The sequence below is a fragment of the Lonchura striata genome, chromosome 5 (assembly GCF_046129695.1).
Source record: "Lonchura striata isolate bLonStr1 chromosome 5, bLonStr1.mat, whole genome shotgun sequence".
In the NCBI taxonomy this organism is placed as follows: domain Eukaryota; kingdom Metazoa; phylum Chordata; class Aves; order Passeriformes; family Estrildidae; genus Lonchura; species Lonchura striata.
The window spans coordinates 56132778-56345800 of NC_134607.1; the positions used below are offsets into that span (position 1 = coordinate 56132778).

Below are 213023 nucleotides of genomic sequence, written 5' to 3' on the forward strand. Positions count from 1 at the left end.
TGCTACGGGTTAATTTTTGTTTACACTCTTTAGTGGCCTTTCTTGTTTTATTTATGGAGACCTCTTTCCTGGCTCTCCTCTATCACTCTCTGGAGATGAGAAGTAGTTTCCCAAAGAGGAATATAGTCTGCATTTGCCTTTAAACGTGTTAAAGTGCCAGAAAGCTATACACTGTTTACAGTGCACTGTTTACATCCAGCTCCTGAAGTCTTTCAGTGGGTTCAACATCTATGATGCTCGACACCTTTATCCTTGAGAAATGAGCTTCATGGTAGATTGAAAACTGCTGTCTTTAGGAGTAGTGCTGTTTAGTTATTTTGGGGTTAATGAACAGTTGTCCCTCCAGACACTGAGGAACTCTGAAGGTCTTTGAAGACACACTGGTGGTTTCCATAGACCATCACTTCTGCCCTCCATTCCCAGTCTATTTATGGGCAGGAGTGGATGTCACTGCCATAGAGGCTCCTGGATGGTGGAACAGGGAAGTCTTTTTAAAAGGAGAAGAGTTCCATGGAATATGTAGCTTCTGGTGTTAAGGGATTTTATTTTTGGGGCTTTTTTGTTTATTTTTTTTTTCCCCTGGAACTAGACTAAGCAAACATTGTAAACTGAGTTCTCATGCGATGTGGCAGAGTCATAGAGCTGCTTTTCTGGGCACCTTGTTAGCTTATTTTATTTAATTTATGATTTTATTTATGCATATCTACTGTACAATACTGCTCACAACCTGCTGGGAGTAAGCAGTAGATGCCAGTATCCAAACTGTAGGAGGAAAACAGATGTGTTTTGATAATGTGGACATAAGTCCCACAAGATCCCATACAGAGTTGTATGTCTGGGGAAGGCCTTGGGCTTGCTTGTTTTATATGTACGCTGGTCAAAGCCACTGCTACAATGTTAGGCAGGGTATTGACTACAGTGCTTTCCTGTCTGGTTTGATAAATCTGGCACATGATTTCATATGCTGAAAGCATTTTACAGTAGATGATTTGCTTTTTATTTTTGGGCTTCCAAATGGTGAGATATATATGATGTATCTCATGCAGGTTAATAGCTGACTTCTTGGGATTTTCTTTCTGTAATGGGTCTGGAAGAGACGGAGTTAACTTTCTTCATAGTACCCCATATGGGGCAGTGTCTTAGATTTAAAATCTAAACCCACGTTGATAACACGGTGTTGTTTGGGCTGTTGCTGAACAACCCTTCCATGGTCAAATCTTTCTTTTTCTCTGCCCCCACAGTGAGTAGGCAGGAGATTGGGAGTGACATGGCTGGGAACTGGCCAACTTGAATTGGCCAAAGGGTTGTTCCATATCATAAGGCATCACCTCAACAATAAAAATAAGGAAGAGGTAGAGAAAGAAGGGCGTGCAGGTTGTGTGGCTTTTAAGGTGGTTGTTTGCCAGCTGGCTGGGCATCAGTCTCTCTGTGGGGGTAGTGAAGGACTGCCTTTGCATCACTTGCTGGTTTACTTTTCATATCTTTCTTCATTCATTAAACTTTTTATCCAGCCAGTGAGTTTTGCTTTTGTTGCTCCTCTCTCCTTATCTTGCTGGGGGTGGAGGAGAGGTAAGGGGAGTGAGCAGCTGCACAGGCACTTGGTTGCTGATTGGGGTCAGCCCACAGCACCTTTTAAACCATTTACAAGGTTTTTAGCATCAGTTTAAACACTGAGGCTCTTAGATCTCGGTGTAAAGAAACTTCAATAATCTACTTTTCTGACCTACAGAGAAAATGAGGCAAATGGCTTCATCTTTGGTATATACGATGTCATGTAATAAACTGAATTTTAAAGTTCAAAATTGAAATAAAAATGCATAAGCTGTTACAGTTAAAACCTAATCAGCTAATCCAAAATTACACATGGGTAGACTTGGTTTGGTTTTATTGTAAAAATAGTGTATTTAAGCATGATCCAACTTCTGTGGAAACTGTACTTGCCAACTGCATAGTCGTGTAACATGAGGTGAGCCAAGAAGGTGTAACAAAGTACATCCTAATGGAAATGCATACTATTTTTGCAATGTTTGCTGCCAAATAGCAAGTCTAATCTTCAGTTTATATTACCTTTTGTGAGGGAAAGATAATTTAGAGCAAGAATCAGACTGAATTCTCCATGTGATATTGATGTCCTCTGTATGAGTACTTATTTAAAATAAACATACACTGCACCTTTTTATGTGCATCTTTATGTTTCTTCTCCTGATATCTTTTTCCAGGGAGGGAAAGAGGATGCATTTCAGAAGGCTCATGTTTTCCCTCTGCCACCACATAAATAGTAGATTCCATCTCTGGCATAAATAGCTGCAATAGTCTAATCCATTGCTTGGTTTGGAGTTCAAGACATTTTTACTCTGATCCTGTTGTCAGTGTAATTGTGTGGAAGGGACATCTTACCCTTTTCTAGGCTCCTCTAGGAATGAGGCTAAGTAGTTTCAGATATACCAGAAAGTTGTGTTTGCAGCTCTACTTGAAATATAAAGCACCTGTGTGCCATGTTTTGCCTGCTTATATCTTGTCAACAAAAGATCTCTGTGTCTGTTGCCATTAATGACAGAAATTTAATTAGTTTTGCTGAGTGGAGAATTGGATGTTCTCACTGGACCCACCTAATGAACTGTTTTTTTCACCTTTACTATTGGATGTTTTTAGAACTCTTTTAAAGCCTGCCTCTTCCAAAGTGTCTTCAGTTCCTGGCAGTCTGGTGCTGGTGCCCAATCACATAGACTTACCTTTCCACTTCAGCTGTGTCTAGTAACCACATGCAAGTGGCATCTACCATCCTTGTTCCTACAGGACCAAGCTGTGCATAGGGGTTAGTTGCAGCTTTTTTTTTTTTTTTTTTTTTTTTAAGAGATGCTGTTACATCAGGCCAATAAAATGCAAAAGGAGTCCAAGATTTTCTCATGTAAGTATCCTAATCCTATTTTATATATCCTATTCATATCTCTCTATCTATCTGGTAAATTTCAGGGCAGTTTTCCTTTTAAAGCTTCTAAAAACTTCTAAAAAACTTCTAAAACACCCATAACTTTAAACATCAAACTATGCCGCTCCTTTTCTTTTTCCCTACAGGGAAGCTGAAATCTGTTTGTTAGGTGAGTGAGTTCTATGGGTTCATCTGGTGTCTTAATTTTACAGAGACTACTCTGACAATGTAAACCCCTTAACTTCTCTAGAAATACATGGGCAAAACTTTTTGATTCAAATAAAACTTTTAGCTAGTAAAATCCATACTTGGCATGAAATAAGTAATGCAAGAGACATTTAATGCTATAAGACCCTTTCATTTCACGCAAGCACATTATTTAAAACCTCCTTTTCATTATTTTCTTTAAAAGCCAAGACTGAAGATCACTTTCCTAGTAGAAGTTTTGAAAAACAAATTGTCTGAAATGTAAAAAAGTTCAACACTTATACTTTTCAGACATTTTAAGAAAAAATAAAACATTAAAGTATTTGAGAGGTGAAATCTACTCACAGTTCAGATCTAGCTAGCCAGTAATCCCCATTAACTGAGAAATGAACTTTCAGGTGTTGCACCTGGTGGGAGTGCCAGCAGTGAATGGCTTTCTACTTGGGGGGGCTACTGATATCTAAAGCAATGCTATCATGGCATTTTGTGTGAAGTATTTTGTTCCAGATGGAAGAAAAACATTACAGGATGGGAGCAGCTGGCCATTTCTCCAAAGAATGTAGCTAGGCAGAAAGTATTGACAGATTTGTTGTGCTAAGAGGTTTTAGAAGGTAAGATTGCAGCATAGAACTTTGATGTAAAATTGGCCTTTAGTGCTGAGTCAGATAGTACTGTGCAAAGCTGACGTCCTACTAAACAAAGCCAAACTTGCATGCTTCCTCAAACACCCTGTTAGGATATTCACTCAGGAAAAGTGGAATACATTAGTGTTCGTCAAAATACTCAGGGCACCTCGTAAGAACCTCATGTTAAAGTCAGTTACATGCATCTTTACAGTAAAAGTATATACTTTACCTCTTGCGTTTTAAAATAAAAGTAATTGTTGAAATTCAGGTTGAGAATCTTCTAATTTACTGAACTTTTATATAAGCATTATTATTATTATTTACTTTTCTGGAGCACTGCTGCTGTAACAAAAAATGCCTTGTAGCAGAACCTATATTCCCAGAAGAACAGAAATAATTACTGTGATGTGTCATCCTGATGAACAATATGCTGCTTCACAGCTTTTTTTTTCTTTTTGCTGAATACGCTGCTGTATAGACACCTGTGAAATAAAACTATAATAAATTGCTTTTATTGTGTACACATTGCAGCATTGACCCTTGAAGTACCATTAAATTGCTGCATCCAAAAAAAAAAAGAGCAGCAGAACGAGTTTATTTAAAAATCAAACTAAATATCTGTGTCTGGTATCTATATCTATAGCCCTGGAATTAAGCTTCTGTATAATACATTAGATTTGGGAGGTTTTTCTGATTGCACAGTTGTATAGTCAGGATTTTAAAACACTCTTAGCTGTAGTAGGATATTTTGCTAGGTCAAATTATTTACAAATATATTGCTGAAGAAGCATTTTTAGTGATTTACATGACAATGGCCATAAGAATGTCTGCTAGATTATGGATGGGTTTAATTGTTTAATGAAAAATATTGAGACATTTCTTTGTGATTTTCTTCTTAAAACCCTATGAGTTTCCCCAAGACTTGGGTCCTCATGTCACAGTCCATTTACACTGGTGTGTAAAAGTAACATATTAGGTCTGTGAAGTCAAACATTCACAGTTTAGAGAAAGCTGTAATTCAGGTGGGTAAGTGCAACTGTTTGACTGGCATACTTGGAGTCCTGTGCAGCTCTGGGGCCTCAGCATAGGAAGGACATGGACCTGCTGGAACAAGTCCAAAGGAGGGCCACAAAGATAATCAGAGGGCTTGAGCGCCTCTCCTGTGAAGATGTACTCAGACAGGTGGGGTAATGATCTTGAACTGGAAGAAGGTAGGTTTAGACTGGATGTTAGGAAGGAACTCTTCACTATGAGAGTGGTGAGGTATGGGTTGCTCAGAGAAGTTGTAGTTACCTCATATTTGGAAGTGTTCTTGCCAGGCTGGATGGAGCTTTGAGCTACCTGGTCTAATGGGAGTTGTCCCTGCCTGTGACAGGGACATTGGAGCTAGATGGTCTTTAAGGTGCCTTCTAACCCAAACCCTTCTATGAGTCTATCATTTTGACACACATGTCCATTATCAATTATGATTCTATCAAAATGCTGTTTCGCTCAGCCTGTAGAAGACAGCTTTGCCTGCATAAGCAGTTGTTCAGTATTGGGGATTCTCTCTGTACATGTGTGTGGCCCCTTGCCTTATTTCCTAGCCTGTGCTGAAGACAGTGAATCATTGTCGTATGGGTATTTGCACGATCTCATCCCAACACCTGAATGTTTCTCGAGGCCTATCTCCTTAAAACTAAGCAAAGTCAGGACTGAAAGTCACTGAGATTAAAATTTTCATTCAGTTGAGTCAATTAATTTGCACTTCAAAGTAGTGTGATAGTGTGATGATACTGGACTGAATAATTTTGAAATTTCAGGTGACTTGGCTTTATATCTTGGGAGTACTTAGCAGCATTGCAAATTTGGGTAATGGGCTTAAGTCAGGCACTTATAACAAGAAAGTAAAGTAGCTCTTTGTGAAACAGTGAGCTTATCTCAGTTGTCTAATATCATGCAGGGAGGTAGAAAGAAAAAAGATTACATATAAATCTTGTTCCCAGAGAGAGAAATTTTTTATCTGAAGCAAGAGAAAATCATGCAGCCTTCCTGTATTCCTTCAACATGTTCCCCATCTCCCAAGGATGCAGAACCAATCTTCAGAAATTTACAGCTCATGTCGTCTTAGACACATGCAAGGGATCTGAGTTCAGGAGCTACAAGAAATGCTGACCAATTTATTTCTCTAATTCCCTAAACTTATAATATCTGCCTCTAAATTTTTTTTACAATTTTGTATGTTGTTCTGTAGAATGAAACCAAAAGTCTCTTCTGTTCCACAAGTTCTGGACCACACTGTATCATTGGATCCTAATGGCATAGGTACATTCCTATTTAGCTATTCTACTCCATGTCACTGCCACAACTGCTCCTGTTCAAATCAAGCAAAAATAGGTGCTTGATTTGAAAGATACAGCTAGGTTCAAACAGTGTTTGAGTCATTCAGCTGGGTTTGGGCTATAAACTAACAGTATAATGCCAAAGGTGAAGGGAAGAAATCAATGAAGAAAGACTAGCTGCATACAACATACAGCTGATGCTTCACCATTTATCATTTTTTAATATTTATTTTCTTAGCCAGTCACTCCCACTTTGGTCAACAAACTTCTTGTGAACATTCTAATGGAAACAGGTGCCTGGAGAACTGTAATTTGTGAGAGAGTATCACTCTTGCTGTGACTGCACAAAAAGGCATTGTGTGATTGATTTTCCAAGAATTGGGTTAAGAGGATTTTATAAAGCTTAACAAAAAAATCACATAAGCTTAATTTAGGTATTTTACTGCTTCCCCCTCCTTCAATAAGGAAATTATATTAAGCAGTCATGAAGTCATACCTATGGTCTCAAAAACCTTTGCTGAATTTCCTACAACAGCATTGTTCAGGCCTTGCCTTCTCCCTCTTCACCCCCAAATCTCCAGTTACAACCTACAACAACTGCATAATGGGACAGGCAGCATTGCCACACTGGGAAGATTAATAAGCTGTATCTATCTCCCAAAAATAAAGAAATTTTGACCAAGAACAGCCTGGTGCCTAGGTGCCTGCCAGTGGGTTGGATGACAGGGACATTGCCTTTGGAGTATGATCTCTCTGAAGCAAGGTTTGCAGGTGAGCTCACTCTTGTTCTCAGCTCAGCTTTTTACTTCTCTGTGAATGCTCTTCTTGGGAAATTCTCACCACCAAATGTTCTAGTAGATAATGAATTATGGTAGTGTTTGTCTTAGTTTGCCTTTCCCTTGACACACAGATAACCACAAAGGAATTTTTTAAAACCAAATTAGAAATGTGTGTTTTGGAAAATACCGCAGTGTCTGTAAAAACACTGAAGTGGTATTGTGACAATAAAGCATTTGGTTTTAGCTGAACAAGTACTGCTCTCTATAAAATCTGATTCTGCATAGATTAATAAAAATTCAAGGGCATGTGCTGTTACATTGCCTGAATCTTCACAGATTTCTGCAGTTCATAAAGTATAAGACATAAAGAGATGTAATGATGTCTCTCAAAGCAAAATGAGCTCAGTGTTTTAAGAGGACCAGATATGTAGTGGTGTTTTGAGAGGCTTTTTGGAAGGAAACAAAGCTCAGGCTCTCTGTCTACATGCTTTATTCCTATACAGCAGAAATTCTAAAGCTGTACTCAAGCTAATGGGATCCTTAAGCTAAGCTCAAGCCCAAGAAGTTGCAAAAATGTACCTTAATGAGCAACCTCATAAAATGCAGTAAAAACTTATGCTTTCCATTCAATTCAACAAGTGAAATTCAGTAACAACAAATGAGAGTTTGTTAAATTGAAAGCAGCTATTTTTGTACTTGTTCTTTTGCTCATAATCCTATGAAAACTAAAAAACAATCATTTTTTTTAACAATGATAACTACTTATGATTCAGTTATTAAGGGCTAAATAATGAAATAACAGGACAGAAGTATGTGTTTTGAAACAGAAATAAAAACATTAGGAGTCTTTGTGTGGCTACATGCTGTGAAGTCAGAAGTGAGTTCAGGAAAGGAGCATAACCATTCAAATGTCTATGAAGTTTTCAGTAAGATTGCATTGCCAATGACAATGAAAACTAAGTTTTTCCATTTGCTGCCTATTTGTTCGTTTTATTCTGACAATCCTGGGTGGCACCTGATGGAGCCCACTGCTTTCAGAGTATATTCCTCTTGCAGAGGAGCAAGGTTACCCTACATTCCAATGCCAGCATCTGCAAAGGTGGGGCAGATATACCTCAGCCTTCTGGGCCTTTGGAGGCAACAGAGACTGGAGCTTGTGGAGGTCTGTGTGGAGCCTGTGTAAGACAGGAAATTGGTAAAAGTTACAGAGCTGAGGAGAAGATTTGTTCCACTCTCTGCTTTACTCAGTCTGCTTTTCTTGCAGAGCAGAGGTCTCTCTTTAAAAGGCTCAACTTGTACTTCCGTCTCTTGTGTCTTGTATGAGGAAACCCTGCTGTGGAATTCAAAGCCCCTCTGTGTCTCTGAGCATGCACACTTTCAGAAAGGTGAGACCTATGGTGCCAAGGCTCCTGGGACAGGACCTGTTTGGTGAATGATGATGTTAGGTTACATATTTCAGGCAGCTGCCACTCTGCAACTCGGTCTTCACCCCTGTTGACTGAATGTTTGAGTTAGGAAGAGACATTTGTAACTTGCATCTAATACACAGTGAGGTTTTCCAAATAGACTGTGATTGATGCTCTCAATTATTTTTTGTCAAGGTCTATAGCAAACCCTGTGTTATCCATTTGTTAGCACTTGCAACAAAGCTGTTTTCTGAGCAGAATTCTCCTTATCAGATATGAACACTTGGTTAAATGGAGAGGACTGGGTGAACTTCATGCTGCTGTGAAGTCTGATCTTTCATTCTCCACTTCCATAGTAAAAATTAAAGTTTTAGGATTTATTTATGTTTTTTTCAGCTGGAATATCACAGTTATTGATATGAAGAGAAGTTGTTAAGCTAAAAAGACTTCTTTCTGTGTAGGCTGTAGAATGCAGCAAGCTAATCTCTTCTTGAGCTACTTGTCTTTTCATTAAAATGCCAATACATGTCACCAGTATGTATTTTTTAAAAATTAAATTAATATTCACTTACAATTTTATAGTGCACTACTGGGACAACTCATAACTCCTCATCTTGAGTTACCTAGGTTCCACACTCTGAATACCTTCTGCTAGAGTTTGGCCTTCAGTGCCTTGCATCAAGCTTTTTCAGGAAAGATGTTTATAGTTGTTGTTCTCCTGGGCTTTTATTGCAGTGGGGATTTTTAATGGTGTTGCAGTCCCTAGTATAAACATAAATTATTGTTGTGAATTAGATCTGTTTCCTATGCAGTATGCTCCAACTCTCTCCAGTCCATCTGCTATGGTGTGGTGATTTACAGTGCTCCTACCTCATCTTGTGTAGCTAAAGAGATGACCAAAAAAAAAAAAAAAAAAAAAAATCCATCCTGTCAACCACACCACTGATGAAGTGGACATCCATAGCAGTGTATTTTATTGCACTAACATGAAAAGTCACAGCAAGGGCTCTCAATCAAATTGAAGTTATCTGACAGATAAGTAGCCTGAGGTGATTAGCTGAAGATCAAGGCTTTTGTTAGTGACATAGATCCTTCTGTGTGTAAGCAGAGCAGAAGTAATTCTTGTTTTCTTTTAGGTATTTCCAAAACTGCTATTCCACAGGAAGCAGTCTCAAAATCCTTAGGTAAGAAGACAAGGAAACTCCTTGTGGCTTTTAGCACTTTGTGTGTTCTTGTTCCGCCAGGAGTTCTACCCACTGCTCTGCAGTGAGACAGGTGGAAGCAACACCTTGTCCTTAATAATTTATTACTTTTGCCTTGACCTGTAGAGAGCCAGTGTGATCTCCATCATCTGCCTATGATTTGCAATCTGTCCTGATCTTGATGCATCCCCTGTGTAGGGGAAGACAATTGGTGGTAGTAGGGGCTGGTACTGCTCTTTCCCACAGAAGTAGACAAGGCACTTGTGGAATTGCCTTCCCAGAAAAAACTCTTAAGTGCTTATTTAATCCAGAAAAAAAATGGAAGGAGACTGGATGAAAAAATGGATACAGTGGGTCATGGTTTACACTTCCTATTTCAGGAAATTAATTTAGCCAGCTAAATTAGGTATCTGGTTTCCTTGTCCTGTATCATTACTTAATGGTAAATAAGAGTAAAGCTCTTATCAAGAATTATTCACAGACTAGACTTTTGACCTTGCAACAGATTACTCCAGTTTGTCCTTCTCCATTTATGGGAGAAACTTAAGGAGGCTCACCTCCTAAAGCAGCTAAGTGAAGCTAAGCAGTGAGAATATGCCCTTCTGCTGTACGACACGGTCTGCTGTGCATCTTTTCTGTGGTTGAGTGCAAATTTCTGTCCTTGGATCTGTATCTATAGTCTTGACATGAACCAAAGGAAATTACTCATATGTCAGCAGATGCAACATGAGAACACATTGCACATAATACTTTCATATATATGTGTTTTTATTTTCTACTAAAAGTTTATATAAATATCAGCTCTTGTCAAATCCAGATATGAATTAATAACAGCCATGGAAAGATTTGGCTCACCCTTGGCAGCGTATCTTCTCCAAGGAGAGGCAGCTAAAGGATAATTCCCTTTCTACAAAGGGGAAAGAACAGAGTGATTGCTAAGATGTAAAATAATTAAATCACATCAAATCCCTGTTAATATAAGATGCTCTTTGTATCTGGTTATGTGTTAGCCAGTCTACCAGCTAACACCAGTATTTGAAACCTGGACAAGGAGTGGTTAAACTGGAAAGTTTGAATCGGGGCACATGTAGATAATAAAAAGCAAAAAGCTGTTTTTCTGCTTAACTTAAACTTTGAAAAAATCCCTCGTATGCATTTTCAGTTTTATGCTGTGTGTGAATGTCAAATATGCTTAGCTGGAACAGAATTTCTTGAAAGCAATTATGGTCATCCCATTTGGCTGAATATACCTATAAACATACCAGAAGTATGCAAGACTAGGAAATGCTGATATAGACTTAATAGTTTGGGGGGGTGGGGTTATTTGGTAACAACTACTCTGAGTCTGTGAATTTTTTTGCCATGTTAGCTATACGTCATCTGTTCCCAATATATATATATTTTAAGTGGAAAGACATTAATAAAGTGGTCTATTCAGAACAGATTATTTCAAAAAAAAGAAGCAAAATTTGGGAATGAGGTATCTCAATCCTTTAACTTCTTTGAAGGATCAGAGAATTTGGAGAGCCTTTTCCAGAGCAGATAACCCTATGCAGTATTTCAGGTCAGATTAGCAAGCCAAGAGGTGACAAGGCAAGCTCTGATGCCAGGATTGGTCCTGGCTCTCTTCTGCCCTCCTTCCCTGCACTGCAGAGCTGATTAAAATCAGATCCCTGGGCTAAAAAGAGCAGTTAATACAACTAGGGGGGTTTTACCCTGGGAGAAAAGGGGTGTCCTGCTTTGCCTCCCTAGCATGTTGAGGCATTTCATGTTACTGTTACAGGGGTTAAGTGGGATAGTCTGGGACCTTCAGGAGTTTCCAGCAAGTTGCATGCTGGCCACTCACAGCTTAAGCTTTTAGAGGAAAGTGTCAGAGTGTGTGACTCAGGTGGTCACAGTCTGCCTCCCAAGGCATCGGTGAAGGAGAGGAGCTGTCTGGCTGCTGACCTGCAGTAAAACCTCAGGCCCGGATAATTCTGCCTCCTGCTCTGAGCAGGAGCAGGTGAGGTGGGACAGGATCTCAGGTGCAAAAAGTGTAGCAGCAAAACTTACCACTGAAGTTGCTTGGACTTGGATTTGTTTTGTTATAATGTGTATATTTCTCCCCATATAAACACTTCCTTTTAATGTCCAATCTTTTGTGTAGATGTATTTGGCCCACCCTACAGTAGCCTCATTTCTCTATGCAAGGGCTGTGTCTGGTTTTACCACCACAGCTCAGGGAGGGTTTAGCAACAAGAAGGAGTTAAGTGAATAAATATATGTGTGGTTTTGTAAATGTGTTAGTGCCTTTTTCTGTTCCAAATTCCCTGAGGGAGACTGTCTCCCTATGGAGCAGCCTGACTGGAGCAGCAGCCATGTGAAAGAACAGCAGCTCCTGCTCCACTTCAGCTGCAGGGGAGGAAAGGTTTGTCTGATTGTAAAGATCAGGCTTAGCTGGAGGAGTGGGAGAAGAGAGAAGAGGAGGGAGGGGAAATGAAAAGAAAAAAAATCCAAGCCTTTGAATGGCAAGCCTGCACTTCTAACATGTGGCCAGCATGTGCCATACAGGCTTCAGAAGGCAGCAGGAGCGCAGGTGAGAGGCACTGGCTGGGCAGCAGCAGAAAGAAGCATCCAAGCAGGATGGGGGATTCCAGGAGCCTAGGAAACAGAGGAGGTCTGGAGGTGCACAGGTCACAACATGCAGTCTGCTGGCACTCTGCAGCAAGGGCAAATGCATGGACTGTGCAAGGTATGTAATTTTTTCACCTCTCTCAGTTTTGGCTTGTTACGTTATAAGGCAGGAGCAGGAGTTTACCGAGTTACGTGCTTGCTGTATAGCATTACTGCATTTATGGGGTAAGAAGACATTAGGGGATTGTTTTTGAGTATTACTGCTTCAAGAGGATATATAAAAGTTTAGGTTTTTGGGGAGAATTTTTGAGTGTGGTGTTGTCTGTGAGAGAACAAAGCTGGGAGCAATCCAGCAGAGAGAAAACTCGGAGATGCAAACCCACCACTTCAGAGAAAACTGCAGAAAGGGAAACCTTCCTATCAGTGGAACAAGTGCATAAAAAATGTGGATGCCTGACAGGAAAACCTGGGGGACTAGTGTAGCCAGATTTAAGCTTTAAGATTTACTCTTTACTCTTCAGGCCATTGCCTCTGCAATGTTCTGAGGGACTATCAAGCCTCTTACAGTCCTCTTCACTTGGAAAAATTGTTCCAATGTATACAATTTAATTTCTATATTGCTAAGAGAGGGTACATGTGTTTGTTTCTCTGCAAAGTATATCCAAACACCTGGGAATGGCATTAAACTTGTGTCTGGAAAATTGTCTATGAATTCATAGTTGTCCTCTTGTTTCCAGCTTCAATTCTATTAGGCTGCTAGAGTCTCCTGCAGCACATCTCAGGCAACCCTTTCCCTGCCTTGATGTTGTGAAGTTCTGTTGAGAACTATATACTGCTTTCCTTTGCTGTTATAAGATTGAAATTTTGGTACAACTTAAAAGGTATGGAACCACAGCAAAAGTCTCTTTTTTGGATTCTTCTGGTTCAGCTGCTGGTTTGCTGTCTGTTGAAAAAACAGGCAGAAACAACCTGTACATGGATCATGCTGTCAAACACATTGTTGTACTGCTGCAGGGTTAGTGAACATTCCTTGCATTTTGCAATGATCCCTGGTGTTGCACTTACCTTGAAAGACATGTCTTTGAACTCTGGCAGCTTTTTCAAGCAGCTTTTTTTGGTTTGAGTGGAAAATTTTCAAGGAGTTTTTTCCCCCCTTCCAAAAAAAAGAAAAACCCAGTTGAAACCAAAATTTTCTTCAAACAGAAGTTATGGCTTTGCAATTCAAGAATTTAAAACTACATTCACTTCTCATACATACACCTTCATGCCTTCATGGGTATGTGTGTGTTTATATGCATTTTCATATCTAGGTACATATATATATGTCATTGATATATACACATACATGTGTTTTTATGTGTTGCTTTTATTAGACATTTAATATGGCAACTAGAAGTGGTTACAGTGAAAGCTGTTCCTAACTGATGTGACTAATGAGATTAAACAAAATCAAAAACTTGGATAGCTTCTATTCACTCAAGAGTGCTGAGTTACTCTATTTATGAACTTTTTACAGTCTAGCTTAGTTTTTCAGCATCAGATTCTGTGTGTATTATGCTTACAGCTGCAGCATATGCTCTCTTACAGATAAAAATGAAAATTAGGCTGGTGGTTTTAGTATAGGCAAAAAATGCAGTGGTGAACAGATAAATAGGACAACCAGAAGTCTCTTTGATGTGATATATCTGTGTTGTTTGTGTTTTGGTTTTTTCCCCTCAGGAATTATCAATTCCATGTACTTGCAAATGAGTTTGTGGAATGATTTTTTATTGGTAAAAGTGAAAATCAATGTTTATAAGAAATTAAACTGTACAAAGGAGTGACTGCAAGGGTATTTAAAAAATCTGAACATAAATCTTTATGAATATTTTAATTAATTTATTGACAGTTAAAAGCAGCCATAAGTTTCATATCCTGTGTACACAGATATATTTTAATGCTCCCATTTTCCTGAACCTTCATGATAAAGCAGTCAAGCACTATGGGTTAATCACAGTCTTTAGTCTGTGGATATCTGTATTAAAGCACATCCAAATTACAAGTAGGAAAGCTGAATAAAACCGGTGTCCTTTTAAGTTAGCCAAGCAAAGCTCCATATTCAGTAAAATTGATGGTCTCAAATGTGCTGAATTATTGCAAGAGAAATAGAACAATATATTGGCAGCTAACTCCTTAGAAAATCCATCAATTTATGTTTAAAAAAGCCATGAGCCAAAATTTTATATAAAAGAAAATATGAAAATAGGGAGAATGGAGCTTTTTTTAAAAAATGTGATGTCTACTGCAATGCTGTCTAGTATTGAACATTATTTTACTACAGTTCACTGAACATTTTGCAGTGACATTGAGCTCCTTCTCTGGAGTGGACACACTTGAAGGTCCTTGATGTATGGGTCTGTCTGCCTAGTGGGAAACTCAAATAACTCTGAGGGCACACACACTTATTTAAGAGGGATTATTTCCTAACTCCTAGAGGCTCCTCTTCTGAGACAACTAATGAAAAATCTCTGTTCTTTTGTTCCCTTTTAAGGGATTTACCATTAGAAAACTGCTGCTCTTCAGGTACTTAGTTTGATGCTTAATTACAATAAGTGACGGAAATGTAGTTAGAGCAACTGGATTGACTCTTGCATTAGATACTCTCATATTGCTCTTGCAGAACTTAAGAGCCACTTCTGAGTCACCAGCTCCATTCAGGCCTGCTCTGCTGTTACTCACTTGGTTTTCTGCAGGTGAATTCAGGGATTCATTGCATAATCATGACCAAGGTCTTGGTTTCTGTGTTGTATTTCAGTCCTGGCTTGATGCAGCAGCCAAGACTACATCAGACTTGTAGTCTTGTTGTGAGTGTTGCCATAATGGCCTGTGGGTGCTTGTGTGACCATCACAGGTTTGATTTGCCTGTATTTGAAAGTCCAGTTTTGTGGATGGGACATTTTGTATTCAGATGGTCCTAGTCTTGCAAGTATCACAAACATGAGGGTTAAAAAATAAGAAACTACTTGTAGGAGAGACATATAGAAGTCCCCTTATTTTGCAGTTAGAGGTAATATTTTTTCTTTTTCTGTATTTTAGGATAGGATGTAGGTGAAGCAGCAGAGGTAATATCATGTGCAGCAGACTTATCTCTTCAGGGTATCTCTCCTCCACAGTCTTGTGGTACGACGTCATAATAAGGCCTATGGTTTTATGTCACAATGTGATATACAGTCATACCCATCTTCTAGTAAGATTAAATATGAATCTTCATAAAGTACAAAAAGGAAATCTGAAATAGACAGAAGAAATCCTAAACCACTGATTGATGGATAAGAGAATTGCTGAGGACCATAGCATAAGAACAGAGACGTGCATTGTTACAGTGGGATGGCTGCTTCCCACTTCCTATTTTCCACTGAGGTCTGAACCTTACAGAGGTCCAAAAAAAAAAAAAAAAAATCACAGCAAGTAGGTGATTTAAAAAAAAAAAAAAATAAAATTCAACGTGATTTCCACTTTTACTTGAGAAACCTACAGATTGTAATATATGAGTTCCTGCAGAATTCCAGGTATGAGCAAGACGACCACAATCTGTGAATTCATACAGAAATTAGAAGGTTTATTTCATGTTAAATATATCTTGTCAGTACAAGGAGGCCACATAGTGAAAGTATTCTTTCAGCATTACACCAGCATTTAAGAACATTGCTGATAGTGGACCAGAACAAAATATGATATTCTTTTCCAGGGGACAGAAAAACTTAATGGTCAAAACAGGAACCAGTATTGCCTTACTATAGCTTCCTTGTCCAAAATTACAAGCTGTACAATACAAGGACAGGGGTTTTAACTCCAGGTGTTTGTTGTCAGGTTCTGAAGCTGTTGGCCCTCTTGCAATAGGACTGCTTCGCTGGAAAAATCTGTGCGTGTATGGGAACCCTCGCCTCGGTCTCACTGTCTCTGAAGATGCCTGTGTTTCCATGTGTCAATGTTTTGCTACACAGAATGACTTCTCATGTCCATTGTCCTGTCCAGCATCACTTTCAATCACTCCAGTACCTTCTTACAACAGTAGTAGTCAAGAAACTTTGAGTCAAGACTCCACAGGTAGGTGATTCTTTGTTTTTCATGTGTCCAAGCTTAGTTTGGTCAGCAATTTTCATGGTCAATATACACAGCTGTTTCTGCTGCCAGAGTGCTTTGATTGCTCCTAAATAAGGATCAGATCACAGAAACATCATGAAAGGGTTTATGCACAATAAGGGTTTATTAAGCAATAATACCATTAGTGCATGTTTTCTTTAAAACTGGTAGGCCAGCTGTTTGATGAGGGTGCACCCATGTTAGCATATGGAGGCATTTGAGGACAGTCTCTTCTGTGCCTGTCATAAAACTTTGCATGATGGAGGATGCCCTCATATGTCTGTTGTGTTCAAAATGCTGCTACCACCCGGCTAATCACAAAATAGGCTGTACAAGGTGCATTCAGTTAGATCCATAGGAATGCACTTCTGCTCCCACCCTGTTAAAGGGCTATCAGAAGCTGTCTGAGGCAACAGCACCATGCTGATCATTGGTGGTGTTCTTTCCTACTGAGATTTGGAGGTCTCAGGGTCTGATCGAAAGATGACAGTTGGTAAAGAGTTGTTATGTTAGGACAAGTCACTTGACCCACAGTCTGATTGCATTTGTCTCTGGGAGTTCTTAATGACAATGATGATAGGAAGTGGGTCATGAGCTCAGTGAAATTTTCTGGCTATCAATGAGTCTCTCATCTATATGCTTCCTAACTGAACCCCTGTAAAAGGATTTTTATTCCTGCTGCCTAAGTTGTGTTACTGCGTGAAGAATTAGAAGATTCTTCCTAGGTGCCAGGTAAAAGAATGTCATATATGGAGAGTGAGGTATTAGTAGATCCAGTATTGAAAGGCATAATGCTGGAAAAGTCTAAATATTCAGAAAAGTCTGAATATTCTATTCATACTTAGAGCTGGTATGAATAGCTAGCGCCAATCTAGTTCTTAAAATTGTAATAATTGCTGGCAACAGTGGCTGAATATAATCTGTAGTAAAAATGATAGTAAAACATGTATATTACTGTGGTTTGTATTACTGCTCTTTTAATTTTAAGTATTGCAGTACATTAATGTAATTTAGTGTGACTGATGAAGACATTACTGAATGTTACCAAAGAACAATGGGCCTGAAACTCTGTGGTGGTGCTGAAATCAAATCAAAACCCATTTGTCCCTTTTCAGAACTTTTGGATCTAATGGCTCATCTTCTGAACCTGTCTGGATACTCATGGCAGCTGGAATCCCAGGTTCCAGCACTTCAAGTACCATTCCTAATATCTGCTTTGATGGTGACACTTGCTAAGCAGGAGCAATAGGACAAATCCTGAACAGCTTCAGGAAGGTTAAATGTTATGGCTTTCATTTATTTACCTTTTTTCCGCTTCCAGTTAAGAGCTGTGTAAATATGCACCTCCTTCTTCAGTGGAAGTTTGATTGTATTAACTCTGTGACTATATTCTGTAGGCTTAATTTGCATCTTGGTTTACATCACCATCTGTTTTACTGATACAAATACTGTGAGACACTTAATTTTTTTCCCACATGATGAGTGAAAACTCTGGTTTTAATTTGAAGTGGTTTTGGGACAGTGAGGTGACAAGTGAGGAGGCACTTGACACCTAGAGGTTATGTGGAGAAGGGAAGAAATTTTAATTTTAAATAAAAGAAAATAGTAGTAGTATAATAAAACAGTAGTAAAACTTGATAAGAACCTGTTGGCATTGCAGAACAATTTCCCAGTTCTAAAGTATGGATTCATATAGCCAAAGATGGCATTAGGATATTATATTAGCAAGCCAAGTACAAATGCCCTAATTTTCACCCTAATTTAAGAAGCTACGAGGTCCTTAAAGAGGTCACACTGAGATGCTTATGAAAATGTCATGCTGAAAAGCAGCATGGCAGCATGGTGCCACTCAGGTGGCAGTACATGTTGGCACTCAAATAATGTCCATTTTCAGCAGGGCAGGTGGTGTTGCTGCTTCAAAGTACAACTTCTAGCACAAGAAGGTACACTTTTCATCTTGATAATCAATATCTTAATTTCTTTATCCAATGAAACAATTTATAATCTGTAGGATTTTTAAAATCTAATTTTTAAATCTAATCCTGCAGCAGAGTAGAGGGTACTGCATGTAACCAGGTTGTTCTACCATTGCTGCTCAGGGGTAGAATGGTGTTGTGTCAGCAGCTACTCTTAAGGCTGGATGTCACATCTGTAACTCCAGTGTTAAACCCTATCCCTTGGCTTCATTAAAACACTACTAATGCAAAGATTCCTCAAGTGTTTTAAACTACATCAGTTTTCAGGGACTGTCTTGCCATTGATGAAAAGCTTGTTTGCAGCATACAGCACTTCTATGGAAGCTCAGGCAAGAGTACAATGTCACCTGAAATGGGGGAGTTATTGAAAAGACAGAGGGTATCTTAGAGACAGATTAATGAGGCAGGGTAAATCTTAAAGTTATATCCACACTCATTTATTTCCAAGACTACTTGATCAGATTATTTACAATAACTTGAAATGCAGAAGAATGCCACAGGCTTACTGTGCTTCTTCTTGTCTGTGCATTTACAATTAAATTCTCTATAACATTTTAGCAGCAAATTCTTTAAAAAACAAACTATGCTAAACCACCAGTATATAATGCACTCAACACACACATTATAGTTCAAAAGAATTCTTTTTTAACTACTGATGGTGGAAAAATTCTCTCTGCTTCCATTTGAACAGGGCATGTTTGGGATCTTGTAATAAACTGTGCATGACGATGTCTGAGCTGGATTTCAATGTTCAAAATAAGATGATAAAGTAGAAAACCTCCGTGTATTCTGATACACAGTATGAAAGAGATAAATCTGCAGCTGGTTTTAGTGGATGCTTTGCCTCCTACTTGAAACATTAGTCTCAATTTACTGCTTGTACTGCACTAGATAATTTACAGAGTAGTGTCAAATTTTGTCCTTGGATATAGGAGTATAATAGACGCTAGAATTAATCAATTTCATGGACTGTGGAACGGAGTTTTAAAATTTCTAGTATTAGTTGTGATTTGAAATAATGGGGTTTTGAGAGGATTGCTCTGGTGAATAAAAGCCAGGCTTCTGTTTAGAATGAGACAAAGCATGAGTTATTCTTTGCTCATTTTCTAACCAGAAAACTTTGTGAGGGAGTACCAGAGAGGAAGATCATTATTGTAAATATTTCATAACTGCATATTGGTTTTTAGCTGAGTCAAGAAGAGTTCCTGTTGATTAACTTTGTCTCTCCTTATGAAGAGTTCCTGTTGATTAACTTTGTCTCTTCTTATGATCATTATTCAATGCTTAATTACATTGAACACTATATTCCAGAATATTCAGAAGATTTGCTAGACAACACCAGCTGGATTGAGATGAATAGATTTGCACTGGGTAGAAATGAGTCAGGAGCTGAACAATACCCATCAAATTTGTGTCAGCTACAAATTTTAAAGAAATACAAAATACCATAATTCATTAAAATACTGGATATAACAAGAAATCTGTGCCTTTTTGAAATGTATTCCCATTTTTCCAATAATAATCTGAATAGTTTCATTCAACTGCTTTGACCTGAAATTAGTGCACCGTCATCTGAACTGTATTTCTCTTGTTTGCTCATTGCAGGGACCTGTCCTCTTGTATGCTAGATCAGCTGTTTTGAAAGCAATTATATTGATTTGCCATGAATTGTTCCTGACAAATACGTCAACTTTGTTATAACCTTGTTTTCTTTGAGGTGTGGTTAAAGACAGCTTAATTTGTTGCTTACTTACTAATTTGTCACTATCTCTTTTCAAATATTGGTGTTTGGTGGATTGGACTGTAATTACCTGAACTACTTTACTTGCCCTTCTTCACTGTTACGGGACCTTACTCCATCCTTACTTCAATGGAATAATCCCAAAAATGCATTTAGGCTGCTAAATCCCAGCAAAGCAACTGAAAGGTAAAGTAGGAAGTTATATTATTTTCCTTAGTCTGGGCCTGGGCCCTTGTGTGTGAATGTCCAGAACAGAGCTATTTCAGGAGAGCTTGTATTTCACAGCAGAGACAGAGAAAATGCAGAGGACTCAAGATGGACCCTCCTCAGGGATGCATTTGAGCCTGTCTTACAGTTAGACAGAAACACACACTTTGGAAAAAAATAATATGATGGTCATAATACACAACTTTTGCAACCATAAGGTAGACCTGAAATAATCTTCCAGGTTTATTCCTCAAATCAATTGGAAGTCTGACTGCAGCTCATGTCCCCTCTTTTATTTATGTTAATTCCTGTGACCACTTCATTTTATTTTGCATGTGCAATCATGGCATGAAACCTTTGCCTTTTGTTACTACATTGCAAGATATTGCAGCTGCTGTGAATGCTGTATTTGACATAGGCAAAAATAAAAATATTTTATATGTATTTATTGATTTGTAGGCAAGGGCATACTTATATGTATTCTTTGATTCTGCAGTTGTCTTGTGCAACTTTTAAATAGTGTGATGACAGTGAAAACCTATACAAAGACATAATTTGTGATGTTGCCTGCTCTCTAGTGTGGTACAGGATTCCAGTTAAATCTATTTGATAAGGTAGATGCAAAGGAAGTAGATCCAGTGTTAACTGGATTCTGTAAAAGGAGTTATATTGGCCTGCCTAGGAATTTATTTGTTCCCCTGAAGAAAAACTATACTTAGAAGAATTATAATGTGAGAAGGCAATGATTGAGGGGGACATGACAACAGTCTTGGGAGGGGGAGTGCTAAACAGGAGGAACATGAATAGTGGTTCATCTGTACTGGTTTGGAAACAAGGTTAATACTTTTATGAAGGATTTTTGCCTGGAAAGGAGGACTGCACTGATGACATGCTGATGAGTCTAAGGTAGGAGACATCACTGCAAAAGGATATTCAGAATGTCAGGCAGGAAGAAATGGGTGGCTTTTGGGAACAGAATAAGGGAAAAGTTATGGAAAATAATGGTGCAGGTTTTGCTACTGTGCATGGCAGGATTTTTTCTTTTTCTCCAGTAAGCTGTGAATCCTCAGCAAGAAAGAGTAGAGGAAGATAAATTCAGCTACTAATTGGAAGTGGGCTGCAGCTATGAAAAAAACAAATGGAGGCTTGGGATGTTTCATGCGAAGTATTTGCTACAGAGGGAGAGAGAAGATTTTTACCTAAACTGACTGCTTGTTTTCAATGAGAGTAGAGATTTACTGGAGCTTAAGCAGAGGAAAAACTACCAGAACAATATGGGAGAAGAGAGTAAAAAAATTTTACTATGTTTAGACTCTCAAAACAAAAGCTATTTAAAGACAGAAAAATCAAGCAGTAGGTTTCTGTTTACTTAATAATCCAATATTTGTAAAGTTGGGGAAATAGCTGAGTCTTAAGGACAGGCATCTGATCCATCCATTTACCCTGAACAGCGGCCTTCAGAGTCTGAGGAATCTGCAAAGTGACCCTAGAGATTCAACTCCTCATTTTAACTCTTACAGTATGTGTTCCAGTTGCAAGTCTTGATATGGAGAGGTCATAAACTGACCAACTCCTGGGGATTCTGTACAAAAGTTGAAAGCCACAAGATGGTGCTGACACTCCTTACTGTGGTTGAAGGCATTGTGAGAAATTTGGCAGAATATGCAGCGGCCTGGATGCAACCAGACAAAATTTCCATGGAGTTTGGTGTGTATTAAACTGCAAGCAAGTTAAAGCAATAAAGTCAGTGGATCACTTCAGGTTGCAGTTTGTTGTTAAGCATTGATTTTTGGTAAAAAGTTCTAATGCATTCTTAGTATATTGGAGGGAAAGAGGGAATGGAAAGAATTAGAAGGATGATGGTTATTTCTGAGGTTGTAACCTGTTTTGCTTGGCTTTCAGTTGCAGAGTGATTGATGAAATGATGAAATTGAGAAGTAGAAAGAAAACATATTTGTTATCTCTGATTAGAATCCTCACTTGCATTTCAGTGCTTTTTAAATGCCCAGGACAAAATCTGCCATGCCCACAGTGTTGCTGACTACTTGTGGTTTTCTGCCTGTTTTCCTTTTGTGCTTGTATCAAGGAATGGACCGTTTTTGGAGATTGGCTTGGTGTTCTCTGTACAGCATCTTGAAAGGAGTGAAAGAGAGGGAGGTTTCTGCACTTCATTGCAGTCTAATAGAGAGCTCCTGGTGGGGTTTATAAAGAGGAAAAACACTGTTAGCAAAAAATGCTCCTTGGAAAATTTGTAGTCAGCTGTACCTGAGAAACAATGTTGACAACTACATAAACTTGTGTCACTTCCCTGAGAACAGCCTGCCTTTCCTACCCTTCTCTCCTGTCTGCCAGCAAAAGCATCATGCCTCAGTTCATGAATTATTGTGGCCATGAAGAGAGGGGGCTTATCCTTCTTAATTGTTTCATTCAGCCACCAGCAGAATCTTTCACTGTTAAGAAAGGCAATGATTCACTACTTTTTTCAAAAATGAGGGCAGTGCACTTTTGGAAGTGCTAAGCACTACGGAATGCCTTTCTTCCAGTGCTATGTCATCTTTATGCAGCATATGCATTTTTCCTTTAAATAAAATGAGACTAAATGTGTTTAAGTTTATATCTGAAATGGCTGAAATGCATACGACATTCAATAAATATGATAAGTTAGGATCTTACAAAGAATGTCCTTGCTGACTCTTGGGACAGAGTGCCATTAAGTCTATACTTCCAAATATTTAAGTGCATGCACTTAATCAGTTTCAAAACTTCAGCTACCAGTAGAATTGTTTTTATGATTCAAAGTGTGATACTGTTTACTCAAAATTCCGACTGATGTTAAATGCACAGACCATTCTAAAATAGTCATGTTTAAAAGGAAGACAATAAAATCTGTGAAACCTCTGTACTTTTCTGACATTATTGTAGGCTCAAGTCTAGAAGCTGCTGAACTTACTGATTCTGATCCAACAAAGCAATGAAGTGGATGCTTAATGAACCTGAGAGTTGTGCCATGGAGATAAATTTATCTGCTTCTCTAATTATTCTTACCACTTATGAATGAGAAACCAAAATCTGCCTGAATAAAATGAGCTGGTAGTTCCTGTAAAAATGTATTTGGAAATGCCAGCCAGCACTGATCATGCTATTGGTTCAAGGCATTTAAAACTGGCAATGCTAGCATTGAACTGCCTCCTGAACTGTTGTACCAGTGTGCTTCAAACTTGGCTTCAGAGAGCATCCTTAGAGCTGGAAGTGCATTTACTCTCCTGTGTTCTCTTTGTGCTGATTTTGAAACTAGCTGCAAGATCTGGCCTTCCTATTTATTTACAATGTGGATATTTGCCCTTTTTGCTGATCTGAGGTTGGCACATCATTGCACAAGTTCAAGCAGGAATCTGATATTATCCCTGTTTGCTTACAGCTGGTGCTTTGTGTGAGCCTAAACTCAGACCCTTGACTGTAATACACGATTTCCTCCTCACATCACTGCTTAGCTAACACAGACTTAGATTTATAAGCTCAATTCTTTTTGATTGCCTTATCTTTTTTTTCTTGAATATATTTCTGCACTGTCCATTGAGAACTGTTGGGGCAATAAGAATTATTTTGAATATCAGATTTCATGGGGACTCTTTCTCTGGGCAATATTTTGGTTTTGTAAGCTAGTCAGTTAATGAAGAAAAGGGTGAGGATGGAGTTTGAATCAGTAATCGAAGAGCTGCATTTTACCTGAGGATGTGTCTTCATACCACTCTTCCAATTGCAGCCTTCTAGTGCTGGAGGATCTTCAAGGCTTAGTGCAAGAAGGAAATGTTTAGTTAGTTCTTTAAATCAAAGAAGGGTTTGTGAACAGCAATCTGTTTCATTCTCCTGTCAATGACATGCCTTTCCCTGTGAGCTTATCTTGCATATTTTATAACCAAAACACTACTAAAAGATAAACAAAAAATTATTTTTAAGTATCTGCTTGTTAACTTTACAGAATCAAAATAGGACTTTTCCAACTTTACTTCCAGAGAAATTAAGGGTCTAACAATAGAATGCTTTTTATTTTATTTCTCATTCGGAATATAACACAGTTAAACCTTGAAGTGTTTATATGTAAGTAACTGATATATCCTTGAGCAAGAAAACTATGAAAAACCCCCAGCCATATAATAAATCCACTTTTGATAGTCACATCAAAGAGCATGAACCAAAGAAAAAAAAACCAAAAACAAAACAACCCCAAAACCCCCACCAGATATTGAATGTGTTTTCTTTATTTTTTCCATTTTTTTAAAATGAGCTGTTTCATTTTTCTGTGGATAATGAAGCCTTGATCTTTTAAAAGAGAAAGGATGTGTCAAGAGTTTCAGATGTCAAGTGTGAAGCGTTCATGTGTAGCACTGCAGTACAAGACTGAGCCAGAGAGCAGGAGCTGTATAACTGAAATGGAATGAACTAAGTAAAATAGCTTCAGTAAAGCCCTTGTTTCGTTTTCCCCTCTGTCTTTAAAGCTTGGTTTAAGGTAACCAAGCTTTGTGTCCCATCATTCCCCTCATTGAAAGACGAGTAATCAAGTTCAAGAAAAAATCTGGAGTTATCAATTTGAAAAATGCCATCCTGTCTACCCTTTCAACTACTGTATTTCCATCTTTTTGCCATTTTTTAACATTTGTTTTTATATTTCTTCCTCTTCAGTCATTCCCCTAATTGTATACCTCTGAAAATCTCTTCCTAATTTCCTTCTCCTTCCAGCCCACCTACTTGTTCTGTGAGTTTGCTCCTCATTTTCTACCTATTTTTCATTCTTCATTTATAGCATTTCCAGGGAAAAGGAGCTTCCAGCTATGCATCTCTGCTAGCCCTCAGCCTGGTTCTGCTCAGCTCTGAGGAGGTGATGGCTGGAGGAAGCTCCCTGTATGCAGCTTTTCCTCTCACGCTGCCTGCGGTTTCCCATGCCTGCTCAGAGGTGAGGTGCTTTGCTTCCCTTGTGCCTTTAGGAAACAGAAAGGTTCAAACTGAGACAAAAGCACAGAGAGCCAGTGCTGCCTGTACCTCTCAGTCTGGATGGAAGATGCTCATGGAGGTGGCAGGCTGCTGCTGAGGGCCAAGGGAAGAGTGGATCACCTTACTCCAGAGAGCTGGTCCATGGCCAGCTTCTAGCTGGGAGTCTATTCCTATAACAGATAAGCAGAGGGGTCATTTGGCAGGTGTTGATCTGCTGTCCAGTAAAATATTTGCTCCTTAGTGCTTATGTCTGATTACTTTCAGTTCTGCCATGGAATTTATACCTAAGCCATGTCTTTTGGTCGAGAAGACCAAGTAGCATTCATTGCAAAGGGCAAAAAACCTCTTGGACAGAATTCCTAAGTCTACTGACTTCCTTCTAGTTGAATCCTGATTACCAGGCTGCTGGAGCCCCCTTAATGCTGAGTTTTATCTTGCAAGTCAGAACTTTGTTTAAACTCTGTTGAAATCAATGGAAAGACTCACTTGCACTGCAGCATATGGTAATTGAACCTATGATAAACAAAGTTGCTATTCAAATATATGACTACTCTCTCTCTTCTCTGTCTATGCTTCCTTTTGTCCATTGTTTCCTACATCATTTTCCCCTTCTATCTTGGAAATAAAACTGCAGTAATCTGAAATGGGTACTTGACTATCTGCATAGAAAAAAAAATGAGGTGCATGTCAGACATCACTCTGGGGTTACAGAAGTAATTGCTGCTTTTCAAATGACAACTTCTCAAAGCCCAGTAATCTTTTCCACATCAGGACTAAAACTTGCAAACACACCTCATGCAGAAATACCTACATACTTCTTTGTCATTTTTCTAAGTGCTTCCCCTGGGTGCCTTTTTCTCTCTTGCCAAAAATACTGTCATTCATATCCTTGAAGCACTTCAGCTTTTAAGATGAAAATATTGAAGAGTGAAAATAAATTTTTGAAGATTAATTTTGTGGGAGAAGGGAGAGTGTTCATGCAGGTCTATGCATAAAGATAAGAGCATGCTGTACCTCAGGCTTGCTGAAAACAGGTTTTTATTATTATTTTTTTCCTTAGGCAGATATTGAGCTATACTGTTCTGTGTATAGTAGGCAAGGGAGAAAGAAACAGAAAGGTGGAGCCATTATTCAAATATTCTGCATGATCACAAGGGTAGTGTTTATCATGTCAAAGCAGAACTCAGATGTCTCTAGGTGATTTTCGAGTTAGCAGGTTAAACAAAGTATTATCTCTCGTTATCAGTACAGCTGGTTGTTGAGAACCTGTATTAGTAAACATCCAATGTTTCATTAAAATAAAAGGCATCTTTGGCAGAAATTATAAGCAATTAAGCTGCAACTGTAAAAAAATATAGCTGTATATTTTACTGGTTTGAGTTATATAATAGTCTTGAACTAAGACTGCAAGAGGGTGAGGATGAAATTAAATGAGTCATTGTTAAAAATAGGATGTGGGATTGAATTAAATGTTGAATGTGCTGGGCAGCTGAATAGAGGATGAAATTTGCAGTGAGAAATAGACAGTGTCTATTCTATATTAATGTTGATTACTACATAAATACATAGTGACTAGGGACAAGAAAGGGACAAGACCATCTGACCGGTCCAGTGATAGGCATTTCCTCCCAGGCAGGGAAATGAGGCACAAGGCTTTTTAGTCTTTCTTTATATTGAATACCATGAGTAGCAAGTGGGGAACTGACTGTATAAGCCAAGTAGAAATAGCAAAAGTAAAAATCAGCTATTTTGATATATATATATAAAATCATGAACTCAATTTTGTTTTGTTATGTCTGGTTAGAATGGGATTTCTCTCATGGCTAAGGGGATGCAGTAGTTCAGTTCATAGGGTGAGGAAAGAAGTGGTCACTTTTAATTATAAAGGTGGTAGAAATTATGACCTCTGGCTGTTATTGCTTCAGCCAGTAGACTAGAAGGCTTCTAGCCTGATCCAGCTCACCAAATTTTAGGTTAAAGGCATTGAGCTTGAGCAGTGGTTCACCTACTTGTCACTGTCATTCATATGGCTTAAAAAATTCCTTGATGAGCATTTTTGCCAGGGTAGAGTAGCTGCTAGTACCTGGGTTGGATGAGTGAGCTTTAGATAAAAAGAATGATGCATTATGCTGCTACTGTGTGGGCAGCTAAGTCCTCAGTTTGGTTTAGATACTGTAGGGGGAAAAAAATTACATTTCTCTAAGCTTATTTGCTATCCTAATTTTGGGGATGGGTGACATTAAAAAGCAACTTTTTTTAAAAAACTAAAACGAACCAGCAGATGATGTGCTTGGTCACCGTGGAAACCAGGCTTTTGATGAAGAGGTTGTATATCTGGTAATACTTTGTACTGAGTTCTGATTACAACAAAAATCTACATTTTAAAAAATTCTTTCACATCCTCTTCTGCTCCACAATTTACTTTTTAGAAGATAGAAAGGAAGAAGCTTGAAAATATTTGCTTTTAAAGTACAGAAGAAATACTTATTTCAGCAAAATAGGAATCCATTTTGCTGAAACAAGGTTTTTATGTAAGGCTAGAACATGCAAATGGAAGTGATGGCAAAGGAATTCAAGACTCTTTGGACATGCATCAAGCTTAAAGGCCAATTGCTTCAAAGAATATGTCCAAAATTCTGTGAATAAGGCAGCACCTAAAAGCAGGCATTTGCAGAAATAATGCCTCTGCATTTGTAAACATCCAGACATCCGGCACAGTTTCAGGATCTCACTGAAGTTATTGATGCACATATCCAGAATGACCATCCTGTATAACTCAGCAACCCTGAATTTTGTGCTGTGTTAAAACTTTTATTAAAAATATATTATTGAAATTTTTCAGTTGAGCTCAAATGTATGAATCAGGCAGTGAATATTGGAAAGCTGAACTAGAAGAACCTGTAATGACTGAATAAAAATGATTTTACACAAAAATCTGGGGATTGACCGATGAAAGCTTCAGTAAAACAGCTTCTGAGACACTTCAGAATAACATCATAAGGTCATCTTCAGAGGAGTGGTAAATTCTCATTTAATGGACTTATCTATATAGGAGACCTGATCCAGGTCTCAGGTAGTTTCAGTGCATCTTTTCAGATGCAGTTATTATATTGTCTTAAGACTCACAAGCAAGTGATAATGTTCTTGCATCATGAACACTGTTCATTTTTATTTTGAGAAACTTAATACTAAAATAATAGTAAAACTAACTGTGAAAAAAATTAAATCTAAATGTTCATACACATAAATGTGATTGATAATACATTTTTCTTTAAATAAGGAATTTTTATTATCAACTATTATTCCTTTACCAAAGTTTATTTAATTTCTATCTTAACTATTTATACTATAGTTTTAATACTATGCTTTACTACTTTTAATATAAGGTTTTTTTAGTGTATTATTTCCTGGTCAGGTGGAAATATTTCTGATCAGAACTGCATCTACATTCACTATATCTTGTGAACGTTCAAAGTCTCATCTTCCTTCTTTAGCTGTGGAAAGTACTCTAAGATTTTGCCACGTTACTGTTTTGAAGTTGACAGGGTCTGTTGAGGTTTTGTAGAATGCCTTGCCCTAATGACCTCTATCTCAAGAGTAATCAGACATGTTTTTACTTTTATTGATAGAACCTTTTTTTAGTGGAAGACTGTAGAACCTTGTTTCCTAATTCCTCAAAATACAGCATATACGGAGGAGAGTCTGGCTCAGAGAAAAAAAAGCTTTATTTTTTCTTTCAGACATACTGTTTAAATTTTTCTTTGGCAACTGAGGAGACTTGGCATAGACCTGAAGGTCTTAGTAGAAGTATTTTTTCTTAATATTGTTTTACATTGATTTAGATTTTTAAGAAATTTAGCAATGCATAACACTCCAAGCATGTCAGTGTCTAGAAATTGTTTGCATAGTTGCAGTTAGTTGACTGCAATTAGTTGCAGTTTTGATATTTTGGTATTTCATTTAAAAATATGATTATTTTTGTTTCAACATTTATATGACATAAATATTTGACTCTGCAGATCCTTGGCATGGCTGTCTTTAAAAAATGAAAAAACCCCTCCAGCTCTATATGCAATAGTATTTGTTTTGTTACATATAAAACACTGATTTTTGTTAAATTCATACATTTTTTGCAATCTATTCTTTGCTTTTTCAAGGTAAAATAGTGCCTGCTTAATAAATCTAGAATTTTCTATGATAGTGACAAATACATTAGTTTAGTAAGCTGGGCTAGTTTTTTATATTAATGTATCTTTATGCAGAGCACTTCTGGAAAAAGTAAATGGTTAATCAGTGTAAATGTGTTAGTAAACCAGTCTGAAAAGATTAATATCTGATTATTCATATTTACATTACTTTAAGTTCTTTAAATATTTGTTTTTACTTTGGTAACTGAATTAAAACATAGGCATATTTTTAAGGTCTAGACCTTTTTGTCAGTCCTCTGTAAAGGCCCTGAATTTTCCAAGTGGAATAAGCTAATTAATCATAAATACTGCTGGTACCATGATGGATGACCTAGCAAAATATTTTCGCTAATGTGTATTTTTTAGCATACAAGCAATCTTTTTGCTTTAGTGGTGCTTTCATGAGCCTTAGGTTTGACATTCAAATGTTTTGATCAATTAAGTCTCAAATGCTCAGGGTGGTTGATGCCACTCCAGGGACAGGATTTGGTTGTCTGTGCAGATGACCTAGGAGTGCACCTTTGCTAGTTGTAAGGAAACTTGTTAGTTGGAGTCTTCTGGAAGGTTTTCTTTATAAAAACTGCTTTGGCAGCTGAAGTAATGGGAGAATTTAGTCTTCATTGAAATAGAAACAAAGTCCTTTTACTAATTCAACAACTTTTTTGCCAAGAGGTTGGACTTAACAGTCTCTTATTCTTGAGAAACACTGACATTGTGCAATGCTGCTGCAGAAGCACATGTATTTAAAAATCCTCAAGTCTTCTGATGATTGACATCCTCTTTGAAGCTTCAGAAGGTTTTTGCCTCTTCATTTATTTTATAACAATTTTCAGCTGAGAAACTCTGTGGTTGACTCCACTGTGTGGGAAGGTAGGTCTGCTGAGAAAGTCTCTACTACGAGTACAAATTTCTCTGAACTTGGAGTCGAAGGGACACCTGGAAGGCTTCCTCTACAGGCTAGATCTGTCTCCTATGGGATTTTTTCTGCAGTGTGGTTGATTCTATGGAGGGGTGAAAGTAGACTGAAAATGGAAAGATTTGTAAGGTAAGCATGCAACAAATATTCCAGATGGTTTGCTATTTATAAAAAGTGAGATAGTCCTGAGGGGACTGAAAAACCTCAAAAGCTTGGAGAAATGTATTAGAGAGCATGATGGCACTCTGTGATCAGAGGGCCTGGAGGGCCAAGAGAGACATCACTCCTGCACTTTGATATTCTAGAGTCTGGGGATAAAACTTGGGAAATGGCAGCTCTACTTATTAAGGAAAAAGCAGCCAGGAGTGGCTTTGCTGCTTGTTGAAAAGCAGAGAACAACAACAGAAGGTCAGGAAGCTGCCGCTGAAGGTAGATATGGGAGCTGGGAGGCTCTTCTTGGGCAGAAGGAAAGTGGTTTGATGCAGCAGCCCCTGGAATGCCCACAGGGCTTAGCTCTAGGGGAATGCACTGTCCCATTTCTTTCCCCCTACAGCAAAAAAGGTGTTTCAGGAGTTTCAAGTGATAGCTCTGGGAAGGTTCTGTCATCTTATAAAATAGGGTTTGGTCCTTTTGTCCTCCTCTGCAACTTTGTCATCAGAAACAAGCTTTTGGCTCTGATTGAATAAAATTGTGCTGCTTTCACCTTTTCAATCTTGTTATTAACAATGAATCCCAGTGAAGCTGGCAAACTTAATGTCTATTACCCCTCCAATTACTTTCTGCCAAGCTGCAAGGACAGCTTAAGGACTGGTGTCATGAGAGGCCAAGTTACAGGGATAAATCTTCCTGTCTGGAAGACATTAGTGTGTCCTCATAGGCAGAGGTTGTGGAAACCAGCTCAATCCTTTCTTGGGTGCCTCATGTCGTGAAGAGGGTGGTGTGGAAGCTGTAATTGCTTTGCTTCCATGCTGGTCTGTTGAGAGGATTTGATTTTTGCACTGAGGATTCACTTATGCTGTTCTGGCACAGCCACTGGGATCTCGTCAGTGGGGTTTGCGGCTTGCAGCCCCTTTCCCCTCGGGAATGTGCTGCTGCCTCAGCAGAGCAGCCATGGGGGCAGGCATGGCAAGAGGGCCTGTGCAGGAAAAGGAGCAGCAGTGCTTCTTCAGGTGGCCTGAGCCTGGCATTGCTGTGATGAAAGCTGCAGGCTGACCCATGGCAGTCTCCTTCAGCTCACTCCCCCACCTGCTCAGACAGAGATGACAAAAGCACGCTGTTTGACACAGGCACATGCAAGGGGCAGAAAGCCCAGCTCAGCCAAAGAGCAGAGCATGGTGCTGCTCATGGTGGCAGTCTCCCAGCCACCTTCCTCACCAACCTGACTTGACGATGGCGAGTTGTTCTGTCATTGCTTTGGTCAGATCCCTGCTGGGACAAGAAAACTGAGGTGCTTCATCTAGTCAGGAATTTATCACCTGATCTAGCTCTCCAAAGGGAAACCAAGGGTAAATTGGAAGATACAGGGGAGCAAAACCCATCTCACTTTCTTGCAGTCCATTCTATAGTGGCAGCAGTCAGGACAGCCTGACCCCCACATTGTCCTGGGGACATATGAAATCATAAATGTAAGCTGTTTTTCGATTTTAACTGTACACTGAATTTTACTCCCTGTAAACTTACCAATTTTTTTTTCTGAGGCTATGGCTATGAGATTAATGGTTCTGCTGCATTATGGAAATTTAACAAAATCTTCCTTTCTGAGCCCCAGGCAACACAAAGTGACAGAAATGTGAGGATGGAAGGTGAAAGGAAAGAAAAAAAGAGCTTTTTAGCAAAAGTTGATATTAATAATTTATTTTTCTCATGTCATAGATTATTTCAGCCAGTTGATGAGCCTCGTTTGGAGTTCCATATGCGTAGGTGAAAAATTATCTTTTTTCTGCCTTGTCATTACCTCTTGCTCTACAGCTACTTCTGGTGATCATATTTTCTTAAGTCACTTTCTTCCTGATGGTCTTTGCTTAGTGTGGAAATGGTGATTAATCTGAATAACAAAACCATTCCTTCTTTCAGGGCCACAATAGCACTCAAATAGCTCTTGTATAGAAAAATGAGAGGTGAAACAAAGGAACATTTGAAAATTGCTGTTCTGAATCTCTCTCTAGGAAGCATGGAACATGTCAAAAAGTCAATATGGAGAATTTTTTTATTTTAAAGAGCCTTTCTCAGGTGATGACAGGGAATCAGAGTGTGGCTGCCCACAAAACCTACTGCTGCTTTCAGGAGTGTCTTCAAATAGTGTTTTACTTCAGATGATAGTAATATTTAAATTGAAAAAACATAATAATAAATGGAAATTAATATTTCCATGTTCACTGGTCATTCATCATTCTTTGGTAGTATTGGGGAGGCTGGGAGTGTACCACAATAAGCAAGTAGTGTTTGTTTGGTTTGTCTTTCTAGCTTCTCTTGCCTATTTGCCTCTTGTACTTTGCACAGGACATTCCCCCCACAGCGTGCATGGGGAGCTGCAGATGGAGTGTTGTGATGTATCATTAGTGCCAGCTGGACACTGCTGCTTGCATGATGCTTTAGCAGCAGAGTAATCAGCACCTAAGTCAGCAGTCTTTCCATCCAGTCATAGTTTCATGTCATAGCAGCAGTTGCCAAATCTCTAAGTAACACAACAGCTTTTCCCACCAGATATATTCAAGTCCCTTGAATCTTCTTTCCTTGCATATCATTTATGGGGGTCCCAGGCAACTCTTGCTTAAGACTTAAGCAATGTTAATTCCAGATATCAATAGAAATTCTTTGTAGGCCCTTACAGGAAAGGTCCTGTTGGGTTACATGTGGATTTTCTTCATGAATCTTTCTGTTGAACTGTGTAGGACTTGGTGCTTTTTCTGTCTTCCAGGGCTGGCACATCAATGTGTAAGTGTCTTCCATTTTGCCAGCAAGCACTTTTTCCTTTTCTTCACTACAAAGGAGAAAGCACTCCAGAGTGGGTGAAATATTTTTACATTAAATATAACAGCAGTTATAATGAAAATAATAAGAAAATAGTAAATTATAAGTTCTCCACTAGAAGGGATTTGGATATGTGTGTATGTAGAAGAGAAATGGGAACTAAAACAGTGAATACAGATCAAACCTAGTGAATGATATTATTCAAGCAAAACTGTTGCAATGTCAGTGCCTTTTTTCTTTTTTGCTCCTCATGCTTTCAGACTGGGGTGTTCCACTTGGGAAATACTGATATTTCCCAGAGTTTTGGTATTTTGGGTGCTTTTCCCCCCTAGATTAAAATTTAGGCACGTGATAGATCTCCCAAAACTTGCTAGACTAGTCCTGTGTGTCAAGCAGCAGATCTGTGGTTATATGCAGGAGTTATTGTACTGTACTTCTAGGTGTCCTGAGGTTACTAATTTCCCACTGAGCTTCCAGTATAGGTGTTAAAATTGGATGGCAGAGCACAATGTTACACTACAGAGAGACCACTAGTGTCTCATACAAAAATATATTTTGAAAATTTGAAAAACAGTTTTGAAATTGAATTGTTTTAATTTTTTTCACAATTAAAAAAAAAAGGAAATGCATCTAAATTAACAAGTAAGAGAGGAAATCAATACAAGGGTTTAGTAAGGCAAGAATTAAATAAAGCACTTCTGTTTGCTCCAGTCAAAATAGCTTACACTGTCCCATAAAGATTGTTCACTTAACTAAACCAGAAGAATCTGTAAACACATTGCAGAAAACCTTTGTCTTGTCCTCACTATAACTCACTCTATAATAAACTCTATTCAGTTTACCAGCCAAGCTGAAGAAACCGTTGTGCTGACATTTTTAGGCTCATTCTACACTGGAGAATCAACAGGGGTCTAAAAATATTGTATATATTAGTTCACAGGTTTTATGTATCATCACAGTATAGGCATAGTAATCAGTAAATACACACAAAACACAAAATTTGTCACAAGTAGATACTAATTTTATTGTGTTTTGTCCATTGCATTAGGTCCTAAGTGCCATGTGGTAAGATTAACTCCTTGGTGGGAGCCCAGTTCTTTTGAACTCCTTTCATAAGGGATTTTACAGGGGGATGCAAGCTGTTATTAAAAGGTTGTTTTGAATTACTGTTGCCAGTGACTGGCAGTATTTATGAATATGTCCTGAAGAGATTAATTTGCAAGTATAGTTTCAGTTATGTACACTACTTAAGGATTTCTATTTTCATTTCCTTTTGCTTTTGGTATTGTAGCGATCCAACAGGATTATTAATGGTGACATTTCTAGAATTTCTTTTTCTTACATTAAAAATCCATGAAAACCTGGAAAGCTCAAATAAATAATCAATTTTATATAGGTTATTTTGTTTTTTGTTTCATACCCAACATTTTAATGGTTGAATGCCTGAAAATGGTCTTTGCTTCTGAATGAGCTGAAATACTGAACCAGCTAATTAGGTAGAAAGTTAATTTAAAAAATAACTTTCTGAAAGATCACTTAATAATCCCATTATTATTTGTAAGATGCACTTAAAATTTTTCTATAGAAGAAAAACTTCTTTAAACTTCAATAAAGGAGACTAAGATATGGGGAACTCACCCCAGCCTTGGTAGGTGTGGGGGTATTTAAAAGGTTAGCATCACATGGAGTCACTTTCAGAGTCTGCTCAGCCAACTTTTGAAACTTCTCTCTGTGCTGGGAGAAAGAACCCAGTATAAAAATCTTTTCTTGACTCTATCTGAAACACTTGTCAAAGGAATCCGGGCTCTTTGACTATGATGTCCATATGTGTGTATATTCACCAGTGGATATTATTTGGTGGTTATCACTAACAGTTTTGCTGCTGTTTGTTTCTACTTGAGAAATTCTCTTGGTTGATTTTTCTTGAAGTTTGGTGGGGTGTTTTAGAGTTGTAGAGTAATTTAGGTTAGAAGGCATCTTGAAATCATCTTGTCCAGTTCCTATATCAGGAACAGTTTAATTCAGTTTAGATTTTTATTGTTTCAAAAGATATTCATTCCTACTCTTTAATAAGGGAATGGTAAACCTCAAATCAGAAGTTAATAAAACTCTTTGTCTCTTCACAGAGATCATGTATTTTTAATTATTATGTTTTATTTTAAATTATTCTTTATTTAAACCTCTTAAAGGTCAGCAGTGAACATGTCAAGTGTTTAAATGCTCAGCAACACTCTCTACTATTGTAAGCTCTCAAATGTTTGTCACATGCATGTGTCACTTTGGGGTGTCTGACCCTAAAGGCCTTTCAAATCTCAGTGGCCTATTCATGACATCTAATGCTCTCCCCCATATCCCTGTGCTACATTCTTAATGCTTTGTTTGTAAATACTCTCACCACCTAGTTTACAAGTTGTATTAGAAGTACGTCTGGATGCAGCTATGAAACCGTGTCACTGAACCAGCAGTACACCTGGGTACAGGGCACAAATTACCAGGGATGCTCTGCTGGGGCTGCTCTAATCATTCACCTGTGCTGGGTCCTCCCTCTCTGCTTCAGCATTAACTTCAGGTCATGTTTTACTTCCAAGAAGTTGAAGGATTAGTATATAGTTACCTGCAATTTGACTAAAGGTCTGACACAGCTCTAGGACACCTGCTTTAAGAGTGGGTGGAAAGTCCTTACAGGGGTCTGGGGGCTGTCTGTTCCTGCAAGGTGGCCCCCTGCTTTCCAGATGTCATCTTTCCCCTTATTCCTCTCAGGACCTCAGTATTGCAGCCCCTCCATCCTGTGTGACCTGATGTAACCTGCCTGTCTCCTTGCAGGCTAGAAAACTCCTACCAACCCCTCTCTAGTCTACGGTCTGAAAGGGATCTGCGTGATCTGTATGTGAAGAATATACATACATACATACATATATATATATATAACTTTTCTTACTTGCTTTGTTAAAGGCTTGCTGTTATCTCTGTATCTCCACCAACTTTTTTATCTGCTTTGTTAAAGGCTTGTTGTTATTTCTGAATCTTCACCAACTTTTATCACTACTACTGCTGGTAGTTCAGTGCTTAAAAACTTTCACAAAGGTAGTATTCTTTGGGCTATCATAAAATTTGTTTAGCTGTTATTAGTTTAATATATTTACTTAAGGGAATAGCTAGAAATAAAAGTAATATTTTGTAGCATTAAATTACAATCTTTTAAGAGTGCTTTAACTGCTTCATATGTTATGACACTTGTTTCTTGTTAGGGTGCATGGTACAAAATATAGTTAATATGGAGTTATGAATTTAATAATTGAATAGTATTTTTTTCCTTTTTTGAAGAACAATTTAAAATAAAAACTTCCATTTGTTGGTCTATGTGTGCTTACAACTTATACCTACAGGCTTGGGCTGCAAACAGCAATTGATTTCTTAGAGCCCCCTTGAAGTTGCTTTAACAAAAACTGTTCTTTATGCTTTAAGAAATACTACCTGTCTATAATTTTCTTAATTTATGGAAAGTCTTATTCTGAGGTCCTGAGTTGAAGACAAATGATATTGTAGATATTGGTACTAGTAATGGTGCTCTTGGTATGATTTGTGTCACTCAGCTACCTCTGTATGGCATTGATTTTTCTGTCCCTTTATGAAGGAGGAGAAAAGGTGGAGAGAATATTTTCATTGTCTCTTTGTTCTTAAATTGTAGAATATTGAGGTGTTTTGATGTGGATCTTTTTGGTTTTTAGGGTTTTTTTGTTTGACAAATGTGGGTACATAAGTCACATGTGGGTACATAAGTCACATGTGGGTACATGGATAACCACAATGAAGCTATTTCTCTTATATAAGACATTCAGGAAAATTCTCCATAAGTGAAACAATCCCTAAATAGCATCTTGCTACTATTTCCTAGATAAATTCCTTTTAGACAAAGTCTTTGGAATGCAGACAGGGCCATTACTGATTTTTCAGCCAAAAGATGGCTAAGAGACATTGGTTTGGGGAGTTTTTTAGAGGTTTTGGAGATTTCTTATGAACAGCTTTTCTGCCAGGGGGTTTGACTTTATCACTGTAAACCTTGTCTGTTGTTTGGGTTTTGGTTTTTTCCATTTGTAAAAAACTTGTTGCAGCAAAGGTCTTGGAAGCTCTCTTACCAGAATGCCTCAGTGAGCAGCAGCCGTTTCTCTCCACGCAGTCTTGTCAGTTCTGTACTGATTCCCACCTGCATTAGATTTTAAACTTACACTGCTGAAATGGACGTCTCTCTAGATGATTACTTATTCTCTTTTCCTCTATCTTGATATTTTTAGTACTTCAGAAATGGCTGTATGGATTTTTTTTATTATTGGTTATTTTGATTTTGCTGAACTATTATATTTTTATTGAAGTCCATCATACTTTTTAGCTTCCTTTCCATATGTATGTGTTGTTCAGAACCTCGCATATGCAATTGCAAATGATTCAGCAGCAACATGAGCAAAAGCTTGTGGACCACCCACTTTTCTTGAAAAAGAGTGATAAAATTTCTACTTGAATTGACATTGATAATTCCTGTTTCATGGCTAAGAGATTTGAAAAATGAAGTCAGGTTTTTGTAATTATGATTTTTTTATTTATCTGGAAGTCATTTAAGAAAATGATATATTTTCCAAGGAAATGATATTTTAAATAATGAAGTCTTAACAATAAAATGATATTAATTTCATAACTGTAAGATAAAAAGGATAAAATAGAAAAACAAATTGGTGTATTGACAGCCATGAATATTACTGCATGTTTAATTCACTAGAAAATAAATAAGGTTTCTCTTATAACAGGAAATAACAGTATATTAGGAGTTGGTCTTTAACTCAAAATGTGTTGGTCTGTTAGGGTTCTGATGGAGTTCTGATGACAATCTTAAAAGCAGAAATATTCAGTAAATATTTCTGTTCTGTATTTAAAGGGAAAACTGATATCATAACCTGAAACACTTAATTCCAATGCTCACTCAATAGTTTCTAATTAGAAACCACCAATTATTTTAGAATAAGTAGAAAGATAACTTCTTTCATAGTATTTTAAAATAATTGTTTAAATTTCTAATTGAGCTAAAAAAAAGGTCCTGAAAAATTGCAAAGGAGCCACGTGACAGAGGAAAAGATCAGAAAACATCTACATTTACCAATATGACAACTAAGCAGAGATTTTTGGCAATTCTTAATAAATCAATATAGAGGTTAAAAAGCTGATAACTGAAAGCACTTCAATTTAATGCATAATAAAAATAGAAAATTCAGAAAGTTGAAAGATGTTCAAGTTGAGCAGTACTAAGAGCTGATTTTCCTAAGTTACTTTCAGGCAAGATTAAGTTAGCAGAAAGTTGTTGCTCTCATAACCCTCCTCAACACCAGGCACGGGATCTGGGCTTGGGAACACTCACAGGTGCCAAGTAGTAATCTTTGTGTTAGCATTGCAGTCTGTTTTGAAAGCTTACTGTAGAGTTTAAATGTGTTTCTTCTGCTGCTTCCTTCTTTTCTCATGTCCGCTCCTATATTGGCTATATTTTTAATTTTGGTTACCTATATATATGTTATTATCTGTATATATCTTAGTACATTAGTTGGAAATGGTAATTGCCTTCCTTTGTAATTTACTCTTTTTATCTGCCTTCACCTGTACTTACTCCCTCTTGAGCAGATCTCATGTTTTTTTGGCTAATTATGTTTATGAAAAGGGAGGAATAAATATCATGCATGTCATGTCGACAGTATGAAATCAGCTAATTAAAACCTAAATAAAATGTAAGAAAGTAATGGGCCTTCCAATGTCCTGTCACTGGAGGGGGAAAGATTTTTATTAAAAAAAAATCTAAAACCAAAAAAAAAAAAAAGGAAAGAAAAGAAAACATACACAAATACACAAAGATAATATCTTCTGACCAATATGGGATGACAGCCTAGTGTTCTGCTGTTATTGCTACTGGAATTTGTATGCTCTTGCACTGTATTTATACTTTCAAATATTTTGGAACAGATTAGCTGTATTAAATTGACCTTTAGATTTTTAGTCTACTTCAAGATGTAGAAGCTGTGATTTACTTTTTTTTTTTAATATTGTTATTTTCTCCCTGATGGGCTTATGTTGTTACCTGGTGTGATCTACAAGTACCTGATACTGATCAAGTAATATGGGTGCCACTGCTGTGAATGCTTTGATGTCTGTTTTCCCCATGCTCCCTCCCTTACCACATGGCCTTTTCATCTTTTGAAATGTGAATATCAGATGTATGATATTCATGATTACTTTTGATACAGCAAAAATTCAGGACTGACTGTTCTAAAAATGTTTTGAAAAGGTAAGCATCTAACTTTTTCTACTGGCAGAGCGTCAACTTTAAGTAAACACAAATTTCCATGCTGTATTTAGGTTTCCTCCACTATGGACTGCATTGTGAGCTGGATCAAAATAATTTCTTCCCCATAGTCAAATGCAGTCACTTGTATATTAGAATCAGGAATATCCCTTGAAAATTACAATGCTTAGCAGCTTTACATCTGACTGCATCACTTTACTGTTGTCTTGGTTCAATGGTTTAAATACTATAGGAATATTTCTCCCCAGATCCTGGATATCATTACTGAAAATTAAGTAGAGGTCAGTCTTCTCCCTCTCTCTCTCCCTCTCTCTCTCTCTCTCTCTCTCTTTTAATTTTTTTTGCATCAAATAGTATGGTAGAAAGTAGAAAAACATTTAATCTAGTTTTCATTTCGACAGGCACAGGGAGAAGAACTTTGCTCGTGTATTTTCTGTGGATTTGATGCTGTATGGGGTCTGTGATGTCATGTTAAAACCAGCACTGGCTCGGACCAGGCCATTCACAATCTCTTACAGACTTATTTTTCCTTCAAAAATATACCTTTGAGGAGGAAGCAACGATTAATATGTTTTTTTATATAGGCATGGTACCGGGTAATAAAATTACAAGGTAAATGACGCTGATGCTCAAACCTCCAAACTTTTCCTGCCTCTGTAGGACTGCAGAGGCGTGCGAGCAGCCTGCCAGAGCAGCAGGCAGGGAAGGCTGCGCCTTTCCGGGCGCTGCAGCCCAGAGAGCAGCGCAGCGCTGAAGGCGCTCGGTCCGCCCGTGGGTGCGGACATCCCCGCGGGGCTGCGGGGCCCCGCAGCGCTCCCGGGCGGGCGGGACCGCGCCGGCGGCCGCCGCGTCGGGCTGCCCTGCCTTGGGCAGCCGCCACGCTGCCACCCCGCAGCTCCTCCGATTGGGTGCTCCCAGCGACCGGTTACAAATGCTGATGCCGCTTCTGTGAGCCTTTCCACTCGGAGGAGAAATCTCTTATCCCCACCCCCAAGCCCACCTCTAGGATGTAAGTAATGGTGAGAAGATGAGGATGGAAACAGCGCGGTGTGAGTGACTGGAAATCCAGCAGCCTGGTTTAGCTGCAGTGTTATGTAGGAGTCGTCTTCAGACTTCTTACCTTTGGTTTTTCGGCACAAACTGCTTGCAGGTTTACGAAGGCTGTGAAAGGACTTACCGTTTGTGTGATAGTGTTTTCTGTGTATCGTCATATTACCTTGCTTTTTCCCTGGACAGCTGTGTTCAGAGCTACATGTGGGAATCTTTCTACTGAAGAGAGATAAAAAGGATCCTTATTCTACTTCTCTTTCGATCTTTCTATTTTTATGGTAAGTGCCAGCATATATTGGCTGAGCGTAGCTTCTTTGCTGCAGTGCTCGTGCTCTCTCTCCTTCTCCCTCCCCCTTCCCCATCTGTTTTTCTCCCCCTATAGTCTTAGATAAGCCTCGTGACCTTCACTTAATATCTCGTTAATAATCACTTAATAATTTTCAGCATCTTCTAGCAGATACCGGCTAAGTCAAATACAAGTTTTCTCTTTATTTTGCTCTTTCCCTCCTCTGACCCGGAGCTCTGAAGTATTGACTGCAAGCCGAGTACTGCCTCTTTGTCCTTGAGACGGGAGGCTTGAGCATTGCTCCCGATTGCCTGTGGCACCAACGGGATACGCTTCTGGGGAACTGCAATAGAGACTGGGTAAAGGGGACTGGCTCGTTTCTCTAGGTGTGTACCCTTGCACTGAGGGCACAGATAGCCCCTGCTTGAGCAGCCACCTGGAAAACTCTGAAGCCCCTCAGTGTTCAAGTGTGAGCATGTGGTTTGAGCCGGTGTGTGCTGTTGTTGGCATGGGACAGATGGGCTCTGTCACTGTTTTCTGTATAAGCCTCTGTCATCAGGTGTTTTAAAGTTGGACCTTTTGCATTTTACAAGTCCACACTAGCTGGGACAAGTTACAGACTAGGTAACCTAATTACCATCATCCCTCTCTAGTTGCAAATTTTTAGCTTTTTGAAGTACTTTTACATCTCTGCAGTAGAAAAAAAGTGCTTTTAAATGTCTGAAAATCTGTTCTGGCTCTAAGCTATTTTAACAGCTCTGATTTTATAAATAGTAAAGGTTGTTATTAGACCATAGTAAACTGTGCCCTTAGTTTTGGTTGTTTTGGTTTTTTTTTTTTTTTTTTCTTTTCTAGTTTGTTTCATGAGATTTAAAATAAAGCAAATATGCACTTTCTGGTAGATAGATGTTTTTCTTTGCTTTTGGTATGAGAGAACTACGAAAGTATTTCTTTTCACTTAAATGTGTTTCATGCTGTGGATTCATTATGTGGATTGACTATGCATAGCCCTTACAGACTGCAGGAATAATAAAGACTGCTACATCTTCAAAGGTCCACTGAAGGGGTAGATATAACACTGGCTCAAACTTGTCACAGGGTGGTCTGACTTCAAGCAGAGCAAAGAGGAGATGTGTTCTTTTGTTTTACTGAGGTAGGATAAGAAAAAAGCTTTTATTCTGTCTCTTCATTGCTTTTCTGGGTTTAACAAGAGATATGCTGGAGTCTGGGATTTTTTTCTTGGTTTAATGTAGCTTACATTGTGACTTAATAAAACAATTTTGTTCCTGATTTATCCTGTATTTCAGAGAGTTTTGCTTCACATGAGCTGATTAGTTGAACTGAGTCTGTGTGCCTCCTTTTCCCTCCCCAATGAGTAAAAACTTTAGAACACTGCTGTTGTTTTCAATACTCTTAATTTCTTTTCTGTGCTTGGGTGTAATGTCCCGTTGTATTGATAAGCATGTATGTGTGTGGTGGGGGAGGGGGAAGCCCAGGTTAGGCAAGAGGTACTGGGAGAAGGGGGAGGCTTACCCAGATCTGCAGGTAGAGGACTTCATGGTGCAGCAAGGTACCTGCTGCATTGCCCTCAGAACAAGCAATGACCAGCACATAACCCAGATCTCAGTGCTCTGAGTCATCTCCCCCACCAGATCTTGTGTTTTGGCATCATGTAAAACCCACTGGTGCAGTTGATCCTGAGCTTGGTTTCCCTTCTCACTGATGCAGTGAGGGCATGCTACAAACCTCCTACTCTGGTAGGGAACAGGCCAGTTTTGGCAATTGTGCAGCTCAAGGAACTGCCTAAAAACATTTACCTCTAGAGCAGCCTTCCCCACTGTCTACTACAGAAAGACTTTGGCAGTATGACTGGTCTATGTGTTACTTAACTCTTCTATATCAATAATGAAGGTGCCCGAGTTTGTTCTCTCCCAGTTTCAGAGAGTGCTGGCACTATGACAGCAGCAAGGAAACTTTTTGCTGTGGAAGATATGCAGGTCTCCTGGTAACACACACACAGAAGCAGTCCTGAGACACTGCACAACCTGCAGGTTGTGATATTGCCTTGGAGGAATTAGGCTTAGGCTTTTCCTGATTAAATGTAAAAAGTAATTTTGTGCTTCCATTTTAACTTGGAGTTTTTTATCATTTTCTCCATATGAAATTATTGTAAACCTATAAACAAGAGGTTTTGCAAAATACATGCAGCACTTAAAATATCCTGAAGACCTCACAGTTAATTACAGTGAGTTATTATGTTTTAAAATATTATTGTAAATTCAGATATTCCTATGCCCTAAAATAATCTACATTCCTACCCAACAATTTATCAAAAGTGTGGTTGTCTCTCAAAAATTAATAATGTTTAAGTAAAATAATCTTGTAAAATCTAATTTTGAACATAAGTGCATAATCATATCTGTTTTTTCCAATAAACATTTAAAAGCTAAAGCACATAATGTAATGTGATTTTCAATAACCTTGAGGGAAAAGGAAGAGAGGAAAATGATCCTGAAGTATTTTTTCCAGTTTAAGCTATATAAACTTGCAATGGGATGTTTGCATTTGGAACCTAACATCTGTGTACTGCAACAGAGAAGTCTGTGCATCTAAAATCCTTGCCAGCACATCTTGTTGCAGGCTAAAGGCTTGAAAAATAAAGATGCAATCCTCTGTAACAGTCTTGAGAGGTATAGAGAAGAGTGAAATTCCCCAAATTACATGAAATTCAAGTAGGTAGATGTGTTGTTCATTTCTTGGGAATTCTGTGAATGCTCTAATAGGGAATGCATGCATAGTACTTCCTTGTTTCACAGCATGGTGTCATGTTAATTCCTTTGCAGGGTGGCTGAAGACTGCATAGAAAACAACTGCAGGGAAAGAAAAAAAAAGCTCTGTTCCTTAGCCAGACAAAATCACCCAATGGTCTGATGAAGTCATTGCATTTTTTTTTTTCTTGTATTATGATCAATATGCAGTCTTCATCCACTTGTCTGTAGAAGCAAGTTTTTTAAAGCTTTTTACTCCACAAATATTCAAAAATATATATTTATATTGGGAATATGAATTGGTATATTTTTTACAGAAAGCTCACTCATTTATCCATCCTGCTTCAGTAATTTTATGCTTTCTATCTGCTCATATCCTTTCTGACAAAACTTATGCAGACAGCTATAGATTATCACTGGCTGAAGAATTCAGGCAGTGAATTAGCCATGCTCCAACTTCCCTCTCTGCCCCAGAATGGAAAGTAATACTGAGATATGCATGCTGCAGAGCTGAAGTCATCCAGGCAGCATTCTGGCTGGTGATTTTTTTCATGCTGTATCAGTTATGATTTAACCTGGCTATTTCTTCATCCATCCTTATCCACGAATGACCCACATGAAAAATCAAAAGCTGACTGCACCTTCTAGGCTTTCTCCCTTTTTCATAGAGCTAACTTTAAAGGTGTTCCTGAACATATTATCCCACTTAGTCTGCAGATTTTGTCCAGGATGATTTCAAGGACTTTGTAGCTTTAATGTTGCAGGTATTACAAACCTGTCTCTATATGTTTTGCAGCTTTAACGGGTGAGTTCTCTTCAGTGCAGTTGCTACTTTTGCAGTTTATGAATGTCTGGAAATCCTGTGTGTGAACACTGCTGCATAATCTGTCAGAAGTTTAGTGCTTTGGGGAAGTACTAGGCAGGGTGTGTGTGTGTGCTACGTGCTTTCTCTGTGTCAGTGGGGAAGGATTAGTTTTCAGACATTGTTACGTGTGTTCTGTGGCTCCTGTGCACATCCTGCCTTCTTAATAAGTGCTTGCATCCTGTGCCTGTCATATCTCAGGAGGGGATTGCATTTTCTGCTTTTGTACAAGTGCAAAGTGCTTTGTGTAGATCTGTCTGATGCTTCATGGAAACAATGGTCTTTCACTTCATGTTCTGCAGGTTTGCTCTTCTGTAACTTCTGCATAGGAAACACTGGACCATAAAGTGAGAGGTGCTCAGTGTGTTACAGAACTTTCTCCTGCATAGCAGAAGTCACAATTATGTTAATCCAGTCTCAATGTGGTAACAATGGAGCCTAGGCCTCTTTGACTTGACCAATATTAGGTGTTTGCATTCTGGTAATGTGAGATTGGTTTAGAAACGAGAACTTCTCATTGTTAAAAGGACAAATAACAGTTTTGTTAGGAGTTATGGGTTAGTTCTTCAGTATTCTAGTAGATGGGATCTTGGCACTGGAGCAGGCAATGCAAGTGTTTTAATCTTCATGAAAAACACCCTGAGTAGGATGAATATCACTAAAGCTGCAATTAGATCCCCAAATAATGGTGTGCAGCTCTTCACATTTGCATGGATTTTACTCTAGGAAAGCACAGATCTGAGAGAATGTCTTCAGAAAAGCCTCACATTTCTAAGACCTGTATATAGATACCAATAATGCTACAAGACCAATCCTTCAAAACAGTTTCCCTTTATGACTTCAGGAAGAGTGACAGCAGTCTGGCCTCCAAATTCAGCTCTGAGAGAACACTAGCTCCCACCAAATGGTGAACTTTGAACATAAATCCAGAGATTTCCAGACTCAGCATTTGCAATCTGATTGTCCAAAGGGAGGCTTGGTGTCTGTGAATCTTGGACTATTTGGTCCCTCAAAAGCCCATACTACCATAGAAAAGTATTTTTTAAAAGATAAACAAATAAATCATCTGAATGCATTCTATGGCCATAAGTGAGTTCTAAAATTCCAGGATTATGTAGGTATTGATGATGATCATGGGAGATGAGTTTCTTGTGCTCTCTACAGAGGTAGAATACCAAAAGTTTGCACTTCCAGAGGGTGGTTGGAAATATGTCTAAAAGAGATGTCCTAATCTTCTTTAGAAAATTATTGTTGTTTAATATGCAGCTAGGAAGAGTAGACTTTTGTATAATTTATCTATAGACTTTATGTCACTAGTGCTGGGAGGTTATTAAAATAGAGCCTGCATCAAAACAGCTTTTCTACCTTTGTCCTTTTGTTCTTGTTGGAACCCCCTGCAGTATTGACATTAATTTCCTATTTTATATAGTGCTTATGGCCTTCAAATATAGAAAATTTTTTCTGCATCTCTTCATTTTTGGATGATGAAGTTAATTAACAAAATCACTTGAGATGAGAAAGACAGAATCTCCTCTGAGCCAGTTTGCTGTATGGAAAAGCTGGTGATTAACTGGCTTGGTGATTAGCTGTTTTGGATCAGCAGGAGATATATTCCCATTTTTGATAATTTTCTTTGAAGAAACTGGTTTTCATGAAAATTAAGCATAATATTTTATACATGATGTATTAGACCACTGGAGACTTTTTCTAAATGGGCTTAATACTTCTTGGGAAACCACTCCCTGTAAAATGCCTGTTAAAATCCAGAGCTTTGTGAAGTCCATTGGTATTTACCTATGTATCCTGGTAGACATACAACCTCTGTACATATTGTTCATCTATCCCCCAGCCTCAATTCAATTATTTTCTTGTTTGTTCTCTGTGTCACTCTCTCTCCACTATTTTCCCCTGGTATGTACTTTTTTGCCTTTTTACATATCGATTTGCCATCATATTTTCCTTAGTTTTGGCTTTCTTTTGTATTGGGGGGCTGGGGAGGGTTATAATCATGCTAGTTACCACCCTGTACTGAGTTTCATCTAGGCAGAGCACTGCTCTGAATCAGTGCCTAGAGACTGCAGTCCCAATATATTGTGAAGAATGCATAAAAAAATGGACAACAAAAGGCAACAACAGACAGGTTTGGCCGGACAAAAGGGCTGGAACTTAAGAGTCAAGTAAAATGTCAGCCTTGTTATCATGAATACTCTTTTCCTTAATCTGGCAGGAAAATAATACATGTTGTAGCTGTGGAATCTGAGATCAAAGAACCACAGCAAAGAAGAATTAAGCAGGTGATACTGGTCTGAGTTATTTCAACCTCTTGGCAGTTTCATGCAGATATTGCTGCTTTGGTTTATGTTTAGTGTTTTTGAGGTTATTGCCATAAAAATTATTTATTTTAGATGAGGAGGAGAAAATGAATTAAGTTAAATGCTCCTCTGCCCTCAAGGGAAGGAAAAGTATTACCTCTTCTAATTTCTTGTTGTCCTTTGTTCCCAGAGAAACATCTGCAGCATCTGATTTTCTAGCCTATGCCATTTAAATGAACTCTTCCAGACTGGTGAAAATTCCTGATCTCATTTAAATTAAATACAGGGTAGTCAAGTTTCTACCCACAGACTTTTGTTTTGAATGATGCTGAGTGCTGCTAATAGTCGTTCTATACTCTGTCTCTTTGTGATAAGCACGAGATGAGCCTTCGCATAAGAAATTCTTTCTAACTGATCATACTGAAATTGCTGTTGAGCCATAGACAGAATTTCCCTATTTTCCTTTATAATGTAGGATTTGTGATTTGGATTTCTGCCTTGGTAAACTATTGAATAGCCTTCTACTTCAGCATGCTTCATGAGGTTTACTTAATTTTTATTTCTAATAATAATAGATTCTGAACTATTCTAATTAATATTTTGTGGTACAATTCTGGTTATACAAACAAGTTTCCATCAGTACTCAGTGTCCTATGATGCTATTGCAGCTTCTCATTGCACTATTGTCACCTGGAATAGTTCTGCAAAAATATATGTATTCTTATGTAAGAAACATACAACTTTGTTTTCCTTTTTTACCTAAAAACTAACATGACTCAATTGTTTTATGATTAGTACATTATGTTAATATACCACAACTTTTGTGACAAAATCTAGGTCTAAATTATGCAGTTGCTTCCTGTAAAGCTCAGTAAGATCAGCATTCAGGTAGCTCTCTTCCTGCAGTTTTAATTTCGCCTCTTATATTTCAATTTCTGTGTCTGATCTTATTTCTTACAATTCTTCACTTTGTGCTTCTGCTTCTTGCTGGACCTCCTGTCCCTTGACCCTCTTCCAAGCTCTGCTCCATTCTGCCTCCAGCATTTCTCTGTCTGCCCCTTCTGTCCTTTACCTGCTCCTCCAGACTGTGTCCCACTCACATACTGGTGTTTGTTTTTTGCTTAAAGTTTTGAGCCTTATGCAAATATTAACTCAGACCACAGAATTGTGATACTTCAGCAGCACTTGTGCATGTCACCATTCTTTGCAACAGCAGCCAAAACTTTCTATGAATTTTTTGTGAAACAATGCAATGGGTATTAAGGGTGACATGCTAATGCAGAAGTGGGAGCTCAGATTTCAGTGTTATTAAGTAATTTCCTTACCTTAAGATACACTGCTTGAATTGAAATTTAATATATGTTGCAGTGAGGAGGCATAATAGGTCTGTACTTGTCCTGATTCTCCTTGTGTGATGTTGGTTGCTAGAGGGTATCACCTCTGCTTGTAAGTTGAGAAGGGAGACAGGTTCAGGACATGTATTCCCTGTCAGTTCCAGGAGGGACAAGGGAAGAAAGAAGAAAGATAGATGTGGCACATATCCACTGGGGTTTGGTGGGATTTTTGGGGTATTGGGTTTTTTTTGTTGTTGTTGTTTTTATTTGTTTATTTGTTGGTGTTTTATTTTCTTTATGACATTTTGCTTCAGAATCAGATTGTGATGAAAGAAACCATGCATTTGGGAATTTCTACTTGCTTTCAGCTATCATGTGATAGCATGGCAATTACTGCACAGGAACTTGTTCATTGTCAAAAATTTAAGTGCCTCACTCAAGATCACACAGGAATATGTCTTGGTTCAACCCAGGACTCCTGAAACCTGTGCCAGTACCCTGCCCATCCCAGGCTAGCCTGTTTTCCCAGAGTGCCAATATAGGGGAGGTGAAAATTTAAATATTAACAGGTAATTCTAAATAAGCTACATTCAAATACACAAGGTAAAGAAAAAAACTTCCAGGCTTCTAGTTTTTAAAACAAGTAAGGGACCTCAAAGAATTTTTTAAAAAATGAAAAGTTTTATTTTAAAATAAAAGTTCTTTTAAAGACAAAATTGTATTGTTACAGAGTGTGGAGAAATATTTAGGATATTTGCTAAGTAACTTTGATAACGTTGCAGCTTGTCACTGCCTGTTTAAAAATTCCAGTTGTTTGTTCCAGGGCATATCATGATGTCTGGTTAGTTTTGATGTGCTCTGATTGCAGTGCAGTCCAGGCTAAGTAACTTGCAATTGCTGTGTTTCTCTTTCACTGTTCTCAGGCATATGTCGTGTTTGTTGAATGGGGTCCAGGGGAAAACATGTTCTGAGCCCACACTGTCAGCACTTACATCTTTTGAACTGCACTTTTAGAAACATCTGTAAGCCTGTCAATCAGTTTTAAACCTTGGGTATGGCTTTGTGGGTACTTCATTGAACTCTTTGATACTAGCACTGCTAGTTTTATTTTCCTGAATACTGTGGGAGGAGGCAGTGCTGAGCATTTAAGAATTAATAATGCTGGAATATTGGTTGGCTGTATTATGCGAGATCCTGGAGACTTTAGTCATATGTTCACATACGGTGTTTTCCCTGAGTTATCTTGGTTTCTTTTTATTTTCCGTGTGAAATATTTCATTCTGTCTATGATCCAAACGAGGCTCCAAACAAAAATCAAATATTTCCTGATATTTGTATTTTTATTGCAATCACTGATTCTACTAATGTCTAAATGGCAAATAATTATCCTTCATGCAAACTATGATATAAGGAGACATTATTTCCATTCTTGGTGTCATCTGTTCTTATTACTTCATAAATATGGAGCTGAGGTTTTGGATGTGAAACGGAGAAATGCTCATTAGCTTAGGGTCCTGAATGTGAAACATCAAGGGCATGATTTTTTTCATGTCTTTATCACATTATAGCATTTTATATAATCAAAATAAGGCTTCAGTGGTCACTGACTGCAGCTATGAGTGCCATAACTTTAGTGTTGCCTGCTGGGTGCTTGGACAGTGAAACATTCCCTCTGAAGTCCCTTCCTTAGCAGCATAGAAAGCAGAGGAGGGTATGCAGCTGAGTGCCCCAAATTAAAACCCAAATTCTTTGATCCTGAGACAAACCTTTGTCTTCAAGAAGTTTCAGTGTGTGTTTCTGTATGGCTTTTCCTGTGCACAGAGACTGGACAGAGGCCAGGTGGAGCTGATTCTTATCATAGAAATGTCCATCCTAAGTGCACACTGAGGATAAAATTTTCTGTGTGGTCTGAAATTAAGACTCCTATCATGTTGCATAAGCACAGAAGTGCTGAGTGTATTTCACAGATGCGGCCTTATTCCTGGCACTTTTTAGGCACTTGACACTGCAAACTCAACAACCTTCTGATATAGTTGCATTACATGTCAACACCTAAATATTTTAAATGACTTCATAAAATCCAGTATTTTCATCCTCTGATATTAAGAAAAATGTTGGCTATATATGTAAGGTATTTGAGAGTTTCAATTTTCATCTTCCTTGTCTTGAGCATAGTGAGGGGTCAGCTTGGTAGCTGTGGTTGACATTCCAGGGCTGGTAGACCTGTCAGGAGAGGGAAGTACATATTTTGCTACAAAACTTCCTGTTGATGGCATTTTAATGAAACTAAGGGTTCCATACTTTCACAGACCTTTTTATCTTGACATTCCTCCTCCTTCATGATGTGATGCCTGCTAGCTGTGAGATCCTGGGAGAGAAGGTCTTTATTCTTCTACTATTACAGTGATGCCCTTGAGCTGTAAGAGGGGAAAAATACACCACATCTATTGCTGACAAAACAAAGGTATATAATTAGGCAGCCTGTAACTTAAGGTAATTTTATATTTTTTACAGTAATAACCATCTCTCAGAGATTAGATAGATAGATAGATAGATAGATAGATAGATAGATAGATAGGCATTCACAGAATCAATTAGGTTAGAAAAGACCTTGGAGATAATCAAGTCCAACCTGTGACCTACCACCACATTGTCAACCAGATCCCAGGACTGAGTGCCACATCCAGTCTTTTCTTAAATGCCTCCCACCGTGATGACTCCATTACTTCTCTGGGCAGCCCATTCCAATGCCCAATTACTCCTTCTGTGAAGAACTTCTTCATAATGTCCATCCTAAACCTAATGTTCTCCCTCTGAATTTCCAACAAAGATGTTTTAAATTTGCCTGAGCAGATTTCCCAAGTCAGAAATGACATTTTAAATCTTAAGGCATCTGTGTTTGTGTATGCATGATTAGTGATTTTATAGCATATTCATTGATGTGGTTAATACTTTAAAGCTGCTTTTTAAAATGAAAAATTGATGTTGATTAACTATTATGTGAGCACAAATTCTGTCTTTACAGTTTCAGTGTTATAAGTAAATCCAGTTAAATTGTGGAAGTGTTTTTATGCCTTCTCATTCAAATAATTTTAGCAAAGGACTTTACACAAGTAGTAAAATTGCAATTGATCAAGTCCAAAAAAAAAAAAAAATCTTCTGTCCTAAGTGCTGTGAGTAAAGCAACTAATACTTTGCTCATGTGCCCTTGAAACTAGCCTGGGCACTGTCCAGTTTCAGCAGCTTTGCCAGCATCTGGCCACGGGCTGGACAAGGCTACAGGAATGCAAATTTTGAATCAGCAATAGCCTACTAAATGCTGCTGGAGTGTTGTTGGCAGGAAGATGTCACAGCATGGCATCCTACAATGCCTGTGGCTTTGAGGTGGTTTGTCACCTGCATTTTGCTGTTCCAGGGCAAGAACAAGAATTCTATTTAATGCATAATCCCAGGAAAGGGCCTGAAGTGGTCTGTCTGCTGGGGTCCAGTATACACCTTACTCTGACTTCAGCTGAAGGAAGATTATGAGCTAATTTTTCATGCTTTACAATAATTTATTTTAATTACTTTAGTGATTGAGCTATATCAGGGGGAATATCATGGGCTGAATATACTCTGAAGCCAAAACCAGAGGATTGCAGAACTCAGGAAACAGTACTAAGGATGTTGCTTCAATCATTGTTTATCACTTAGAAGTGTAACTTGAATGCATCATTTAAATGTTTTTACATGTAATCATACTAACAATTGTAAGCTAAAAATACTAATGCTCAGGAGGTGGAGGGAGCTATGTGCATAAATAGAAGTATGCAGAGCAGGATGGTAGGTTTATTTACTCTATATAGCAGTTTTAAGGCACTAAGCATCCAATTCTGTGTCAAAGAAATTAGAGACTTATTGATTTCCTCTAAAGGGTATACATAAAATGCTCATTTTCCCACACAGACCATTTCCTTTCAGCATAAGCAGACATTTATTAGCTGATTTAGGACAAGCCAGGCTTGCAACCTTCAATAACTAAGCCAAGGGTCACCTCTGTGTTGAATTTCATGCTTTGTGAAAGTCTGGAGAAATTTTTTCTTACTCTTCATATGAAAAGCCTGACACACCACTAATATTCTACCCTGTTAACTGCCAGATGCTGAGCACTTTGGTGCAATGTTAATCCCCTGGGTCTAGTGCTGCCATTTTGCTGAGCAAGCTCAGACTGCAAGTGTGATAAAATAATTCAGAGACAGGTGCTTTCAAAAAATGGAGTCATGCAAGACAAATTGCAGATCTTCTGTGTGTCAGTAGGAATTGATATAATTGAAAATCTTTGAAAAAGTTAGAGATAATCCAGTGCTGTGGTTTGTGCTGTACAACTACAAGTAAAATGCTTGTCTGCCATTTTCATTCTTGCAAAAATATTGCCTGGCTGAGGCAGAAGATACTGCTAATTTGTAGTCAACAGTACTCCAGTAGTTGGAATTTACAGCATACAGTGATACCTGACTGGTTGATTTTAGAATAAATTCACAACCAAAAAAAGTTTAAAATCCAAACCCAGCTTGGTGCAATATTTTTGATTGTAGTCACATCTTCCTTAATGGATGGGTATCAGTTTCTATAAAGCACACCATATTTAAGGTTTTAGTAAATGGTCCATGCAATTAACAGTAAAGGGGAGTGAGTGAGAGCAAATGAGCTTTGTCTCATTCCTGCTTGGCACATTAAGTACCCCCTAGTTTCATTCTTTTGCTCAATTTTTCTCTTTCATACAAAGATAGTGAGCAAAAACCAAGAAAATTTTGTTTTTTTTAAAAGCATGTGATGTCTAGCACCTGAGATTGTGGGACCTTGGACCCTATTGGAAACCGAATAATTTTTGTGCCTTGTACAGATTTCTAAGATCTATCATTCTTTAGTCTGTTTTGGGTAATGTCAAAGTCCTGAGAGAGAAATCTCCATTTCTTACAGAATGTCTCATAAAATACTGAGGTCAGCACAGCAGCTGGTACAGAGGGGACAAGGATTGAGCAGCTATGTGTCTGGTTTTGACAATTAATGGTTGTCTTGAGTAGAAATCCTTTGTGGAGCTGGGACATGGAATATCTCCTCATTTCTATGCAATTTTTTGGCTAATTCTAATTTCTGCTGTTTGAAAAGGAATGATGCTGCTAATGCAAAAGAGATGAATGACAGTAACAAGTGGAAGTGTGAATGATGAGGAGCAGCAGGGTCAAGAGTTTTCTCAGCACAGTTTGCAGTTTGTGAGCAGCACAGATGTAGAGAACTTGAATCTGGATCTTTCTGTGGACATTCAAGTCAGGTATCTGGGAAACAAGCAGAGTTGTTTTTTCGAAATTTCTCTTGCCTGCAGCAGAAAGGTCACTTAGTGATGTTAATTAGCAGTTATTCATGGTGATGATTTAGTCTCACTCCATAGATCATCCAGCCTTCTGGATGCTCTGGAATCCAGAAGCAGGAGACCTGGTCCATACAAGGATAGTCTAAACAAGGAGTTACCTGATGTAGGAACAATGTATAAGGCTATAAAAATCAGTGCTGTATCATTTTGTGTTTAAATAGACTTTTATATTCCTCAGGGTTGAAAAATAAATAACAAGGTGAGAGGGGAAGTTTTTTCCCTTTCTCTTCATTTAGGAAAAAATGTGGTTTATTTTAAAAGGGAATTGAAGGTAAAGAATAATGAAATAGGGTAGGAAGTATATTTTAGATATAGAATTTGCACAGAAAAATTGAGGGATGTATGAATGAGGATAGGATATAATGTAATGAAAAATTGCATTTTTCACTGCTTTAATGCTCTAATTTTTCTTGTACATTTTTCTCTTTCAGAGCCATACTCAGCACAAAAAACATAGGTAATTAGTCAAATAAATAGTCTAAATCTTCATGTTATAATCACAGAAGACTCATGGATTTTATGGACTCTAAATTCTACATTGAGTTTGAAGGCTAAATTGATAGAACATAACAATTTCTTGCTTAAAGTCTATTGAACAATCAACTAAGAAAAGAAAAAAAAATACTTTTCTGCTTTAATAGTATTATTTCAGGATCATTGGATAGAAATAGCCCTGAATTAATCAACAGCTTAATTTGACAATTCATTTTTATTGTGAGGCATTCACTTGCAGACAGAAAGAGTACCTTTGTTCTAGCTAGGAGAATTGCTGGATATGTGTAATGGTCACTGGAGATAAATACCCTGACTATTTTGTTCACACACTGCTAACTTTATTGATGCTGTCCTCTGTGCTGTGGGCACCCTATGCTATCATTTTTGATGGGGAAGAGCAATTATTCTGTTTTCTCTGGACTAAAACCTACATTCTTCCTGATTGCTAAAGAAAACTAACCTTAAATGTTTTCATGCAATCCTAGCCTTGGGCGCTTTCCCAACTGGAAGGAACACGATTTCAGAGGGTTAAGTCAATGTGCTTCTACTGCAGAAACCTCAGGTATGACAATTTGTGTTCAGAGATGATCTCATTTAGCCCATAGTCATTCATTTTGCAGTTTCCAGTGTTAAACCATGGTCCCAATGCTTAATTCAGGATTGAAGTGGAGAGTGTTTCTTGCTATGGTTGTATCTGTGAGCTTGTAACAGTGGGGTGTCTGAGGAGCCTTTTTAAGGAAATTGAAAGGGATAAAAAGAGGTTATTCTACCACAGCATGAAACTGAGAAGAAAGATTTCCATCTCTGGACCTACTGATGCTGACCATGCTTAGCTGGGACAGTCCTAACATGTGCTGACAGTCCACAGGGGAAGATACCTTAGCACGGGCAAAAGCACCATTCAGACTAGGCAGGCTCAGTGCAGATCCTCTGCAAACCTGCACAAAACTTGCAGGTTCAATTTGCACAGAATTAATTTGAACATAATTTAAGTACTATCATAAGGAAGCTAAGCTCTTTTTAAAGTTTTTTGCCACATAGTCATTTTTTCAACATTGTCCTAAACAAGGTTTGGATTGCCTCTCAGTTTATTTTATAATGGTGTGAAAATAAATACATAGGGGCAAATCTGACACTAAAAAAGTATAGTAAAGCTAGTAAATAAAAAATGTTTTTGTCCCATAAACATGTTAAAGTATCTGGACAGAACTTATACATTTTTATAGCTCCCTTACACAGTGAATTAACTAAAATAAGGAGAAAAGTAGAAGACAATTATAGAGTTTTTAAAAATACTGCAGTTCTCACACTGTGACCTTTGCACAGTCATAACAAGACAGTATAAGAAACATGAAATATGAATGCTAGCTTCAAGATGAAGGATCTTGCAAATTTTTAAGGGAGTGTTCTTGAAAATCTAGATTGAATTGTAGTTCTCTACCTGTTCACAGAGCACTTCTGGTAGAATCTGCTTTTTTTCAGACTTATTATTGACTTAAATAATTTGGAATTATAATTTTAAAACAAAATTGTCATGTATATGATCCTGGTTTGCATTTTGAGATTTAGGCAAGGAGTTTAAGTAGTGGTAAAATAATTTTTGAACTTCATAATGCAGTTTCATGTGGGACATAATGGATGTATAGGATTTTAGAGGGAAATCCTATACCCACGAGGATTTAATATATGGAACAATAAAGGAGTCTTTCCAGGGAGATCCAACTATAGGTACAGTAAATTGTCTCTTGTTCAGAAATCCACCCCAAGTGTAGAAAAATTTTCTACTATTTGAATCAGTTTCAATGGATTTTGCAGTGTGTGTTTGCTTCTGAAAAGCTGAAGTGCAATGCAGCCAGACTCCTTACCCTGCTCTTGACACCCAGATCCAGAGGAGCTGCAGGGACACTTCACAGGTTGCAGATTAGAGGAGAAAAGCACTGGCTTGTGGATGTCTGCCCACTTTGGCTAACTTGTGTTGTGTTGAGATAATTTATTTGAGTGGTGTTTCCCAGAGGCAATGAACACAGAGACAGTCTACATTGCTGTTGGTTTCATCATCAACTTGAACAAAACTTCTTCACTAATGCCATGGTCATACTAAACAGCACAAAGCTGTGTCAGTAGCAGGATGATGACAAAATCCTCCTAATGTATCAGTAGATGCAGGAAGATAATTGTAAGTATGAGCTACCTTTTCACCAAAATGCATTGTTGGTAGATTTCTTTAGATCAATTTCTCATTACAGTATTTGATCAGTATTTGAAACTTTAGCGAATCACTGAGGTTCTCCTTAATTATTTAATGGCTCATTTATTTTAATTTTTTTCTGGAGAGATACAGAAAATGAGGTATGAGGCTGATCTCAGCATAGCATATCTGGTAGATGGGAACCTTCTGTGTGATTCTGCCAATATTTTGTTATTTGAGTTTTGGTCAAATCACTTGGGCCTTACTACAGCTTTGCTGATTAGGCTCAGTGACAACCACTGCTATAGCTGCACCAGATCCATATAGGAATGAGAAGCACAGGTGGGAGAGGTGCAGCTTTTCTTGTTCTTCTTGTGTGGAACCACCAGAAGAACACATTCACCACACATTAGTGGTGAATGCTACACTGATGACTGGAGCACAGACAAGTCTGTCCTTCATGTCTTACCTTCTTGTGTGTAAAATAAAATTTATTGTGTAGGAGAGGTTTGAAGGGTGGATCAGCCAAAGTTTGAAAATAGAAGATAAATGTCTAAATTGGGAGTTGTAAATTTCCATTGAAAAAACTTGGTTCTAAATTGTGTGGGAAATAGCACAAGTTTGCTTAATTTAATTATCTGCCTACAGGCATGTTTATCAGTAATAGCAGTACCTGATCAGAACTTAGCATCTGCAGTGGGCTATGGGAACAAGAGTCAGAAGAAGGTCACTGATGATGCAGCAATATGTAGTGTGCAGATTCAGCACTGGATGCTGCACTGAGCACAATCCTTGAATAAAACTGGAGTTGATCACCTTACTTTTAGGGCATTTTTACTTACATTTGCAAGTGAGTTAGAGAAATGCTCTGCCATGCTGTCAAACCAATGACATCCAAGACTTCCTTATAAAAAGAAATTGAAGGTCGCTTCTTAAGATCAGCAGGTTTATCTCTAATCCAGTGCAGTAAACTAAATTGTCTGTGTATTTTGCAAGAACAGCAGAAGTTTCAGAAGAGCTGCAAGTGTAGTGTCTCATCCATTACTACAATAATTCACATTTGAGAGAATCATAAGGAAAGGCCACAAGATTTTAATTATGTCTTAAAACTAATTAACTTTGAGAAAATGTGGTTTTGTTTTGACTTTCAACTTAATGTCTGAGTTGTTCTTACAAGTTCACTCAGTCAGGTGGTGCTCATGTCCATATTGCTGCTAAGACCTCCATTACTACACTATTCTTGCTGAGGAAGATATTTAAAGCTCTGTCTTCATCATACTGTTTTATTATGGAGAATATATCCAGGGCCATGTGTAAAACAAGTCTTTTACAGCTGAAGCCTATTGCTAAATTGTAAATGGATTCCTGTCTTTATAAGGGGAAATATTCAAAGTATTAGTCTCGATTTTCTCAAATGCTGTTCTTTGCTTGGAAGAAGGGTAAAAATAGTCAGAGCAACAGTTCCCAGTTCTTGTACTACCATCTTGATACCTGACTTAGCAAATGCATCTTCTTGGTCAGCAGCAGCAAAGTGCAAGCAAGGATTTCTGCCTTCTGCTTTAACCCACTGCCTCTGCCCACTCTGCAGGGCACAGCACCCACTACTTTCCTGCCTGCTCAGTGTTCCCCTCCATCACTACTGATCTCCATTTGGCAGCCAGCACCTAGTTATGTCCTATTTGTACTTTTCAGATGATGTAGTGGTGAAAGAACTGATTTATAATTAGTTTGGTCAAGACCACTGCAAAGCCTGGCATTTCTGTTAGTTGATATTTGGCATTTCTGGTTGACAGCGCCAATGACAGGGCTCTATTCCACAGGGGAGTGCTGCTACCCTAGGGGATAATTCAGAACATTTCTTATTCATTCCCAAAGTCAATTAAAAATTAAATTCAGGACTCTTATCAGTGCATGCACACACACAAAAATAAAATCGCTTAGAAAGTGGCACAGTTAGCTGCTAGCTGATTTCTCTTTATATACTTACAAGGCTAAGCAAACAAAGGAACACATCTTCAGCTTTTAGTTGAGTATAGCACATGTGATAAACATATGTTTCAGTTTTGGATAACAGTTGGTGATTTTTGTATTCATCTTTCTGAAGCCTTGCTTGCTGATCAGCAAAGAAACACTGGCAAAATTTCCAAACAAAGCATCTTCCCTGGGAAGTGATTTGTCTTGTGTCAAACACTGACAAGGCATCAAGGAAAGGGAGTTATGGGCAGTAAAGTAAGGAAGAATTTACTCAGTTATTCTTTAAATGTTTTTCCCCCCACATATAGTTGCAGCAAAAAAAAAAAAAAAAAAAACAAAAAAAACAAACCAAACAAACACCAAAAAAACCAAAACAAACAAACAAACAAAAACCTGTGCTGAAGCTCCAGGAAAAATGGTACAAGATTTTTATCCTCCTACTTTTTCTGATTTGGAGGTTTTAATGTGTTATACTATAGGAAAAGATAGTTGGAGATATTATGGCAGTATCTATGAAAGCATCCACAGGGCCAAGACCAGTTTTCTAAGCCAGTCCACAGGAGTGCATAGGCCTAACAGAATAGGTAATTTATCAGCACATGTCCACTGGGTTCAGAATTTTTTTTGGCTTTTTTTGCTGCTTGATTGTGCATTGAAGGCTACGCAAGGCTGGAGGTCACCTTTCTAGTAGTAGAAGAGAAATAAACGGAAAGTTTTTATTCTGCTGCAGCCATGTCTTAACCAAGACCTGAAGAGCTGCATGGATACTGGTATGTCTCAAGAACTTGAACATTGCTCAAGTCAAGCTTTGGTGTTTATGTTGCAGTGCTTAGTCTGTGACAAATTTGATATCACTGAAAACTCTGACAGCAAGAGGAAGCAGAAGAGTGTGAGGAAACCCCATCTATATCCATCTGGATTGTATGGCTCTTCAGAAATGCAAGTCATCTGGTTTGGATGGAGTAAGATAACAACAATCCCTTTTGCTTCACAGGGCATTTGAGCCTGCTTGTAAACTCTGGGAGTAAATTCTGCAAGCACTTGATAAGGTTTCAATTAAGTGTTCATCTTGCAGCCAAGCACTAAATTACCTGACTTTCCAGGTCACTAGCTATTTGCTGATTAAGCTCTAATCTCCATTTTGAAAGGATTGCTGTCATTGAAACAACTGCTGTATCACCCCGCAGCTGATGTAGCACTTCTCCTGTCCCTGTGCTCTGCTCAGCTCCAAGCAGGCAAGCCACAGGAGCAGGTAAAGAGAGAGCAGGAAACATTGCTGGGAAATGAGAATGCATCCTTCCAGCTTTTTAAATTACTGACTCCTCTGTGTTTGGTGAGGTGCAAGGAATTACTTCCATGTAATACAGCTTGTGTTTGCTCCTTAATTATTGCAGCATGCATAAAAACTTTACACAGGCATAAATCTTTAAAAAATCATTTTGCTAAATGAGAAGGCTGTATGCAGTTCTGTCATAGACAGGACAGCCACAGCTGTGCCAGGAAGGCAGAGCTTGTAAGATATTAATGCAGGAGAACACTTAATGAAAAAAGGAGTCAGCACCACTGGGAAACAAACCATATGTGGAGCACTGTCCAGTGCAAATAGAATAAAACTACTAATTAGACAGAAAATACCATTTTCTTCCTCTGATTCTGCACATTTTCAGTAATCCCAGGGATTGCTTAGGGTAATGATAATTTAATACACAGCAGTGCAGTTACAGAACATCTCTTTACCTTCAAAAACCGTGGTGCTGATGGAAAAATTGAGATTATCAAATCAGTACTGTAGATTAAGCAAATCTGTGAATACTACAAAGTGGAGCAGAAACTGCTAAATCAGACTATTTATTCATCTACATCATTGTGGTTGGCAATGGACTGCTCTTAACATTATAAAGAAGAGTGAAGCTTCTTCAGAATAAATTATGGTTATAAAAAGGTTGTATGATTAGCATCATACTATGGCAATACCTAAGAAAATTAGGCCTTTTTTACTCTTTGAGAGAAATAGTTTATTTCTCTGAAAGACAAGTTCTATTATCCCATGTGGCTTTCATTGTCAGAACTTGGAAAATTGCTAACACATTGATCCAGGACACATAGGAATCATTTTGTTCTGTTGCCATTGTTGGTGCTTGTTTCTCAGAATATTGTCCATGTAATGGATTTAAAATGAGCCAAAACCCTGTTATTGATCCAGTGGCTTCAGGTCAGCAGTTCTTAATGTCAGAAGGGCAGGAATCAAGACCGAGGAAGTAGGAAAATATAACAGAGCTCATATGAACTGTCCCATATTTTCATAAGCTTGAAGAACTCTCTTTTACCTGGAGTCTTAGCCCTGGGATATTTCCTTCTTGCTACCTTGCACTGAACTGCAAATGGAAACCTACAAGCTCCTGAGTGAGAGACAAAGGGGGTATTTCTTTCCCTCTGAAAATCAGCCACGAGGTGGGATGTGACCCCTCTCTCCCCATCATCCTTGCAGAGAGCCAGGAAAATGGGGAGACAGTAATTTATCAGTAGGAACTCAGAATAAGTACTTCTATGTGGGAAGTTATTTTTGAAAGAGTTGCTGTCCCTTGGTAGAAGAGCTCCCACAATGTGTGTTTGGGGAAATAAGTGATCATAAAGTCTGTGGGGGTACTTTTAGAAGTCTTCAGCTGTGAACCTTCAGACTGTGCTGTCTATTATTTTTTGTGTAGTAGCTCTTGGACCCGCAGTCAGTCTTGAATTAGGCATATTGTGGTTGATTTTTCTTGCCATTATATTTATTATGTTAACTTTATTATTTGAGCACCAAAATTGAATGTAGTGCTGTGAACAGAATAAGGTATTCTGTCGCAAGGAACTTGTAGTCTAATTCAGGCACAGTGACGCACAGACATACATAATATGCATGATAAGGATGCAAATTCAAAGTAACAGAGGTGTCTTGGGAAAAATCAGTGCTGCAGGCTAATTTACTACTTCTGAAGAGCTACTAGAGCTACTGCAGAACATAATGAAAACATCAAGCAATTCAAAATATGTCTTTTCCTTCTCTTTTCTCTTTTTTTTTTTCAAAAATGCTAATTGCTGATGCATCATCAAATGGAAGGACAATGCTGAAAAACAATAGAGAGATAAAAAAATTAGGATCCTCTCTATGTTCCTGTTTTCTGAACTGGAGCCCAGAAAAGAAAATTGAGGATTTCTTTATTTTCTCAACTGGAGTATGCCTTGTGAAATTAGAATTTCATTAAAATAGCAAAAAAAGAAGATGGGTTGAGCCTGGATTACATCCACTATTGATGTAACAAGAGTCCTGTTGGCAATGTACTGTGAGCTTCTCAGAAAATATTGAGTTTCTACTTGGCTTTATGTGCATCTGTAAGATTGAGACATTAGACATTGCTTTTCTTGCTGAGTATACATGCACACTGATAAGGAAATAATCCTAAAAGGTAGAAACCAGGGGTACCCAAAGCAAACAAATCCAAATTTTAATGGGTTTCCCAGTCAAAATGTCTATGGGGATCCACACAGTTACGTGCACAAGCAAAACTCAGGAAGCAATGATCCTATTGATTTTGCTGACAGTCTTTTACTTTGCATGTGGACTCATGTCTAAGCCTTCATTTTGTGCCATTTATGGTGGTTCTTTCTCAGGAGTGTCACCCAACATTTCTTATTGTTTGTGGGTCTAATCTCATTTCATTTTAATGTTCAGTTATGACAGGGAAGGAGCTGTCAAAAAGAAGCTTTGTATACCAAACTCATTAATATGCTGTAGCAACTTCGTCACTGATATTGATCCTTCAAACCACACCTGAATCCAGAAGTAGCTATAAGGTCAGGAGAAGCAGAAGAAACACAGCTAAAATGTGTATGGACAGAGAATTTCTCTGCAGACTTTCAAGTGATGGCTGCAAGTCCTGACACCATCCCAGACATGCAGTGTGTTCCCAAGGGAACCACCTGGTTTCCCAGGAAATATACGGGTTCCAGTTGAAGAAAAATGTGAAATACAGGACAGTTTTTGAAAGACAATGAGCAAAAATTCAAGTGGAGTTTTGCACACAGACATACAAACACACATGTACCCATGGATTATTTGAACATAGATGCAGTAATAAATTTAGTTAATTCCAGGGAATTAACCAAGTATTTCTAGCAAGATCAACTTGTTTATTAGCATTCTGCTAACACTAAAACTGAGAGTCAAGAACTGCTTTTATTCCATTGGTGGGTCTGTGACTGACTCCTGTGGTAGATGAACTATTAGCTTGGCAACGTTTAATTTTTCTACTTTTCTGAATATATTTATTTTCATTTTGCTACATCTATAGGTTGAAAATTATACATTCAACAAAGTTGCATGGAGAGGTCTTCACAGTAGATGTTTCTGGACTGCCCATATTCTTCTAGGGTGACCAAAGGGGGTTCACTGAGGTTGTGTGCATTTAGCAGTGTAAGTAAGCAAGGAACTTTTCTGTCTCTTGTTTTCTTTATAAGGGTAAACCCATTTGAGACTCTAAGATATTCAGTTCCTGTGGGGGCTGAGTCAAATACCTAAGATTGATCAATGCTAAGAACAAAAGCAGTATGTCTTTCTATGGCATCATTTAATGAGGTTGAAGTAATTCTTTGGTCTCTTTTTAAAAATGCGATTACCATAAGTTATTAGAAAGCCCACAAGGTATCTCACCTATTCATATATTCTTATGTTCACATTACATAAGTATTATGTTGTCAGTGAAATACTCCCATCTTTTCTCAGGAGTAAGAATTTTTTATGACTCTTTGGTCAAAAAATGCCAGCTGCCAAATACTGATTTGAAAGTATTCATGTTCATTTGTACTTCCAGCAAAGGGATCACCATCACATCACAGGGTTTTTCTCTCAATGCACTCTAAAATCTATAGGTCAAAGTGGATAAATGTCTATTTTGGTAAATGCCTTAGAAAACATCAGATGTGTCTTTTTTTTTGTTTGATTAAGACAACATTTTAGAAAAAGAATGCTCTCAGGTCTGTGTCTTTGGAAATTAAGTAAATTATCTTATTCCCAAAGGAGACAAGCACTAAGAGTTATCCACAGACTCCTGCAAGAGAGAGGTTAACTCTGTAATGAGGGTACCAAAAACCTAGCTTATAGTCTGAAAATAAGTACTCATGCAAATTTAGGCTGAAAAAACTGTGTCCTAAATATTAACAGTTTCTTAAGCAAAAGCAAGACAAAAAAACAACTACTGACTTTAGCAACCAAACAAATACCCATCTGGTTCTTTGCATTGTGTGGGAGCAACATGCTGCAATTTTGCAAACAAAACATCTTTATTATTTAATTAGTCTCAAAAGCTAAGCAATTCAAAGAAATAAACTGAGTCCATGGAAACTAAAAAAAAATAAAAATTAATATCAGCAGGCCTGGTGCTTAAGGGCCTTCTTCATGAGTGTAAAAATGACTGATTTTGTTACCAGCTGTGTACTTTGGTAAATAATGGGCTTGAGCTTGCAATTTCCTCTACATGTGACTATTTTCTTTGCTTTTTTGTTAGCCATGATTACTGATGTGTCTATGAGTCTGCAAGACCAAGCCTATTTAAAAGATTAATGTGATGGGAGATAATGTACAGAATCCTTGCTGCCTGCCACTGTGAATGGAAATTCTGAGTTTCTGCTTTTTGTTATGGTGCCTCTTTTGCTGTGGTCATTGGTCTGTCCTGCTCTATGTATGAAGGTAACGTTCCTGTGGCGAATTAATATGCTGGAACAGGTTACCCAGGGCCTTATCAGACTTGTAGGTTTTAAGCTGAGAGTCAGTTTCTAAGAAAGAAAAATTTGACTTATGAATGTATGTGGAAAGTCCATGAGACTAGAGGGTCATGGGGTCTTAGGGGAAATGGACCATTGTCTTCAGTGCAAATAGCAAGGTAGGGCTAATACCTACCTGTCTAGTTTGCAGCATGTATTGGGAGAGCAGCAGCAATTCCTCTCACAGATAAGGAATTATTCTGGAAGTATTTTTTCATTTGCTTTGCAACCTTGGTGTCAGTTTCAGGGGTTGGTGTAGCAGATCCATGTTCACAGAAACACAGAATATGCTAAGTTGGAAGGGACCCAAAAGGATCATTGAAGTCAACTCTTGGCCCTGCACAGGACCATCCCCTAGGTCAGGATATCATACGGTGTGCCTGAAAATATTGTTCAAACCCTTTCTGAACTCTGTCAGGCTGGTGCTGTGACCACTGCCCTGGGGAGCTGTTCCAGTGCCCAAACGCTCTCTGGGTGAAGAAACTTTATCTAATACCCAACCTAAACCTCCCCTGACACGACTTCAGGTCATTCCCTCAAGTCCTGTCACTGGTCACCATGAAGAATAGTGCCAGCCTTTTCTCTTCCGCTCTTGAGGAAGCTGCAGAGTATGCTCTCAGTCTTCTCCTCTCCAGGCTGAACAGAGCAAGTGACCTCAGCTGCTTCTCATACATCTTCCCCTCAAGGTTCACCATCTTCCTTGCCATCATTTGGATGTTCTCTTCATATTTTTTCTATTGTGACACCCAAAGCTGCACACAGCACTAGAGGTGAGGCCAACCAGAGGGAACAATCTCCTCCCTTGCCCAGCTGGTGATGCTGTGCCTGATGTCCCCAGGACAGGGCTGGCCCTCCTGGCTCCCAGGGCTCATGTTCAGCTTGCCATCAACCAGGACCCCAAGGTCTGTTTCCTTGGCACTGCTTTCCAGTGTCTCGTTCCCCAGTCTGTCTGTACAGCCAGTCTGTCTGTCCTATCCCAGTTGCAGAATACAGCACTTCCCCTTGTTGAACTTCATATAGTTGGTGATGCCCAGCCCCCTAAATTGTTGAGGTCTCTCTGCAGGGCCTCCCTGCCCTCGAGGGAGTCAGCTGCTTCTCCCAGTTTTGTATCTGTTTGCTTATAGAAATGAGCTTTGAATGTGCTGGGTTTACTCAACAAACCAGGCTGTAAATTAAGAAGCAGAAAAACCAAAAATACAAATGTTTTTTCTCTTTGGCTGTTCCTGCTGCAAGGTGCTGGAGGCCTAGGCCAGTTGGAAAATGCCTGCTGTATTTTGTACCAAATATTCATTATGTCCTTTGTCCTTGCTCGCTCATATTTGAGTGAGCTGACCTGATGCCCAAAGCAGATCTCCAGAAACTGGAGACAAAATCAGCAGTAGTTGGAACAGACAGAAAATGGAATTTCTTTGTCCCTCTGTAGCAAATGCTATTAGTACTACTTTCTGAAAGTCCTCCTATATGTTAACAACAAACTACTTTCAGGTCGTGGCTTTGAGGGTCCAAGTGTGGCAGCTGCTGTCAGCAAGTGGACTGTGACTCAAGTAGTTGTCCCGCTAGTGAAGGCAGAAACAGGGCTGTTCCCAGGTGCCACAGGACTGTTCCCAGGTGTCCCCCAGGACAAGGTCAGTGCATCAGCTGCTTCTCCTATCGATAGAACCATGGGTTGTAGATTGGGTTTCAACCCTTCCCTATGTTTTTGTTATTCTGTACTGCTCCAAAATACCTTCTCAACTCTATGGTCTTATAGCAATTTACTTTATCTGGATGTTGGACTCAGAAGAAAACCCCAAAATAATAGGAAATTTGGATAAAAAGAGAAAGGGTTGCAGTAAAAATTGCAGGCAATCTACAAATAAACACTAAGAATACTGTGCTATTGTTAATATTGAATATAATACTCAGTGCAGAAGTTCTCCCAGCTGGGAAGACATCTAGATAGCAATCATGGAGGTACTTAAAATGATGTTATTATGAGTAACTTAGCAGCAACTACTGGAAAAGATAAGTTTTTCTTAATGCGTAAGAGATTATTAGATTTTGATACTGCTTATATTCTTTTCAGTACAGTATTTTTGAATGCCAGGTGACCCTACTGTATACTCTGAGTAGATCATGTATTTGTGGCAGGATTGAGGAAAACCAGTAGCAACTTGAATCAGCTGGAAACTGAAATAAATTTTAATATTTATTTAGAGCATTATTATAGTTATTTCTTTGGAACTTAAAGCAGTGGCACCATAATTCAGCAGAGCTCCTTCTCACCTCTACTCAATAGCAAATCAAATTCTGATCCGTGAAGTATGCAAGTATGCTGAAACACAGTGGAAAGAGAGGTATTTCACCACTGTGTTGTCCCTCTGCTCCCTTAACTACAGCAGTAGGGACCTACCTCGCCTTTTTTTTTTTTTTTTTTTTTTCAGTAAGGGCTTCCTGACTGCCCTTTTGGTTTTTCCCTTCTAAAATTTACAACTTGCTTTGGTGAGTAACACAAGGGAGAACAGTGCTTGCAGACAAAGGCCAAAGGTTATAGGGGAGAGAAGCCAAGGAAAGCTTGGCACTGATGATGTTTCTCTTACACCCTCTGCTAGCTGGTCCTTCCATTTCTTTCTCTGATTGCTTAAACTTATAAAGAAAATTCAGGCACTTTTGCACATCTTTTATTTCTCTGCTTTAAAAAAACCCCAGATTTCTTTGTGCAAGTGTAACTGTTGAAAAATAGCATTATCTCTCAGAATCTCCAATTTCCATTACCATATATATCATTTTAATTCAAATCTTTATTTTTTTTTTCTTTAAAGAAATGTGAATAATTAAATGCTATATTCTTAGCCTATCACAAAGGTTAAACTGTTAAACTATCACTGCTGTTAAACTGTAAGTCTGTTGTTTCTTTCTTGTCTGGCAAATGATTCATCTACTCATTCATTCTTTTTTTCCCATTCACCTTCAGTTTGGCTCCCCCAAACTCCCACACCAAGGAGTTATCCATGATCAATATAAGGCATACAAGGTTCATAATATACTGGCTATACTGCAATTCATTCATGAAGACTTTTGACAACAGGGCTGAGTATCAGCCAAGTATACATCTCCTGAAAGAATATTTTCTGTATTATTTTCTATGAATTGACACAAAAGAGTTTGTTCTTCTATAAGCTGTTCCAAGGAAATAATTGGAAATACTCAGAAATTATTAAATTATTCATTGTGAATGGCCAAAGAAAACATTTATAGGGTTTTGACAAAGTCCTGAAACCTTGTAATTATAGTAGTAATTTTTTTTCATTACATGGGCCATGTACTGCAGGGAGCACATATATCTTCCTGGGAGGAACAAGAATTTATTCCCTCAGGCAGCTTGGCTGTAGATAAATAGAAGGTTACATATAACATTTCAGAAGGCAAGCAGAATCCAATTTAGTTAGTGAGAAGTAAAATAGATAAATAGAGAAGACCATTATCTTTTTGGCAATAGATATGTATAATTTTAAGCTAATATAAGTAATGAGGATAGAAGCTATGCAAAACCAGGCACTTTCAGATCATAGAATGAAAATGTTTGGTGGAAAAGATTAATGCAAAATATCTAAGCTAATCCAACATTAGGAAAATTCAGGTCAAACCTGGGATTAGTGCTTTTTGTTCTCTACTGATAACCCTGATGTTTCCATGTTTACCTTCCTCACTCTCATACAGTTACTTAAGCCCCCTATTCTTTATGTAAAAAAACCCAAACCGTGCCTCTTACAGCTCCTATCTCTTCTGTTAGGAGCGAAAGAACAGTGCTAGCCTGGTGCCTTGAAAAGCTTCAGATGAGTGTCAGAGATGGCACTGAACAGCTGTTTCTCTGGGCAAAACTCATCTGTGCATCTGTGAGCAGTTGGGCTTTTTGTTATTTGATATGTGAGTGGCAGCAGCAAAGTGACGGTGAAGGAAGAGGGCAGATTACATAAAAAAATCCCTCCGATTTTTTCTGACAGATATTTTTGCCTCTCTGAAGCATCTGCTAAAATGTTTAGGTTTTTTTTATACCATTTTAGAAATGTTGTTTTGCTCATATTAACAAGATCTTAAGATAAATTCTGTTGAATTCTTTTTGAGAATCTTTTCTTTGCAGCAAATTTTTGGTTTGTAACAAATGCTTTTTGACAGGTTGGTATGTCTTTGCTGCTTTGATGAAAAACTATTCATGCTTTGCTAAAACACCAAACCTTAAAAATCAGGATTAATTCATAGGCAAAGGAAAAGTTATAAAATTGTGGTTTGAGAGAGGAATAAGAGGCAAAAAGCAAACATTTCAGAATTTATTTGCCCAAAACTAAATGACAGCATATGTAGTTTTATGTTGATTTAAATAATTTGCAAATTTATGTCTAATTCAGCAGTTAGAGCCTCATGAAAAAAATAGAAAATAATTTGGGAAATTGCAGTTTTTTGAGATCTTGTTTCAACAGAAGTGAGGCCCTTCAGCCTGTCCCAATTCACCTCAGCAGCACAATGTTGCTGTATTCTCTAACAGAACAAATATAATTTCTAAACTCTTCCCTCCCCCACATACCAAATTCTGGTGCTCACAAAGTAAGGTTACATTGGAGGGCAATTCAATATTCAAAGGAAACACCTCTGTAAAATTCCAGAGTCTCAATATTCTGGCACTTCCAAGGTAAGGGCTATAGGTCAGATTTGTATGTAAATTAAGTAAAGACTGAGCAAAGCACTTCTAAGCCAGGCTAAAATGTCTTTTAGATATTTCAAACAAAGTTGTTTCCAAGCGTGGAGTCCTAGTAGAAAGTGAGTACATTTTAGGAACTCAGAGAAAGCCACTTTCAAAGGCAGAAAGAAGAGAAAGAGAGACGGGCTTAAAAAGAGCTGTTAGTGTAATGAGAGGGAAAGCACAATACTGCCAAGGAGGCTTGCTTGTTCTACTGTTCACGCTAATTTGATCGTAATATGTTAAAGAATTATTGATCCATCGATAGTGTATAGGACTGTTATAGTGGTAAAGGAAAATAAAAAAGGGAAGGGGGAAATAAATAGCACCTTTGTGAAGGAAGAAAAAGTGAACCCTGGAATTTGTTAACTAGTTAGTTTGGGATTAATCCCTGAAAAGAAAAAACAGGAAAAGTTACTGAGCAAGTAAGCTCAAGAAGGTATCAAGGAGATGAGCAGCAATCTTTAGATCATGTCAAGAAGAAATTTCATGGAAGCCATCTGATTTTCTCATGTGAGAGAACATCATGTTTACTGGATATGGGAGAAATAATAGTTGACATATTTCTTGGCTCAGTAGCAGTTTTCACAGAGTCTTTTATGACACTCATTTGCAAACTACTAAAGCCTGATGCTCATGAAACTCTTACAAAGTGTAATATTGTACTAGAATGTTCTGGAAAAGAACAGGCACAGAACAGATGTCAAGCCAGTTGTCCTGAAATGCTGTGCAGCACAGAACTTTTCACAGAGGTCACCTGGAGTTTGGTGCTATACAATTACTGATAGAACATCACAATCTATGGCATATGTAATATGATATTCCATTATAAGTTTTATATCTATTCAATTCTAAGTATATTTACACATTATACAAACATGTTATATATGCTGCAGGAATGTTGAAGGGCAGGAGTCAAACCCAAATAGCCATGATAAACTAAAAAATTTGTCTGGAAAAATATTGGATACTATTCATCTGGGATGACCACATTTAAGTACAAAAAAAAAATCAGCTGCAAGTGTGGAGGATGGGGAACAAGAAGTGGCTGCTTTCTGGAAAAAGATCTGGGGGTGGGGGAGTTACAGTGATACAAAAACTGAGTATGAGCCAATAATGTTGTACTGCTGCAAACAGGCAACATGCTGGGGTGTAGGAGGAGGAGAGCTGTGTGGAAGATACCTGGAGAAATCCTCCTTCTGTTGCTGGCACACAGAAGATCTCAGTTGTAGTATTTTGCCTAGTTTAAGGCAGTTCCCTTCTAGGAGGAGGTGGAAAAGCCAATGGAAGAAATTTTGGGAGAGAGCAGCGAGAGCAGCTGAAAAACAAGGTGTGCAGGAATTCAGCCAAGGAGCTCCATCTGGCAGAGTCGAGACTGAGAGAGAGTGTGTTTGTCCTTTCTGTAATGCTACACCAAAGGTGGTGGCAGACAGGAAAGGAGTAGTCTGATCTCTCTGTCCACAGTGAGTAGCTCGAGGAGAAGACACCTTAACCTGCAGTAAAGGAGCTTCAGACATGAAGGAAAACTTTCTAATTGTGAGGAGAGTGAGATGCTAGAGGAGAGTGCCTGGGAACAGGCAGGGGCCTGGGAGGTCTCTAGGGTGGGTTAAAGTAGCTGCATGAGTTTGGTCTCTCAATAGAGAAGGTAGAGGAGAGGCTGGGTGACCTTGCAAGCTCCTTTCCTCCCTGTTTCCTGTGCTGCTCTGGCTCTATCTGGCAAAGCAGGGTTTGTGTTTCCCTGAAAAGCTGTCACCTGCTTAACTCCACAGCAAGACAGCTCAACACAATCATCACCCACCTGGTGCTGTTGGGGCACCATTACAGCACCAGATTTTGGGCACCATTTTAATATCATTATAGGCATTACCTGCTCCTGTTAAACAAACAAGGTCTCAGAGTATCTTTTATGATGCTGCAGAGCAGCTTTACGTCAGACTAGACTCTGACCTTTTGGATCCTGGCAAGCTGTCAGGCTCTGAGCTAGGTGTGCTTTCATGCCTGTGGTCCTTGTGATGCTTTGTGTCTGCTGGGATTAGTACTCTAACACCTGCTAATGTGTCAAGTTTGCAAGGTATGAGGCTTCTTTAAGGTGCATGTGTCCAGGTAGTGCTTTAAAAGAATCCCAGTTACTATGTAACCTCATTTCACATAATGAGTTTGATCTTTCTTATGTATTACTTTTTAAACATCCCTTGCAGAACAGCTGTGGCTCAGAAATTGTGTCTTCCTGAGAGGTTACAGTGGAACATCTCTGTGAGAGTTTGGCTGCACCTGCAGTCACTCACCTGCTGTCACTACAGCACTGTACAACAATCTGCTGTCTTTTGACCAAATATCACTCAATGTTTCAAAGTGCTTGCATGGTATGGAGTGGTCACATTTTCACTGATAATTTCTAAAAGATCCAATAAAAGCTGGTGACAGTTCAGTAAAACTGAACAAATTTAAGTAAAATTATTAGCAATGCTTATGGTGCTTTAAACAAGAAAAGGGATGGATTCCCAGGGTATAAGGTGGAAAATGACATAAAACTCCTTGCAAGGAACCTCTGATGGCATTTTAATTAAGGTCTGTATTGACAACAAAAGGGTTAGTTCACTTGGAATCTTTTATCTGTCTTCAGCTTTTGTATAGGCTCAGTATCGTCTATTACCTCTGCCTTGCTATTGTGAATCTGAAGAAAAGTTTTACAACATGTGTAAAATTGGATAAGCAATGCACTGAGATTTTTAAGAACTGTATAGCAAAATCATTCTAGAGGCATCCCAGGTGGTAATTATGTAGTCAAAAATCACTCCACTCAAATTAAAATGAATCTTACTCTGTGAAGCAACTTATGAGTGAAGAAGGCTCCATTAGTTCATTGTGTTTCATAGCCTAGAGGTAACAGAATTTTTCAAAAGGAAATTTGAACTTTGTTGCAAAGGACTTGGGAATAGTAATTTTTACTCTCTTAGAAGGAAATACAATAGTGCTAGAGAAAAATATGTGTTCAAGAAAGTATGTAATGTAAAATATTCTTTTTTGTCAGATTTCTTACTACAAAATGAGTGGCTTTTTATCTGATTTCAAGTCCTACATTTGTAGGAAGGCTCCTAATTTTGGCAAGAGACCCATCTTGCACGTCTCTTAACCCTACTTCCCTACCTGATTTATCTTGGTCTATATATTTTTATTAGCTTATGTCAACTTATTTATACACTGCATAATTTTCAGCCTTGAAATTACTTTTGTTGTAGTCAGTTGCTCAAAAGTTCTATGTTGAATGAACCCATGTCATTAGAAAAGGTCTGCTTTGCCAAGGGCCATGCAAGTTAATAACCTTATGAGTAACCTTCAGCTCTGGGATGCTCTGCAGTTTTGTTTGGAAGTGTTGCTCTACCTTCCTTGTCATTATTTTTGCAACTTTGTTTTGAAACAGATTACCCTGAGGTAACTGTGCAGTGTTCTAAATTTTACTGGAGCCTGGCAGATCTTCCTTCTTGCCACAGTGTTCCCTAAATCAGGAATGTTAATTTTAATTAATTTTAATGTTAGGTGTAGAATATCATTGTGACTCTATTTTGTAGAGATAGGAAGTATGACTGCTGCTGTAGTAATACTTATGATGACTGATGACTTGGTACATAAATATATATATACATGGGTTTTTTTCAAAGGTGTGTAAGAGTATATACACAGAAGGAGAGGAGCAGAAAAATCCTTGTTCTGCAGATTCACTTTGGTTTTGTTTTCTGATTAATTTCTCATGGGTAGGACAGAGACTTTTAATAGATGAATTTTATCTCTAGGCTGGTTTATTGTTGGTTTGGCTTTGGGGTGAGTTGTTTATTTGTTGGCTGGGTTGCAGGGGAGGGGGTATTTAGCATGCTTCTTTATTTTTTTCATTTATTTTAATTTTTATTATATATATTTATATTTTTATTTTTTTCATTTAAAGAAAGGTCAGTTTTCTCTGGAAACCAAGCAGCCTGAGGTAGAAATATGTTGTGTATGGATATGTTGTGTATAAGGTAGAAATATGTTGTGTACCTAAGAATTTTCCTGCATATAAGGAGAGGAGTGAGCCACAAAGGCTTCAGAACAGATTTGTCCTCTGTTATACTCATCCCAGAAGTGCTATTTCCCAGCTGTTAAAGGAGAAGCAGGCATCTGCTTTCATTAAATATTATACCTAAATAATACTCAGCATACTGAAATATTTGCGAATAACACAAAGTTTAGCACCTACTAGAAATGTTTTTTTTCCAAATTCTGATATTAAAATGTAGTTAATAGATACTTTTACTGAGGGCAATTATATGAGGATGTTTTTGTTCTTTTTGGGAGTAAATTGCTTTTACTATGAAATTTATATTCATGTTTTGGCATTTAGGTGTTGTTTGTATCTGGATGTAAGATTTGAAACAGTGAGTTAAATCCACAGCATATTTCAGAGCTACTTTCCCAATGACAGCTTCATTTCCAGCACAATCTAAAAACCTTCCTATAATTATATGATGTCCTGTAAATAAGCTGTCTCCAGAAGGCTTTAGAGAATTAAATAACCGAGGCAATATACATCACAAAAAATAGTGCTGCAAAGACATTTTACTGCACTTGAACAAAGGCAACCAGATTAATTAAAAGATCAAAGATAGAGGAAATGGAGGAATGTACATTTTAAGGGATCTGAAATGAGACAGAGAACAAGTGAAATGAAAGACTTTTTTTGAAAGAAGGAAAATTGTTGAGTGATAGATAAGGCTGGGTGGCAAAAGGGTATCAGGCTCCCAAGAGGCAGAGCTGCCCGGGAAGCCAAAGTAGCCCCAGAGACCATGCAGTGAGTCAGAACTGAGCAAAGCCAGGGGCAGAGGGCCAGGAGGACAGGGCTGCCTCCTGGCAGAGGTACCCTGGGCAGTCACTGAGGACTGCAGGAGGGAACAGCCAGTTTTATTTTCTGTGTTTCTGCCCAAGCCCTGGACAGGCAGCCTGTGGGCAAGACAAGGGGACATGAAGCAGAACCATTTCAGGTTGAGATGGCTTCTCAGAAATAAGGTTGCACTCCACCCCTTCATCCCCTGGGCAGAGCAGCAGACTCCAGCTCTCCCCGATTTGGAGCTGATTTGGCCCTCTGTTGTCTTGGCCCAAGGTCACAACACTGATGGCATCAGCCTGAATCAGGGCTGCCCCTCCCTGTCAGCAAGGTGCTTGCTGCATGTGATGACATGATTCTTCTGGGTAGTGAGACCTCCAGGAAAACACTGGCAAGTTCACATTTTAAACATGTCATTTGATACTGAGCTGGCTAACAGGACGTGTCATTAACAAGAGCAGAGCCTCTCTGGCAAACAGGGACACTTGCTTTTGTGGGCACTTGTCAGTGATTTAATACTTTCTTTTTTCCTTGTAAAAACTACAGGTCAAGATTATTACAACATCAGCATGAGGTATGTTAGTATGAAACCATAAATGTCTGCATTCAGAGAAAATTATAGCATGTCAGCAGTGCTGCATCATCTGTTACAATGTGACATTTCTTATGGTGTGACTGCTGAGGAAAAATGATTCTTTGAGAGTGAAAAACTATTAATAGGCTCCCAAACAAGTCTCTTACTAAAACATACATAGTAATTGGCAGGGACCTTTCCTTCTTTTTCTTTGCATTTTCCCTCTGTTTCTGGGAAGGGGGTCTGCCCCTCTCAGCTTTGAAGATGGGAGATTTTCATAGGTAGATGTGTAAGACAAATCATCACCTTTACTGTTGTTTCTTCATGTGCTGTTTCCTAAGTTGCCTGGCAGTGATTTCTCATGATTACAGGTAACCTGGTGAAAAGAATCTGTGGTGAATGGATTCTACATCTGTTCTTACCTTTACTTCAATGAGTATAGTAATACTAATAATAATTTTAATATTTAATATGAAAATGTTTATTCTTGCTCTCTCTGACACTATGATTGCAGGCTCCAGAACTGGTAGATACATGACTGAATTTTAGAGGTTACATGCTTTCTATTGTCTTTGATAAATCATTAGCAAATATAAAAGCAGGAAAGGAGGATTTTTCTTTTACTAAAAACCTGGGGAGAAAAAATAAGAACCAGAGAGAACTAAGAATGACTAATTACAGAAGTAGAATACAGCAGGGGAAAAATTAAGCTCACTTTTCTTTTAATAACTTCAAAATTCCTTGTCTTGTCTATGTAGAAGTAATGTTCTCATCTTTCCCAGCAAGGAAAAGAAAATCACCATTGTTTGTGAGTCATATAACAGTGTGCCCCTGAATTAGCTGTTTGCAGAGGTGTTGGATGCATAGCTGCAGTGCCATCCACTGAGATATACATAGACTGATCAGTCTTCAATCTACTTTTTATATAAGATCTATTTCTCCCTTCTAGTGGTATGCAGGTTGCTACAGGTTTCTATTTTCATTTTTGTCTTTGCTGAATGGGTGGTTTTTTTTTTTTTTAAATGTTTACTTTTTTGAGGCCAGAGGTGGCTAATGCTTCACAGATAAACCCAGACAAAATGCTAGGTTTCAAATTCCTCTAAGTTCTTAACAATCTACCACTTCTAGTTCACTTTTCTGAGATAGTAAAATTCCGTCTATCATCTTAAAGATTCTCTGCTGCATTGCATGGAGTTGGCAGCCTCCCATTGGCCCTCCATGGGGCTGAATTAGAGAACATCCAAAGGAGGGCAACAAAGATGGTGAAAAGCATTGAGAGGAAGATGTATGTGGAATGGCTGAGGTCACTTGTTCTGTTCAGCCTGGAGGAGACTGGGGGAAAACCTCATTGAAGTAACAACTTCTTGTGATGGGAAGAGGAGGGGCAGACACTGATCTCTACTCTGCAGTGACCAGTGATAGGACACAAGGGAATGACCTGAAGGTGTGTCAGGGGAAGTTTAGGTTGGCTATTGGAAAACAGCTCTGTTTACACATGATATTTCTAGTCAAAGGATCAAAATGCATTTGCATAAGCCAGGTCTTAGACTGTGAAGAAGTCACCTGCTGTGTTACATGCCTTCTGCAAATGAAAGTGAACAGAGCCTCTCTGGTTTTCCTCAGATTGAGGAAGCCCCCCTCTGCTCTGTTCCTCAATTTGCACTGTATGATACCAGCATATCTCATGCCCTAGGGCAGGTAAACTGCTTTACTACTTTGCTTTTCCTTGTCCTTTCTCATGAGATGCTGTTCATCTCAGGATGTCATTCCATAAATCTGCTGGGGCAGTGCTCAAGTCCCCCTCAGACAAAATCCGGTCTTGAGGGGAGGCCTCATTTCTCAGCAGATGGAAGGAGATACAGGATGTAGATTTTGCCCCTTGCAATCTGCATAGGCATGCAGTGAAAATTTTTGAGCACCCATAAGAGCACTTAATTTTTGCCATTTCCCCAGATTACCTTTAGCCTTCAGCAAGGCATGATAAGTTATTGGCAGAGGCTCAGTCTTTTTCTTCTGTTCCAAGAATTAACGGTGTGGCAATGTAGAAAGTTTATGCTGCTTGGTACTTCTACTGCCATCAATGAGCAAGAAGTTTCAGTTTCTTGTATAAGGCTTTCTGTTTCATCAGGACTGCTATCATGTGTGCTGAGCTAGTGGCTTTGGGCTAAGGCTGCCATGGCTGGCCTCTGTGCCATAGTGGTTCAGTACTGGGTAGTTCATGAGTGAGCTCTCCACTAGTATAAATCATAAAGTAATATGATAGCACTACTGGTTTGCTTAGTTCTTCATTAACTCAGACAAATGTCTGGTGCCAGGTCTTGGACCAATCCCACTGTTCACTGGCATGTGCTAGCTGCCTTGAGCACCCTCAGAGTCTGCCAAGCTATGTGAAAGGTACAGAGGTATAACTGATTTTTATTTGAGCCCTTTTGCCTCATTGGTCTGAGCATTTCCTGGATGACTTGTCTGGAGTCTTTCACATGTCCTCAGATACCTGATGTTTGATGGATAGACAGACCCACCCCCTTGAGGTTCTCAAAATATCTGTAAAGAATTGAATGTAACTTAATGTCACAATCCTGGATTGTCTCTACCTCAGCTCTATTTCTCCTGCAAGTGTCCTTGCTGAAGCTTTGACACTTGGTTCAGTTTACACTTCACCTCTAGACCCTGACTGGTCTTAAAAGAGATTTAAGTCAGCAGTACTTATGAAATCTCTGTCAAATACACTGATGAGCCTCATTGCCTTTCTCAATACGATGGGACTTCTCAATGCCACAGGAAGTGATAATTTTGTCCTAGGGTAAACAGGGTGTTGTGTTTTTGATAGGTTCTAGATATAATTTTTTCATACTAAATAGGAATTTATATTCAAAACTTTGATCTCTAATTTCAGGACTGTGAAGCCTTCTAGCCAGAGGGTCTCCTCCCTGAAAATAGGCTGTTGACTCTCTCAGTAGTTGTGATTGTGTTACTGTCAGACCAGTCTTAATGACTCCTCTGTGGTTAATATAATCAAGTGTTTCAGGAAGCTTGGGCTGCACAGAGAGAAAGCAGAAGACTTATTGCTTGAGCTCTGATCACCCAGCATCTTGAGGGCACCATCTTGCTGTCATCTGCCAGAACTGCTCTCACACCTTGGCTTACCCTGCATTTCTGCCATGTGGAGGATATCCCGCATGTCTTCTTCTGCAGACACTGAAAGGCAGCCTGCTCTTTCATGGCTATCCTAGGGGCCATATTTTTGTGTAGCAGTCACAGATTGCCTCTGTGACATATTAATAATGCTTGGCCACCATTCTTCAGGCTAATTGTGCCACTTAGCAGTGCTGCAGGAAATTACATTTTAGTGATTCCCCCATCCAGCTAGAAAACTCATTGGTCATACTGGTCTAATAGCAAGTTTGCAAATTTAACAGCTGATTTGCTGGCAGCTTGTTCTGGTAGTGCTGAATACCTTGTTCTTTGCTACAGTCACACTGCAGTTCATTCCCATCTGGAAATGATGAGGTAGGTACAACTATGGTCTGGACTGGAAAGGAAGAGCTTGACCAGTCACACTGTTCTGTGCTAATGAGGAAACACTGGCAGAAGGGAATAAGCTGTATCTTTCTCCCTTGACAGGCAAATTCATTCGTCTTTTCTTATTTCTGGGCTCTCTCAGTTTAAGCCTAGTGTCAACATCCTGTGCCATTAACACAGCTCATTTTTAGTTAGTCCCAGGGTGGCCTTCCTGTCTGGAAGTATTTATGTATGTTTGGATTGTATCTCTGCAGTGGTGCCTTGTAAGCTGGAAACACCCACAAGAGTTTCGTCTTTGATTAAATTATTCCTTTATTTTTCCAAGGTTATCTATAGCATGGAACTTCCAAGTTTATAATGTAAGTATTTATTTCTTGTGCTGAGTCTTTCCCTGTTTTTTGAGAGTAGGGTATAACAATCCAGTGTCTTTTTTTAGTCCCATTCTGTGCAACAAAAATTATCCAGAACTTTTACTGTGTGTTCAAATGTTTCAGACACTGTATTCAGCCACTGTGTCCTCACTTGCTTTGTACCTTCATGTCTGAGTGGGCAAACTCCTGGGAAGATGTCAGATACATCTTAAGGAGGGGAGGAAAATCACAATATGGTGCTGAGCTGGCATATGTGTCTGCCAGTGTTGGCCCAGGGATTTCTCCAGCTGGTTCTCCAGTCATCTGCCCCCAGTTCCATTCTCTCTTCCTCTGTGTGCTGGGTTTCCTTGAATTGCTTTTTTGTACCAGCAAGGAGCTGCTACTAACATATTGATCATGTCATGAGAGAAACATCATCAGCTTGAGCAAGGGTGATGAAAGAGAAGGTTCAGCTAAACCCACTACATTTTGTTTTGGTTTATTTGGTTTATTTAGCCTTTTATTAGATGAAAACACACTTCCAACTTCAGGCTGCAAAGAAATTCTCAAACACACTATTTAAGATCCATTTACTGTTCTGCAACTTGCTCATGTTGAGTAAATGAGAAGCAAATCACGGCCTAAAGAAAATGCCAGTCACTAGAAAAGGACAGAGACACAGGAAAAGTAAAGGAAAAATACAGGTGAAAAAAAAAGGTACTAAGCACATGAACGATGCTTCACTACTCTTTGTAGCTTAACTTATTCCTGAACGCAGAATTAGCCTTAGTCTTCAAAGACACATCTTGGAATGATTGAAGTGTGGTCAATCACAGCTTTGTTCTGAGCTATAAGGTGCAACTTCTCTCCTGTGAGTACATAGGGAGGTTGAAACTCCTAAGGATGAATGCCCGGAGTGTGACTTGTCTCCATAATTCTTATAAAGACCCTTACTCAAGAGAGAGCTTTGTTCTGAGCTATAAGGTGCAACTTCTCTCATGTGAGTACATAGGGAGGTTGAAACTCCTAAGGATGAATGCCTGGAGTGTGACTTGTCTCCATAATTCTTATAAAGACCCTTACTCAAGAGAGAGTATGGAGAATAGTTGTAGTTTAACCTAACTACATTCTCTGTAAAGATTAGTGGGTAAAAGGATGAACACCTCAGTTAATGACAGAGATGACAGCCTTGAAGTGTTTGTACCAGTCTAGCTGTTTGCACATTGAACTACTGTTTTCCCCTTGCACAGAAAATTGATTTTTCATTGCTGAAACTCTGTGTGCTGAAAAACACAGTTCTCTGGGACAATAAAAACAAACTGGATTTTCTTTAGGGAGCATGCAGTTGCCAATAGGTGTGATCTGTCCCTGCAAGAGAAGGCAAAAAGGTGTGGGGATCACTAATTTAGGAGTAGTGTTGCTGCTCTGGGGTCTGAGTGATGAGATGGTGACTATTTCCTACTCTATTTGTATTGTGTTCATACCTGTAACTCTGATGCCATGCAGATAATGTTTTTTTTTTCCCTAGAAGTCATAATAGGTAATTACAAAACACATGGATTTACTAAACTTTATAATAATGGCAAAGAAGTAATAGTAATGGCTTGTTCTGCCATTTTAAAAAATGTGTTTTCTTTTATTTTCATTGTGACCAGGTGTGTTGAGTGTAAAATAATTCTATATAACTTAGACTATCTTATATTTACCATGACTAATGTGATAAGATCAAGTAAAGAGGCCTTCTTTGGTAGTCATTCAAAGTAAAATGAATAATACCCAGGCACTGCACCACATAAGTCTCAGCCTTGTTTTCCTTCCATTGATTTAAACCATAGAGCTTTAAGGTCAAGCAGGTCTCCGAAAAAAAATTGATTCTTTGTATTAAAATCAACTCTGCCTACGTCAGACATTTTAATTGTGCATGTACAGATACTTTTACCTAGAGAAATAAAATATTAAACACATAATGAATAATGCAGCTGTCTCACAGTACTGTGATCTTTATGAGAATAAAGTAGCCATAAATTGCCTGGGTATTGAACTAGCACAACATTTCCCAGTTTAATTTGCCAGTGATTTCTGCAGTGACAGCTTATGCAGAGGAAAGTTGGATGATGTAATGTTGAAAATTGTATGTTTTTTAGAGAAGAAATGGTACTTTTCCATCTCCCAGTGCAGGAACAGAGCTGTGCAGTTGTTTTTTCCCTGATAGCTAACATTGCTCTGTAGACAGCCAAGGTTTAATGTAGCTTTGCACATCACTGGGGAGAGGAGAAGTTGATAGATGGAAACTTCCATGTGAATTACATCTTGAGCCATGGACAATGCCTTAGGTAGAGCTTTTCAGTAGTGACCTTTGGTTTCTAGGCTTTTTCATTGGAGATGCATTTCACTTCTTTCTCTTGCCACACAATGTCACTATCCCAAGCTGGCTGCCAGTTTTTCTATTGAGCTTCAGCTACCCCAACCATTCTTTCCTTGCCTTTCCTCCATCCTGTCAGTAGTATAAACTAGTCTGAAGGCTGCAGTCTGACCATGGGAAAATATTGCTTTTTACCTTCAATTATTTTGCTTATGGATGTCTTTTTCTTTTATCTTTAGGTAAAAATAGATATTTCAAAAATTTTTCTGAAAACATCTCTGCCGATGAAGTTGCAGTTACAGAGAGGTTATTTCCTTAAATCTTCAAAATTAAGGTGGAGTTTTCATTTCCAAATGTCTTGCTGAGAGCTGAGCCCTAGCACAGTTTTTCTTTAAAAAAAAAACTTGAAAAAGGGAGAATTTCACTTTTAAAATTAATCACCATGGCAACCTTTACAGTGAGTTTCCAAACATAGGAAGTTGCCTTTAAGAAGCATCCTCAGCTAAGAGAAAGGTGAGTTTTTACAGCTTCTAGCAATGTTCCCATAGAATATAAGGTCTTGCAAGAATCTGTTAGAGGGACTTTCATATGAAAAAGGAAGTTAAATGATCCTGGTGGTTTTAATTTTATTTTTTATAAGGATACTGTATGCTAACTAATCTCAATGCTGGCTTAAAATAGATTTGGAGAACTATATAGAGCTTGGTGATAATGCTTGTGATATCACTAGATTTCATCTAAACAGCTATTTAGTTAAAAATTTGCCTGTATTTCTCTCACACTTAAAATATTATTTTTCTTTTTTCTACTTCTGGACTGCTTTTTCATGCATATTCAGAATCTTAGTGAGAAATGTTTTTAAAATTGGAAAGGAATGGGAGGTAACAGAATAGAGCAGGAGAAAACAAGTTATTTATGCATTAAAAGAAGAAAATCCTTCATACATTAGAGTTCAGTGAAATGTAACTTTAACAGTCATATCTGATTTCTCTCAGTACTCAGCTTGATTATCTTATATTCTATTTTTAGTATGTATTAGATCCAAGGAATATGTAATTTCTTTTCCCACATTAATTTCCCCAGTGAACATATTGTACATCAGATGGAATTCTAACATTTTCTATGAAATGGTAACTCTGGAGTGTCGTTCTGAAATAATCAAAATAAGAGCATTTTAGAATTAAACTTTCTATGTCCAAAGTAGTTGTAAGACTGGGAGAAGGAGTTTACATCCAGAGAACTTCAGTCTCTGGGCAGATTTCAGATTTTCAGGTAGGAGGCTGATGGACTGGCAAGAGAAAGCCACTTTTTATCAAATTGCAAAAATACCATGGAAAACTAAAAAAAAAAACCCACCATCCAATTGGTTCTACCAAGGTTGAATATAATGATCCAAAAGTGTACCAGGGTGTGTGGGAGTGTTCCCACACTGCATGTAGGAAGCAGGAGGGCAGGTCAGAAGAGGACTTTCTTTTCTCCTTTCATGCAATCTGTAATTGTGATGGTCTTGAACTGCCCATGGGAGGCTGTCTGGACCACATGGCCAGATTCTGGGGTGAGCATGAGATCACCACTCAGGTTTATTTATTTAGCTATATGGCCATAGTTGTATTTCACTGGTCTTGTTCCCTGCTTGAAAAAAGCAAGCTGGTTCTGCTGGGATTAGGGCTAGCTGATGTAAACACTCCCGTACTTCTCCGTGCACTACGTATCTGGAAGAAACAGATTACAAAGCACCTCTAAGCAGATGAAAGTTTTAGAAAGACTTTTAAAAATTTATTACATTAATGTAGAGAGTCATTTAAAGGTGACAGCCTTAAGTTCAATACCTGAGTAGCTCAATTAAAAATAAGCGCAGTTAAAAATAAGCTCAATTACTGCATTACTCATGTTATGTAATATCTTCAGAAAAGTTTAACTTTTAGGGCAAACTTAGCAATAAAGTTATTAACACTTATCTGAAATGCATGCTCTTTTGAGATATTCTGCCCTTATGCAGTGGTATTTTATTTCATGTGAAATGTGGGTAAGTAGAAGATTGCCTCTTGTGCTTTTGTTATATAGGATAGGATTAGTGTGATCTGAAGGGCTGTTTTTTCTTATGTGTACAGGGTCCTGTGAAGAGCTTTATATTCAATTCCAAAGTCAGCTGAAGGTTGACAAGGTGTTAGGTCAGCAAGCAGTTTAATAAGCAGTACATTTGCAAAATACCATTGCGGCATGGGATGGTGTCTGCAGAGAAAGCTGATAAGGGGTCATGCCAAGTGACTGCAAGCTGAACAAGAATTTTTCAAAAAAGTGACTGTTGTGAATTACTGTTTCTGAAAAATTGGTTGACGGCTTGACTGTATGCAGGTTGGCAGATGTTCTCCTTCCCCAGCCCTTCTGATGGATGGGTCACAATCTTTCTCATAATATCCGTCAGCACGTAGTAAAACCTAGTGCATAATCATCTTTACTGAGAAAGTCATGTTGTCCTGCATTTACAGACACTACATCTTCATTTCTATTGAAAGGATGAACAGTAGACTTTGTGCAGCATAAATAACAATTACAGTTTTAGAATAAAGGAGATGAGATGAAATAGCAAAATAAGAGAGGAGAAAAAGAATTTTCATACATTTATAGTATCTTGCACTTGTGAAAATGAGAAAGGAAACAGAGAGGGATTTATCACTTTGCATGAATTAAGAACATATATTGTCTGTTAATTCATTGAATGCAAATTTAGAGTCAGTGAAAATTATCACTGAATTCTAAATTGTAGATATTCAGAGACTGGATTGAAGTAACTGCTTTGAGATATTTTCTTTTGATTGAAGCTAATATAGAAAACACTTTGACATATACCATTAAATTCCAAGAAGGAAAAAACAGTTATGGAACTGATAGGGGCACCAAATATAGCATATTTGGATAGCAATTTTTAGGACTTGGGAATGCTTATGCATCCTCTTTGAATTTGGCCTCATGTTTTGGTTCTGATGTATTTATGTATAAAATGGATTGTTAACTGGAAGACGAAAGAAAAATAATTAAAGGCTCAGTATTATCAATGATGGAGTTGTTTTTACCTCATCTATCTTAGATTCACTTTTCAAAAAAAGTCCCATAATGGAAAAATGCATTCTGAGAGGAATACATTTTCAGAGTTGCAAAGGCAGAACCAAACCCAAAACCCAGCAGTTTTTGAAAAAGAGAATGTGTCACAATCAGTTCCTTGCCATGGCTTGACCACTGAAAGTGTTATTATCAGAAGTCATTAAATGAATACTATGCCCAGTTTTCAACAAGGAGAGGTGCCACATGAGATGAAAAATATCATGAACATTATCTGTAACTAGAGAAAATGCTAACAGATTTTATTCCTATCTAATATTAATTTTCTCACACTTTCATCTTCTTCAGTTCTAACTCAACTACATATTTGACTTCTAGACAGACAGTATGCTTTATTGATTGAAGCATTAAAATCATATATGGAAATTTATTCCCAGATTTCTGTTCATGTAATTGTAATTAAGACTGCCGTGATTCATCAAAAGCCTCTTGTTAGCTGGCTCATATTGCTCATATTGCTTTGTAAATGAAGAAAAATATTTCTGGTTGGTGGTTAACTATTCATAGAAATTTAACAAGAATATTGTTTCTAAACCAGACTTTTCAGGATTTAGAATTGTGTTCATAAAGAAATAGAAGAAAGAGATTAGTCCAGTGGGACCTGTGGTTTTCAGTGCCATTTTGATTCTGTAGAGCAGAAATAATGTGAAAAAGTACTCTTGGCTCTTTCTTTCAAGGAGTGTATAAAACATCTTTATGGAGTTCTGTCTAACTAGGCATCTCCTCTGGGAAGGAATGAGACAGGTAGATTGTTTGGGTTTTTTTATGTTGCTGGGACTTGGGTGTTTTGTTTTTTTTTAACAAAAATGCATTTTACATGTAGAAGGCTTGATGTTATACTTATTTGGGTTGTTTTTTTCCCACTGACCAGCTACCCATCAGTTTCTTTAAGTTTAATTTCCCTACTAGTAGACTATTCTCTTGGTTTCTCAGTAGACTGATGCTTGTGTATTTGAGATTTCTTTTTATGGATGTTGTATCATCATAGGAGCAGAGTGCACAACCACTTTTAATTGTTCAGATACTGTGTATTGCTCAAAGACGGACCCTATTACGACATGCTAAGATCTCAGAATCACTTCAGGATTTTATAGGTGGTTTTGGTGATGAAATTTCAGTTTAGAATTTGTTCATAAAGATTGTGTTCTACACATCTTTCAGTGAAGCTACTCAACTGTGAACAAAATAGTACATGTGAAGAGAAACTGACTCTCCACCTGAACTGTTTGCTGGTTTGCACCCTCAAAAGAGCTATGACATTCAGAACAAATTCAGCATCATTGTCAGACTGGAATGTTCTTAAAAATATAATTTTCAGTATACTTGCAATACTTGCAAGTGTAACTTAGAGATATTTGTAATATTTTTTTACATATGTAGTGAGATTTTTTTAAAACATGCTTTTTTACTTCCACTTGGTGGTTTTTAAAATGAATGACACTGAGTGTCAGGGTTATGAGCAAAGAAATGAAAAGTTTTATGAAAGAATATTAATGAATGCCCTTTCACTGAGAAGATATCAATACAGGAGCTAAATTTAGGCATTGGTTTCTTTTATTATAGGTTCATTCTATAATAAAGCTGATTTAGGTGGATTCAGAAAATTTGCATCTCTTCTGTGCCTTCTTTTAAAAAGTAGGAACAACGAATTAATATCCAGTGTTTTGTGTAGTGCATAAAACATACCTGAAATTCTGTCTTGCATGATTTGCATGTTTTTTCTGAATTCCTAACATATCAGAATATTATTTATGAAAGAACAGTAGGTCTTGCCCTTAGACAAGGCTGTTATTCAGTGAAGGAGTTAGAACATGGACTGTCTTTTAAAAACCAAAGCTGTTAGATGCTTTACACTCTACAATGCAGCTACTGCATTTTTGTAGTGTTCTACCATTTCTTGTCATTTTCATTCCATAAAGAGCTCAAGGAATTAAAATGTATTTATCAATAGAGAGCTTTTTTCCATGTCTATGGAATCTGCCAAATTCAGACAATCATTATGTAGCTACTATTGTCTTTCAGGGTTTATTAGTCTTCCATCAGAAATACAGTGTAGCTCAGAAGAATAAGCAAGACCTGTGCTTTGTTCTATCCAGATGAGCATAAACTGAGAACAATCAACTGGGTGCCTGTGAGGAACATATGTGTAAACATGGCAGATTTACATACTCTTTTCAATGGTATTTTGTTACTGTTCATGGTCTGAATTTTGCCAGAAAGATGAGATGGCAGATGAACACAGATGTTCACTGGCACCTGCTGCACACTACATCTGCACCTCTTCTGGTGATCATCTTCACTTTATGGCCATTTAGGAAAGCTTGGCACCATAGGCTTTATTACAACCAAAATCATTACTTGCCAAGAGGGAGTGTGCTGAAAACTAATGACGCACAAAGGAATGACAAGTAGCACACATGCCTCAACATTTCTGGTAAAACTGACCCTTGTTAATATGTCTGCCAGGAAAGAGTCTGATCCAGACACAGGTGCAGCAAGCAGGGCTGTGGAGGCTGGTGCTTCTTCCTTGCAGAGCAGTGCCCATCCAGGCTCTGACGGAACGTACAACAGCACATCCTTCCAGCCCATAGGAGAGCCTTCCCCAGAAGGGATGAGGAGCTCCTGGGCCTCCTCCCAGTGGGGATACAGCATCAAATCCTGCACACATGAGATGCTAAAGCCTGGCAGATGCCCAAAATGGACAGTTGTTTCAGAGGCCAAAAACCCTCTCAGGCACTGGACTTGACCCAACACATGTGACCTGTTTACTCAGATACATAGCTGTCCAGATGCGTATTTACTTTAACAACATTTTAGTAAAATTGATACTTTGCTACAACATTACCTAAGATAACTTTTCCTATTTGGTGGAGAGAGAAGTAGAAGTAAATTTTGTTTGTGCTAAGGCCTGCCCCTGAAGACATTGGCTGTGTAATTTCGATAATATATCATTGAGAGTAAATATCAATTAATGGTTGATAAAGCTAACAGTGATCATGGAGGATTTAGGCACCAAGCCTGTAAAAGGCCCCATACCCAGGGCTGTAACACAGGTTGGTGAAGGCAGGGAAGTGCACTTGATCTGCTGCTTGAGGGTGCCCAAGAGAGCATGACCAGGGCCTGACACTGGAAGAGCAAAAAGGCACTGGTGACAGACCAGTCCCCTGGAATGGGATGCAAAAAGAGAAAGTTAAATTAATCCTAATTGCTGTGCTAGGCATGTGCTAGGCTATGTGAAAATCATTACTATCTGTGCCATGGAGCAGACACATTCAGAGGTTTCCTGAGATACCTTCTTTTCCCATCTGTGAAGTCTCCTGAGGTGTTTATCCTGTTTCAGAGATGATATCTGAGATTGATTGCACTGTTGTACATTATGGAGAATATCTGATTAAATCAGATAAAATGAGACTTGTGGTATTTGCAATGTAGCAGTTGACATTCAGGCAGCAAATTAAAATGGAGGAAAAAAAGAGAATTCTCTGCTTTTAAATCTACCTACACTTAGAACATATCTGCATGGTTAGTGGTGCTTTTCATTCCTCAGCCAGTAAAAAGTATCTGGGACTTGACTTGGTGCTTTGTTTCACAGAGCACTGTGATTTGCTCCAATGTCTGTACCATGTATTTCTGCTGTGTGTGCATTTAACTTTTATTCTATAGGTAAAAAGAACAAAAGCAGCACAAGCAAGTTTAATAGAATGCTCTTGATTTTGGAGATCAGAATAATAGCTACTTGCTAAGAAATAAAATTATCTTAAATGCAGTGCTTACCACAGGTGAAAGTAAATTTTAAATCATCTCAGTATTGAATCTATTTTCAGCTAGTAAATGCTGTGCATATATATTAAAATTAATAAGACAAGATTAACTGCCTCCTATAGTTTCCAAATCAATAACAGGCACTTAAGGAGACAGAGTCAATCTTCTTTTATTTTTTTCTAGGAAAAACTGCCTCAAAGAAAGAAGTGTTGATGTGATGTTGTTTGTTGTGATAGAAACTGCAATATGAATCTATTGTTTTTTGTATGATCCTACATTCATTCTAATGCAAATCTATTCCCCTTGATTATAGAAACAGTGAATCAAAATCTAGAATATCCAATCCACAGAAATTCTCCTATTCTTGTTTACCTTTCCCCACCTTTAAATTTATTCTGAGCACATTTCTACATAATGCTTAAAATATTTCTATCAGAATTTGCTTTTGGACAGTTAAAATATTTCATCTTGGTCAGACTTCTGATATTTGTTGTATTTTGTTATATTATTTTGATTTGTTTTGCTCTCTGGTTTGAATGTTTATAGTTTTAATTATTTCTTAGTATTTGTATATTAAAGTAAAATTAATTGATGATTGGCAATACAGATGGTGTTTCAGTAATTGAAATGATAATTGTTTTTTGGCATGCTCAGAGGTAACTGATATTCTGCATTGTAATTTTTACTCTACTCCATTTGTTAGATTACATTTTCCAAAGCATCAAGTAGTTAAAAAAAAAAAAAAAAGACAATATATTCCAGTTCAGATAAGTTCAGAATAACTGAACAAAACTTTTGACAGCAATTCTTGACTTTGGGGTTTTCTTTTCCTGAAAAAAAAGGCAATTTTTTGATAGAAAATCACTTTACTAAAAATGTTTTATCGGCCTCAGTTTTTGATTTCTATTGTGTTTATCAGATTTCAAGGCACGGTGTTTTTCCTCACTGCAATTTTCATACTGGGGCCAAGAAAAGGAACTTTTTAAAATGCCTTTTATTTTTTTTAATTACTCTTCAACATGCATGTGGTTCTAATACTAGTGAAAGTCTAATAGGAGCGATAAAGTAAATCACAATAGATACTAAACGAACAGAAAGAGAAAAGACTTTAACAATAAAAATGCAGGCAATCTCCAGAAGAGTTCAGGCAGCTGGGGTAGTGACAAATGACACTGGTTTCAAGTTGCTGGGAGAAATTGAGGTACATTTTGCACACAATTTTTAGGCATTTATTCCAGTAGTCTGGTAAATATAATATATATGCTCTCTACAATGTATTTGTTTTTATACAGAGGAACTAAAGAATGAATTTTCAGACAGAAATAAATGTACAAGACCTAAAAATTAATCAAATTAGGCACCTTGGGGATGTAAAAAAGTTCCATTTATTCACCTGGGTTCATACAACTTGTATAGGCATCACCTTGTGTTCAGCACCATGACTCTGCAACATGCTTGCAAAAATCACCATTAGTTCAACAGCAACCCTAAAGAGCTTTATATTCACTTAGCTAAACTTTTCACAGCAAAGGCAGACAAGTAGTTTTTCAAGGTGTCATGTAGTCCATTATGTAGGACTATTATGACTCTCTCCAAAACATTTTCATGGCCTCAGGTTGTAATCTTGCCTCTCCTTGAGCACTATGGGAGTTTTTCAGTTATGCTAAATAATCACAGTTGAATGTTAGCTTGTTGTAATTCAATAAATCATGTTCAGGGCTATAAAAACAACCCTTTGAGAGCAGGCCTAAGGTGGGCATGATCTTTTTATTTGTCAGGCCTTTGACAGAATTAAATTAACACTGGCTCTGGATGCAGTTTTACCACAGGTAATGTAGCCACTTTTGTAAGAAAGAATAATACAGGAACCTCAAGCAAATGGTTAGAAGAGTCCTGAGTCACTGAAAAATTGCCCAATGAGCTGGCAAATATGACAGGCAGGCAGAATCCATCTACAAGTATCTTGGGACAAGTGAAATTACAAGAGAAAGAATAAAATGATAAATTTTGTTGTGTCACTGTGTAAATCCTTGGTGAAAGCACAGCCTGAGCGCCATAGGCATTTCTGATGTTGCTTCTTGAACCTTTCTTAGTGTGCATTGCAGGTCTTCATCCTTTGAAAAAGGCAAGGAACAGAAGAGTGACCAGGGATGATTGGAGACATACACCAGTCTATTAGTAAGGAGCAACAGTTTAAATTAGGTCTCCTAAGCTAAGGAAGAGAGACAGTAGAGTAGGGGCCATGATAGAGCTCTTTCAATACAATACTTCCATAGATAACATGTTTCAGACAAAAAAAAAAAAAAAAAAAGTTATTCCTCCACCACCTGTATGCTCTGTGGTTTCTTTCCATGGAAAATTATATACGCTAAAAATGGATGTAAATGCAGAAGCCAGCTGGAAAAAAAAAATTGATAAAAAATAAGAAAGAAAGTTACATTTAGGGAACATCATCTGAAACTACTACAGAATTTGGAAATCCTGTAATGTCTCAAATATTTGAGAGGAAACAAGCTGGGAGGAGCAATCATGAAAAATCTCAGAAAACTAAACACATGTAGCTTGTCAAGATGTACAGTATTAGTCCTTCTCTCCAGCCAGTGCAGTTCCTGGGAAATTCTGTAAGTAGTAGCTTTTCTCTTTGCTTACCTGAAGGCTTGCAGTTAAGAGGTGTTTTTTACATCTGATGTAGTCATAAGTATTTCAACATTTCCAAAGCTATATTTGAAGCATAACCTGATCTTAGATATTATTTCATAATCACGTTATCAGTGGCAAGGGGCTTGATGCTGCATTAAAGAGATTTTATTTAAACTTTTAAGAACTGATTTAGTCTAATATGGGAATCCTAATGATGTTGTAACTTTTTTCACCAAGTTAAGGATGCCTTCTGGATGTATTTGTTACCTAAGTAATACATAGGGCGAGAAAAAAAAGAGAAGTGCCTTTGGACTATACTTTCAGGCATGTGTACAGAGGACAGCGGAAGAATTTTTCTCTCATGCTCCTTCATTTCCACCTAGAATTCAGAGCAAGCAAAAGAATCCATCATGGCATCAAGTACATGTTTCTCTGCTGAATCTCAAATTAAAATGGGTTTGCATGAGAAAACTTTTACATTGCTTCCCTTTCTGAGATCTCCTTTATCAAAGCTATCTTTTAAATGTGAAAAAGCTGAAGCTGTCTGCAGAGCATCATTGACTTTAATGGGAAATGTGGCAATTTGCACAAGGAAAGGAAAGAATACTTAGCTTATTAAGGTGGACAAATTAGCTCACTTTCTCCTTTCCTGTGTGTAAAAGTTGAAAGGAAATAAATATCTAATTTTCCCATTTATATACTGCTCCTTAAAGCCTCATTTTCTGCTCTCTGCTCCTGCTTATGAAGTGCTTCCTTATGATCTTGCTTATCTCTGCCTTGATGACTGCAGACTTTTCAGAGTTGCTTTTCTTTTTGTGGCCATGTGTGATAGAGTAGTTGAGATTTTCTTCCTCACTTCTTTGTGCTCCCCTGTACTTGGTCTGCCGTGAAAAGGGCCTTGAAAAAAGGGCCTACCTCAATCTGCTCCTAAGGCCTCTACATAGGTCTGAAACAAAATAAAAGACACACATAGAAAAGAGAAATAGATGGAGTAATTGGTCTCCAACAGGAGCACTGTCGCTAGTGATAAAAAACTGAAAGGTCTTCCTGCACTTGCCAGAACTACTTTGTTATCCCAGGGAAGATCTATAAATCAGGTCAGGACGCTTGAGGCTAATCAAGCACTGTTAGCTAATGGATTGTTTGTACAACTTTGTAACTCTGCACTGTCATATTATTGCCTATTCATGCTCATATAATCTATGTCTAGAGACAAACACTTCAGAAAGAAACCTATAAATAAATGCCTGTAACCCAAAGTGGTACAAGAACACTGGGGCTGACAGTCACTTTAGAAATGCCTTCCCAGGTGGAGAGGTGTCTCAGTCCCTGCACACTATAATTTGGACACATGGTCTTTCTGACCCAAATTCGGGTGCAAGAGACTTCTCCTTTGGCACCAGAGCCAATGTCTCTCTGCTCAGGCACATAGGTGCACAGCCAAAGCAGAGGTGCATGGTACACAAACAAAGCAGATGTCCATCAGATGCATTGGCAGAGTGATTTTTTAGTGCAGGATGTTGTTGTTCATCTTTGTAGCATCTGATGAGCCAAAATAACAAATATCAGTCACACAAAACTTTGCATGCAGGCACACCGTTATGTTCAGAATGTTAATAATTTCTCCCTCCTTTTTCTTCTTTATGTTTGATTTTATTGCTTCATGACTTGGAAGTACTTAATCACTCCCTTTTAATGTTCGCATATGCGGGTTTTATCTGGACCATTATAAATCCCTAAGCATCATAATATTACTGCTTTATAAGAGACAAAATATGCTCAGTGTGGAAGGATTGATGATTTGAAAAATTCTATAATAAAAAGACTTGGAGCAATAAGATTTATCCAGAAGCAGGAGAGAAGCTGCTCTTCTCTGCTGGCAAACTGCACAGCTAAGATACGTTGGGAGGAAGGTAGTGAAGGTATTTGTCTTATATGAACCTGCAAGGTCAGAGTCATGGGAGAACAAAAGGTTAGTAAGAAGAGCAGCTCCTCATGGAGACTAAAAGCTTGTATAAGAAAAAAAAAGAAAATAAATACAAGTAAGGCACATGAAGATTTGAAAATACAGAGAAGGATTTTTGATGCATGCAGGAAAGGTAAAGAGCTGAGTGCTATGTAAATTCTTAGAGGCTCAAATCTCATCCAGCTTCAAAACACTAAACTACTTCCCACTCTTACTGCAGCCAGCCAGGTGCAGGTGGCTGACCCCTGTCCAGCAGCCTCCAAATTGAAAAGTCAGCTGTGTCAGTATTTGTCTTTCACTTGCATTTACACTGAAGCCCTGGCCCAAAGTGGTGCTTGTGAGCCATTATATATTAAGTCAGAGGGTAAGGCAGGAGAAATCCCTGATCTTTTTGACATCTATGCTACCTGTCAGAGCATGCCAGTGTGACTGTACCCAGCTCCTGAGCATGAATGCCAAGCTCACTTAAAAATCACCATGCTGCAGGGACAGGTACAACCAAAGGCCACACAGCCAGGCACACAATGGTAAGGGGATTTTGGTGTCAGCAGCTATATGGCCAAGCCTAAAGGCAAGAGAAAAACTCCACCAAATACATTTAGTTGAAGACCCAGACTGCAGTGTGCTGCTGGAGAACTTACCTTTCTTTCTAGATGTCATGTGTGGGTATTGTCACGCTGCAACAAGGTAATTGATGTCAAATTTAACATCTACTCTTCAGAGACCTCTCTGCTGTTTTCTCACCTCTCTGTTCCACAAACCCGAGGATTTATCAGCAGTGGGGGTTATTTGCAGGAAGACTGGGGAGAGTTTTCTCTTGAGTCTGCTTAGTGCCAGTAGTTCACCAGGTTTTCATCTTCTGATTCCCCCTCCCTGTCTGTGCTTTTCTCCATGTTATCTGGAGATGTATTTTCGACTACCAATATCTCTTTTAAAAGAACTTTCGCCCACATGAAAACAAGGTAATAGTGCAGCTTGCAGCAGTATTACTGTCTTACATCTTTTTAGACTTGTAGTTTAACAAAAGAAACGCACATAGAGAAGAAAGAAAGACCTGATCTTTCTCTGGAAAAACCTGAAATTGTAATTAAATAAGGACACTTACATCTTTGTCCTGTATCTCATTCTCAGGAAAATATTATAAATTAATTCTCCTAATAAAAGGATATATTACATGATAAAATAACTGCAGTACCAATGAGACTGGAGTGAAAAACCTCCAAATATACTCTATATATTTTTGACACTCTTTCTGTGGTTGGTTTTAGGCAATTTTAAATTTTAAATATGTCTAAAGAAAAGTGTAAATGTAAAGTTTTCAGTGATGCTGGAACATTCTTCCTCATGTAGTTTGGAGGTAAGATTTATCATCTTTCTGTGGTGGAAGAAGCAAAAGGTTGCATATAACCAGCAGCAAGTTGTTGATGGAACCTAATTTTGTATGTGATCAATCTGCAAATTTTGCAGTTCTTAGGAATGGCAATCTGACAGCAGTATCCTTTATTTTGATGTCTGAAAAAAACATGCTGCAGAAATAGTTTAGGAAGTTCAGTCACAGCTGCACAAGAGTTTATAGACCATTTTCAGAATGTAAAGAAGCAACATAACTTGAACCTCTGAGTACTGTAGCAGTCAGTTTATGTTTGGAACCAGTTCCTAAAATAGAGCTCTATTTTCATGACCAAATGAAAGCACAGCCTTACAGAGATCCAGCTAGAAAGTGTGTGTTGATGACAGGCTCAGGTTTAGTGCTGAACATTGGCTGACCACCATAAACTTCAGAGGGATGATTGTTTTAAATGCTGCAACTACCTGTGGTGATGCTTAAACAAAATGGTTGTAGTTAATTTTGTAATACCTTAGGGATAATTGCTCAATATTTTGAATATAACAATGTTCTAGTGACTGCAAGAGAAGTAAAGAGCTCATTTTACAGCTGGGGCATAGCTTCTCACCCTTTGAAGCCCATTACAGCTAGCATGGTCAAAGAAACATGTTGTCCAGGCAGGTTCCTTGTCATTCTGCTCACATGGGTTGATATGCTGCCTTTCACAAGAATAAGGTGACTGGGATTTGCTCTGTATCCTAAGGATGTGATTTCAAGTCTTTAGACGTTGGCTGTTACATTAGCCCTTAAAACCAGGAAGTAGGTGAGAAGCAGGAAACTCCTCATGCCTTCACATTTCCTGCAGGAGATCAGCTCTGGAGTCAAGAAGCAAAGGCAAGTATTGAGTGTGCAGCTTCAATTCTGAATGCACAAAGCCATCATAAAAGAAAGCAGTTTGCACAGCCTTTGCTCCTGTGTGCAAACCCACTGTTTTCACAAATTGCCTACGGAAGTGGTAGCTCTCTTCCCCTTGCTAGTATATCATGGATCAAAGTGTATTAATATTTCATAGATTCAAAACCTCTTCCATGACTTGGAGGTTCACATACATTGACTTCCAGGGGAGCTAGAAGGGCAGAGTCATTAATGCGTTCTTGGACATTTCAGTTCACAAAACAGAGCAATCTAATTGATAAAATCTAACGATTTTGAGTGACTGCACTTTACAATGTGCTTAGAATACTGACATTTTCAGGTTTTAGGGTCTGCTTTTCCATCTGCTTTTTAGTTTGCTTATTTGTATCTGGTTTGGGTGTTTCATTTGGTTTCTTTATCTAGTTTGCTGACAGAAGCAATAAGAGTCATAAGTAACTTAAGTGTAAAACAGAAATATCATTCAGCCTTCTTGCCCAAAAGAGATTGTCTGAAGGTTTTCAAACCAGAGTATGCTGAAAGCAATTCAGGTGGGGTTGGAGCAATTGCATCAATGTGAACAGGAAGAAGTCAGAAACAGCAATTAAGTGTAAGATTGCATTTCTTTCTAAGACTGTATTAGCCACATAAGAAATATTAACTTCACTTTTCTCTTTGGAAAAAATAAAAAGCTGTTTTTAAATCACAATTTCAGTATAAAAAATGTGACAAATTTGAGAATTTTGGTGTGAAAAATGTTTTCCAGTACTGATGATAAGGTTTCACAAGACAGGAGAAAGCAGAATTTTTTCCAAGCCTAAGGTCTTACTATTGTTATTTGCAGCCTTATTACTTTCCTCAAAGCAGACCTTTATTTTTTCCTTAAAAGCTAGCTAATACCTCACTTGTAGCATCTTTTCCATATGATGAGACTTCCTAGCATTAGTAAGGTCTCAGAAGAAAAGAAATAACTTCTGACAAATGCTAATCCATCAATCAGAAAACTATCATTTAATAAACTCTGTGGTAGCTACCTCATTAATATTGTCCTTTGTGACCTGTGTGGATAGTTTGAAGGAATGGAAGATATTTCCTCCTGCAGACCAGTAAATTGTTAAACCATGACTGTGTATTAATTTAAATATCTATTACTATGGCTGAATCTGATGCCTACAACGGAAAATATGTTCACATTTTTAATTTTCCAAGAAAATTAATGTTTTAGAGTTCTCATTTTGCTTTTCTTTCTTTTTTGTTTTTCCTTTATGAAGGTTCTTGCAGCTCCATTTTAAACCCTAACAACTTATATTTTAGTTATTCCATGTTGATCTCTTGTATCTAACAGTATAATTCTTATTCCTATCAGGTATAAATTTGTCTATTCATGGGGCTGAAAAGCGTGTGCAAATCTGTCAGAGGAGAACTGCATCAAGCTACCCAGTGTCACAGCATCCCCCTGTGGATGGGCATCCCTCAATCCCACAAATCAGAGGGTCAATAAAAATGGAAGCCTCATCTTCCGGATCTACGATTTCATCAGTCACTGGTGGAAAAGCAAAAACCCATCAGCCAGGTAAGAGATTTCCCCTGACACCCATTTCACACCTGACATGGTGAAGCTGGTGTTAATAGCACCAGGTCATGCCTGTGTGGAGATCAATCTATTAATTGTCAGAATTACCGACTGATGTTTTGTTCACATTTGATGTTTTTGTCAATTGTAGGTTATAGAGAGTAACAGCAGTTGGGACAGCTGAAAGTGGGCAATAAAAATATAAGTTTAATCATAAAAGCCCCTATGATGTGTAGTGGTATCCAAATTGTTAATGCAGAGAGATTTGGGATATTGCTTTTTAATACTGATTCCCTTGTATATAATTTAATTTTTATAAGCCTTGAGCTAATTGCTCTAGAGGCTACAGGCATCCCCCATGCAATTCAATAATTGACACTAAAATTGGTTTTGATCAAATACACAATCCACGGTGTAGATCAAACTCTATTGCTATAACACTAACAAAAACTTTGGATCTGCATGAGATCTTATAGCATAGATTAACTGGTTAACAAAATGAAACTTTTCAAAAGAAAGTCAAAATCTCGAGGGATCCATCAAATTCTAATTGGCATCATGAATTCATTCCTTGTTATGATAATTGCCAGTGCTATTTTAGAAATATATTTTCTTATAGCAGGGGAGTACATTTGTACTGGCCATGCTCAGTCATTCATTGCAGTGAAAATTAAACTCCAAATTTCTTTCCTGAGCAGAGCAAATTAAAGCTGCCCATGAAGTCAGTTTTGTAGCATATTTATTGGAGGGTCTCAATTATCTTCCAGTGTTGCTGCCCAGAAAAGAGCATGATATGTGATGTATTCAGCTACTTGGGTGCTGGGAGGCAGTCTGTTTGTGTGACACAGACAGTTCTGCCTGCAAACTCTTACTGCACCCCCCTTAACTTGCAGGTCTAGTAAGTGGCTTAATTTTTATAGAAGTTTAAATTTTAGATTATCTATTGTAAATTGCTATACAGGTCTACTGCCATGAGTTTCATGCACTCACAGTATTTAGTCACCATAATCTTTGTCAACACAGATTAAAGAATTTACAGTGACTCATAACCATATGTTTTGTTTATTTTAGTTCTTCTGTTCACTTGTTTGTCCTGTTTATTCAGCTTCTGTCTTTTCATTGAAGTAGAGAAATTGCTACTACTGAAATGTTGCTGTAGCTAAAGATATATAATGATGTATGCAGCATGTTAAGAAATTGACAAAAAAGTCCTGCATCACAGTTTTTTAAAAAAGTATCTTGAACGTGCACAATAACACTCATTTTGAAATGCTGCATATTCTATAGTTATATATTGATAAGTAGGTCCTGTGCTTTAATAGTAAATGATGTTCATGCAGCAAATTCAAGACTCTGATTGGGAAAAAGATCCCTTTTCAGGTAGACCCCAGATGTTTCCTAAAATGGAGCTCACTGGTGACCATTTGGTTAATTATTATCTTTCAGTATATGAGATTAGTTTTATCCGTCATATTCTCCTCTTAGGACAAGAAGAGTATCTGTCAGCTATGGAAAACATTTTTTGTATGGCAGGAATCTTCTCTTGACTATCTCACAGTGCCATTTTTTCATCTGAAATGAAGAATCATTTCTATGATTTGTGTCTGCCTTTTCAATTCTGAGACCACTCTGTTTGTGTTTGTGTCCAGGCTAAACTACAACCATTTGAGCTGTATGCAAGTAGACCTAAGAAAGATAATGGTTGGCAGCAGCAGCAATGAATAGCACTCCTAAGAGGAAATTGTAATTTAAACAAAGAATCGTATGTTCTTTACTCAAAGTGAGTCACAAATTTACAGCTGTAGCTTCATAATCAGATTAAGACATCAGCTGTCCAGTGGCAGTACCTTATCTCAGATTTCATAAGCAGCTTGATATTTTAGAAAGACAATGTTCTTATGTATATTAATTACGTAGATACCAGATCGTACAGCACTCTTTTCTAAGCTGTCATCCTGCTACTGTATACAGTAAGTTTGTAGGGGTTTGTTCCATCTAATTTTAAATTTTTCATATAATTTGGGTTTTTCCTTCTATTGAAATGCTGTTATCACAATCAGGTACCTCTCACTCCTGGAGTAGTGTATGCTATACTTACTCTGAAATTTTCTTTTTCCAGTTAGCTAATACTTCAAACATGAAGGCAGTCTAGCATAGTAGAAGGTATTTCTAGGACTTAAAATGGCATTTTAATTCTTATCAGTAAAAGATACTAGTACCATAGAAAGAAAAGATCCATTATAAAGTGCAGGTTGAGAAGATTTTTTTTATTTGATAGCACACTACTTCTGTATTCTTCACAGCACTTTTTTCCCTTTGCACTATTTCTTCTTTCAAGAATGACAACTTTTATTATCTATCATGAATTATATTTATTTGACAGTAGTTTCCTTTGAATGAAATTCATACATAGTTGTATGCTAAGGACAAGAAACAATACATACTGTTCATTGTTCCAGCATTCCTTTCTAGTTGCTTCCCTGCCAGTTTTATTTGTAACTAGTAAGGAGCCTGAGGCTCATGATTTCTATTATTAATCTGGGTGTTAGAGTGGCTAGGGAGAAGTGAGTTTTCTGTACTATACCTTATTTAAAAATTAAAAAAACCCACTTTTTTTGTGCAAACTTGCAAAGAGGTACTGCTCAGCTACGAGCAGAACTACAACTTCCATGCTTGGAGTTTAAGTAGATCTAAAGGCATGAAGTAACTGAAACAAAACAGAGAGGGAATGGAGAAACAAGTGGAAGAAAAAGGCTTTTAAGGGGAAGAGAAGACTCCTGACACCTTTGCAGGTGCACCCATACGAGGGAACTTTCTCTTAGAAAGAAGGAAAGCAAAGATGAGTATAAGCAATCAGAAGATAAATGTAGATGTAATGGCATTAAGACAAATAGGCATTTTTTTCCAAAGTCAGGGACATAATGTTTTTAGTTTTGAGAAACATTCAGTTATCATTTTCCATCTATGTGAGCAGTTGTGGTGTGTTGTGGCTAGTGGGGTACAAGGCTACTGAAGTCGAGAGTTCAAAGCCACTGGGGCAGACTGTTGGCTGCAATGAATTGGCACAACACTCCTGAAGACAATGTAGAATAGTTCTGTTGCACACAGAAGGCTCATTTTGAAAGCAACATTATCATCATTTAGATTCTCTGTAAGAGCAACAGAATGAAACATCAAACAAACGTAGAGGGGTTAAGCAGTTATCCCAGTCCATTCCCTCAATGTCATGGTTAAGCAAATCTGGGAACAGAAAAACGCCTCACCTCCCTTCTGATGGCATTGAGCCTTTGCTGTGCAAGAAGCAGTACTTTGGTTTCTGGCCTTCTGTCTGTTCTTTCCATTGTTAATCTATTCCAAGTCAGGACAATGTTATATTGCCTCATTCTCTTGGTAACAAAATCCTTTATTTTCAGATTTTGCAGAGCTTGTCAAACCTCACTTTTCTGGGAATCCCTAGATTTGCTGGCTGTGGAAAAAATGTGTTATTTAATATGTCTAAGCAGCAGTAAAGTAAATTCTTTCATTGTGACAAACTCTGGAATCTTCTTAGTTATTCTCTACTTGCAACATTTCCTAACACTTGTTATCCATTTTGTAATAACAGGAATTCAGAGGTTCCCTGGCAAGATTTTCTCTCTCTGTACTTCTGATAAAACCTTAATGCATTTTGAGGTTTAGATATATTAGTGTATATACAGTAATGTAAATTGTAATTTCTATCAGTTATTCAAATCAGTACTGCAGGCAATCTACAGAAGCAGAAGTAAGGGTTGTCTTTGAAATAATTTATTTTCAAAATTTAATGCTTCACTCTAGGAAGCACATAAAGATATTATAGAAAATTCTGCTTTCAAGAATTTACTGTTCAAAAAGATCTCTTTCAAAGCCAAAGAACTATACATTTTGGAAAGGACATTCCTTGCTACCTGAAATAATAGAGGCATATACATGATACTTGAAAGTACTTTATGTGCTGAAAGGACTCGTTTCTGGCACTATGGTGAAAGTCTACTGGGGTCATTGGAATTCACTGAGAAACTTGCACTCTCTTGCTTTTTGTGATAAGAAGTATTTGATAAATTAGAAGTTTAAAAGAAAGTATGTTTGCTTTGGACAGGTTTTTCCTTACATTTCGGTCCTCTTTTACTGCTTATCAGTCTGTAGCATTTTTATTGATAACTGTACTTACTGAGCCTGTAAATAAGAAAGAAGAACTAGAAGGCTTCGCCAACAGAAAAACTGACTTGGGAGGCTTGGGAGTAAAAAGGAATGGTTCTTCAAACTAGCAACAAAGGAAAAACGGAAACGTGTTTAATAAGTTTAGTCACAAAATAATTAACATTGAATTATCAAAATATCTAGGATGGAAGCCTTTGACAATGATAATTTACTGTGCAAAATATATCATTTTCTCATCACAAAATATGCATATGCTAGTTAGCATTCACATTTGATTGTAAATGGTCTTTAGAAGATCTGTGTTAGTTAGATGTGACTTGCTGGTTAAATCACATTTTCTTTTCTTTGCTGACTGGCAGGACATGTGGCATATATCGCTCCTAGATTAAAAGAATAAAACTCTGCAAATAATTCTGCCAGGAAGCTCTGACATGTAAGTGCTTCTTGGCAGCAAATACATGCATGGCATGGGGTTGGCTGATGTAAATTCATCTGGAAATTTGAATTCACACTGTCAGTAATGCTGTTATCTTACTTGTCTAACATTATTAAGGGAACAATCCTTTTCAATATGCCTTCTTCTGAATGCACATAGGACTTTCTCTCATGTGGAATGAAGCATAGAAAATGCAAGCAGATTTCAAAAAAATTTAGTATTCCCCTCATTAAGCTAATTTTCATATTAAAACCCCCACATGTGTACAAGAGTCATTCCTATGCACAAGGCAGACACTAATTTGGACATTAATGTCAAAGAGACCAGCCTGAATATTTAACTTTTCCCTTTATATACAGCCTGTGTTCAAAGCAATGTAAGTTCAACGCATGGAGCAGAATTTCTCCCATGTTGGTATTTCAAGTGTGATCTAGGAACACCTCCCTGCTGAACACAGACTGTTCATTCTCCTGCCTCTGGTTGATCTGCAAAGCAAAGCTCCTAATGAGTAGAACAGTTTGCCTCAATTACCATGAGGACCTTTTGTCACCAGATTGAGTGGCAGGACATCACATGGTGATTACACAGCACTTTGAAATTAAGAGCTGAACTAGCTAGCAGATGATGCAGAGCTTGAAATCTTCTATCACTTTGCTTCGTTGTTCAGCCTATTTCATTCAGCCCATTACTTTTCTATGACAAAAGTAACTTATTTGAAAATTCCTGGTCCTAAGGTATCAAGTCTCCTGGAATGTGCATTCTAGCACTTTGGAGAGCACTTTTGCAACAGCATGCTAACAAAAAAGAAATGCTAGCACATAAAGCATTGTTTTTCAATGCTGTCTTGCTTAATTTAAATGTATTTGATGCAGGCAGAAATTGCATCCCTCTGTATCAATTTGTGCTGCATGTGACACACACAAGTACTGAATCTATCTGCGAGGGACCTGTGCATGCCCTCAATAAGGGGCTTCAAAAATAATATTAATAATTTTAAGTGGTGACTTTGAGGGTGTTTTGCTTCTCTTTGAGGGTGTTTTTAAACTTAATTCTTTTCAAATACTTTTTTTTCTTTCCTGCTTTTATCACTCTCCTATTTGCTGTTATAAAACAATCTTTCATTCAGCCCTGCAATCAATTATGCATGGTTACTTTAAAATCAGTACAATTCACCCTCAGATTTCAGCTCTCCTGGCTGTTGCTAGCTTACAATATGTAGTCACCTCACAAAGGCTGTAAAATGCCTCTCTCTGTGGATGTTCCTGATTGTTCTACCATCAGAGAATTTCCTTTCAAGGGTAAAAAACAGGAAAAGGCTTAAGATTAAAGTCACTGATCCTAAAGCAAGGTTATAATGTCCCAAGGCCAGTGTAACATAGCTGTCTTAAAATAATTTGACTATTTTATTCTGAAGAAATAGACAATATATAAAATTTTGCAAAGTTTCTGTAATGTAAAAAAAGTAAAGTCCCATTTAATCTAAAAAATAACTTATAATTCAAGGAACAGTGAAAGAGACTTTGAATAATCAGTTATTATGATCCTGTAATGCTTGACTGAAAAATGGGGTTTTTTTCTTAGCTCTATATATTCTTGCTTAAAGGGGTTTAGTGTTATGTAAGACTCTATTTCTAATGTTAAATATGTTACATATATTCCAAAGAAAGATTCTTGCAGGAAGACTGTCAAAAGATGGAACAAACTAGCTTCTACTTTGGCAGAGATGCTTTTAAAGTAAGAAAAGGGTTTTGACTGAAATAGGGCTGCATAGCGTTTCTAATTTCTACAAAAGATTTGTATCATTCCAACAGATGGCAAGACCTCTTTCCTAAGACCAAGTCTGCTGGTTCATTCTGATATCTCAAAATTCAACCAGACCTTCCTGTACAATTAAAAAAAAACAAAAAAGCAAGCAAACAAAAGCAAACAAACAAAAAACCCACCAAAAAACCAAACCAAACAAATTCAAAAGCAACCCAAAACCAACCAATCTAAACCAAAACAAAACAAATCAGTTTCGTTTCCTTGGATGAGTAGACATTCTACAGGTAAGTGCTTCTAGGGTTCTAATGGACCCACCAGAAATTCCAACCAATGTAGTGTGGTACCGAGAAAGCTCAAAAGCCCTAAAGAGCTGCATAAAACTCATCACAACTTAGATCAGGTATAAGGGAAGCAGCAAAGCAAGAAAGTGATGTAATTTCTAATCTGTCTTTTGTTTCTGAGAACTTCCTTTGGGTCATACAGACCACTGACTGTTCCTGCGCCATGTATGGGTGGATATCTCAGGAAAGCAAATGTGTCCTCTGCATGTTGGGAATCTTCACAGAGACACAATATTTGCTGCTCCTGTCATTGGGAGTGCAATTCTGTACTATTTTATGCTTTAGAGGTCCAATAGAGCACAAAGCATCTGGCTTTTTGAGATATTCTTCATTACTGGTAACATTCAGGGTGGTTAAAATAGAAAAAGAGAGATGGCACTGGAGTTTGGTACTTTATTTAGACTTTGCTTTAGGAATGCACCAAACACAGAAAAATAATTCAGGATTTATTAGACTGATGGAAGATTTTTTAGGTTCATCAAAACTGCACATTTTTTCAACTGCACCTTTTGTGTTGCCAGAATGCCTGGAAATTATGACCCTTGCTATTCCAATACTCTCCTACTCCTTGTGAGGGTGACTGCTTAGTGCCAGTTGCTGAAAATAATCTCTTTTGGGTAGGCATCTTTTGTGAACAGCGCAATACTGCTCCATGCATTTTAATGTCAAAGTGTTCTATTTCTCCTTTGCAGGTTTTAGTAATTATAGTAAGTTGCAAGGCTATCTAAGAAAGGCCAACTGCACCAGTATGGTGCAGGGCATGATTCCTGCTGTTTGTAAGATTCTCTCAAAGACAAATGGAAATTTTGAGAAGGAATGTTTTTACAAAATATTTTATAAATATTGGTCCCATTCTTCCACTCCAGTTTGTAACTGAATAATTCTATTTATCATAATTATTTTATTAATAAACAATGGGAAAACCATTTAATATAAATGGTGTTGTCTGCATACTAGAAGAAGGTGTGTTTAGGTATACCAAATAGTGATAGACGATAAAGTATTGTTTTAAGGTCATTAATAAACCAATTAAGAATATCAAAAGTTATATGGAAATTCTTAAGTATTTATAGACATCTATGGCAATCTACAAGGTCAGAAGTTTTTCAAAGGTCTGTAAGTAATTCCACAGTGTACCCAGTCTTTTTAGTCTTGGAAACACATTGTGTATTAATGCTATTATTATGGAGTACTTTGTCTCAAATCAGAAGTCTCCAAATGCCTCTCAATGTGTATTCATTAAAAGTTACTTAAAATTTTTCCAAAACTGTGGATGTTTGTATCTAGATGGGGTAAATCCTGTGACATACATTGGTAAAAGTAAGTACCTTGTACTGTGAAAAACTGAGACTTTAAGATATTCCATTCTGTCGCTACATGTGCATCTGTAGATGTGGCAAACTGCTGGTCTTACTCTGATGCTGCACTGCATTAAATGTAAAAGTATGCCAGCGAGTTCTCAGAAACAGAAAATTAGCACATGAGTTTTCCTGGCCTTACCCCCACTACCACCTTCAAAAGGAGCCCAGAACTGGAAACAAGCATCAAAATGAAAGGAGAACTCACCACACACCCCATATCCTTTTTAGACAAATAAAGAAAAAAGTATGTTATTTTATGCAAAACTTTATGCATCAATGAGTAAATCAGAGGGAGTGCCATAACCTAATTTAAAATATTATTTCATTTTAACTAGGAAGTCTCAATGAGCTGAGAAAAATTTGAGACTGATCTTTACAAAAAATTATAAACATTTTAAAATCTAATATTTAATTCATTTTTATACGTGTTTATATGTGTTTATTTTTATACTTCTGTGAAAAGAAAGTCTTTACCATCCTCTCAGACAATACTGCTTAGATTTTACTCAGTGGGATATGTCATGGATAAAGCATAAATCTAAAGAAAGAAGGAAATACTAGACAGGTGAATGATCCATCAATAGCAACACTAACATCAGATACTTTGCATGCAGTATTGGAGATCTGTGGTAAGGGAAAGAAAATAAATATCTGGAATATGGATGAGGTCACTGTGGCTATTTCCAAAGAGCTACTAGTTTAAAATCTGTCTGACAACAAGTTAGAAATCATTAATTTGGGCAGTCCACAGCCCATCACATAGGTGATGTTTCTCTCAGCTAAAAAAATGCGCTAGTCCCTCCTGAAAAGTACTTGCTGACAGAGAGGGAAAATGATGGAAGCCCAAGTGCCCTAATTCAAGTCTTTATTGACATCATTAAGGTCAAGGGAGAAGAAAACATTCCTGCAACCCCTAATCTAAAAGCTATGTTGTTGGTAGATAGATTTTTTTTTTCCCCTTGTGTTGGTGAAGGCAAGTTTGTAATTAGCTATGTGTTTTATCACAAATGTTTGGTAGAATATTACCCCTACAGTCTGAAGTCAGACTGGGTGCTGGATGACTTGTGCAGTGAGGCCAGATATTAAGGTTACTGTGAATCAGACAAGCATAGAACACTGTCATTTCTGTGGATTGCTGAAAGGTCCCTATACTGCAAGAGGATCAAATACAGGAGAGGAAATTCAAAAAGTAAAATTGTCTTGACTTCATCGTCTGAAATACAGTCAGATTTAGGATGGTCATTTTCTGACCACTTCCTAAGCATTTTGGTTTTTGTTATTTAAAGAGGGGCTTTGAAGTCAGCTATGTACATTCTCCAAGAGTATAATTTTATTAACAGGTCTATGGTTAGATAGTCCATCAGATATCAGCACTTTGGGACCTCCACAGCTGACTGCCACTTCCTTTATCCCTGGCCCAATTACTTCAGATCTTCTGGAGATGCTGCATGGATCTGCTACCTTCATCTCTTCTGAGGAACAGCAACTTAAATGTAACGAGGATGGAGGGCTTGAGGGACCTAAGGGTATTTTATATTTGTCCACATTGTCTTTAATTTGCTTTAACTAGGGTTTAAATACAGAACAAAGGCTGTTGGATGTGAGGATGCAAGTATGAAATGGTTTATGTTAAAGGTGGTAGCTGAGTATTTAAGAAGAAAGTGAATTATATAATTTGCAAAGCTGCTTACCTGAATTGCTATCCATTGATTAATTTTCTATTTCCATCATAATGTTTGTATGTATTTTTCAGCAGTTGGCTTATTTTTTATTGGGCATTAGAAATCTCTTTTGGGCAAGTCTTAGCCTATCATCTCTGAGGCGATCTGCAGATTTCCTTAGGCTGCTATTGTATGAATAATCAGTTGTCTCACTTAAGAAATTCTCTTTGTTCTACATCATTAAATGCTGACTCCTGCTGCGGCTATGACAGATTGCTTTACAGGAATCTACAAGGGGAGTTGTCTCTGATGTTAACAGCAAATCTTTTCTGTGGAACAAAATAATACACTGAAGGAAGCACAAGACAATTTGAATTTATATTTTAATACTGAAAAATAATAGAAGATTAAGCTGGTCAAAGTATACCCATTTTGGGATCTGTACTTCCAAAAAGTGAAGAAGGGCATTTAAAACACTTTTGAATAATTTTGTGCTTAGGAATATTATTTGTCACTCCCATTAAGGCAGTAGTGAGATAGTAATTTGGCAAGGAGAAGGGGAAAATACAATGGGCTAGCCCAGAATTCACAATAAGAGCAGCTTGCTATAGGCAGACTGCAGATGAAAGGAAAATGCTTCTTTCTAAAGCATGAGTGATAGCTTCTAGTGAAGCACAGTAATCTAAATGACCCAAAGGTTTGTTCTTCCAACTCGGCCTTTTTGTCATGAACTCCTTTCTCAGATATCTGTCTCTCCACTGAAAGTCTCTGCTAACTCTATGCTTTAGGTCCTCAAGAGCATAATGTCTATCAGATGCCTTTGTGAAAGGTTTTCCAGCTAATCTTCAAAAACCAGAGGTATTCCCAGTAGTTCCCTCTTTGTCTGTATCCAAATATCCTGTAGCTAGCATCTTGTGCCTGTTTGGCCATTTTCTGTCTGCTCTCGATATGCAGCCACCTTTCTCTGTTTTCAAAACTTTCTGCTCTCTTTGCTCATGTTGAAAGAGCATTGAAATGGGAAAATATTGTATCTATTTTTGTTTGTAAATAGGTTTGAAACTGTGACCTGCCAGAGTAAGTTTTTATTCTGCAATGCTTTTAAACCGCAACCATTGCATACCAGTGTGAATCCATTTGAAATGGACTCCAGTGCTGGACTCCTTCCTCGACTGTGTCAGCCATCAGTTGGCATATGAGAACTTATGGTGCGCTGTGTCTGAAACACTGTCCATGTTTTTTTTTGTCCTAATGGTTGTTTTCTATCTTGCAACTTTGTGTGTGTATGTTTTATTTTAGTCTGTTTGTTCCTGTGTCATTTGTAACATCTCTTGATTGTTTTCACATCTGGGAGCTGGTTTTGTAGATAGTATAGTGAGGTGATGCTCATGGCATGGCAGTATATGGTCACCTGAACGAGGGACTTGCCAGTGGTGACTCTGCATCATTTCTGATAGCAGAGAATGTTGTTGTTTCATTCTATTTAGCTTTAAATCAGCCCATGTTCTATCTGAAGCTCCTTGGTTTGAAGAAAATTGGGTTCTGCTAAGGAGGAAAAATGGAAATACCTTCATTCAATGTGCATGTTTCCTCACCTGAAGCCCCTTGGCTGGATTTTCTACTGCACTGTCACAAACCCCATCAATCTCTTCAATTTCTTCAGAAGGAAGAGAGGATTTGCAGGTTAACCAGCTGGAAACGCAAATATGGATAAAACCAGACATACAGAAGACAGATGTGGACTTTTCAGAAATTCTTAATGCAATACAAGAAAGTAAGTTCTTCCTTGGATGCAAAATTGTGTTTACGGTAGAAGATTCAATTGAGATGTATTGGAATTATAACTGAAGGCACACACAAAGTGATGAATCGAATGATAAGTATCTATTATTAAATTCTCTTAGGAAGTTCAGTGGATTAATGAAGGCTAATAGGAATCTTTTGCTATCAGAGAAGTCATAGTAAGATTTGAATTGCTGTGTCTCAAAGGATTTCAACAGTATATCTTTTCTATGCAGACATAATCAGAAATAGTAAGATTCCTGATAGTTTATTCAATGCTTTGTACTCCTCAGTAGCTGTGTGAACTAATAATATTATTAAAATGCTGCAGTTGGGGTTTGAAGACTGGATTTGAAGTTCCAGTTCTTCCAAAGTTTTGGGCTGTATTCACATTTTTGCAGACGGTATTTTTTGACAGTCATGAGGCTGTCACAATTGAAGGTCCATGTGTCTTAGATACTGCACAAAATTATATCTTTTTATATATAATGAGATATGTACTAAGAATTAATTGGCTCACTCTTCTTAAGTCCAACTGCAGAATAATCTCAACTCTTGTGCTAGAAGTAGTGCTACTCTTGTTAATAACTCTGGAAGACACCCCCCCTACCCAAAACTGATGTTATTCTGGAATCCAATAAAATCTGAATTTCAGTGAGAATATTTCATAATAGTTTGAAATTCTTATGCAGGCTGAGAGTCAAAATGCAAGCCATGGCTTCCTGGCTTCCTTACTTTCTAGTTTGAGTTTAAACTGGATGTTTGGTATAGCAATTTCCTAGAGTGAGAAACAGCAGCTTATATTTTAGAGTGATAAAGGATGAATAAGAATGTGTAAAACCTCAGACTCTGCCTGATTTTTGCCACATGAATAAGGAACCACACAGTGGTAGAATCAGGCTGTTTAGTGGTAGTACTAATTTGGGGGTGGAAGGAAAATGCTCAGGTTAGATGATGGGGGTAATAATTTGAAATGGAATCACCTTATTACTTAAGCTACAGGTTTTGGATGAATTCCATGTTTTCTGTTTTAAAAAGCTTTTCCCATCAGAAATCTTAATATCAGAAATCTTCTCCACACCAGCACAGCCCAGATAGAGGCCTGGGGGCAGTCGGGATGCAGACTGGAGAGCCTGAAAAAGCACTGTAGAGTCTTTAGAGGTGAATAAACAAGATGGCTAAACGTGGATAAGCAATTTAATCTGGGAGTGTTTCAATATTAACATTTTGATTTATGGATTATTCACAAGCCATTTAAGAAGGATGCAGCTCTTACAGCTTTGGAGAGAGTGTTTTTGCTTTATCTAGACCAGACATAGGTGCTGTTGGGAAGTAAACCTCTATGTCCTTTAGCTACATTTCCTTCATCAAAGACAGAAGGAATTCTGAACTACCCACTTTCAAAAGCTTGTTGTTGTGTCCAGGGGGGTGTTGTCACCTGAAGTCTGTTGCAAATATCATCTAATTGGGATAAACATGTCTAAATATTCCTTCTAGGATAGTTGATCTGAACAGTCCATGTTACTTTTATTCGCAGTTGTTAGCATTGAATGATAATTTGAAACAGGCTAATGATGCTTTTAGAAACCAAATAATTTTTTCTTGCTAAGATAAGCTTGGAATATTGATCTTCAGCTAGCATTATCCAAAGTGAGAGTATGGCTTGGTGGAACTTCTGCTAATAAAATGAAAATGAACAGAAGCATAATCTCTGAGCATGTTTCCATCTTCTCACACAATAACATAGTCAAGTCCCATTTTTAAATGAAAGTTCTTATTTTTAGGCACTTCAGTTTCAGCATCCACCTTCAGAAAGTGAAAGGAGTTATCTTGTTTTTGGGTCCCACCTTACATCAGCATCTTGATCTGAAGTGACTTGTGGACCCACTGAGATTGTGTGCAGATTCCTGCTCAGAATTTATCAGCATCCAGTTTTCAGAAGATGTAGTTTTACTGTATTTGAGATAAAAACTCTTTGTATACTCACTTTTTTTCCTTTTATTCTTCAAGAGATTCTGAATTATCAAGTAATTTTGATTTTTTTTTCTGCAAAATAGAACATGAGGGGGAGAAAAGAGTTTGCATATTTAAGCTGATCTAAAACCAGAGGGAGAATTCTTAATATCTCCTGTAGCAATGCATGTGCTGCTCTGTATTCCTGTTAAATTTCACTGCTGAAAAATACATGACTGTACAGTAGCACCAGTCTGTCTCCCAAATGACATTTGTGTATTTAATAAAGCCATTATATATCATTCTGTTAAGGGCATTTGTGGGTACATTCATGTCAGGATGGGACAAGAAAGATGGAGCCCTGATTATCCTTTTAGCAACATTTGGCCATGTAGGTGTTCAGTCCATTGGAGTGGAAGGGCTGAGCTACCTACCAGCAGCAGGAGAGTTATAGTGGAAGTAGCATCACCATTACTAATGTCAACCAAACAGGAGCTGCTATCTATTATCTATTTGATTTTGTGTAACAATATTTTATTAATTTATTTTTAAGAATATAAGGAGACTTGGGGTAGAAAAATTAGCTCAGCAAATGTTGGGGGTCCATATTTTCTGTGGTGATCAACCAACATGTCAATTTTCTGTGTATTTCTGATATAAACAATTTTCCACTGCAAACAATCTGGACAAGTCCTGGTAGCTAATTTTGCTAACCAGATGAGAATTGCTTCCACAACTTCTTCACTGCTGAGATGGATTGTATTTTAAAATGATCTTAAAATAAGATTTTTTGGCTCCTCACAAGTCCTCAGGATAATCCTGTAATTCTGCGTTTTAAGGCTACTGACACATTCACTGTCTTGCACACCAAACTCTGTATCTCAAAACATCCACTTAAAAACTATTAATTTTGCAACCTAAAGCATTACCAGCACTTCAAGAAGCAGCAATTATAATATCCCTGAGGCCTCATCTTTTATACCAAAGCAGTCAGAACAAAGATAGTTTCAATTCCCTTGAGTATAGTGAACAGGCAAAACTTTCATTTTTACAGCTTTCAATGATGATGCCTGCAACAGATAAATGTGCCCTAAATAATCTTCAGAAAGCTTCCCTATTTAATTATTTTTGGGTTTTTTACACAGTTGTTTTTAGATTATATTGAGGTTTTAACCATATACACATTTAGGTGCCACTGTCATGGAGGCACTGATGGGTTTTAATTCAGTGAAATTAAAGTAATTTCAAAATATTTTCAGTTGCTCTTTCTGATGAATATTGAGATTTATTCTTCTCTCATTCATGCAAAATCTGGTCATGATCTACATCGACATTATTATCTGATAGGGTGGAATGTTTCTAGTTGTGACATTTGAAAGATAGGGACAGTGAAGGACATGAGGTTAGTCTGTGCTGTGCATTGTCATGGCAGTTCACCTCTTTTATAAGCATCTCTAGTATTATTTTTGTGGATTTAAATGAAGGAAGGTGGGAAAAAAAATTGGAATATTACTGGTGCACGTGCTACAAATTGGAATCTCTTTGTTGCCTTGTAAGTCTCCTAAAGCCTCTTTGGTTTCCCCTAGGACAAGTTCGAAGCAGCCACAGTGACACTGAGGAGCTGCAGGCTCTCATCAGATATAACTAAACACCAGAAACTCAGAAACTCTCTTACAAACTATGCTGCTTAGCTTAGCAAATTAGCCTATTTTTTAAGCAGATTAATCTGGATATGAGAATTTCTCTGTTGTTTATGAAACTTTTAGTCATTTTCCAAACAAAACTCTTGTAGGTAAAATTACAAGGTTTTTCATTAACCTTGTTCCTATTTTATTCATGAAAAGGAAGATGAAGGATTCTTGAATATTTTGAAAGGGTTTTCTTTTTTATTACCTACAGATGCAATAATAAACTTTAGATGTTCTAAAAGACGTACCAAAAGGGAGGAAGCTTTTCCCTGTTCTTATGACTGATAGGAAAAGAGTAGTATATATAAATTGCAACATATGTCTGTTTTAAGGATGAATATTATGGATAAGCCTTTCCTGCTTGTGAGAATGAAAAATAGGCCACTTGCAGAGACTGAGGATTTAATATCATCAACGATTTTTTAAAAGGGTTCTGAAACTGGGCTATGACCCCTGAATAAGGGAAAGGTGAAAAGGAGATCACAAAATGCTCATGATCACTGGGAACAGTTAGTAGCTGTTAATTTCTGGCAGCTACCCAGTCTCTCCACAGTGGGGGAATGGATTTTTACACCTGCAGCCAGTATTTAGAAATAGAACTAAGTTGCTGCCAGCAATTAGAGCGTTTTGGCTGTTACTATAGATTCTCACCAATAGGAATTACAATTGCCTGTCACTAAATTAGGGGAGCTGAGGACAAGCAAAAGCAACAGGAGTTTATTGCACAAAAGAAGAATTATTCCAAAAGTCAGTCAAGCTTGCAAGAAATGTGAGTAGGGGTAGGGGGTTGGACTAATTTCTATCAAGACTATTAGATATTTGCTACCACTGTAGTCAGTGGAAGAGCCTCGGTATCTAGGACCTTTGGGGGTCCCTTCTAACAGTTATAATTTTACTTTCATAATTTTGTATTTTGCTGATTAGGCATGAGATTGGAGAGTTGAAGTCCATCCACAGCTGAAGCATGATCCTCAGCTAAGGCATTTTTCTTCTCCTGGCACACATCTCTTCATCAGACCTGTAGTGCATGGAGTGTAGAGTGAACCTGCCTACCCTGCTCCTTGCATCTGGCAGTCACTCCAGAGCTTAATATTTATATCAGGATTGGTTTACCACAGCTTAAATCTGTAGATGTAAGCGATTGCTTCATGCAAGAGTGAGGGCTGTGTGGTAAGTGGATCTGAAAGTGTCAGATTTATACACATCAAAACATGCCAAACTGTGAAAAGAGGAATATCTGCTCAGGCTTGTTTACTCCATGCCTTTCAAGAAACAGTATTTATTTAAGGCCTTCTGCCTCTGGCTGCCTCACAGGTCTGTACAACTTCAAACTTCACACTTTGTATAGTAGGTTAAAATTCTGCCTCCTAAGAAACTTTCATAGGCAATACTAATCCAGAATGTTGACATTTAAGCCATTTGCCCCAAAAGAAGCTGAGAAGATAGATAACACTTGTTTTACTGTGACAGCCAATTGTTTATTTTTCATCAGAGGGGTGTTGTGATGTCCGAAATCTTTATGTGGCTCATTGATGAAGAAAGCATTCCAACAATGTTCATCAGATTTTAAAATTAAATGGTATATACTTATACCAGAGCTAAAAAGTGAAATTATTGATGGATTATGCTTGCTGTCTTCATTTGGTTCAGTGGTGATTTGAATGTATTTTTTTATTTTGTTTTTTAGTAGCTAAGGATGTCAACATTTTTTTTGATGAGTTAGAAGGTGTGAACAGTCCTTCCAAAGATGATGATTCCCTGCTTCACCATGGTAACTTGACCAGTACTTCTGATGATGCCAGCAGGCTGGAAGTTGTGGGAGAGGTAAGAAAACACAGAGTTATTAATACAGTATTTAGTCATGCTATTATAAAGATGTAATAAATGGAATTTTATTTAAAATCTTTATCTCTACCATCAAATTGTGTCTAATCTTTCCCATGAGAACTGGTTTCCCTTTCTAATATTATAATGCTGAAATATAAAATACCTCAAATTCAAAAGTTTTGATTTCATGCACCCTCAGTGAAACATCTATACAAATCTAAGACTGCAATGCTTCTGAAAATGCTGGAAAAGTTTCCTCTGTATTTGTCCTTTAAGGGGAAGGAGTGTGGGTGGGATTTATCTACAACTCCATGAGAAGCATTGGGTGTCAGCTATGAGACACATTCCCTTCCAATGAAGAATTATCACTTGATGGTGCACAACGGTGATTCAGAGAACATAGTGGGGAGGAAATATTCAGAACATAGTCCCTTTTAAAATCTGTCCTAAAGCAGGCAAAGCGTCGTGGACCCGTGATGAAAATTTGGGTCTTAATTTCTTCCTGTGTCTTTTGTGAAGAAAGGAACAATAATTTTGCCTCCCACTGCCCTGACACCCATGGATGTTAGGGTTGTTTCCTCAGCAAGTGAAGAGACCAGGGACTTCTCTCTTTTCTTCCACCTCAGAAATGGAGCTACATCTAGGCTACTTACTGGACTGGTCTGATGTTACCTGCAAGTTGTGCCTAAGGAATTTTTGGCAGAGAGCTGACTGGAACAGATCAGAACTGGCAGGGACCATGCCAGTAATTAAAAAAGAGTGGAAAACCACAGGACATTGCTGAAGGCCCTGCCCTGCCCCTCTTTTGTTTACTAGTTTTGATAGAGTTTAGAACAGGCAATTATCTTTTTAAGGAGCTAGAGGGTTTTGTGGTGCAAATTCTTTTGTGCAACACTGCTGAGGAGAGAGACAGAGATTTTCTTTGTTATAGAAATTCAGCCCATAGAGAGCTGCACTCCTCAAATGTTTAGACAGATAATTAAAGCAACAAAATTCAGGGCACCCTGAATATGTTTGACCTTGCTCACAGTTTCATCTTTAATCATAGCTCTTCCTTAGCTTCTCATACAACGTACAAAGGACTCTGCCTGCTTACACCATAATAGGCTAATCTGACATGATAGTCCCATGTTTCATTTTGGGACCATGTACCATATGGTCTTTAGCAAAAAGGAACAGGTGAAACATGAGTTTTGTAAGTTAAAGAGGAAAAAATAACAGAAAATGATCAGAAGGACATGTTGCTGTTAATGTAATAATATTGAAAAACCAATACCTCAAAACCTTTTTTTTCTCTTAGATGTGTTCTTTTCTTTTGGTTTTTTTAAAGGGAAAGGGAAAAATCTTTGAGGAATATGAACAGATTTAAGGGGCCTTTTTGTAATCATTACTGAGGAAAATAGCTATATAGGTCACATATAGGTGTAAGATGGGGGAAAGAAATATGGAAATTGAAAGTCTTAATGGGACTTAAGGGATGCTGCAGCCTACCAAAAAAAGTTTCAAAGTATTTAGTCCCTGCTGAACTCTAGAAGGAAAAGATACACTGTTCAGATGTAGTATGCTTTGTATGGATATGTGTTGGTAAGCCCTTTGGCCTAAAGCTCTCCTAGCATGTATATGAGTCATGTCTGAATGCTGATGGCTCCCAGCTGAGCACCTGAGAATATATAAAACTACTGTATGCCTTGGAAAACAAGTGAAAATTATACAACACGTATTACAGTACAAAGATAGACAGAAATGCTGAGCTTCTTGTTAGACTGAAGTCTTCATTGTTCTACTTTCTTCCAGCATCCTTTTTAAGATGAAACAATGGAGATTTGACATACATGATACACCACTTTTTCACAAAAACCAGCAGTCAGATCTAGTGCTATATATGTTTTCTTCATCAGTGTAGGAAAACTGAACTTTGATATTGTAACACAGGTAAGGTAGATGCAATATCTGGAGGAAGGTAGGACAAATTTCTCTCTGGCATAGCATAAACCTGTAATGCTTAGATGATGCAGAAGTCTTGCAGCTGACACTGCTGAACCAGCCCTGACTGTCTCTGTATCATGTTAGATCCTCAAGAGATCTTGCAAGTCTAGACCCAGTCTTTAAAGTTGCCTTAGAGTCTGTAACAGAGGGCCAAAGAAAGGGTTCTTTCCCAGTGGTTGTAAGAGTCCAGTAGGGTTTATCAATCTGGGTTTGACATACAGTGTTCCTAAAATGAAAACGATCCTCAAGTACAGATAAAGGTGTCCAAGCCACCTTTCTGAGTGAAAAATTACAATACTGTAGTTGGTAGTGTTTCACAAGTCCAAGAGAAGTAATTGTCCCCAGCAGTCATATTTGTAGTGGAAGAAGTCTGACAAGCCTTAGCTGAACTCATAGGTACTCGTTAATACAAGGTTCTGCATTCACTGATAAGTCAGTGCAGGGCAAACCAATTTTCTTCAAAGAAAGAAGAAACATAGGAAAGGGCAAATCAATTTTTCCAGTGGAATCACTACTGCATGCAGAGAAGGACATATATATAGTGCCCTCAGGAAGGGTCTGAGATCAGATGAGGAGTGTAGATTTGAAGTGGATCTCTCAATTGCCCCTACTTATGATGTCTTTGTGGTCCAGAGCAGTGCTGGATTTTAAACCTGTATTCCTTATGGATGTAAATCCAGAGAGTCCTTTGGTCCAGATTACAGTGGGCCCAAAGTGAGCCCTTAAGCCTACATAGCATACACAGCAGATCCTCAGCATGGATTGTTTTGCTCTACAGTTCTTTTTCTATTACACTAAAAATACATGTTGACTCTGACTACGGAACAAGAGGCTTGTCAGCAGGGTTAGAAATCACAACAGGACCACCAAGCTGACCCACAGCCTCTAAATCTCCTACTACACTCTTCCTTTATTTAAATGACCTTAAATACCCTTTAGGCTTCTGGGGCTTTTTTATGTCTTCTCCACAAAGATTTTTAATGGAAAAAGATAAAATGTGCCTCCTGAGCTGTTTTCACATTTAATGTTCTATGAAAAATACTTCTCATTTCTTGATAATATCATTTATCAGCATGATATGAAGTATAGATATAAATAGCTTGCTACTTTTTTTCCTTAGAGATTAAATCTTTTTTCTTGCCTTCTTTTTGGGCTCTAAGAATGTTCCACTGTTTCAAGTGTGCCCTAAGTTGTGTCAAAAGTTAGGCACTATAATGAAAGAATGTTAGAAAAAATCCCTTCTTCCTTTATTGAACTGGATGTACCAAGGGGATGGGACATTTGGGATGTTTTCATTGTTTTTTTCCATTTAATCAAAATGCCCACTGAGAATCAGAAAGATAGCTTATACAAAACTATTTGAATGGTAAAATGGGTTTGGGGGGATTTTCCTGTAAAAATATTTTTTCCTATTATAATGTTCACTTTGTGATTTAAATTCAGAAGCAATTATCTTATGGAGAAAGCATTTTGAAAATTCCCTCCTTCCTCCAGATGTGAAAGTCAAAATATTCTTTTTTTTTTTCAGAGACTTGATAGTATATTACAGGGCAGGGCTATTTTTGGCAAGAATAGCAGAGTGAGTTTTGGGAAAACAGAGGTAAATTATCTTAACCTTCTCTACAGCTTAGAACTGGACTGATCTTGAGGTTCCTGTAGGTCCTCACCCTTTATATTGCTCAGAGGGAGTGCTGTTTGTTCCCATGTTTCTTCACAGTGTATATTTCCTGTGTGAAATACTCCAACCAATGCAAACTGCCATAAAATTTCAGCTTGTCTGAAAGTGAAAGCCTAAACCCTGGGCAGAACTTGTATAATGTAAAAGTAGTGTTAAATTGTGAAGAGGATCTGTCAAGAGTTTAATCTCATTACTTACTGGAAAAAGACCAGTAGTTTAGCACTCTCAGAGGAGTGACCTGTTCATCCTCCTATTAACAGTGAAATCAAGTTGTGTTTTTTCTGTCAGACCAAACATTTGAACAGGCCAGGCCTTTTTTTTTTTTTTTTTTTTTTTTTTTAAGAAAAGAGACAGTATTTATTGCTTTTATTGATTTTATGTGCTGCTACACCTAACACCAGTAATTCTTTCTAAATCCATCCTCAGCTATTCCTTAAGCAAGGAATAGTCAGTAGTTAGTTTGATGAGGTATGGTGAGGTCAGTACAGAACTTTCATAATGTTGTCTGTGTCTACAGGACAAAGTAATGAAAATCTCCATGCCAGGTTTGAGTGTTTCTCACTGCAGTAAATGATAATGATAATGCTAATGTTCTCTCCTCTCACATGTACAAAGACATTCAGCCATACTAAGTTCTTAATTTCAAATTTATACTTCAGTAACAATATTCTCTGCTCTATTTTATTAGTACTCTTAACCTTATGGAGAGTGGTGGGGGTGGGAGGTTTGCTTGTGTTTTCTATTCTCTCCTATCCCACCTCCATATATTCAAGCATTTTCCTAAGACCCGATGCCCCTTAAGATCCCCTTAAGTAGGGAAGTCTGTGCTCCTCTCAGATGAAGTCAGAAGCACTGTATGTGAAGAGCCTAAAACTTGAACAGTTTGTTGTGTTTCCTTATCTTTCCAGTTGAGTATTGCAAACCAATGATGCAAACAGCAATGCAGCAATTATCAAGGAAAATTAGCATTACTGAATTGCTTGATTTTCCCTTTGCAGGAAGTACCTGATAAGAACAAAACAAACGGACTATATTTTAGAGATGGGAAATGTCGGATTGACTACATCCTTGTGTATAGAAAATCTAATCCACAGACAGAGAAGAGGGAAGTATTTGAGAGAAATATCAGAGCAGAAGGACTTCAAATGGAAAAAGAAGTAAGAGATATTCCTATAAAAACTTTTATGTTGAAGCTAAATAGAATCTGGGGGTATTATTTACTTACTCTGAAACTCCTTCACTCTGTTGTAGCAGTAGAAAAATGCTTTTAAGCATGCCTAAATATAGGCCAGAGCAGTGAAAAGTGTAGCCTAAAGGAAAATCAGACACAGGAACTGAAGGCAAAAGCAGGCCATTACAGACATCTTTTTCAAACTTATGCACAAGTAGGCCACAGAATTTCATCTGGTGTGCTGTGCAATACAGAAAAACAAGTGCTGGGTTTGAATGGCCTGAACTCTACTGAGTGCAATCCATTTTTCTGCACCTACATTTTCTTCTAGCTACATGCTCCACTATTTGCTGAGGCTCCAGGTACTCTTTCCAGAGACCTAACTAGATCCCTGCCTTCCTTTATCTGTCAACTTAGGCAAAGTGACATGAGGAGTATTTTAGTAGTTTGAAAACAGCTTAAAATTTCTCCTTCTGTCTTAACCCTAAGCATTTAAATAATTGGGTAGTACATATGAACCATTTATATCTATGTTATTTCCAACATAAAGTTCTAAATTAGTAGACCTTTTATGACAAGAGTATAGAAATTAATGCAAAGTGTCTAAAATGTATTTATATGTTATGTAGCAGGAATAAGGTTTAAAGAGACCATACTTTTGCCAAGCCTATGATCTTCCTTAAACTTTGATAATGTGCTTAAGCAGGGCTTAAGCCTCACTTCCATCCAGAACAGGTATTGCTTAGTGTTTACTTTTATTTGTGCCTGGTGGATTCACACTCATTCTAATATGCATTGTCATGCTGCCAGTCATGGAAATAGAAGAGGGATTTTCAGGATATAGGCTTTGACCAGTTATGTAGATGTTACACATTATCTCCCTCTCTTTCACTGAATTCTTGGTACATGTGTAAATATTCTGTCTGTGTTCTTGACATGCACACTCCTTTGGAGAACACTGGGGAGGAAAAAAGGGAAGCCTTTACAGAAAAATGAAATTTTTTCTAATTTTTCTTTTTTTTTTAATGTTTTTGACTGAACATAAGTACTGTATGTACCTATGTAGTGTATTACTCTGTAACGGTATTAAGAGCATTTTACTGGTTACACCAAAAGTTACCCAAACATATTCCTTCAAATAAGCTGGAAGTCATCATTTTCAGTGCTGCAGTAACTGATAGATTTTTCAATGCCAGAGATTGTTCATTATTACATTTCCTGTATACGTGCTGCTGCCTACAGGAGCTGTAACCCAACAGTCAAGAGCATGGGAGTGTTGCTGCAGCTATTCACCTTCACATCCTAGAATTCTGCCCTGCTTCCACCAGAAGAGATGCTGACAAAGTCTCTAGAATTTGGGCATTGTAAAAAAGTAATGGGGAAGGAATCTTCCCTATTAATACATATGTCCAATGGTTTCAAATAAATTTTTTCCTACTTTGTTTGTTTGCAGAATTATTACTGTGCTAAGGTCAGCAGTGGAAGCCATGAAATCACTTTACATTTTAAGTATTATGAAATTTATTGCAACATTCTGCGCTAAAAACTTTTTCAAATTGATGATTTAAGCACTTGCTATAGAGGATGTTTTTGGCTTTCAAGACCATTTATCTGGACTTTGCTGCCTAGGCTGCATGAATGATCTGCCAATTTGATTATTCATTTCAGTTTCTATTTTGCTATTGACATGCAGTTTCATTTCTTACTAATCCCATTTGCCCTTAGTGTGACTTCTTGCCAGCATCAGTAATTGTACATTTTCTAAACACAGAATGATCAAAATGAGGTTGTGCTACATGATTCGGGCTAATGTTTTTAAAATCAAGGGTATCAATATTCTTTAACACATGACTCTGACCTAAAATTAAACCCTAACATGTACATTTTATGATCATGTTAGTTTCTAAATTTAATTAGAATCCTGAAGAAAATATGTACATTCTTAGTACACTCTCTCCCTCGTTCCCAGAGATTAAGAACAGTGTTACATAACACTTAGCTTTAAACTAATCTGAGTGATCACTTAGTGTCTAGATTATTTCTCATTCTCTTTACTTCTCCTATTTTTGAGAATACACATAATTTTGAGTGTTAATTCTGGAAAATTTTAACAGCAGGGTTTTTTCCAAGTTGTTCACTTGCAATATACTGCTTTTACTGAAAAAAAGTTTGTTCCCAGATGAAAGGAGAAAACTGCCTATTGCTTTGGCCACAGAACATATTCAGAGGCAATAGGTAGTAACTGTTGGACTGAAAGAAATTTTTTACTTTCTGTGAATTTTGCATGGTTGTTGGTTCATTCGCCTTTGGCTACCAGCTGTTCATATCTTGGCATTCAATTGTGTTAGCCCTGTCCTTGTAATGTGAAACCATTGGCGGAGAGGAAAACTTGCAGATCTATCCACACTGCAATTTCAGACTCATATGCCTCACTGCAGGGAGGGAGAAGTGCACTGCAGTGGCTCACTGACCAGCACAGCACAGTGAAATTCCCAGGAAGTGGTGAATGCAGGGAGAGTGCTCACTTAGCAGCATGAAATGAGAAAGTGAATCTGAAACAAATTCACAAAAGCTGAGATAACTTCAGGCACAATGTCAAGATCATGTAACTGAGAAAGGTCTGAACAGATATATGTTTCTAACTCCAAGGAAAGGTGATAATATTTTGCAGATATTCCCCAATGAATTCACACTCACAGTCTTCAACTGTACCACACCATTCTGCCTTGAAAGTTCTGCCAGATTTGGTGCTCAGTACATACAGTAATAAAGAATTAGAAGATCCCAGACCAAGGAAAATATAATTAAAATAATGAATATTTTAACAAAAAAAAAAAAAAAAGAGAGAGAGAGAGAAAATAGTGATTAAACATTTTAAAGAGTGAAAAAGATTAAAAATAGTAAAAATAAAATTAAATAGTAAAGATTTTAAATTGAAAGCAACACTAGAGGTAAATTCTAATTGAATGGTACAGTGCAAGTCATTTTATGATGCTTCCCCCTGCTTTTCTGTGTATATTGGTTCTGGATAGGATGAGTGTGTTGACCCTGTCACAGCCAGACATTTCCAGACAACATCAACACATGTGATCACATGCAGAGATGCCCAAATAAGGTAATCAAAAATGTAGGTAATTCCTGGAAAATAGATTGTATTTTCTTTTCAGCCAGGTGAAACATTTCCTTTGTTGATTTATTCTTTTTTCCAATGTCTCACAAGTGAGATAAGTAGTTATGATATCCTGGCTCTGGGATCCTCAATGATCCTGCTGCTCTCAGTTTTCAATACTCTTTGAAAAAGACTTATGTATGGGGAAAATGGAGAGGACAGTCTCCAAGTGGAGCAAGTTCTTATGGGAGATGAGGTACCAATCACACTGTAAGTTTGTAGGCACTGATACCACCTGTAAATATAATGAGTCTCATCCCTTCCAGAACTGGTGGGCAAAAGGTAAACAGAGTGCTACTGTCCACATTCTGATGGTACGTTTCAAATTTATCTTAATACAAGATAAACCTGAGACTTAGATTGACCCACTGACATGCGGAAGAAAATTACTTGTGAACACTTTTATGTGAAGAGAAAATATGTATAGTGTCATTCCAAATTAAATGTTCCTCCCTGTGACCCAGCAATTTCTGGAAAAACTGTCTTTTCAAGAGAGAATGAAGAGTCAGAATTACTTTGAGCCCATTATATTTTCCACAAGAATAAATATTTATAAATTTTTGCCAAATCTTGGCCAAAATCTGGAGAAGTACCCTTTTCCCAAATTATTCCTGCAGCATGGATTACTGTTTACCTGTCCTAAACTACCAGGTAGAACTCAATTGCTGTCAAAAGCATCTAAGCAATTCTGGTACACAAATACAGTATTGCAGATATGTTTCAGTAAGATACTTTAAACTATGTTATTATAATGGGTTATGCACAGAGGAAGCCAGCATGCAGCAGCTAACTTGTATTACTCAGTCACTTGCAAACTTTTTAAGCTGCACTGTTTTTGTTTTTTCTATTACTCATGACTACACTAAACTATGTCATACTGAGTATTTCTACTACTAAATGTACCTGATACATTATACTTAATGAATTTGTTCAAAGTTTTAATTTATAGATTATAAGTTGATTTCCTACAGTTTATTTGAAAAAGTAGACAGACAAGTAGAAAGTGAGTGATAGAAGTATAGTAAATGGGAACTAATTACATGAGTAGTGAAAATAGCATTCAAGCTTTTTATTTTATTTATTTTGTATATTTATGGTAACAAATGTCTCAGTATAAAAACAATTAACTACTTTAAACCAATAGCATTCCTTACTGCCCTGGAAAACTGGACTCCTCACAGTTACAGCATGCAGAATGTGCTTCAGAAACTAGTTTCAGATATTTTACAAATAACAGCCAAATCATTTGGCCTTCTGCTGGCACACTGATCTTTGCATCTCCCTGATAAATGATGGCAGTGTAGCACTGGTCCAGCTTTTGGAAGAATCCAAGTTGTGTGGGTTTTTGTGTTACATGCCTGTTTAGAAATTTAAATTTTGCCACCATTAAGTGTCAAGCTGTCACCAGAGCACCTCTAATTGCATTCACTCCCTGCCTCAATCAGCGCTGACATTTCTGGTGCAACATCTGGCAGCAAAAACACAGCTGGTGTATACAACAGGCAGTAGAAATACATAATAGGTGTCCTCTGGGGAAAACCCAAAAGGACAAGAAAGAAAAGATTTAATAAGCTTTTTATAAGCTTTAGTTGTGTTGTATGAAAAAATATCTACTAGTGGGTATACTCTGAGTCTTAAGTTATGTTAACATGACCTTAGAAGTTATATTTTGAAATATTTTTCAGTAGTTGATGCCATATAATTACAGAATACTATTATTTCATGACTTTTCAAGATTGCTCCTGCAGAGCTAGTAATAGTTGTGTAAACCAGTTTCTTTTAATGTAGCTGTAACTTCATGCTAGTGGGGCAGGACATAAGAAGCTAGAAACATGTATTCAGTAAGGTACTTATATTTAGCAGCAAGTTGGAGTCTGTTTTCAAGATGATGAATGTTGAGAGAAATTATAGATGACAGAAAGAGCACGCAGAGTATCTCCGTGACTTTTAGCACATCCCTGAGTGTAAAAGGAAAATAGACCTATGACCATGTCAAAGTAAGGTAAGACTTAGAAATAAAGAACAAGAAAAAGTTAAGAACTTCAAAGACTGAAACTTCTGAGCACTAACTGTGCTTAGAAAGTGATGATGCGAAAGAGACATTGTAATCAACAGCTATGGCTTCTGAACTTAATTAAATACTATCCACTTTCTGGAAAAAAAATGACACATCTACTCCTTTTTGTTGTTATTGTTAGTACTGCAGAACCAAAACAGTTATGAGAGACTGATCTGCTTTTTACTGGTTTGTGCGTCATCCGTGCAATTGTTCATGAGATTCCTGTTACATAAACTATTCTTTTCTGATTGTGATTCATGGGTAGAAAAGAATTGAGCTGACTTCCAGACCCCAAGTGGTGCTTGCAGATCTGAGTTAGAAAAGGTGTTTTATAAATGTAGCTTATGTAATTTAGTTCTCTGAGCCACACACAATAAAATCTCAGTGCCTTTATAGTTGATTCCAAATTTGTTTTTCAGTTATGACTTCAGCTTATCCAGTTATTGAAATAACAATAACTTTTTTGTAGTTTATTGCTCCTATATATGTAATTTAATCAACCAGGCATACATTTTAAACTAGAGCCCATAGTCTATGGTCAACTGACTTTTTGCAGCTTGCCAGGAGAGTTTGTGTGGTAGCCAGGAGCAAGCTGCAGGTCAGCTGGAAAACCTTGTCCTGTACTGATAGTTTTTATTTGGTGCTCATATCCTTTCCCTGTCATGTTGAGCTTACTCTACACATATCAAAAGCATCCATTTACTAGAGAAAAGGGTGGCTAAGGAAAGCTTCTACCTCTGAAATTATATCAGCTGTCCTCTGAGCTTCTTGACAGAGAGAAAGATAGCTATGAGCACGCCTATGTGACATATGTACTGGGAAGCACTGGGTCCATGGTGAGAGTGGCGATTACTGTGCAAGCAACATGCAGGATGTCTCCTATGGCTAACAGGTTTCCTTTAGGCCAAACTGCCATTTGGACAAAACTAGGCTTTCTTGATCTTTGGAGAAGATGAGACCTTGTATTGGGTTTGCCTGGCAAGATTTCGGTGATAAGTGGGGCTACAGGGATGGCTTCTGTGAGAAGTTGTTAGGAATTTCCCTGACATCTCTCAGAGCCAGTGCCACACACTTCCAAGGTGAACCCACTGTTGGCCAAGACTGAGCCTGTCAACAACAATGAGCAACGTCAACAACAGCACCTCTGTGCTAAAGTACTTAAAAAGATGGAAAAGCCTGCTGCAGAACAGCAGCCAAAAGAGAGGAATGAAAATATGTAAGAGGAGCAACTCTGCAGATACCAAGGTCAGTGAAAAAGGAAGGGGAGGAGGTGCTTTAGCTGCTGAAGCTGAGATTCATCTGCAGCTCGTGGTGCAGGCCGTGGTGAGGCAGCTGTGTCCCTGCAACCCATGGAGGTCCACAGGAGAGCAGATATCCACCTGTAACCTGTTGAAAACCCCACACTGGAGCAGGTGGATGCCCAAAAGGAGGCTGTGAGCTTGTGGGAAGTCCACACTGGAGCAGGCTGCTGGCAGGACCTGTGGCCTCCTGGAGGGAAGAGCCCATGCCGAAGCAGATTTGTTGGTAGGACTTCTGACCCCATGCAAGAGACCCACACTGGAATAATCTGTTCCTGACAGACTGCATCCCATGAAAGAGACACATGCTGGAGAAGTTTGTGAAGAACTGCAGCTTGTGGGAAGGACCCAAGTTCAAAAAGTTGGTGGAACCCTGTCTCTTGTAGAAGGGACCCCACATTGGATCAAGGGAAGAGTGTGAGGAGTCCTCCTCCTGAGGAGGAAGGAGCAGCAGAGACAACATGTAATGACCTGACTGCAGCCCCCATTCCCTGTCCTTACATACCACTGGTAGAAGGAGGTAGATAAAAGTTGGAGTGAAACTGAGCCTGGAAAATGGAAAGGCTGGGGGAAGGTGTTTTATGGTTTGGTTTTATTTCTCATTATCCTATTCTAATTTGATTGATAATAAATTGAACTAATTTCTCCAAGACGAGTCTGTTTGGCCCATGATGGTAACAGGTGGGTGATTTCTCTTTGTCCTTATCTAGACCTGTGAGCTTCCTGTTCTATTTTCTCCCATGTCCTGATGAAAAAGGGAGTGATGGAGTGCCTTTAGTGGGTATCTGGCAAGCAGCCAGGGTCAGTCCACCACAGGTGTAATTCAATGTTACCCCACTACTGTGACTAGTATCAAAAACCCCATAGCTTTCATGGACTCTTGTAAGTTGTTTGAGTGTCCCACTTTTCTGATCCTATTATTCAATATGTAAATATCTACAGCTAATGAACTTACAGTACTAATTATGCAGCCTGCAGGCTCTGTATTTTCATGAGCAGCATAACGATAATTATTACCAGGCGCAGTTTGTTATTTAATGTTTTAAGCACTGCATCTGGTTGCATCCACAAATCAGGGACAGGGACATCAACATGACATAAACTATGCCTGCAAAAAGGGAGCCAGACTGAAATGCAAACCTTACCACAAGCATTAAAAATGGAAGTGCTTCCAGCCATTTAATTTTAAACATTGGGCTATTCATTTCATCCTAATTCAGCCAGAGCAAGTGGAAATCAAACTCGTCTTATTATCTAATACACATAGCAAAAGGATTCTCTTTTCAGCAATGTTTTACAGAAAAATGTGTTGGTACAAGCAGAACAGTGTCCATTCTCAAGGAGTGTTCTGTACAAGAAGATCATGGTCACTAAACAGTAGAGAAGTTTCCAGCTGTTTGAACTTCTGAGAGAAAAGTTTTAGATTTCAGATGCTATGTCCATTGTACAGCATAATTAATGGCAAATTAGAAAAATAAAATGAGGAGATAAATGAAAGTCTAGATAGATAGGGTCTGAATTCAAATTTCAGAATGCAGTTCTTAAAGATAAATTTCTTGATTATCTGAGGAAGACCATAAATTAATATGTTTCTGAGCTGACAATACCAGCTTTTAACAGGTTTTTATAAAACTAGTAGACTAAGCAAACGTTGATCCAAAACTTGATCCACTTTTCCAAAAAAAAAAAAACCAAAAAAAAAAGGCTTTTTCAAGGAATAGGGAGACAATACAGAAAATACATAGGTAACTGAATGGGAATTTAAATGCCCTTGACATGCTTCTTTCAGGAATGGGTAAAATTTCTTGTAAAAGAATTTACTGTCATCAACATCCACAAATCAGAGCATCAAAAATCTTTTGAAGGGTAAAAAAACCAGTCGGGCAATAGATTAAGAAAAAATTATCACAATTATGTAAGAGATATCCCCTATATGTCAGAAGTCACCTTCCCCTTTACAATAACTGGTCTTAAACAATTAACAGTTAACTGGTCTTAAACTGAAATTATTTTTCAGGTGTTGTTTCACCTGCCAGCAGCATCAGGAATAAGCATAATGCAGAAGGCTACAATCACTTAACGCACAGTGAGAGCTTTCATTGCCCAAAGGTGACATGGCTGGTTTTCTTCAACACTCCCTTACAGTAATGGCTTAATAAGCAAAAATCTAAAGTTGTCTCTAGGGAACAGAAAGAGTATATAGAAACCCAGCAATAGGCTTTGTGTTCTCATTTTATGTTGATGATTTAGGTGTTGAACTTGTTTTTAGAAGACAGCACAGTATTTACAGCATTATGTATCTAAAACAAATAGTAATGATTGGTCTCACAGACACTTTCATCTTCCCCTAAAGCCTGAGGTGGTGTGACGTTTCTCCTCTGAAAGTAGTGCCAAGAGGGAAGCATGAACCTGGGAGGGACAGTTCCCTTTGTCACTGCTCTTGGCACAAGGACTCCAGGCCCTCTCATTGTCTGATTTTCTTTGTTATACAGGGTTAAGTCCAGTCCGTGATGGAGCAAGTGGAGCATTGGTGCTCTGTGCCTTGGCTTAACTGTATCTCAGTTGTGGGGACAGAAAAAAATAGAACTAATTACATCAGGGCTCATCTTTCTTGAAAAAGACCTTTCAGTTTATGGGTCTCTGGGCCTAAATGAAATGCAGAATTATCCACTGCATATTTACATATTTGTTTCTTGCTGCTTGAGTGGTAATGAAGTGGTATTGTAAATGAAGTTTTAAAAAGCCTGACCTGAGGGAAAAATGTTTCTGAGATAGCCACACTAACCAAAACTTCTGTCAGCCAGTTAGTCATATCCTCTTGTTTAAAGTCTCATCTGGTTTACAAAACCCTCTTCTGTGCCCAAATTATATTTTCTTTTATCTGAAACCTCTTGAAAAAATGTGTAGAAGTCCATTTTAGACAAAACAGTGAAAGACCTTTTGTTTCCTCTTAGAGCTCTTCATGGTACTCTACTTACTACTCGTCTTAGGTACAGCTTGTTTTTGTTAATAGACTCAAATTGACCTTTCCATTTATAATAAGATTGACTCTCCTTTATTAAAATATAAGAACTTTGTGCTTACTTTTTTGTTTAAAAGCCATCTCCTACAGTTTTTTTAACTTCAAAATTTTTCAGAAAGAACAAAGCCTCCACAGTGAAAATGTAGATAGGAGAACAAAATGGAGATGTGTATATCTGGAAACCATGATACTTTGTCTTGCAATATGCAAAATTCATATTCTTCTCAATAAATTTGTATTTTCCTATTTAGACTTCTGCATCTTTTTGTGCCTTAAAAGTTAATCGTCTATTCATTGACCTCAGTTTCTGGGGAATCTGGAGAAGCTCCAGAGTGCTGGTGGGAAGGCATGTCTGAAGGTCAACTTTGTGAAGCAGAGCGGTCACCAAAGCTAGATCAGGATGGCCATGGCTTTTTTCTATAGAATTCTATAGTTTTTCTATAGATAACAGCCTGGCCCTTCATCACTAGAGTTCTTGAAGTTGTGCTGTGAGTACTCTTGCTATTGGAAACTGTGACTTTCTGAGACAAGATTGGATTAAACAAATGTCCTGAAACTGCAGTTGAGAGAACAGAAGCTGTGATTTTTAGAACATTCCAGGTCAATGTTCTTGTGCAAATTTATGGATTTTATCATCATTAGCTTCAGAAATTCACAGGAGAGAAGAATTTGAGAAATGAAATACAGAAAGTACTGACAAAATTCAGGAGGCCTTTTAAAGTACAGAGGACACTGATGGGAAGCTTTGTTATTTAAAGATCTGCATTTGCCTGTGTCTACTCTGAGAGAAGAATGAATAGGGTGGGATGGGGGAAATGGATGGCAGCCAAGGCCTTGTAGAATGTTCCTAATCAAATGCTGCTGCTGCGATGTGTCCCAGACAGCTGAGCAGAGCACCAGAGGCACACATAAAGGTGCACTTGTAGGCAGCAATGCATCTCTGCCACTGCAGAAGTTGATGTGGGTGGTGAGGAACAGGAGTCTAGGAAAAATAAGATGGTTTTATTGCAGAGCCCCAAGAGAAAAAAGAAAACCAACATATTGACTGTAGCTGTTGACAATGTACATAATCTGACTAGGTAGGAACAAGCCCTTAATATGCATCAGTTCATCTCATTCTGAAGAAAATAGAACAAATAAATTACACCTTGAAGGTGCCTGTTCCTCTCCATTGGAGACATCTAAACTTAGTTGCCCTGAATCACACCTGTGGTGTCTGCTCCTTGGGAGTAAGCCTTCAGGGAACTTCTCAGGATCAGTGGGCTTAGAGACATGGTAGTGCCAGTGTTTTAATACAAATATAGTGGCCTGCCAGTATCCAGCAGGGAAAACTGGGTCAGATACCTGTCACACATCATATCTATATACTACTCAAAATAAGCTTTTTTGTTTGCTCTCTGTCCAGGTGTTATCTATAGATTTATATTAATAGATCTGTGGATTGCTAGATCATCCCCAGTACTAGTATAATGTAAAGTATGCAACTAATGGAATTACGTGACAACTAAAAATTTCCATTCTAAAACCCCCAAGCTATGGAATGGATTAATGTTTCTGCAGCTTTTCCATTATTTGATATTTTTTGTTCTTTGATGTTTTGACTGGGAATTGGTGACTGCTTGCCATGCCAATTTACATTTCCATCTTGGGCTAGATTTTTGTCTGTCTTATGAAAAAAAAAAATCATGTCTCCTACTAATATATTATTTGGAAAAGGTGAGCACTTCAAAGTTTTGGGAAAGGGAAGAATTTAGAATGATGGTGAGAAAGCATAAGAGGACACTACAATCAGAATGTGGAGGCATATCCACAATAAATGATGGCAGATATGTAAGAAAAGCCCCTTCTCATTGTATAGCTCCCACTATAAAAATGTGGCTATGAAATGCCTTTGGAAATACAACACAAGCCCTTTACATCTTGAAACAATTTTTTTGTACTTATGGAGAAGGTCTTAACAGAATTCAGCAAAGGAGAAAGACAAGCAATTAATAATCACTAGTATAGATTAGACTCAGCAAAGAGTTTTAGCTGAGGAAAGCAAAACATTTTGAATATGTAAAAATATTTCATTTAAACAGATTCAGTATTAAATACCTCCTATTAAAATGTTGTACCAGTTGTTAAAAATGCTATCTTTCCAAAAGAAATAACAGATCTAATCCAGTGAAATACCAACACATGCTATTTTGTATCAACATTATTTTAAACTAAATCAAAGTGAAACTTTGTTTCAGGAAAATTTGTCAGGAAAATTTGTTTCCTGATGAATTTTTGGAAGCCTTGTCCAATTTGTTTCATTTTCATAAAATTTATTCAGTTTGGTGTCCCAGCAAAATGCTTTTCTGTCTTAAATGGCATCACAGCTGATCGCTGGAATGTTCATACAGGATTAACCATGCCTTGCTAGCAAAGTTTTTATATGCTATCTTCTTAATTCATTTAATAGATTACTTATAGAGCATGAAAGGATATTTTCCACTAGACAATATGTCACATAAAAGAAAACCTAATTTCCTAAACTCATGACTAGATTCTTGATGCAGGAACGATCTAACAGAAGCCTTTGCAATCAGGGTCTCTGGACCAGAATTTTATTTCCTGTGACTACAGAAAAGTAAAATTAGATCAACAGCTTGGGACATAGTGCTGGGCCACAATTTGCTTCAGGTTTCATCAAGATGTACTTGGACATGAATGGACAACTTGCACTTGCATTCCTTATCCTGTGTACCGAGATTATCACAATCAGTTCCTGAAACTAAAATGGGAACACCTGAAAATATGTCAGGTTTTCTTGAACACCTATAATCTGTATTTTTTAACAGCAGGTATGCACCTCTCTAAACACCTGACAAAAAATGTAACTCTACAGCAAAGTCCTGGAGTGCTGTCAACAGACTATTACCAATATCCAAAAACACTGATATCTTCCATTGTGTTACTCTTGACCTCCTCACCTCTTGTATTTTGAGTTAAGCGTATACCTCTAACAAAGGGCAGATATGTTTCTGGTGGTCTTAACAGCTAACTTTTGATCTTGAAACCTGTAAGACTGAAGATCTCAGAAAGCAATTTAAAGTAAAATAATAGCATATTCCACAGTAAGTGCAACACAGAGATACTGTTGGAACGCTGAAGGATATCAGATGTGCTTGAAGAAACTTGTACTTCTGATACCATTTTTGCCTGAGTCCTCTGCAATTTTTATCAAATAGCTCTTTATTGATTTTAGTATGGTGAAAGCAAACTATGTGTGTGTGGATGTGGATGAAGAGTTTAAGTATAGAACCATTTCTGCCTTCTTGGCAGGGTTTATTACAGTAATATCCACATGATAGCATAATATAGGGCTTCTCCTTTTATCCCAGGCTAAGCACTCTCAACCACTCATATATTCCTTACCCCCACATGCCAAGTCCTAGAAATTCTTGCCTGGTGTTAGATAGGATCTGACCTAAGCCTCCTTTGCTACAATTTAATCCAGTTATTTCTTGCCTGATTAAGAAGAAAATTTGAGTGCAGCTCATTCCCTTCTTATTAATAACTATTTGTTATTTATTCTTAAATGATACTGTGGTCTCTGCTTAGCATTTTCTTTGGTGTTTTGAATTCCATCTGTGTTTTGAACAATCTTTTTCTTCTAGGTCAAATTTCCCAAAACTCTTTATCATTCTTATTGTCCTGCTCTTTCTTAATTATTCCATCTATTTCTTACTCAGCCTGTACTTTGCACCCTGCTGAATAGCTATACAAAATAAAGGACTAGGGAATTTGAGTCCTGTATACTCTTAATTTGATTTTTTTTTTTAATCTTCAGGAATGTTACCCTATTCTGGCTTCTGTTTCTGGCTTCTCTTCTTGATTCTAACAGTGATATTTTGTGTGTTCATCTTTTCTGCATTTAACTCTCAACCACCTCTCTATCTTCTGTGCTATAAGAATATGTTTGTCAGACACTAGAATGTAACATGAGAAGTCATTTACCTAAGAACAGAGCCTGGTTTCCCCCTGCCCCATTTTCTTTTGATCTTCATTAGACATTAAAAATACTCATATATTAGATAAGTGCATCACTTTAGGCACTTGGTGACATTTCCAACATTAGACTTTCTATTTTCTTCTCAGTGTTGCTCCCACTGCACTTTCTACCAACGATGTACAGTGGTGATGATTGCTCAGTTGTTACCCAGAGCTCTTTCCTTATTACTATTTTGATATTCTCCTGTTAACCTTTCATGTTTTAAAGGGGAGATGGCATCTCTGTTAGATGAGCTGTTCACTTAAAATCTGACAGAAAAAAAATATTTTAAAGCTTTCAGTTTTCTCCCATGTGCTTAAATACCAGCTGAACAAAGCAAGAATCCCCATATTCTTGTTCCCTTGGTAGCTTGGGAAATTTAGTATATGTGTATTTTATATGAGGTTCCTCCAGTTCAAAAGTTAAGGTGACTTCTTACTTTTTCAAACTGAAGTTTAGAAAACCAGAGGTCTGTAATTTGTTGTGCCCCAGAGGCTGCTGTTGCAGAGATCTGACACTGGAGCTGCCTCCATCATACATCACAAGCAGCCAGAGTGATGGGCAGGGCTGGCTGCCCTCTGTGCTGGTGAGAGGAACCTGGTAAGAGAAATGTGGCTTTGGCTGATCGGGAGATAAGCAAGCAAGATGCAGATGGGATTCTGAGGGAGGAAACAAATATGAGGCAGAAACAAACAGTGAGAGAAGAATTTGTCAGTTGTGTTTCTGGATATGTATAAGACACAGAAAGGAGCAGGGGGAGTTGCTTTGAAATATTGTGCTGAAGAAATTAGTTATTTTTTAAAATTTTTCAATCTTCCCTTTTCTGAAGAGCAATATGGCAATTGTGGGCAGTAGGGCAATGACAGTATTTTAGAAAAGAAATTCACCAGCTGTGCTACTGTGATGATAACAATTCGGTTCAAAGCTTTCAGTCTCTAGTACCAAGAACTTAGGAGGCGTATGTGCTATACAATTTTAATATCATTTCTTCCCTAACCAATTCACCACTCTGCTCTGACATTCAAAAGAGGGTATGCATGACAGTGTATGTGTGTTTGTACTGCACAAGTAATTATAGTGACTCTGCAAAGTTGCATCAAATGATGCAAAGCACATTCCTACATTACATTTCTCTGATGTACTGGATGTTATATTTTAAATATTTGACAGGAACAACACCCTGCAGTGTATGTGAAATTATAATACTCTAAGAAGTGGTTTGTTGAGATAGTGTTTGCAATTTGCAAAATTTTCCCTGTTGTCTAGTGATGTAACACTAATAGAATTTCCCTACAATTTTAAAGTATCTTTTATAATATTCACTGGGGCCAAAATGACATGTTTTTAAGAAAATTCCTTTCAACAAAATTATTATTATTTATAGAGCTGTTGATGTATGAGCCATATTGACTTATTTCAAAAATTATCTGTTGGAATTATAATTTTCCTATCAGGAAATCTCTGTAATAGAAGAAAATGTCTATCACAGTGCATCCATACAGAGCTTGAAAAACTGGGATTATTAAGTGAAGTGAGATACCAATTTTATTTCCATGTTACATTTCTCTACTCCCCTATAAAAGAGAACAAAACAGATTGCTGTAAGCATATGCATTCCAGAGGTACAATAGATGAGAATTTCAATTCTACTCCAAAATTTTGCACTGAATAAAAGGATCTGAATAGTACCACAGAGCTAAAACCTCCTTTGTAACTTGTGTTTCTCTTCTTCAGCTCTGAGAGGTACAGCCCCTATAAAAATTGAACAAAATACTTTAAAAAAATCTAGAAATATTTATCTCTAAATAAATAAAAAAGACATTTGTACTTTCCTAAGCTCAACAAACTGCCTTTTGTAAGCTGGAGGCTTTTTAAAAACAGTAATTTATTTTTTTTATCCCTAGAGAAGAACAGTATGGTCTATTCCGTAAAGAATCTTCATTTCAGCAGTTTCCATGGTACAAGTGAATTTGGAAAGGGGGATTCTTTGCCAATGCATGTGTTACTTATGGCCTTCATTTCACATATCATAGGCATCTCAAAAACCAAAATTTTTCGGCAAACAATTTCAGGGTTAGTACCACCTCTTTGCAACATATGCAATCGTATCAAAACTAACATTATCTCATGTGATAGTGATGTTGTCTTTCAAGAAAAAGAGGACTGGTTTGTTTTCTTCAACTCCTCTCATTAAATCTGCATGTTAGAGCTCTGAATTCTGAAAGGAAATCCTCTCTGTGCTCTATCACATTTATCTGAACCATTAAGATACTGAGCTCCATCTGGTGCTGCTCTGCTCCTCTGTGTCATACAGGAGGTGTTTTCATCCAGCACCTTATGTCAGTAGGCACAGTGGGAACAGCAATAATTGATCAATAGCAGAGCTCATGTTTAGGAGTCTGCCTTGACAATTCATTGTGCCATGTATGGGCATTGCTTTATCACAACAAATTAGAACATTCTGAAGCGAATTCATAATTTGCCCTTGTCATACCTCGACCTTGTTTCATTTAAAGCATGTCTAACAAATGAAGGGATTTGTTCACAGATGCACAAAGGAGTCAGTTTTGCCTTCTTAGTTTAGAGACATTAAGTATTTCAATTTCACCTTGTCTCCAGTTAGAGTCTAATTATTCTATCTTTGCTTAAGAAAGTGGGGGTTTCCTTCTGTTTCTGATGTATGTGGTTTTAACATCAATTGACCTAGTTGCATGGAGGTCAAATTCCATTGAGCTTAGCTGAGCAGACAGGTCATAAATGTACAATCCTGTACCTCATCAATTATTAGAAATTTCCACTCTGCACTAGATTATGAGATTTCTTTTTATGATCAACATGAAATTGTGGTCCGCTGAAGACAACACATTAAGATGGATTTACCTTTGTCTCTTGTGGTTTTGTAGTTAAATTTTGTGGGAAGTCTTATACAGTTTGATCATGGTTTAGGGTTTAAAAAAAGGTCAATCTATCTAATTTTTTTTTTATATGGATTGTGAACTGAATATTGGTAATCAAGCCTATTCTCAACATTGCATTTTGCTTTAGAAAGAACTTCCCTTTCATGTGTTAATGGTGGTATATCTGAAGAGATGGCTACTCTACCATACACTTTGGCATATTTACAAGACAACTTTCCTTGTAAAATTTTGTTTGCATCCTTTTAGTGTATCAGATCTCTTGAGTACCTTAGTAAGACTATAGAATGCACTTGCTCAGAAATTAACTTTGTACATTTTATTAAAGAAATATAACAACTGTATAACAGTTTGTATAAAGTGGAAGAAGAAAGGGAAAATGTCTTGTTCATGTCTCTGCCCTTAAATGAAGAAGGCAGGAAACTTTTGCAGCAATGATTAGAACAATGTGACATAAATTATTAGAAGATGGCTCCTCAAACTCTTTCCAGTTCTGATAATCACTGCAGTAAGGTAAGTAAGGCACAGAAAACTGAGATATTAGTTGAACAAGCATTTGAGTCACTCAGACTAGCAGTTTATGGTTAAGTGTAACTGGTAGAGTTGTCAGTGATTCACATTATTCTCATGCATCTTTCCCCTTCATTTAACTGGATTTTGGTTTTTCTTTGGTGCTATTTCTTCCCTGGAAAACGAGAAGCTGTATTACGTCTGAGAAGGAGCAGTGAGAGTGCGCTCCTGTGACTTTCCTGCAGAGCAGAGGCACATGTGTGTCCTGCACAGGCAGGAATGGTGCAGAAATCCACCCAGGTGTGGCCAGTCCAAGTAGTTATCCTGCTCATACCAGCATGGGACAGCACCCAAGATAACAAGCTGTGCTAACAAGTGCATGCATTACCCCACTGCTTCCCCTATGGCATGGGCTTACACCTCTGTCTGTAGTTACTCGTTTGGAGGATGTGTAGCTGGATTGAAGAACTTGGGGCTTGTGTCATGTGAACTGAACTGAACTGAACTGAACAGTGATCTTAGGAGTAGTCTCTTCCTCAGCTGTGCTCTGGTTGAGCTCATGCGTGTCTCCCTTTAGAAAGAATTTTGAGCTGCACCATCAAATACAGAGGTGTACAGAGAGCTGCAGGGCAGTACAGTGCATCCTGGAAAGTGTGGGTGCTGAAAGGACTTTGGAGTCCAGATTGATAATCATGTATATATTTCTTGTCTTTCTTGATTGTATGAGCTGAGAAACAAAAAACAGAGGGAGTTGAACAACCAAAGAAAGAGCTTCACACTGCTGGAGCATGGGCAGGTGCTCAGAACCAGGGCTGCTGCCAACACTTCTGAATCCACATGGAAATTCAGCTGTGACCTTTCTGTCCAGAGACACTCTGGTGTCCGGAGAGGTTGCTATCTCTAGCCACAGAGATATTCAAGACCCCACAAACCACTCTAGCTGTTCCTGCTTAGAGCAGATTTGACTAGATGGTCTATATTATTCTATGATGCGATAAGAAGCTTATTCAGTTTTCTTTAGGTTATGTGCATGAAAAAGCTATCATAAGCCTGCCTGCATTTTTTGTGTGTTTTACTAATTATCATATTTGTGAAATTAACTGTTGAACAAAAAATAAACTTTTTCTTTACCAAAGCAATATTTTCCCAATAAGCCTCTAAAAACAAACATGAATATTTTACAGAAAATTCATTAAATTTAAGTATTTTCTACTTCAAAAATTATTAATGAGAAATAAATCTAGATTGGAAAAATATTTGCTTTATATTTTATACTTGGGATAAATCACAAAGGAAGCTGCCTTATAAAATATAGTTCAATTGTGTGATGCATTTTTAATGGCCTGTGATGGCAAAAGAAAAATGGTGTACTTAAGAGGCTTTTCTTTGGCCCATAAACAGTCAAAAAGATTTGATGATATCGAATATGACTGTATAAAGTACTAACTTTTTTAATCTATAATTTGAGCCTATAACTGATGTTTCATGTAAAGAGACAATGTCAAATACTATTTCCATAAGTAAAAGTGCACTATTTTGCTCAGAGAATTTAGCTATCTGCATTTTAAATCTGCAAATAATGATTTCACGTTTATAGTAATTTTCCAGTCCAAAGGAATTAAGGATATTTGTCAGATAAAAATCCATATTATTAGCTATTTTGTCACAGAGGTCTTACCCAGATGGGTCTAACCTGTATTCATTCAGTATTTGCTGATGGAATTATCAATAAATGTTTTATCATTACCTCACAGTCATATCAACCTTTTCCATTAAGATGGTCATGCTGCAGATAGTTCTAATTCCTTCCTCTCGGAAGGGCAGTCCAAGTCAGAGGATATTGTTTCCATGGTTGATTTACTACATCTAAGTTACTTTACTGTAAGACCGATTCTGCAGATTTAGATGACATTTGTTGGAATTAAATACTTCCTTCTGATGTCACTTCCTACCTTAAAGGAATTTGCATTTCTCTATTGCAGATTGTGAGTTCATCATTACACAGTAAATTTGAGCAGTGAGATAGTATTTGCATTTTACTTCTACTCAAGTAACCTACCCTGTTCTTGAAACTGTCCTCCCACTCACATATTTTTGCCTACACAGAAGGACATTGCAAGCATTTCCCCTTGTTCTGTTCCACAATTGAGACCCTGTCATATGCTGCCAGAAATTAAGCACTGTAACAATGACACCTGCTCTGAGCTGGATTAGATGACATATTGCCTGAATGCTGGCAGGAAGCAGCCACCTGCCTGCATTACTAACTCCACTGGAGCAGAACCTCTGCAAGTACTTTGCAAAGTAGAAAAAATAAGCTTTACTTCATCGTCACATTTTGTCATGAGATTTCACATAAAAAATATTCTAAATTGTAATCATGTGCCTCTGTCTCCTTAGATCAAGTTATTCTACATTTCACATGTCAGTGTCCTCAAGTCAAAATTGCTTTTATCAACAGCTTCCTATTTTTAGATAAGACTATCTTTTTTATTCTTGTTTTCATCCTTACTGCTTTTGCCCTATAGTTTCTTGCAAGTCAAAGGCTTCTTAATATCCAAATTAAAATGTGAACAATATATTCCCCCTTTTCACTAAACCCATGCTTTTGTTGAAGGTATAGGTGTGAAAAATATTGGCCCAGTTATTCACTAGGTTCCTCAGAAGCATGAACGTGGAGGCAAATGTTTGTGAGTATGCAATATTTTCTCTGAAACCAGACATATATTGATAGTATCTAAATAATTGCCCAGTAGTAACGTATGCACTGGAAAGGTATTGGCAGAATATACTTCCTGTTTTTCCAGCTCCATGGAATTGCCTACGTGAATTTACATTGACTTTGGTTTTGCAGAGGAAGAACAGTTTAATCAACGAAAATTTGCTGGGTTTTGTTTTTCCACTTAATTCATTCCACATGGCAAATCAATGTGTGCTGTTAAGTAATTCTCAAAAACAGTGAAACATGTAGTAGTGACTGTTTACTACTCTGCACTCAAACATTGTACAGAGCTAGATTACAGAGAGAATTATTACTGGAAGAAGTATGTTGATTTTGTCTCCTTTTCTGTTTTTCCCTGCATTATGGTCTTACCAGAAATTAGCTAGATTTGCCAAAATGTAAAGACCGGTTTCTGTTCTGTTTTTTTGTCTTGCCTTGTAAGATATTCCTAAAGTAGATGACATTAATTCTGGTTATTAAATCTGTTTAAAAATCTTACTTATCTCATTTTACTTTTATGGGGAAGGCTTTTAAAGGTGAAGAGAGATTCAACCTTGAGAATTTTTCTCTTAAATGATGATAGAGGAAACACCTTAATGGTAAATCCTGACTTTCTTTTTCACCCTATTGTTTTGCATAAATGAATGAAAAATTGTCTATTAGCTTCAAGGCAAATAAACAATGGCACCATTCAATTAGAACCACTGTAATTTTAACCTTCAGCAAGGTTCTATGCTATGAATAGGTTTTCTCAACTTTCTTAACTTTTAGACTCAAGAAATGCTTGTATCAAGGTGAGTACTTACAGCTTTTGGTTTAAAATGACTCGACAATATTATTGATAATGAACTAAAATTAGCAAGGAGGAGGAGAATGTTCAAGAGAATATTTGACAAAAGATACTAATCTATAGCCTTGATCCTGGAAGGCAGTCTGGAAATACAGCAAAATATGGGCTTTTCAAGAGACATTCTATGTCAGCATAACTCTGCTTCTATTCAGACTAGCAATGATAAGTGCAGAATGAGCAGAGTCAGGTCAATAACAAATACATATATATTTTAATCCTGTCATCAAAAGACATTAGAATGCTTGCAGGAATACATGGCAGTTTAGTAGCCACGACTTAACCAGCAGTTAGCACCACTCTGTGTCTGCTTTAGAAGAATGACAACCTGACCTTTTACAAGCTTTCCTTGACCTAGTTGATGACTGTAACTCACCATAGCAGGTGTTTCTGCATTTGGAGTTAACATAAATGGCCCATGCTTTAATCTCTTTCACTCCTTATATAGTGATATTGGAGAAGAAAGTGTGTCTTTGTTTTTAAATGTGTTTGCAGTTTTTTGGATTTCTTTGGGAAATAGCAATGTCTTTACAAACTTAATGGTAAAACAGAAAGGTAGCCTTGCCAGACGGGCAAGTCTGTAATATGTGGACCTATAGTACTGCCTGTATTGTAGGACTGGCAGCAATGATACGGTACTAATGATGTTTGTCAGTGAAGCCAAAATGTATACTGAATATCTGTAAGCCAGACTCTTGCACTCTGAATTCTACTGTACAAACCTATTTTGAAGATCAGGCCAACTAAACCAAATATACCTTGCTACCACTTCTCAATGAGAATAACATTTAAATACAGTTCTTGTAATAAATAAGGATGTTTGTAGAGGAAAACAAATCTAGAAAGTGGTATGTTTAATCCAACATTTCTCTGTGGAAGAGAGCACTTCTTCCACAGAAAATATTATTTTCTCCAGCCAGTTTCAGTCAGTGGATTGCCCAAAGGCTGTGAAATCTCTGCCTGTAGAGATATTCAGTACTCAGTGGGACAATCTCCTGTCTGAGCAGGCTGATCTAAGCCCTGCTTTAGCCAGGGGCTCAGACCAGATGAACCCTAGAGGTCCATTCCACCCTTGATGAGCATACAGTTGTCTGATTCTGGAAAGTCTCTTGCCACCCTGGATTTATGCTATTCTGAAGACTGCTGAGAATGTTTATTAGTGACCAGAAGAAAATCAGGTTTATAATGGATATTCCTTCTCAATAAATTCATTCAAACCAACTAATTTATTTGAACATTGGTGGCCTGAAAATTATTGGATTGTGATAATTATATCCACTGGTGCTACAAGTAAATTCCAAACATTTATTCCATTTCTGTGTTTGTTAAGTGCTTTATCTCATTGGTTTACCCCCTTAATTCCTCTGTTCTTCTTTCTTCATCATCTGGACATCACTTTATAGCAGATTGCTCATGTCAATAGTTGTCATTTAAGTTTCCAAGGGGAATAATGTTATATTGATTTTTGTTTGCATGTTCCCATAATGTGAAATTTAGTTTACTTCTCCAAATCATTTGATGAGCCAACCCTTGAAAGTCAATTACGACAGAAAAATGTTCCTCTATTCTCAGTTGGAACATTTATAAGATGAAGGATACTGAGTCTAAATACAAATCTAAACAAGACAGTTTAGGAGATTCCATTTACTAAAGTATTTTTGTAATGTAGATGGTCTTCATGCTATCTTTTTTCCAGATATTTTGGTTAGCTATTTACTCCTTAGATTAAGTGAGTGTGACATCTCATTCAATTCATCCTCCATCTGGATTTGTTTTTCTCTTTCCAGTCTTGTTTTTTCCAGCCTTGTGTTTCTCAGCCTTGCTTATTTCTTTCCTTTATGAACACTTAACATGAACAAACCCAAGAGAAATGTAGTTTTATATTAATAATTTAGCATTATTATTTCTTTTTTCTGAATATAACTTAACCTGCCAAATATATTTTGATTAGATTTTCTGTTGGTTAGATCTTCTGTTAGCAAAGCTGATTGTCATTTTGAAAACATTTTAATGCGCCAACATTGCAAGATACAGAGTAAAAAATATTCTTTAAACAGTTATATTGTGATAACCATTCGGAAGTTTTTCATGTTTCTGCATGAAAATATGTAACACATAAGATACCAAATTTAGATAGTGTTCACTTGTGAAACAGCATCTTCACAAGTCATGTTTGGCTCCCATATCTAGTACGGCTCAAACTACAATATGCTGGAAAATACCTATAAACTTCTTGTTTAACAGCCATCATTATGTTTGAAAGCTGTTTTTGACAAATTTCCCCCATTTCTCAGTTTTTATTGGTGTGTCAGTACTGTAGTTTCTTTCTGTATTTTGGGCTTCTTAGATAGTTCTTTTGAGGTTTGGTGGATTTTGTTCTGTTTTGTTTTGTTTTTTAAACCAAGCTATTTAGGACAAAATTGCCAATCCACTGTTGACTTAACCTCACCTCTGAGAGAGCAGTTTGCAGGAGATTTTTGGAGTAGCAGAACTTAGTTTTGGTTTTGTGGTATATCCTTGCTAAATTCTCATGGGAAAAGAAAAGTTAATTTGTGAAGTGTACCTATAAAGTAAAACATAATTAAAGCCTGATTTAAAATCCATAAAAGTCAGGGAAAGAGTGCAAGTGAATTCATTGTGTCAGAAGCAAGTCTCTTGGGGGCATTTTGTTGCTGTTGTGTCATTTTGCATTGAAATATTTTTCAAAAATTTATCAGCAAAGAAGAATGATTTTTTCCTGCGTTTTTTAGCACCATGAAGTCACTCATTCCTTTATATGTTAAATCCATATTTACACCCCAGTAATATTTTGAGTACAAATATCTATGTTCCTTATAGTCCACTACTGTAGTTGTTTATAGAATGTTAACTCTATAGTGATTGAGTTGGGTGGGGTTTTTTCCTTTGTTTTTGTTTTTGTTTTTGTTTGTTTATTTGGTTTTTTTGGAGTTTTTTTGGAGTTTTTATATGTGCTGAATAAAATCATATATATGTATCTTAAATGTTGGAATTTTCATTCCTATCATGTCACAAAGTAATAATAGAATTTTAGTCACTCTAAGGACATGGACATGCAAATTCAATAATATCAGCATCTATCAGGATCGTGGAGGGAGAGTGTAAAAAAGTATAAACGTCAGCCTGCCACCCATACAGTCACAGTAGTTTCCAGATAAACAATACTAGATTTAAGAACTCCTAGCAAGTTGTATTAACCAAGAATTTATGTGAGAAACATTGAATATAAGACAACATCTAAAAAACTAGGAAATCATCCCCAAAGCTAACAATTTTATTGCCTGGTTTTCTGTCATCATAGTTTCGTTTTCTCATACTATGTACATCTTTACCTATTTATTGGAATGCCATCTACTTGATTGTCTAAAATTGTATTGTATGTAACTTCATGAAAATTTAATTAATATTCATTAGAAATTGAACATTTAATCTTCCACTATTATCATGTGGCTCTCTGTGTTTTCACATCAGTTTCAGCCAAACTAGCTGTAGCTTTCTTGTAGAGCACTGTGTCTCCTCCTGAGTGCAGACAGAGCAAAATTCCTCCTCTTCTCCTCTTTGCTCTTCACACATCCTCTGGTCTTTGCCTGACAGCTTTCTGTTAGGTAGCAGCCATGCTGATGTGCACACCCTGCAGAAAGTTCTTTCATGCTGTGTACACTCAGCTAACCCATAGGTGCATCTGTCTGCCCTCCATGTCCTCTTTTCCATGTAAAGGAGGCACACATGCAGGCCAGAAGGGAGTCACAGCGTGGCTTTCAGGACAGCAGAAGAAAAACGAATTGACAAAATACCAATACAACATTTCAAGAATAAGGAATTGGGGAGCGTGACACATCACATTGACCACTGACTATGGTTTCTTTCCTTTTTACTTCAAAAATTAAGCTCTGGTGGCTGTTTTGTTTCTCTTTTGCAGTCATCCCTAACAAACAGTGACATCATGTTTGTGAAACTGCATGCCCCTTGGGAGGTCCTGGGCAAATATGCTGAACTAATGAATGTAAGAATGCCTTTCAGGTAGGTGTAGCTGTATTTTGTCTCAACCTCCAAAGCCAGACTATACTGTAAAGTTAATGTGATGCTAACACCAAAATGCCTGTAGAAAAGCTTTTCTATAAGATACCAGATACCTTTAGGAAATATAAATGGAGTTCCTTAGATACCACCTGCATTGCTGTTTCTTGTTAAAGCCTACAATTTCCATACAATACTGGTTTGAGATTAAGATGGGCTGTAGCAGTGCAGCTGTTTTCATGGGGTATTCTGTCCTTAGGCCCTTTAACCCCTTCAATGCTGGAGCCCCCTGCATACTTGTGCGCTGCTGTTTTTTAAATGGACATTTCATTGAAATCAATGGGAGGTCAAGAAGATCCAGGTACGTAAGGCAGCACAGAAAGTGCATGTCTGTTTGACGTATCTGGTATGCACCTGTAAATTGCTTGTATAGTATGTAGTTAGTATCCCATAAATAAGTATAAATAAGTATCTCTTCTAATAGGAAAACAATTTAAGCTATGAATGTTTTTTTTCTGTATAAAAAATAGAGAAATTATATTAAATGCTACTGATAACTAGATTAATTCCACCTTGAAATTCAAGTTATTTTTATAATTGATTAAATTTTATTTGCATGTTGGGCTATGAAATTTCCTATGTAAAATATTGCTTTTAATCTGCTGGTTATCTGAACTTTTAAAGTAGCATAAAGACTTCCACTGGAACTTCCACAACCCATGAACTCAGAGGCCTTGACTCTTCTTTCAATTAGCAGGGTTTGCAATATAAAGCTCCATTGATTTTAATGGAATTACTCCTGAAAATAAAAGAATTAGACACAGAATATGCAACTAGTGAGCTGGTGCCTTTGTAGGATTCCTTCTGTTTTTTCTTACCTAAGTATGAAAAATGCCTCTGGTATGAGACACCCTGTAGCAGTAGACAACTCATACGGCAAAATGGATATGTATAAAGGACAAACTTGCAGGCTTATTTGGTATTTATTTTGTTTTCATATTCACAGCAAATCTTCAACGGTTCTTCCTTATGCTTTTATTGCTAAACAGAAAAGTCTAAAAGCAATCACAAGTCATTTCAGGATAGTAATATTCATTTTAAAAAGTATTCCAGCCATAGAAACAATGAATTAGGCCAAAAGTGTGCGCCTTTGATTTCTGTGGCGTTCCTTGAGATGGACCTTCTCTGGCAGTGGAGAGAGGTCTCATGATTCAGAAATACACCAGGAACTCTGAATTTAGTAATGGAGCAGCTTGTTCTTTCCTGATCACTCAGCAGATAGCAAAGTAGGTGTCATACAGATTATATAGAAAACTTTGAAAATACTGAGGATCATGGCTTCAGGATCGTGATTCTTTCCACATCCATAGAAAGAGAATTACTACAGCATTGTTAAGAGGAAATCATGGTAATTCACTAGTGACTGCTGGGCAGGCTCTTTAATTTTTTCTTAAAAACAACAGTACAGTTTATCAATTCAAAAAGTTTTACAAAGTGTCCACAACTCTAGATGGTGTGTTCCCAGATGCCTTTGTCTAAGCCCTTGTTTTAAGAGTTACTGATTGCTTATTGCTCCTGATTATTCAGACTGGAATTGTGCAAGGTCCATGCATCACTGAATGAAATCCTTGTTGCTCCAAAGCAGGAGGGAAAAAGTGGTGGATACCTCTGAATATTGGAAGCAAAATTAAGAAGTGTATGGCATCTTCAGAAACACTTAGCTTTGACCTTTCTCTGCTGAGAAAGGTCAAGCAGAGCAAGATATTGAGTATATTGAATAGAGCAAGATAAATAACACTATCCAAAGAAGGCTGGCCAACATGAAATAGTTTAAAAAATTTTACTTCACCTGCACAATATGGACTCTAACAACAAAAATAATCAAAAGTTCTGAAAATTAACCTGGAATGCTAACAAAATTTTTAAATAATTTATAAAGAATTAGTGTTGTCTCATTTTAGAGGACTTGCTTCCAAGGCACTAACAACATTCATACACTACATCTACTACAATATTTAGAACATGTGTGGTGTAAGCCTTCATTTTCCAGAAGTGGGCAGTTCTGCATTACACAACGAAACCTCTCAGAATACACAGAAACCACCCTGATTTAGCAATTGCCTTCAGTGGATGACAAAGTCAGCCTCTGGAGGAGGAAATCAGAGTTTGGTCAGGCACCCAAATCTTCCAGTAAGGAGTATGAGTCCCAAATCCACAGTAAAGAACCCTCAGATATTCTTAACTCTCATGAAGATGCGATCTCTGTGCTGAAGGCAATGTGTCACATCCTGGCAGCTGCGGTGTGATAGGCGTCTATGAGAAGAGCAAGAGCAGCCAGCAGGGCAGTGGCACAGGACGTGGACTCCCTGTCCTGGATCTCCACATGGTGGTTAGGGGCTGCTCTGGACCACAGGGCTGGTCAGGAGGCAGGCTGGGAGTGGGTTCAGCATGTGTCTGCTCGTGTCCCCTTGCTGATTGTTTGCTCTCACACACAGCTTATTGCACTGACAACAGAAACCAGCCTGAATGAGGGGCACAGGGAGTGGCTGCACACTTGGCGGGGTGCTGAGCACATGTGCATTGGCTTGTGTAGCCTATATTCTGTTTCAAGGGATGTTATCCTAACAGGAATCACAGGCCCCGCTTGGTACTGCATGTGTTACAGCATATTGCAGCATAAGGTACAGCTTTCCTGGCTTTTCTAAGTGATTCCCCCTTATGTTTCACCAAATGCAGCTTTAATAACTCACTAGTAGGCATCATATGACTTACCCATATTTGTGTCAGTCCTATGGAATTCCTGCAACAGTTTATGAACTCTGAAATAGAAACATCTTCGGATCCCCATCTTCCACACATGACAAATAGCAGAAAAGGAGGAGACAATGGGAAAATTATGAGCTTCTGGCAATTCAAATGCCACCAGTGTCTGCGTGGCTTCCTGTGACGGTTCTGTTAATCTCTCTTTTAGTCTCTTCCTCCACCTCTTACAGGCTTCTGTCTTCAATCTCCTTTCCTTCCTTGCTAGTTCATACTGTAACTGACGATGGGTTTTCTTCTCGACTGGCTTCATTTTTGCTGTTCTTCCAGGAGAAAAATCTATTACCTGCATCGCCGATACAAGTTCATGAATAGGTGAGTACAGTTCTCATGCCAGTTTATGCTCATTTGGACCCAATAACAAAAAAATTGTTAAAGTCAAGCTGGAAGGAAAAGCTTATCAGCTGTGTTTGTAGAAATGATGGAGTGGTTACATACTAGGACATCTGCAAAAAAAACCAAACAGAAGTTGCATTTTTAAGGCATTGTGAAAGAAGCAATTAATTTTGTCAGTTTTGCCTTTTTTAGGAATAAGAAAATACTTTTCAAGTGATGGAGTCTTCAAAGAAATAGAAGTATGTTAGTGCAAACGCTGTATCTCCTTCTTTCCATGTAGCTCATTAGGGAGTTTCTTGGGGTTGGAGTACCACAGTTAGAGGGGTTTTTCAATTTCTATGAACCCTGCTTACTTGTAATAGTGATGGCATTATTTATTTATTGATTTCTCTGTGGGGATGCTTAGTACTTTGTTGGCAGATAGGAAGCCAATGAACCAAGCTTGAGAGATGTGCATTTTCCGACAATTTTTGGAGTGTTTTCACTCAATTATTAAATACCTTTAAGGTTATGCTTGATGCCCAGGTTATGTCTGACTTCAAGAAATGAAACTCTTTTCCTGAAGCAGTTTGCATTTTCTTTTTTATACCTTGGAAAATTAAATGAAAATATCTCCAAAATGCCTAAAAAGTATACAGACTTGACAAAAGCCAGATAATTTATATATCTACAATTATCTCTCTCAACTGTCTCTCTCACTGTATATGGCATTTAATGCCATGGTACTCTTGATGCAGTTTTCAATGGTCCAGTCCCTAATCTATTCTTTTACTGAGGTCAGTGGAAATATTTCCAAGAACCTCTAAGAGAGAAAAATTAAATTTGAAAAATCTGCATTTTGGAGTAAACACCCATACCATTTTGCACAGAATGTCAATACATTTACATTCATGGCAAAATCACTCTGCAATATGAGCATATTAAAAAGCATTTTGGATATTAAGTTATTTCACGGTGTACTGGTAACTTGACAGCACCAGCACTGATATCACATTATGGAATTTGCCTTTTCATATTAATAAGCACCAAATGAGCCCTTTGTGGAGTTGAAGCATTTTATCCTTCTTTGGGACACAGTAATAAATGCAGACAAATCTACAGATTTTTGTTGCTGCCTCACTTTCCATTCCCACCTTACAATAGATACTATAGTGGCGGTTAGCTTTGTAATTGGTCTTGACTTTAAGGAAGATATGTCTGCTTTGACTAAAGCAATAGTTAGAAAGGAGAAGGTGAAGGTTCCATCATTTATATGTGTTATATGAAGTTTTGCTTCACATTAATTGTCTTATGAGTCAGGATGCAATTTGAAATCAGTATGGGAAGAGGTATGATCTTTTTCTGGTATTTAGTTCCTGAGTGAAGAGAACACTAAATTCAGTTTTCATGTTCATGTCTATAAATAGCTACTTGAGGAAGAAAGGCTGTAACTGAATGTCCCCAGAGGGGAAAAATAAAAAATATTCAGCTTTATTTTCATTTATGTGAAACTTAGATATATGGCTTCAATAAAAGTATCTATTTCCTCTACTCATAGTTCAGTGTAGATGACAAGTACCCAAAGCCTTTCTTCATTTTTTGAGTTAATACAAACATTATTTTGACATTTGGGCAAAATTTATTTTAGAGAGGAGTTTCGTCACAAGGCAAAGCCCAGAGCATGTCTCTTGCAACTTGTGAACCTGACTTGAATTTTCTCTCTGAAAAATTCTAGTGATCTCAACACTTCAAATTACAAAACATCCCTATTTTAAAGGAAAGGAGGGGTATCAGACACCTTATAGCACCTGCATCATGGTTTAAAATTAAACTAATAAAATAGCTGGCACCACAATATGCATAAATTCATGAAAACTGGCCCACTCATAAAAATCAGTCTCAATGCAAAACCTTTTTCTATTTTCCTAACTTTTTTATGAAAAACTTTTCTATCCCTACCCTACTTTATGGTGAGAAAACAGGTTTTTTTAAATTATTTGAGAAACTGTGTGAGTTAAACACAATATGTATCTTTAGAAAGAGGGTGCTGAGTAAAGGCTAGACTTGTAGAGCAGAGGCAGGATTGAAGTGGGAGACACTCTGCCTTTGAGGCACTGTGTAAAGCAGCTACCTCTCTATCACTCCATCACCTTATTCCTGTGGAGGTCACACTGCTTTCCAAACATCTTTCCCCTATTCAGCTGAGTGTGGCAAAAATGAGACATAGCCTTGAAGAAATTATTTTTAAAAATAGATTTTTAACACTGTGTGCCTGTATTTGTTAGTACCAACACCACTCTTTCAGCTTTTTCCTTTTGGGAGGTGATCCTGTAGAGTACAAACCTGCACTGCTGTCTGACGACACTGTTGGAATGAGCTAGTGGAATTTTTAAAACTTGGTCATTTTTCTTTTCCAAGGAGATAACTAGAGGGGCTTGCTTTCCTTGCAGAAGGCTGTGCTGCATGTTCTGTGCTTTGCAGTAAGGTTTTGCAACCTTCTCAGACCCGTTTGCCTGCAGGCTGACTGAGCATGCCAAATAATCTGAGTCCTGGGAATGGCAAACCACTCAGATTCTGGGTACACTCAGTGAGAAGCCAGCATGAATAATGCATTGCTGTTAAGTGGGGAAAGCACTCAGTCCCTTTGTGCTGTGCTTGTGTGGTGTGATAAACCTGCAGTAGTCGGTATCTCAAACGTGCACGATTTGCAGCATGAATGGGAAAGGACTGCAGATGGGCAGGGGTGTTAATAGCTTAGAGAATTCAAACGAGTTTAATTAACAGAAATGGAAGAGGATATTTAGAAAAACCTTCCTAATTCCTCTTCCTTCTTCCATACCCAGACACACTAAGCCTGCTGAATATACAGTAACACAGGGCTCACTGAATTTGCAGGGCAAAAACCAAAGGCCAAAGGACAGGGATTTCCCCTGTAAAGAACTTGCTTTCCCTTGGCATTTCTATCTGCCTCCACAGACTAGCTCAAGGCTGTCAGGATGCTGCAGCTGGAGAGTTACAATGGATCAGACCCTTTAGAGCCCTGGGATCTGACATCTCACCTGCATTCAGCACAGACATTTGCAAACTACCTTTTCCTGTGCTCAAACTGCTGGGTCAGTGCAAACACTGCCCATGGAGAGGTTATGATTAATTAAGTAATTAAATCTTATATTAAGTTTACATACATGTTCCAGTTTTCCCAAACAGTCCTGATGATAAATTTGCATACATATGCAACACCTGACACCCCTCACCCCATCATGCTATTTCAGATTGGAAGTAGAGAAATGACACTAAAACAGGTACAGCTGATTTATTTACAATTTTGAAATGTGCCCATGCTTAAAAATGAGCATGAGCTTCCTTATCCAAGATAAAACCTGGTGGATGAAGGCTGAATATTCCAGGAAAAAATATATTAATTTTAAATGAAAATATGTGACATTTTCACATAACTTCCCCATATATTCAGCTGCCTGGATATGGGTTCTCCTCCCTCAAACTGACTATGCAGAGGTACTAACATTTGCTGGTCTTAAGAGTTCTTGTGTTGGCTGTTTCAAAAAAATCCCAAAACAACAACTACAAAAAAACCCACAAAACAAACATTACAAACAAACCCCCCTCAACCCTATTTCCAATCCTTGATCTTCTCTCAGAACTGAGTTCTAAGTTCAAAGGAAGTAAATTTTTGTCCTTTAGCTCCACTTCTGGAAACATTCATCCAGTGACTGAAGTATGGGCACACTCCATAATTTGTAGTCCATGATTTTTGCAGGGATCAGTGGTTAGGATTTGCAGTAGGGCTCACTGTGCTAAACATAGCTTTCTTAGGTGTTTCCATTATAACATTCTAGTATGGATTTGAATTTGATTTAGTTTGTCTTCTCCAGTGAACTCTGATTCTTCTGATCATTTCACTGTGTATCTTTGCATGAGTGCACCTGTAGTTAAATCTGCCCTTTATCCAGTTGCTGTTTGTTTTCACCTTCCAAATGTAAAAATCTGCATAGCAGTCACCTGTTAGCCTATACACCCTGAGTTCTGGTGTCATGGAGATTGTAGTGTTGCAAGAAACTACAGTTGAATGAAATGAACAAAGTAGTCTATTTTTAATAGCATCAACTGCAAGGTAAGAATCCATACAGAGAGCAGTAATGGAATGTCACTTGCTGGGTTTAGCTGCCAAAGATCTTTGTCCAGAACAGATCAGAACAGAACTAAACTGTTCTAATGTTTAGATGGCCAAAATCTAATGTTGGTTAAAACTGAATTTTAAACTAACTGAAAATCTGAGAAATAAAGATTTAGAGGCATGCCAAGAACTCACTGGGCTGAATAAGATTTATGGCATCATGTACCATCAGCATTGCTTTTCTCATGAGACAAAATAAATGCTCCTCTGCAGAAAGCTGGTTATGACTAATTGAGTTCAGCATATGTAATTTGGTTTGCCTCAACAAAAACCAGAAGACATTGCGCCTTTCCTAGTTGTAAATATTCAGTATCCTGGTTTGACAACCAGGATGGTTCTTCATAATGTAGTGAAAAAACCCATTATCACAAATGCTCATACTTATCATGTGCTGCAGGATCGAGAAACAAATAAGCAGGTTCCGAGGATGGTTGCCCAGAAAGCCAATGAAACTGGACAAGGAAACACTGCCAGATCTGGAGGAGAATGACTGCTACACTGCTCCATTCAGCCAACAAAGGATCCATCAGTGAGTATTCTATCATATCTCAGCTGCAAGGTGACAACTTTTCCTTCTGGATTCACCTCGGAAAAAAATTATTTCTTTGTTCATGTCTTAAGGACTAGTGCCTTCATATTCGTCTTTTTTCACAGAAAGGAAGAGATAGCTAGTCTACATTTATATTAATTAAAGGTCCAGCTCAAAGCTAAGGAAATCAATGGGAAATTTCCTTTTAATTCACTGGAATTTCAATTATGTTTTTAAAGGGATCAAATGGCTATTTTCTCTCTCAGGTCAGAATTACAGTTGTTCTTTTTTACTTAAAGATATGATTAAAACTTTTCTCAGCATTCCTTATGTCTTTAGCATAATCAAAAGTAGTCCTTCATCACTAATGGTTTTAATACTGATACTTGCATTTTATTCCTAGTTAAAACTGTAGAACAAACAAAACTCTAAAGAAAACAGACAATGCTGATTTGATTGCATTTCTCTTTCAATTTTATGGAAGCAAAACTGCTTGCAAAATGGCAGTGTTCAGACAGTGTTTAGACCTAGCAGTGACACTTTTCCACCAATAGCACCAGTGTTGGACAAGTGTCAGAGAAATCACTTGGCTACAAGAAGCCTTTATTCCCTTGCAAAATGCAGAACAGAAAAAGCCCCACATAACTTTCAGAACTCATATGGCATTTAAGGTATGTAAAATTTTTTATGTCTTATGGGTAGTTACACTTTTTGTGATATGAGAAACAGTCATTGGGTGACAGCAAAACTGCAAAGATTAAGCAGCACTGTTAAAGGTACTAAAAGAAGACACAGAATGAATTATAAGTCACTAAAATTCTGAAATATGTGGTTTTATTCAGGGAGAATCCAGGCTGATAAACCTCTGAAATACCTAATTTTCAATGAATATTTTTTCAGGGATTTGATTTACTAGCTGCAATAAAAGCCAGTAAAATAAACCTCTGCCACAAATGGCATCTTTCCAAATACAGCAGAAAAACAAGAACAGGTGCAAAACTCCAGGGAAATTTCAACAGAAGTCTGCTTGATACAGAGATGGGTCAGTTATTGTGCCCTGCAAGAGAAAAAGTAGGTGCAAATTAGTTTGAGAATAGACCAGTGATACTAAAAAACTAATAAATTAGCATGTCAGCATTAATGTTCTTATTACCAGTAATATTAACTGCTAACTTCCCTTAAAATTACTGCATGTAGGAAAGGGGTTAGTGGTTTGTTCTGAGAGATATTTTGTAGCTGAAAGGAAAATTGATATATATGAACTAGAATTTTTTTTCATTCTTCTGCCTTGCTCATGTTCATGTTGGTAAACAGGCAGGAGAGTTTATTAAGTAGTGTTGGTTTCATTAACACTCCTGCTGTTGTTTGGCACTTCTTCTACGTCATTGCAGACTTGGAAACTTTATTCCCTGCAGACCTGACATTTTCTGCTTAGCCTTCTGTGTGTAATCTTCCTATCCTTTTGTGTGGGGGCTTATAAAATGTTGGCTGAGCTGGTCTCCTCCCAAAAGAGGCTGGTTCTGACAGCAATGGTGCTCCTATCTTGCTTCAGCCTGTTTCCTGTGTTTGGCTTGTTTTGTTTCATTAGAATTTTGAAATACAATAACTTGTTCAATATTTTTCTACCCAGTTGCATGTATGTATTTAAATTTTTTAACCCAGAAACCCACAATATTTTTTTAAGAATGTGAAGATAAATAATCACTGAAATTTATGAGATGCTGAAAAGAATTGCCATCTACAGTAATGTTATGATAATTTACCTTGCGTTTTGTCAGTGTTAAGAAAAGTGCATACATTTTGATATTTGGGACAGTTAAGGTTTGGCTAGAGTGCTCTCACCATATTACCAATACAATGTAATTATACTGGAGGCTATGAAATTGTCATGAGCAGTTATTTCTGGAGTTCAGTGTTCCACAAGCACATCATCCTATAGTCTAAAAGAACAGTGGCAGTCTCTTTCCTACTCTTGGGCCTTTTGCTGTGACTCTGCCTCCTCTTCCATCACACAGTTGTGCCAAAACTGATTCAGAAAGAACAGGTACAGGACAGGAGAGGTCCCAGTACCACACCAGTGCTCAGCTGGCTGACCTCAGTGTTGTTTAAGAATTTTCATTGAACATATGGCCATCTTTTGAGCAAAGCAAATATTTGTAACTTGTTCGGTTCTTGAAGTCCTCAGAGAATGCAGAATAAATGCAAGTTTTTTAGTCCTTTTGCACTGTATTAAGGTGGTAGCTGAAAAATGCCACTAGTGTCTGCTTTTTGTCAGAACTTACGTACAGATTTTGAGTTTTAAGTTTATAGTAGGAGCCATAAAATTTTCCAGGAAATCTCAAATCCTAAGTGAGAAGAAGAAATGAGTGGGAAGTACATTTAACTGTACTTTGAGAAATATCCACAGGAGCCTAAAATATATAATCAGTCTTTTAATTACACTAATGAGGATTTTTCTGGCTATTGTACAAGTATTTCTGGAGAGTAAGATATGTACTTTTGGCAGTCGAAAATATTTTGGATTTCTGTGTTGCCATAAATTACTGTTTATTCAAGACATGCTTAATGAAGACAATGAAGTAAATCACTCACAATTACAACAATCTTGAAAGCATAAAACTCCATATCCTTAGTTTTTAGACAAGATCTCCATGGCCTCACAGTAGATTTTGCCACATACCCTACTTGGAGACAAATTCTTCCTTTTTGCCTGGTTTTATGGGCTTTTCATTTTCTAAAATATTATGCCTTAAATATTCATATGAGCTTGGCTGCATTTGAAATATTGCAATTTCGGTCTAAAAGTCCTTATGTCTTCCTTTCTTCAGATGTCTTTCACATCATTAAAGAACAGTCAGTTTATCTTTTGTAATGTAGCCACAGTTTCCACACAGAGGGCTCCAGTCTGATACAAATTTTATAATATGACCTGAATGGAGACACCATTTGTGATAGTTTCTTTTAAAAGTTTCTTTCCATAGAAAGACAAATAAGTGACAATACTTACAATTTGGTCTTTGGGATGGAAAATAATTAAGAAAAAACCTGACCAGACCTTATTTCCATAGGAAATAATATTTTAAAAATATTGATGCACAATAAGTGTGTGCAACTTTAGTAGATCATGTCAATAGACTTTTTCTTTCTTGCATTTTTTTTTCCCATTCAGATGGAAAAAAGCCATATGCGGAGAAATTCAGCTTTCCAAAAACAAATTAAGTTTGTTTTAACAGGCACAGCTAGCCATCTGTCCTTTCTCCAAAACTGGCAAAGAAGAAAACACAAGAACGACATTTGTGAGATGTGCCTATAACTTTTGCAGCACAGCTTCAGGTTTTCTTTTAAAGGCATCATGGTATACTTCATGGGGTATATCACAAAATTTTCAATACAAGAGAAGACCAAAATTCATCTTATTTCTTAAGTAATAGAAAACCTCATTTTGAAGGAAAGAAGTTCTGCCAAGCACTTTTTTTTTTTTTTTAATTGTGTGGAATACAAAATTGTTATTTTCAAGATAGACTTCTGAGTAGTGTCTCTTTTCTGCAAGCCACAGCTTGGAAAAGGCTGTGCTTATACCAAAGTATTTCTTCTGAAAATTATCCCTTACAAGAATGCACAAGATGTGAAAAATGTTTACCATTAGACACACTTAGATGTTCTTCTACTACATCTTAGTTATTTTGTGTAGTCAGCTGCTAGTCACTTGGGAATAGTAACAGCAGCAATTAGCTGCAATTTCTGAGATAACTGCATACTAGCTAGGAAAATATGTTAATTGCTGTTTAGAGATTTCAAACTCTATATCAGGAGCTATCTCCCCTTTGTTTTTTCTTTTGAAGGCGATAAACTCTCTGATTAAATATTAATCTAATATATAATTGAATAACCACTTAAAATAAATATTTATTACTTAGTGAAAATAAGATTAAAAATTTACTCAATTAGGAGGACTAGGATAGTAACTTGATTAATTAAGCAAAAAATGGCCCTGTATACCAGAGGTTAATGGATGTCTTCTCATTTGTATTATGTCCCCCTGTGGTACATGAGTCTTGTATTTTTTCCAGATTTCAAAGATATGTGTCTCTCAAAGACAGCTTGTCTTTTCAAGCTTTTTCTAGTGTTCAAAGTGATCTTAACAAACCTCATCTCTACCAAGACGTTTTTGTGCCCATGTTCCCTTGAGCCCCCTCACCCCAAAATCACGGGTAGATCAGGGAGCTGCTGCAACATGGCACAGGGCTGCATGGACACTTACTTGTTTTGAACAAGGATGGTCATTCTGGTGTTTATATACATATGCAGTATAATAACTATACATTTTTAAATGGCTTTTTATCAATGGGGAATCACAGATTTGTAAATCCTACTCTAGACAAATATTTGTGCTGCCAAACTTGGACATGCCCTACAAGGTTTTATTTTTTTATTCCCTCTGATTCTGGAAGTTTTAATTGCATGAAAAATAGAAGGAAGCAGGGCATCCCTGAAAAATGCAAAAGGCTCCCTACTTCTATCTCAGGTGAATATTTCTAAGTGAACTAATTTAAATTAAGAAGTGATCTGGGGAGAAGACTGATCTGGGGCAAAGGTAGAGGAAGGCAGAGGAGAGATTCAGCTCTTTCATGACTTTCTATTTTACTTTGGCAGTTTCGAGGCTGTGGTGCCAAATTGGAAACACAGAGAGCCACTACAACATTCTTCATCCCAAAGTGACCCTGTTTTAGGCATATGATATGAAAACCTCCTGCTAGCCATTAACAAAAATGCTCTTAAACAAGACAGCTGCAATCTTGAAAGTCAAGCAAAATGAAATCAGCAAGTGCTAATAATATAGTCATTTTCATGCAAATAAAGTAGAGAAATGTGTGGTATTATTCTCAGGGGAATACTGCATGTTCATGTTGTTGCTGCTACTAAAGCTGGTGATTTACTTTCTCTACGTTAAATGAGCTAAAAACCTGCTTTTACCTCAGCCAACAACAGGCTGGCTGTTGGCTCAGTGATTTACCTGGGCATTTTTTCCTGTGCTAAGGAATACACTACTCACATAGAGATCACTATTTCCAATGTCTGTGTTCTTAGTTTGTACTGCTTCCAGCAGAAGGCAATTGTAGACATGGTGAGTGTCAGACATCAAATGTTTCAGTGTCTGTGGATCCCACAGTGCAAAGATACACACGGATCTGTGCATGTATCCATCCTCCCTGTGTACCTTCGTCACCAGACCACAGGTGTTCAGATTTCAGCATGTTTATCTTGCTACTAAAGCAGAAAGCAGCTTTTTCCTGCCTTTTGCTTTCCAAAATATAAAAAGTAAAATAAATCAAGAAAAGTAAACCCACTATTTTTCAAATGTGTGTTCAAAGATTCAAGAGCTAAATTTACCTTTTAAGGATTTGTGCAACCTGCAAAATTACCAAAGACAATATAGGAATAGAAATGCATTGGTAATTTTTTCTTGGTTGAATTTGCACTAATTTGAGATCTTTCTTTAGACAACAGTTAGCTTTGCTGTGCTTTGCTATCCACAGAAAGATAGTTTGAAATTTCCACTTCACAATTTAATTAAAAAGGCTACAAATATAGCTTCAAAGCAATTAACCTTCACTGACTCTTCATGTCTCTTACAGCATTAAATGTAAGAGCAGTATTTTCATAATGACATTTCTGAAAGGGACTTTAATTAAGGATCATCTCTGGAAGCTTTCCTTCCAAAAGTATTCTCATTATCTTCATTGGGATTTTCCTTTTGAGTAAGGATAACTCACATAAATAAGACTTACAGGACCAAGTTAATGAATATAGCTGTTGTGGAACAAATCACTGGGTTTATCTACCTATACATTAACTTCACAGGTAAAAAAATTACAATGTATTAATCCTTACTTGCTTTTTGTCTTACAAATGAGGCAACAAAATGATGAAAACCATCAGTGAAGAGTCTCATAAATAAAGTCTAAACCCTTACTGAGCCTGAAAACAAGCTGTATTGCTCTTAAGAATATTCAAATCCTTGTGCATGTTGAAAATCTAACCAGGGCAGCAGAAACAGAACAGCTGAGGCAATTCTTCCACCTAAAAGCAACAAGTGTTAAAAAACTCACTAGAAAGCCTCTGCTTTATACAGTTCATAGCTCAGTAATGTCTGATGTTTGTGTGTACCTAGTTTTAAATTGTCTTCAGGTCCGGACCCTGTGAACTGAAATCTGAAGTGTGAGATTCTTCAAAGACTGAGAAAATATTTCTCCTTTGAATTCTTCATTGGATGCTGTGGAACATGAGATAGCTTTGATGGTTATTCTGTGAATATGGATTTACCACCCACATTCAGAAATAAGACAAAATGAAGCACAAAGATTTGGGGGGAAGAAAAGTCCATGAAGCACAGGAAGAAAGGGAGGTGGTCGAAAGGGGTAAGGCACTGAGCTGCCTGATTATCACCTGGAAAGAGCAACTCCTGTGGCTTTTGAGATAAATTGAAACCTCCCTGACATTGTCCTAATTTATGTCAATGTCTAACTGGGATGTTGTAATACAGATACAACTACCTGAGGTATTCTCAATCTTTCAAGGCCTTCCACTCATGTCTTCCTATTTTTGTTGCCAGAGGTCCCTTCCCCATTGATCATGGTGATGCTGCTCTTTCTGGGTCTACTCTACAGACAATTTCACTGAATAAAAAATGATTATTTGAGTTAAGCACATTTTTAAAACCCTATGACTTTTATGTTCAAAAATAAGTGAGGATTATTTTTTAAATATTACCACATGCAGTTCTATCCCAAAATAATTATATTGTTAGGGATGATCCAGGACATCCAGAGGACTCATTTTTGCCACAACTTTTTCACCTTTGCTGAACCCTAGAATCTCTTCTTTATCCATGTCTTCATGGATAACTTTGGAAAACACTCAAGAGCATGTTTTTGACCCACTCTGATAATGGTGAGTCCTTCCTCTCCTCTCCTCTCCTCCTCCTTCCCTTACTGGCACAAGACTGGGCAGGGCAGAACCTCTGCAGCTCATATTCTCACAGGTGTTTTAGGACTACTTCGGCTATTCTGGCATAGGCAGAGTTCTTCATGGCAGCTATTATACTGAGGTGTTTACATCTGCTTCACAGACATGTCTGGTTATTTCTTCTTGCCCATGTGAGATCAAAAGCTATAATAACACAATTACTAAGTTTGCAAATGAATGCAAATTACTGAAGTGTTTCTTTAAACAAGTGATTATTTCTTTGTTTTTTAGAGTTCATATAATCCTTTATTTTGGACTTTTTGTATTCATGACTCATGAAAATAGAAATTCTTGAATACAAACAAAACTATTAAACAAATTCTTCAGAAAATACATTCAAATGGCTACCTCTAGTTGCAGTATGAGACAGTTGTGATAACACATGAGCAAAATAACCTTGTATTACATTGAAAATAGATTAAGATGTTATCTGGTTCCATGTTGCAGGTTTCCCAGATAAGGTGATCCAATTCGCTATTGAATCCTACAAGAGCTCGTCAGAATGACGAGTCAAGCTAAGTCAGAATGAGAATTACTGTGCTGTTTTGATATCTGTGAAATTATCTTCACAGTTCTTTAACATATAGTGCTGTCTGGAAGGTGGGGTCTTGAATAGTCAGGCAGCAAAAGAAAATTAAATAAAGAGCAAAAATCTCTAATTGTTCATTTCTGTTTTACGCCTGCCTTTTAATTTGTTTCTGCTGCTATGAAAACAGCCTAATATAGAGTTCCAGCTTCAGCTGAAAACAATAATGTTCTACCTGCTTCAGAGTATAGATTTTTAAAAATATAATTTCTATCAGCACTAAGATTTACATGAATAGAGTATTTCCTTTTTCTCAAAATATTTTTAATAGTTATTATTTTACATAGTGATTACTTTCAACTGAATTTGATGCAGGTGTAGCAGTAAAGATACATCTTTATATCTACATATCTTTCTGTATCTGAAAGATAAGCCCAGTGTTACATACCTTTTGAGTAATAGCAGCTTGAAATGGAATAGTGGCCCAAACCTGTTCCTATACAGAAAAGGCAGTGGACACCAATTGCATTTGCTGTTTGGTACCAGCCCCCTGGTAAATCAGCATGCAGGTTGTAGTCAGCCAGTATGCATAAATCTTAATTACTTTTGGTAGGTACTGTAGGGCATGAGTAGGACTTTGGGAATAGCAGGGAAATGGGAGGAAGCCAGAAGTAGTGAGTACAGTAGTGAGTAGATTGTAGACACAGAAATGGCCTGTGAGTATCTGGGGTGCAGTGGCAAAGGAGACATGAGATAGTAATCTCTAGAAAACCAGGTTTTATTACTTCTGGTGCTCTTGGAGCTGTTTGTCTTACATACCTTTACTCTAGGATTTTTTTTTACTGTCAGCTTTGAAGAAGAACATAAGGAACTTATGTACACATTGTATTGTATTGAAAATTCAGCTGAGAATTTTGATAATAAAGAGGGAGCACACAAAGTTCTCAAAGTCCAGAAGTTGGACTCCTCTTTTTTCAAAATTACTGTGGAGGTGCAAAGCTGTATATTATTTCCCATGGGTGAAGATTGAGTGGGAAAAAAAATTTCATTTGGGTAAAATTACCTGAGGGGAAAACTGAGCAGTGAATCTCACATTGTGCAAAAGAGAAGGTGAAGTGAATCCACACCAAGCTCCTGATTAAGATGATCTCATTAAGGCTGTATTTGTCTAGTGTGCTCTCCTATGTACTCATCTCTCTATGACACCTCTGTGACCTTAACATTTTATTTATCAGTTTATTCAATTCTGCATCTCTTCAAAAACACAGATGTGGAAACCAATATTACTTCCTATCCACAGGGTTTGTTGGGTTTTTTAAAATTATTTGGACTTACCACAGTTCCATCTAGCCTATTGAACATAAAATTATTTGGACTTACCACAGTTCCATCTAGCCTATTGAACATAGAACCTGCATTCATACTTAATAAGTGGCCTCTGAGAGCTAATTTTCTACTGTAGTTTAGCTTCCAGGTCCAAATATAGAAGCATACGATACTTTCAATTCCTAACATTGTATTCAGTAATAGTTTTCAGTAAGAATGGTTTACCAACTAGATATTTCCAACTGACTCTTAATGGTAAAGCATAACAAAAAAGATGTGAAAATCTACTCCTGCACTTACAAAGATATGCTTTTGCAATTTTTTTGGGCAAGAATTTTGTAGTTTTCAGTGAATTATCTAAAAGTTATGCATATCATAATGAATACTTAAATATCTTCTCCAGACTTCTCCATGTAATTCTTTGTAAGAGAATGAATACTGTTACTGACAGTGTCTCACCTGGCTAATCATCTCTTAATCAAGTGTCTTTAATCCTCCTTGCACTTGCTGTCATACATTTTTAGAGTGCTGCAGAAAGTAATGGAACTAAATATTTGCCTTAAATGTGCTATGACATATTTCTGAGATGCCCTTGGTTTTTATTTTCATGTAGCTTCATAATACACAACAAAGACACTTTCTTCAATAATGCTACAAGAAGTAGAATTGTACACCATATCTTACAAAGAGTGAAATATGAAGAAGGGAAAAACAAAATTGGTAAGTACTGAGAAATTGCTTTTAAATGTGTCTTTAAAAAAAGAAAGTCTGCCTGGCTCATAACAGACACTTTTCCTTTCTCTTTAACCACCTTGTTTTTGACTCTTTACATCTCACCCACTGCTGTGGTAGGGGCTTTACCTGGAAGATGTGATCCTCTCCCTGTAGTATCAGTCAGCTTTCACAGACACATCACCATATGAAATTTATCACCTCTGCAAAGGAAGAGGCTGATTTAAACATGAAATAACAGATTACAAGCAGTGGAGAAGCAGGGAGACTATGCAGGAAAACCTTTATTCTTTCATTAAAATGTGCTTGGAAGGATGGCAAGATTTGTGTTGCTCTACATCTCAGGCTACAGGGCTTTTCCCTGGATACCTGTCCATCCCTAAGGGAGATGGAGGACCCTGTATCTCTGGTGTTGCTGCAAGTCAAAAGGGAGTTCACCATTGATGCCCCCAGTGCAAAGAATGCTATGCATAACTGTGACTTCATTTTCATTTAATAAGTGGAATGGAAATTTGGAGTGGCACAGGTCCAGGAGAGCAGGCAGTGGCAGAGGAGAGATAGAACATGAAACAGTGTCCACCTTCTGCCAAGTCACACAGCTTGAGTACTACACAGATTATAATGTAGAGACAATCTCCATAAAACTCTGCAGTCTATTTCATTTCCCTGCTGTTTAAACCTCACCTTTGCTGAAGAGGAAAAGAAATACCCCAGAAAGTCACCTCTATTTCTTTCTCAGCTGCTGGGATGACGGTGGCAATAGCCCTGAGCAGAGCTGACATTGCATCTAGCCCAAACACCTGCAGTCCCTGCCTACCTCAAGATCTCAATCTCCCTCACATGTCAACTTGTGCTGTACTGTAGTGAACACAACCTTGCACTGATCACTGGGAAGAGCAAAGCCCAGCTCAGTTGTACAAGTTTAACTTTTCTGACGGAGACATTGGAAGAAAATACATTTTGCCAGGCAGATACTGATGTTACCACTGAAAGTGTTATTCATGTTGACTTATTGCTTCTCATTGCTGTATTCTTGCTGCTGTCTGTCCCCTGTGAATTAGGAAAGTAATCAAGACTCTATGCCTCTTGGTCAATAGGGTTCAAATACCTTCAGGTTCTCAGTATGGATATTCTGTTTTGCATTGCCTGGTAACAGTACAGTCCTATTTTGGTGATTTTCCAAATGGAAAGCACCACCATCTCAGCAAACATTATTTCTCCAGGCTCCCATTAAACAGGGACATGGATGAATGAGTGGGTTGTATGGTTACTTTTTTTGTGCCACATAGGAATGATTTTATTTTCTGGTCTTTATTTTCTGGTAGTGCTGCAGCTTTTCTTGTTCCTTTCTGTCTGTTCAGCAACTTTTATAAGACACAAGCCAAACACATTTTAAAAAGTTGTTATCATATGGAAATTATGAGTTTCTTTTGCTTTGGTGGTCTGCAATTCAAAAAATGTCAAGACCTACCCTGAAGTTTTAAGATCCTAAGATATGCAGCCTTTCATCTAAATAGTTTTGTTATACCATGCTTTAGAAGATCAAACTTTAAACCTGGTGTTATGTCTCCAATTCCACTGAAGTTACACTAAAGATGGATTTGGCAAATGAATCTTTAAGCCTCTAGCATGAGGAATGATAGATTTTGATTACTATTTGAACAAGTCTTTCTCTGTATTATTTCTGAATTATCAAAAATTATAGAAGATTAATTTTTCTTCATGTATCGTGTACTGTCAATTTGCTTCAATCTTCATTTAGCCAGTTTATTAATATATGTTTTGCTTTTTACTTGGCCATTTTTCTGCTCCTGTTGGTAAATAATTGAATGCTTTTGATTCCTAGGTCTGAATCGATTGCTCAGTAATGGCTCCTATGAAGCTGCATTTCCTCTTCATGAGGTACTTTGCTCTTTTTTTTTCTTTTTGAATAGACACTTCCCACAAAATTAAGAATAAATTGTGTAGTTATTTATCCTTAATCTTATTAATGACTGCCTCTGACATGCTTCCAGTTAGCTTTTTTCCTTGGGGAAAAATTTCTTGCAAAAAGAGATGAGTAAAGAGAGTTGGTCTGCATCTGTTCTGTAAGAACTTTTTGAGTTGATATATCAGTATGCTTTCAAAGAGGAAAAACATCACACTCTGGGGGGCTTTTTGAGATTTTCCAAAGATTTTCTTTGCATTTACAGACTATGACTTGAATATAATTTATTATAAATTTCTTAGGAAGAATATTCTCAAATCTTAGTGACATAAGTTGATTTCTTTTTAATGCCATATTTAACTTTTGGAGCAAAAGTGTGTAGTTATACATAAGTTGTGTTATCCATGCTGCTAATAAGAGAGATTTCTTAAATATTCTTTTTTGCTGCTGTTATTCATTAATGTCCAGATCTGTATTTTAGGGAAGTTACAGAAGTAAGAATTCAATAAAAACCCATGGAGCAGAAAACCACAGACACCTACTCTATGAGTGCTGGGCTTCCTGGGGAGTATGGTATAAATACCAGCCACTGGATCTTGTAAGGTAAGAATTACTGTTTTTGCTGTGTCACATTATAGATTGAGCACACATTGTTTCACTTCTGACAAAACCATGAAAAGCTTATTTAATTCATGTGGTTTTAAAAAACTGATCCTGAATCATGGGAAAATATTTAATTCATGGTGACACTACATCCAAAGAAATATTTATAGAGGAGCTTGTAGAAAGACCTGAAAGTAAAAGAAGTTTTCTTCCAGAGTTTCCTGACACTGTAATTTGTAATGAAGTGTTTACAGGATATTTAACAGAAAAAAATGAAGAGAAGAATCTGTGGAGGCTGGATATACCTGATGAGACCTCTGTCCACAGGAGTTCTTCTTCCTTGGAGCATGGCTTTGGTGAAAGATAGGCTCTCACCAACTAGAGCTTCTTTTTCCAAAAAGCAACCACAGAATAAACCACAGAATGAGCTCTGGATGAAGTTTAATGATGCTTACAAATGGCACAGAGCAGAGCCTACAGTTGCCAAGCGTGCTGCTGTGTTCAGCAACACTAGTGATGGAAGTCTCCTCTCTACCACTACCCTTTAACTCAGACCAGCCACATCACCATTCTCATGATTTTTATTCATCTTGGAAGTAGCATGCAAAGAAAAAAACACTGAGAAAGCTTCCAATTCCAAGTTCTTACAATCCTTTAAAACAATGTTTTCAAATAGCCTTGTGTGCACTAATAGAGGATTACATATTTCTTACACATACAGAGAGAGCCAGAGCCTTTACTGGCTGTGATGGCAGAACTATTATTGGACAGTAATGGGCTTTTTCTACTTGAAGAGAGGAGTATGGAGCTACAAGATTCTATTAATAAAGCCTTCAGATGTATCAGGATCATTGAAAATACACTGGCCATCAGGAAGGGTCATCCACAACATGCAATTGCTCCAGCTTATTAAGTGCCTCGTTTCATAAGTCCTGTAACTAATAGAAAATTTTGCTCTTATTTATTCTCAAAATTGTTTCCAGATAAAAGATTTATAGAGGATAGCCCTGGAGACAGACAGTGTTACTGATTAAGGTCATATAAGACATATCCATTTCATAAAACAGAGAATTTCATTTCCATGGATAAAAAGCTAACAAGAAATGCAATAAAAAATTTTACTTGGTCATGTAATTTTTTTAATGCTTTACAAAATAATTTATTAAATATCATCATTTAATCCCAAAAGCTTTTTATTTCTTTTATTAATACACTGGATAGAAATTTGGAATTTTTTGTCAAATTGCACAATAGAAATTGCTGATTTATGAAGGAGCCAACAGTTATACTAAGGGTATTTTTTGCTTTTAATTTCCCAGTACAAAAGATATTATTACTACAGTATGAACTGTATATCTCTATAGAATTTTATAATCATTTTTCCATAGTGGACAAGGCTACTGTTCTTCATCACTTCTTGTTTGTGAAAGTGCTCTTGAGGCAATATCTGGTGTTTGGTTCAATTTGATGATCAGGCATCTGAAAGGTTTTATAAAGTATGAGAATAAACAGCAACAGAATAAGCAATGTTAGAGATATGATTATTCTAGACCTTGATAGCAGCCTTCTTGCATATCCTGCATTTAAAATTAAAGATTTTTTTTAAGAAAGATTTTTTTTTTCATCAGACAGATTTATATATATATATAAAGGCAATTGCTATAGACCCCCTAGCTGAAGTCAGGAATGTCCTGCTGTTTTTGAGAGTAGGTGGTTACCTGAAGAGGAGAGGGGCAGGGGGAGCTGTGAGATTCCCTGAGTGTTGGCAGCAGCCTAAATTACAAGCCACTAAACTCAGCAGGTCCAAAGCTGCAGCCCCAGCCCAGCCTGCCATGTGCTGCCTGGAACACATCCACAGCTGTGATGAATTCACTGAAGGAGGGTGACAAACAAAAGAAGGAGATGTCTTATCCTTCTCACTTCACAGATGCTGGATTACTCACATTTCCTCAGCTCCTGCTGAGTTTTCAGAGGATTTGAAGATTTGGGAGGAGCTAAGGAAATGTGAGTAATCCAGCATCCATGAATGAATCTTCCACATCTACAGCCACTCAGCAGTCCACATGTCTATTGAACTGGAGACTTTTCCTTGAAGAACTGATGACACCAGCAAGACCTGCTGTTCATTTCACGTGGAATCATCTCAGTGGGCACACTTTAAAAAGAAGCTTTTTTCAGTGCCAGTTATACTGCAGAAAAATCCTCCCCCTCCCCTCCCCCTCCCCCCAACATAATAAGAGTTATGTGGGATTGTGTTTGAAGCATGTAGTGTGGTTGTCTGTACAAAAGGAGTGGCTGGATGTTGATTCTTCCACAGACATCTGGCCAGAACTGATGCTGCTGCTTTAGAAAGGCTAAGAAATAAATTAGATGTAGACAATACATTTATGTCATCAATAGATGTGCTATTTCTATCTTAAAGTCAAGTTACCACAATTTTAAGTGAAAATGTTCATATTCCAGTGCTGTTTTATTTTTTCCTTAGATGTTAAAATGACGTTTTCATCTCCTGTGCTGCCAATTTGGCAACCCCAGATTTAATTTCATTTCATCAGCTGGCTGCTATGGAGATACTAGTCACTAAAAATAAATTAAAAAAATAATTTGAGGGAAATTGCATGATTCTGCTTCACTCTGCTTTGAAACATGTGGCAGTATGAATGCACAGAGAATAATTTACAAAGCCACTCCTATTAGTCAACAGATGTGGTACTATGACTTTAATGATACATCTCTTGGAATTTAATGTCCATAGATACTTTACAATAATAATTTATGACCCTTAGAATTTATTATAATTGGATAGAAACAGGTCTCAGTATATTTATATGCTCTGGGAACATGTAAATCAAGAGAAAGAGTTGCAGTGATTCCTGGGGACTTTGGATCACCTCCTTCACACTTCTGTGCATTGTTGCTTCCCTCCTGATTGTGCGCAAATTGCTCCTGCTGCTGCTTGTGCATGTAAAAGGACAAAAATGCAGGGAGAAAACTGGTTCTTAAGTGATTGTAAAGGTATCTAAATGAACTTGGAAGCAAAAATTGATGCCTAAGTAACCTGCATTTTGCTCCGTTTTTCCATTAAATGTCTTGACTGCAAGCTGACTGTTCCCTTTCAGTCTCCTGTCAAGCCTTCCTACCTACCCCATTGCTTCTGACATGAGAGATTCCTATGTCCAAAACACCTACTGGAAAGCTCTAGTTTCTGTGGTGTAGAAAGTTCTGTACACAATTCCTTCTTACCTGCAAAAGAGTTAATGAAAGTAGATAGGTTCTTGGCTTGAGCCCTGATATGTCTATATTCTAGATCCATGGCTTCCTTCTAGGCATGTTGAAAGCAAAATATTCTGTAATGAGGGTCATTAAACATAGGATAATCCAATATCAGTTTCCTAGGTTGGAAATCAGACTTTGTAGCTTAATACCTTCCAAAAATGTGTCTTATTGATAAATATTGATATTGAAATCTTGACCCAATTAAGTCATAGCTCTACCACTGGAATGGATTGAGGGAATATACAGTTCACCATTAAAGTAACTGGTATTGAAGGGCTAGTATACAGGCTATCTCACAACTGAAAAGCTGAAATTACATTTTTATTATTATTTTGATGGTACAGCACATATGAGGATAGGAGAGATGGATTATTCTATTAGGTGCTTGGGGTTTTTCTATGTCTTGCTTTTAGGTTAGTTGTAGAGAAAATTTTCTGTGGGAGAATCATTAAAGACTCAACAACTTTTTTAATGTCCATATTAATAATCTCAAAAAAATGGGTAGTAATAGATCAGCAAAGTTAACAAGAATCAACACTGGAAAATTTCAAAGAGGCCTTGAAATGAGTAGAATGATAACAGGTGAAATTTAGGTATAAGTCATTCACAGTGATGCATTCTGGAACAAAACCTCTGGAATTCTTTGTGCACATTACTGAGCCCTGGCTCAGAGAGAATTATCACCACTGACTTTGAACTAGGTACATGGAGAGAAATAGGTCATCCATTTTTAGTGAAAGTAAACTCAAATGTGAGTTTGCATTTTTGGAGGTGCAGGCACAAACTGACATCCTAGGTGTCAGGAAAATAATCAGGCCAAAGCTTTCATTTACCCTCTTAAATCAGCTCTTAAAAAGCAGTTTGCAGTGTGTTTTTTTACAATCAGACCTGCTGCCTTTGTCAGAAGTGAGCATGTTAGCATCATCTTACCCTCTCTTTAGTCTGTGAATTTGAGTCTCTGTTGAATGACAGAAGAATAAAAAACAAAATTACAGTACTTGGATTCTTATACAGAGCTGGTAAACTCAAATGAAAATAGTCACTGCAGATCAGTAACTTCCATCAGATTGTGAGCTCAGATTTCCCATACTGGAAATTGTAATAACAACTTGAAAACTGCTAATTTTGTGCAGTCCAGACCAAGTGTCCTCCAGTGCACCCAGTGCTAGAGGCAGTTCTAGGTCTTTCCATTCTCACTGAGAAAGTTTGGCCAATGATGTTTTCTGGCAGCATAGAGGAGCCAGCAGTGCTGGCTCACTGCACTTATTTTCTGGATACATCAGCAGTTGCATCATTAGGGTGAGTTTCCAGAAGCAGCTATTTTCAAATTGAATTGATATGCAAGTTTAAGTTGTCTACAAAATCTCTGAAACACAAACATATCATCTTGCATCATTCTTTAAAACCAATCCTGCAAATAATCCCCTAAAATCTACTGTGCACAAAGAATAAGACAAAACATGACCCTGCTCCTCTGCTGATGAGTTCAGCAGGTTTTTGTGTGCTTGATGTATTCTCCAGCACATAAATAAAAGTTTGGTTGTTTGGGAGGAGGAAAATTGCTAATGAATATGTATGTAGCAAGATTGAACTTTCTGGCTACTTTGCTGCTAGTTTTTGAGCAATATATCTAATAAATTAGGATCAATTCAGACAGCTTTCCTCAAACAATTGCAAGATGATGGACCTTACCTGCACTTCACTTTCCACTGCAGTAGAATAATAAAATTAGTTTTCCAGGAACTGAACTAAGGAAATAAATAATCAAATGAAAATAAAATGTATTGGAGAATGGACTCTGGTTAATTGGTTTCATAGAACTAATTTGAGCTCAAATAATTTTTGCTGTTATACAAGATTTAGGGATAAAATTTATTTCAATGTAATTATCCAGGCAGTAAAGTCAAACAGTCAAAATCAAAGCACACCATCAATTTCCCAAATACAAAGAACTAGCTTTCTAAAAGTAACTCAGTGTTTCCTTCATGAGGTCACCACTTATCTAACTGTAAACTGTGGTTATTGAGTTTTTAGATTATGTTTTAAGTTCTTTAATCTACTCTTCAGATATGATAGAAATTTTTTTCTACTACTGAGGAAGATTAAGTAGATTATTCTAATTAGCAGGTAACTTTGCTGTGTTTTGTTTTAAAACAGACGGTATTTTGGTGAGAAAATTGGGCTGTACTTTGCCTGGTTAGGCTGGTACACAGGGATGCTCTTCCCAGCTGCCTTCATTGGATTGTTTGTCTTTTTGTACGGAGTCACAACTTTGAACCACTGCCAAGTCAGGTAACATGGGAACTTTTATAAAGAAATTGCAAATTAGGGTTATTATGAATAATTTGAGAGATGTTCCTGCAAGCTGTTACTTATTTCATTTTGAACTATTGAATAAACAATCAAGAAAAGAGTGCTTAGTTGTTATAAGGTACCCAGTATGAAACTTCCCATGTTTTATGCTCCTGAATTGGGACTAAAGAAAATGCTTCTTGCCCAGTTCCAGTTGCTAATGGTGCTGGCAAGTCAGAACAAAGTAGGGAAAAAGTAGACTCCTTTATTACTCTTTAAGAGTCCAGCACAAAATTGAGGCATTTTCACTCTCTATAAGGCCTTTCCCAAAGATCCACCACAAAGAGGCATTCCTCAGATGAAGAAATCCCTGGACCTTCTGCTGAGTGCTGCATCTCTAAGTTTTTGTGCACTTAAGTCACAAGGATAACTTTGTCTGAAGTTATCCTCATCCTCCTCCTACCAAAGGTCACTCTGACTCAAGGAGAATCTGGAAATGGCAAAGAGATGCTGCTGCGTTGTCCCTGGAGAACTGCACTCTGCAGTTATGACAGTAAACTCTGTAGTCTTAGACAGTCAGCAAATATTAATTATACACATGCAGTCATGAACATGTTGGCTTCAGTTACAGACCAGTTTTGTTCAATAAGTAACTGAATATTAGCAAAGCCTATCAATCCAGACTGATTGTTGTGCAAATTGTTGTAGTAATCAAGCTAGTAATTTTTCTCTTTTCTATTTTTCCAGTAAAGAAGTCTGCCAAGCTACAGATATCATAATGTGTCCTATATGTGATAAATACTGCCCCTTCATGAGATTGTCAGACAGCTGCATTTATGCCAAGGTATGTTTTATGCTATGCAAATAGAGATACTTCCTGGTAAAAGCATGAATTTTGCCTTTTGCATATGTCTTTAGCGAGCATGGATAGATGAAATCTTGATGAGACAGATCAAGTTCAGCCAACATTAACATTGTCTTTCACCAATGTTTAATTTGGGTTGCAAAATATTTGAGTGCAATTTGCACTTGGAGATTAGGCAGTGTCAGAGGTCGTGTTACAGAGCTATGTGTTACGGTGTCCTTGACATCAGCCTTTATCTTCTCATCCATCCTCTCCATGTGGCTCCATAAAATTAATGCTTTGGGTCTGAAATGATGTTCACATCTGGTGTTGGCAGGGGACAGTCCCATGCCAGGCTGGCAAATAGTACTGTCAATTCACAGGTGGATTTCACATGTCAAGGGAAGGCTCCTCAGGATTGTCAGGCCAGATAAACTCATGACCACATTCATTTTAGTAGATGAAAATTGAAAATAAAGGCCTATTATCACAAATTGATCACCTTATTAATATATCTCTCAGGTAACCCACCTTTTTGACAATGGAGCTACTGTATTTTTTGCTGTTTTCATGGCAGTGTGGGGTAAGTTTTCATTTTGATATTAAGTAATTGCACCATCTTTTTCTTAAGGAATATGATGTAACATAGGCCTTTTTATTTCCCAGCACACTTTTTATCTGACACTAAAAAAAAGAATACAGGCTAGAGACTTTTATGTTTCTGCAAAAGGAAGATGCAATTGGTTGAATCAAATTTTTACTTGATAATAATTTTAATTAAAACAAAAATATGAATGCACTTATATAGTGTCTATGTAGTTTATATATATATAATTCTGTGGGAATTTCTAACCATTTTTAAATACATTGGTACTAAGGCCATATCTATTACTGCTCAGGGCTTCTCCTAGCTTAGAGCAGCTCAGTTTAGTGTCACTATTAAAATGGAGTAATATTTTTTCCCTACCATGCAAAAAGGCAGAAAAACTTAAATCCATGGAAGCTGGTTGCAGTTAAAGCAAACTTCCAATGAAATAAATAAAAGATGTCATTGAATGGAAAATTGATCTGAGTGTGGTCTAACTGTTGCCATGGAGGCTGAATTTTGCCCATAGAAATGTTCTATTTTTGGCTCAATTATTTTTCCTACTATGTCATGTAGGCAGAATTGAAGGCAAGAGGAACCAGTAATTTCTGGCAGCACAAAAAATTATTTCAAACAATCCCTGAACATGCCCAGGCTCTTAGCTGCTACAAATCATTGTGAGAGAAGGTTAACAACTGCAGAAAATGGCTCAACAATGTAACTCAAAACAGCATTCAAGTCCTTGCGCTGTTTGGATTTAGTCATTGTTCTCTTGTTCTTACTCACACATCTCCAACTGCTTTGGAAAGGTGTCCAAGTAATTCGTATAATCTTAATTTTAAACTGCAAATCTTTTTACTGAACCACAAGAAATATCCAAGAGGCATCATGGAGCCACCAGAGCAACACAGATTAGCTTATCCATCTCTCAGTTCCTTCCTCCAATTAAATTAGGTAATATCAAGCCTATTTAAGCCATTTCATGTAATACTGAAAATATTCAAATATTACAGATCACATTTGAAAAAAATATACAGATCATGCAGTCTTTACATTTCTGCTTGATATTTCATCTTTGTTTTAGAGCTACATAGAGCTAACAATCACCAAAAATTTCCAAGCCTTAAAGATTTATTTTGCATGCTTACTCAGCTTTTCCAAGCTCTTTCTCCATGTGTTCACTGAAGTTGAGAATTTCCAAGACAATGTACAAGCAGGGACATCTCTAGCTAGGAAAACTGATGGGTTAATATTGCTGAACATTTATGGCAATGTTCCTAACTGCTGGTGGACATTTCTTTGGAGTGCAGATTTTTGCACCAGTGCTTTTGTTTCTCCTTAACAATAATAGTGCTCAGAAAACAGCTGTACTCATAGCATGGTTTCTGTGTCTTAGCAGTCCCCAGATCCAGAGCTGTAGGAAAAGTATATCTAGGTAAGGGCAGTCCCTCACAGAGGTCACCATACCCAGTCCTGCCTTGTGGTCACTGCCTTTGAGAAGCCTGAGGAGGCTGAACATGCCTGCCTACAAAATGTTGGAAGTCCTCTCTTTAGTTGACAGGAACCACATCTCTCTCTAGTTAGCCTCTCCTTCCTCCCCCTCCTTCAGCATCGTTGTCAGATTCCCAGACCCGATTCCCTCCAGGAATCTCCACATCAGCCTGCCAGGACTGAGCAATGCACTGCCCACCCGTGCATCTACAGCACCTAAGTCCACAGTGAGATAAGAAAAAAATACAGTAGAAGCTGTCCCCTGATAATTTGGCTAGTGGAGAAGAAACTCTAGGAGAGCAGCTGGGGTGAGAGCTTTCCCCAGCACTTCTGTTGGCTTACACTTGCTTGGGAGCTGACTGCCAAGAGGGAGGGAGGGGCTGCACCAGCAGGAGCTGTGGGTGTAGGGTTTGGTTTGGGGAATGGGGCAATCCTCTGGCTCCACACAAACCATACTTCCTTAAAGAAGAGCTTGCAGGGAAAACAGTGAGATTGTGGAGATATTTGCCATGCAGAGAGGGCTAAACCAACATTTGAATAAGGGAAGTTGTCGCTATAGGACACGAGAAAGCACAACACAAGCCACTGCAATGGCAAGGTAAAAAATAAGAAGGTTTATTTTCTGACTCCAGCTTTTATACTTTTCCAAAGGTGACAGTGGACTGGAGAGTGAATGGGCCACCTCTCCAAAGACATTGGACAAACCACCAGTACATCAACTTCTTCCACCCCCACGAAGGAATGCAAAACAATATGTTGTTTATAGAAAATGTGTGGGAAAGTTTTCTAACAGAATGTAAACTCAGAAGGCTTTAGAAAATCTTAAGAATCAGGGCGACAGGAAGTCACACTTTTCAGGATTTTCTGGTACTGTATTTAGGAGCTGGATTACTGCCTGTGTTAAATGGGTTTTTAGTCTGCAGTAGGCCTACTGGCAGCTGCAGGCATTGCCTTCATGGCTGTAAATCACAGAGGAAGAGAAGAATCGATGATAGAAGTTTGATTGTGGAAATGTTTTTTCTGTCAGCATGAAATAACTGGCAAGCTCATAAAATATAGTCTGTGAAAAGTTCAGCCTTTCAGATCATCCAGTTTGACAGACTCTGACATATTAAATAATTAAGGCAGTGCTTTCATAAGAAGAGAATGAAAGCAAAATGAAAAGGCAGCTAGAACTGTGTTACCTCTTTAGCCAGAGTTTACTTTTTATTATCTAAAGTATTTTCTTCACTGTCTTTAGATCCATTAGTAAGCTCTCATCTTGAGAAAGAATCTTCAGCCATTTGCTTGGGAGTTTCAAAACCAGGTGTGGCCATATGACTTAAGGAAACTTTCACTTTTAACTGATTTACCAAAGGAAAAAAGGTAGTCTCCCTCAGTGCACTTAAGGAATTCATTATTCATTTTCATAAGTTTTTCTACATTGAAGTTTCTCTTGAAGGAAATACCTTTTTAAACAGATTGAAGCTATAAATCTTTGTGGTTTATAGGGAAAAAAGTGAATCCCTGTAATTGTTAATATTTTTTAAAATTTTTTCATTAGTGAACAGATTGCCATTGATGCTCACTGAGATATGATCATCTGAGAAGCTGGAAGATATTTTTTATGACATTTTCCAGATGTTCAAAGCTTTCAAAAATAGGGAAGCCATATCATATTTTGTGGTTTTGTGCTAGGGAGAAACACCTCCACTTTGTTCTTGATGTATACCTTGAGAAATGTTTGGCTTGACAATAAAGCATAAAGCCATATCAGGAAAAAGTTCCTCTTTTTACTGCCTAAATTAGATTCTTACCAAAGACAGAAAAATGAGAGAAAGATGTTAATTCAAAAAAATGTTGACATTTATACTGAAGGAAGGAAAAAGTAGTTCTCATTTGAAAAATCTAGGTAAATTTGATACTCAGTTGACTCCAGCATGTTTCAATAAAGCCAGATGGAATTGTAGATTTTGCTTTTACCAATTGAGGTACTGGGGAAATCTATTGCAAAGCTGCTACTGCCTAGATGTTTCCTGAAACTCTAGACCAAAATTCTGTAACTGTTCAGAAGGAAACTCCAGCAATTTATCATTTCTAAAGCCATGCTGGAGACAGGGTAGGCTGCTGGTAGTTTTTCTCTCTGTGCACATCTTTGGGGAGCTCAGGGATGCAAGAAAAATCCTTTCTGAAATTCTTTCCTGTGTAGCATGTTTCCTTTGATAAAGGAGGTAGCTTTAGAACACTTGCTGAAAGGCAAAATTGGGAAGGGAAAAAGAGGACTGGCATGAAGAATTTAACACCTTTTTCAAGCAATAAGAAATGCCAACATAAAATAATTTTTCTGTATGCATCTGTTAGTCTAATAAAAGATATTACTTTTGTACAAATCTTGCCTCTAGCATAAAACGTTGACATTAATCTGCTCTCCAAGGAGCTAGAATTTAAGGATGCTCTTCAGCAATACTCCTTGTATATAGAATATATTCTAGGTGTCAGGATGGATATATGAAATGGTGCTCTGAAATACAATAGAGAGAGGATTTCTGAGAGAAGGTCAGGGTAGAGCTATTTCCTACAAGAGGCTATTTGCATTTTGAGATAAGATCACAACTTGTTACAAAAGCATCTGAGGAAATGATGTTAAGACAGCTGCTTGTACAAGTGGATATTGAGGACCCAGCTGCAAGGTTGAGTTCTGAAGTAGGACAAACATAGTATAGGAAAAGCTAGTAAAAGATCTGAGAGCTAAGGCCAATAAGAAATGCAAAATTCCAAGCAGGAATTTTTGAGAAAATTCAGGATCTGGTTTGCACAAATGGGAAAATACAACTGTGTCCTATTGAACGTCAAAGTCAGAAAAGAATACTGAAGTTTGCATAGGGTATTTGCAGTTAAAATTACAATTAGAGAATAAACAGAGAAATTTGAAAATTCAGTGCTTTTAGAAGACCTCAGTAGCACAGTGAATCAATCAAAGATAGTTATTTATAGCACATTTTAGAATATCTAGCAAGGGAAAGCTGCATACTGACCTGAATAGAGGGAGAAAAGTGTAACACAGTGAAAGATAAAACAGTACTGTACAGAACATCATATTTGCTACTTAATGATTAGAAAATAACTTTCTAAAGAAGCTTCAGGAACTTCACATTCTTACTCTGACAGTGCTTAATGTGCTAAACATAATATGTATAAATTCTTCACTCCAGGTGTGGTAAAAACAAAAAAGAAAATAAGTATTGTTCAACAAAGATATATCTGAGACTTTCAGGGCTGGGATTCAAATACCTACTGGAGTTCTGCTACCAGCAGCTTTCTGGAATAGAAACAAAGTGGCAGAAATCAATCAGGCTTCCTCCTAGGTTTCCAAACAGTGCAGGACTACTTCTTTAGCCTGAACAAAATAATTGAATATGAGCTGATGGGAGAGAAGCAGTTCTACCAGGAAAAGAAATCAAGGAATGAAACATGTTGTGCTTCAGTAGCAGTGGAGCCTCATTAGCATTTACTGATTTTGCTGATCACAACCAATCATACTGTAACTATTACAAACATTTATAGAAGCATTAGGCTCATGACTCTCTATTAGACTAAAATCAAAGTGGTTGTTACTTGGCGTAATTCCAGCTTGGAGAAAAATAATTACCTGATACATGAAAATGCGCTCAAACCAAATATCTGCTTCCTTACACATGCTTTTGATACCTTACTTTGTCTGCTTGTAATGTTTATTTCCTAAGCACACTTTCACGGCACTGACTAGTACAATAAAACACAATTCTTACTGTCTAAAAATTAACTTTTGCCAAACTGATGTCAGTACTTAGTATCAGGTCCCATTTTTATCAATATGCTGCAGGAGGGCAAACAGCCCATTAAGGAGATGCTTTTATGACTGGATGTGAATTACATTGCCAGACTATTGTGACACTGTTACAGCTGGTACTGTGCTAGCTGATGAACAAAGAGGTTTATGTTCTTTGGTTATCAAGCTGCTACTTCTCAGTGAGCAATAAAGGGCAGCCTTCCTCTCTGCTTCACAGGGGGAGAGGAAGCCTGCCCATTGATTTGTGTTAACTTTAAGTAGTTTCAGATCCTTTACACAAAATAAATGTTTAACACTGCTGTATATTTAAGCAGGCTGAGTATTAATCTTTGGATTAGGAGCATATTTTGCTATTACTGTTTCCTTGATTTTTCTTTCCATCACAAAATGAGAGCACAGTTGTCATATCAAAGTGGGTATTTCCTCAAATCCTTTGTATTTGATTGGTCTTTCAGTGCTCCAGGAAAGCCAATACTTTTGTGTCTGATCACTCTGTCAATGCCCTGTTATGGTGACTCTCCACTGAGCTACCCACTGGCTCAGAGGATGGTTTGAGTGACTTGTTCAGGGACACACACCAACAGCAGAAGAGAGACCCCCTCCCAGGTCTTCACACTTTAATTCATGTGTACGCATTGCTGGAAACTGCCAGAGCTCTTGAAGGACTCACACCAACAGTTTAGGGGACAACACTCTTTATTAATATACACACTGTCAGTGGAAAATTGTGACAGGTTAAAGTTCAAAGATTGACAGTGACAGTACCTGACTGCAAAAATGTATTCAAAGCAATATCCAGACAAGGTGTAATCATCAATCAAACCTAGCTCAAGATGATCATTCAGCAAGCATAGAATAGAATTATTACCCAATAAACATTCCTTTGGAGGAGGAGACAAGTTCAGCCCGTTCCCTGATCCCAGAAGTTATGGTGGAGTCTTCTCTAACTTTTCCCCATTCTTAACTTACTTTTATACTATTTGTTTACATTTAGACGGCACTTGAATGGCTCTAGTGATACACACTTTTGTTATTGATAGCTGTAAAATTCTCTCCCTTCTCTCTTAAAGATATAGTCAATGAAATATAAAGTGCATGCCCAGTGAGGAGAGGTCGTACCTTGAAGGCAGGTAACTTTGGGATGGAGGTGTGTGTTAATATAGTTAGGTTTTAATGAACCCAGTTCATCCAGGGACACCGATTTCACCACAGTTGCTGGCTCAGCAGCAAGACACCTTCTCCTGTCTCCCCTGGCTGACAGGTGCTGTGCCGTTTATCAGCTGTAAAGGACCATTTAGTTCCCCTCCCGGCAAGGATTACATCAGAGCCTGACCTCTGTGTCTCCATTCTGCTCCACCCTCCATTCCATTCCCCTTAGCACGTGCTTAAATTTGCAGATTAGGTATATGGGCAGTCATGGTGGAATAGGTTTCGGGCATGCCACCCGCATTCCATCCAGGGAGCAGCAACTGCATTTTACCCTGTAATTTATGTACTGTTCTAACTTCTGTTCAGAATATGAATATAACCTCCCAGCTTTCTCTAAATTTACTCCCAGTTGTCTTCCCATAGCAATCATGTGCAGGCCTGTTACTCCATCTTGAACTCTATCAATAAGGGCTGTACTACAGAATATTTAACTATCAGACATAAACACCACACCCCATATATGAACTCACATACTGTTAAAAAAAGGGGGGGTTGAATTAAAAAGGTGCAAACCAGAAGTTCCTGTTTGCCCAGTAGTACTCTACACATTTTCAAATGCACTGGACTGTGTTTCCTCTGGGTTCTGGTTTCTGTGTAATGTAAATGGTCTTCAAAGAAAGAAAGTTAGTCCTTTATGTTCAATGGCCCCAAGAAACCCCTTAGCTTCATCAGAAATCTGCTTTATCTAGCAGTGATGACTCACAGGAACAATTTTATTCTTTGAGAGCACTCCCTTGGTTGGTTAGAAATTAAACATTCTCATTTAGCACTAAATGAAATCTCTAAAGCCTCAATCATACTTGAAGCAAGCAAACTAATCCTTAGAAAGCAATGCTTTTTGAAAGCAGTTTTGATCATGAGCATGATTTGCTGTTCAAAGGAACCCATTTATGCAAAGAAATTAAAATAATGTAACAGCTTCATTTAATAGTTCTGTGATAGTCATTAACATTTTCTTGACTTAAAAACAATTTTGCATCTTTTTCCCTACATGCTCTAGCCACTGTTTTTCTGGAGTTTTGGAAAAGAAGGAGAGCAGTAATTGCTTATGACTGGGACTTGATAGACTGGGAAGAAGAAGAGGTTTGTATAAAAACATGTACTCTTTAATCTTTAATACAAAATTATTTGGTTGAAAATGTATGGTTTTATTTTGCATTTATTTTCAGTTCATTTTTTAAATCTTTATAAACTATGAAATAAGGATTTTTCTTCTCAGATGTTTCCTCCGGAATGTAAAGAAACTTTCTCCAGGCTAAACTGTCTTCTTTTTTCACACTTTTGTAAATCTAAATTAATTTGAAAGATTTCAGGGAAGAAATGCACTATGGGAGAAATGCATTTTTATTTTGAAAGCTGGAAATTCTTGACAGCCCAGGGGACTTTGAATTTTGGCAAATGAGATTGTATCTATTCTTTTAGTTTGTCACTGAGAGTACTGATGGAAGGAAAGCCTTTTGAGGCTTGTACCAGCTTCTGAACCTTCAGGTGCTGGTTATCTGAGAGAGAGAAAGAGAGAGAGAGAGAGAGATAGAGAGAGAGAGAGAGAGAGAGATGACTTAATTCATTCAGTGTTGGTACAGGAAATCCCCTTAGGGAAAACACTATAATTCAGAAAATAGCCTTAATCTTTTCCTCTAGTGGTCACCAGAAATTAACCACATGCTCTTGGGACTGAGAATTCAGGTCTAAATAGAGCTAGAAGGTTTTATCATGCAGGAGAAAAGCAAGATTCAATGAGTTTTAAAGAAAAATTTCTCCTCCAGTGGGATTTGGACATATAGGTGTCTACAAGTCTGCTCTCCTTACTCTACAGAAGCTCTTGGAGTGATGGTAAGAGACTGCTGTAGTGGTCTCAGTGAAGCTGAACCTCTACATCCCTACTTTGGTGGAAGATTTGCTTTTTTATCAATCTTGCCAGCACAGAAACAGACTTCTGAGTTATGGGATTTTTGTCTGTATGAGGCAAAGTATCTCAATGAGGCCATGAAATGGTGGAATTGCTGGTAGGATTTTCTTTTAAATTATTAATTACTAAGAAAATAACTCAAGAATGTAACATGAAATAACTTACAGAACTGGAAATTAATTTCTTTATAACAGGAATGTTGTTATCCATGCACATGTTCAGTCAGTTCTGGGTGATACCCCAGGACTATCTTCCTAATTATAGGAAATATTCTAATACTGATTCAACTTTTCTGAGATCAGCAGACTGTTCTTTCCAATTCTGGCAAGTCACAAAGGGATTGAGACAGTCCTGCCTGAGGTTCATAGAGAGCTCAGGATTGGTCTGCAGGGATCATGTCTTCTCATGGCTAGCTGCAAAAAAAGCCACTGCTGCCAATGCTGACTGCTAAGAAAAAGCTGTACCAAATTGCAATTTCCAATTGACAATTATAGCTTTCTCTGTGTTCCTGGAATGTTTGTTTAAACAAACAAAATACAAAAGTAAGTGCAGTATGAGAACCTCTTTACATTTTTCCCAGGAAGCTTGGTCTTGCAGATGTTTATAGTTTGGGATGTTATATATCTTCATCTTTCACCATTCAACATACCTGCATTTGGGATTATGCTGAATTATAAAGCCATCCACCTGAATCTTCTATGATCAGTTAATATACAAATATTGAATTTCCTGGTAAGGTTGTCCTTAAGTGACACTTCGATTTTTTTTCTTTTCCCTTTCTTTTTTCCCCCCATTTTTTTCTTTTTTAATAAGATATATTTATATTCCCCTGGCAGATTATTTCAGTTTGGCATGCAGGATGATATTTGCATGTTGATAATTTTCAGAGGATACTTGTCCCCTGTTGATATCAGCTGGTGTTTTATTCTTACCAGAATTTTTCCAGTAAACTGTGTCAACAAAATCTCTTGTCAGGAGTAGTGGTGACTGTACCTGTTCAAGAGCTATTCAGTGCACCTCCTTACAGTTCTAGAGGGAATCTTACGAGTCTCTACAGCAGGAAGTAGAAGTTTTTTTCAGAAGCAGTGTGCCAGATTGTACCTTTCTCAAATTAGAGGTTAAAGATGCTCATAGGAACTCAACAGGCTGCTTCTCAAAGATTTGTGTGTCCAGTAATTAGAACATCAGTATCTCATTGGCATTTGAGGCATCAGTTCAGCATGCAGTGGCATCCAAAGAGGTGGAGCTGATTGCCTCCCAGAGGTATCTTTTTTGAAGATGCTACAGCCCCCAGTGCCCACAGCTACGGCACAGCTGAGCATGTCCCAGCTTCGGGGTCAGCCCAATGGCACAGCCTCCTCTGCTTGTGTAGCTAATGCTGTACTTTTCCATTGGAAGTGCACTCTCCCCTGAGAAAGACACAGTTTGGGATTGGGTGCTCCAGATGGAAGTGTGGAGACATTTTCCTGCTCTGTGGTTCAAAGCCCACCTCTTCACTTTGCCATTGTCTTCACCTGCAAACCACAGACTTTCCTTGGAGACTTACTTCTGGGGATGCTATACTTGTACTGGTGATCAAGATTCAAATTTTCAATCTACAAATTCTTTTTCTATGTCTGGGCTATAGAGGACAATATTCTTGGATTAGGAAGGATGGGACTATTTCAATAATTTACCTGTTGAAGGATTAGAAAATTCTTGGGGAAAAAAGGAGGTATTTCACAAAGAAATGTAGAGTAGCTCTTCTAGAGCACAAAGACCTGGTCTAAGGCAATTCACATTACTCCATATTTCATATTTCAGAAATCAATAGGGTTTATCTTATGAAAAAGTTGGAATTATCCATGTGTGAGAAATGGGAAGGAAGGAGAACAGTCTGTTTTATGTAGATTGGAAAAGATTAATCCTGTGGAGTTTCATTGGGAAGCTGTATGTCAGTAAGAAGCCAATGAGAATTTTGACAGGTGAAAATTTTTCTCCTAAAGTGCTACTTTCTAATAAAATCACTGCTAATTAAATTTCCTCTCTGGTTTCCATTCAGTTATCACTAGACAAAATCAGCTGATTGCCTTTATTAGTTATTTCAAAGACATCGATTAAAGAGTTCTAATTACCATTTTAAATCTCAGGCTTTTGATAATGAAGATTGTTATTTTATTAACAATATGTGTCTAGCCTTTGCTTTCTTTAATTTCCATTGTCAAATTGAAAAACAAGGTTTTCTTACAAAGGGAAATTTATTAATTCCTAGCAACAATACATCAAAAAAACACAATTTATAAGGCTTCCTATCTCTTAGTTATCACCTTCCTGTTCTAAATGAAGAGACAAGTAAATTAAACAATGAAGACGATAGAAAGGAGAATTGCACTTATTCAGATATGCAACCTTGTGAATTCCTTACCACTTTAGATTCTCACCCAAGAAAAGCATACAGCAACCCCTGCAATGTTCAGGCCTCTCAGTCTGGGGATATGAGCTGAGCTATGGCTCTTTCAACCCCACATATCTGGATTTCCTGTTCTTGCAAACCAGGTACAAGGTGGGAGACATGGAGAGCAAAGGTGTCTTGGGTGGGTGCACCACAAGAAACCAACTGCATGCAGTTCCTGGCACTCTCAGATGAAATCTGGTTTCTGTTGTTACTTGTAGCATATTTTTTCTGTTTCTTCAGTGTCTCCTTCTTTGTATCATTAACCTCAGCTAGACACAGTACTGTTTACTTGCCCAAGCATTGCTGAGTATCATTAAACAGGTACAAAGTGTCATGCCAGATTTCCAATTTTTTTTTTTGAGAATGTCTAAAAATAGCATTTGCATTACTTGCATCAGCTGGAGATTATAGGACATGTGGATATGATAAGAACTTCCCTACACTGCAGATTGTAAAAGATAATCAAACCTTGGCTCAGAGAGAGGTGCAAAGAAGTAAAGGTTTCTTGTCTATGACAAGCCAGCTGGCAGAGCCCTTGTGCAATCTACAGGATAAAATTCTCAGGAACTCTGCTTCACAGCTATCACACTCTGTCCTTTTCCATGCCCCTGGGCACACAGGAATACTACTTACATTGCTCCTTTTGCCAGATTACGGTCTGCTCAGCTTCCTTCAGCCCTGATATGGCAGGAACAGCTTGAGCAAAACAGAATAAGAACAGGGTATTACTCTGCCTCCATAGAAACATGCTTAGCCTTTCTGTATAGCTGAGGTATGGCTGGTTCCCTCAAGCACATAATTAGTTACAGAGGCATTGCAGCTAGGCATACATGCCTCTTTATTTGTTTTTATAACTTGATACCAGGTTGCTGCATGAATTTGGAAATTAACTGTGTTGAGAAAGCATCGTCAAAACTTGGAATGAGGAGAATGAGACATGACTTCTTCCCCCTTTACAGGAATTTTTTAAAAAAGAATGTAGGATTTAGGATATCTCACCTTTATTTACATTCTGAAGACTTGTGTGAGCAGTTAACATTCACCTATTTCAGTACAGTCATTTAAGGTCTGAGCATTTCCAGCTTCAGTCAGTCCATGCAGTTGAAGGGCTGGAAGGGACTGAAGTTTGTAAACTGGTTCTTGTCTGCTCCCTTGTAGCCAGCTGCACTGCAGAGCAGCTTTCCAGTATACAGCAGAGTACTACAAACAGTGCTCTAATATCTGCTAGCATTTGTGAAAGTCCATCCTCCCAGCCCAGTGCTTTATCTCACCTCTGACAGTGTCCTGGATGCCAGACTGGAATGAGGTGTGCAGGACACGTGGCTCTTGGTGATGTTAGGGCAGAGGGGCAGCACTACTGCAGTTGTCACCTGCACCAGGGTGATCCTGTCTTCTGGCAATGCTGTAAACAGATGTAACCAAATCTCTCCCCAAGTAATCCCCAGGTTTCATTTCACAAGAGGGTTTTTAATGGCAAAGCAGGCTTTGACACTTCTGCTGCTGGAAGTTGTTCCTCCTAATAATAATAATAATACTGTCCGAGTTAAGAAATAATTGAGCAGCATCAGATGGCATGGATCCTTCTTCAAATACTAAGAAGCTTTTGCTGGTAATGGAAGCCTAACCAAATGCCTAACAATCAGCAATTAGGCTTGGAAAAAGAAGGTTTGGTTTTGGGTTTGTTTTTTTTTTCTTAGTTGTAAATTTCCAGTATCAATAGGATAATTTCAGACTGAAAAATTCTGTGGTATCAATCTTAGAATGATTTTTAATGCAGCCACATAGTTTTGAAAGAGCATTATTTAGAGGAATAGCTAACTGAGGATTTTACTAAATACTTTTAGTACTTACTTTTATGAGTATAGTGATTTATTCTAGTTCTCATGAAAGAGACCTGATTTCCCAGCTCAGCCTTTATAGTAGCTGTGCCAGCTGCTGAATTCAAAGATGTAATTCCCTAGAACAGTAATCTGATAAAAGATCTGAAGTTTCCTACAGAGTTTTTTCTAGCTGTGCTGTATGTGAACATTATCTGTCTGCTCTTTAGGAGGAAATACGTCCGCAGTTTGAAGCCAAATACTCCAAGAAAGAACGAATGAACCCCATATCTGGGAAGCCAGAGCCTTATCAAGCATTTGCAGATAAATGCAGCAGACTCATCGTTTCTGCATCTGGAATATTTTTTATGGTTTGAGAACTTTTATTTATTTACCAGTTGAAAAAGAACAAAATATCATTATCTCTGCTAGTAGAGTAGGTAAATATTGGATATGACTGCTTGGAAGTGGAATAAACTCTATGCATGTTGAAATCTACAGAGCAAATCACTTGAGTTTCTGTCAAGTCCTACACTGGTTCACTCTTGACTGAGTCTCACAGATAGCTAATCCCTTCTTCAAGGCTACACCTGGGACACCGTACGTAGTGACATATGCCAGAATAGTGACACTATCACATTCAGGCACCAACTTCAGCTGGCTGAATTAGCTCACTGGTTGCCTTCCCTGTGCAGACAGTGCAGAGTGACAGGGAAAGTTGCCATAGGAGAAGCAGTTGTTCAAACTTCCCAGAGAACCTAAATAAGATGCATAGAGTGCTTAATGATGTTAATACAACCTAGTTTCTCAGTGTATTGAGGAGATGAGTAAAGAGACTTAATATTCCTAGTGCAGTCAAAATGGAGAAACCAATGTTCCTCGATTAAAATGATGTATTTATCCCTTTAGTTATGCAAAACTAAAAGGAGCAGCAAAATCTCCTAACAGAGAGCTGCATGAACTTCTGCAGAAACGCCCCCATCCTCTAATTTCAGTGAAGCAGATGTGGGCTGTTATTCACATGACAACAGGTGTGGTAGTGCTGGTCTTGAAAACACAGTGCTGGTCTGGAACCAACAGACTGCCATGGAATTCACTGGGGCTTTTCCAGGAGACAAGAAAATGGTAGATGTGTACAGCCTCAGGAGCTGTGGAGAGCCAGGTAGGTGAGCAAACCCAGCAACAGGGCAGAGGACAGCAAGAAATTGATGGCTCCAAAATTGTCCAAAACAATCTAGGTCAAGAAAGGCAAAAGCATTATTGAGATGAACTGTGCTCTGGTGCTCCAGGTGGATGGACACCCTGACTCAGCCCTTGAGGATGCATATTCAGGACTGCAGTCTCTGCTCAGATACTATAACTACAACAATTTATACTACAACTCTGATATTTTATGTATTTTCCCCATGTTTCTTTCCTTGAAGGATGGCAGTATTTTACCTTGTACAAACTCAGTCATTAATCTTCTTAGACTAGTGATAGATCTTACTCAAATTGCCAGAGAGTGTAGCCTTGCTCTCAAATGCATGCACCACAAATTATTGTCCCTATAACAGCCCTTAAAACTGGACAAAAATTATTTTCACTGAAGTTATTTTTATTGTTGGCCTAGCATGGGCTTCCAGCAAGGCAGAAAATGACACTTTTTTTGACCATTTAGATAAGATTTTTTTTTAGTTACATCTATAACAGGAGATAAACACTTATCAAACTTCAAGTTAGAGCAGTTCTCAAAATTTCTCAGCGTAGACTCTCACAGTATAGTAAATAATACAGCTCAACTGTTGCAAAAGGTACATTAAGTGACTAAGCAGCCTGGCTCAGCTGTGGCTTTCTCATTCTGTCATATTTCCTGAAAGTTTCATCAGAGAAATCACAAGGACAATCAAACTGGTTACCTTCTCTAGGTAGAAACTTTCCAGAACCGAAGGAAGAAACGGCTAGCTAGGCTGGCTTGGCAGGGCTGTTTTTGAGGCAGTGCTTACAAATGGAGACATTTGTGTGAAGTGTGAAGTCCATCAGTTCACAGAATCCATCCCAAGTATGATACCATCAAGCTGCAACAGCAGCTTGAGACTAGCCTTTGCTTAGCTTTCATGTGAAGATAAGGAAAATTTCTAATTCCCAGAGCTGGCAATACTGTTTCTCACACTAATGCTAAAGAAAAGGAACATTTTCAAGAAAAATTTTAAAGCTAAATATTATTTTAATATTATTTCAACTATATTTTTCATTATGAGAAATAAAAAGAACATAACAAGAAAAAATATCATGTTGAAACCTTCCTCTGGAATCAAAAGGAATGTACTTTTAAAGTCTTTAATTTCATTTCATTTTGAGAGTTTCAGGGAGAAAGTAACTACTCCTATTCCACTGGAAGTTTTCAGGTTCCTCTCTCTGATTTTTTTCTTCCTTTAGATCTGTGTGGTGATCGCTGCTGTTTTTGGCATTGTTATTTACCGTGTTGTGACTGTCAGCACTTTTGCTGCCTTTAAATGGGCTTTAATCAGGAATAACTCTCAGGTTGCAACTACAGGGACTGCAGTGTGCATCAACTTTTGCATCATCATGCTACTGAATGTGGTGAGTAAAATTAACATATCCAAAGGTATACCTAAGCCACCAGAGCAGTAGATATCTCAGTCAGCAGACAACCAAATGCTTTCACTTCCTTTTTCAGCAGGAGTGGAGTGTCTTGCTAAGCCAGACATGGAATTATTGTTTATGGACATAATTTACTATTTATATAAAGCACATTCCAAACCCAAAATATTATGTAAAGTATGTTTGAATATTCTGAAAATATTTTAGGGAGACAGGATCATACCCCTGCTTCATCCCCTGCCACTTCTTTCCCTTTTATATGTATACAGTTTTCTGTCCACTTCATTAATATTCTTCTTTTTAATTGTGTTTTGATGGCTTTCTTAAAAATATAGTGACAAAGTTAAGTTCTTATTTACACTATTTTCAGTAATTCAGATTTCAGCTGTTATGGTAATTTTCCAATGAGGATATGTATATAGAGACACAATGTCAATAAGCAGAGCTCTCTTGAGCTGAAAGCTTCACGAGGCTTGAGCAGATGAGATTTGTTCCAGAGCTGCCCATAGCCTTTGCCAGCGTGCACCAGAGACATGGCCTGGCTGCACTGCAGTGGGGCTGGCTGATGGCAGCTCATTTTGGGATGGTTTGGAACCAGACCTGGGACAAAGACAGAAATGGAATTTCTATGTGGCAACAGTAGAGTAAGTGAGTATAGCATAGATTAGACAGGAAATTAGTTCCCTCCTTCCACTGAGATGCTGATACCCTGTTACATTGCTCTGATAGCAATGTGTCTGCTCTTTGCTGCTCTTGGTACAACATGTGTGGACTTTCACTATGAGGTTTGGTGAATTGACATTATAAGAATGCCTTTTAGGGGAAGAGGTTTCAGCCTACAAACCAGATGGGTACTGGAGCCAGGGTGGAGTATCTCTGCCTACTCAATAGCAAGCATCTTCTGCAAACAGTTTGTTAAGCTTCACTCCAGGAGATATGCTGATTTACTTCCTAGGGAAAAGATGAGATGTTATTTCAAGTCTCCTAATTTCCAAGGCTGGCTTGAAGATTTATTTCTTTCCTATGCAATATCCAACATTCCCATGATCTAAAAATTATTTTTGATGGGTCCTTTTTATATGGCAGGAAATTCCAAGAGTCTTTGCTGCAGGACTTTGCTTCTCCTTTTGGCATAGGCAAGACTGGATTACTGAATAAGACAGTCTATCTAGAACTGTTGTTTTTCCTGTGTTTTTCCTTAGGTGGGACTATAGGCTGAGAAAGGGCAGAAAGGAGAAAACTGGTTTTCTGTCTGAGATTGTACTGAGGGCTCTCTTCCTTTATGTTATTTTTATTTTATTGGGTTTTGTCTCCACCTTTGGGGAATTTTCTTTACTCCACCTAGAGCACACAATAAGCATAAAAGAAAAAAAAATGAATACTATACATGTATCTATGCCAGTGCAACATCCATCTTCAAGTTCTCAGTATAAGTCATTGTATATGCAGTGAAGCAGCAACAAAGAAATGCTGCACAAACAAAATTTCTTCATTCCCAAAGAGTTTTACAGCTCTGAGATTTTTCTTTTAAATAATGGAAGATTGCTTGAAAGTGCCTTTTGAGAAACTTTGCTTTATTTCCTAAAATAATCAAATAAGTGGAGCACTGCGAAGGTGGATTTCTCTAGCCTCGTACTCATCACCATTTGATAAACACCACAACCTTAGATCTGGATATAGCTCATGGAAGAAAAAGATCCACAAAATTTGAAACTGCAAGCGTTTTTCAAAAGGTCAAAATGCTTTCCATTATAGATTAATGTAGTTTACTGAAGGGTAATCGTGGGATTTCTTTTGAGAGAAGAAAAATCCCCAGAAGCAATTCAGGTAGTAGAATCCTGTATAAACTGTCTCTCAAGAAAAGTGTCAGAAGAGCAAGAAAAGATACAGTAATAAACGCATAACAGAGCAAGATGTGCATAGCAGTAGAGAATTCATTGCTAGAAGCCTTGAAAACCAGTAGTGATTCTGATGGAAGTTGACAGCCTCTCAAAGCATCAGGGGAAAGGTCTAGACCACAAGTAAATTCCAGACCAGATGTTCTGAGCACTAGGTACCTCTTCTGACACATCCATCACAATGGAACAAAATGACCCTCAAGCACAATGTCTCCCAGATAATCTTTCAGCCTGACCTGAAAACAATCACTAGCTTTACCTAGGCTATGTAAAACTGTTAATTGCAATAATATTGCCTATGGAAAACACGAAGAGAGAACAGAATGTGATCCCAAACAGGGTCCCTTGAGGGTAGTAGTGATAAAGGACAGTAGCAGATAATTAGATCCAAATGTTGTTAACAAAATCTCTAACACAGTCTTACTGTTCCAAATGGAATAGCAACAAATTAAAGTTTTAATAAACCCTTCTGTAGAGCAGTGAACATTTGTAAAAAAACCACACTCCTTGCTGGGATCAGGATATAAATGATTCAGACATTTAGCACATTTACAGTTGCCCTTAAGAGATGCTTTTAAACCCAGAAGAAACTACCTTTTTCATTACTTGAAACAAAACCATTTACTCCAAAGGCAGTGGAAAGCTATTCTAAGCATGAAGTGGCCATTAACATGGATGAGAGATTTCAGGATGACTTCAGCTCTTAAGCAGGCAGTTTGATCTGTAAACAATACATAACTCAATTTAAGCAAGAGATTCTAAGGATAACTGCAAATAAAAAGAAACATTGCTGATATGCACTGTAGGAGTAAGTAAATACTTGAGCCTGAAATATGAGAAGATTGTATTCCTGCAGGTGTCAGTGAGAATTAAGGGCATTTAGCTATTTGTAGGAACAGGCTCCAGACTAATTTAAAGCAAATTAAAATAATTGTATTCATTTACTCTAATTCTGATAGTGTTGGTGATGTAGTTAATAGGTTCAAAACTCCTTTGCAAATACTGATTCTGAAAACCCTCCAAGTTAGTTTTGTAATCTTAACAAAGTTTGGAGTCTCCTGGAGAGTTTGAGAGCACAGTACCTGAAAGTGAGGAAGATTCCATTTAGGATAAAAAAATTACATGGCTCAGACTAAGAAATGTGTCTGGTGGTGGAGATTACTAAAGATTGGCTCTGAAGTAACCCTGTTCCCCTTGTGTCTTTCCTCTCAGAACCAAAGTGCCAAACAAAACCAAAAATCCCCAAATAACCAACATATCAAACATACCATAGCATGCTCTTCTAGGGTGATTATTTTCTTGTGAGGTGAATGTTCCATAAGTAACTAAAACAAAAATCTCAGTTGTGTTGTTGTTTCGCTTTTCTTTTTGGAAAAATTCTCTCACCCTTTTTCACTCTGTATATAAAATAGAGACAGTTGACAGCATTTTTTCTCCATATATTATGGATGAGTATGAGATATAAAAACTTTACTTTTTCTTGTTTGTTTATATCATTGCTGTATTATTATGTAGTTTTATTGTCATTATCAGAACATCACAGAAATCATCTGCATGTCAGATTTAATATCTTCTCTCCCTAGAAAGCAGTTCTACATTTTTGAGCCAGCCAGGTAAATAAGAGGCTGTTTCTTCTCTGTTACAGCTGTATGAAAAAGTTGCTCTTTTCCTGACAAATTTAGGTAAGTAACGTTAAATATAAAATTGAATAACATTGTACTGATTTATTGGTCCATATGCCATGATAAAATTCAAAATGACTGCATAAATATGAAAAATTGTAACTAATTTGCAATCTGTAGGAATTAATGTTTTTCTTAAGTTTCTAATATGAAAGTATATAAACTAAAGTACTGTGCCATTCAATGAGTGGTGACAACAATCATCCACCTTTGTTCTTGTTTCAACTCCTTACCATCTAAGAATGTAAACAAATTGTTTACTATAAGTACATGCAAAATTTTTACCTAAGAGGAAAAGGCATGAGTTTTCAGACAGACATAGCACTCACAACCTCCAGGGTTTGTAAACATGGAAAAGGGGAGTCACTTCTGGAAAACAAATTCATAGCTTGAAAATAAGGTGCTGACTGGCTATCAAACATTTGGTTCTGCCTATACCTAAACTGCAAGATGTTCTAAACGTCAGTGATCCTTTCAGCTCACTTGCAAAGGCAGTCTTTATGCTAGAGCAAGGAAACCTGTTTTCTAAGGAGAGCATCCACTGTCAATGGGGTAGCAACAAGCTGTCATTCATATATCCATGGCTCAGACAGGATCTGTGGAGATCCTGATCTATCTGGAAGATTGCAGTAGCTGGTGGCAATTGGCAAGGGCTCTTTAGTGTCAAGAAGCCTGAAATGAGACTCTGGCTGAAGGCCTATTAAGCAAACTATATTAATGCACATATACAATTTTGAGGTTTGAGGAGACTATTTTGAGCTCCTGGAAACCTGTGTACATTGATGATGCTCAGTAAATTATTTTATACCAGATGGACAGATTTTGATGCTCTGATGCTCAAAGGAAACAACTGATTTTAGCTACTCACAGGGCTTTTCTACATCCCAGAAGTCATTGGTAATGTGTTCAAAACATATCTGTGTACAATAGAATTTTATTCTTTTATTCCTTAGTAAACTGAGAGTCTTCATTTGTATGCAGTAGTTTTAAAATATTTTTGCTATACTATATCCATGGAGAAGATATCTCCTTACTACAGTTGAGAAATATGACAACCTTCAAGTTTGAGAAATTGTACAAGCTATGTCCTGACAGCCTGGGGACAGACAGTAAGATATATTCTAGAGACCTTGAAGCTTGATTACTTTCTGTTAGGTTGTCATCAAGGTAGGTCTGCGTTTTGCAGAAAGCACTTGTATGAAAATTCAGCAGGTCAAGTTTTTTTAGATGCTGTTTAGATGTATTTGTGATTTTTACTCTGGTGGCCTAAGGAACTGATTTGATCTGAATTATCTTTATCAGTGTAATGAGCTCAAAGACGAACTGTCAGCAAAAGTACATTGAGGACATTGACAATGTCATTCAGCTTTTACATGACCTTTTTCAGAGCTCACATCTGTGCTTTTCCAGAGCATCACCATTGTCTCTGATGGGCATGTGAGCAAAGCTTCAGCTGCAGCAGCCTTGTTATGGTCAAACTTGTCCTTCCTGCAGACTGGCATCTAATGAAAGAACAGCTCTATGCAAAGAGAATCAAGTTTATTGCTTTTTCTGTACTTCTAGTACTTTACTGGAGGCTGCTTTGGAAGTAGAATATGATTACTATCATTATGATACTCAGAATCACCATTAGTAACTCCTTTTCTCTGATTACTCCTGTTCACAGCAATGGTCAGCTAACAACAAGCTCCTGCCAGCTGGAAAGTAGTTCCAGAATATGGAACTGGTGTGTTGGCATGGACATTGTTTTGTTAACTTCTGTCTTGATATTTCTTGAGATGGAGAATAGGGGAAAAATACCTAAAGGCAAGAATATGTCTTCCCCTTTCCTGTTTGCCTTAGCCCATCCACTGAAAAATATTTTTTCTTGGATTTTTGTGATGAGCTCCCTGGGACAAGGAAGGAGAGTCATGCAGTGACATTCCGCTGATATATGTGAGCAAATCCATGAAACAGGAGGATTTTCTTCAGTTCAGTGGGGCATCTCTAACAAAAAGGCATTTAAATAGCTTTGGTGGAGTGGCAAAGTCATTGTGGTAGGATACAAAAAAGGAAACAAGAGAAGAAACTGAGCCTGTAACGACCACTTAAATACAAATGGGATGTTTAATATATGCATTACCTCGACCACTTTCTTACAGTCTCATACATATATATGCAGACACCAGAATAGATTTCTAAGTCTCAACAAGCTCACTCGCTGAGTGCTCCTTCTGGATACAATTTCCTCTGCCAGGTTATATTTTGAAAACAGCAGGCTAATTTAAAAATATATTGCCAGCTCTTACAGGTGTGTGCAACCTTTGTGCCAAGGGAAATTGATATTTGAATAAGCCTCTGAAACTCTGATCATTTTTTTCACAGAGCAGCCTCGTACGGAATCGGAGTGGGAGAACAGCTTCACTCTGAAAATGTTTCTTTTTCAGTTTGTCAATCTGAACAGCTCTACCTTTTATATAGCATTCTTCCTTGGAAGGTAGGATTGATGTCTGCATACTTATATATGCAAAATGAAGTAGAGAGAAGAAATAAAATTGTTTGTAATGAAACAAAATGGACCATATTATCACACATATCAAAATGCAAATTCCATACTAGCAAAGCAGACCAGATTGCAGTTTTATACTCCTTTCAAAAGCCCAGAAACAGATGCAGTTTTCATTTCCTATCACCACATGGTCTCAATATTAACTTAACAATTTTGCTATTGGAAACAGATGCATCTCACAATACTATACATGCAGGTCATTTCACTTCCTTTTTATGTGTGTTATTTGTACAGATGGAAAGGAAAGGAAAGGAAAGGAAAGGAAAGGAAAGGAAAGGAAAGGAAAGGAAAGGAAAGGAAAGGAAAGGAAAGGAAAGGAAAGGAAAGGAAAGGAAAGGAAAGGAAAGGAAAGGAAAGGAAAGGAAAGGAAAGGAAAGGAAAGGAAAGGAAAGGAAAGGAAAGGAAAGGAAAGGAAAGGAAAGGAAAGGAAAGGAAAGGAAAGGAAAGGAAAGGAAAGGAAAGGAAAGGAAAGGAAAGGAAAGGAAAGGAAAGGAAAGGAAAGGAAAGGAAAGGAAAGGAAAGGAAAGGAAAGGGAAAGGGAAAGGGAAAGGGAAAGGGAAAGGGAAAGATACTTCAGTTGGAAGTTAACTGTTCTGATTACATTACCTGAACTGTGTAGGAGTGAGTTATGAGCTATCATTTGGGGGCTTTTCCCACATATATATTTATTTTATCTATTATATTTTTATTTTATATTTTATATTGATGTATTTTGTGTATTTATGTATCTATCTAAATATATATTATTTGTATATCTCTTTCTGTCAATCTCCTAAAAAAAGACCTTTTTAGTAGCGAAGGTTTGAATAGAAGAAACCATTAGTATGGATTATTTACATATAGGAAAAACTTTGGGGAAAAACGCAGGAGAATAGTTATAAAATTATGTTTTTTATTGAAAACTAAAATTTTCACTGATTTCACAGGAAAGGAGACATCACAGAGCATTATATATTGTAAGGAAATGGACTGGCAGTTGAAAGCCATTTTCCAAACTGACATGAGAATTTTCAGTCAGATTTTCCCTCTGCTCTGCCTATGTTGAATATCCAACAGCAGAATATTGGTATTGAAATAAAACTGAAGTAAAACTATCTGTAGTTCTTCATGAGGATTATTCCAAAAATACCCATAAAACTTTTTACAGCATAGTATCTTATATACTTATAACAGTCACATTACGATAACACCAGATTAAAACAAGACTGTGAGCTTTCTTGTACTACTGTGAAGAGACTTCTAACACAACATAGTTGATATATATTCCTGTGTTAAAGATTTACAGGACACCCTGGTGCCTACTTAAGGCTGATAAACCGGTGGAGGCTGGAAGAGGTGAGTGCTCGATAACTGTACGCTGATTTATCTGCTGCCCACAGTTGCCATGAATGCAAGCAGAGGCAGACATGGAAATCTGCCTAGGCATTTTTGAGTGTGTTCTTGGGTTTTATTGGTAGTGTCAATGGTGTGTCTAACTCCACACCATTGACACTACCATCTGCTACAAAAGCATCTATAAACATTGATATATATATATATATATATATGTATTCCCTTTTCAATGCTAGCAGTTCTAGTGTTTGCATCACATTCAAACAGTGGTATCAGCTTTTCTTGCCTTGCAGACCAAAGAGCTAAAATAATAAAGTAATAAATTAAAAATCCAGACACATAAAATGTATGTGAAATTTTACCAAAACAACTAAATAAACTTCCCAAACAAGCTACTGGTGTGATGTCTCATGTCTATAAAATCAAATTAATATGAAAAGAAATGAGAGTTTGGCTTTGCAAGTTACTCAAGGACCAATTCAATTTTATTTATTTTTTAAATAAATACATTCAGAATTCAAAGCCCATTTCACAGTTATAGGAGATGAACAGCAGCAGTTTCTGGACCTGTCATTTACTTTCCAGTGCTGCTATATGCACACTGAAATCCCGTGGTTTCTTTCCTGCTTCACAGATGAATAATTGAAACAACTTTGCAGATAAATGACAAATGGTAAGTGGAAAATGCCTGCCAGCTTGAATTTTCAAACACATCTGGATACATAAATATTTTGGATAATAAAGGCCATACAAATATTAGCAAAACAAACAAAAGTATCTGAATTTTAATAAAACCATCTTAATTTTGTAGAGAAGTCTGTTTCTTCAAGGAGAGAGTACTTGATAAATGAGCAGACAGATTTTTGCTTAACATCCCTCCAAAATCTGGCTGGGGCTGAACTGACCTAACAACTTGCTGCTGTCAAAGGAAAGGAGTTCTGGTCTTCCTCTGAGTCCTGCCCCTGAGGCTTGCTCCTTCCTCCTCCTCTGCATTAGCTCTCACTTGTCCAGCCCTGTGAGGAGCCTTGTATCAGCAGTAAGCTTCCTTTTTCTGGCTGAATTAGTCTCCTGCTGATTCAGTTGGCTGATTCATTTCACAGAGGGATCAGAGAATACAGAAAGAAATTCATATTTCTGCAGGAAACAAGATAGAAGGAAAAGAGAGCCAGGTTTGTGAGGAAAGTGCAACAATAAGGTGTTACAGGTTGGGTCAGTTGCTGGTGGAAGCTATTCTTAGTAGTCCTGTTTAGCTTTTCTCAGAGAAAAAAGTGTCTAATAATAAAAAAAAAGAGTCTAATAATAAAGAAGTCTTAACTTTATTGACCTCTGCTAGGTCTTATTAGAACTAACCTGCTTTAGAATACCATGTCCAGATATCCCTCCAATACCCCTCTCTTCACCTGTTGAATTTTGCCAAGTCTAAGACATTTAGTAACACTAGTCCAGTGTCCATGGACATGCTTAGACCACAGTTTACATATTATTGATGTTATGGTTGTAACATTGCTGCTGCTTCATTAACACTGCACCCGCCTCTCTCAGGATATATTCACTTGTGACCAATTCCTAAAACACAGAAGGATGATGATTTAGTAATGACAGAGAAGTAAAAAAATTAAAAACAAAACAAACAAACAAAAAAAAAAAACCCTGAAAATAACCCCAGAAACAACAACAACAACAACAAAAAAACACCAATCCTATCACCCTGTTAATCTAAAGAGATGCTAAATTAGGTCAGCAGAAACCTCAGCAGTGATCCAAGTTCTGAGAGCTGGGTAATGAAGTATGTATAAGAAATTAATATCTCATTTTATTCCAGGTAATGACCAATTTTTCTCCCTAAAAGTTAGAGAGAAATAATTCCTGTTCTGTGACAGTGATTTGTTTGACTTATCTGTAATACCCAAGATTTTAAAATACAGTTTGAACTACACTGTTTGGATCTGCAAAGCCAATTGCACAAAGTGCTGTGTGAGAGTAGAAAGCTTTTGATTCCTTTCTGTTTGTTCCAATACCAGATAAAAAATTACCTACATTTGTACTATCTGAAGATCTCTCCCAAAAGCAGCACCACAGCTTCAGTGGCTGGAGCCACTGTTAAAGCAAGCAAGCACTCAAGAAAAAACACTAAGAATTGTTGCTGAGCAGAGAGAGCTTTTTTGTTCTTTGAGAAGAGAAAAGCTTTGCACGGTCTACTCAGTCATAGATGTTAAATAGTACTCAATTAATAATTCTAGGTCTATCCTCTAGGCAAGGACTGTTTGGTTTATGTGCAGCCAGGAGGAATTTTCTCTTCATTCTTTGACTTGATGTAGAGTCATCCTCCCCAAAAACAATTTAAATCAATGGAGAAACTTGGTGGTCTTTGCCTCTGCCCTGCCCACAGTTGCTCAGCACGTTAGAAGCACTGCTGTGAAAACTGCATTGGTTTCAGCAGACTCTGACCTCTGCAGAGAATTAGGTGATAAGCTTAAAATACTGACAGTATGATACAGGGTCATCTGCTCCCATGAGTTTACACTTCTTTAAAAAATAAGGAGAATGCATTTAATTTCCTTTTAGTAAATAATCCACTATCATTTATAGGCTTTAAGAAATGCTTTAAAACTCAGCATTATTCCCATTTAACATATTTTTTCTTTTTTTTTTCCTGTAGTGCCACCCTAGTGGATGCCTTATTGATCTCTGTATGCAAATGGGTATTATAATGGTTTTAAAGCAGACATGGAATAATTTCATGGAATTGGGATATCCGTAAGTAAATATAATACCTATGCTTCTATAGGTCACAGAATATTAAGTTTATGTTTTCCTTATTGCCAGTTAATAAGAGCAAGATGCAGTAGTCATTACAGCAAAAAATCCTCCCCAGGGGTACAGATCTCCAAATATATTGATGATGTTTGGGAATTTTTTCCACATTGGACACAGTTTGCAAAAGCGGAAGTGTAATATAAATATTAACAAATAAGTACTACATGGGAAGTACTTGGTTTTGTTACATTGTATTCTATGTTCTAAAACGCCTTAAAAATAACTGTGTGACCACTATGTTGCTTACATGAAAAATACATGTATCATTTCTTAGCTATACTAGTAAGTTCTAAATCCTATTTTTGTTGGGTGATAAAAGATGCCTGAAAGAGCAGGTACGAGATGGAAAAAATGCACTGCTGGCACATGCACTCTGAAAGATAGAAAAATGTACTGACTGGTATGTAGACACGTTCCCTTGTGATCTTCAAGGGAACATGAAGCTGTGCCCTAGCTAAAAGGTTGGCAATTACTCCTTTCCTATTGGTTTATTCCTATTGATTAGTATTTAATGAACATATTTTATATTATTAATATAGACTTAATATGATCAGTGTAGTTGATGATAGAGAGTGTGGATGGTCATCAAGGGAAATTAGCAAGTGTGAAAATCTAAGAGAGAGCTGACATGGTCAGAAAGTTTGCCCTTGTAAAGTTCAGAGAGATTTGCTATTTCTCCATCTTTCCTGGGCCTAGCACTGCTTGCCAGTATTTTGCAGCTGTTAGGGCTGCAGGGATTAGCTGGGATGGGCAGGAGGGAACAGTAGCAGCAGTATTGATCCTTTTCTTTCCATTCCCTACCACTTCTGCCAGTTTTCATTAGAACTCTCTGCTTTCTATTAATACAGATTTTTTAAACTTAACAAAGAGCACAGAAGAGAAATAAAATAAGGTGATTGATAGAGATAGGAGGAGATTGTTTAAGAACAAGTAATTTTATATGAATAAACTGCTTCAGGTGAAATGAATTTTCACTTCAAAGTCACAAGGAAAACCACAACATAAAAGACACAGTCACAACACTGTGAAATGCTTCAGCTTATTCTGATGAGAGATGTGTTTGCCCTCCAGACCCTTCATTTCACCTTCTAGCCTTGAAATGCTGCAAGAAAGCGCATTTCTTTTTGTGTGAAAAACACCTTTCTGCTAAGAGCTTGATGGCAGCCAACACAACGTGGATGGCCAGAGGGCTTGGAGGCAACCCTGCCATCTGTACCTGAATTCAGTTGAACTGCACTTAATTTCACCTATGCTTCTTTGAGGAAGATAGGAAAAGCTGTAATCTTTCTGATAAATTATGTAAATGGAAAAATAATCTCTAAGATTCAAGAAAAAAAGCAGCTGTCCAAACCCTTATCCAAATCCAGTTACTATTTGCAGTCACTTTGCACCACTCAAAGACCACAGCAGGCCACTGTGAGGGCAAGAAGTGAAGCATTGTCAGGAAAAGGACTGAATTATTTGGGTGATCTATCATGTTTTTTCTCACTGAGACAAAGTGGCTAATCACAGCTTCAGAGAAAATCTCTGTCATTGTGGTTTGGGGTTTTTTTCTCTCTATACTAACTCTTAACTAGTGTCCTTTGTTGGCCAAGCAAGTGCAACTCCCTGACAAGGTGTTTATTTCAGATGTGAGAATTCATTTCACTTTTGGCTCAGTGCCTTTCACAGTGGTTTTACACAAGCATTTCTTTGGGAACAGTGTCTTCCCCCTGATGTCCAGTACAGGTCTCCCATTTGTTGAGGTGGAGGTAGCTGCTATGTCATCCATCCATCTCTCAGCCACCATGTGTTGTCTGTAGTTCAGACATTTCTTTCTGCCTCTTTCTCCTCTGAATGTTTGGCTGCAGACACCATTCAGGGTTGCCTTTTCCTTCCAGGCTTGCCCAGTTACCCTGCACGCTGTAGAGCCATGCAGAGATGCCAGGTCCCACACAGAGGAAAGAATCAAGCAGCATTAGCACTCTTATTTACTGAGCTCAGTATCTCCATGCAGCATTGCATTCTGCCGCATAAGCAAACACTGAAGTGATTTGGCATTCTGTCCAGAGAAAAAGAAGTAAATAAACAATGAAAATATATCAAAATCCTTTCACCATTTTAACAACATACAGGCTGGGATTACAGCTCATCAACTGTATCTGTTTTCATACCTATTATGCTGTGTCATCAGCCACATGTATTACTAATGCTCTATTTTCTGTACATTGGGAAATTAATTTTGCAGGATATGTTGTGCCCACTTAACCTCTTCCAACTTTGTGATAAATAGCCATTCATATTCTTTACTTTGTTTCTTTTATTTAATTTAAAATGTAGGCTAATTCAAAACTGGTGGACCAGGAGAAAACTACGGCAAGAGTATGGCACACAGGGAAAAACAAGCTTCCCACAGTGGGAAAAGGACTATAATCTGCAGCCCATGAATGCTTATGGACTCTTTGATGAATACCTAGAAATGAGTATGGCTCTAACCTTCATTCTCTCTTTCACTATATTTTAATGTTGTTGTTTTTCTGTTGATGTGGGCTGGTGAATTCTTTTAATTGTCACTATATGAAGTTAAGGAGACTGCAAAAAAGTGTTTATTTTCACAGAGCAGATGAGGAATGGGAGTAAGTTTTTAAGAACCAAACAAATGTAGTTAAGCACACTGCTGATGGTCTGCTAACCTCCCATCTATGAAACACTTCCCATTCCAGATTTGTTTTCCAAACCAGAGCCCAGTTCTTTATCTGCATACTTTTCTGAAGAATTTGCTGTTATTTTCTAAAGAAACTTGTCTTGTGTTTATGCTTTGAAGTGCATGGTACAGACCAGCATGCTTATTTATGTTTAAAATCCTCCCTCATTTACTACCTCACATTTACAAAGTTACTTACTGCCAAAAGGCACTGCTCTATCCAGAGGAGAGAGGAGAATAACTGCTCAAAAATATATATTAAAAAAAACATGAACTTTTGCCCTATGTGACTGAACTGCATATGTCATGATTGTTTTTTTCCTTTTCTCCCTCACACAATTCTTTTCAAATTAATTTGAAATCTCATACTCTGAAAATCTACCTCTAGAAACTTAAACAGAATTTCAAACTGCTTCCCATCTGAATTATAAAGAGGAATGTATTCATTCCAAATCTTTGCAAGTACTGAGAGATCCTAGTAGATGCTGGAGTAAAAATGTCCATTTCTAAATGAACAATTGTCCACTTCAGAACTTAATTCCAAATTACAAAATTTAGATGGTGCTGTCCACCATTCCAGGGTCTTTTCATTCTTTCTTCTAACTTTTGACAAGGACTTGCTGCACAACTGCCACTAGATCATTATATAGTATGATATAATAATGAGTGTCTGTATACTTTATACATACTGTTTATTTTCATACACTGTTAGGTATATTAGACATTGGGGTTAGATCCTAAAAGATATTTTGTGATATTTCCTTTTTTTCTCCCAGTTCTTCAGTTTGGGTTCACAACCATTTTTGTGGCAGCTTTTCCCTTGGCACCACTTCTGGCCTTACTAAACAATATTATTGAAATTCGGCTTGATGCTTACAAATTTGTTACTCAGTGGAGAAGACCTTTAGCTTCAAGAGCCAAAGATATAGGTGAGCTCTTTGTATGGTGTTTGTTATATATATGTGCTAGTTGTCAAAGCTTTGACCACTTCAAGCAAGATCATATTAAGGTATTTTCAGTCATTTTCATCTCTTGATTGTTCAAAAAATTTCAAATATCTGATGCCAATCTACTTATGCAATTAATAGTCTATAATATTTTAATTATTTTCTGGGAGACTGAACAGCCAAGGTATAAAGTGATCAATGTTCTCTGCAGGTGCTTTGTTGTGGCAGACACATTGTGCAAACACATGCTGCTGCTCAACTTGAATATAATAACCAGACAGATCAGATGAAACATGAAAGCCAAGTTAAAGTGGCCACCATCCCGTAAGGAACCTGTATGTTTTATATGTACCTGGCCAAAACCAAGCTCCCCTGTGACTCAGGGTCTGTGCCCACTGGGTCCCTGGTGGGTCAGACAGGGTGGGTCTGGATCCTAGCAGACAACTTGCTCTCAGTGAGTCACACCTGCATTGCTAAACACAAGGTCCACAAAACTCAGAGGTCATCCAGCCACACACTCTTGCAAAGGATCTCTGAACATATTTTGACTAAAAATCTCTTCTGTCCTTGCAGTATGCAAAAGCACAACACCTTTAGGAAGAACTTGAAAACAAATTCATCTGCCCAATGCTGAATCTCTGGTGTTTTCAGAGAGGTAAATAGGGAATCTCACTAACCAACTGCATTGCAAAAATCCCTAGCCGACACCAAGAAATAGCAGATCAGGATTTGTGCTCTTAGAACATTCTATCATGTGCCTAAAGCCTGTGTCTGATTAAAGCTTTGAATGAGAACAGTGTGAATCTGTGGGTTCTGGCACAAGCCTGGACAACAGCCATACATGGTATACACTGCAGACATAATTTATAAAAAATGCAGCTCTATAATGTAGTTAATAGAAGCACAGAACAATACCTTTTTTGCATGTTGATTCAGATGTGATTTCTCAAAATAAATTGCATTCTAGCAAAGTTTCAGGGTCAATTCAATGCCTCATTAAATCAATGTGTATGTCTAACCTTCCTTTGGTGTGATTCACAGTGATGAGGACAGTGATGAGCTGTTCAATAAGAAAATTTATTTTTACTTTTACTGTATTTTTACTTATTTTATTTATCCAAGAGTCACCAGTAAAGTTTTTATCCAAGAGTCACCAGTAAAAATTTTTACTGGTGACTCTTGTATAAAAACTACATAAAAACACATTGTGCAGTGGGAAAAACTACTTCAGATCATGCAGTACTTCAGGCACTTTGGTTCTTATTTTTCCTGGAGCAAACATACTGTCCTTGTTAAACAGGCATCTGGTATGGGATCCTGGAAGGCATTGGAATTCTTTCAGTTATCACAAATGCATTTGTTATAGCAGTGACATCAGATTTCATCCCTCGCCTCGTTTATGCTTACAAATATGGACCTTGTGCTGGCCAAGGAGAAGCAGGACAAAAGTAAGGCTTTTTTGGGGGGAGGTGGGAGCAGATGTGCATGGAAATCACTTACTACTTGAATAGATGCAGTATTACTGTCTGTGTATGTTCTGATTCCACTAAACCAAATGTATTGTTTGTGCTCAGGTAAGAGATACCAGCCATAGGTACTGGTGCTCTGCATATTCACAGAATGGGTTGCTGAGTGACTGACTGTGATCCATGAGGTTGCTTCAAGGCAAACATGGCAGAGCTATTTCAGAGATTTTGTGTGTGACAGGATGCTGCCCAAGCTGTACTTCCCAGCTGGTAGTACATGGATATAATCCTATTTTTTTTTCTGAAGCAATGCTGATACGAATTAGTAAAGAATTTGTTGAGCATCCTAAACTTGTACATTGGGGTTTTTTCCTGATGTAATATTCAGCATGTATTGCTTTAAAAAGTAGTGTCTAGCAAGAGGAAGAAATTTCCAACTAATATATCAATATATACTTACAGAGAAGAGCAATTTCTTTTTCTTCTAAAACTAGAGTTCTTAGATTAATTATTCCAGGAGATGTTTGTGATCTGAATCCCTGCTGCCTAAGTGGATTTTCTTTCAGTGTTGCTAAACACTGAGATTATATTAGTATGTGCACACTACCAGCAAGCATGAGATAGTTACTGCCCAGCCACTTGTGAAATCTCAGCTGCTGGGCTCCAGGAAGGTCACTGAATCCAGCCAAGCACAGACACAGTTTGCAAATACTCTAGCAGTGCCATAAGCAAGGAACCCTGCTGTTCAAAGAAACCCAGGCTAAACAGTAGACAGTGACAGAGAGCTTGCATTCTGCTGTTGGACATATGGCAGATTGATTTTTTTACTCCCTGCTGCAGAAAGTGAGTTCATCTGTTGCTGCCTTTTTGACATCTTTTGACTGTCAATACATTTAATCATACTGGCAGAAGAAGGGCATCTGGAGCAGCAGCTTCTGATTAGGAGATCTGCTAACTTCTGTCCTGCAAGGATTTGGGCATTTTAGCTAGGGCTAGGGAGGATGTTCTGTTTGCTTTCATGAAGAGTTAAAATCCCTTCAGGGGCAAAGTGGTCTGGTGACAGTTGTTCCTGAGCATGTGCCTCTGCTCATACCATTATAAAGATTTACAGGATATTGTGGCACTGTAAGCAACTCATTGCTAAGGAAAGCATAAGGAAGGATTTTCTCAGGAACACTGTGGATAAAAAAACAACACCTTTAGAAATATTTATCTTAAGACTCAAATATGACTCAGTGGCTTTGAAACTAGTTCTGCACAGGGGAAGTAGTTTGGCTCACCATTTGGCTCTTATCTTCTTTTCACAAAACTCTAGTACAATGTTTTCACACTTCTGCTGCTTTTTTGAGTGAATTTCCGGATGAAGCCATCAGGTAGTAATATTTTGAAGGAGCTAACCTATATTTAAACTGTTTATGTCAGCATTCTGAATAATGTTATTAGTAAGTACTGTTACAAAAATCCACAGGAATAGTGAGTTTTCTCAAATTAAGGTATGAAGACCCTCTGTTATTGAATAGTTAAAAGAGAGAGGGACCCTTTTCCTTCAAAAAATGTCTGTAGGTATTAGATCCACATGACACACAATGATACTAGAAAAACACTGGAATTAAATTAAGTTCCAAATGTAATCAGTATGGAGACAAAGCCAGATGGTGTTGGAATATAATTTTTCAAACAGTGTAAAGTCCATATATAGAAAGATCCAACCCAAAACCAAAATCCCCCAACCCTAAGGGTGCATTACACTCTGCACCAAGATGAGTTGTGTGCCTACACTTACCTTTGTTTGCATGCAGTTGGTGCAGCATGGACAGCACAAGATCTCCTCAGTGACAGCACAAGATCTCCTCAGCTCTACTAACACAAAACTTGAGCCTTCTACTGATACCCACAGCCCTTCAACAGGGGACATAACTTCTTCTACTCAGTGTTCTCTAAATTTTGCCTCACAGTATTCAGTCACCCTGGGATCTTCTAGAATGGAGTTCCTATGATTAACTGGACATTTTACAAAAAGCTGTTTCAAGTGTATTATCTTTCAACCTGATTTAGTCTCCCTTTGTGCTAGTACCATGAGTGTAACAGTGGGAATATTTTGATTATCTTCCTAACACTCCTCATTATTTTCTCTGCCCCTATTGTTCACCATTTAGGTGACTTTTCAAAAGTAACCAGTCCCAATCTTCACCATTCCTTCTCCCATAGAAATCTACCATTGCTTCACTTTTATTGTTCATCTGACCTACTTTAGCATTTCTATTATATTGCTTCAACATCCCTTTCAAATATTAATAAGCATGAAAATTGTACTTTTGGATTTTATGAAACCCAGAGGACATCCTCCTGGGTACAACAATTAATGGAAAAATCTTGCTGTGTCCTGCTGACAGCATTTTGTCCCCTCTAGGTGTATGGTTGGCTATGTTAATGCCAGTTTATCAGTATTTCTGGTGTCTGACTTTGAAAACCGTTCAGAGCCAACATCAAATGGAAGTGAATTCTCTGGGTCACCATTAAAATATTGCAGGTAAGTTTCTGGTCAACATACTTCTCTGCTTTAGGACATTGAAATGGAGAAGCATCATAATAAATCTGGAGTTGAAATTAATTTTTAGAAGTTACAAATTGAAAGTTTTAACTGTGTTGTTCAGGGTCATGCTCTTCCTGGTGCTGTTTGGCTGTTACCTGCATGATTCCTTCCTCAGATAAAAGATTAGCCAAAAAAGCTGGTATCTGGAGGATATCCTATTGCAGGATTTTTATGGTGTCATATCTTGACTCAGACACAATCATCATGGATAAATATGGTATCAAAGGGCCAGTAATAGGTGCCTGACTACTTAGGTTCCAGTGAGACTCAATTGTGATGAGATGATATCACAGGACATGCACAGGATGTCAAAATTGCACAGAAGAGGCCACACTGAGGGATTTCACAGGTCTGACAGACATAAACAGGCTCTGTCATAAGCTGTCTTTACAAAACCTCAAATCCAGCATTTCCAAATTGTTGAATTGTTAATACGTTTATGTTATTGCTTACTGGTGTAATTATTAGTAATAATCATATATTTGTGGTTTGAATCAAAGGAAGATGAGCAGTTAATAATCTGCATGTCTTTGTCCTCAACAAAAGATGGAGTCAGAAAAGTCTGTACTGGCAGATTTACACCTGAGTGAAATTAATAGCCAAAAACCTCAAGGGTCTATATAAAAATCTTAAATAAAAACCAAAAATACCAAACAAATACAGCTACCAGTTATAAATTGCAGTATAACATTACAAGCATGAGAACTGGTAGCCTTTTAGCAGATATTTAGTCCAAATATTTTTCACTGTGAAGAATTAAAATATCCTTTTATGAGTGCCTAAAGAACAAAAGATACTCTGTGATACTACAAAGGTCTGTGGTACAGCAAAAGTCAGTGATATTTGCAATATTGTGATGTGTTTTATGAATAGGAAGAATTTTGAGTGGTATAGCATAATAAATGGGGGGAGGGGGTGACATCAATGCTTCCACTTAACTAACTGATATTTAAGACTGTTGCAACTTCTTTGGCAGAAAGATTATTCCAATGCTGAATTCACCTGTGGAGCAGAACCACACTGAGAATATTCCATTCCACATTATTTGCTATAGCATTATTTAATAATCTTTTGTCATTCTGACTATTCTCTTCCACCCCTTCAATTCCTTTCTTGCCCAATTTCTAGCATGAAGTTGCTGCCTCTTAAATTTGATGATGGAAATCCCACAATAAAAAAAAAAATGTCTGCTCAATATCACCTAAACAGAACACTATTAAATTTGGTGTGATAAATCTCCAAAAGATATATCTGTTCTTTTGGGAGACACTGAATTGTTACGTATATCTATCCTTGAAGGAAAATTAACATTTTTATTTATCTGGGTTTATCAGCTTCTGACCAAACTGCATTCTGCTAAGGCATCAGTCATTTTAATTGCACTTCAAGGCAGATATTGATAGGCAATTAAGGAAATATTATGTTATACTGTGTAATAGTGTAGACACTTTTCCAGGAAGGCAGTTTGTCTGAAAAAAAGTCCCAGTTAATTTCTAGTGGCCTGGAACACAGATAGTGCTGTGCTATTCTGGTTGTTTATAAAAGGCTTCCCCATTTTTTCACGTGTAACAATAGGTTCCTAGCAAGTAAAAAAAAAAGAAAATATATACTCTACTGGGACTTGCTCCAAGTATTTCCCTTTTCGGGATGCTTAGGATATTGTAAAGCATCCTAAACTATGAAGTCAGATGTCTACTGGCACAAGGAAAGATATTTTCAGTTTTGAGAACTTATTTTAGAAATGCTGCCATTTCTGAGAGATTTGATGCTGACTAAGATGTCATGACAGTTTATTTCCATTTGCATAGCATCCTCTGCAACCTAAGAAGGTGAAGCTTCATGGAAAAATACAGATTATCATAGAGATTAAATAATGTTTATTTCTTTTATTCATCTGCATTTTCATTAGTTTCTTAAAACTGACTTAGTGATCAACCTGTAATATTGACTATGGTATTTTCAATATTTTTTTGCAGTGGGTTTTTTGTCCCATCTAGGAAACAGATGAAGAAGCAAACAATTTTTACACTACTTTTAAATAAGGTTTCCACAGTTCTATTTTAGAATTAACAAACTGCTAGTAAACATGGACTCCAGAATGTGTGATATAAACAGATTCATGGTTTGCAAATAGTCTTGGTGTATTCCTGGATCCAACTTTCCCAATAGATATCTACAATTAAATTTTGGAGACCTGAAGTCTTCCAAATAACACAGTGAGAAAAGACACTAGATCATTTTCTCACATAGTCCTCACCTCTTGATATACCAAGAGGTTCAGTGCTGGCTCTTCTGAAGTTAGGATGAGTCATGTTTTACACCAGGGATGGCCAGCTAATTGATCAAGGGCCAGGTGGAGTCCATGGGGCATTTTTATATGGATTTTGGGAGAACTATCAGGCTGGCAAACCTGGGGACATTTATGGGTTTAAAGTGTCCTTGAATAAAGGGAATAAAGTGTCCCTTAAAAGAGCAGAGCATCCCACCCTTCTCCAAGTTCTGAGGAGCTGCCTGAAAGATATACGTCGTGCTGCCAAGGAAGATGCTGTAGGGTCAAAGCACCTCCCATCCTGTGCATTTGTTTCACGGGTTTTCTTCAGACAGACACTGTTTTGGGTCCTTTGTACCCAATTTCTATTAGAACTCACAGAGTGCATCTTACTGGTAGGTTTCAGCTGAAAGTAAGTCCATTTGCATGCAGAAAAGCATGGTAAGAGGAGGTGATCAGCACACTTGCTCCAAAAGCAGGCACCTGACCTGAAATCAAACACTGGCACAGGCCCAGCCTTAGAAGCAAGCAGCATTAGGGTAACGTGTGCAGTTCAGACTGAGCTCCTTTTGGGTGCAGAGAATGGAATGATCAAGTGAAGATAAGTTTTGGTTTTGCCTTTGCCCAGGCAGCAGTGCAGAGCTTGCTAACTCCCACACTGTGCTCGCCTTTCAGGTACAGGGACTACCGAGACCCTCCGCACTCCCCAGTGCCCTATGGTTACACGCTGCAGTTCTGGCACGTCCTAGCAGCGCGCTTGGCCTTCATCATTGTGTTTGAGGTCAGTGACCATTCAGGTGGCAGAACAAAACCAAAAAGAATACAAATTTCCCTCTGAAGCTTTGCATTGGGATGATCCATGATAGCAGCTGTTGACGTGTTTTTTGTCTTAGTTTCTTCTACTTATATTGTGCTTTGTATACTCAGCTTCATTTTCTGAACAGTCACAGGCACATAGCTTCTTACAGAAAAGGGAATACAACACCAAAAATTGTAGCATTGATTTGCAAAAAGGGAGAAATAAATGAAGCTTTTATTTACTTTTTTGGTAACTGGTCTAGGTTGAGAAGCCATATGCTGACTGTTGTGTAAGGATAGGGATGAAGGAACATGAGAAGAAAATATTAAATCTGAGCAACTGAGAAACAATGATAATTAAAGTTACAGTATTTACACATCTAGCTTTTTTTCTTGTTTGGGTTTTTTTTTTAATGACCTTCATTCCTCCAGGATGGTTGGCATCACAAAGATGATGACAATGAAAAGGATTCAAAATCTTTGTCTATGTTCATAATATTAGTATTTACTGTCAGTATCTCAGATGTCTCTAAGGCAAACCAAAGGCGATAATACCAACATCACATGACTGGTATTCCCATGCTGATTTTGAAAAAGAGAGACGGAAAAATAGGGTGCAATGATTTACCAAAAAAAAAAAAAAAAAAAGCAGCTCTTAAGATCTAATTTCAAGTGCCTGAATATCCTCACCAGAATTGAACATCTCTCCAGCACAAGAAGTTTGAAATGCCTTTTACATTGTGAAAAAGCCAAAGAAGGAACATATGATTTTAAAAAATTCTTTACTCAATCCTCTGCTCTGAAATCATAGCAACAGGGCATTCAACACAGATACAGAACCTGTAGTCACTATACTGACATATGGTGTAATGTTCATGAGCACATATTGCATTCTGGCTCACAGAAGAGTGTAAATTCATTCTGAACTGAGCTTTCAACACACTTCTTTGGGTAACGCAACAGAAGCATTTGTGTTAGAGCAAAGGTGGAGAAGAAACATTTTTTAGATTGTTATTTTTATTCTTTGTGGCTCAGCAGAAGCCCAAGGACTTCAGCAAATTCCCCCTGATTGCAATTTTCAGACCTTCCCAGGTGAAGGAATATGGCACTGCAAGTTGGGCTCTAGTCTTCCTTTACACTGGGTAACTTATTAACAGTTGGTTTCCAAGGAGATAATTTCTTCCATCATCTGTTCCACACTCAGGGAAATACTAAGGGAAAGAAAGAGAGAAAGATTTGATAGAGGCTGGCCAGGCTTAATCTCTTCTAGTTTCATGAGCAGTCAGTACTGAAAGTCAAGGTATGCAAGTCCAAAAAGGACTACAAGAATGGTCTTGGCAGATCAGCCTAAGAATCTTAAAGACTGAAGAGAGTCTGGCCTCTTGATACACACTTGACATAAAGGCAGCCCAGCATAGGCACAAAGAGAAGTGAGGCAAGAAAAATGAGCCCTTTTTGCCCTGTTCTTTTAAAAAATTTAAAGTTCTTTTAAAAGTTTTCTATTCCTTCTGATGTTTACATATTTCTACTAGAGTTCTCACACACTGTTCATGTAAATAATTATTATTTTGCATTCTTCTTTGTAAGAAGAGAGAATTAATGGACTTTTAGTTTAACCAATGTGGTTGGAGAGGTGGCAATTTCACCCTCCAATCCATTGTCACTTTTAGAATTCTACATATTGCAAAGTCAGAAATAAAACTTCCTCTTTTTCTTCTTTTACATCTTGAGTGAATGCATGAGTAATTTCATGTCATAGTGCAACAAGCCCTGTTCAAGTCTCACTGTCTAACCAAATTTGTGACCAGCTGTGGAACAACTTTTAGTGTCTTCCTGTTACCAGGCACATCTGAGTTGACTTTGCTTTGTCTCAACCAAAGCCATAGGCTGGCTTATATCTGCTTCCCCCAACATGAGCCACTCTGCTTATGGATGCTGCAAACTATAACTATAACTATACCTATACCTATAAAATTATAACTATAACTTAACTATATGAAATCAAAAAGGTCATTGCAGCAGAAACCACAACCTTTTTATTTGAAAATACTAATGGTTGTATTGTGATTGCTGCAGTGCCTACAATAAAGATTGCACTAAGAGATAGGGGATTCAAGGTAGGTTTTTTCATAAATTAAGTAACTGTCTAAGCTCAGGCCCCTTTTTGGCACTTTGAGTATGGTTTGTTTTGGATAACTTAACCTCCTTTGAAAACAAACAAAAGTATTTCCTATCACTGCAAAAGGAATTCTTTGTCCAGGCTAAACTGACAGAAGAGGCTTTTTTTCTCTCTTTTTAGGTTTGGCAAAAAAAAAAAAAAAAAAAAAAAAAAAAAAAAAAAAAAAAAAAACCCAAACAAAACCAACCAACCAACCAAACATACAAACAAAAAACCACCAAAAAAAAAAAAAAAAAACAGCAATTAGAGTATTGTGAGTTTATTTTCAGTAGCTTTCAAAAGAAGGGTTCTGCTTGGAGAAGAAGAAATACCTTTATTTCTCCAGTCTAGAATATGTGTCCTTTCTGAGATGGAGGATTTTTCTGTTTATCTGTTCCTCCTCTTAAGTGAACTGAATAAATCTACAAGCAGCATTTTTGAACAAACAGGGCACTCATGCATTCCTCAGGCATCAAACTCAAGTTTTGCTGTATCATGCCTAAAATAGGAGGGACAAAGGATCACTCAACTTGTATTTAATTGTGGTGTTTGCTAAACAGAAATATGACTTTGGATAAGAGACACAGTGTAAGAAAAAATGTTTAAGTTTTGTTTTGTATAGATACATTACTGCTTTTGTATAGATACATTACTTCAAATTCTGATGTGTTTATGGCAACAGGAAAGTGTTACATCATGTAAGCCTCCTCTTCCTGCAGAGCAGAAACTAATACCAGGCTCTGTCCAAACAACTTTACAACAAATCGTGACCTCTGGGCTTTGAACACATAGGTCATAGAACAGTTTTGAAGCTTTATTTTAACCCACCTGCTCATAATTTCTGCTGTGACCCACACTCCACTGTCTTTGGCTGGAGTTCTTGGGGGAGAGAAAACTTCATGTTTCTTTTTCTTAAAATTTAGTAATGGATTTAGTTTAAACACAGCATCAGTCTGCATATTGGAAAGAGATGGTTTTCACAAGATACAAAAAAAGTACTTGTTTTCTTCCTGAGGTTTTACATTTTTCTTTCCTTTCTTTTTGTGTTCACAGCACCTTGTCTTTTGCATAAAGCATCTGATCTCCTACTTAATTCCAGATCTTCCAAAAGATCTGAGAGATCGAATGAGGAGAGAAAAGTATCTGATTCAGGAAATGATGTATGAAGCTGAGCTAGAACGTCTGCAAAAAGAGCGGAAGGAAAGGAAAAAGAATGGAAAATCTTATCACAATGAATGGCCATGACAGGATGAGGAAGAAACTGCTTAAGAGATGATGAGAACTCTTGTTCATAAAAAAATTCCTGGTTTCCTACAGCAGAGACTGCATTGAAAAGAATAGTCAGTAATGTTGTGTGCATTTAGCACACATGTGCCCCTCTTCAATAGGGTGGATTTTGTAATAAGCCTTTTGAAATTAGAGGTGTTTCCAAGGCTTAGTCTTCTCTAGAGCTGATGTCAGCATGAGCATATCAGATCAATACTAAGTCTCTGCACTCTTGCCAGGAAGCTCCCAGGCCCTGACTAAAATTTGAGGCCCTGAACTTCAAAGCAGTTACAAAACTTCCAGTGCTTTACAGAACTTGGTGATCTTATGGTTCATTCTCATGAAGTTGCTACTTCATAAACAGTGACTACGCCTTGGCAATGTGGCAGTGTTTGTCTGTGTGTGTGCACCACCTGCAGCACGTGCATGGCAGCGTTGCTCCCTTCCACAGTGAACCCAATGCGTTAGTTTGCATTTGCCACCAGTTAAGGTCACGTAGGTGGATCATTTCCATTGCTCAACAATACTGAAGTATTATCTAGAAGGAGATGCATGACCATGAGTCTGATCGGCTGGCCAAACGACACTGAAAAATGTAGGCATCAGAAGTGCAGACAGATAGCCAAGCATCTCAATGTGGCCAGAGGTATCTAGCTGTAGGGTCATTTATTTGGAAATGACACTGTGAAAAGTTGGTAATATATGTTAAAGTTTTGAACAGTGCCTTTTCAGCTATAGGATTGTCTGGTGTCTGAAGGAATCAAATCAGCTTAGGGCATCTTGCCCAGAACTGCCCATGTATTTGTGTTGCCAGATCACATGGAGGCCTAGTCAGGAATTGGGGTGTACTTACACACGTAACAGATGTTAGACAGTGTGTCTTAAAGACCTATCTGCCTAAGTAAAACAAACGAACAAAAAAAGACAGATGAAGAAGGTCAGCAGAATAAAACACAGCCATCCAGAATATCTACACTTGTAGCACTTTCTGTATTCATCATTCCATTATCTATGAAGGGATAGAGGGAAAAAACAAAACAACAGACTATAGTATGAAAAAGCTTGAAATCCTTAATGCAGAGCAATTCTACACAGGTGTAAATTAGACTTGGGCAAAAAAAGCCACTGTCAATATCCTTCAGAAAATTCCTTAGTATTGAGAAAATAAGAATTTTTTATTTAATTAAGAAATTTTAAATTTCCAGATTATTAACCCAAAAAGAGTGGACTTGGAGCTTTGAAGACATCCTAAGTGTTGGATGGAACAACATGAATCAAAGTACTGAATATTTTGAAAGCTCTTCAATCAGTTTCTAAAAGTTATTCTAGAAGTAATTTGATAGAAGGAGTAGAGTTTGCCCTTCTGGACAGATCACACAATGCAAGATCCTATGGATGGATACCTCAAGCTCCACATGACAACAGGGCCATTTGCACCAAGACAAATATCACCAAATTAGATCTATTAACTTTTTTCCACTGCAAAGGAGAACTGTGCTATTTGCATGAGATGGGGGAGCTTTGATGAAGGGCAATATGGCTTGAAGAAGGAGAGGGGTGAAAGAAAATGTGAGCACCCTCCTCTCTGTAGCCACTGCCTGCCTACACACAAAAGCAAGGAACCTCCCCCAGTAGCAACCCACCATCCTACCTGAAGAGGATAAAGGACATAGCAGCTCCCTTTTATCAGCTGCTCCTAGCCCAGGCCTGAAAGTCCCATGAGACAACATAAATACTGAAGGAATTTCAGGATCAGTCTGTTCTGTGGTGGCTCAGTGCCAAACTGAGTGGGGAGCACAACTAGTGATTGTGGGGTAAAATCCTGACTAATGGGGAAGTGAATTTGTTCATCTTTGCTTCTGCTCACAGCAGCTGTGGACACAGCCCACAGGACAGTGGGTAAATAGGAGTATTTCTATTTCTGTAAATAGGGGGTGGGGATCAGGCTGTTGACCTCCAATACACACATGCCAGATGGGTTAGTATTTATCATCCTACAGTTGCAGCCTGGGAATTTTGAGGCAGAATCACTGTGCAAAATCATATTCAGACCAAATTCTCATAAATAATTTTATTATTTTGGATACCCTCTGTTTAATGTCTAAACCAACAAATGACCAGAGCTTAGAAACTGTTTACTAAGTAGTAAAGTGAGACATGAGCCATGCATAAAATCAGTGCCACCCATACGAGTAGAATGGACCTTTGCAAATCCCTGCAGTAAGATGCAGCTTTGTCAATTTAGATCTCAGTAACTTTGAGAACTGAACTGAAAGACAGTAGAATATAAACTGATTTCCACTCCAGAGGAACCACTGCAATAAAATGTGCCAAAACAAATAATGCACAGCAGAAATGCAATAGATAGTAATTGCTTTTGAGAGTAGTTTTCAAGACAGCTGCATTATGATGAATTTTCCTGACAAAACTTTGCTAGAAGATGTGTCCTGCTCTGCTGTAAATGAGACCATGGGTTGGCTGCTTGCCAAGCTTGTGCTGAGTATGATGCTGCAAGGGGCTCTGACCTCCCCGGCAAACCCTGAGTACATCTCTGTCACTTCAGTTTGACCAGTCAACCCATCGAGGTTTCTCTGCTGCTGGTCTGATGAACAGATTTCCCCGGAGTCCTTCAGAGCTACATAGCAGAACACTCAAGAAGGATGGCCCCTTTTTATTTATTATAAAAATAAAATACAAATAATAGTATAATAATAAATGGAATTTTAATAGTCTCTAGAGAACTAATTTATGCCATATTATTCTTGATCTGATTATGGGTTTTGCTTAAATCTCCATGTGACAGTCCTGTATGTTGTTTACTTATTCCAGCTCCACAAGAGCACTACCTTCAAGGGAATGAGAAAAAACTGCAACCTCAATGCATGGCACAGACATTTTACATAGCAAGCAGGCCAGCACACATCAGAGGATTTACTGTGAAATCATTTTGCAATCAGCACAAGATTGTTCTCCATAGACCATTCTTGACAGCAGCATGTACTTCATGAGCAGTTACACACCAGTTTTTAAAACCAAGTTAAAAATGTATATTGGGACTGTTTTTCAGCCCGTTTGCTAAGATTTTTGCATTCTGTCCCATGCTGGTTTTACAGATCTTAGAATAAAAAATGTAAATTAACAACATGGAAACTCTGACAAAAGAAAAATCTAAGAATAGAACATCATCTACTTTCAAGCCACCAAATACTATGACAGAAAACATGTTTACAAATCAGTTATTTTTTATTTTAAATCTTTCTGAGGGGAGTTACATTATTGACCATATATATTATATATATATATATATATATATAAAGTATATAGAGAGATTGTTTATTTGTAAATAGAAAAATTCTGTGGAGAAGAATGTCAAGTTTTCACACTTTAAAAAAATCATCAACATAAAGCCATGTTTAATGCTTGTACAATGTGATGTAATAAACTTGAAAAATAAATTATGCATATGAAATATTACTGCATGTCATTCATTAGTTTCTTTTGTTAACCTTATTTGTTCAGCAAGCAAACTGACCAGTCAGATAGAAGTAAAATTTAAATGCAGACCAAAACCACACAAAATCTATCACTATTTTCTCTCTATGGTTCTTTTGCATAGTCACATAGTCAAATATTGTAATGTTGTGGTTTTATGGTTGGGGTTTTTTAATGTGTTTACTTAAACACATTCCTAATTGTTTTGTCTTGTGACTCTGCCAGATGCTGCATGTAATTTGGACACTGCAGAGTGCTCCCACTCCTGTGAAATGAATCAGTTTTGAGCATCCCATATTTATCAGGTGAGCTTTTAGCTGGGAGAGATGAAGGATCAGGGGGCAGGAGTATGGTGGAGACTCCAAGAATTATCTTGCTTTTACACAGACAAGGAAGGCCCTGGCTTAGAGTTCAGCTAGCAGAGGACAGTATATTTTCCCGGAGAAAATATTATTGAAAATCAATTAATTGTTTTAATTAATGATGCCAATTAAGAAGAATATAGGAAAAAATAAAGCGAAAAGTGTCACTTTATAGGTCTGCAGCAGTCATGGGAGATTAGATAGCAAGAAATGGAGCAGCTGCTTAGGTCACCTACAAAGCCTAAGTGTGTTTGTCTCTAAACCACTTAATAGCAAGATATACTTCCCAGTGAAAACTCATCTTGCTGAGTTTTTATTGTGGACCAATAAATATCACT

General features: G+C 37.7%; 1 protein-coding gene across 6 annotated transcripts; it reads left to right on the plus strand.

Annotated features, from left to right (window-relative positions):
* The first annotated feature begins 40447 nt into the window (after positions 1 to 40447).
* Positions 40448 to 212302, plus strand: ANO4 (anoctamin 4). Of its 6 annotated transcripts, none has more exons than XM_021552777.3 (28): positions 40448 to 40856; positions 95477 to 95683; positions 107086 to 107196; positions 112533 to 112669; positions 117335 to 117493; positions 142008 to 142108; positions 142365 to 142466; positions 145196 to 145240; positions 149833 to 149964; positions 159456 to 159562; positions 161421 to 161476; positions 161983 to 162104; positions 167538 to 167672; positions 168420 to 168516; positions 169039 to 169099; positions 176611 to 176693; positions 182001 to 182141; positions 184189 to 184353; positions 187918 to 187954; positions 190319 to 190430; positions 191780 to 191837; positions 194494 to 194591; positions 196971 to 197113; positions 198111 to 198263; positions 199582 to 199729; positions 202158 to 202277; positions 205285 to 205390; positions 208619 to 212302. In XM_021552777.3, the coding sequence occupies exons 2-28, from the start codon at positions 95614 to 95616 to the stop codon at positions 208808 to 208810; spliced, it is 2991 nt and encodes a 996-aa protein (XP_021408452.2). In that variant the 5' UTR covers positions 40448 to 40856; positions 95477 to 95613; the 3' UTR covers positions 208811 to 212302. The 6 variants fall into 6 exon arrangements, with proteins under 6 accessions (XP_021408452.2, XP_021408456.2, XP_021408457.2 ...); XM_077783576.1 differs by lacking the exon at positions 40448 to 40856 and adding an exon at positions 80851 to 80896; XM_021552781.3 differs by lacking the exon at positions 145196 to 145240.
* The last annotated feature ends 721 nt before the right edge of the window (positions 212303 to 213023 follow it).

Coding starts and splice junctions, on each gene's coding strand:
- ANO4 (XM_021552777.3), top strand. CDS start 95,614: ATGGAAGCCTCATCTTCCGGATCTACGATTTCATCAGTCACTGGTGGA. Junction 95,684..107,085: donor AGCAAAAACCCATCAGCCAG/GTAAGAGATTTC, acceptor CAATTTCTTCAG/AAGGAAGAGAGGATTTGCAG. Junction 182,142..184,188: donor CATCTGGAATATTTTTTATG/GTTTGAGAACTT, acceptor TTCTTCCTTTAG/ATCTGTGTGGTGATCGCTGC.